This window comes from Bombina bombina, chromosome 2 (genome assembly GCF_027579735.1).
Source record: "Bombina bombina isolate aBomBom1 chromosome 2, aBomBom1.pri, whole genome shotgun sequence".
Lineage (NCBI taxonomy): Eukaryota > Metazoa > Chordata > Amphibia > Anura > Bombinatoridae > Bombina > Bombina bombina.
The window spans coordinates 845,122,949-845,375,993 of NC_069500.1; the positions used below are offsets into that span (position 1 = coordinate 845,122,949).

General features: G+C 38.9%; 1 protein-coding gene across 1 annotated transcript; it reads left to right on the top strand.

Annotated features, from left to right (window-relative positions):
* The first annotated feature begins 43,650 nt into the window (after nt 1-43,650).
* Nucleotides 43,651-239,391, top strand: LOC128647330 (steroid hormone receptor ERR1-like). Its single transcript, XM_053700116.1, has 7 exons — nt 43,651-43,762; nt 44,030-44,266; nt 51,889-52,005; nt 101,569-101,691; nt 148,074-148,241; nt 163,760-164,029; nt 239,207-239,391. The coding sequence occupies exons 1-7, from the start codon at nt 43,651-43,653 to the stop codon at nt 239,389-239,391; spliced, it is 1,212 nt and encodes a 403-aa protein (XP_053556091.1).
* The last annotated feature ends 13,654 nt before the right edge of the window (nt 239,392-253,045 follow it).

Sequence of the window (253,045 nt, forward strand, 5' to 3'; positions counted from 1 at the left end):
AGGTTAACCCCTGTATAGTCTTGTTATCATTTGTTTGTAAATGCTTTGGTCTGCTGGCACATCGTGCTTATACCACCACAAGAAAGTTTGATATGTTGCTGAAATTCAATTGAATTTTAAGGGTTAATAATATCTAATATAATTATTGAAATGGCAACATACTAAAGTAACATTTTAATTATATTAAGTTGTTGTTATATTTATCTACATAGATAGAGTTACTAGCATGGGGTTTGTGATTGGCTATACAGAGACATCGCTTGGCATGCTCTGATCTTTCACTGTTGCACTTCAGATAGATCTAATATTATCTCTTTCACGTGATCCGTGTACTTTTTGTTATGACCGTGTACTTTGGTAATGTTTCAATTGTAACGCATTATATTGGTGTTAGTTAGTATAGATAATGTTTAAAATACATTGTTCATTATTGGCTATGTAGGAAAAACATGCTTGTCACGCTTTAGTCTTTTACTGCTGAGATTTAAATAATGTTGGTAACATGTTATTCGTGATTAGCTACATAGAGATACTGCCTGTCAAGCACTTAAATTTCCTGGCTCTGCTTTGGCGTTAAAGGGACATTAAACACTAAATAAGTGCTAGATAAAATGATGCATTCAAAGAAAAGATTAGTCCATGACTAACATGTAGATGTATTTTTTAAAGTTTCATTAGTTGTTTAAAAAGTAACAAAATAAGTGTAAAGTTTTAGTGTCTATAAAACACTGGGAGCTGCCATGTTGTAACTTGTGTTACCTTCTTTGCTGTGGCCAATTAGGGTCAGTTATAAATAGGTCACTAGAGTGTGCAGCCAATGTTTGTGCTGGATTTAACAGTGTTCTGCACTTCCATTACTAACAGGAACTGAAAAGCTCACAATTTCAGAATGGAATTACAGGCAAAGAGGACAAAATAAATAATGAAAGTATATTGCAGAGTTGTTTTATTATATACAATTTATCATTTTATATTACCACCTCAAAGTGTTTAATGTCCCTTTAAGTATAACAACTGTCTGAACAGCTTTTTAAGACCAATCGTCTACTTCTATATGAGTTCAAATAAGAGAATTGTAGTAATATTATCACCATTAGTCACTAAAGCTATTAATGTTGAAATCTTGCTGTGTTAGGTTCACTTATAGGAGTTATAACAGTCGTATGAGTTTGTTAAAGTGCTACTAAAAAATAGCTACAATTCATCAATTTACTTAGCTCTACTTGTATTAGATATTAACTGGTTACTTCGTATTACCAGACTATACATTGAAGTTTTTAGCAGCATTGTGCTGATAGTTATCTCAGTATTTGCGGTATTGTATATATATTTAAGATTCCTTATAAGTAACCGCTTACTAAGCCCATGCTACATGTGCCGGTTAGGTTTACGGTAATGCTACTGAGTCATCCCCATTCTAAAGTCAGTTAGCTTAATCTTGTGCACAACCACAAGTGTATTTAAATAATAAAGACCACCATTCCTGCTTATTAAAAAATGCTAAATGGCATTCACAACAAACAATTCCCTAACATGTTTCACCACTAACGTGGCTTTTTCAAAGGGTACGGCGCGGCCACACAAGTGTCTTTTTATTGGCTCGCACTGCTCCTCCTATTGGACATTGTTCAACAAATCCGATGATTCATTACAAGGGACCAATCGTTGAATAAGAGACAGCCTGTCTGAGTCAGGAAGAGGATGTGATTGGGTACGGCTGCCTTTTCATTCATATGTTGTATGTAGTTTCGGATCTCAATGAGATATTGTGATAGAAGAAATATGTACATTTTTATTCAAGAAAAGGGGAGGAGGAGAACGTTATGAAGAACTGGACCATTAACTATCTGTTAACTGGTTCTTAAAAATAAACGTTTCACATAAAATATTGCTTATGATTATTTCTTTGTGTTAGGATTTGCCACAGTACAGATTGTATTGCTGGCGAATGATATACAGGTATAAATTAATCAATTTTGATCTCTTTGTACGAATAAGGATATGAAGGGCTAAGCAGAAAAGATTTTCCAACAACAGCAGACCAAGATATGTGTTCAAACGTATAACACAAGTAATTGAATTGTAAACAAACTAGACATTGTCACACCAAGCCATATACCAAATGTAAAACATTATGCAATAATAATATAATCTAACACTAACAGAAATTTTTAATAAATTTCAGAGAGACAATTGGATATTTGCTTAAAATACATCCAACATTCCAACTTGAATTCAACTGTGAGTAACAGACAATATACAGTAAAATAGAGTTAATATCACAGCCAAGCAGCTCTACTAATACAATGTAAGTTCAAAGAATATTAGAATATCACATAATCACTGAGATTATCCTGATTTGAGACTTACTATTAGCTAAGCCATTTCCAATACATACTTCAACCACTCAATGTACTTCGTGTATAACGGATAAAACTCTAATAGACCCATCCTGTGTTTTTAATAAAGTATGTATGTAGATTGTGTTTGTTGTTTTTCATTTTAATATTACCAATAAAGGTTATATTTTAATTACATCCCTACGCACTCCCTCCTCCCAAGATACCCACATCTTGTCCAATCTTTGTCACCATCTATTAGGGAATGAGTGCTATATAGGTGTACAATCCATCAATCCTAGGATTGATAATTCTCTGAAATCTATATTCAGGCCTTTTGGTCTTAAGGTTTGCATTTCCAAGATCCATTTTGCTTCTTTTTTGAGTAGGTTACTATTATTGCAAGTTCTAAAATGTTTGGGAACTGGCAAGTCCTTGTTTCTTTCTAATCCCGATATTTCTATTGATAATATGTGTTCTCTTATTCTTTCTTTTATGATCCTTTCCGTTTTACCTATATATTGTTTGTCACATTTTGTGCATGTTATAAGGTAAATTATGTTTGTGTCTGTACATCTTATGGTCTCTTTTATTTTAAATTATTTGTTTGTGTTACTGGATCTAAATTATTTGGCTTTGTTTGCATTTCAACTTGAAAGACTTAAAGTACCAGACACCAATAGAAAAGACATACTTAAATACAAACCAAAAGACAAAATAGACACTATAGAAGAATCACAAGAATGGTTCATCCCTTTCATCACAGAATATAGTGAGGATAGAGGAGAAATAGAAAAAATCATAATATCCCACTGGAAAATACTACAACAAGATCCACACTTGGGAGAGAAATTACCAAAAAAATCCCAAATTTATTTACAAACAAGCAAAAAATTTAAAAAGCTCTCTAGCCCCGACTTTAAAACATAATAAACTCAAAATTCAAAAAGGAGTTCAGGGAGAAACACTGCAGGGATTCTACCCCTGTGGATTTTGCAAAGCTTGTAGAATGCAAAAAAAGCCAAATCATTTAGATCCAGTAACACAAACAAAGAATTTAAAATAAAAGAGACCATAAGATGTACAGACACAAACATAATTTACCTTATAACATGCATAAAATGTGACAAACAATATATAGGTGAAACAGAAAGGATGATAAAAGAACGAATAAGAGAAAACATATTATCAATAGAAAAATCGGGATTAGAAAGAAACAAGGACTTGCCAGTTCCCAAACACTTTAGAACTTGCAATAATAGTAACCTCAAATATTTCAACTAGACAGGATACAAAAAATTAAACAAAATAAAAGAGGTGGTAACCAGGCAAATAATCTGCTCAAAAAAGAAGCAAAATGGATCTTTGAAATGCAAACCTTAAGACCAAATTGCCTGAATATAGATTTCAGTCTAAACTGCTTCTTGAATGCATAAGTTACAAATTGGCCAAAACCCAACACCAAAAAAACAAATATCATAAAAACCAAATTAAAATAATATACTCTCCTGAAATAAATCAGAATACATAGTATCACCAAAGAAAAAATGTTACCAGAAAAAATGATCTAAAAAATGTGTTCAAGATAAATATGAAAAATGGCTTTTATAAACACTTGCAAAAAACGCCAAAAGAGAACAAGCACTAAAGACCAGAAGACAAATCTAATGGAATTACAGATATATGAACACCGCTAAAATAGGACAAATCAAATATGTTTTAACATAACGAGAATTAAAATTAAGAATAATAAAATAAAATATATTTTTCACCAAAAGATTTTCTAATTCACTTGTACATCAGATCAAATTTAACAATCCCCTGATTTATCCTCCCTACAATTAATAAACACACAATAAAAAATAAAAAATAAAAAAATAAAAAATTATTTCACCAAAGGACCACAAAAGAACAAACACAACATTCGAAATCGGATATCCTATCATCAGGTAAAATACCTTATAAGGACAGATTCTCTGATGTAAAAAAAAAAAAAATTTTTTTAAAAACAAATATACCAATTGATGTAATTTATGTAAAAATGACAAAATGAATCATTGTATGCATATGTATCATCATGAAAATACAATTTATAATTGGATGTATCACCAGGATAAGATCGTCAAATGTTTTGTGTGTAAATTGTATCAACCTTCCTTTTGCGATCTATTATTAACATTATGTTCAAAATAAGCCAAAAGTTTTTTGCTATCATCATCATGCAAATAAGAACTTTGCCCTGAAAACGGACCAATCAAATGTGCAAACACAACAACCAATAGGATGCACCATATGTAAGGACACAACTACCTATAGGATCCAAGAAAAAAGGATCCAATGGAATCAAACCACAGGGTATAAAAACCCTTCGATCATAACTGCAAGGATATGCTTGAAAAAGGCTGCATTATCCAGCCGAAATGCGTTGCCTACTCCTTGCTACAAAGAAAACTTTCTTAGTCCATTCCCAAAGTGGACAGCCAAGCCAACTCACCAAACACGCTTAAAAATTGTCTAAAGCGTTTGAAAGAAATTCACAAACCAATTAGTCCATTTTTGAATGGACCGTCAAGAACAGCATAAATGTTCTCTTCACTAAAAGAATATCTTACTCAAGATTGAGCTTAAAGAACCTGCTGACACCCCCAAACCAATTACTCTGAAATAAAAAGAGTACGGACACGTTATTTTAATTCCTTGTATTAGCTACAAATGATGCCATTGTGAAATGAACAAAAAACTAAAAATATTTGTACAACCTATCAATGTAAATACTCTTTGTGGATACTACAGCTGAAATATAGACAAACTAAACTCCATTTTGACTCAGCTGTAAAAGTCTCACATATCAAGTCTCACATATCGTATCCACAAAAATATTTATAATTGTACCACTACAAGATTTATATATGTTTTTATAAGTGTATCTCTATATAAGAACAAGCATGTTAAAGGAACAGATATTATTTTTGGTTGGCCAACCAGTGAGATTTGTTTTAAATATTCAGTTGTTTTAAATATTCAGTTATTTAGACTGTATCCTGCTAAAAACATTTTTTTATCTATTATTGTATGAACATATTTAATTTCTTTAATAAATATATTTTATTGATTTCAACTACATAGTGAGATTATCTTTCCTTATTGGGTAATTAAGCACCAGCGCTTAAGAGTCTTATCCACCCCCAAAACCAATCCACACTTAGAAGTTTTTGAGATTACTTCTGCAGACTCCCTAGTTTTTACCCCCACAGCGCATAGTTTATTAACCTAACAAAACATTGTATTCATTTGTATTGGGGATAGAGTCATCATGTAAAACAAAAGATGTAGTATTGTGTGTCTCTGTTCTTTCTTCCCCTGCACTGTCAACATCTGAGGAGTTATAGTCATAGTCAGTTTTTTGGTCACTAAAAGTAACTTTTTTTGTTGTTTTATTATGTTGTATTCTCCTAAATTTCCTTCTATTTCCCATATGTGTCCATTTGTAAACACTATTAGTCTCATAGTCTTGTTTATCCCTGGAAATCTTTACCTTTTTAAATTTCCACATATTTTCATTAAAGTCATGAATTATACATCTTATTTTCTCATCGTATTTCTAAAAGTCCCCATTGGCTATAAATGGTCTAATATATTCTTGGATCTTTTTAATTTCATTACTAAGATCCATTTTCTGTTGATTTTTATATTCAATTAGAAGATCCATCAAAGCCAATGAGCAATTAGTAAGGATATCATTCCATTTTGCAATAAAGGTACTATCAGTTACTTCAAATGATGGAAATTTACGTATTCGCAAGCCTCTTGGAATGCGTAGAAACTTTTTATAAATCAGTAAAGTCTTAATATCAAGTTCCAATCTGGTATCCACTTTAAGTATGCTTTCCATTTTAAAGAATAAAGCATCCATATTTTCATTAGCCTCTTTCTCCTCTGTGTCCTCATTAGGGATTCGAATGTAGAACGAATGTTATTACCGAAATTCGAATTCTAAATCCGAATGTCGATAAGAACGAATATTCTTAAAAATTCGAAAATCGAATGTTATTTACAGTTTTCGAATGTCACTTTCGAATTCGAATGTTTATAATTATATCGAATGTCCACATTCGAAATTTCGAATTTAACATTCTATTTAACAAATACTATTCAGAAGTTCAATAGTTCATGTGGTAGGGTGGGAATCTAGTAAATTGATACATAATAGATACAAATATATCATTTTGAATGTTTCCATATAGAATATTGCATAATTTGAATATTACATTTAAAGAAAGCATTAGAAATACTATTACAAACATATAAATTCGAATTTTTCGAATTCAAATATAAATTCGAATTTTTCGAATTTGAATATTGCATAATTCGAATATTACATTTAAAGAAAAAGCATTAGAAATACTATTACAATCTAATTTCGAATTTTTTGAATTTGAATACACGTATTGCATAATTCGAATATTACATTTAAAGAAAAAGCATTAGAAATAATATTACAATCTAAATTCAAATTTTTCGAATTCGAATATTGCATAATTCGAATATTACATTTAAAGAAAAAGCATTAGAAATACTATTACAATCTAAATTCGAATTTTTCGAAAATAATATTTTCGAATGTAATCGTAAAATTCGAAACCGAACATTCGAAAATCGAATGTTAGAATGTTATGTAAACATTCAAAATTCGATTCGAACAAACGAATGTGTTAAAATTTGTGCCGATTTTCGAATGTTGCGAAACATTCGCCCATCCCTAGTCCTCATCAAAATCATCACAGGTAATATTAATGTCCTCAAATTGTTGAAACACAAAGCTCCCTGTAGCCATTCTGACACTTCTTAAACCTCTGATTTATAGATAAACAATTAAAAATTCTGCTGATATGCTGAATACAAAAAATGAAATGGTTGCTCCAATATGTGTTTCAAATCCTTATTCCTTCAGAGGAAGTATATTAAGTATGAAACATTCATATGCCATTCATTTATGGTGGAATATATATAGACAACTCATAAGTATAAGTGTAAGTACCTTACTTTAACAGCTTTCATTATAAGTTTCAAACTTTTCTTTATATGCAGCAGTTCTATTTAAGTGTGCTTACATACTTGTCAGTCACTGTATGATCCTTTTTACTCCGGTACACAAATGTATGCAAATAAAACGTCTTACACGTCTTTGCTACGTCAGGGTCTTGCACAGGTAAATGGGAAGGAACAATGAGCCGCTTACCATAGGATGAGAAACCGGACGAATCCCCCAATACAGACAGTGGCAAGCGCTCCAATGTGATCTTCTCCCCTCTCCTCTGTGCTTCATCTGACGGTCTTCACGTCGCGCTATGTCACTTCCGGTATCCAGTACCCAGTCCTGCAGCAAAAGCAACCCTCTGGGAACTTGTAGTCAGTACATCCAGTCCGGTGCTATGAGGAAAATAGGAAAGCCTTACCCTTGCTTCCAAAGTAAGTCAAATCGATCAACAGTGTTCCTCCAGCACTCCAAGAAAGGACACAGCAGACTCCGGTTAGTAAAAAGATATAGTCGTTATTCCTTTAAAAACAGCAGCATCAATTTGAAATCAGAGGGAAGTGGAAGTATATTAGGTCAAACATGTTTTGTCTTCACAACGTAACTTCCTCAATGACCCACAAAGTTAGGTACTCCTATGCACACCTATATAGGGCAGAAGTACACGCCCCTTTAATTGGTAATATAATTAACTCTTTATTTACAAAATGCATTTCATATAGTGTGCAAATGTAAGTATCTACATTTAAGAAGGCTACTATCTAAATACTTTAGTATTTAAATATGTCAGGTTGGGGATTGCCTTTTGTGCAAAGAAATTTCGGCCGGGTACCTTCCACTGCGGTGTCCCAATAGATACAAATTTTTGGAACGCCTCAGACTCCACCAGCTTGTATGGTAAAAGCTGGCGGGCTAAGAGTTCAGACAAACCAGCTGTCAGACGCTGGGCAAGGGGGTGACTTTGGGACATTGGCTTCTTACACTCAAACATGTCCTTGACAGACACCTGACTGTGGGCAGATGAGCAGGAACTGCTACGGAAGAGAGAGACGGAGTGGCGGATGGTTGAGAGGGGGCAAGGAGGACAGCAGTGATTGACGTGGCTGAAGATGCTGGACCAGGAGGAGGATGGCGGCTTTGAGTTTGCGTGCTGCTTCTACTCATGTGTTCATCCCATCAGCGTTTGTGATGTGAGATCATGTGCCTTCGCAAAGCAGTTGTACCTAGGTGGGTGTTGCACTTCCCACGACTCAGTTTCTTTTGGCACAGGTTGCAAATGGCAACGCTGTTGTCAGAGGCAGACACACAAAAAAATGCCACACTGCTGAGCTCTGTGATGACTGCATTCTGGTGGTGGCAACAGCATGCATTGATTGGTGTGCTGTCTGGCTGACCCCGGGTGCCGATGCATGCTGTCTGACTGTGCCACTAGCTCCTTGCGATGACCTCCCCCTGCTTCCAACTCGTCTCCTCCTCTCTGTCTCCCCATCTGAACTTTCCCCCTCTTCTTCTCCTCTTCTAGCGGGCACCCACGTGACATACATGGATGCATCATCATCAACCGCTTCACTTGTATCTGACAAATCAACAAAGGAAGCAGCAGCGGGTACAACATCATCATCATCATCACACCGTATGTCCATGTCTGTAATGCTGCCTGACTGAGACATATCACTGTTATCTACATCCTCTGTCAATGATGGTTGCGTATCACTCATTTCTTCCAACTGATGTGTCAATAACTCCTCTGACAGATCATGTGAAGCAGCTGTGGTGCTAGTGTTGGTGGTGGCAGCAGGCGGGCAAGTGGCACTGGTCACTTAAGAGGTGCCTGAAGCTAAGCTGGAGGTGGAAGGTGTGTCAAGGTTCCGAGCGGAAGCTGTAGAAGATTGGGTGTCCTGTGTTAGCCAGTCAAGTAGGTCCTCCTCAGAACTTTTCGCGTTCATGGTACGTGGCCTCTAAACACTGGGCATTATTGTAGGGTCAAAGGGAATCACAGCACCACGACCACAACGGCACCTGTGGGGTGGCCTGCCTCTGCCTGTCACTTTTTTTTAAATGTACACTTACACTACTATTAAAAAAAATATGAGTTTCCAGCCCGGAACACCTTAATAGATGAAGTGCAGAGCGGAGGTCATATAATGACCTAGGCCTTCATCTCGCCCTCCCTATATTTCTGTTGATACAGAACGAACAGCTGTATATGCTGTAAGCTTTCCAACTACCAGGACCAATTCACCGCAAGGCATAGTGAACACTGTGAACTTTTGGTAACTGAGTCATTTGCACCGAAGCAAGAAATATTTTGTGAACACTAAAATATCTGATATTACTGGTCGAAGCTACGCACAGATAGACCCTTTACATAAAGATAGAGGCAGATTGGGATCTTATGCTAATCCAACCCTGTTCCTGTTCACTGTTAATATGGCGACAAAAGTTGAGCTGATCATAGAAGAATTATGCCTAACGATGGAAGAACATTTTAATAGTCTCATCAGAGACGTGGAAATATTGCTAACTCCGTTACTTGACGTCACTTTGGACGAAGAGACATCTCTGGCTATGCCAGATGTTTCGTATGAAGAGGCTTTTGTGCCATATAGTGAATCGCTGCTGCACACCTTTGAGCTATCTCCTGAGTCCTACCGTTCAATACGGGAGTCTGAGATTAAGATGACAAGATGGCGGGTGGAGAGTGCAGTACAGGTGGAGTGTCTAGAATTTTGGCAGTGCTCGGATGGAATTGTGGAGGAGTTACAGAGAGGAACGCTATGCCTTACCTCTTCAGGATCAACGGATCGGAGGATTGTATGCCTGACCTCGGAGTGCGTTTTCCCTTCCTATTTGCCACTCTCGCCTGTACCAGAGAGAAAATTATATTCTTACCACTAGGAGTTTAAAAATGTATTACTCATATATACATTAGATCCAGACTTGATTTATTATGGTACACGGGTGAATGGAGGAATGGTTCAAGTTCAATTACATTTAGTTTTTTTATATGTGCATTTATTGTTAAAGTGAGTATGCCAAGAACTGCTGATGCATTTTTTGTTTAAACATCCCATCTCTGAGCCTTAACTACTGTCTAGATAAGCTGGTGATCTGTAACTTAACAACTAGCCGTTTTGAAGTAAAAATTCTACTATTCATATATTTTATGTTCTCTGACATTCTACCTTTCATCTGTGAAGAAAGCCTATAACCTGATCCCATAAAAGGTGTATACAGTTATTTCTTATGGTAGTCCCGTGCCAGTTTGGTAGTACAGCTTTAACCCTAACCATTCAGGATGTCACTATACCTTATATTTTACCTAGTAATAGCTGAATTTTCCACTTTGCCATGTAAATACATTTAACATCATTTTGACACAGCCCAACATGGTTTTATCTATATTGACTACATCCTGTTTGACCACTACTAGTTCACCCCCCTCCCTTGTTTCCATCGCTTACTGGTTAAGCCTAGGGACGTAGACCCCATACGACCTCCCCAATTTTGTTTGATAATGTGCATTTTTAGTGTGATACCAATATACCCCCCTTCCCCTTCAAATTGAGTATTATTCTAGCGAGTAAAAAAAAAAAAAAAACAAGGGGAAAAAAAAAAACAAGGTTCAGCATTGGAGATCCATGAGTGGTCTCGTTATGTTTTAATTTTCCAACTATAATGTCTTAGTTTGTATATAGGTGAGAGGTCCAAGAGTGGCCTCATAAAGCATCTAGTTGGTATACAGTTTATATGGCAAATTTTATTTCAACATAGGCTGCAAATGTTTAATATACTTTTTATTTATATATTTTTCCTGATTTGTACCTAATGAAGGACATGTAACCATTTATTTTTGTATTGTCAAAAATGTTTTTTACATTTATTTCTTGTATGCCTCAAATTGAACCTTAATAAAAATAAAAGTTTGAAAAAAAAAAAAATATGAGTGGTGCTACTGGGCAAGTGGGCACAGTATACGCTGTGAGCCTGACACAAAAAAGCAGACTGATGTTTCACAATCCAAAAAGTTTTTTTTTTTTTAAATGTACACTTACACTACTATTAAACAAGATATGAGTGGTGCCACTGGGCAAGTGGGCACAGTATACGCTGTGAGCCTGACACAAAAAAGCAGACTGATGTTTCACAGTCAAAAAAGTTTATTTTTTAAATATTTACACTACTGTTACAACAATTATGAGTGGTGGCACTAGTTGGCAAGTAGGCCTGGCACACACGCTGGCAGGCAGGCAACTGCAATTAGATTACACTAGCAGACTGATGTTTCACAGTCAAAAAAGTTTTTTTTTTAAATACAGGTAGCCCTCAGTTTACGCTGGGGTTAGGTTCCAGAAGGAATGGTTGTAAATCGAAACTGTTGTAAATTGAAACCCAGTTTATAATGTAAGTCAATGGGAAGTGAAGGAGATAGGTTCCAGGCCTCTCACAAAATTGTCATAAGTAACACCTAATACATTACTTTAAAGCTTTGAAATGAAGACTTTAAATGCTAAACAGCATTATAAACCTAATAAAACAATCACACAACACAGACTTCACTTGCATTTTTCTGCAAACAGTTCTTTCTATGCATTCCAATCAGGACTGATTTATAGACAGGAAGATCTTGTTCCTTTGATATCTGCTTGATAGCTCAGGTCTGGTTAAACTGATTAATTTCAGCTTGCTTGGCTTTGCTGCAACACAAGCGGACAGCTCCAACTACTGGCTATTTTAATAAATGCACTGCTTCTCAATGCTTTTCAATAGCAGTCATATGACTGAAGAAAAAGGTTGTTATTCTGAAACGGTGTAAATTGAACCGTTGTAAAACAAGAGCCACCAGTATTTACACTACTGTTACAACAAATATGAGTGGTGGCACTAACTTGGCAAGTGGGCCTGGCACACACGCTGGCAGGCTGGCAACTGCAATTAGATTACACTAGCAGACTGATGTTTCACAGTCAAAAAAGTTTTTTTTTTAAATATTTACACTTCTGTTACAAAAATAAGATTGGTGGCACTAGTTGGCCAGTGGGCCTGGCACACAAGCTGGCAGGCAGGCAACTGCAATTATATTACACTAGCAGACTGATGTTTCACAGTCAAAAAAGTTATTTTTTTAACTATTTACACTACTGTTACAACAAATATGAGTGGTGGCACTAACTTGGCAAGTGGGCCTGGCACACACACTGGCAAGGCAGGCAAGTGCAATTAGATTACACTAGCAGACTGATGTTTCACAGTCAAAAAAGTTTTTTAAAAAAATATTTACACTACTGTTATAACAAATATGAGTGGTGGCACTAACTTGGCAAGTGGGCCTGGCACACATGCTAGCAGGCAGGCAACTACAATTAGATTACACTAGCAGACTGATGTTTCACAGTCAAAAAAGTTTTTTTAAAAAATATTTACACTACTGTTACAACAAATATGAGTGGTGGCACTAACTTGGCAAGTGGGCCTGGCACACACGCTAGCAGGCAGGCAACTGCAATTAGATTACAATAGCAGACTGATGTTTGACAGTCAAAAAAGTTTTTTTTAAATATTTACACTACTGTTACAACAAATATGAGTGGTGGCACTAACTTGGCAAGTGGGCCTGACACACACGCTGGCAGGCAGGCAACTGCAATTAGATTACACTAGCAGAATGATGTTTGACAGTCAAAAAAGTTTTTTTTTTTAATATTTACACTACTGTTACAACAAATATGAGTGGTGGCACTAACTTGGCAAGTGGGCCTAGCACACACGCTGGCAGGCAGGCAACTGCAATTAGATTACACTAGCAGACTGATGTTTCACAGTCAAAAAAGTTTTTTTTTTTAAATATTTACACTACTGTTATAACAAATATGATTGGTGGCACTAGTTGGCAAGTGGGCCTGGCACACACGCTGGCAGGCAGGCAACTGCAATTAGATTAGACTAGCAGACTGATGTTTCACAGTCAAAAAAGTTTTTTTAAAAAAATATTTACACTACTGTTACAACAAATATGAGTGGTGGCACTAACTTGGCAAGTGGGCCTGGCACACACGCTGACAGGCAGGCAACTGCAATTAGATTACACTAGCTGACTGATGTTTCACAGTCAAAAAAGTTTTTTTTAAAATATTTACACTACTGTTACAACAAATATGAGTGGTGGCACTAACTTGGCAAGTGGGCCTGGCACACACTCTGGCAGGCAGGCAACTGCAATTAGATTACACTAGCAGACTGATGTTTCACAGTCAAAAATGTTTTTTTTAAATATTTTCACTACTTTTACAACAAATATGAGTGGTGGCACTAACTTGGCAAGTGGGCCTGGCACACACGCTGGCAGGCAGGCAACTGCAATTAGATTACACTAGCAGACTGATATTTCACAGTCAAAAAAGTTTTTTTTTAATATTTACACTACTGTTACAACAAATATGAGTGGTGGCACTAACTTGGCAAGTGGGCCTGGCACACACGCTGGCAGGCAGGCAACTGCAATTTGATTACACTAGCAGACTGAAGTTTCACAGTCCAAAAAGTTTATTTAAAAATATTTACACTACTGTTACAACAAATATGAGTGGTTGCACTAACTTGGCAAGTGGGCCTGGCACACATGCTGGCAGGCAGGCAACTGCAATTAGATTACACTAGCAGACTGATGTTTCACAGTCAAAAAAGTTTTTTAAAAAAATATTTACACTACTTTTATAACAAATATGAGTGGTGGCACTAGTTGGCCAGTGGGCCTGGCACACAAGCTGGCAGGCAGGCAGGCAACTGCAATTAGATAACACTAGCAGACTGATGCTTCACAGTAAAAAAAGCTATTTTTTTAACTATTTACACTACTGTTACAACAAATATGAGTGGTGGCACTAACTTGGCAAGTGGGCCTGGCACACATGCTGGCAGGCAGGCAACTGCAATTAGATTAGACTAGCAGACTGATTTTTCACAGTCAAAAAAGTTTTTTAAAAAAATATTTACACTACTTTTATAACAAATATGAGTGGTGGCACTAACTTGGCAAGTGGGCCTGGCACACACGCAGGCAGGCAGGCAACTGCAATTAGATTACACTAGCAGACTGATGTTTCACAGTCAAATAAGTTTTTTTTTAAAATATTTACACTACTGTTACAACAAATATGATTGGTGGCACTAACTTGGCAAGTGGGCCTGGCACACACGCTGGCAGGCAGGCAGGCAACTGCAGTTAGATTACAATAGCAGACTGATGTTTCACAGTCAAAAAAGTTTTTTTAAAAAATATTTACACTACTGTTACAACAAATATGAGTGGTGGCACTAACTTGGCAAGTGGGCCTGACACACACGCTGGCAGGCAGGCAACTGCAATTAGATTACACTAGCAGACTGATGTTTCACAGTCAAAAAAGTTTTGTTTTTAATATTTACACTATTGTTACAACAAATATGAGTGGTGGCACTAACTTGGCAAGTGGGCCTAGCACACACTCTGGCAGGCAGGCAACTGCAATTAGATTACACTAGCAGACTGATGTTTCACAGTCAAAAAAGTTTTTTTTTAAATATTTTCACTACTTTTACAACAAATATGAGTGGTGGCACTAACTTGGCAAGTGGGCCTGGCACACACGCTGGCAGGCAGGCAACTGCAATTAGATTACACTAGCAGACTGATATTTCACAGTCAAAAAAGTTTTTTTTTTAATATTTACACTACTGTTACAACAAATATGAGTGGTGGCACTAACTTGGCAAGTGGGCCTGGCACACACGCTGGCAGGCAGGCAACTGCAATTAGATTACACTAGCAGACTGAAGTTTCACAGTCAAAAAAGTTTTTTTAAAAATATTTACACTACTGTTACAACAAATATGAGTGGTTGCACTAACTTGGCAAGTGGGCCTGGCACACATGCTGGCAGGCAGGCAACTGCAATTAGATTACACTAGCAGACTGATGTTTCACAGTCAAAAAAGTTTTTTAAAAAAATATTTACACTACTTTTATAACAAATATGAGTGGTGGCACTAGTTGGCCAGTGGGCCTGGCACACAAGCTGGCAGGCAGGCAGACAACTGCAATTAGATTACACTAGCAGACTGATGCTTCACAGTAAAAAAAGCTATTTTTTTTAACTATTTACACTACTGTTACAACAAATATGAGTGGTGGCACTAACTTGGCAAGTGGGCCTGGCACACACACTGGCAGGCAGGCAACTGCAATTAGATTAGACTAGCAGACTGATTTTTCACAGTGAAAAAAGTTTTTTAAAAAAATATTTACACTACTTTTATAACAAATATGAGTGGTGGCACTAACTTGGCAAGTGGGCCTGGCACACACGCTGGCAGGCAGGCAACTGCAATTAGATTACACTAGCAGACTGATGTTTCACAGTCAAAAAAGTTTTTTTTTTAAATATTTACACTACTGTTACAACAAATATGAGTGGTGGCACTAACTTGGCAAGTGGGCCTGGCACACACGCTGGCAGGCAGGCAGGCAACTGCAGTTAGATTACAATAGCAGACTGATGTTTCACAGTCAAAAAAGTTTTTTTAAAAAATATTTACACTACTGTTACAACAAATATGAGTGGTGGCACTAACTTGGCAAGTGGGCCTGACACACACGCTGGCAGGCAGGCAACTGCAATTAGATTACACTAGCAGACTGATGTTTCACAGTCAAAAAAGTTTTGTTTTTAATATTTACACTATTGTTACAACAAATATGAGTGGTGGCACTAACTTGGCAAGTGGGCCTGGCACACACGCTGGCAGGCAGGCAACTGCAATTAGATTACACTAGCAGACTGATGTTTCACAGTCAAAAATTTTTTTTTTTAATATTTACACTACTGTTACAACAAATATGAGTGGTGGCACTAACTTGGCAAGTAGGCCTGGAACACACACTGGCAGGCAGGCAACTGCAATTAGATTAAACTAGCAGACTGATGTTTCACAGTCAAAAAAGTTTTTTTTTTTTAATATTTACACTACTGTTATAAAAAATATGATTGGTGGCACTAGTTGGCAAGTGGGCCTGGCACACACGCTTGCAGACAGGCAACTGCAATTAGATTAGACTAGCAGACTGATGTTTCACAGTCAAAAAAGTTTTTTTTTAAAAATATTTACACTACTGTTACAACAAATATGAGTGGTGGCACTGACTTGGCAAGTGGGCCTGGCACACACACTGGCAGGCAGCCAACTGCAATTAGATTACACTAGCAGACTGATGTTTCACAGTCAAAAAAGTTTTTTTAAAAAAATGTACACTACTGTTACAACAAATATGAGTGGTTGCACTAACTTGGCAAGTGGGCCTGGCACACATGCTGGCAGGCAGGCAACTGCAATTAGATTACACTAGCAGACTGATGTTTCACAGTCAAAAAAGTTTTTTAAAAAAATATTTACACTACTTTTATAACAAATATGAGTGGTGGCACTAGTTGGCCAGTGGGCCTGGCACACAAGCTGGCAGGCAGGCAGGCAACTGCAATTAGATTACACTAGCAGACTGATGCTTCACAGTAAAAAAAGCTATTTTTTTAACTATTTACACTACTGTTACAACAAATATGAGTGGTGGCACTAACTTGGCAAGTGGGCCTGGCACACACACTGGCAGGCAGGCAACTGCAATTAGATTAGACTAGCAGACTGATTTTTCACAGTGAAAAAAGTTTTTTAAAAAAATATTTACACTACTTTTATAACAAATATGAGTGGTGGCACTAACTTGGCAAGTGGGCCTGGCACACACGCTGGCAGGCAGGCAACTGCAATTAGATTACACTAGCAGACTGATGTTTCACAGTCAAAAAAGTTTTTTTTTTAAATATTTACACTACTGTTACAACAAATATGAGTGGTGGCACTAACTTGGCAAGTGGGCCTGGCACACACGCTGGCATGCAGGCAGGCAACTGCAGTTAGATTACAATAGCAGACTGATGTTTCACAGTCAAAAAAGTTTTTTTAAAAAATATTTACACTACTGTTACAACAAATATGAGTGGTGGCACTAACTTGGCAAGTGGGCCTGACACACACGCTGGCAGGCAGGCAACTGCAATTAGATTACACTAGCAGACTGATGTTTCACAGTCAAAAAAGTTTTGTTTTTAATATTTACACTATTGTTACAACAAATATGAGTGGTGGCACTGACTTGGCAAGTGGGCCTGGCACACACGCTGGCAGGCAGGCAACTGCAATTAGATTACACTAGCAGACTGATGTTTCACAGTCAAAAAAGTTTTTTTTTAATATTTACACTACTGTTACAACAATTATGAGTGGTGGCACTAACTTGGCAAGTGGGCCTGGCACACACACTGGCAGGCAGGCAACTGCAATTAGATTAAACTAGCAGACTGATGTTTCACAGTCAAAAAAGTTTTTTTTTTTAATATTTACACTACTGTTATAAAAAATATGATTGGTGGCACTAGTTGGCAAGTGGGCCTGGCACACACGCTTGCAGACAGGCAACTGCAATTAGATTAGACTAGCAGACTGATGTTTCACAGTCAAAAAAGTTTTTTTAAAAAATATTTACACTACTGTTACAACAAATATGAGTGGTGGCACTGACTTGGCAAGTGGGCCTGGCACACACGCTGGCAGGCAGCCAACTGCAATTAGATTACACTAGCAGACTGATGTTTCACAGTCAAAAAAGTTTTTTTTTTAAATATTTACACTACTGTTACAACAAATATGAGTGGTGGCACTAACTTGGCAAGTGAGCCTGGCACACACGCTGGCAGGCAGGCAACTGCAATTTGATTACACTAGCAGACTGATGTTTCACAGTCAAAAAAGTTTTTTTTTTAAAATTTACACTACTGTTACAACAAATATGAGTGGTTGCACTAACTTGGCAAGTGGGCCTGGCACACATGCTGGCAGGCAGGCAACTGCAATTAGATTACACTAGCAGACTGATGTTTCACAGTCAAAAAAGTTTTTTAAAAAAATATTTACACTACTTTTATAACAAATATGAGTGGTGGCACTAGTTGGCCAGTGGGCCTGGCACACAAGCTGGCAGGCAGGCAGGCAACTGCAATTAGATTACACTAGCAGACTGATGCTTCACAGTAAAAAAAGCTATTTTTTTTAACTATTTACACTACTGTTACAACAAATATGAGTGGTGGCACTAACTTGGCAAGTGGGCCTGGCACACACACTGGCAGGCAGGCAACTGCAATTAGATTAGACTAGCAGACTGATTTTTCACAGTGAAAAAAGTTTTTAAAAAAAATATTTACACTACTTTTATAACAAATATGAGTGGTGGCACTAACTTGGCAAGTGGGCCTGGCACACACGCTGGCAGGCAGGCAACTGCAATTAGATTACACTAGCAGACTGATGTTTCACAGTCAAAAAAGTTTTTTTTTAAAATATTTACACTACTGTTACAACAAATATGAGTGGTGGCACTAACTTGGCAAGTGGGCCTGGCACACACGCTGGCAGGCAGGCAGGCAACTGCAGTTAGATTACAATAGCAGACTGATGTTTCACAGTCAAAAAAGTTTTTTTAAAAAATATTTACACTACTGTTACAACAAATATGAGTGGTGGCACTAACTTGGCAAGTGGGCCTGACACACACGCTGGCAGGCAGGCAACTGCAATTAGATTACACTAGCAGACTGATGTTTCACAGTCAAAAAAGTTTTGTTTTTAATATTTACACTATTGTTACAACAAATATGAGTGGTGGCACTAACTTGGCAAGTGGGCCTGGCACACACGCTGGCAGGCAGGCAACTGCAATTAGATTATACTAGCAGACTGATGTTTCACAGTCAAAAAAGTTTTTTTTTAATATTTACACTACTGTTACAACAAATATGAGTGGTGGCACTAACTTGGCAAGTGGGCCTGGCACACACACTGGCAGGCAGGCAACTGCAATTAGATTAAACTAGCAGACTGATGTTTCACAGTCAAAAAAGTTTTTTTTTTTTAATATTTACACTACTGTTATAAAAAATATGATTGGTGGCACTAGTTGGCAAGTGGGCCTGGCACACACGCTTGCAGACAGGCAACTGCAATTAGATTAGACTAGCAGACTGATGTTTCACAGTCAAAAAAGTTTTTTTAAAAAATATTTACACTACTGTTACAACAAATATGAGTGGTGGCACTGACTTGGCAAGTGGGCCTGGCACACACACTGGCAGGCAGCCAACTGCAATTAGATTACACTAGCAGACTGATGTTTCACAGTCAAAAAAGTTTTTTTAAAAAAATATTTACACTACTGTTACAACAAATATGAGTGGTGGCACTAACTTGGCAAGTGGGCCTGGCACACACTCTGGCAGGCAGGCAACTGCAATTAGATTACACTAGCAGACTGATGTTTCACAGTCAAAAAAGTTTTTAAAATATTTTCACTACTTTTACAACAAATATGAGTGGTGGCACTAATTTGGCAAGTGGGCCTGGCACACACGCTGGCACTCAGGCAACTGCAATTAGATTACACTAGCAGACTGATATTTCACAGTCAAAAAAGTTTTTTTTTAAATATTTACACTACTCTTACAACAAATATGAGTGGTTGCACTAACTTGGCAAGTGGGCCTGGCACACATGCTGGCAGGTAGGCAACTGCAATTAGATTACACTAGCAGACTGATGTTTCACAGTCAAAAAAGTTTTTTTTCTCTTGTTAAGTGTATCCAGTCCACGGATCATCCATTACTTATGGAATATATTCTCCTTCCCAACAGGAAGCTGCAAGAGTCCACCCACAGGAAAGCTGCTATATAGCTCCTCCCCTAACTGCCATATTCAGTCATTCTCTTGCAAGCCTCAACATAGATAGGAGGTTGTGAGAGTCTGTGGTGCTTTCTACTTAGTTTATTCTTCAATCAAAAGTTTGTTATTTTTAAATGGCACCGGAGTGTGCTGTTTATCTCAGGCAGTATTTGGAAGAAGAATCTGCCTGCGTTTTTCTATGATCTTAGCAGACGTAACTAAGATCCATTTGCTGTTCTCACACATTCTGAGGAGTGAGGTACTTCAGAGGGGGAATGGCGTGCAGGTTTTCCTGCAGATAAGGTATGTGCAGTAAAATATTTTTCTAGGAATGGAATTGACTAAGAAAATACTGCTGATACCGAAGTAATGTAAGTAAAGCCTTAAATGCAGCGATAGCGACTGGTATCAGGCTTATTAATAGAGATACATACTCTTGTAAAAATGTGTTTTAAAACGTTTGCTGGCATGTTTAATCGTTTTTTAACATATGTTTGGTGATAAAACTTATTGGGGCCTAAGTTTTTTCCACATGGCTGGCTTAAATTTTGCATAGAAACAGTTTCCTGAGGCTTTCCACTGTTATAGTATAAAAGTTACAGTTGGTGCAGTTAAAATTACAAACAGTGACATTCAGCTTCCCTCAGCAGTCCCCTGCATGCTATAGGACATCTCTGAAGGGCTCAAAAGGGCTTCAAAAGTAGGAGCTGTTATGACTGTTTAAAACATATTTTTCGTTTTGTTAATCTGTTTTTTGTATTAAGGGGTTAATCATCCATTTGCAAGTGGGTGCAATGCTCTGCTAACTTGTTACATACACTGTAAAAATTTTGTTAGTTTAACTGCCTTTTTTCACTGTTATTTCAAATTTTGGCAAAATTTGTTTCTCTTAAAGGCACAGTAACGTTTTATATATTTGCTTGTTAACTTGATTTAAAGTGTTTTCCAAGCTTACTAGTCTCATTATTAGTCTGTTCTAACATGTCTGACATAGAGGAAGCTCTGTGTTCATTATGTTTTAAAGCCATGGTGGAACCCCATCTTAGAATGTGTACCAGATGTACTGATTTCATGTTAAACAATAAAGATCATTTTTTGTCTTTAAAAACATTATCACCAGAGGATTCTGTCGTGGGGGTAGTTATGCCGACTAACTCTCCCCACGTGTCAGACCTTTTGACTCCCGCTTTAGGTACTCACGCTCAAATGGCGCCAAGTACATCAAGGGCACCCATAGCGTTTCTTTACCAGGGGATTCTGTCGAGGGGAAAGTTATGCCGACTAACTCTCCCCACGTGTCAGACCCTTCGACTCCCGCTTCAGGGACTCACGCTCAAATGGCGCCAAGTACATCAAGGGCGCCCATAGCGTTTATTTTACAAGACATGGCAAAGGTGGTGAATAATATTCTGGCAGCAGTATTAGTCAGACTACCTGAAATTAAAGGAAAGCAGTTAGCTCTGGGGGTAGATACAGAGCATACAGACGCTTTAAGAACCATGTATGATACTACCTCACAATATGCTTAGTCTGTGGGTGATTTTTTTTTTTTTTGACTCAGGGAAGATGATTTAACCTGATTCTGATATTTCTACATTTAAAATTTATGCTTGAGAACCTCCACTTGTTGCTCAGGGAGGCTTTGGCTGCTCTGAATGAATGTGTACAATCGCAGGGCCAGAGAAATTGTGTAGACTGGATAAATAATATGCAGTGCCGGTGTGTACTGATGTTTTTCCAATACCTAAAGAGGTTTACTAAATTTTTTTTTAATAAGGAATGGGATAGACCAGGTGTGCCGTTCTCTTCCCCTCCTATTTTTTAGAAGAATGTTTTCTAATAGTTACCACCACACGGGACTTCTGGCAGACAGTTCCTAAGGTGGAGAGAAGAGTTTCTACTCTAGCTAAGCGTACCACTACCTCTGACGAGGACAGTTGTGCTTTTTAGATCCAATGGATAAAAAAATGTTTATTCAACAGGGTTTTATCCTGCAGCCCCTTGCATACATTGCTTCTGTCACTGCTGCTGCGGCGTTCTGGGTTGAGTCTCTTGATGAGGCTTTACAGTTAAGCGACTCCATTGGATGAATATATTTGACAAGCTTATGCTAGCCAATTCCTTTGTTTTTCTGATGCCTTGTTCATTTGACTAGACTAACGGCTAAGAATTCTGTTTTTTACTATACTTGCGCGCAGAGCTCTATGGCTTATATCATGGTCAGCTGTCGTGACTTTAATAAATAAGCTACTTAACTTCCCTTCAAGGGGCAGACCCTATTCGGGCCTGGTTTGAAGGAGATTATTGCTTATATCACTGGAGGAAAAGGTCATGCCCTTCCTCAGGATAGGTCTAAATCAAGGGCAAAAAAAAAAAAAAAAGTCTAATTTTCGTACCTTTTAAAAACTTCAGGGCAGGTGTGGCATCCTCTTCCTCTAAGGCAAAACAAGAGGGAATTTTTGCTCAGTCCAAGGTGGTCTGGAGAATGCAGTACTGGCATTTCTGAGATCACATGGGTGGAAAGTGAACAAGGAAAGAGTTCTCTATCCCCAATCTCAAGGGTTTCCCTCCTAGGAACTCTGATAGATTCTGTAGAAATGAAAATTTACCTGACGGAGTCCAGGTTGTCAAAGTTTCTAAATTTCTGCCGTGTTTTTTTCATCCCATCCGCGCCCTTCGGTGGCTCAGTACATGAATGAAATCGGCTTAATGGTAGCGGCAAGGGACATAGTACCGTTTGCACGTCTACATTTCAGACCGCTGCAACTATGCATGCTCAGTCAGAGGAACGGGGATTACACCGATTTGTCCCCCTGTTAAACCTGGACCAAGAGACCAGAGATTCTCTTCTCTGGTGACTATGTTGGGTCCATCTGTCCAAGGGTATGACCTTCCGCAGGTCAGATGGGACAATTGTTACAATAGATGCCAGCCTTTTAGGTTGGGATGCAGTCTGGAACTCCCTGAAGGCTCAGGGATAGTGGACTTAGGAGGAGACCCTCCTTCTAATAAATATTCTGGAACTGGGAGTGATATTCCATGCTCTTCAGACTTGGCCTCAGTTAGCAACTCTGAGGTACATCATACTCAGTTGGACAATATACACGACTGTGGCTTACATCAGCCATCAAGGGGGAACAGAAGTTCCCTAGCAATGTTAGAAGTCTTACAATAATTCACTGGACAGAGACTCACTCTTGTCTATCAGCTATCCATATCCCAGGTGTTGAGAACTGGGAGGTGGATTTTCTAAGTCGTCAGACTTTTCTTCCGGGGGAGTGGGATTTCCTCCGGAGGTCAAGACCAAGCAGGAGAGGGCTTTGGTGTTTTTGACAGCGCCTGCGTAGCCACGCAGGACCTGGTATGCAGATCTGGTGGACATGTCAATGGGGTCGTTGTGGCATAGTGCTTAAGTCTAATGCCTCTTAACCCAAAGGTTGTGAGTTCAAACCCAGCCTCAACTGCTGAAAAAACTTTTCACTTTCCATCACGGTCTCTGCTTCAGAGACAGGTCCCTCTACCTCAGGGTCCTTTCAACCATCTAAATAGAATCAATCTGAGATGGACTGCCTGGAGACTGAACGCTTGATGTTATCAAAGCATGGCTTCTCCGAGTCAGTCATTGATACCTTAATACAGACATGAAAGCCTGTCTCTAGGAAAATTGAACATAGATATGGTGTAAATATCTGATTGTTATGAATCCAAGGGTTACTCATGGAGTAAAGTCTGGATTCCCAGGATATTATCTTTTCTCCAAGATGTTTTTGAGAAAAGGGTTGTCAGCTAATTCCTTAAAAGGGGACAGATTTTTACTCTGTCTATTTTTTTGCACAAGCGTCTGGCAGGTATTCTAGACGTTCAGGCATTTGGTCAGGCTTTGGTTAGATCCAAGCCTGTGTTTAAAACTGTTGCTCCGCCATGGAGCTTAAACCTGATTCTTAAGGTTCTTCAAGAAGTTCCGTTTGAACCTTTTTTGTTCCATAGATATCAATCTTTATCTTGGAAAGTTCCTTTTGGGTAGCTAATTCCTCGACTCGTAGAGTCTCCAAGTTATCTGTGTTACAATGTGATTCTCCTTATCTGGTCCTTCGTATGGATAAGGTAGTCCTGCGTACCAACCTGGGTTTTTTCCTAAGGTGGTATCTAACAAGTACATCACTCAAGAGATAGTTGTTCCATGCTTGTATCCTAATCCTTCCTCAAAGAAGGAACGTCTATTACACAATATTGGACGTGGTTTGTGCTTTAAAGTTTTACTTACAAGCTACTACAGTTTTCATCAAACGTTCACCTTGTTTGTTGTCTATTCTGAACAGAGGAGAGGTCAAAAGACTTCAGCAGCCTCTCTGTCTTTTTGGTTAAAAAGCATAATTCATTTAGCTTATGAGACTGCTGGACAGCAGCCTCCTGAAGGGATTACAGCTCATTCTACTAGAGCTGTGGTTTTCACTTGGGCCTTTTTTAAATGTGGCTTCTGTTGAACAGATTTACAAGACGGAGTCTTGGTCTGCGCTTCATACTTTTCAAATTTAACAAATTTGATACCTTGCTTCTTCGGAGGCTATTTTTGGGAGAAAGGGTTTTTTACAGGCAGTGGTAACTTCCGTTTAAGTACCTGCCTTGTCCCTCCCATCATCCGTGTACTTTAGCTTTGGTATTGGTATTCCATAAGTAATGGATGATCCGTGGACTGGATACACTTAACAAGAGAAAACATAATTTATGCTTACCTGATAAATTTATTTCTCTTGTAGTGTATCCAGTCCATGGCCCGCCCTGTCACTTTAAGGCAGGTAATTTTTTCATTTGAACTACAGTCACCACTGCACCCTATGGTTTTTCCTTTCTCTGCATGTTTTCGGTCGAATGACTGAATATGGCAGTTAGGGGAGGAGCTATATAGCAGCTTTGCTGTGGGTGGACTCTTGCAGCTTCCTGTTGGGAAGGAGAATATATTCCATAAGTAATGGATGATCCGTGGACTGGATACACTACAAGAGAAATAAATTTATCAGGTAAGCATAAATTATGTTTATTAAAATATTTACACTACTGTTACAACAAATATGAGTGGTGGCACTAACTTGGCAAGTAGGCCTGGCACACACGCTGGCAGGCAGGCAACTGCAATTAGATTACACTAGCAGACTGATGTTTCACAGTCAAAAAAGTTTTTTTTTTTTAAATATTTACACTACTGTTACAACAAATATGAGTGGTGGCACTAACTTGGCAAGTGGGCCTGGCACACACTCTGGTAGGCAGGCAACTGCAATTAGATTACACTAGCAGACTGATGTTTCACAGTCAAAAAAGTTTTTTTTTTAAATATTTACACTACTGTTACAACAAATATGAGTGGTGGCACTAACTTGGAAAGTTTCACAGTCAAAAAAGTTTTTTTTTTAAATATTTACACTACTGTTACAACAAATATGAGTGGTGGCACTAACTTGGCAAGTAGGCCTGGCACACACGCTGGCAGGCAGGCAACTGCAATTAGATTACACTAGCAGACTGATGTTTCACAGTCAAAAAAGTTTTTTTTTTAATATTTACACTACTGTTACAACAAATATGAGTGGTGGCACTAACTTGGCAAGTGGGCCTGGCATACACGCTGGCAGGCAGGCAACTGCAATTAGATTACACAAGCAGACTGATGTTTCACAGTCAAAAAAGTTTTTTTTTTTAAATATTTACACTACTGTTATAACAAATATGATTGGTGGCACTAGTTGGCAAGTGGGCCTGGCAGGCAGGCAACTGCAATTAGATTAGACTAGCAGACTGATGTTTCACAGTCAAAAAAGTTTTTTTTTAAATATTTACACTACTGTTACAACAAATATGAGTGGTGGCACTAACTTGGCAAGTGGGCCTGGCACACACGCTGGCAGGCAGGCAGGCAGGCAACTGCAATTAGATTACACTAGCAGACTGATGTTTCACAGTCAAAAAAGTTTTTTTTTAAAATATTTACACTACTGTTACAACAAATATGAGTGGTGGCACTGACTTGGCAAGTGGGCCTGGCACACACACTGGCAGGCAGCCAACTGCAATTAGATTACACTAGCAGACTGATGTTTCACAGTCAAAAAAGTTTTTTTTTTAAATATTTACACTACTGTTACAACAAATATGAGTGGTGGCACTAACTTGGCAAGTGAGCCTGGCACACACGCTGGCAGGCAGGCAACTGCAATTTGATTACACTAGCAGACTGATGTTTCACAGTCAAAAAAGTTTTTTTAAAAATATTTACACTACTGTTACAACAAATATGAGTGGTTGCACTAACTTGGCAAGTGGGCCTGGCACACATGCTGGCAGGCAGGCAACTGCAATTAGATTACACTAGCAGACTGATGTTTCACAGTCAAAAAAGTTTTTTAAAAAAATATTTACACTACTTTTATAACAAATATGAGTGGTGGCACTAGTTGGCCAGTGGGCCTGGCACACAAGCTGGCAGGCAGGCAGGCAACTGCAATTAGATTACACTAGCAGACTGATGCTTCACAGTAAAAAAAGCTATTTTTTTTTAACTATTTACACTACTGTTACAACAAATATGAGTGGTGGCACTAACTTGGCAAGTGGGCCTGGCACACACACTGGCAGGTAGGCAACTGCAATTAGATTAGACTAGCAGACTGATTTTTCACAGTGAAAAAAGTTTTTAAAAAAAATATTTACACTACTTTTATAACAAATATGAGTGGTGGCACTAACTTGGCAAGTGGGCCTGGCACACACGCTGGCAGGCAGGCAACTGCAATTAGATTACACTAGCAGACTGATGTTTCACAGTCAAAAAAGTTTTTTTTTTAAATATTTACACTACTGTTACAACAAATATGAGTGGTGGCACTAACTTGGCAAGTGGGCCTGGCACACACGCTGGCAGGCAGGCAGGCAACTGCAGTTAGATTACAATAGCAGACTGATTTTTCACAGTCAAAAAAGTTTTTTTAAAAAATATTTACACTACTGTTACAACAAATATGAGTGGTGGCACTAACTTGGCAAGTGGGCCTGACACACACGCTGGCAGGCAGGCAACTGCAATTAGATTACACTAGCAGACTGATGTTTCACAGTCAAAAAAGTTTTGTTTTTAATATTTACACTATTGTTACAACAAATATGAGTGGTGGCACTAACTTGGCAAGTGGGCCTGGCACACACGCTGGCAGGCAGGCAACTGCAATTAGATTACACTAGCAGACTGATGTTTCACAGTCAAAAAAGTTTTTTTTTAATATTTACACTACTGTTACAACAAATATGAGTGGTGGCACTAACTTGGCAAGTAGGCCTGGCACACACGCTGGCAGGCAGGCAACTGCAATTAGATTACACTAGCAGACTGATGTTTCACAGTCAAAAAAGTTTTTTTTTTTTAAATATTTACACTACTGTTACAACAAATATGAGTGGTGGCACTAACTTGGCAAGTGGGCCTGGCACACACTCTGGTAGGCAGGCAACTGCAATTAGATTACACTAGCAGACTGATGTTTCACAGTCAAAAAAGTTTTTTTTTTAAATATTTACACTACTGTTACAATAAATATGAGTGGTGGCACTAACTTGGAAAGTTTCACAGTCAAAAAAGTTTTTTTTTTTAAATATTTACACTACTGTTACAACAAATATGAGTGGTGGCACTAACTTGGCAAGTAGGCCTGGCACACACGCTGGCAGGCAGGCAACTGCAATTAGATTACACTAGCAGACTGATGTTTCACAGTCAAAAAAGTTTTTTTTTTAATATTTACACTACTGTTACAACAAATATGAGTGGTGGCACTAACTTGGCAAGTGGGCCTGGCACACACGCTGGCAGGCAGGCAACTGCAATTAGATTACACAAGCAGACTGATGTTTCACAGTCAAAAAAGTTTTTTTTTTTAAATATTTACACTACTGTTATAACAAATATGATTGGTGGCACTAGTTGGCAAGTGGGCCTGGCAGGCAGGCAACTGCAATTAGATTAGACTAGCAGACTGATGTTTCACAGTCAAAAAAGTTTTTTTTTTAAATATTTACACTACTGTTACAACAAATATGAGTGGTGGCACTAACTTGGCAAGTGGGCCTGGCACACACGCTGGCAGGCAGGCAGGCAGGCAACTGCAATTAGATTACACTAGCAGACTGATGTTTCACAGTCAAAAAAGTTTTTTTAAAAAATATTTACACTACTGTTACAACAAATATGAGTGGTGGCACTGACTTGGCAAGTGGGCCTGGCACACACACTGGCAGGCAGCCAACTGCAATTAGATTACACTAGCAGACTGATGTTTCACAGTCAAAAAAGTTTTTTTTTTAAATATTTACACTACTGTTACAACAAATATGAGTGGTGGCACTAACTTGGCAAGTGAGCCTGGCACACACGCTGGCAGGCAGGCAACTGCAATTTGATTACACTAGCAGACTGATGTTTCACAGTCAAAAAAGTTTTTTTAAAAATATTTACACTACTGTTACAACAAATATGAGTGGTTGCACTAACTTGGCAAGTGGGCCTGGCACACATGCTGGCAGGCAGGCAACTGCAATTAGATTACACTAGCAGACTGATGTTTCACAGTCAAAAAAGTTTTTTAAAAAAATATTTACACTACTTTTATAACAAATATGAGTGGTGGCACTAGTTGGCCAGTGGGCCTGGCACACAAGCTGGCAGGCAGGCAGGCAACTGCAATTAGATAACACTAGCAGACTGATGCTTCACAGTAAAAAAAGCTATTTTTTTTTAACTATTTACACTACTGTTACAACAAATATGAGTGGTGGCACTAACTTGGCAAGTGGGCCTGGCACACACACTGGCAGGCAGGCAACTGCAATTAGATTAGACTAGCAGACTGATTTTTCACAGTGAAAAAAGTTTTTAAAAAAAATATTTACACTACTTTTATAACAAATATGAGTGGTGGCACTAACTTGGCAAGTGGGCCTGGCACACACGCTGGCAGGCAGGCAACTGCAATTAGATTACACTAGCAGACTGATGTTTCACAGTCAAAAAAGTTTTTTTTTTAAATATTTACACTACTGTTACAACAAATATGAGTGGTGGCACTAACTTGGCAAGTGGGCCTGGCACACACGCTGGCAGGCAGGCAGGCAACTGCAGTTAGATTACAATAGCAGACTGATGTTTCACAGTCAAAAAAGTTTTTTTAAAAAATATTTACACTACTGTTACAACAAATATGAGTGGTGGCACTAACTTGGCAAGTGGGCCTGACACACACGCTGGCAGGCAGGCAACTGCAATTAGATTACACTAGCAGACTGATGTTTCACAGTCAAAAAAGTTTTGTTTTTAATATTTACACTATTGTTACAACAAATATGAGTGGTGGCACTAACTTGGCAAGTGGGCCTGGCACACACGCTGGCAGGCAGGCAACTGCAATTAGATTACACTAGCAGACTGATGTTTCACAGTCAAAAAAGTTTTTTTTTAATATTTACACTACTGTTACAACAAATATGAGTGGTGGCACTAACTTGGCAAGTGGGCCTGGCACACACACTGGCAGGCAGGCAACTGCAATTAGATTAAACTAGCAGACTGATGTTTCACAGTCAAAAAAGTTTTTTTTTTTTTAATATTTACACTACTGTTATAAAAAATATGATTGGTGGCACTAGTTGGCAAGTGGGCCTGGCACACACGCTTGCAGACAGGCAACTGCAATTAGATTAGACTAGCAGACTGATGTTTCACAGTCAAAAAAGTTTTTTTAAAAAATATTTACACTACTGTTACAACAAATATGAGTGGTGGCACTGACTTGGCAAGTGGGCCTGGCACACACACTGGCAGGCAGCCAACTGCAATTAGATTACACTAGCAGACTGATGTTTCACAGTCAAAAAAGTTTTTTTAAAAAATATTTACACTACTGTTACAACAAATATGAGTGGTGGCACTAACTTGGCAAGTGGGCCTGGCACACACTCTGGCAGGCAGGCAACTGCAATTAGATTACACTAGCAGACTGATGTTTCACAGTCAAAAAAGTTTTTTAAATATTTACACTACTGTTACAACAAATATGAGTGGTGGCACTAACTTGGCAAGTGGGCCTGGCACACACGCTGGCAGGCAGGCAGGCAGGCAACTGCAATTAGATTACACTAGCAGACTGATGTTTCACAGTCAAAAAAGTTTTTTTTAAAAATATTTACACTACTGTTACAACAAATATGAGTGGTGGCACTGACTTGGCAAGTGGGCCTGGCACACACACTGGCAGGCAGCCAACTGCAATTAGATTACACTAGCAGACTGATGTTTCACAGTCAAAAAAGTTTTTTTTTTAAATATTTACACTACTGTTACAACAAATATGAGTGGTGGCACTAACTTGGCAAGTGAGCCTGGCACACACGCTGGCAGGCAGGCAACTGCAATTTGATTACACTAGCAGACTGATGTTTCACAGTCAAAAAAGTTTTTTTAAAAATATTTACACTACTGTTACAACAAATATGAGTGGTTGCACTAACTTGGCAAGTGGGCCTGGCACACATGCTGGCAGGCAGGCAACTGCAATTAGATTACACTAGCAGACTGATGTTTCACAGTCAAAAAAGTTTTTTAAAAAAATATTTACACTACTTTTATAACAAATATGAGTGGTGGCACTAGTTGGCCAGTGGGCCTGGCACACAAGCTGGCAGGCAGGCAGGCAACTGCAATTAGATTACACTAGCAGACTGATGCTTCACAGTAAAAAAAGCTATTTTTTTTTAACTATTTACACTACTGTTACAACAAATATGAGTGGTGGCACTAACTTGGCAAGTGGGCCTGGCACACACACTGGCAGGCAGGCAACTGCAATTAGATTAGACTAGCAGACTGATTTTTCACAGTGAAAAAAGTTTTTAAAAAAAATATTTACACTACTTTTATAACAAATATGAGTGGTGGCACTAACTTGGCAAGTGGGCCTGGCACACACGCTGGCAGGCAGGCAACTGCAATTAGATTACACTAGCAGACTGATGTTTCACAGTCAAAAAAGTTTTTTTTTTAAATATTTACACTACTGTTACAACAAATATGAGTGGTGGCACTAACTTGGCAAGTGGGCCTGGCACACACGCTGGCAGGCAGGCAGGCAACTGCAGTTAGATTACAATAGCAGACTGATGTTTCACAGTCAAAAAAGTTTTTTTAAAAAATATTTACACTACTGTTACAACAAATATGAGTGGTGGCACTAACTTGGCAAGTGGGCCTGACACACACGCTGGCAGGCAGGCAACTGCAATTAGATTACACTAGCAGACTGATGTTTCACAGTCAAAAAAGTTTTGTTTTTAATATTTACACTATTGTTACAACAAATATGAGTGGTGGCACTAACTTGGCAAGTGGGCCTGGCACACACGCTGGCAGGCAGGCAACTGCAATTAGATTACACTAGCAGACTGATGTTTCACAGTCAAAAAAGTTTTTTTTTAATATTTACACTACTGTTACAACAAATATGAGTGGTGGCACTAACTTGGCAAGTGGGCCTGGCACACACACTGGCAGGCAGGCAACTGCAATTAGATTAAACTAGCAGACTGATGTTTCACAGTCAAAAAAGTTTTTTTTTTTTAATATTTACACTACTGTTATAAAAAATATGATTGGTGGCACTAGTTGGCAACTGGGCCTGGCACACACGCTTGCAGACAGGCAACTGCAATTAGATTAGACTAGCAGACTGATGTTTCACAGTCAAAAAAGTTTTTTTAAAAAATATTTACACTACTGTTACAACAAATATTAGTGGTGGCACTGACTTGGCAAGTGGGCCTGGCACACACACTGGCAGGCAGCCAACTGCAATTAGATTACACTAGCAGACTGATGTTTCACAGTCAAAAAAGTTTTTTTAAAAAATATTTACACTACTGTTACAACAAATATGAGTGGTGGCACTAACTTGGCAAGTGGGCCTGGCACACACTCTGGCAGGCAGGCAACTGCAATTAGATTACACTAGCAGACTGATGTTTCACAGTCAAAAAAGTTTTTTAAAATATTTTCACTACTTTTACAACAAATATGAGTGGTGGCACTAATTTGGCAAGTGGGTCTGGCACACACGCTGGCACTCAGGCAACTGCAATTAGATTACACTAGCAGACTGATATTTCACAGTCAAAAAAGTTTTTTTTTAAATATTTACACTACTGTTACAACAAATATGAGTGGTTGCACTAACTTGGCAAGTGGGCCTGGCACACATGCTGGCAGGTAGGCAACTGCAATTAGATTACACTAGCAGACTGATGTTTCAAAGTCAAAAAAGTTTTTTTTAAAAAATATTTACACTACTGTTACAACAAATATGAGTGGTGGCACTAACTTGGCAAGTAGGCCTGGCACACACGCTGGCAGGCAGGCAACTGCAATTAGATTACACTAGCAGACTGATGTTTCACAGTCAAAAAAGTTTTTTTTTTTTTAAATATTTACATTACTGTTACAACAAATATGAGTGGTGGCACTAACTTGGCAATTGGGCCTGGCACACACTCTGGTAGGCAGGCAACTGCAATTAGATTACACTAGCAGACTGATGTTTCACAGTCAAAAAAGTTTTTTTTTTAAATATTTACACTACTGTTACAACAAATATGAGTGGTGGCACTAACTTGGCAAGTGGGCCTGGCACACACGCTGGCAGGCAGGCAACTGCAATTAGATTACACTAGCAGACTGAAGTTTCACAGTCAAAAAAGTTTTTTTAAAAATATTTGCACTACTGTTACAACAAATATGAGTGGTTGCACTAACTTGGCAAGTGGGCCTGGCACACATGCTGGCAGGCAGGCAACTGCAAGTAGATTACACTAGCAGACTGATGTTTCACAGTCAAAATAGTTTTTTTTTTAAATATTTACACTACTGTTATAACAAATATGAGTGGTGGCACTAACTTGGCAAGTGGGCCTGGCACACATGCTAGCAGGCAGGCAACTGCAATTAGATTACACTAGCAGACTGATGTTTCACAGTTAAAAAAGTTTTTTTTTTAATATTTACACTACTGTTACAACAAATATGAGTGGTTGCACTAACTTGGCAAGTGGGCCTGGCACACATGCTGGCAGGTAGGCAACTGCAATTAGATTACACTAGCAGACTGATGTTTCACAGTCAAAAAAGTTTTTTTTTTAAAATATTTACACTACTGTTACAACAAATATGAGTGGTGGCACTAACTTGGCAAGTAGGCCTCGCACACACGCTGGCAGGCAGGCAACTGCAATTAGATTACACTAGCAGACTGATGTTTCACAGTCAAAAAAGTTTTTTTTTTTTAAATATTTACATTACTGTTACAACAAATATGAGTGGTGGCACTAACTTGGCAAGTGGGCCTGGCACACACTCTGGTAGGCAGGCAACTGCAATTAGATTACACTAGCAGACTGATGTTTCACAGTCAAAAAAGTTTTTTTTTTAAATATTTACACTACTGTTACAACAAATATGAGTGGTGGCACTAACTTGGCAAGTGGGCCTGGCACACACGCTGGCAGGCAGGCAACTGCAATTAGATTACACTAGCAGACTGAAGTTTCACAGTCAAAAAAGTTTTTTTAAAAATATTTGCACTACTGTTACAACAAATATGAGTGGTTGCACTAACTTGGCAAGTGGGCCTGGCACACATGCTGGCAGGCAGGCAACTGCAAGTAGATTACACTAGCAGACTGATGTTTCACAGTCAAAAAAGTTTTTTTTTTTAAATATTTACACTACTGTTACAACAAATATGAGTGGTGGCACTAACTTGGCAAGTGGGCCTGGCACACATGCTAGCAGGCAGGCAACTGCAATTAGATTACACTAGCAGACTGATGTTTCACAGTCAAAAAAGTTTTTTTTTTAATATTTACACTACTGTTACAACAAATATAAGTGGTGGCACTAACTTGGCAAGTGGGCCTGGCACACACGCTGGCAGGCAGGCAACTGCAATTAGATTACACAAGCAGACTGATGTTTCACAGTCAAAAAAGTTTTTTTTTTTAAATATTTACACTACTGTTATAACAAATATGATTGGTGGCACTAGTTGGCAAGTGGGCCTGGCAGGCAGGCAACTGCAATTAGATTAGACTAGCAGACTGATGTTTCACAGTCAAAAAAGTTTTTTTTTAAATATTTACACTACTGTTACAACAAATATGAGTGGTGGCACTAACTTGGCAAGTGGGCCTGGCACACACGCTGGCAGGCAGGCAGGCAACTGCAATTAGATTACACTAGCAGACTGATGTTTCACAGTCAAAAAAGTTTTTTTTAAAAATATTTACACTACTGTTACAACAAATATGAGTGGTGGCACTAACTTGGCAAGTGGGCCTGGCACACACTCTGGCAGACAGGCAACTGCAATTAGATTACACTAGCAGACTGATGTTTTACAGTCAAAAAAGTTTTTTTTTAAATATTTTCACTACTTTTACAACAAATCTGAGTGGTGGCACTAGTTGGCAAGTGGGCCTGGCACACACGCTGGCAGGCAGGCAACTGCAATTAGATTAGACTAGCAGACTTATGTTTCACAGTCAAAAAAGTTTTTTTTAAAAATATTTACACTACTGTTACAAAAAATATGAGTGGTGGCACTAACTTGGCAAGTGGGCCTGGCACACACGCTGGCAGGCAGGCAACTGCAATTAGATTACACTAGCAGACTGATGTTTCAGTCAAAAAAGTTTTTTTTAAAAAAATATTTACACTACTGTTACAACAAATATGAGTGGTGGCACTAACTTGGCAAGTGGGCCTGGCACACATGCTGGAAGGCAGGCAACTGCAATTAGATTACACTAGCAGACTGATGTTTCACAGTCAAAATTACACAGGCAAAAAATAAATAAAAAAGATGTTCTAGCCCTAAAAAGGATGAGTCCTTCAGGACTGTAGTGGACACTGAATACACTAGCCTAGCTATGAATTTCCCTATAAAATCAGCAGCAGCTACACTATCCCTCCTCTCACTAAGAATGCAGGATCAGAATGAATCTAAAATGGCTGCTGTCCAGGAGCTGGGAGGGTCTGGGAGGGAGTGTCTGCTGCTGATTGGCTGAAATGTGTCTGCAGACTGTGAAATACAGGGTCAAAGTTTACTCAATGATGGTGAATAGGAGGTGGATCGAACATCGCATATGTTTGCCCGCCACGGTGAACGCGAACAAGCTATGTTCACCGGGAACTATTTGCCGGTGAACTATTCGCGACATCACTACTCTCCATATCTTTAATACTTAGAGCTTTTTTAGCGCCTTCTTTATACCTTTATATTTTGTTGTATTTAGCATTTTTGTCTAGGAGGAGGACATCATAAAGGGGGCATAAGTGTTTTAAGTTCAACGCTACACACTTATCTTTTTACAGAAGCCAGTGAAGGGATTGGCAGAGAGGTGCGGCAGATGAAGAGCAATGTGTAAGGAAGATGAGTCTGGCAGAGGCATTCATTATGGATTGTAAAGGAGCTAGGCAGCAGGTGGGGGACCAGAGAGGACAGAGTTGCAGTAATCGAGGAGGGAAAGAATGAGAGAGTTGATTCAAATCTTAGTTGTGTCTTGTGTAAGGAAGTGTCTAATTTTAGAGATGTTTTTAAGGTGGAAGCGGCAGGCTTTAGCCAAGGACTGAATGTGAGGAGTGAAAGAAAGATCTGAGTCAAATGTGAACCCGAGATATTGGGCATACAGGGTAGGGGTAATGATGGAGTTGTCGACAGTTAAAGAGAGATTGGGGTGGAGAATTTGGAAGAAGGGGGGGAAATGAGGAGCTCAATTTTGGATGTATCTAGCAAAAAGTATAATGTGTTCTTTGATTTCAGCCAAAGGTACTTAAAGTTTATGGACTGTCGTAAAAGATAGGTGTTTCTCAGCCAGCCCCTGCAAAGGGGGTGAGATCAGGTAACCTGATCTATTGAAAAAATGTATAAGGGTCTTATGTTTTAACATTGATTTTGTCATTCTTACAAGGGAAACTGTTACTAACGAAGTAAGGACCCATTGCTTCATGCCATCTCCCTGGCACAGATAATAAGACTATCAACGCATAAAATCTGCTAGTTCTCCTTTTTTTATTTTAAAACTGTTTGCTTGTGTGTAATTTTACTTGTAACAACTTTTTATTAATAATTTATTGAGCATAATATTTTTGGCATAATAAATAATCCCTTTATTAAGCTTTGGCCTATGTCTAATATTTGAACCACGTTACTAAAAAATACTGGAGTATTAGTACTGTGATTTTAGGTTATGTTTTTGCTAAATTGTAATCTGGGATTCAATTTGTAATGTTCTGGGTTTTCCTTAAGATTTACCATATCATATAATCTTAAGTGGTGGCAGCTAGATATAGTTTAGTTTAGTGTGGGTGGCATTAAAGGGGAGATCTGGGCATTTCTTTTACATCTAGTACAGACTAGAGAGTGTTTTTAACCCCTGCACCCACTGAACTAAGTCACAAGCTTGCCTGGCATGGCTAGATTGTAACCGATTAGTGACAGTAGAAGGGGTCTGATAACCCTTTCTTTGCCAAACAAGTGACTGAAGCAGGGTTGGTTATCCTTGGTCATCACAACTACTCCAAAATCTTCTAAAACTCCTCTGCCAACCTCATGTGACAAATGGCAAAAAATGACTGGGGATATGAAGAAGTGGGGGAGGTATTTAAGTTGCAAAAAAGAAAGTGGTGTGTATGAGAGCTGCTCAAGTGTCTGATTGTGAGCTGAACTCAAATACCACACTAATCTCTCAAAATGTGGGGTAAAAAATATAGCTAGTAGGGAGGAGTTGGTTAGTGCTCTGCTAGAGAGCAGGAACTGACTGATAGAAAAAATATATATATATGTGGTTAATACAATTCGTATCGGACTAATTAGCCCTATTAGATTTGGGAGGGGTACTTCTACCTCAGGATTTATAGAGCACCTATGTTAAAAACAAATGATAGTATATAGGTAAAAAGTAATATACAAATTTATTTAAGGAAAGGAATATCCACAGTAACAATGTATAAGTGCCGGCACTATAAAATTATTATGCAAGTAATAATGTTTAACACATAAAACATTTGAATCGTATGTGGATGTATATATAACCCAAATAGCAAAGAAATATCAGCTTAAAATATATACATAAAATAAAAATAACAATCTGTGCTTAAAAGTCTCAATAAGGCTGTTTGGTTATACCAGTGTCTTAGAAATCGTTAGTAACGATGTGAGCTGAAAAAAATCAATATTATTTGTACAGCTGATAGATCGCTAAAAGATTGCTATTTTTTTTTTTTACAGCTATGAAAGTACCTTCTGATACATTGTGTCAAACTGTATCCATCGTTATTCTTCCTCTGTTATTCCTCTGTTATCCTCTATGTAAAGCTAGTAGCCTCTATGCTGATGATGCCAGGAGCTGGGCCGCAATGCGGTTGCAATCAGACTCGTCTGTCGGCTTTGTGAGAGAATCCACGTTTTCCAAGCTTGAGACTTGGAGTGGATGAGGAAAAGAGAAGAAACAGGAACAGAGATTCTCTCTGAAAGTACTAATTAACGGTATTGTTGTGTTAAGTTCCTTGTAATACAAAGGGACATTAACACCCATTAAACACTATGAGAGTCAATGTACAGCAATCAAAAGTAAATCCAAGGTGCATTAAACGATGGAGTACCAGCTAGAAAAGTGCATCTATGCATTTAGGCTGTAGGTCAGCCTTTATCAAGATGCACACCTTAGTTACCTGGTCGCCTTAAATACCTGAAATAGTTTCAATTATCTATAATTGACAAGTGATTGGGCCAATCAAAAAAAATGGTTCACACAGTTTCTGGTTAGAATACAAAACTCTAAGTTAATGGATTTGTGTCCAACTTGCTTATGTCTGATTCTTAAAGGTGTATTTACCTAAATAAAAATGTTGCCATGTTGTCTTCTACACACATACCTTTTAGGTGCTAATAAATCCCATACACTATATTCTAATAATGGGGCTAGTAGTTATTATTATTAAAACATAAAAAAGTTTCACAAGGTGATGATTTTATTGGATAAAAATATAGAATTATAGGTGAAAAAAAACAGGTGTTTTAGGGTATTTATAAAAAAATCTCATTGTGATATGTGTATAATTATGAATTAATATATTTTAAAAAACTTTTTTTAAAAAGTGCATGAACTAGAGAGTTCTTTTTATGAATTGGTGAATAATTATTATATTAGTGAATTTAAATCAAACTCCATGTTAAGACCATGTGGGTGAAGGGTTTTAAAATGAAATATTAGTTCTGCTTCCCTTCTTAGCAGTTTCCTTTCTATATCCCCCCTCTTATATCTTTAGTTACTTTTTGTATACCCCGGTATTTAAAACAGTTAGGGTCACCTCTATGTATTTCTTTAAAATGTCTGTATAGAGCAGTAATAGTTTTTTCTTTTACAATATGCCAGAGATGTTCTCTTATTCTGTCTTTGAGGCTTCTGCTAGTTTGACCAATATAGATCAAATTACTTGAACATTTGATCATATAAATAACATTTGTATCTGTACAATGTAATATTTATCTTATTTTATAGCTTTTTTTGCCATCTGTGGAAAAAAACTTCATTGGTCTTTGTACTAAGTGAACTTGCTGGAAAGTGCCTATTTTTGCAATTTGAGGAACATTTGGGGCCCAATATTTTTAAAATTCCACAGTAAAAATTCTCCATACTTTGTGATATATTAGAGGGGTCATTGTGTGAGATAGCTGTGGTGAAAATTTAGTGGCACAATGGAAGATTTTGTTTTTATCCATAAGTGAACTTCCTGGAAAGTGCCTATTTATGCAATTTGAGGAACATTTGGGGCTCAATATTTGTAAAATTTCACAGTAAAAAATCCCCATACTTTGTGATATCATAGAGGGGTCATTGTGTGAGATAGCTGTGGTGTAAATTTAGTGGCACAATGGGAGATTTTGTTTTTAACGCTTAGAGAAATGCTTGATGTATTCATAAAAACATTTCTTATTAGCATATATGTATGGTACAGCCCTTAATAGCCTTAAGAAAGTGCTAACAAATAAGTGTCTGATAGCTTGACTACTGTTTAATAACTGTCTCATGGCTCCAAAACAGTGTCTGATAGCTTGACCTGGATTTTTCAACTGTCTGATAGCTTGACTCCAGTTAAATATGTGCCTTCTCAACATACCAACAGTCAACGCTTTTTTAAGACACAATATCTTGATCACATGGATCTCCAACCCTCTTCAGGGACCCCTTTCAGTAATCATTAGAGCCGTGCTTTTTCTACCGACAGATCCAGTAGTGTGATGCAGCGTCAGCAATATATCTTCATTTTCATGGTATTGCTTTGACGATAAACCTTTACTTCTATAAAAGACTAAACTCACAGTGATAGTTAACTATATGTTTCTTGTTTAATGAATTAACCGGTTTGCAGTTGTGTATACTATTTTCGCCATTTATTATCAGACTTCTCTTGTCACAAGTATACCTACAGTGTAATAGAAATTAGCTATACCATAACTATAAAGCTCTGGGGCTAAAAGTCACTTTTTAGCTAGCTATGACTATGAATGTGTCTCACATGTTATACGTAGTACTATAATCCTTGTATTTGCATAGCAATGTAAGATTCCACACTTTTTCCTTTCAATATACTGCATGGAATGCAAACTCTTTCGCTTTTAAAAAGTCCTAACCCATAAATGAGTGTTTCCTGTGGGGGTTTGTGGGGACCCCTGGGAGGATATTTCTCACAATAATAATTAAAATTAATCCATATTTCTACCGCAAGCAGGGCAGATAAAATGCTGGGGTCTCCCTTGGGGCCAGCGGCCGGGGCCACAGGGGAGATAATAGTAAGAAACATCTTATGTGCTACAGTATAAAGGGAGCTACACCACAAGGAAGACCTGGTAAAATGCATTAACAAAATACAGGTATTGCACAGCTGGAAACCAGTTATACACAGCATCCTTATGTGGAATGAAACATTACGCTAAGACTGAATAAGCATAGTTACTTATATTAAGATTGGAAGACAATTTAAAGGGACAGTCAAGTCCAAAAAAAACTTTCATGATTCAGATAGGGCATGTAATTTTAAACAATTTTCCAATTTACTTTTTGCACCAATATTGCTTTGTTCTCTTGGTATTCTTAGTTGAAAGCTAAATCTAGTAGGTTCATATGCTAATTTCTTAGACCTTGAAGGCCGCCTCTAATCTAAATGCATTTTGACAGTTTTTTACCACTGGAGGGTGTTAGTTCATGTGTTTCATATAGATAACATTGAGCTCATGCACGTGAATTTACCAAGGAGTGAGCACTGATTGGCTAAAATGCAAGTCTGTCAAAAGAACTGAAATAAGGGGGCAATCTGCAGAGGTTTAGATATAAGTTAATTACAGAGGTAAAATGTGTATTATTATAACTGTGTTGGTTATGCAAAACTTGGGAATGGGTAATTAAGGGATCATTTATCTTTTAAAACAACAAAAATTCTGGTGTTGACTGTCTCTTTAAAGTTATCTCTTTATGCCTTTAAGATATCACATAATCCTTTTATATAATCCCCAATCACATAGAACAAACACCTCGTATAACTAAAACCAGAAGATCTATTTGGAGCCACTACCCCTAAACAATCCCTATATCATCCCTTTATCATTCTTTGATAGCAATAAGGAACCAAGTGGGATCTTACAATCCTGATTTAAGGGACTAAAATATACAGTTATGCCCTCTGTATAATACCTGTACTTTTGTTGACTGTATAACCATGTGAATGATATATTTCTAAGTATGTCCAGTTCTGGCATGTGCGTCTTTTGAACCCAAATGATTGTTATTTCTACTTTTTTTTTTTTTTAAGTATTTATTTTGTAAGAAATCTGCAAAATACGATACATGACACCAGACCCGGCCTAGGGCTTACACAGCACGGCCGGGAGTGGTTGAGAGCAGAGTCATTTTTCAACAGATTACAAAAACTATATAAACATGATATTCAGTAATAGTAACAGAGTAAATTTCCTAACAGAACGAGTTGGGGGAAGAGGGTGGGGGAGCAGAAACAAATGACCCAAATGGGCCAACCCTGGACTTACATAAAGCTATCATAGGTGGGGGAAGATATGGTCGTTATATAACCTGAAAAGGTTATCCCTGAGAGCCGTACGTCTGAAGGGGTAAGAGTCAGGGGAGCCCATGCTTTAATGCAGATGTATTCTAGGTTTGGTGGGGTGGGGGTAGTCATAGGAGGATATCAATGAAAGGGTAATCCAAAAGGGTAGGGGGAGCTAGTAGAGAAGAAGTTACGGTTCCTTGACTGATCGAAAGAATCATTATCCATCCAGATCATTTCAGTTCAGGGAGAGAATTAGTCATTTAGGGTGTTACAGGCTTTAGGGGTCATAAGAGTCTCCCAGGATTCCCAGAACTTGGCATGAGTTCCCATTTGTCTATTGGCCAGATACACTCCGCTCTCCATAGACTTGAGATATTTACTTGAGATACTTGAGATTTCCATCTCGGAGGTTGTTTTTTTTCCCAATTTCTAGCTATCAGGAGCTTGGCAGATAGGAGAATGCAGATCAGGAGACACTTACTATGAGGGGGAATTGGAGGAATGTGTAGATGGAGTAAACCCATGGAAGGGAGTGTGACACTAGGAAGGCCTAGATTGGTACACAGTTATCTTGTCTTGTTAATTTCTACTTTAATCCCATTTTCTTTCTGTTCTACCTTAGCCCTGGATTCAGACTTTAACAATCCAACTGGTCCAAAAGCGACCTACATTATTGAAATAAGGGAAGGAAGGGAAAAAAAAGAAAAAAAAGAGGACCTTATCCTTTTCTGTACATCCCACATCAGATATGATGTGAATATTTGATACACCGCTTTCTCATTGTGTTGTATTTGTCATTACATCCTCAATAAAAATATAATTAAAAAAAAACACTCTAACAGTCATTCCATTAACGCCTCTCAACCTCGTGGCTGGTCATAGTACAGTCAGCTGAGGAACATAGGTAGGTCCATTTCGTGCCAGATGTCTCCAGTCTCCTCTTGAATACTACAAGGTTGTGTAGCATGTTTCCCAAAAGGAAAATTAGATTAAATGTAAGTATTGGGGGTGGGGGCAACAAAACACAGGACATGTGACCCCTTCTTAAAAAGAGTGATCTTACCACTTTTTACAAAGGGGGCAGTTGGCTTGTGGTAATGCATATATTGGGGTGCAAAAGACCATTTTATAGCTATTTCTATAGCAATCACCTTCTTTTTAAAGTTGCATGAGACAACTCATTTGATTATGGACAATCTCCTTTTTCATGTGAGGGGTATTTGGTGTATGTGTGTTGTATGCTGTCTTATGGAGATGGGGCACCTTTGCATACAGTAAATACATTAGGTAGGTCATTGGAATAAAGATGGCAATCACTTACTAATGACAGGTGTGCGAGACCCCATACTGGAAAGAGGGGTTTCCTCTCTTTTAAAATGGTTTCTTATATCCTTTGTGTTTTATGGGGAGGAATGTGGGCTCTAAATGTCCCCCCTCCTCAAGTATATGTCTGTATGCTTGTTGAAGGTGATCACCATTACTGTGGCGATCGCCTGAAAATTAAAGTAGTGTGACCCTTAATTTGAAAGAGGCCAATTCCCTATTTCACTCCAGGATTCTCATACCAATATAGTTAAAATGGACTGGGATAGAGGGGGGCTCTTTATTAGTAATCCCTCCCAAAACACTAGAAATCACTAGTTTTTTTGTGGGACAGAGGGATCACCATTTTTAATGGCGATTACCTGCATTCTAGGGGGGCAAGTGAACACTTCATTCCAAAGATGGGGTATGAACTTTCAAAGGAGAAGTCACTTGTCCTCCTAGAACACAAAGGATAGGATGTAGGGGGCTGAGAAAGAGCCCCCATCCTTCTCTGGGGAAACAACATTTTAAATGCTGCTGCAATTTACAGGAGGTGTATTTGCAATTTTCAGGAGGTGCCCCTCTTTCAAATGAGGATTCACTTGTCCCTCTAGTGCCCCACTCTTCTCAGTTTTAAGAGGACAGCCTCTCTTCTTTCAAATAAGGGGTCACTTGACCCTCTAGTCCAAATAGGGGCACAATTTGGTCTCCATTTGTGCTTCCCTTCCCTTTTAATTAAATAGCCATTTTCAAGCTTACCTGCAATTTTCCACATTTGAAAGGAAATACTCCTTTTTGAAATGAGGGGTCACTTGTCCTTGTAAGTGACTTGAGGGCTGAGATACAAGCTTCAAAATCACATCACTCTTTCTCAGCCCCCTGGTAAGCTGTCTCTCACTTACAGCTTTGGTAGTTAGCCCTGCCCTTTTGATGGCCTACATTTGAGATACAGTACATTGATGGGGAAAGAAGCTGCAATCTCATTTCCCCATCTGCAATGTGGAGGTCACCTGAACCAGATCAGTAGGGGACTCCTGGATGGTGAACCTGTCTTTGTCATATGCACTGCAGGTGAGATGTGCATGATGATTAAGCCTAATTATGTGCATCTAAGTGGTTAAAGCACACATGACCTGCCATCTAACTGACACTGTTAAATATTTGCAGTGAAACCACTTATAAATGAAAGAAACATGACCTAAACATTGAATGAAAGTAAATTGGATATTTTTTTTTCTTAAGATTGTGCACTTATACAGGCTAAATTGTAAAACTGTAATTTTGTCTTCCATATCCCAAGCCACAATTAATTTAGCATTCTGCACTGTTCTCTTGCAGGACAGCAATATGCTGTAGATCTCTGCATAAAGGGACTGCATAAACCATGGACTACAAAAAGTATTGGGCATCAGATCCCCAGCAGTGGACATGGACCTGACATGCAGGGAACTCTGTGCTGTAACACCAGTTATAAGGAACAACTATGCCTTGTGTGTGGAGATGAGGCATTGGGTTATCACTATGGAGTCTCCTCATGTGAAGCGTGCAAGGCCTTCTTCATGCGCACCATCCGAGGTAAGACTTATTGATGAGTTAACCCTGTTATCTGGTGTTAATGTTAACTATTAAATTATTTATTTAATTGTTTTAATTATTTCATTTCATTCTTAAGATAGGGGGAGTCCACCGCTTCATTCCTTACTGTAGGGAAATACAATACCTGGCCACCGGGAGAAGCCAAAGGCTTAAATTCCCCTCCCACTTCCTCATCACTCCAGTCATTCTTAGTCTTTCGTCACATTAGGAGGTGGCAGAGAAGTGTCATAAGATTTGGAGAGTCCTGAAAAAAGGGTATCTGCCCTTCAAGATAGGACTGGAGTTTTAAGTAGTCATGTCAACCCCTCAGTGAGAGTATTGATGAAAGTTAGCTTCTGGATATGCAGGGAAAGTTTTTCTGTGAAAACCATCCAGACTACTGCTAACAGCTCCTAAGCAATCAGTGTTGACGAGTTTCACTGCCTGCTTTCTCTCACTCAAGTCCATGTAAGGAGCGCTGCTATAAGACTGTCACACATTAAAGGCTGTGTTCTGTTCCAAAGCATAGATCCTGGAGGTAAGATTATTTCAATTTTACACATAGAATGCTAAAAACTACAAGGTCACAGTGTGACTCCTTTATATCTTGATAGGATAAAGGTTTAATATCCTCTGAAGGGGGTTTATTGAACAGTTGGGGTTAATTAATCAGTGTATTAATTATTTACATGCTGCTTTATATGATATTTTCCTGGGCTGATAGACTGTGTGTTTTTGGCTGAAACAAACAGGTTTTACTTTTAAGTTTCACTTTCGTTTTTGAAAGTGTTGCACAGCTTCTATTACTTGCTGTACTTGTACTAACAGGCTGTTTGGGCTATGTTAATTTCCTCCATTCAGATTGAGATTTGAACCTTAGGAGAGTGTTTCCTCTGTTATCTGTCTGGGTCTAGAAGGTGGTGAGTGCCCCAGCCATTGGGAGTATAAAGGTGCAGTTTGCTATAATAAAAACAAAAATTGTTTCCTTCTGTGGGTATAACCTGAGCTATGGAGGACTCTGACATGTTAGAAGGTACTCCTTCTGTACTTAATCATACCTGTTTATATTGTGAGGAGGCCTTGGTTTTACTGCCCACTCAATTATGTTCCACATGCCTTAACACTGTTATAAAGTCTAGGAAGGGAGACAAGCCTGCTAAGGCTCTTAGTCCCTCTGAGCCATCTACCTCTCAGGACTCGGAGTCCCGTGAGATTACTACCCTTGTACATTATCCACTCCACATGCAGTTCCCTGTATCACATCTAATCCTCCATCCGGAGGGGGCCTACTTCCTGCAGACATTGCCGCGCAGTTAAAATTGGCAGTGTCTGTGGCCCTGAGTGCCTTACCTCGCTCTAACAAATGCAAGAGAAAGGTTAAACTTAGCTCCTCTGACCTGGAGTCATCTAAATATTTGCAGGATTTAGCTATAATGTCTTCAACGATGAGTTAACCTCTGTGGCTTCAGAAGGTGAACTTTCTGGGTCAGAGACTTCAGAGTCTAAGCCTCCTGCAGTGGATGAACCCTCCTTTAGATTTAAAATTGAGCATCTGCATTTTTTATTAAAGGAGGTTTTGTCTATACTTGAGGTTCCAGAGGCCACGCCATCTGAGGAACCTTAGATACCTAAATTAGACAGAGTTTATGAAGACAGGAAATTTCTTTTGACTTTTCCAGTGCCGGTTAAGATGGCGAACATTATTAGTAATGAATGGGATAGAATTGGATCTTCCTTTTCCCCCTTGTCTACTTTTAAAAAGTTGTTCCCGGTACCGGATTCTCAATTAGAGATGTGGCGCTATATCCACGCCTAAGGTGGATGGCGCTATATCCATGCTTGCTAAATGTACGACTGCCCTGCTAGAGGATAGTTCTTTGTTCAGAGAGCTGATGGATAATAGAAACTTTTCTAAGAAAGATGTTTCAGCATACGGGCTTTCTTTTTCAACCGGCAGCTGCAGTTGCTGCTTTTGCTGGAGAAGCTACCTATTGGTCAGATCTTGTTGAGGTGGATACTCCTTTCAAGGATATTCAAGACAGAATTAGAGCTCTGAGAATTGCTAATTCTTTTATTTGTGAGGTGATCGTGCAAATTATTCGCCTAAATACAAAGGCCTCTGGCTTTGCGGTCCTAACCTGCCGAGCGTTCTGGTTGAAGTCGTGCTCTGCAGATATGAGTCCAGACTCCTTTCACTTCCCTTAGAGGGGAAGATTTTATTTGGTCCAGGGCTGGACTCCATTATCTCTACAGTTACTGGAGGCAAGGGTTCCTTCCTACCACAGGATAAGAAGAACAAGTCTAAGGGACAACAATCTTCTAACTTTAGTTCCTTTCATTCTGACAAATCCCAATGACAGCAATCCTCTTCCAAGCCTGAGCAACCCAAGAGTACTTGGAAGCTGGATCAATCCTGGAATAGGTTTAAGCAGACTAAGAAGCCCGGTAAAAACAAATTGGCATGAAGGGTTGGCCCCCGATCAAGGATCAGATCGTGTAGGGGGCAGACTGTCTCTTTTTCAGATTCTTGGCTCCAGGACGTTCAGGATCCTTGGGTCCTGGAGGTCGAATATCAGGGATACAAGATAGGTTTCAAATCTCGTCCGCCCAGGGGCAGATTCCTACTCTCGAACCTGTCTACCAGACCAGAAAAGAGGGAAACTATTCTAGGGTGCATTCAGGATCTTTCCTCTTTAGGAGTTATTGTCTCGTGCCTACCGAAGAAAGAGGTTTTGGGGTTCTATTCAAACCTTTTTGTGGTTCCCAAGAAGAGGGAACTTTCTATCCGATTCTGGACCTAAAGTGCCTAAACAAGCTTCTCTGTGTCCCCTCTTTCAATATTGAGACAGTACGGTCAATTCTTCCTCTAGTGCAGGAAGGACAGTTTATGACCACTATAGATTTAAAGGATACATACCTTCATGTTCCATTACACAGGGAACACTTTCAGTTCCTAAGATTTTCATTCCTGGATCAGCACTTTCAGTTCATTGCACTTCCGTTTGGCAAGCAAAAAAGTTCCTTTCTTATATGTGTGCGCCTGTGTTTAAAACACTAGCTAAAAATCTACCAGACAACAATGGAAATATATGGGTGCTAAAATATCCTTATGGAAAATAAATATATCTATATACACTTAAAATATCTAAAAAATATATAAAAAATATATACTAACAATACTGGTTAAAAATATATATTTATTTTATTCACATTAAAGAAATACAACAATATGAAAATTATCTAGTTATTTCTATCCATATATGTTGGTACTAACCACTAAAAAATAAACTGAAAAATGCTGCAAAAGCTAAAAATGTTTAGTTAATATGACTAGTTAAGTATAGTGTTTAGTTTAAAATCTAATTAGCAAAAAACATAAAGCAAAAATCATATATCAACTTTCCGGTACTTTCCACTGTCCTTAATAATAACAGATTGTATTGTTGCAATAGAGGATTTTGTCAGTGTATATAGATATAAATATGGTATAACTATCATACACTTCCGTTTGGCCTAGCAACTGCTACAAGAATCTTTAAAAAGGTTCTGGGGGCCCTTCTAGTCATTGCCAGAACCCAAGGTATTGCAGTAGTCCCATACTTGGATGATATTCTAGTGCAGGCACCATATTTTCATTGTGTGAAGGAGCATTCAGAGTCTCTTCTCAGTTTTCTTTGATCACATGGATGGAGGATAAACTTGGAAAAGAGTTTACTTGTCCCAAGTACCAGAGTAGAATTCTGGGTACTATAATAGACTCCATATCCATGAGGATATTCCTACAGAACAGAGATGTAACAAGCTAACTTTGGCTTGTCTTGCCCTCCAGAGCTCCTTGAGTCCCTCTGTGGCTCAGTGTAGGGAGGTGATTGGTCTTATGGTGTATTGCATGAACATTGTTCTTTTTACCAGATTCCATCTCAGACCCTTAAAGTTATCTATGCTGAGATAGTGGAACGGTGCTCATTCAGATTATGTCTCAACAGATTGTATTAGACAGCCGGTCGAAAGAATTGCTCTCTTGGTGGGTCTGTCCAGATCATCTGTCCCGAGTGACGTGCTTCTTAAGACCATACTAGGAGATTAAGACTATGGACCAAAGCCTATCCGGATGGGGAGCAGTTTGGAGTGCCAAAAAATCACAGGGGCTGTGGACTCAGGAGGAGTCCTCCCTTCTGATCAATATATTGGAATTATGAGCAATCTTCAATGCCTTGTAGGCTTGACCCCTTTTGGGTTCATCCCAGTTTGTCAGATTCCAATCAGACAATATAACCTCGGTTGCCTACATCAACCATCAGAGGGGGACAAGAAGTTCCTTGGAGATGAAGGAAGTATCTCAGATACTGGAGTGGGCAGAGGCCCACAGATGTTTGCTGTCAGCGATCCACATTCCGGGTGTGGAAATCTGGGCAGCGAATTTTCTCAGCAGGCTTCTTTCACCCAGGGGAATGGTCTCTCCATACCAAATTGTTTGCAGAGATATGCAGCAAGTGGGGGATGCTGGAGATAGATCTCATGGGGTCCCGTCTCAATGCCAAGTTACCCAGGTATGGGTCGAGGTCGATAGATCCTCAAGCGGAGCTAGTGGATGCACTAGCAGTGCCTTGGAGGTTGAACCTCATTTATTTTTTTCCTCCGTTGCTGCTTCTTCCTCGTGTGGTGGCCCGCATCAAGCAGGAGATGGCATTAGTGATCCTGATTGTTCCATCGTGGTCGTGTAGGATGTGGTTTTCTGATCTGGTTTGGGATGTCTTCATCTCCTCCATGGAGGTTACCTTGTCGCAGAGATCTGCTGGTACAAGGTCCGTTTGTTCATCGAAAATCTAGATTCTCTGCGGCTGACTGCGTGGAGATTGAATGCTTAGTCTTAGCCAAAAGAGGGTTTTCTGAGAGTGTTATCGACACTCTGATTCAAGCTTCAAGCTGATTCGTCGTATTTACCATAAAGTATGGAGGACTTACTTATACTGATGTGAAGAGAGTGGGTTTTTTTGGCACAAAGTTAAGGTTGCCAGAATTTTATCTTTTCTCCAGGATGGCATAGAGAAGGGCCTTTCTGCTAGTTCTCTGAGAGGACAGATTTCAGCCCTGTCGGTCTTACTACATAAAAGATTGTCTGGATGTCCGAATGTGCAGTCCTTTGTCAAGGCTCTGGCATGGATCAGACCTGTGTTTAGATCTGGGGCTCCACCTTGGAGCCTAAATATTGTTCTTTGTATTCTGCAACAGGCTCTGTTTGAGCCTATGCATTCTCTTGTTGACATTAAAATATTGTCTTGGAAATTTCTCCGAAATTTCTGCTTTGCAATGTGAACCCCTCTTATCTTGTTTTTCTTGCAGATAAGGCAGTTTTACGTACCAAATTAGGTTTTCTTCCTAAGGTAGTTTCAGATTGCAACATCAATCAAGAGATTGTTGTTCCTTCCTTGTGTCCTAATCCTTCTTCATTGAAGGAACATTTGCTTCACAATTTGGATGTGGTTCGGAACTTGAAGTTTTATCTTTAGACTACCAAGGAGTTTAGACAATATTCCTCTTTATTTGTTAAACGAGAGAAGAGACAGATGCGCCACATGGCCCAATATTGTTTGATCCACAAAGATTATACGATCAGGTTGTGTTATATTAGACTCACAATCTTAGGAGCACTCCAGTTAGTGCAATGGGAGCAGTCTTGGATCTATAACAGTCACCCAGCAGACCGACCTCTTGGAGTAAAGATGGATAATCTGTGATGAAAATACAAGAAGACACAAAGGTGCCTATATGGCCTAGTACAGTCTTATACCAAGGAGCAGTAGTATGTGTGGTAAGATATATACTCACAATAGGTGATGCATCTCCATTGATGCTATTCAGACAGGAAGGGATCAATACAGTCACCCAACAGACTATGACAAGACTTCCACAGGAGGCAATCAGCAAAAGTCCAGTGGACCAATATAGATCCAAATAATACACAGTAGCAAGTGTTTTAGGTAAAAAAGTATTAAACTTTACTAACAAAGATTAAAATCAAGCGACGCATTTCTCAGCAGCTAGCTGTTTCATCAGGCTTATAAAATATGACTTAAACACTTGCTATATATGAACCACATTTCTATCAGTATGATTAGCAACACCTGTGAGAGGAGTGGCTAGAGGCAACTCCCTCATGGTTGAGCCTATCAGCATTCAATATATAAAAATGACAGATATAATCCAAAACAAACTAAAATGTTAATACATCACAATTAAATCTATCAGCATTCAATCTATTGAAATGACAAACATAATTCAAAATAAACTTGAGTATTAGTATATATTCACAATATAAGTTTAGATTTCTCACAGTTGTTATCCTATGGATATTCACTATACAAAGGCCATTGTTTGATATCTCCAAATAGTGTGACAGTTGTTTTTTATCAGTTGTGCAATGTATTTGAAAAAGTTTAAACCAAAAATTCCTATTGGTGGAATGAAACTGGGGACTAGATGTTTTTCATAACCCTTCAGCTTTTTTTATACTTACTTAATTAAAATCTATATATCGATGTTTAAATTGTCTGAGTAGTGGCGTGTTTTCATACATGCTAGCATTCCCTACTTGTCATTGCGCATGTGTGTGATGTCATCCGTCAAACACTGTGTTCTATTGTATCTCCAAATGTGTTAAGACACTGTAATGTACTGATGCCGTGTGTAAATGTAACCCAACTGTGTTGTGGACTCTCTAATGCGTCTGATCTTACTCATAATTACTTTTTAGAAGAGGTACTATATTGTACCGATATAGAGTACCGTACCTTTAGGATACCAGGATTTGACCAGTGTATTTGAATGGTCAGGATAGGCTGTGTGCAGACATATCAAATCAGCCAATCACAAGTAGAAGCGTCACAGGGGGTATGTCCATGGCTAGCGAATGAGTTCTAGATGTATACACGACAACAGGACTGTGATATATTTGTAAACATATGGCTTATGTCAAAAATAAATATTGACCCAACTTATCAACGTGATATTAATGACTGGAGCTTACATTGAAAAAAGTGTCAGTAATGATTCCGTAGCGAAGTGACTGCAAAGTATATTGTATTATACTGGCTGTGTGTAGACGTATCAAATCAGCCAATCACAGGTCGAGACGTCACGGAGGGTATGTCCATTGGCTGGTATTTTCTATATGTAATTACGTCAAAGGGACTATAATATGATTATAAACATAAGACTTATGTAAAATATATAATGTTGACCCAACCTATCAGTGTGATATTCATGCCTAGAAATTAACTAAAAGGAGTGTCAGTGTTAATTCCATAGCAATCTAACTACAGGGTGTATATATCTCTAATGTGAAGTGTGATCAGTTAGACTAAACTCAGGCTCCAACGTAATAACAACCAGTGTATCTAAGTGAAAGAATATATAGTGGATTAGTGTAATACAAAAAGGTAAACAGCAGGCATCTCTTTGAAAATAAATATGTTCAGTTTTAAAAACTCATTAAAAAAATTAAGATTAGAATGTGGGTTTTATTATTATTTATTTGTCTTCTATATTTAATAGTATGTAAGTACAACATTTTCATTAATTTGACAGTGTCTTATACATGACCCCTTTCCATCCATTTTCAGGTTATATTGAGTACAGATGCCGAGCCAGCAATGATTGTAAAATCATTAAGAGACACAGAAATGTTTGCCGAGCATGTCGTTTCGCTAAGTGTCTTCTTGTCGGCATGAAGAAAGAATGTGAGTATTTCTAATACCTGCAATAAATTCTGCTCCCTGTAGCAATGTATATTCCTCTTGCTTTGCAGTTGAGCTGCAGTTGTATCAAACGTGTTATGTATATTTTATTTGAGTTGTAGTGTACAGTATTCTGGTTTTTATTGTCCTTTAGTTCCCAGTTCTAGATTTGTAACCTATTCTGATATTTTACATCCTCTTTCTAGAGCAATGGACATTTGTCAATATGGACAGTCTGGGCTCTGTCCCACCAGTTAAAGTGGTCCACAAAAATAAAAAATAAATTCTGCTTCCCTCCTTTTTTATGCCATAGTCTTATTTGTGACCAAACAAGGAGGCTTGTACATGACTTATTAGAAATGAGAAGTCCATTAAAAACTTCAATATTTATTAAGACCAAAATATAAGTGTTACATCCAAGATGCAAAAAGATGCATTACGCGTTTCAGCAACCCAATTGCTTTACTCATAGACTTCACTAAGCCATTTTTTCAGTTATGAAATTCTGATAACCAATTCTCCTACTTTATTTTCCTTCCTCTGCATTGTTTAGTATTATGACCAGCTTCTTTGTAGTGATCCAGTGGTTGAAGGCCTAGAGACTGATTACCCCAAATGTCATATCATTGTAATGATTTATATATATATATAAAAGTGCAAAATTATTACTCACCGAGTCGACTCTACCGTTAAGCAAGTAGAATAACAGAACATTCAGGCTAAATGTGGAGTGATAAGTTATGTGGAGCAGTAAAACACTGCCTGGAAAGGGAAGGTAAGTAAAACAGACATAGCCATACGGGAATTAATGCCGCCTTGCTCACCACCTCTTCAGCGCCGCCACTGCCGCACTGGATATCGCCACTGCATGTCGTATTTTAAAGTAAACATAAAGTGAAGTGGTTTGAATGCACGCCTTCTTGTTTGTATGCATTTGAGGTTATATATAAATAAATATTTTTAAATAAGTATACATTTATTTCTGTTTCACACCATAATTCACATACAGTGTTGAATAAACATCGTTCCATAACCCTCCCCCCCATTTGTGATAGAAAAGCTCATGCATACGCTATATAAAGGTTTCAGAATTTCACAATTCTAAATAGTTTCACAGTGACGTATGCAGCCAGGTATGTGATGACGCTGGCACGCATGCGTATTAGGGGCAAAAATTAGTGCAAAAGCTGATGAAACGTCACATGGTTCACTCTTTTGAAAAGTACGGTCCCTTACCAGAACAAATGACTGGAACAACGATCCTGGATAAAATGGTGCCTTGCCAAGGGGAAAGTTCAGTGAAGTAGAAAAGGAGAAAGCCGGCACAGCTTCTTCAAATTTTCCAATACTTTATTCAAAAAAACAATTAAAAGAACAGCGACATAAGATAAAGAAGTCTGACATGTTTCAACCTTGGGCCTTATCCTAGACTGAATCTCATTAGAAATTACCGCCATATTTAAAAGCAAAATCTCATTGGCTGTTTACCTAAACAGGTGTATTACAGTGTTAATTGTCTAAGCTGTCAGACAGCAGCATCAATTGATAACCAGATAACCATTTACTTATATATGTATGAAGTAGCATAAATAATAATACAAAAGTATAAAGTTATGTATCAAATATTATTGTGCTTTCATAAACATGTATAGGTACAACACCTGTTTGTAAAGTTAGCATGAGAGAATGAATGCAATACTAAGTTTAAAATTGAATTAAACACATAGGCAAATTAAGAATATACATACCTTAAATTCTACCTTCTTTCAAAGCAGTTGTAAGTGACAATAAGGCTATGATACCTAATATAAATATTTATATATATCAGTTGCAATATAATAGTAATAATGATGGTAAAGAATTATAGAAACTGGCAATGGCCTGGGTACTATGACTTGATAACAAAGACCTGGATAACATAAATCCAGTAAATATTCCAAGTACGAACTAAAATCCCTTAATTAATAAAGGGGATGGCATAACGTGTATATGTATATCAATAATGCCTAGTACATGCCAAGTGACATAAATTCTTAGGAATTACGAATATAAGAATATATAGATCAGGTAGTGGTACCAATTTCAGAATCTCATTAAAGAAAATAATAATTCGGAGTCACACTATTCTTTTTTTTTTTTTTTTTTTAAAGTAATATTTTATTGAGGTTGAAAGTCATGAGAATAACAAGGTAATAATCAAACATCCAATATGAAATTAGCATTACAAATATTCACTGTACATAGTAGAATGATGCAAACAATATGTGGAAGAGCATACAAATTGGAAACAGTAAAACAACAGACGGCTTCAACGTTTTCAATAAGGGTATCGTATATCTGTGGATAAGACAAGCAAATAACAATACGAATAGCATGTTTTATGTAAAGCAATGACTAATGATCTTGGTGACCCAAACAAAGGGTGGCAAGGGGTGAGGAGGGGAAGGAAGGAGGTGGAGGGAAGGGGGTAAGGTAGGAGAGGAGGAGAGCAAGGAAAAGGGAGAGAGAAGAAGAAAGAAAAAAAAAAAAGGAGGGGGGGGAGGGAGGGGGGGGAAGGGAAGTCATAGATTCCCTAAGACTTTCAGAGTAGAAACCCGGGATTAACTGATAATTAGTTGTGCTCGGGACAGATATTAATTTTTCTGGACTTATGGGAGGTTAGGTACTACCTTAGGGTTCTCTCGGAGGGTGTATTAGTCGTCTCTAGCAACCGCTAACTTGGCAGCCGATAGTAGATAAATGCTCAGGAAAATGGTGGAGGTGGTGTGTGACTTAATGCCTATATGGAATAACAAAGTTTGTGGGGTGTTGCCAACCAGGGGGTCAAGAGCTAAGCACTTGTTTAAGATTGTGGACCAGAAAGGTTGTAATGTCGGGCAGTCCCACCAAATTGGGCTGGCGATCCCACCATCCCACACTCCCTCCAGCATAGCGGGGAATTGGAGTGGGAAATTTTGTATAACCTAAGCGGAGTGAGGTGCCATTGGGTGCAAATTTTAATGTATAGCTCTAAGAGTGTAACGCAGTGAAGTGCCTGTTTGGTTTGCGTGGCAGCTTTAGGCTTTAGCCCAGTCTGCTTGGTCAGCATGAAATTTTAAGTCTCTTCCCCAGGTTATAATGTAAGCAGACTTGAAAAATGTAGGGGAATTCAGCAGGTCCCTATATGAAATCGAGAGCGCCTGTGGGATTTTGATTTTGTTCGACCATCTTTTTTCCCATTCAGTAGCTTCCCGGAGGGGGTAGTCAAGAAATCCCCAGGATTTTAAGAGGCTGCGAAGCCTCCAGAATTCAAATTTTAAAAGTGGAGATGGGTTATAAGTTGAGGCTATGAACCTGCCTCTGGGAAATAAGTCAGCTATGCGGGTAATACCGCACTCATGCCAAAATTGTGGATGTGAGTCCCTAAGGGCTAAGAGAAGTCCCGATAGGGAATGTATAGGAGAGGGATGTGGGGCAATTTGCTTCAACGAGCGTAGCCTATCCCAAAAACGCAAGGAGTGTATGATAATAGTATTATGTATGTTATATATAGACCTGACATGTTTGGGAAGCCAGATAAGATCTGGAAGTAGTAAAGACTTAGGCAAGGTAGCTTGTTCCAGTGTTCGCCACCTACTAAGGGTAGAGGTGACATTCCAAGCGAGGATATGTGCTAGGCATGAGGTCTCATGGTAAGTAGCAATGTTGGGGGCGCCAGCGCCTCCATTACAAATCGGTTGCTGCATGATACGAGTAGCTACTCTGGGGTGTTTGTTTCTCCAGATAAACTTATTGCAGACTTGTTGAAATTTACCAATGAGGGATTTAGGTATCGGAATAGGGAGTGAACGAAAAAGGTAGGTCAGCTTGGGGAGTAGCACCATTTTGAACGCTGCTATCCGACCTAGCCACGAGATACAGGGTACACTCCATGTATTCGTGCTCTTCTGGAACTGCTGTAGCAATGGGTAAAAATTGGATTCAATGATGGTAGATTTGTTAGAGGAGAGATAGACTCCTAGATGTTTGATTTTCTGTGTGAACCAATTGAACGAGTATGTCGCTTTTAGAGACTCAAGTTCGCCGTCCTCTAAATTGATGGTATAAGTGTCAGTTTTGTTAAGGTTCAGCTTATAGTGGCTGAGTTGGCTGAAATAGTCCAGTAATCTAAACAGGACAGGGAGAGACCGAACAGGGTCGTTCAGGAAAATAGTTAGGTCATCTGCAAACAGTGCAGTCTTTTGCATAGTTCCCTCGATCTCAACTCCTCCTATCTCCGGGTTGCTCCTAATGGCCTCCGCAAGCGGTTCCATAATCAAAGCGAATATCAGTGGAGACAGAGGGCACCCTTGCCGGGTCCCGTTGGTGATTCGGAAACTCAGAGAACGAAAACCTAGGCCTTTAACTGAGGCTGAGGGGGCAGAGTAAAGTGACCTAATACATAAGATAAAGCTGGGGGGAAGCCGAAGTGATCGAGGACTTCACCCTGTCAAAGGCTTTTTCGGCGTCGAGCGCCAGCGCCGTACAGGGGATAAGTCTTCGTTTGGCCTCGAAGAAGACATTGAGAAGTCTGCGAGTGTTGTCCGGCCCCTCCCTGCCCGGGGTGAAGCCAACCTGGTCTTCATTGACAAGAGACGCAAGAACCCTATTGAGTCTAATAGCCAGAACCTTAGCCAGGATTTTGACATCCGTGTTAATTAATGAGATAGGGCGGAAATGTTCACACCTGTCTGGGGTCTTTCCTGGCTTTGGAATCGCCACTATAACTGCTTCAAGCATTTTTGGAGGGAGGGAGCCAGTTTGTCTGGCAAGCGAACAGATTCTGGTAAGTAGGGGGGAGAGCTGTGCAGAAAAGGTTTTATAGAAGAGGGCGCTATACCCGTCTGGACCTTGGGATTTATTAGGCTTCAAAGATTTAATTATCGAAGCCACCTCGTCAATGGCAATAGGAGAATCTAGCATCATTTTTTGAGATTCGGAAAGAACCGGTAGGGACAAGGATTTCAAGAAATCCTGAATGCGTTGAGAAGATGGGGCAGGAGTTTCTGAGGAATTTTGTAAGTTATATAAAGAGGAGTAGTAGTGCGCGAAAGCATTCCCAATATCTATTGGGAGGCGGACAATGCCCTGCGGTGTTACTAAGTGAGGAATGCGAGCTTCCGCAGTGCACTGTCTAAGTTTATTGGCTAAGAGTCGGTCTGCTTTGTTTCCTTTGGCGTAAAAAGTTTGCTGAATCTGGCGAACCTGTGACTGATAGCGCTTAAGTTCTATGGCCTCTATTTTCAATTTGGTGTCCTCTATTTGTAAGAGGATCTGTGGATCTATGTGAGAGGTGGTTAATGAGTGGAGGTTTGAGTGAGTCACACTATTCTTAAAGCAGCCGATGTAGAAAGAGTCAATGCTCTAATGTGTAACAATTATAGTAGTATGGATTCTATTCCCAAAAATTAATTACATCATAGAGTGAGTTGTATCCCTTTGATGACCTTATCCTAGTGTGGATGGGTGAAGTCTCTACTATGGAACTTTTTGTACAGTACTTAAATGACAACAAATGGGGTTTGAAGTTTGCATACGAGACCCACAAAACTTCTATCAATTTTATTGACTTACTGCTAATTGCTAATATCCCACAATATAAAGTAGAGTCTACAATATATAGACAACCCATTTCGGGTAATACCTTACTCCACGGTAAGAGCAATCATCCCCGACAAGTCCCCTACTCGATTGCAAAGGGACAATACATTTAGACTAAGAGAAATTGTTCTAATAAAGCTGACTATGAAATGCAAAGCAAAGATCTGACCAAAAGACTCTACCAGAGGGTTTACCATAAGAATGTTATACAGAAAGAAAAGATGGAAGTAGATAAACTTGACAGACAAACTCTGCTTTAAGACAAACCCAAACCACACTGAACAAACACGCTGGTCAACTTGAAATAGAACCTGTGATGTTTGTAACACAGTATTCATCAGATTATGATGACATATGTAAAATCATTTGCAAGAATTTGACCATGCTTTTGGCTGATGATGGCTTAGTGAAAACAATTGAACAAGGTTGTAGATTTTCTTACAGGAGAGGGGTTACCATTGGTAATCAAATTTCACCCAGTGTTCTCCCTGCAAGTAGCATTGCAAGTTCTTGGTTGGAATCTAAAGGTTTGTATAGGTGTGGGTATAGTGCCTGTATACCCTGTACCTATATAGACAGAGGTGACTCATTTGAGTCCTATTTTACAGGGAAAGGTTATACTGTGAAATCATGGGTTAACTGCAGGACTAAGAATGCAGTCTATCTTATATGGTGTACCTGTACCGGTAGACAGTATGTAGGATGTACCTCTAGAGAGGTCAGGGAAAGGATAAGGCAACATCTATCAGACATTAAAATGTCTGATCCCTGTTCTGATATGGCTAAGCACTTTATTAGTGAACATGGAAGCTCCAACACCACCCTTAGATGGATGGTTATTAATTATTATTATTATCATTTATTTGTATAGCACCGCCAAATTCCGTAGTGCTGGGTACAATGATAGGGGTATACAATGACAAAGATTTGTGATACAATACAAAACATAACAAGACTAAACAAATATAGCACAGGAGGAAGAGGGCCCTGCTCCGGAGAGCTCACAGTCTATAGGTTTAGGGTGCAGAGACATAAGGTTGGGGTAGCTTGTTACATCGGTTGTATTTGCAGCAGTGAGTCAGGCAGTTCATGTACATGTATTAGCTTGGTTCGGATGCAGGATGGAGGAGAGATGGTAAGCCTCTCTGAATAGGTGGGTTTTCAAGGATCGTCTGAAGCTATACAAGGTTGGAGACAGTCTGATGGAGCGGGGTAGAGAGTTCCAGAGGACAGGAGCAGCAGGTGCGAAGTCTTGGAGGCGGGAGTGGGATGTAGAGATAAAAGGAGTGTAGAGACATAGGTCAGAGGTTGATCGAAGAGGACGGGTTGGGGAGTATTTCACGATGAGAGAGGAAATATAGTTGGGAGTTAGACTGTTGAGTCCTTTGTAGGTTAGGGCTAATACTTTAAATTGTATTCTGGAGTGTATGGGGAGCCAGTGTAGAGATTGGCAGAGTGGAGCAGCTGATGTAGATCATCGACCTAGGTGGATGAGTCTAGCAGAAGCATTCATAATATATTGGAGGGAGGAGAGGTGGTGTTTTGGAAGGCCAATTAAGAGTAGATTGCAATAATCAATGCGTGACAGGATGAGGGAATGAACAAGTATTTTTGTAGTTTTTTGAGTAAGGAAGGGACGAATTCTGGAAATGTTGCGTAGGTGTGAATGACAGGATTTGGTAAGCATTTGTATATGTGGGTTGAATGTGAGTTCTGAGTCTAGTGTGACCCCAAGGCAATGGACCTGGGGTGAGGTGTTGAGAATAGAGTCTCCAACCATCAGAGAAATGTCAGGTGTCGGATGTCTCGAAAAGGGGGGATAAGAAGCAGCTCAGTTTTGGACAGATTGAGTTGGAGGTAGTGTGAAGTCATCCAAGAGAAAATTGCAGAGAGGCAGTCAGAAATCTGGTTGAGTAAAGAGGGAGAGATATCAGGAGAGGAAAGATAGATTTGGGTATCATCAGCATATAGGTGGTACTGGAATCCAAAGAAGGCTATAAGTTTTCCAAGGCAGGATGTATAAAGAGAGAAAAGCAAGGGACCAAACTGAGAGAGGCATAGGATCACAAGATATGTTGTTAAAGGAAACTGAAAACGAGCGGTTTGAAAGATATGATGTAAACCAGGAGAGGGCTGTGTCTCAGATGCCAAATGAATGTAGTATTTTTAGGAGGAGAGGATGGTCAACTGTATCAAAAGCTGCAGACAGGTCAAGAAGAATTAGTAAGGAGTAATGGCCTTTTGCTTTAGCTGATAACAGGTCATTTGTTACTTTAAAAAGAGCGGTTTCTGTTGAGTGTTTAGGGCGGAAACCAGATTGTAGTGGATCAAGTAAGGAGTTAGTTGTGAGAAATTCAGTTAGCTGATTATAGACTAGTCGTTCCAATAATTTTGAAGCAAAGGGAAGTAAGGAGACCAGTCGATAGTTAGAAGACATGGAGGGGTCAAGCGAGGCCTTTTTTAGGATTGGTATGATTGACGCATGCTTGAAAGTGTCAGGAAATGTGCCAGCAGTGAGAGATTGGTTAAAGAGATGAATTAGGATAGGGGTTAGTGAAGCAGAGAGAGAGGGAATAAGTCATGAAGGAATAGGGTCAAGTGGGCAGGTTGTGAGATGAGCTGAGGATAGGCGTGCAGAGACTTTTTCCTCGGTTACAGGAGGGAAATAGCATAGATTTTTTTTAATAGAAGGGGTGGGTAGGATCGCTGGGTTTGCGTGGTGCGAGGTGCAGATCTCTTTTCTAATGGTGTCAATTTTATTTTTGAAGTGATCAGCAATAATTTGAGCAGCGAGGTTGGTAGTGGGCGGGGGGGGCAGGCGGACATAGAAGGGAGTTAAAGGTTGAGAACAGTTTTCTGGGGTTGGATGCGTGAGATGACACAAGGGAGGAGAAATAGACTTGTTTTGCCAGGCTGAGCGCAGAGTTGTAGGACTTAAGGGTGAATTTATAATGTTGGAAATCAGCAAAGGTGCGTGATTTCCTCCACTGCCGTTCAGCGGCCCGTGAGCATCGCTGAATATATCTGGTCTGCTTAGTGTGCCATGGTTGCCGTCGAGTGATTGATGTACGTCGAAGAGTGGAGGGTGCAGTTTTGTCAAGTGTTGATTTTAGTGCCGAATTATACTGTAGAGTCACGAGGTTTGGACAGGAGAGGGATGAAATGTCAGAGAGCAGAGGACTCAGTTGAGTGGAAAAGTCTGTGAGATCCAAGTCATTTAAATTCCTGTGAGGTAGCAGTTTTTTGGGGGCTTGCAAAGATGTAGCAGGTAGAGTGAGAGAGAAAGTTAATAGATGGTGGTCAGAGAGAGGAAAGGGGAAGTTAAGGGAGTTGGAAACAGCACAGAGATTTGTGAAGACCAGGTCTATGGAGTTGCCTTCACGGTGTGTTGGAGATGTTGTCCACTGGGACAGGCCTAAAGAGGTGGTAAGGGATAGAAGTTTAGAGGCAGCAGGCATTTTAGGCTTATCAAGGGGTATGTTGAAGTCCCCTAAGATGAGAGAAGGGACATTAGAAGATAGAAAATGTGGAAGCCAGGCTTCGAAGTGGTCCAGAAATTGTGATGCTGGGCCAGGGGGCCGATAGATAACTGCAACATGAAGAGCTATAGGGGAGAAGAGGCGGATAGCGTGAACTTCAAAAGATGAGAAGGAAAGATAGGGGGTGAAGGAATGCAGTGAAAGGTACTGTGCGGAGACAGGAGAATTCCTACTCCTCCTCCTTGTTTGTCTCCAGGCCTGGGAGTGTGACTGAAGTGCAGGCCGCCATAGGACAGAGAGGCTACAGCAGTTGTGTTAGAGGAGGAAAGCCAAGTTTCAGTGAGGGCTAACAGGTTAAGTGAACGTGAAATAAATAGGTTGTGAATAGATGTAAGCTTATTGCATACCGAGCGTGCATTCCAAAGGGCACACGAGAATTGGGGTGTACTAATAGAGGTGCAGTTAATGAGGTTTAGAGGGTTACGTGTGCAAGGTATGAGGTGTCATTTGGGGTAGTGATCTGAGGGAAGCAGAGGGTGGACCTGGGTTAGGCGAGACATCCCCAGCTGCAAGAAGAAGAAAGATGGTGAGTGAAAGGAGATGAGAATGTGTCTTATGTGAGTGTTTAAGTTTAGGATCAGTAAAGCATGGCTGGCTGAGGGATGTGAGATAGGAATAAAGTTCATGTGTGTTGTAGAGGGGGGAAGGTAGAAGAGATGGAGAAATATGAATGTTCTGAGTGCTGTTTGTGAATGGATGAGCTGTGACTTTAAAGAGAAGGGAGGAAAAGGTTAAAGCAGACATTAGAAGTTGTAGCATGTTTGCATTTAATTGTTTGAATTTGAAAGAACTTATTTCTGTTGTCCACTCCTTTGTCTAACTCCGTTGTTATAACTCTCTCTACACTTATGAATTAGCACACTTAGGGAACTACACACATGCAATGCTGATCTAACAAGCTAAGCTTGTTGTAACAAGCTGGGGATATTCAATTTAAAGGTAATAACAGTCACATGATCCTAATTAGCATAGGTCATAAATTAGAGCAGGATCAAACAGGGCCTAACCAAACATTGCAGATGGCACATTTCTTATTGAAAATGTTACAGTACCCAAAAGAGGGGGTGACACCAAGACCCTTTAAAGAGGGAAGAATACTGGATATTCACTCTTAAGTCACGAATACCAAAGGGATACAACTCAGTCTATGATGTAATTAAATTTTGGGAATAGTGTGACTCCGAATTATTATTTTCTTTAATGAGATTCTGAAATTAGTACCACTACCTGATCTATATATTCTTATTTTCGTAATTCCTAAGAATTGATGTCACTTGGCATGTACTAGGCATTATTGATATACATATAAACGTTATGCCATCCCTTTTATTGATTAAGGGATTTTAGTTCGTACTTGGAATATTTACTGGATTTATGTTATCCAGTTCTTTGTTATCAAGTCATAGTACCCAGGCCATTGCCAGTTTCTATAATTCTTTATCATTATTATTACTATTATATTGCAACTGATGTACTGTATATAAATATATATATATATATATATATATATTAGGTATCATAGCCTCATTGTCACTTACAATTGCTTTGAAACAAGGTAGAATTGAATGTGTGTGTATATATATATATATATATATATATATATATATATATATATATATATATATATATATATACAGTATAAATATATATGCTTTTTCTCTTGTTAGGTGTATCCAGTCCACGGATCATCCATTACTTGTGGGATATTCTCCTTCCCAACAGGAAGTTGCAAGAGGATCACCCACAGCAGAGCTGCTATATAGCTCCTCCCCTAACTGCCATACCCAGTCATTCTCTTGCAAGCTCTCAACATAGCTGGAGGTAGTTAGAGGAAAGTGGTAAAATATAGTTAGTTTTTTCTTCAATCAAAAGTTTATTGTTTTTAAATGGTACCGGAGTGTACTATTTTATCTCAGGCAGCATTTAGAAGAAGAATCTGCCTGCGTTTTTCTATGATCTTAGCAGAAGTAACTAAGATCCACTGCCGTTCTCATATATGTCTGAGGAGTGAGGTAACTTCAGAGGGAGAATGGCGTGCAGGGTATCCTGCAATAAAGTATGTGCAGTTAAGTTTTTCTAGGGATGGAATTTGCTAGAAAATGCTGCTGATAGCGGATTAATGTAAGTTAAAGCCTAAATACAGTGATTTAATAGCGACTAGTATCAGGCTTGCTATCAGAGGTATATACTCTGATTAATGTGCAATATAAAACGTTTGCTGGCATATTTAATCGTTTTTATATATGCTTTGTTGATAAAACTTATTGGGGCCTAGTGAGGCGGAGCGTGCGTTCTCCTAAGATGGCCGCTACAAGCTAAAGCTATTCCGACGGACCGGGAGCTATACAAAATAAAACTATTCTATTCAGTATTGTTGAGATCCTAAGGCTGCAGTTTACTGGGGGAGACAATCCGGATCACAAAGATACCACTTGTTATGGCTTTTTTATCCCCCCGGAGCATTGCCATAAGGACTGACTGTCGGCACTAACGGAGGCCTATAAGCCACAAGGCGCTGCATGGGAGCTCGACGGCCACAAGGCAGGGTGAAACACTAGCTACGCAGAGATCGGAGAGATGCTATGGGCGATATCTGCCTAAAGCCCTCAATGATTTGATGAACGAGCACCAGTCAGATCAAACTCCAACTCAAGACGGCTTGCAAATGCTCTGGAGAACCAGTACATCGTTCAGAAGGGTGAGAGAAATTGACTAACGATAAGAATGTTACGACATTGTCTGATACCAGCATCCATTTTATTCCGGTAAGGGGACAGAGGTAGCTCCAACTTTATTTGTACGGGCTATGCAGAGACTTATGTGAAATATTGGCCGCAGAAACTAAGTAACGGGTGTACCTCACTGCTGGGCCACCGGGAACCATAAATGCACTGTAAGACCAAGAAACTTTTAATCTTTGGAAAGAGGGGCCTCCTAGTACCTGTTTTGCTTTAACTTTTCTCATGCAAGGTACTTATAAATTATACCACAAGCCTATAACAACCTCTGCACAGAGAATCTGACTATTGTTTAGTACTAGACATTAGTTCTGATATCCATGTAAGATCTGTGACGCAGCTACACGGAAATGAAAGCAAAATAAATCCTGAACGATCAGTGCATCACTGTTACAGAGCCTGAAATGAAAGAAAAGACAGGCGCACAAGGCACGATTCAAGTGTAGGATTTTATTATACTAGTAAAACACACGGTTAAAAACACTTACTGGATAAAAGTTAAAAGTCAGCATTGAGAGCATATGCTCATTAGGATTATCGCAGCTCCTGCAGCACCAGGGAGATAGTTGGTCCTTCTCCTCTCCGTTTACGAAAAGACTAAGTGGGCAGCGGTGTTCCGGATCCTGTCACCCCAGTCTTAGTAACGCTAATGCTGAACAGTATTCTTTAACTGCTTTCCTGCTAAGTCTTTTGTTCGGATGCCTGACGCGTTTCCCCCGACTCCGGTCGGGCTTTATCAAAGGCTAAATGAATTGAACTTGGCGCCTATTTGTTTTAAAGGTATGTCCGCCAATCAGATGGGAGGTGTGCGCTTTCTAGCCTATCATTACTAGAGGGTGTGAGCGCATATGTAAACCCAGATTTAAGTTGAAAGCTTGTATATTCCTAAAATAGCATGCAGTAACAATATTTTTTACACATAATTTCATGCAGCGAGCACGTAAGGGAAGACAAAATATGAGTACAAAGATACTTCTAAAAACAAATAAAAGCAGTGCAATACATGACGTTCTCTCTTATTACAAACAAAATATATGTAATTAATAGACAACAGATATACATTGTATGTTTCTAGTAAGACCCATATTAAAGCGTTTTGCCCTTATTTATATGTGAATAGTTATAAAGTAATAATTGTAAGGATTTTGAGCGTTTTATATTATTGATAGACCTAAAATATAGCCCTAATATAATTTTCTACGTTAAAACAGAACACTTATGAAAAACTTGTAAAATATTCTTTTTAGCGATCAATGTTGCTATATAATAGCCATACAGGGTTCTGTCCATATTCACTTTAAGTTTATAAATTTAATTTATTTGATTAGCTTTTATCAGAAGATGCGAATTCACTAATTTGAATAGGTGAAATAAATAATTGTTAACAAAAAATGGTAAAAAATGTTATTATTAAAAAAATCCTAATTAGTTTTTGTTTAGAAACATAGTATAGATGTGTTAAAATTAATGCTGTAATATCAAACTGTGCTATATATTTATATTCTAAAAAATAACGATTTTGTTGGGGAGAGTATCCTTGTGATCTTGATAATTATCAAAGGATGCCCTGAAAACAAGGTTCTTTGGGGGACATCATTTTGCCTTAAAAGTACAATATTTTAAAATTCAATATTTAAAAAAACTAATTTTAGTTAAGTTGATTGGTATATCTAAAACATTGAGATATATTTTCGAAGGGATGTCATGTATTAGGAAGGGGATATTGTACACAGTAAAATTTATAGCTATTTAAAATTGAAATGTTAAGACTATAGTTGAAGATGAGGATTGGAAATGACCTAGCTAAAATTTATGCAAGTACTATGGAAGTTCTGACCACACAAAGGGAAATTGGTGTATGATTTTATAAAAAGGCCGCCACATCTATATCAATGTTTAATCCTAAGGGCTGCAATGTTTTTAGCTTGTAGATCCACTTTGTTTCTAGTTTTCTTAGTTCAAGTAATCTATTTGGTTTTGTGTGTGGTACTTGATCAATTACTTGGATCTTTAAAGAACTTGGATTGCTCCCATGGCAATCTAAAAAATGTTTTGGGACACTATGGTTCTCCATTTTTTCTTTAATGTTGTACAGATGCTCATTTGTCCTACGCCTTATCTTTCTTTTCGTGCGACCCACATATAATAGGCCGCATCCACATTCTAATAGATATACAACGTATATTGAGTCACAGTTGCTTCTAAAGTCTATGCTGTAGGTTTCTGTGGATAGGCTGTTATGGAATGTGGGCGATTTGTTTATGTGTTTACACATGTTACATCTGGTTTTACCACATTTCATAGTACCTTTCCAATTCGTTAGCCAATTGTCTGTATTTGGGTTAGTCTTATTTTTGTGAATGGGTTTGATTCTACTAGGGGCTAATATGTTTTTTAAACTCCTTCCTTTTTTGTATGTAAAAATGGGTTTTTCTTCAAGCTGTGGACCCAAAAGGGGATCTGATTTTAAAATTGGCCAATGTCTAGTGATTATGTCTTCTAGTTTTTTAGAACCTTGATTATATGTAGTTATAAATCTTATAGGGTTTTGATTTTTGGATTGAGATCTAATAAAGTTGTTATGCAAATTGGTCCCTATTGCCATTGAAACATCAGTAAGATTCTTCTCTCGAAAAAAAGACCCTCTATCTATGGCAGCTGTATTTGCCTTTGCTTTATTTAATACCTCTGGATTGTATCCTTTATCCAAAAATTTCTTCTCTAAAATATCCGCTTCCATATTATAATCTGAATTATGCGTGCAATTTCTCCTAATTCTTGAGAATTGACTTTTGGGAACATTATTTATCCAACTCTTTTTGTGTGCACTTTTAGCTTGTATGAAGCTATTGCAATTGGTAGTCTTCCTATAGTTTTTTACAGCAATTTTCCCTTGTGAATCTTTAAAAAGAATCAAATCCAGAAATTCTATTTTTTCTTTTGATATATTTTTAGTAAATTTTAAATTAAAATCATTGCTATTCAGATGGTCCATAAAATCATTTACTCGTTCTTCTTTGCCCTTCCATAGAATAATAATGTCATCTATATTTCTTGCATAAATTAAAATATTACTTAAAAAAGGGTTATTTTCCCATACATAGTTATTTTCAAAAGCATTTACATACAAATTCGCGTATGAGGGGGCAAAGGTGGTACCCATTGCCGTTCCTCTTTTCTGTACATAAAATTTGTTTTCAAAAATAAAATAATTTTTATTTAGGATAAATTTTATACTTTCTATTAAAAATTCAATTTGGTTAGAAGGAAAGGACCAATTTAATAATTCTAACTCCACTTTTTGGATGCCATTAGAGTGTGGTATACATGTGTATAGCGATGAAACATTGCATGTTAACCAGATCATATCTTCCTCCCAGTTGATCCCTTCAAATTTAGTAATCACTTCGGTAGTGTCTTTTAAATAAGCTCTGGTGGATTTTACCAGAGGTTGCAAGAAAAAATCTACGTATTTTGAGAGCTTGTCTGTGATGGACCCAATCCCGGAGATGATTGGTCTACCGGGCGGGTTTTTTTGGTCCTTATGTACTTTCGGAAGATGGTATATGATTGGTGTGTTTGGTTGTGGAGTATATATATATTTATATTCATCATCATTTAATATCCCTTCCAATTTTGCTTTGTTTAATAATTTATTTAGCTCTTTATTAAAATTTTCAGTTGGATCTGTTGATAAAATTTGATAAGTATCTTCGTCCTCTAATAATTTCATAGCCTCTTTTAGGTAATCTTCTCTCTTTTGGATTACTATCCCCCCGCCCTTATCTGCCGGGCGGATAATAATTTCTCTGTTGTCACCTAATTTTTTCAGGGATTTCCTTTCCAAAATACTTAGGTTATCATTGTGTTTATTAATAAATTTATTTTCATCTTTAAATTGTTCCTCTATTTCTTTGAATATTAATTTATTAAAAGCCGATATATATTCTCCTTGTGCTCCTACCGGGTTAAAAGTGGATTTTGCTTTAAAATTTGAATGCTGAATCATCGGTTCATTCTCATGGGTGGATAAATTTAATATGTTTAAAAAATCATCATTAAAATCTTCATTAGGTAAAATTTGATCAATGTTTTCTAGATTTTTTAAAATGTTTAGAGTCCCTAGATCCCCTGCCTCCAAATACTCCTTATTGGGTCTATCTCTATATTCTGGATTTTTTTAAAAATATCTTTTTAAAGTTAATTTTCTGACGTACTTATGAATATCAACAAACATTTCAAATTTATTTGGTTTTGATTTTGGGGCAAAATTTAGTCCTTTTTGTAGTAGAGATATATCATTATGATCTAAATCAATTTGGGCTAAATTAAAAATATCTTTTTTGGCTTCCCCTATTCTTTCCTTATTTTTCCTGCTAGCCTGTATGAGTTTTCCTGCTCTATTTCCCCGTCTTCTTTTTCTAAAGACCTTTTTCTTTGTTTTGTTCTGTCTTGTTGTAGTGGATTGTGATTTTTTGCCTGATCTGGGCCTAAAAAATATTTTTCCTCATATATATTTTTAGGTTTGGCCCCATTTCTTTCCCAATTAAACATAGTTGTACTTTTCTCATTATGAAAGGGTGAATCAGTTTTGCTGTGATTCATCCCTTGTCTTGCATCATTCCTTTCCCAGTTTGATGTTGTTCTATAGCCATCTCTATGTGCAAAGGGGGCAAATCTATTAAAATTTGAACCTTGTCTATTGTAGTTATTTGCTGTATTGGCATTGTCTCTATGACTATTTCTACGTCTCCATTGTAAGGGCTGATTATTGTAGTTATTGTTATGATTATGATGGTAGCTATAGGATTCATTTGGGCTATCATAATTCTTATTATGTGACATTAGACAATTTTTCTGGTCTCATTTCTATTGATGTAGTGGCTAATGGTTCAGACATTTTAGCAGCAAAAAAAAGGGGAAATACTTGATTTGAACAAAACACTGGTTGTGATTTTATGCGCTCATGTACTGAAACAAATATTTTTATGCTAAACCATTAGCATAAAATATGGCTGAATATATGGCTGAACCATTAGCCACTACATCAATAGAAATGAGACCAGAAAAATTGTCTAATGTCACACTGAAAGACTTTGGAAATAATCCTCATAGGGCAAATAGAAATAGAGCTATTGATCTTTTAGAGACTGAGGAGGATGTTATACACATAGAAAAAGACCCAGAGGAATTATTTCAAACATTAGAAAAATTATTATGTCAAGATGCAAAAGACTGGCAAGACCTAATACTTTTAGAAAATTATATAAAACATAAAGTAGTACCGAGGGGTCTAAGAGTTTTTAAACAGCCAGCATTTGACTTGGATGAAGTTGAATTCACCACTGAGTGGGAGACAGCAAGTTTTGAATGTTCTAACAAGTATATTAACATTTTAATTAAATATAGAGAATCAAGATTAAATAAACTAAAAGTAGAAATTGAGGAGGTAGTCAATCAAATTCAACCATTTAAAAATATAGAAAAGTGGATAACTCGCAATAAAAGCATCCAGTATAGAGTGAGCCAATTAGATAGGGAGTTACAAAATAACAAACAGAAAAAGCTTAGAAGAGATTTAGAAGATTTCAAAAACAATCAAATATACACATACAAGAAAGAAAACAAGGTTCAAAACATAGCATCCACCCTTATTGAAAATACTGTAAACAATTCTAAACCAAGGTCCTCTACATCATTGGCCCCACCAAGAGATGAATATAAAAATACAACATTTCATCCTAGGGAACATATAAATAGAAACCAATATAACAATAATAATTACAATAGGGAATACACACAAAGGAAAGTACCATTTGAGTCACGCCATTATAGACAATTGAATACTGAGGAAAGTTTCCATTACCAGAATAAGAATTATGATAGCCCAAATGAATCCTATAGCTACCATCATAATCATAACAATAACTACAATAATCAGCCCTTACAATGGAGACGTAGAAATAGTCATAGAGACAATGCCAATACAGCAAATAACTACAATAGACAAGGTTCAAATTTTAATAGATTTGCCCCCTTTGCACATAGAGATGGCTATAGAACAACATCAAACTGGGAAAGGAATGATGCAAGACAAGGGATGAATCACAGCAAAACTGATTCACCCTTTTATAATGAGAAAAGTACAACTATGTTTAATTGGGAAAGAAATGGGGCCAAACCTAAAAATATATATGAGGAAAAATATTTTTTAGGCCCAGATCAGGCAAAAAATCACAATCCACTACAACAAGACAGAACAAAACAAAGAAAAAGGTCTTTAGAAAAAGAAGACGGGGAAATAGAGCAGGAAAACTCATACAGGCTAGCAGGAAAAATAAGGAAAGAATAGGGGAAGCCAAAAAAGATATTTTTAATTTAGCCCAAATTGATTTAGATCATAATGATATATCTCTACTACAAAAAGGACTAAATTTTGCCCCAAAATCAAAACCAAATAAATTTGAAATGTTTGTTGATATTCATAAGTACGTCAGAAAATTAACTTTAAAAAGATATTTTTTAAAAAATCCAGAATATAGAGATAGACCCAATAAGGAATATTTGGAGGCAGGGGATCTAGGGACTCTAAACATTTTAAAAAATCTAGAAAACATTGATCAAATTTTACCTAATGAAGATTTTAATGATGATTTTTTAAACATATTAAATTTATCCACCCATGAGAATGAACCGACGATTCAGCATTCAAATTTTAAAGCAAAATCCACTTTTAACCCGGTAGGAGCACAAGGAGAATATATATCGGCTTTTAATAAATTAATATTCAAAGAAATAGAGGAACAATTTAAAGATGAAAATAAATTTATTAATAAACACAATGATAACCTAAGTATTTTGGAAAGGAAATCCCTGAAAAAATTAGGTGACAACAGAGAAATTATTATCCGCCCAGCCGATAAGGGCGGGGGGATAGTAATCCAAAAGAGAGAAGATTACCTAAAAGAGGCTATGAAATTATTAGAGGACGAAGATACTTATCAAATTTTATCAACAGATCCAACTGAAAATTTTAATAAAGAGCTAAATAAATTATTAAACAAAGCAAAATTGGAAGGGATATTAAATGATGATGAATATAAATATATATATACTCCACAACCAAACACACCAATCATATACCATCTTCCGAAAGTACATAAGGACCAAAAAAACCCGCCCGGTAGACCAATCATCTCCGGGATTGGGTCCATCACAGACAAGCTCTCAAAATACGTAGATTTTTTCTTGCAACCTCTGGTAAAATCCACCAGAGCTTATTTAAAAGACACTACCGAAGTGATTACTAAATTTGAAGGGATCAACTGGGAGGAAGATATGATCTGGTTAACATGCGATGTTTCATCGCTATACACATGTATACCACACTCTAATGGCATCCAAAAAGTGGAGTTAGAATTATTAAATTGGTCCTTTCCTTCTAACCAAATTGAATTTTTAATAGAAAGTATAAAATTTATCCTAAATAAAAATTATTTTATTTTTGAAAACAAATTTTATGTACAGAAAAGAGGAACGGCAATGGGTACCACCTTTGCCCCCTCATACGCGAATTTGTATGTAAATGCTTTTGAAAATAACTATGTATGGGAAAATAACCCTTTTTTAAGTAATATTTTAATTTATGCAAGATATATAGATGACATTATTATTCTATGGAAGGGCAATGAAGAACGAGTAAATGATTTTATGGACCATCTGAATAGCAATGATTTTAATTTAAAATTTACTAAAAATATATCAAAAGAAAAAATAGAATTTCTGGATTTGATTCTTTTTAAAGATTCACAAGGGAAAATTGCTGTAAAAAACTATAGGAAGACTACCGATTGCAATAGCTTCATACAAGCTAAAAGTGCACACAAAAAGAGTTGGATAAATAATGTTCCCAAAAGTCAATTCTCAAGAATTAGGAGAAATTGCACACATAATTCAGATTATAATATGGAAGCGGATATTTTAGAGAAGAAATTTTTGGATAAAGGATACAATCCAGAGGTATTAAATAAAGCAAAGGCAAATACAGCTGCCATAGATAGAGGGTCTTTTTTTCGAGAGAAGAATCTTACTGATGTTTCAATGGCAATAGGGACCAATTTGCATAACAACTTAATTAAATCTCAATCCAAAAATCAAAACCCTATAAGATTTATAACTACATATAATCAAGGTTCTAAAAAACTAGAAGACATAATCACTAGACATTGGCCAATTTTAAAATCAGATCCCCTTTTGGGTCCACAGCTTGAAGAAAAACCCATTTTTACATACAAAAAAGGAAGGAGTTTAAAAAACATATTAGCCCCTAGTAGAATCAAACCCATTCACAAAAATAAGACTAACCCAAATACAGACAATTGGCTAACGAATTGGAAAGGTACTATGAAATGTGGTAAAACCAGATGTAACATGTGTAAACACATAAACAAATCGCCCACATTCCATAACAGCCTATCCACAGAAACCTACAGCATAGACTTTAGAAGCAACTGTGACTCAATATACGTTGTATATCTATTAGAATGTGGATGCGGCCTATTATATGTGGGTCGCACGAAAAGAAAGATAAGGCGTAGGACAAATGAGCATCTGTACAACATTAAAGAAAAAATGGAGAACCATAGTGTCCCAAAACATTTTTTAGATTGCCATGGGAGCAATCCAAGTTCTTTAAAGATCCAAGTAATTGATCAAGTACCACACACAAAACCAAATAGATTACTTGAACTAAGAAAACTAGAAACAAAGTGGATCTACAAGCTAAAAACATTGCAGCCCTTAGGATTAAACATTGATATAGATGTGGCGGCCTTTTTATAAAATCATACACCAATTTCCCTTTGTGTGGTCAGAACTTCCATAGTACTTGCATAAATTTTAGCTAGGTCATTTCCAATCCTCATCTTCAACTATAGTCTTAACATTTCAATTTTAAATAGCTATAAATTTTACTGTGTACAATATCCCCTTCCTAATACATGACATCCCTTCGAAAATATATCTCAATGTTTTAGATATACCAATCAACTTAACTAAAATTAGTTTTTTTAAAATATTGAATTTTAAAATATTGTACTTTTAAGGCAAAATGATGTCCCCCAAAGAACCTTGTTTTCAGGGCATCCTTTGATAATTATCAAGATCACAAGGATACTCTCCCCAACAAAATCGTTATTTTTTAGAATATAAATATATAGCACAGTTTGATATTACAGCATTAATTTTAACACATCTATACTATGTTTCTAAACAAAAACTAATTAGGATTTTTTTAATAATAACATTTTTTACCATTTTTTGTTAACAATTATTTATTTCACCTATTCAAATTAGTGAATTCGCATCTTCTGATAAAAGCTAATCAAATAAATTAAATTTATAAACTTAAAGTGAATATGGACAGAATCCTGTATGGCTATTATATAGCAACATTGATCGCTAAAAAGAATATTTTACAAGTTTTTCATAAGTGTTCTGTTTTAACGTAGAAAATTATATTAGGGCTATATTTTAGGTCTATCAATAATATAAAACGCTCAAAATCCTTACAATTATTACTTTATAACTATTCACATATAAATAAGGGCAAAACGCTTTAATATGGGTCTTACTAGAAACATACAATGTATATCTGTTGTCTATTAATTACATATATTTTGTTTGTAATAAGAGAGAACGTCATGTATTGCACTGCTTTTATTTGTTTTTAGAAGTATCTTTGTACTCATATTTTGTCTTCCCTTACGTGCTCGCTGCATGAAATTATGTGTAAAAAATATTGTTACTGCATGCTATTTTAGGAATATACAAGCTTTCAACTTAAATCTGGGTTTACATATGCGCTCACACCCTCTAGTAATGATAGGCTAGAAAGCGCACACCTCCCATCTGATTGGCGGACATACCTTTAAAACAAATAGGCGCCAAGTTCAATTCATTTAGCCTTTGATAAAGCCCGACCGGAGTCGGGGGAAACGCGTCAGGCATCCGAACAAAAGACTTAGCAGGAAAGCAGTTAAAGAATACTGTTCAGCACTAGCGTTACTAAGACTGGGGTGACAGGATCCGGAACACCGCCGCCCACTTAGTCTTTTCGTAAACGGAGAGGAGAAGGACCAACTATCTCCCTGGTGCTGCAGGAGCTGCGATAATCCTAATGAGCATATGCTCTCAATGCTGACTTTTAACTTTTATCCAGTAAGTGTTTTTAACCGTGTGTTTTACTAGTATAATAAAATCCTACACTTGAATCGTGCCTTGTGCGCCTGTCTTTTCTTTCATTTCATGTAACCATTTCTGAGCCGGGACCAGTGGGATTGCTGGCTGCGACCAGGCGGCACTACAGTGGCACTACAATCAAAATAATTTTTGCTTTTCTACGGTTCAATTGAACATTATCTCCTACAAACTCAGGACTATTCACGGAACTTACAAATATCTTCTGTGATTAACACCTAAGGTACTGTTACATAGAACTGTAAAAGACCAATTTTCTCAAATCCCAGTACAATCCTAAAGTATCAAATTCCAGATCTATTGGCTGCTATTATTATTATTTTTTATATATATGGACTTTTTTTAAATCATAGATGTTTTAACCCATATCTATTTTAGGAACAAGGGGATTTGATTATTTATTTCAGAATTAAGGAATATTTGTATTTTTAACATATTATCTGTTATTCATGTTTCATTCAGTTTTATTCATTGTATTTTAATTTGTATTTAGACAGTTTTCAAATATTTTCAAAGTTTTTCAAACTTTTGGATAAGCAACTCATATACCATCACAGTGGCGACAATATATAACAAATAATATTAAGTTGGCAACAACCATTTAAATTTTTTTATATAAAAATATTTGTTTCAGTACATGAGCGCATAAAATCACAACCAGTGTACTGTTACAGAGCCTGAAACTTTGATTACTCCAATATTATAAAGTGGTCAGATTACTTTGGATTCCTTGCTGTAACGGTGAACTCTATATACCTTCCCCAACTAGCTTCTCTTTATCTCATAGTTTATGATAACAGACCAAGGGACCAAATAACGCCTAGACTGTCTTTCTGCATTCCAACACCTATACTTCTATAATAGATATTTCATTGCACCCCACAATAGAAGAAAATTGGGGTCACGTCTTGACTTTTGGGTCTGTGACACGAAGAACTCCCTAACAATATAATAAATACAGCCTATTCCCCCCCCCTTTTCCCGCTGTCCCGTGTGTCAGTGGGTCATATCCACCTTCCCTTGCCCGTGATCGCTCTGTGAGAGCAAAGCCCCGGGGGTCTAGGGCTCATTCAATACGCTACAAAGTAACCCCTGCCATACCATCATACAAACATATCACAATGTCACAGAGAAGGGCAGGAAAAGCAGACAAACATCTAAAAACACCCCAAAAATCTCAGGAGACAGTGAATGCCTTCTTTAAACAGGCCGAAAAGAATAAACATAAAAACGAATCCACTCTTCTACACCCTCCAGTCTCAGAAGAAAAAATGGATGACTCTGAGGATTCCAGGTGCACGACGCCAGAAGCCACTGATTCAATAGATGAACCACCTATCACTTACAGAGCCATGGAGGCGCTAATAGATCAAGTTAAAACATGCATTAAAAGTGAATGCGCTGAACTAAAAAAAGATATAACAGATCTTAGTCGCAGAGTTGATTCACTAGAGGAACATGAGTTTGTTTTTTCTCAGAAAATGGCAGATCTCTCTTCCAAGGTATTACAACAACATCATAACTATGCAGATTTGGAAGAAAAGTTGGATGAACTCGAAAATCGTACCAGACGAAACAATCTACGATTTCGAGGGATCCCTGAAACAGTGCAAAACAACGAAATAAAAGAATTCCTAAGGGGTCTATTCTCAGAAATGGCTAACGGTGAGGAGGGCATAATGTTAACAGATGTGGCCCTAGACAGAGCACACAGGGCCCTTCGACCAAAACCTGATGCGGATTCACCGCCGAGGGATATTATTGTCAGATTTCAAAGTTACCCACAAAGAGAAGACATCTACAATCTGGCCAGAAAGAAACAAGCAGTGATGTATCAAGGAAGCAGAATACAGATCTTCCAGGACCTTTCCTCGAGGACACTGCAAAAACGAAGAGACTTTTCAATCTTAACCCTTCATCTAAGACGACTAAACATTCCATATAGATGGGGTTTTCCCACCTCTGTGATCATCTCTAGAAACGGCAATAGACTTGAATGCAGATCCATATCTGATATTGGCAAATTCTGTACTATGGCAGGAATACCTACACCCATACCGGACGCAGAGCTGTCATCTCAAAATACCTTGCCGGACCAATTGGCCCCAAAACAGCAGAGGAAAGCATGTTCCATCAATACCAGTACTCAACTCAAAAGGAAACAAGTCAGTACAGTGAATACGGACTCAATACAACCAGGTTGAACTAGATATATTGCTTTGTTTGTCAAAGACCCCTGTTTATTATACACGCCCCAGTGTCTGTTCACGCTTATTTCTTAGGCTGATGAGTTATCATTAGAAATCTTTACACTTGTATGAAGAAATATTGAGTGAGGACAATGACTGAAGAAGTTGGGCAAGTATATCATTTATCAAGTTCTATTGTTCCAGTTATAGGTTTATTTAAATTGAACAAATGTTAAATGTAAACAGTGATAGTACATTGGATGTCTACTATATACTACATGTAATAGGCACGCTTTAACAGTTTAGGCTATATTATAATGTTCATGTTTCAATGCAGTAACTACTATATGGGACTTGAAAAGTACACAAGGGCTCCCAAAGAAAAATGAGATGTATTCCCCATAGTACCAACTCCAAAATAACTATCCCCAATATAGATAAATCTAAAATACAACACAGTAATCGGTGTGAAAAGAGGTTGTGGGGCTTAAAAAGTCACTGATCTAGAGTAAGTAAACAGATAGATCAGTCAAATATTTTTATTTGATATATTAAAAGCTCATTGACACTGAGTGAGCGGGAAGAGGAGTTTACATAAGTAACAAGGAAGTTCACTTTAAAGATTGATTTTCAAGGTTGACAATGTTCATAGGGCCAGTTACACAGGGGTGTCTCGGATTAAAATTAGGAGAAAAATGGTGAGATGATATCTTATATATTATGTTGATTAGCATGGAATTCTATGGCTAAGGAAATTAACAGCTGAAACATTGGCAGTAAAGTATGTAGCTACCCGGTCTGTTATTCTGCCTCATTTGTTGAAAGTTTTTCAAGATTTAAAATATTTGCATTGTATTTGTTAATTAAAATACTGTTTGCTGTATCTCTTCACAATACGACGAGATTTGCTCTATCTAAAAGGTAATAGTTCACTTACCCCCTGCTATATCTTTCCTTCCCTCCTCTCCCCACCTTTGTTTATCTCTTTTTCTTCAGGCCACTGGCACACCAGACTAATAAGGTAAATTACTAACCTAGCGTTCTTTCTAGCTAAAGCTAGGGCTGAAAATGAATACAATTAGAGTAGCAAGCCAGAATGTAAAGGGTTTCTTATCAGCAGGCAAACGATCAATTGCCTATTTTGATTTTTTTAAAAAGGGATTTGATGTAATCATGTTGCAAGAGACTCACTTTAAGAAAAGAAATGAACCTCAGCTAGCTACACGACACTTTGACAAGCACTTCCTCAGCTCAAGCACAAGTAGGCATAATGGTGTTTGTATTTCGTTCAAACAGGGCACCCCCTTTGAATTGACACAGAAATATACCGACAAAGAGGGAAGACTATTGATCCTTGTAGGGCTATACTACGGTAATTTGGTCACCTTTGTCAATATATACGCCCCGAATCGGCCCACTCCCCATTTTTTTAAATCGGTTACCAATGCTATTCTGGACGTCTCCAAAGGCCCAATTATAATGGGAGGGGACTTCAACTTTACCATGCACCCTTCTCTAGACAACTCCACAGGGAAATCATATCTTAGTAATAAAGCCCTGAAAGCCAACTGTGAAGTCATACACTCCATTTCACTTTTCGACACCTGGAGAGTCGCACACCCCACACAGAAAGATTACACCTTTTTTTCTCACCCCCAACATTCCTACTCCAGACTGGACTATATCATGTGTAGCCAAACACTCTTAACTAGCCTGACCCAGTCTATCATATCACACACACCTTGGTCAGACCACAGTATGGTCGTTTCCACCTTTCTCTGGACAACTAGACCAAAAAACACACTGACCTGGAGGTTAGATGAGACTATTCTGACAAATCAAGAAACAATAAAAGAGGTAACTAAAGCGACTGAGGAGTTTTTTTTACATAACAAACCCGAAGACACATCTGTAGGCAATAATTGGGAGGCGTATAAATGCTTCATAAGAGGACACTTGATCAAATATACCGCTAGATTACGGAAATTGGGGAAAGCTCAATTCACCTCACTGACTGACACCTTGAACGCAGCTGATAAAGCACACAAGGCAGACCCGACTTCAGACCAAAAGCTCACTGACCTTAAGCTAGCACGGGAAGGTCTTAACAATTATCTAACCCAAAAAGCCCATTTGAGGGCGCTAACAACCAAAGCCAAGTTTTTCGCAGAAAGTAATAAAGCGGGGCGCTTGTTAGCAAGATCCCTTAAAAGAAGACAGATTAATTCGTTTATTAGGACTATCATACATCCCGCTAGAGGACCGGTCAGCAAACACGAAGAAATAGCAGACACGTTTGTTTCCTATTATACAAAGCTCTATAATATTAATCCCAACTTCACCCAGGAGACTACTAAAAATATTACTCACTATCTTGCTTCTCTGGAGACCCCTTGTATCTCAGAGGAAGATTGCCAGGCACTAGACGCCCCAATAACAACCCAAGATATAGTAAACACCATTAAGGCACTCCCAAATGGTAAATCTCCTGGACCCGACGGGTTACCTGCCAAATTTTACCAATTATTCCAGGCTCATCTCTGCTCCCCACTACACGCATTATTCACATCTGTAGATAACGGAGAGACATTCTCTACCTCCTTACTAGAAGCCATAATTACAGTGATACCGAAGGCAGACAGAGTGGGGACCCTGGCGGGTAACTATAGACCCATCTCACTTCTAAATACCAATATAAAGATCTATGCAAAAATTCTCTCTAACCGCCTTAATGCAATTCTACCTAAGATCATACATCCGGATCAAGTTGGCTTTGTTAGGGGCAGGGAGGCAAAGGACAACACAATTAGAGTGTTGCAATCTCTGCAGTGCACAAAAGATAACAAGACTCCTCTGGCGCTTCTGTCATCTGATGCTGAGAAGGCCTTCGACAGGGTCAACTGGCAGTTTATGTGGGGCGCTCTGTCGAAGTTCGGCTTCTCGGAAGCTTTTATAACCAGAATTCAGGCATTGTATTTAAACCCCCAAGCCAGAGTCCGAGTGAATGGAACCCTTTCACAGTCTTTTCATATAACGAATGGAACCCGCCAGGGTTGTCCCCTGTCGCCTTTACTGTTTGCAATAACTATCGAAATCCTAGCAATAAAAATGAGAGAAAACAAAGATATACTAGGTTTGCAATATAATCAAGTAAACCAAAAGTGCCTATTGTTTGCGGATGATGTGATTTTCACTCTCCAGTCACCTTCTACTACCCTCCCTGCCCTGGTAAAAACCCTGGAGGAGTATGGGCAGGTCTCTAACTTTTCTATAAATATGGAAAAATCAGGCATAATATTATTGAATCTCCCTCAGCAAGATATTGACTTTATACGGAAACACACGCCATTTCGTGTTACAGACAAGCTCAAATACTTAGGCTTAAATCTACCTCAGAATAACACAGACCTATCTCGGTGTAATTATATCAGCCTACAAAAAACAATCAAAAACCTTTTGGAGGGTTGGCATAGGCAGGGACATCTTTCCTGGTTCAGGCGGGTGAACACTATTAAAATGATGATAATACCTAAATATCTATTTCTCTTCCGGACATTGCCGATGGCCCTGCCTATCTCATATCTAAGGTCGCAACAGAAAATGATCAATTCATTCATATGGTCCTATAAAAAACCTAGAGTTTCCCAGCACACGCTATACATGCATAAAGAGGATGGCGGTCTCAATGCGCCAAACCTTTTAAACTACTACAAGGTGGTACACCTGTCCAAAGTGATCTCCTGGACACATTCTCGACAATCAGACCTATGGGTGCAGGTTGAAAGCTCCCTTATTGGAACGAACCAAATGAGAGATATAGCATGGTTGCCTAAAATTCACAGACCACCACAGGCATACCAGAATGCTTATGTCAAGGCCACTCTAGAAATCTGGGATTCGGTTTTGGACCATAATACAGAAATCTCCACCCCAATTTCGCCTCTCACTCCCTTACTCCCAATATATCTTTTACTGGAATCAGGAAAGTTTAGGGACAGGACTGAGTTAAACGACAAGCTGGGAGCACCCTTTCATGGTTGGTTCTCATACCTACAGATAAGACATGTGCTTCATAACAACACACACAAAGCTCACATATTTAGACCACTGACTGTATTCGAAAAGATATGTATTAATCCCGACTAGAAAAGATCACTTCTTTCTTCGACATACAGACTACTGAGAGGGTCTTTCCCTGACCGAAGTCCTACTTTTCTAAAGAAGTTGGAGACTGAGGGACTGGAGGGGATCACGAATGAGGACTGGAAAACCAGTTTTAAAGCTACACATTCTGCTTCTACCTCGGTGCTCTTAACCGAGTTGAACTATAAAATACTCTCTCGCTGGTATCTGACACCACAGCGTCTTAGATACATTTTTCCTACTACTTCCTCAGCATGCTGGAGGCGCTGTGGTGGGATAGGCAGCTTGACTCACATATGGTGGGATTGCCCACTCCTGGCGGAATTCTGGTCACATATAGAAAGATGTATTAATAAAATACTAGGAACAAATATCTCTCTCAGTAGTAAACATATTATGCTCAACATCCTTCCACCAACACATTGTATCTACCGCACAAAACTTCTCCAGTTGATGCTAACAAGCGCAAAAAGATTAATTCCACGACTATGGAAGAGCCAAGACATCCCCACTCAAACACAATGGCTAGCTGAGATGGATCATATTATAACACTAGAAAAATATCACTATGACTATATCGGTAAACACGACTTTATCAACGATATACTCCTTATCTGGGAACATGGTCTATCTGCCCTAGTTTAACATATAATCAGAATAGATGAACACTGGTGAGAACTGGCTACACTGCTGGAATGTTATTTAGATTCCTTTTCCATTGACTTCCCTTCTACTCTAGTTCTCCATTTCTACTTCCTCTTCTCCCTACCTTTTTTTCCTTTCTCTCTCTTATTCTCTCTTCTTCCCACCCTCCCCAACCTTCCCCTTATTCTATTACCTTTTTTATAACCCCCAAAGATAGAACATTATAGATAGAAGATAAACATGTGGTGGCATAAAGACCTTGTGATATAAAGGATCTAGAGAATCTAGAGATACTACTTCTATGATTGCCACTTACTTCAGATGTTTTCTGTTATTTTTGTGAAATGTATTTTTCTATTTGTTGTATTGTTTTGAAAAAAAAATGAAAACTAATAAAAATTATTGAAATTTAAAAAACTTATTGGGGCCTAGTTTTTTCCACATGGCTGACTTTATTTTTGCCTAGAAACAGTTTCATGAGGCTTTCCACTGTTATAGTATAAAAGTTACAGTTGGTGCAGTTAAAATTACAAACTGTGACATTCAGCTTCCCTCAGCAGTCCCCTGCATGCTATAGGACATCTCTGAAGGGCTCAAAAGGCTTCAAAAGTAGGAGCTGTGGCAGTTGATATGACTGTTTAAAAAACATATTTTTCGTTTTGTTAATCTGTTTTTTGTAATAAGGGGTTAATCATCCATTTGCAAGTGGGTGCAATGCTCTGCTAACTTGTTACATACACTGTAAAAATTTCGTTAGTTTAACTGCCTTTTTTCACTGTTATTTCAAATTTTGGCAAAATTTGTTTCTCTTAAAGGCACAGTAACATTTTTTTATATTGCTTGTTAACTTGATTTAAAGTGTTTTCCAAGCTTGCTAGTCTCATTGCTAGTCTGTATAAACATGTCTGACATAGAGGAAACTCCTTGTTCATTATGTTTAAAAGCCATGGTGGAACCCCATAGGAGAATGTGTACTAAATGTATTGATTTCACTTTAAACAATAAAGATCAGCTGTTATCTTTAAAAGAATTATCACCTCTCCCCACGTGTTGGACCCTTTGACTCCCGCTCAAGGGACTCACGCTAAAATGGCGCCAAGTACATCATAGACGCCCATAGCGATTACTTTGCAGGACATGGCGGCAATCATGGATAATACCCTGTCAGCGGTAGTAGCCAGACTGCCTGAATTCAGAGGAAAGCGCGATAGCTCTGGGGTTAGACGTAATACAGAGCGCGCAGATGTTTTAACGCCCATGTCTGATACTGCGTCACAATATGCAGAAGCTGAGGAAGAGCTTCAGTCTGTGGTTGACGTCTCTGACTCGGGGAAACCTGATTCAGATATGTCTACTTTTAAATTTAAGCTTGAGAACCTCCGGGTGTTGCTTGGAGAGGTTTTAGCTGCTCTGAATGACTGTGACACAATTGCAGTGCCAGAGAAATTGTGTAGACTGGATAAATACTATGCGGTGCCGGTGTGTACTGACGTTTTTCCAATACCTAAAAGGTTTACAGAAATTATTACTAAGGAGTGGGACAGACCCGGTGTGCCGTTTTCCCCCCCTCCTATTTTTAGAAAAATGTTTCCAATAGACGCCTCCACACGGGACTTATGGCAGACGGTCCCTAAGGTGGAGGGAGCAGTTTCTACTTTAGCAAAGCATACCACTATCCCTGTCGAGGACAGTTGTGCTTTTTCAGATCCAATGGATAAAAAATTAGAAGGTTACCTTAAGAAAATGTTTATTCAACAAGGTTTAATCCTGCAGCCCCTTGCATGCATTGCTCCTGTCACTGCTGCTGCGGCATTCTGGTTTGAGTCTCTGGAAGAGGCCTTTCAGACAGCTACTCCATTGACTGAAATACTTGACAAGCTTAGAACACTTAAGCTAGCTAATTCTTTTGTTTCTGATGCCATTGTTCATTTGACTAAACTAATGGCTTAGAATTCTGGATTCGCCATCCAGCTGACGTGACTTCAAAGTCTAAATTACTTAACATTCCCTTCAAGGGACAGACCCTATTCGGGCCTGGTTTGAAGGAAATTATTGCTGACATTACTGGAGGTAAGGGTCATACCCTTCCTCAGGACAGGGCCAAATCAAGGGCCAAACAGTCTAATTTTCATGCCTTTCGAAACTTCAAGGCAGGTGCAGCATCAACTTCCTCTGCTACAAAACAAGAGGGAACTTTTGCGCAATCCAAGCCAGCCTGGAAATCTAACCAGGCCTGGAGCAAAGGCAAGCAGGCTAGAAAGCCTGCTGCTGCCTCTAAGACAGCATGAAGGAATGGCCCCCTATCCGGCAATGGATCTAGTAGGGGGCAGACTTTCTCTCTTCGCCCAGGCGTGGGCAAGAGATGTTCAGGATCCCTGGGCGTTGGAGATCATATCTCAGGGATATCTTCTGGACTTCAAAGCTTCCCCCCCACAAGGGAGATTTCATCTTTCGAGATTATCTGTAAACCAGATAAAGAAAGAGGCATTCTTACGCTGTGTGCAAGACCTCCTAATAATGGGAGTGATCCATCCAGTTCCACAGATGGAACAAGGACAGGGATTTTATTCAAATCTGTTTGTGGTTCCCAAAAAAGAGGGAACCTTCCGACCAATTTTGGATCTAAAGATCTTAAACAAATTCCTCAGAGTTCCATCATTCAAAATGGAAAGTATTCGGACAATCCTACCTATGATCCAGGAGGGTCAGTACATGACCACAGTGGATTTGAAGGATGCTTACCTTCACATACCGATTCACAAAGATCATCATCGGTTCCTAAGGTTTGCCTTTCTAGACAGGCATTACCAGTTTGTGGCTCTTCCCTTCGGGTTAGCTACAGCCCCAAGAATTTTTACAAAGGTTCTGGGGTCTCTTCTGGTGATCCTAAGACCACGGAGCATAGCAGTGGCCCCTTATCTAGATGACATCCTGATACAGGCATCAAACTTCCAAATTGCCAAATCTCATACGGACATAGTGTTGGCATTTCTGAGGTCGCATGGGTGGAAAGTGAACGAGGGAAAGAGTTCTCTATCACCCCTCACAAGGGTTTCCTTCCTAGGAACTCTGATAGATTCTGTAGAAATGAAAATTTACCTGACGGAGTCCAGGTTATCAAAGCTTCTAAATTCCTGCCATGTTCTTCACTACATTCCGCGCCCTTCGGTGGCTCAGTGCATGGAAGTGATCGGCTTAATGGTAGCGGCGATGGACATAGTGCCATTTGCGCGCCTACATTTCAGACCGCTGCAATTATGCATGCTCAGTCAGTGGAATGGGGATTACACAGATTTGTCTCCTCTGCTAAATCTGGATCAAGAGACCAGAGATTCTCTTCTCTGGTGGCTATCTTGGGTCCATCTGTCCAAAGGTATGACATTTCGCAGGCCAGATTGGACAATTGTAACAACAGATGCCAGCCTTCTAGGTTGGGGTGCAGTCTGGAATTCCCTGAAGGCTCAGGGATCGTGGACTCAGGAGGAGAAACAAATCCCAATAAATATTCTGGAGTTAAGAGCAATAGTCATTGCTCTTCTAGCTTGGCCTCAGTTAGCAACCCTGAGGTTCATCAGATTTCAGTCGGACAGCATCACGACTGTGGCTTACATCAACCATCAAGGGGGGACCAGGAGCTCCCTAGCGATGTTAGAAGTCTCCAAGATAATTCGCTGGGCAGAGACTCACTCTTGCGATCTATCAGCGATCCATATCCCAGGTGTAGAGAACTGGGAGGCGGATTTTCTAAGTCGTCAGACTTTTCATCCGGGGGAGTGGGAACTCCATCCGGAGGTGTTTGCTCAATTGGTTCATCGTTGGGGCACACCAGAATTGGATCTCATGGCGTCTCGCCAGAATGCCAAGCTTCCTTGTTACGGATCCAGGTCCAGGGACCCAGAAGCGACGCTGATAGATGCTCTAGCAACACCGTGGTTCTTCAACCTGGCTTATGTGTTTCCACCATTTCCTCTGCTCCCTCGACTGATTGCCAAAATCAAACAGGAGAGAGCATTGGTGATCTTGATCGCGCCTGCGTGGCCATGCAGGACCTGGTATGCAGACCTGGTGGACATGTCATCCTTTCCACCTTGGCCTCTGCCTCTGAGACAAGACCTTCTACTACAAGGTCCTTTCAATCATCCAAATCTAATTTCTCTGAGACTGACTGCCTGGAGATTGAACGCTTGATTTTATCAAGGCATGGCTTCTCCGAGTCAGTCATTGATACCTTAATACAGGCACGAAAGCCTGTAACCAGGAAAATCTACCATAAGATATGGCGCAAATATCTTCATTAGTGTGAATACAAGAATTACTCATGGAGTAAGGTTAGGATTCCTAGGATATTGTCCTTTCTCCAAGAGGGTTTGGATAAAGGATTATCAGCTAGTTCTTTAAAGGGACAGATTTCTGCTCTGTCTATCCTTTTGCACAAGCGTCTGGCAGAGGTTCCAGACGTCCAGGCATTTTGTCAGGCTTTGGTTAGAATTAAGCCTGTGTTTAAACCGGTTGCTCCTCCATGGAGCTTAAACTTGGTTCTTAAGGTTCTTCAAGGAGTTCCGTTTGAACCCCTTCATTCCACTGATATCAAACTTTTATCTTGGAAAGTTCTGTTTTTGATGGCTATTTCCTCAGCTCGTAGAGTCTCTGAGTTATCAGCTTTACAATGTGATTCTCCTTATCTGATTTTCCATACAGATAAAGTAGTTCTGCGTACAAAACCTGGGTTTTTACCTAAGGTAGTTTCCAACAAGAATATCAATCAAGAGATTGTTGTTCCATCATTGTGTCCTAATCCTTCTTCAATGAAGGAACGTCTTTTACATAATTTGGACGTAGTCCGTGCTTTAAAGTTTTACTTACAAGCGACTAAAGATTTTCGTCAAACATCTTCCCTGTTTATTGTTTACTCTGGACAGAGGAGAGGTCAAAAGGCTTTGGCAACCTCTTTCTTTTTGGCTTCGGAGCGTAATACCCTTAGCCTATGAGACTGCTGGACAGCAGCCCCCTGAAAGGAATACAGCTCATTCTACTAGAGCTGTGGCTTCCACCTGGGCCTTTAAAAATGAGGCTTCTGTTGAACAGATTTGCAAAGCGGCGACTTGGTCTTCGCTTCATACCTTTTCAAAATTTTACAAATTTGATACTTTTGCTTCTTCGGAGGCTATTTTTGGGAGAAAGGTTCTACAGGCAGTGGTCCCTTCCGTTTAAGTACCTGCCTTGTCCCTCCCTTCATCCGTGTACTTTAGCTTTGGTATTGGTATCCCACAAGTAATGGATGATCCGTGGACTGGATACACCTAACAAGAGAAAACATAATTTATGCTTACCTGATAAATTTATTTCTCTTGTGGTGTATCCAGTCCACGCCCCGCCCTGTCCTTTTAAGGCAGGTCTAAATTTTAAACTACAGTCACCACTGCACCCTATGGTTTCTCCTTTCTCGGCTAGTTTCGGTCGAATGACTGGATATGGCAGTTAGGGGAGGAGCTATATAGCAGCTCTGCTGTGGGTGATCCTCTTGCAACTTCCTGTTGGGAAGGAGAATATCCCACAAGTAATGGATGATCCGTGGACTGGATACACCTAACAAGAGAAAACATAATTTATGCTTACCTGATAAATTTATTTCTCTTGTGGTGTATCCAGTCCACGGCCCGCCCTGTCCTTTTAAGGCAGGTCTAAATTTTAAACTACAGTCACCACTGCACCCTATGGTTTCTCCTTTCTCGGCTAGTTTCGGTCGAATGACTGGATATGGCAGTTAGGGGAGGAGCTATATAGCAGCTCTGCTGTGGGTGATCCTCTTGCAACTTCCTGTTGGGAAGGAGAATATCCCACAAGTAATGGATGATCCGTGGACTGGATACACCACAAGAGAAATAAATTTATTAGGTAAGCATAAATTATGTTATTTGCATATGTGTTTAATTTAATTTTAATCTTAGTATTGCATTCATTCTCTCATGCTAACTTTACAAACAGGTGTTGTACCTATATATATGTTTATGAAAACATTGATGCATAACTTTATACTTTTGTATTATTATTTATGCTACTTCATACATATATAAGTAAATGTTTCTATCATAATCTTAAGTTAAATGCACTGTCTTTATAATATAAAGCCCTGTGATAGTTATCTAGCAGCTTAGACAATTAACAATGTAATACACCTGTTTAGGTAAACAGCCAATGAGATGTCAGAATGTGATTTTTAATATGGCGGTAATTTCTAAAGAGATTCAGTCTAGGATAAGGCCCAAGGCTGAAACATGTCAGACTTCTATATCTTATGTCGCTGTTCTTTTAATTGTTTTTCTAATAAAGTATTGGAAAATTTGAAGAAGCTGTGCTGGCTTTCTCCTTTTCTACTATATATATATATATATATATATATATATATATATATATATATATATATATATATATATATATATATAAGAAGTAAGTGAGTTGAATCCAGCACCATAGGTTTTAGTAAAATTTCTTTCCCACCTGTGTGCACGTTACCAAGGAGTATCAGCCAAACTCCAGTGTATACAGTCCATGTAAAAAACAAGGTAACAGCACCACAGCACACAATCTTCTTTTAAAGGTGAAAAATCTTTATTTGAGGTTTAGCAACCAGTAAAAAGCGACGTTTCGGACCTACATAGTCCTTAATCATGCATAAGTTAAAATCAAACAAACAGACTTTAAAAAGGGTATCTGGACCAATCATGCTTCAATTCTCAGTGTTAATTGGTTTAACCCATACCTATCCAGGTTTGTAAATGTCAACAACACAGTGGCCTCTAGTGGTACCAGAATATATTCCATCATTTAAAACCATTATAAAAACAAATACAAATCATAATCTCTATTCAGACCATATGGATGTAATGTGTTCAGACGTTTAATCCACCATACTTCTTTCTGTTTTAATTTTAGTTCCCTATTACCCCCTCTTCTATGATGGGGGATATGGTCAATCACTTGAAAGCAAAGCTGGCTTACTGTATGACCCATATTTGTAAAATGTGCTGATACTGGAAGTGACATATCTTTTGATTTAATGGATGCTTTATGTTGACTAAACCTATCCCTGGCGGCTTGAGTGGTCTCGCCAATGTAACAAAGACCACATGGGCATTTAAGTAGGTAGATTGCATAGTTGGTTTGGCATGTATATAACCCATTGATTGTATATTGCTTTCTTTTGTCATTTTGTGCTAAGAATTTCCCTTTAATAACTGAATTACATTGAGCACAGTGTAAGCAGGGGTAACAGCCTTTATTAGGGGTAGTTAGATAATTTACATCAGACATTTTAGTTGTACCTATATCAGCTTTTACTATGTGATCCCTAAGATTTTTTACCCTTCTATATGATGGCATAGGGGGGAGTTTAAATGATTCTATCTCTGGATTATATTTTGACAAAAGATGCCAGTGTTTTCTTACTATTCTAAAGATGTCATTGCTCTTGTCACTGTATTCCATTGAAAGCACTAATCTATCTGTTCCTTTCTCTGTTGGTTTTTTATCATGTACTCTATCCAAATCCTGAATGTTTTTAGCGATATTTTCTTTTGGATATCCTCTTTGGATAAATTTATTGCCCATAGACACTAGTCTTTCTGGCAATACTTTTTGATCTCTAACTATTCTTTTAGTACGCAAAAGTTGACTCCTGGGTATGGATTTAAAAACAGTATCAGGATGGAAACTTTCATATCGCAACAGAGTATTTCTATCTGTGGGTTTTACATATAGATCTGTACTTAATGTATTTCCATGTCGATATACAGTTGTGTCCAAAAAGTTAATCTTTTGGATAGAGTAAGTAAGGGTAAATCTTAGGCCTGTCATGGAGGCATTAATATCCTCAGCAAACTGTATCAGGGACTCCAATGAGCCCCCCCATATGCCAAAAATATCATCTATATACCTTAGCCACAGCTTACAATGGCTGATGAATGGCTGATTAGTGTAGACAAATTTGTTCTCAAAGCCACTCATGAACAAATTGGCATATGAGGGGGCTACATTGGAGCCCATGGCTGTTCCCCCGCTTTTGCATGTAGTAAGTGTCTTGAAAGAGAAAATAATTGCAATATAGGACAAGTCTCAACATGTCATCAAAAAAATCAATCTGAGATAGATTATATAAGCCACTGTCACTCAAAAAACTTTTCACAGTCAATAGACCTGCCTCATGGGAAATAGAGGTATATAGATTTACCACATCCAGTGAAAAAATGAACCAAGTATCCTCTATTTCAATCCCCATAAGTTTGACAAATGGAAAGAGGACTTTGTCCAGAAAGATAGAGATATTAGAAAAAATAGAATCGGTACAGGCCACAATAGGCCCTATTGTGGCCTGTACCGATTCTATTTTTTCTAATATCTCTATCTTTCTGGACAAAGTCCTCTTTCCATTTGTCAAACAGCAAAAATCCTTTATTAAGGATACAAATGATTTTCTTTAAAAACTTATGGGGATTGAAATAGAGGATACTTGGTTAATTTTTTCACTGGATGTGGTAAATCTATATACCTCTATTCCCCATGAGGCAGGTCTATTGACTGTGAAAAGTTTTTTGAGTGACAGTGGCTTATATAATCTATCTCAGATTGATTTTTTTGATGACATGTTGAGACTTGTCCTATATTGCAATTATTTTCTCTTTCAAGACACTTACTACATGCAAAAGCGGGGAACAGCCATGGGCTCCAATGTAGCCCCCTCATATGCAAATTTGTTCATGAGTGGCTTTGAGAACAAATTTGTCTACACTAATCAGCCATTCATCAGCCATTGTAAGCTGTGGCTAAGGTATATAGATGATATTTTTGGCATATGGGGGGGCTCATTGGAGTCCCTGATACAGTTTGTTGAGGATATTAATGCCTCCATGACAGGCCTAAGATTTACCCTTACTTACTCTATCCAAAAGATTAACTTTTTGGACACAACTGTATATCGACATGGAAATACATTAAGTACAGATTTATATGTAAAACCCACAGATAGAAATACTCTGTTGCAATATGAAAGTTTCCATCCTGATACTGTTTTTAAATCCATACCCAGGAGTCAACTTTTGCGTACTAAAAGAATAGTTAGAGATCAAAAAGTATTGCCAGAAAGACTAGTGTCTATGGGCAATAAATTTATCCAAAGAGGATATCCAAAAGAAAAACATAATTTATGCTTACCTGATAAATTCCTTTCTTCTGTAGTGTGATCAGTCCACGGGTCATCATTACTTCTGGGATATTACTCCTCCCCAACAGGAAGTGCAAGAGGATTCACCCAGCAGAGCTGCATATAGCTCCTCCCCTCTACGTCACTCCCAGTCATTCGACCAAGGACCATGAGAAAGGAAAAGCCAAGGGTGAAGTGGTGACTGGAGTATAAATTAAAAAATATTTACCTGCCTTAAAAACAGGGCGGGCCGTGGACTGATCACACTACAGAAGAAAGGAATTTATCAGGTAAGCATAAATTATGTTTTCTTCTGTTAAGTGTGATCAGTCCACGGGTCATCATTACTTCTGGGATACCAATACCAAAGCAAAAGTACACGGATGACGGGAGGGATAGGCAGGCTCTTTATACAGATGGAACCACTGCCTGAAGAACCTTTCTCCCAAAAATAGCCTCCGATGAAGCAAAAGTGTCAAATTTGTAAAATTTGGAAAAAGTATGAAGCGAAGACCAAGTTGCAGCCTTGCAAATCTGTTTAACAGAGGCCTCATTCTTGAAGGCCCAAGTGGAAGCCACAGCTCTAGTAGAATGAGCTGTAATTCTTTCAGGAGGCTGCTGTCCAGCAGTCTCATAAGCTAAACGAATTATGCTAAGAAGCCAAAAAGAAAGAGAGGTAGCGGAAGCTTTTTGACCTCTCCTCTGCCCAGAGTAAATGACAAACAGAGAAGACGTTTGTCGAAATTCCTTAGTTGCCTGTAAGTAAAATTTTAGAGCACGGACTACATCCAGGTTGTGCAGTAGACGTTCCTTCTTTGAAGAAGGATTTGGGCATAAAGAAGGAACAACAATCTCTTGATTGATATTCCTGTTAGTAACTACCTTAGGTAAGAACCCAGGTTTAGTACGCAGGACTACCTTATCCGAATGAAAAATCAAATAAGGAGAATCACAATGTAAGGCTGATAATTCAGAGACTCTTCGAGCCGAGGAAATAGCCATTAAAAATAGAACTTTCCAAGATAACAACTTTATATCAATGGAATGAAGGGGTTCAAACGGAACGCCCTGTAAAACATTAAGAACAAGGTTTAAACTCCATGGTGGAGCAACAGTTTTAAACACAGGCTTAATTCTGGCCAAAGCCTGACAAAAAGCCTGGACGTCAGGAACTTCTGACAGACGTTTATGTAACAGAATGGACAGAGCTGAGATCTGTCCCTTTAATGAACTAGCAGATAAACCCTTTTCTAAACCTTCTTGTAGAAAAGACAATATCCTAGGAATCCTAACCTTACTCCAAGAGTAACCTTTGGATTCACACCAATATAGGTATTTACGCCATATCTTATGGTAAATCTTTCTGGTAACAGGTTTCCTAGCCTGTATTAAGGTATCAATAACTGACTCAGAAAATCCACGTCTTGATAAAATCAAGCGTTCAATTTCCAAGCAGTCAGCTTCAGAGAAGTTAGATTTTGATGTTTGAAGGGACCCTGTATCAGAAGGTCCTGTTTCAGAGGTAGAGACCAAGGTGGACAGGATGACATGTCCACCAGGTCTGCATACCAAGTCCTGCGTGGCCACGCAGGTGCTATTAGAATCACTGATGCTCTCTCTTGTTTGATTCTGGCAATCAATCGAGGAAACAACGGGAAGGGTGGAAACACGTAAGCCATCCTGAAGTCCCAAGGTGCTGTCAGAGCATCTATCAGGACTGCTCCTGGATCCCTGGATCTGGACCCGTAACGAGGAAGCTTGGCGTTCTGTCGAGACGCCATGAGATCTATCTCTGGTTTGCCCCAACGTCGAAGTATTTGGGCAAAGACCTCCGGATGAAGTTCCCACTCCCCCGGATGAAAAGTCTGACGACTTAAGAAATCCGCCTCCCAGTTCTCCACTCCCGGGATGTGGATTGCTGACAGGTGGCAAGAGTGAGACTCTGCCCAGCAAATTATCTTTGATACTTCCATCATAGCTAGGGAGCTTCTTGTCCCTCCCTGATGGTTGATGTAAGCTACAGTCGTGATGTTGTCCGACTGAAACCTGATGAACCCCCGAGTTGTCAACTGGGGCCAAGCCAGGAGGGCATTGAGAACTGCTCTCAATTCCAGAATGTTTATTGGCAGGAGACTCTCCTCCTGACTCCATTGTCCCTGAGCCTTCAGAGAATTCCAGACGGCACCCCAACCTAGAAGGCTGGCGTCTGTTGTTACAATTGTCCAGTCTGGTCTGCTGAATGGCATCCCCCTGGACAGATGTGGCCGAGAAAGCCACCATAGAAGAGAATTTCTGGTCTCTTGATCCAGATTCAGAGAAGGGGATAAGTCTGAGTAATCCCCATTCCACTGACTTAGCATGCACAGTTGCAGTGGTCTGAGGTGTAAGCGTGCAAAGGGTATTATGTCCATTGCCGCTACCATTAAGCCGATTACCTCCATGCATTGAGCCACTGACGGGTGTTGAATGGAATGAAGGGTGCGGCAAGCACTTTGAAGTCTTGTTAGCCTGTCCTCTGTCAGGTAAATCTTCATTTCTACAGAATCTATAAGAGTCCCCAGGAAGGGAACTCTTGTGAGTGGAACGAGTGAACTTTTCTTTTCGTTCACCTTCCATCCATGGGACCTTAGAAATGCCAGCACTAACTCTGTATGAGACTTGGCAGTTTGAAAGCTTGAAGCTTGTATCAGAATGTCGTCTAGGTATGGAGCTACCGAGATTCCCCGCGGTCTTAGTACCGCCAGAAGAGCACCCAGAACCTTTGTGAAGATTCTTGGAGCTGTAGCCAATCCGAATGGAAGAGCCACAAACTGGTAATGCCTGTCTAGGAAGGCAAACCTTAGGTACCGATAATGATCTTTGTGAATCGGTATGTGAAGGTAAGCATCTTTTAAATCTACAGTGGTCATGTATTGACCCTCTTGGATCATAGGTAAAATTGTCCGAATAGTCTCCATCTTGAACGATGGAACTCTTAGGAATTTGTTTAGGATCTTTAAGTCCAGGATTGGTCTGAAAGTTCCCTCTTTTTTGGGAACCACAAACAGATTTGAGTAAAACCCCTGTCCCTGTTCCGATCGTGGAACTGGATGGATTACTCCCATTAACAAGAGCTCTTGTACGCAGCGTAGAAACGCCTCTTTCTTTGTCTGGATTGTTGACAATCTTGACAGATGAAATCTCTCTCTTGGAGGAGAGTATTTGAAGTCCAGAAGGTATCCCTGAGATATTATCTCTAGCGCCCAGGGATCCTGAACATCTCTTGCCCAAGCCTGGGCGAAGAGAGAAAGTCTGCCCCCCACTAGATCCGATCCCGGATCGGGGGCCCTCAATTCATGCTGTTTTAGGGGCAGCAGCAGGTTTCCTAGTCTGCTTGCCCTTGTTCCAGGACTGGTTAGGTTTCCAGCCTTGTCTGTAGCGAGCAACAGCTCCTTCCTGTTTTGGTGCAGAGGAAGTTGATGCTGCTCCTGCTTTGAAATTACGAAAGGAACGAAAATTAGACTGTCTAGTCTTGGCTTTGGCTTTGTCCTGAGGCAGGGCATGGCCTTTACCTCCTGTAATGTCAGCGATAATCTCTTTCAACCCGGGCCCGAATAAGGTCTGCCCTTTGAAAGGTATATTAAGCAATTTAGACTTAGAAGTAACATCAGCTGACCAGGATTTTAGCCACAGCGCCCTGCGTGCCTGAATGGCGAATCCTGAATTCTTCGCCGTAAGTTTAGTAAGATGTACTACGGCCTCCGAAATGAATGAATTAGCTAGTTTAAGGACTCTAAGCCTGTCCGTAATGTCGTCCAGAGTAGCTGAACCAATGTTCCCTTCCAGAGACTCAATCCAGAATGCCGCTGCAGCCGTGATCGGCGCAATGCATGCAAGGGGTTGCAATATAAAACCTTGTTGAACAAACATTTTCTTAAGGTAACCCTCTAACTTTTTATCCATTGGATCTGAAAAAGCACAGCTATCCTCCACCGGGATAGTGGTACGCTTAGCTAAGGTAGAAACTGCTCCCTCCACCTTAGGGACCGTTTGCCATAAGTCCCTTGTGGTGGCGTCTATTGGAAACATTTTTCTAAATATCGGAGGGGGTGAGAACGGCACACCGGGTCTATCCCACTCCTTAGTAACAATTTCAGTAAGTCTCTTAGGTATAGGAAAAACCTCAGTACTCGTCGGTACCGCAAAATATTTATCCAACCTACACATTTTCTCTGGTATTGCAACTGTGTTACAATCATTCAGAGCCGCTAACACCTCCCCTAGTAATACACGGAGGTTTTCCAGTTTAAATTTAAAATTTGAAATATCTGAATCCAGTGTGTTTGGATCAGAAACGTCACCCACAGAATGAAGTTCTCCGTCCTCATGTTCTGCCACCTGTGACGCAGTGTCTGACATGGCCCTAATATTATCAGCGCACTCTGTTCTCACCCCAGAATGATCACGCTTACCTCTTAGTTCTGGTAATTTAGCCAAAACCTCAGTCATAACAGTAGCCATATCCTGTAATGTGATTTGTAATGGCCGCCCAGATGTACTCGGCGCTACAATATCACGCACCTCCCTCTGAGCGGGAGATGTAGGTACTGACACGTGAGGCGAGTTAGTCGGCATAACTCTCCCCTCGTTGTTTGGTGAAATTTGTTCAATTTGTACAGATTGACTTTTATTTAAAGTAGCATCAATACAGTTAGTACATAAATTTCTATTGGGCTCCACTTTGGCATTGCAACAAATGACACAGGTATCATCCTCTGAATCAGACATGTTTAACACACTAGCAAATAAACTTGCAACTTGGAAATACAATTCAATTAGAATAATATTAAAATGTACTGTGCCTTTAAGAAGCACAGAAGATCTATGACAGTTGAAAATTAATAAATTGAAACAGTTATAGCCTCAATCCTTGTAAACAACACAACTTTAGCAAAGGTTTAATCCCATTAGCAAAGATAACAAATTCTGAAAGCAGGAAACAAATTACAGAATAAACGTTTTTTATCTCAGTCAAACTATAATTCTCACAGCTCTGCTGAGAGAAATTACCTCCCTCAAAATAAGTTTTGAAGACCCCTGAGCTCTGTAGAGATGAACCGGATCATGCAGGGAATACAATGAGTTGCTGACTGAAATATTTGATGCATAGAAAAAGCGCCAAAAAACGGCCCCCCCCCCTCACACACAGCAGTGAGGGAGAACAGAAACTGTCAGAAAAACAGATTAAGCAACTGCCAAGTGGAAAAATAGTGCCCAAACATTTATTCGCACAGTACCTCAGCAAATGAAAACGATTTTACATTCCAGCAAAAACGTTAAACATAATCTCTAGTTATTAAACAGCTTTATGTATTTCTTACAGTGTAATTCTAGTGAAGTACCATTCCCCAGAATACTGAAGTGTAAAGTATACATACATGACATTATATCGGTATGGCAGGATTTTCTCATCAATTCTTTGTCAGAAAATAAAAACTGCTACATACCTCTATGCAGATTCATCTGCCCGCTGTCCCCTGATCTGAAGTTTACCTCACTCCTCAGATGGCCGAGAACAGCAATATGATCTTAACTACTCCGGCTAAAATCATAGCAAAACTCTGGTAGATTCTTCTTCAAACTCTGCCAGAGAGGTAATAACACACTCCGGTGCTATTTTAAAATAACAAACTTTTGATTGAAGATATAAAACTAAGTATAATCACCATAGTCCTCTCACACATCCTATCTAGTCGTTGGGTGCAAGAGAATGACTGGGAGTGACGTAGAGGGGAGGAGCTATATGCAGCTCTGCTGGGTGAATCCTCTTGCACTTCCTGTTGGGGAGGAGTAATATCCCAGAAGTAATGATGACCCGTGGACTGATCACACTTAACAGAAGAAATATCGCTAAAAACATTCAGGATTTGGATAGAGTACATGATAAAAAACCAACAGAGAAAGGAACAGATAGATTAGTGCTTTCAATGGAATACAGTGACAAGAGCAATGACATCTTTAGAATAGTAAGAAAACACTGGCATCTTTTGTCAAAATATAATTCAGAGATATAATCATTTAAACTCCCCCATATGCCATCATATAGAAGGGTAAAAAATCTTAGGGATCACATAGTAAAAGCTGATATAGGTACAACTAAAATGTCTGATGTAAATTATCTAACTACCCCTAATAAAGGCTGTTACCCCTGCTTACACTGTGCTCAATGTAATTCAGTTATTAAAGGGAAATTCTTAGCACAAAATGACAAAAGAAAGCAATATACAATCAATGGGTTATATACATGCCAAACCAACTATGCAATCTACCTACTTAAATGCCCATGTGGTCTTTGTTACATTGGCGAGACCACCCAAGCCGCCAGGGATAGGTTTAGTCAACATAAAGCATCCATTAAATCAAAAGATATGTCACTTCCAGTATCAGCACATTTTACAAATATGGGTCATACAGTAAGCCAGCTTCACTTTCAAGTGATTGACCATATCCCCCATCATAGAAGAGGGGGTAATAGGGAACTAAAATTAAAACAGAAAGAAGTATGGTGGATTAAACGTCTGAACACATTACATCCATATGGTCTGAATAGAGATTATGATTTGTATTTGTTTTTATAATGGTTTTAAATGATGGAATATATTCTGGTACCACTAGAGGCCACTGTGTTGTTGAAATTTACAAACCTGGATAGGTATGGGTTAAACCAATTAACACTGAGAATTGAAGCATGATTGGTCCAGATACCCTTTTTAAAGTCTGTTTGTTTGATTTTAACTTATGCATGATTAAGGACTATGTAGGTCCGAAACGTCGCTTTTTACTGGTTGCTAAACCTCAAATAAAGATTTTTCACCTTTAAAAGAAGATTCTGTGCTGTGGTGCTGTTACCTTGTTTTTTACATGGACTATATATATATATATATATATATATATATATATATATATAATACTGTAAAAGTGCTTAAAATATGAATACAATTAGCACTTATCCTGACTCCAGTAGATTTGTCAGTATATGAACAACTACAATAAAAAATGCTGTGTGGAGGGGGCGGAGCTGGCTAGCAACAGAGATGGTTGCATGATCAGGGAGCTCTGCGCAATTAGTACCCAAGAAAACCCTATTCACATTAAGAAACCGAAAAAATAACTACATGGAAGGGTGATTCTGCAGGAAGGAACCCCGGGCATGCTGCAACCGTTTAGGTACCTGAAGGATTTATTCTGAGCTGAGCAGTTGCACCGGAGCTGATTGCCACACACTGAGGCGCCATCTTGGATTGTTAAAACATCCAGCAAGAATGACCACTGAAACTATAGACGCCTATTAAACCCTGAGCTTCTGTTGTAATATATTGCCTGCTGTGTGTTACAGCACTTACTAATATGTGTGCACAAATAACCTTTCATGCGGTAAAAGAACTGTTGGAAGATCATGCGAAGAGGCTATATGAGAGGCTGGATGCCTTACTCTGCACGATCCGATCGTCACGTATATGTGGTAATGAGATTGTTGGGGAGCATAAGGGAGTACAGGAACCGCAGAATGCTAAAGCATCCACAGCATTCCAAGGGAACTCTTCTTTATTGCCAGCATCGGACACAAGCCCCAGGACAGAGATTCTCTCGTATGGGATATATTTGCCCCGCCAGCTGAGTATACAGGCGCAACTGAGACTCACAGGGTGAATCATATGAGGAGGCAAGTACCGCACTGTTATCTGATATTGGCACACTCTCAGGAATGCTTCCCCATGTCACCGCAAACTACCGCACCATTACAGAGGGTCCGTGTGAGTACACAACAGAACTCAGTACTAGAGTGGGGCACTGTTCACTTGTCTTGGCAGGGTTGGGAGAAAAGCTGGCGTATTCTGCTCATATATCAGGTCACAAAAATGAGCTGCCACTCCTCTTGGGGCCCCCGGTCTGGCATTGGGTGAACGTGGTGACCTATTCACAGTGACGGACCTGCATTAGCAGAAGTCCACATAGCCAAGATACTTTACTGGACTTTCAACTGACTTTATTATAGCTATAACCAAGGAACCAGCATCCATGAAGGCCAAGGTCTAAAAATGTGTGGATTTGTACCTGAACCCTCCTGCTGTACTACTAGGTGTAGAACTAATGGGGACATATTGGCAATAGATGTAATTGCTATCCACACATACGGGGGGCCGTTATATATGCTCTGCACTATACTCCACCATACTGCTAATTGTTCCTTCCCTTGTTAAGTTACTTGCTATAGGAAGCTATTTATTTCTCATTCATATGTTGCTTCTCACAAGAATCTGTTGAAGCTTGAGCATTATTTACTGACAGAAGTGATTTGGTGTTGAGAACAGATGCCTGAGTGTCCCTTTCACTTTAGCTAGCCCCTGGCGATACATAAATGTACAAATGATCTTATAGGGTACATATTGGTGTGTGTGTTGGTCTCGTGCGGTTGACTGAACCTCTACTTTATAAATATAACTCAGAGATGTAGCATTGTTAACTGCTATCCTTGTTACGTGAATGCAGAGTGGGTTTTCTGTACTCAGCTTCCTTACCAAATAGCCTATAGAGAGTGTGGCCAGCTCTCTTTATGTATGAGTGTCTTAGACTGAGTCATTCTTTTTCAAAATAGTAAATACAACTGCCGTTGACTAAAACTAGAAGGGCAGGAAATTGAGTGTGGGAGCTGGTATTGCTTAATCTGTTCTCTATGTAGGTTGACCACTTCTCCTGCTTCATGATGGCAATACCACCTGAAACTCTCTCTGGGAGACCTAACATACCATCTCTTACTTATCTCCTGTCAAGATGTGTGATGTATTTCTCTTGTTTTTTCTCTGGGTCTTGTGCTACTATTATGAGCTGTATATTTTAGGTAGAGCCATTCTCACATGATGAAAGTAGCCTATAGACATATTCTAAGTTAAGACTCCTTCAACATTCTCATGTCAATTTTAGAGCCTATTTCATCGCTGCCTAATGGTAATGCAACTGCAAGAATTTAATTATGCTCACTATGCAGTTTTAATGGGCTGCGGTCATACTGTAACGCCTATTGATTTTTCCCACTAGAGCAAGTAAATGTATCTCTCCATGAGTTTAACTAGTTAATACTCCTATGTGAATAGTTATATTGCTATAATAGCCCTAGGGCCTGAAATATAGATTTGTAACTTGTTAGTAAGCCTGCTACAACGTACTATATATTTCCTTAGATATGCAGTGTGTGTTCATACTAACCTCTTAGCCATTTTCTATACATTAAGCTGGCTGCTTGAGACAACCAGGTCAGCCATGAGTAGTTATATTCTCTAGGATAGGCCTGCTATACATTGTGAGGTTTGCTTAGATAGGTATCTATCCTATGTTTAAGTTGTTTGCAGGCTACTGTCTGACCCCTAGGATATCAAGGAGAGGTACACACTCAAATAATCTAAAGCAAATGACATGCTATTGACAGATCCCTCTTGATATATATGTTTAGAGGCTGTGTATACCCACATTTTTAATCCCAGTACGGGAATGACTCCGTAATTTCCCTCTTACATTTCCCCCCCATCCCCGTTTGGCAGAGTTACGTAGTCTCTGTCCTGTCCAAGAAGTCACTGCGGCTTCTTGGGCCCTAATAAAATGAATAACATTGTTATATCTACATATATACTCCTTCCTACATATAACCTGTTAGATGTTGCGATTTTGTCTTATTTAATCTTTAATCTAAGGTAGCACCAACGTAAGATTGTTTGCTGGTCTCCCTTATGTGACCTAGACTGGCACTGTTGTTTCTTGAGCCTAAATATGATCAACTTGTTTTTTTATATTGTCTAATTTCTGTACATGACATTGTCCTACATTATGCAAATGTTTAGTATTTTCCCAAAAAATTTTTTACGCGGGTTTAGTTTGAATTTGCAGTTTTCTTAACTCTCAATATGGTATTATAGTAGTAATGAGAAACCTACAATATTTATATGTTGTTCAAGTAGGATTAGATTAGTCTTGTAATCTTCTTAATGTATACTCAATGAGGAGGACTCTCTGGAATCCCGTGACATGTCTTCAGATAAGCCCCAGTTATCTGATCCCAAGAATGGATCTCTATTATACAGAAGACACTAGCGACCTTAATCATTTAAATAGAGGCTTTGATGAGGGATAATATTGTGCCCTGGTTATCACATTGTTGAATGTTATCTTATTGTATGTGACTATAGCCCTGTATTATTGCTCTTGGGATGTTATCCTTCATTCTGTGACTGTTGTACTTGTTTTTTTTGCCTCAAAAAAACATTTAAATAAAAAAAAAAACATGCTGTGTGACAGTGTATTGTATCCAGATATTCCCCCAACAGGAGGAATGTGTTACTGTTTCACTAGGTATATCACAGGTTAATATGCTACTTGCTGTATTGTCTGACATGTTTAGTTTATTAATTAGTATAAGAGCAGTGTCTTTGTAAATTGTTCTAAATATTTTTGCTTCTTGTATACTCTGCATGAGCAGCTGAGTTGTGTGTGTGTTTTTTACGTGATGCTTCAATATGCTGCATTAGTATTTTTTATTAAGTAGGGAAACTAATATTATAGTAGTACCTGTTGCAACAGTTTTGTGTTTCTCTAATTTCCTACATTTAATGTATCAAAAAATATTATCCTTTGTTCAATAGTTGAGTTGAACAGTGAGTGGTAACAAAATGGGCCTGAGGGGGTAGAGATTGAAAGACAGAAAGGGGAACATTGAGAAAGGTTAAAAGAACGGGATGAATATAAAGATGGAGAAGGGAGAAGAAAAAGGTAAATAAGGGAGTAACCAAAAAATGGGGGGTTAAAGGGACACTGAACCTAATTTTTCTTTCATGAATCAGATAGAACAGCAATTTTGAGCAACTTTCTAATTTATTCTTATTATCAATTTTTCGTTATTCTCTTGGTATCTTCATTTTAAAAAGCAGGAATTACGCATAGGAGAAGGGACATTTTTGTTTTAGCACCCTGGATAGCTTGCTGGTGGCTACATTAAGCTTAACATTCCTGCTTTTTCAAATAAAGATACCAAGAGAATGAAGAAAAATTGATAATAGGAGTAAATTAGAAAGTTGCTTAAAATTGTTGCTCTATCTGAATCATAAAAGGAAAAAAATGAGTTCAGTATCCCTTTAAGGATCAAAGCAGTAAAGTTAATGGATTTCTATGCATTTGATTGTTTTACTTTCTAATTTCACTCTGATTCTCATTAGGTGTCAAATTGGATAGAGTCAAGTGTGGACAGAAAAATTACAAGAGGAAACCATCAGATGTTGTGCTTGATAATCCACAGAGTCATATCCAACAAGGATCTGCAACAGTAGTTACAAAACAAGGTGAGATTGTCGACATTAAAGCAATCTTACTGTCAGTATATTTATAAGAATCTTAACAGTACTCTCCAAACAATATGTGAGTATATGGCAGGGTTATAATTTGATATATTTAACAATCTTTCTTTAAACTAAACCCACAATCAAATATGCATATACTAATACAATAAAATTAATATAAATATCTGAGTTCTTTTTATTAGTAAATATCTATGAGCACATTGAAATATATATATTTGTAAGAATCAGAATATGAGTCAATATTATATGCGTTTAAAACTATTCAAATATGCTATGCCAAATTCATAAAAGGTTACCTTATTCGCAATAGAAATTTCACTCAGTTAACACAATGAAACTAAAGTATAAACCACTAAAACATTCAGACTGGTATAATTCTAACAGTGCTTATATGAACAAGAGAACAGTATATATATATATATATATATATATATATATATATACTCAGCTATTTATCTGCAATTGATTCTAATACAATTCTAATTTAAAACATCAGAAATTGCACAGATAAATTACTTAGCATGCAAGAGACAAACTTATACTTTATATATAGGACTATGAATATAAGCAAAAATACAGAGTGCTCTCTTTAAATCTATAAAATACAAATTTAAACTGTAGTGGCTATGCATATATTTGTGTTAAAATATTAATTGCAAACCTTTTTCTTTTTATATATATACGTTACCAAAATGACCAAAATTGATAGTTCAGATATAAAAAACTCCTTGTTTCATCTCATAAGACAGATAAGTACATTTTTTCAATCAATGAGAAAAGGCAGGCAGCTTGTTCAGAATGAATGTATTTCGAACACCCAGCAGTAATTATCATTCAAGTCAGCAAAACTGTGTCTCCTTTTCTCTCTCCTGCTTTCACTTATATAAGTTTTCATTCATTGATTAAACCATGGGGTGGCCCTACGGGATCTGACCATCCCATTGGTTAAATGGGATGTCTATTTGGATTGGCCCTCGGTCACCATAGAAATGCATCTTTTAACAGTTAAATCCCCTAACTGTCATACTGGGTTCAGGCCATCGGGTGGCAGCAAACGCACACAAACAGATTCACCTGAACATTTCTAAAAGTGAAAGAGAATATTTCTTTAAAAATATGTAATAACTGCCATAATTTCTTGCATTTATCCCTCACGATATCAATCACAGATGGGGCAGTATTACATCACCTCTCTGATCATTTTGATATGAAACATCATGTGTCTAACATTATATTATATCAAAATAAGTACATTGTTAATTTAATTTTCCCTATTAAACATATTATAAATTATTGCATTAGTAAATTTCTCTTGTTAGCATTTATATTTCATTTAGCCTAACAGAAAATGTATACTTTGATATCAGATGTCAATATTTTATAGTCATATCACATCAAAGTGACTTCCATATATCCATCTCACTATATTTCAAGAGATGTATTTAAAATTTTATAAACATTTAGTGCACAATCATATGATATGACTTATTTCATCCCATGTATCTATCCTGTATGTGTCATCTTTTGGCTCCATCTGGAAAAACCGGAAAGCATGTTATATATATATTTTAACCATGGGATTATTAAAATTGTTATTTAATCTATAATAATTCTGAATTTATCTCCTATATATATTCAATGCAGCAATTATTTATTTAATATAATATGTCCCATTTCAACATATATATACATATATGGGTTATTTGAATTATTTCAAACATACATGGAAAACTGGCATTGTTCCCTTTGCAAAAAAATTTATTTATTTTTATTTGTGTCATACAGGGATAGTAAATATTGATTTGTCTATCCTCTGCACATGGAAAAACTCCATAGGATATAATTTACACATGGCTGTGAACAGTCTCGATAGTTCCTGTTTGTCAACTTGGCCCCCTACCATGCTGTTGGCTTCAAAGACTATGTTATCTTTTAATTAGGATAAACATGTTTTCACCCAGCTAAAACTATTTGGTAAGGGGGGGTTTGTTTTATATTAGAATAGAACTGATGTCTCCAAAATTTATGAGATGCAATATAGATGGCTTCAGAGCAGAACTAGGAGTCAGCGATCATCTGATAGGGATTTTAAATTCATGCCTCAGTGGGACATCCTTTGGAAACAGATGTGGAATATATAGAATATACAGATGATTATCTGTGAGGTAATCTGTTTTTTCTCTGGAATGGTTGTTTCAAATAAGTACACCAAATGTTTTATGGTCCTCACTTGTGTGTTTAGAATAGCTTTGCATACTAAGTGGAGGGAGAGCTGAAGATTTAAGTTATGTAGAAAGTCTGTTATTTTTGAGCCTTCATGTTCATCAGCTAGGCTTCTTTAAACTACAGTATGTCTTTAGTGCATTTAGGGATATGACACTTCATTCTCCCTCTATGACTTGTAGTTGGAACCTAGGATGACATGCTCTCAGCTGATTGATATGGACCCATTTATCTATGAAACTTTCATTTTTGGGGATCCGTATTTTATAGGCCACTGGAGATATTTTGTCAGTAATGACAAAAAGACCTTTCCATTATGACAGAAATTTCTTCTCCCTAACCTGATCTCTTCCAAAGTAATAAAGATAAACTTTATCATTTATTTAATTTTCCTTTTTAGACGTTTTGAGATCATAATAGGTTTTAGTGGCAGTTGCAGCTTTCTCTAAATTCCTTTGAGCAAATGCAAAGGCATATTGCAGGTGTTTTCTTAGGTTCTCCACATACTGATGGGTACTGGCAGCGTTTATCAAATTGTGGTCTGATGTACGGTATAGCAGATGCTGAGGTAAAACCATTCTTCTACCAGTCAGTTCAAAAGGTGACATCTTGGTAGCACTACTTGGAGTTGCTCTTAATGCCATTAGGACTAGAGGTAGTTTTACATCCCAGTCTTTACCCGTTTCACTCACAAAATTTTTGAGGATTTTAACAATGGACTGGTTGTAATGCTCTACACCACCACTTGAGGCAGCTCTATATGCAATATGGAGCTTTCTTTTAACCCCTAGTATTTTCCACATTTTTGTCATCACTTCGCTAGTGAAGTGGGTTCCCCAATCTGACTCGATTCTTTGGGGCAAACCAAATCTAGAAAATATGTGGTTGATGAGCAATGCTACACATGTTTCAGCACTATTGTTAGGTGCACTGATGCATTCTACCCATTTAGTGAACAGGCATGTCACGGTTAACATGTATTTGTTACCTCTTGATGACCTTGTTACTAGACCAATAAAATCAATTTGTATATCTGACCATGGCATTACCATCCCCCTTTTCTGCAATGGCACTCTATGTGTTGGTGCAGTGGGTTGGAACTGTGGACAGATTAAACAACCTTGACAGTAGGTTTGAACATCTTTCAAAATGTGTGGCCAAAAAGCGTAGTCACACAATATTTCATAGGTGAGTTTGGCACCACGATGACCAGATGTGGGAGCATCATGGGCATGTTGAAGCATTAGACCTCTGAAATTGGTGGGTACTACCCATTGCTGGATGCCAGTTTTGGAGGTTCTAATTAACAAACCATCCTGCAACTTGAATTGTGATCTAGATTTTATTAACATTCTAAGATCTTCTTTGCCAATACAATCATCTTTTGAGATGGGGTTGCTTTCAGGATCTTCTATGTGTTTATAAAAGATGCCTACAATGGGGTCTTCTTTTTGACTAGTGATCAGGTCCTCACTAGGAGAATCCTGACTCCATTGTACCAAGTTAGGCTCACTCTGTTGTTTTGTCTGGTTTCTGGTAATGGCTTCTACCTGAATTGCACCCATTAAGTGGTCAATATTTAGGAGTTTTCCAGTTATGGCTCCCTGTTTGGCTAATGAATCCGCTAGATCATTGCCTTTCTTATCTGGGCCTAGAACCCTGGAATGACCTTTGGTCTTTTTCCAGTGTATGGTTAAATCATTAGATACCACCAGATTATCAATCTTGCAGAACAACTTGCCATGCTTGACTGGTTTGTTATTGCTTTTCTGCATGCCATTTCTTTTCCAAGTTTCCAGGTATTCAACAAAACTTTCACGCACATAATTTGAGTCAGTTATGATCACAAATTCATGAATACCATTGTCAATAGCCATTTCAATGGTTTTGAGAACAGCAGTGAGTTCGGCAACTTGACTGGATCTTGGTCCAATGTTAAAACCTATAGATATATTTTAGAATCCATTTGCCCAAGTTATACCAATGCCAGCGACTAGTCTGCGCTCATTATCAATAGTGGCATGGTAAGAACAACCATCAACATATACCCAAGGTAATGTTTGACAATTGTCCTCATTGTACATTTTATATGGGGAAAGTAATTGTTCCTCCAGGAAATCATCTTCTGACAATTCTTCCCCAGGATCTTTAGCAGTACAGTTGTGGAGCTCAGCAAGCCCCTGTGTGACTGGATTCTTTTTATTCTGCTTGTAGCGAATTTCTAATGGCCAGCCTTGTAAGGAAAGAGTCCACGCTGTTATGCAGCTATTTGACAAATTCCCATCTCTTATTCTTTCACTTTGCAAATATAGCAAAGGCTGGTGGGTCCTTTCTACAATAATTTTCTCACCCTGTATATAGCTGCGGAAATTTTGTAGAGCCCATACAGTAGATAAGAGAGCTTTTTCGCACTCGCTAAATTTTATTTCTACTGGGGATAGAGTTTTGCTTGCATAAGCAATGGCTTTGCTTAAATTATCATGCTTTTGGTATAAAACAGCACTCATGCTTACATCTGTGCAGTGGAGGCTCCTCTATAGGAGCACTTGAGCACATGAACCCCCTGGAAAAACCCCTGGAAACTCCTGACCCCTGATGAAAAAAAAAAAAAAAAGTGAGAAATAAAAAAAAACAATATAAATTTTTTTAACTTTTTTTGCTGATAAAAATAAAAAAAATCTCCCAGGCTCCACTGCATATTTTACTAAAAACATTAAAATTTCAGTTTTTAATTATTAAGGCTGAAAGTGGAAAGGGCTGTTTGGCTATACTTCTATCTATAGCACATGCTGTGCAGTGCGATAGATAGAAGTATAGTCAAAATCTCTTTCCACTTTAAAACTGCATTGACTGCAGTGCCACCTACAGGCTAGCCCATAGCCTTCTTAATCGTACAACTCTTAGTGTGCGGGAGCCAGCTGTCACGTGACACTCGCACACTAAGAGTTGTGTGTCACAGACAGGTGCTGTGCTGTCTCTATATATTTTGAGAGCCACGCTTTACTACAGTCCCCATGATGCTTTGCATTGCACACAGGCCCGGACTGACCATCCCGTTGGGCCGCCTGCTCCCTTAGATCTGCCCACCTATATTTATTGCCCCACACTCTTTCAAAGCTTGGTGGTGTAATGTATTACTCACGCGCAGACACAGTAACTAAGTGCTGCACGCGATGTTTTGAAAGTGGACAGAAGAAGTGGGTGGAGCGGCCTGGAATGAGATGAAAAGCTTAATTTGCTTTTTTAATCATGCAATTTCACGTTGGATATCGGATGTTGTAGTATTTTATGCTGATCCCATCTAATGACTCATAAATAATTTGAACTACAAGTCCCAGAATTCCTTGCTTTGCTAGTGTCAAAGTGGACCATAATCCTGAAAAGGGAAATGCAGAAGCTGCGGCAGCGGGTGGCATACGCATTGTACCGGCCATTCTATAGGTAAATAAAAAAACGACTGTGTAGCATTGTAGCTTGTAGTAATGGGTGACTTAGGTCTGGAAGTTGTAGATGACGATGTACAACTGTGCTAAATGCTTTCTGGTGACAGTGACACTTTTGGTGTGTGTCCTCATACAACTTGTAGTAGTGCACAAGGGGGGACGGGGCTTTGCATTGACATACACCACATAAGGCTTTTAGACCATTATGAGTAGTAATTAAAAAACGTCATTGCTGAAAAATCAATTTTAAATCAATCCATATTAGATGCACGACACTATATATATTCTGCAGTAAAAAAAATGTTTGTTTTTTTTTCCTGAACATTAGCTATAGAGAGCTTAAAGAGAATAGCTCTTTAGTGAAAGGGTGATCAAATGCTGCTGGTGATGTGTTGATTAAAGTGTCAAAAATGTGATTACTGTAACATTTTATAGTGACAGATGTTCATATGTGCAATTGTTTTCTTTTCTTTTTTTTTGCAATGGGCATTATATTTGCATAAATTGTTTGATAAATATTTTCTAAAGCCACATGGGATTTAAATATTACTATTTTATTAGCTGTGTACATGTGTTGTGTGGGGAGGTTAAGACTTAAAAAAAAAGTTTTGCCTGCTAATATGACCTGCTGCTCATGTTACTAGAACGGTGCTCTTGGTGGAATGTAAATCACTCCCTCTGGAATGTTGACTTCTCCGTTCCTGCTACTTTCCAAAAAAAAAAAATAGGTCTTTCTCAAACATCCTCTCCCGTACTCTCCTGCATGGTGCTGCTGCCCTGTCTGGCTGTCATATATCAGCAAACTGTCGTGATTAAGGTTCAGCCTGCAGATCAGGTTACCTTACAGTTAGGACTGGGTGAGTCTGTATATGGCAAATAATATAATGTGGCTCTGATTTTGTGACACAAGTTAGTGAGATCCTGTTAAAGTAAAAAATAAGATTGTCTCATACTTATAAATAAGTATAACCTATTCATTACCCTGACCCTTCATTTAAAATGTTCCTTATTAATTTAGAGACTTGAGTAAATGAAATAGGATGGCTTATTTATCTGTTTAAGCTTTAAAATATTGAATCCTTATAAACATTACTAATTTTAAATGCTACATTTATCGGGTTTTCAGCTTTTAGATAATATAAGCAGCCATTATGAACCACTCTGTAGTGACTGTGAAAGACAATAAATTAGCTGTTCAATACAATATATACCCAAATTCAGTTATTGCATTGATTAGGACATGCTTGCTATTTTTTGCTACCCCCCTGGAAATATTCCTGTGGATACCCATGTGGGGCGGTGTGGTTTGTGTGTGCGCAGTGTTTGTGGTGTGTGAGGTGTGTGTGCACAGTGTTTGTGGTGTGTGTGTGCAGTGTTTGTGGTGTGGAAGGTGTGTGTGTGTGCAGTGTTTGTGGTGTGTGAAAGCAGTGTTTGTGGTGTTAGGTGTTTGTGTGTGTGAGGTGTTTGGTGTGTGTGTGCAGTGTTTGTGGTGTGTGAGGCATGTGTGTGTGCAGTGTTTGTGGTGTGAGGTGTTTGTGTGTGTGAGGTGTGTGCAGTGTGTGAGGTGTTTGGTGTGTGTGTGTGAGGTGTGTGTGTGCAGTGTTTGGTGTGTGTGTGTGCGTGCAGTGTTTGTGGTGTGTAAGATGTGTGTGCAGTGTTTGTGTGAGCAGGTTTTTTTAGTGTGTGTGAGCAGTTTTTAGTTTTTAGTGCCTGCACATATATGCCTCATGTCATTGGCTCACCCAATATGTTCAACTAGCTCTCAGTGAGATATTGATGCTCTTTCAATAAAGGATACAAAGAGAATGAAGCACATTTGATAATATGTTATATATAGATATATATACATACACACACACATTAAAATGGGTGGAGCCATCTGTGGGGCGGGGCTAGTGCTCCTCCATCCTCAAAAGTCGTCAGCCGCCACTGCATCTGTGTAACCTGTCTCTAAGAAGAAAGGTTTACCACCTTCAGGGTATGCTAAACAAGGTGCTTGTGTGAGTTTTCTCTTCAGCTCTTGGAGGGCTGTCTCTTGAGACTCACTCCAGTGCCATTTCACAACCTTCTTTAGAAGAAGAAGCAGTGGTTTAGCTAACACTGCATAATTATCAATGAATTTGCTAGAATAATTCGTCATACCCAGGAACGATCTCAATTCCTTTAAGTTAGTTGGGTTTTTAGAATTTACTATAGCTTCCACCTTTTTCTTCTGAGGATTTAGCCCTTCAGAAGTAACTTCATGTCCCAAGAAGTTTACACACGTGTGGCACCGCTGGGCTTCTTGTAGGAATAATTTGACACCTGCCCTTTTAAGTTGGCTGAGGACGTGTTTAATCTCTGCGATGTGTTTTTCAAAGTCTGTGCTTTTGATTAAAACATCATCGACATAAGATAAGGTCCCCCTTTCCAGTGCATCAGGCATCGCCTTATGCATGAATACAGCAAATTCATGTCCAGAATTTATGTAACCAAAAGGAAGTCTCTGAAATGCATACTGGATCTTTTGGAAGGAGAATGCCAGCTTATACTGGTTCTCCTCATGTACCTTTATGGTCCAATACCCCTGTGCACAATCAATGGCAGTGAATATTTTGGATCCATGCATCTGTGCTAGGCACTGGTCAATGTATGGTACAGGCCAGCCAGACATGTACACTCGTTTGTTTAGCTGCCTTAAGTCAGCACACAAACGCCATTGTCCATTGGGCTTAAGAACACCTATAATAGGATTGTTGTAAGAGCTGTGCACCTGTCTGATAATACCTCTTTCTTCCAAGTTCCTTATGATTTCTGCAAGAGAATCATATGAGGCTAAAGGAAGTCTGTATTGTTTAACAAAGACAGGTGGTGCATTGGGATCTGTTTGTATTCTTGCAATGTGCAAGTCTGTAGTACCACAGTCATAAGAATCCCTAGAAAAAATATCCTTGTACTCCATCAGGAGTTCTCGCAGCAGTTGGCATTCATCATCGCTGGAACAGCCATTAGCTAAGGATATTTGCTCTTTGACTATTTTCTGAAATCCTGGAAAGATTTCAGTCTGTCCTATTTCATAGGCTTCTTCCGACCTAGAGGTGAGATCCCCTTGATTATAATTTACATTGCCCCCATGACTCTGGGTATTGGGGTAATCTTGCTGTTTAATCTGCTGATCAAACACTAGAGAGGCTTCAATTTTACAGATGCCTTCCTCTGAGCTGAAGGGATAAATAGACTGAATATTAAATAGGCCCTCTGGCATAGATGTAAAGGATTGTTCTATTAATTGTTCTTCAGTTAAGTATCCTTTAGGTATTAGCCCAATTACACTATTCTGGAATCCAAAAGTGTAATAACTTGATTCCAGCGCGTATCCTATGGTAGTCCCCTTGGATAAGTTTATATCCTGTGGGGTCATGTTATGTACAATAACATGTATTGGAATAGTTCCAATATTTACCAAAGGAGTGTATGTCACTGTGACACCCAGATTTTGTATTCTATGGGAGAGGCAAATTAGTGTTTCAGAAGTTTTTAATTTCTGACCTCTCTTTACCTGTAAGGGTAAAAGAAATTTATCAGCCCCAGCAGGAATTATAACATTGTTAGACACCTGCATATTCACAGCATATGGTAATTGCTGGTTCGATTTCAGGGCTACACTTTCATCCTGAAATACTTCAGGGTCCCCCTTTAACCTGCTCCAGAGGCAAGAGTTAAACAAATCTATTTGTATGGCATATCTATGTAAGATGTCATTGCCAATGTATATTTGATTATGGGGAGTATTTAAAACTAAAAACAGGTGCTTCACTGACTTATTACCTATAGAGACAGATAATAAGCACTTAGCTGTGATGTTATAGCTTTCAAACCTGTCATCCAGGTTGTGGACACAGTGGTTTTGGGGAGAAAGATATTTAATCACTTTAGGTTCAGCTATCTGTGCTAACAAGCCTTCGCTTATATAGCTAGCTTCCTGTTTTAAGTTCAATTTGGCATATTTTGTTGTGCCAAGGTCATGCACTTGTATAGGGATAAATAGATCCTCTTAAACTCTCTCAATCTCTGCGAGGTATTGAGCGTGCCCCCCCACCCTTTAGGGATTTTATGATCCCTTTTGTGGAGAGATATGATTAATACATCGCCGTCTAAGGAAATATTCTCTATCTATCCAGGTGAAATTTTAAAAGTATTACCATCGGAGCCACTTAAAGGAGTCTGATCATCTATTTGTAAAATAGTGATTTCAGGTACGGATTTATTCCTGAAATGAATCTCCACAGCATCTGGTTTCTCTTCCACCACGTAACAGTTATGTCGGGGGCGAGATATACCAGATTTCTCATAATTGATACGCCTTTTAACTTGTGAGAAAATTACATTATTTATGCAATCAATGCTTAGTCACTTCAGGAGATCACTACCAATAATTAAACGATTAGTTGGCAGATCCACTATAATGACAGGGTGTCTTATGACCCTGTTCCCCAATTTAAATTTTAACCATGCAGTACCGTAAACTTTTAGGGAGTCACCACCAACACCTATTAGAGAACCATCAAATCTTATGTTTGTGGGGTGCTAGCTCGTTTAGCTGTGTGTAGTACCTGTTGGATAAAATAGTTGCCTGAGACGCAGTATCAATTAATCCCATAATAGGGTTGGAGACTGAATCTTGCAGCTTAGCTAATACATAATATATTCCTGCAGTTTCTACCATTTCACACATAAAATTTGCATTATTGTACATCTGTGGGCATCGCCACATGTTACCTGAATCCGCTATGTTTTTCCGTGCAGAGGAAACTTCATACCTACCGGCCTCCTCCATGACAAGGTCGGCTGGATTCTTGTGTTATGCATCTGTGGAAATAAGGTTAAGGGAACACTGCAAAGGGAAAGATTGGTTAATGCTTTCAGGCCGAGGTTGCTCGTCATCACAGCTAAATCGTCCGTTTCCGGTCTGTGGGGAGATAACATGATTAGTATCATTTTTTATATTTATTATTACATTTTGTATATCTCTCCCCTTCGTTTCAGGTGATACTGCAGTGTCTATGACTGTGCCTGTGGCCCACTGCTGGCCACTGGCTGCACCCCTAAAAAAGTATTGTTCGGTTGCTGAGCCATAAGTTTTTGACTCATATTAGCGACTTGTTCGCTCAACCGAATTAGCTGGGTATTAAGCTGATCTACTTGATTGTACAAGTTACCTCTACTCCTGGGTCTATCTCTTGATGCACCATAATAATGATTCTGGGACCAGTGGTTCTCCTCAGAATCAGAGCCGCTACTTCTATCTTGGTGTGGTTGCCCCTGGGGTTCATCTTGTTCTGCATTATTATTTTGGGGAGCATTATTTACTTGGGGTGTCTGGTTATCCTGAGAATATCTTTGCCATCTATTGTATCTACCTTTGCGTGGGTACCAATTATTCTGTGGGTATTCTCTTTGGGCGTAATTATTCGCCTGAGTATGTCCCCCACTTTGGTTATAGTCTCTCTGCGCCTCAGCCCGTGTTGGGGGAGGGATTTTCTCTGGCCACTTCCACGTAGGTTTTCTTTTTAGACTCCAAATTTAGGGGGCTAGGTGACAACCTAGTTTCGGCCACTATTTTAGGATTGGGCTTTTTCTTCTTTGTATCCCCCTGTTCACTGGACTGCTGAATAGAGTATAATTTTGTACTCTCTTTGATCAGCCATTCCAATGAGCAGTTCTCATTAAAATCTCTAGCTAAGTTAATTTTGATGGGTGCGGGCAGTGCTTCAAAAAATAGATTCACAAACTCTGAGCCTTCAAATATGGAATCATCTTCAGCCATACTGTACGCATTTTTCAATATAGAAAGGAACTCTATGGGACTTTGATTCGCACTACATTTTAAACCATATACAGCTATTTTTGTGGCAGTTTTAGTGCAATGTTGCCCGAATTCTTTTCTGCATTGTCGTTTTATTTCACTCCAGGAATGAATATTCATATCCTTTAGTGAAGTAAAGAATTTGTGATGTTTACCTTCAAATACCCAGGGTAGAAATTAAATTTTTAATTTCTCATTTGTAACACTCATTACAAAGGCCTCTAAATGGTCAATTATGGAAGTGGCCCCCCCTTTGGAAAATGGGCATACTGTATTCTTTAGGAATTTAATTATTGTGGGGGTGTCATACACTTTATTTGGTACATTACTGGATCTCATTGGGGACCTATTGTTTGAGGTAGGGTGTCTTTCATTTGTCCTATCTTTATTTTGCTGAAATCTTACCCGTGTATTTTTACCTGGGCTGTCTTAGAATCTAGCCCCACTTTCTGACCCGTTATAGTAACTGCCCTCTTCATCTGCGGCGTAATAATCTTCTGGTCCCCCAGAGTTAGGTAATTGCCTAGGGGAAAAAGTTACCTCTGGGCCTGAATTAGGGCCATAGTTTGGGTAACTTTGTCTATCCTCCCGTCTGGTATCTTGAAACAAATTTCTGTCCCAGTCCTTATTACTGCTAATTTGTCTCTTTAATTTATCTATTTCCTGTTCATACCCTTTTTCAGCTTAATAATATCTAGCTCTTAAATTTTTATTTTCATCTTGGCATTTTTCATATTCTTCTTCGAAAGCTTTAAAATCAGCCACTAATTTCTGATTATATTTATTTAAGTCAGAAGCCTTTTGGCTAGCTTGGAAAACCTCTACCTTTGCCTGAATAAAGGCTTTTTCAAACTCTTTTAATGAATCATTTTTAACCCTTAGCCGTCCTAATTGTCTGTCCAGTCCTGCCATTTGGTTAGACATTTCACAGCTCAAATACATTAGGATCAGCCAGTTTCGAAAATTAATTCATCACGCCCTGTAAGTTCAGTGCATTTATTAAGTTGCAGTAACATTTGGTATAATTCCCCATCTTCAGACCACATATCTCTAACTAAATCTTTGGCCTTATCTTTACACCCCTTAATATACATGGAGATATCATCCCCAATATCAAGTCTAGTCATGATGTGGTTCATGGCTTCTAATTTGAGAGTTTTTTCCTGAACCACTTCATTGACAGAGGACTTTGGGGAGGGCACAATTTCATCTTGTACAGAAACGCTAGCATTATTTTTTGCCGAAGACATTGTTATTTTAGTGTTGTACTTAATAAGAGAAAAAAAAATGCTAATACAATTTTGACCACTAATAGAGAGGAAAAAAATAATAATTATATTTTCAAAATATCAATATCGATTTTGAAATATGACAAAATTAATATTTTTATTAATTTTGAAGTATGAAAAATCAATATTTTTATGAATTTTGAAATATGAAAAATTTATATTTTTATGAATTTTGAAATATTAAAAATTTATATTTTTATGGATTTTGAAATATGAAAAATTAATATTTTTGATTATTTTGGAAATAAGAAAAATTAATATTTTTATTAATTTTTCAAAAATTAATTTTTAATAATATTTCAAAATATTAATATTAATCTTGAACAGGAAAATCAATATTTCAATTTTCAAAAAACAAACAAAATTTCTATATTTTCAAAATATCAATTAGAAATATGAAAAATTTTCTCTCTTCTATAATAATTTCTATTTACCTCAAATATACTATATCAATATGATAATTATTTATAATGCCTCCATATAATATGTCAGTATATTTTTAAGAATCTTAACAGTACTCTCCAAACAATATGTGAGTATATGGCAGGGTTATAATTTGATATATTTAACAATCTTTCTTTAAACTAAACCCACAATCAAATATGCATATACTAATACAATAAAATTAATATAAATATCTGAGTTCTTTTTATTAGTAAATATCTATGAGCACATTGAAATATATATATATGTGTAAGAATCAGAATATGAGTCAATATTATATGCGTTTAAAACTATTTAAATATGCTATGCCAAATTCATAAAAGGTTACCTTATTCACAATAGAAATTTCACTCAGTTACCACAATGAGACTAAAGTATAAACCACTAGGACATATTTCTGGAGTGAAGGGGAGTGTTTTCCAGTGGGAGGAGCTGTTCTGAGCAGAGCACATGCTGATGTTGGCATGTAGCGTGTAGCATAGACAGCCTTTTCAGCTATTTCCACCTGCGGTTTCTCTCGTTGCTGGTGCGGCTTGCACCCTAGGGAGACGGGCTATGTCATTTAAGCCCTCGCAGAATAACTCTCCAGTGTTATAATAACGGCTCATGTGACAGAGCCGCAATTTCACTGTATTAAAAGACTGATATTTTAGTGCCCCAGCAAGGGTAAATCTTACAAGTATAAAGGATACCTCCTGTGTCTGCCCTTCAGTTGTGAGTTTGAGCTCACATATTGGAGTTTAACAGCTGTTTGGTTGGTTGCCCAGCCCGGAACATCATAAGCCCTGCAGGTTAAAAAACGTCCTCCCGGCCTGCCGTGGATCGAGAGTGTTTTGTGCCTGTTGTGGGGTTTTAGTACCTCATAGGGCATTGTCATCTGCTTGTTTTTTTCCACCGGCTTGTATTGTAGCAGGGCTCCAGATCCCCAGAGGTGGCTGAGGAAGACAGACCCAGTTAAAGGCTGTTGCCCAATCGGGGAGTACGGCTGAGACGAGCCCTCCGAATTAGCCAATGGGACACGGAGGTGTGGTGAAGTACGATGATTCACATCAGAAGTTACACATGGAAGCACTGCAGACACGCAAGAGCCAAATATATGTGCAGCCTAAGGAGGAGAGTGAACGGCTTGGCTAAACCATAGAGGACAGCAGCTTCAAAGGTTCCCCTAGGTACAAGTCCCACGCAGCTAAGGAGATATATGTGAGTGTAAATTCATATATCTTTATGTATTGACTCTGAACTCCTGGTAAATTTCAAGTTTGTCTCAAGAGGAGAGGTGTTAAAACCTTGCCGTATATATAATCTCACCATAAGAACGGATATAGCAGTTGGGCAAACAAGTGTGGTGTGATAAATAACTTGAACCCTTTGGCATCCTCTCCTTTCCTTCTATGTCCTGTATTGCTAATACAGAGAGGAACCTGTAGAAACTGCACATACATGTTAAAGAGGGTAAAGCTTGAGCCTGTTTTTTTTCCTTGGACAAACTACAGCTGTTAACAAAGCCAATTTCAGGAGTCCTTTTTTTCTCTTGTTTTGACTGTTTCTGATTGCAGACTATTTGTGCATAGGCTTGTCTATATTGGTGGAAAAGATCAATGAAAGCATAATTTTGATCTAACTTTGTAAAAACTAGCAGTTATGATTTGTGGATCTAGCATTAAGTAATATACAGATTAGTGTGCTCGCATACTGTGTTTATCTCTTTTTAAGATATTTGCACAGGGAAAGTTAATTGGAGCTATAAGTGCAATTCAATGTTATAAGAATCTGTGTTTATGCTTAAGGAAGATGGTAAATGTCATATCACCTGTATATATAAATTGAAACTGTGTGTGGGGATTGTTTAGATAAGGGCCAATTAACTAATCCTGGTATAATTGGATTATACTGCAAGTTATTATTCTTGTGTTAGAGAGTAATATAAGGAGGCGGATCTGATGAACAGAGACCCTAGAATTCCTATCTGACTGGTAATATGTGCATGGTATATCGCAGGCTCTTTCTTTTTCACTTATTTTTCACATATATTGGAATCTAATTCTAGGTATCAAGGGAAAAAAAAGAGGGGTTTGTTTCACATATGTGTTTACAGATGTATACAGGTTGTATATATTCACGGTTTGTCTAGCCAGGCCTTTCCTGGCTTTGTCCAGTCTTTTCTGGAATTTATGCACTATTTTTAATGGAAAAATATATCACTCAGGTGAAATCTAACTCACTCATAATGCCTGCGAAAGTGAAAGATAAAAAAAATAATAAAACAATTGATACCAGTCTAGACAGCTCAATGGAGCCTAGTAAGACCTCTTTTGACATGCAAGAACTCATATCCAAACTATCAGCAATATTCTCCCCACAATTTGAAGTTATTAAAAAAAGAACTAGGGTCCATTTCTACTGAGCTAGTTATGCTGTCGTCTGAAGTGAGACAATTTTCAGCTAGACTAGCAGAGGCAGAGACCAGAATCTCTGATTTAGAAGATCAGACCCATACATTTTCTGAGATAACACAGAAGCAAGAATCCAAAATTAAAAATATGCAGTTGTGCCTGGAGGATCTTGAAGATCCTTCCAGGTGTAACAATATTAGATTAGTTGGCCTCCCGGAATTACCAGAATAAGAAGACCTACTAAAATTCACCTCCACTACATTACCCCTTGCACTGGGGATGTCCTCTCAACTGTTACCACTCATGATTGAACGGGCACATAGATTGGGCCCTAAGAAAGTCTCTCCAGATGGAGCTCTAAAGAATAGAGTTTGCCTGTTTAAACTTTTAAAATACCAAGATAAAGTGGAACTTTTGAGGTTGTTCAAAACATCAGAGCCCCCGCTATTTGGAAACTGTAGGGTATTAATGTTTCAGGACTTTTCTTCTGAGACTTCTTCCAAAAGAAGGTCAATGGCCCCCTATTGCACGCAACTAATAAATAAAGGCTTAAAAGCTTGGATGATATATTCAGCACGAATCATAGTAGAAGATCAAGGTGCCAGATGTTCATTTGAAGATGTCTCAGAAGTTAAAAAATATATAGAAACGCTATAAAGCCGATGGCAGTCTATGACAGATGTCAATATAGGAAGTAGGTTGAACCTATGTTGAGACCTCAAGTGTAGGGAAAGTATGATGCTTACATTAGATAGTGTTAGCGAAATTGATATATGTATATATGGTGTCTGGTCTCGTGTGGTCCTTTTTTTTTTTTTTTTCTCTTTTTTTCTCTCTCTCTCCCTCCGTTCATTCCCCGCCTCTCCCTTGTGCTGCATTTCTTGTCTACTTTCCCGGCTGCCCCCTCGGACTGTGCTATGTTGAGTTCTTGATGCTAGATGGGTGAGGGAATTAAAATACTATCATGGAACATAGGGGGGATAACCTCCCCCATTAAGCGTAAACTCATTATCAAAACGTTAGCGAGCCATAAACCAGATGTGGTTCTCCTTCAGGAGACCCATCTTAATGAGCAAGAAGCAGCAAAATTGAGGACAAAGTGGGTAGGTGAGGTTATCTCCACCTCCGGGTGAGTCAGAAAATGCGGGTTAGCTATCCTGCTACATAAAGAGTTAGACTATAAGATAGTTAAAGTAGATATAGATCCTGCAGCTAGATATATCCTTTTGCAAATCCAATTAAAACATACAAAACTAGTGATATGTAATGTCTATGCTCCAAATAAATTTTATAGAGATTTCTGGGAAAAAATAAAACTGAAATTGTTTCCTTTTACTTCTGAGAATTTTATACTAGGGGGAGATTTTAATGCAACCCTCTGTCCAGTATTGGACAGATTTTCTAACAAAAACAAACCGGTTCATGATAGAAATGCAAAATTTCTAAAACAATTTTGCACCAGGCTAAAATTAGTGGATATTTGGCGATTAAAAAATCCTGATAAACTGCCATTCTCGTGTGAGTCTAAAGCACATGGAACCTTTTCAAGAATAGACTTTTTTTAATTACTGAAATATTATCTATACAGGAATTAGAGATCGAGATGTGGGATATTATAGTTTCAGATCATGCTATTATTTGATTATTTTTTTCCTCAGGCAACAAGGAAAGGATTAAAACACCCAGATTTGTCTTTCCTCGTTATTTATATACTAATCCCAAATTCGTTAGCTACTTAAAAGCATCATGGCAGCAATATTATATTGAGAATTTAAACTATTTCAATAAACCAGAAATTTTTTGGGAAGCTTATAAAGCAGTACTGCGGGGAGAGATTCAATCATATGTGAGTATAGGAAAGAAAAAGAGGAGAGCACGAGAAATTCAAATCATAAATTAAGTCAGGAACTCGTATAGAAAATATTGTTTAAACCGCACAGTGGGTAACTGGGGAAAATACAGAGATAATAGAAAGGAAAGAGATCTTTTTCTAAAACAAAAACTAGTAGAGGAAGAAGCAAAAATAAATCTCCACTTTAGAGGCGTGCATGGCTGCTCTGCTAAATATCTGGCCAGACTCACTAAAGCTAGAAAAAAGAAAAAACTCATTCTTGCTATTCAAACAGATAAAGGTAGGTTTACGGAAACTAAAGATATTGTAGAAATTTTTTATACTTATTATCAACAGCTCTATTCTGTAATTGAAATAGATAACGTGAACCAAGATATTTTTTGGAATATGATAAAGGTACCCAAATTATCTAGTGAGGATTTAACAGCAATTAATGAACCGATTTCAACGGAAGAAATCAGAAAAGCCATAGATAACTTAAAGTTGAATAAAGCTGCGGGATCAGATGGATTTCCTGCTGAGTTTTATAGATGTATTGGCGAAGATATACTTTTGATATTAGAAAAACTTTTTAATTCTTATTATCGTACATAGAATTCTATCTCAAGCTACTTCTCGGTGGCAAATATTTCACTCATCTTAAAGAAAGGTAGAAACTTGGAAGATCCGGCCTCCTATAGACCAATCTCAGTTCTGAATATAGATTATAAAATACTAATGGCCATCATCGCTTCAAGACTATCTATCTGTTTGCACAAAATTATCCATCCAGATCAAACCGGATTTATGGTTACTAGAAACCCAACAAAAAATATTCGTAAATTAATTATTTTTTTTGGATTATGCTTGGAATGTTGATCAGGGTAAAAAGAAGCCTTTATGGCAAGATGTTGCTATTCTTTCCCTGGATGCTGTCAAATCATTTGATTCTATCATCTGGGAGTATCTATTTAGGGCATTAGAGCAGTTCGGGTTTAATGGAGAATTTGTACAATTTATCCATAGATTATATCATAACCCAATATCTTCTATACTCATCAATGGAACTTTATCTCCTAAAATTATATTACAGAGAGGCACCAGACAGGGGTGTCCCCTGTGCTTTTTAATATTGCTCTGGAACCTCTAGCAATATGATTTAGAGAGGTTTTATCAGGAGTCCAGTTTGGCACACAGTACCTTAAAACTCTGTTATATGCAGATGAAGTCCTAGTATTTCTGGTCAATGTGCAACAGGCTATACCGTCTGTTCTACAAATCTTTAAAATTTTCAGCTCCTTTTATGGGTACAAGATAAATCTTGAAAAGAGTGAATTAATGTGTTTAAATAATACACTGACAGTAGTTTCTAATGTCCCATTTAAACGAGTCGACGCTATCAAATATTTAGGTTTAGTCCTGCATAAAAATCCTAGTTTTTGGTATAAAGATAATTTTGGCCGCTATTCCAAAAGATTGGAGCAGACCTACAACTTTGGGCTGCATTTCCATTATCCTTGATAGCACGTGTCAACCTAATTAAATCTATTATTTTACCCCGTCTGTTATATCCTCTGCAGAATCTTCCCTTATTTATATCAAATAAGGATTTGAAACTAATCAATGCTTTATTTTCCAAATTTATTTGGAACAATAAAAAGCCTCGAATTGCACTTGAAAGATTAATGCAAAACATTGGAGTAGCGGGACTTGCCCTTCCTAATCTCAAACTGTATAATTTGGCTGCTATGGTTAAAACAGCGATTGGTTGGCTCACGGGATCTAGTATAGTATCATCTGAAGAAATAGAATCTTTTTTAATTGCCACGTTTTCTTTAAAAGCTATTCTACATTCTCAAGCACAGAAACTGCCTCAGAATGTTAGCTGTCATTTCTATTAAGAACATAGTACAGGCATGGCAAAATTTTTGTAGCATTCTAGATTTAGACTATTCTTTTTCAGAATTTCTACCGATTTTAAGTAATCCAAGTTTTCTTCCGGGTTTATATCAAAGAGTATTTAAAGACTGGGCTGAAAAAGGGTTATATTATGTATAACAATTACTTGATGAAAACTATCAAATGTTATCAGTGGAGGTAATCTTTAGTAAATATGGAATACCCAGATCTAGCTTATTTGCTTATTTTCAAATCCGTCACTTCATTTCAGAGCAGAACTGGTATGCTCCATCCTTTGTGGCCTGGTCGGATATTAAGCTCTGTATACAAAAGTTTACAACAGGGGACTCTTCGATTTCTTTGATGTATGATATTATGCTGAATAAGCAGAGCCTGCTCATCAGGGATAATATATGTAAATCTTGGTCACCAATAATCCCTTCAGTAGATCATGGAATAATTAATCAGAGCTTTGATTCAATACGTGATTGTAAAGTCCCTTTGGCCTGGAATGAATCACACATGAAACTGATTAATAACTTTTATCTCTCACCTTGGAAAATAACTAAGTTTTATCCTTCCTCGGTCAATCTATGTCCGTGTTGTGCATATGTCAGAGCAGATACACTTCATATGTTCTGGACATGCCCTAAAGTTAGACAACTGTGGCTGAAAATTATCTACTGGTTCAATAAATTATATAAAGTTACAATAGGCCTATCTGCGGAGGATATCATCTTTTTATTCTCGCCAAAAGACGCCTTTAACAGTAATTCCATAAATAGTTTAAATACAATAATACTTGCAGTTAGATACTGTATACTTAAAAATTGGAAAGCTAGGCATGTACCAGGATTAGCCACGGTCTTTAAAATGCTTCAAGATCAATTCCTTTTTGAATCATACCATCTCCACAATGCTTCTGAGAATAGAATTAAGAAGTTTCTATGGAGATGGTCCCCTGTTATTTTATCCTATCCAAATACGCTCCAAAAATTGATTCTCTCCCCTTTCCTATAATCGGTGAGCTTTGCGGAATTGACTCTATTAAATGTTTTTCCATATACCTGGATTGAGCAGCCTGGAGGGGAGCGTCGGGAGGGATATCCAAGGTAGGGGAAGAGGGGCAGGGGAGAGGATAAGGTGAATATACCCTTTTTTTTTGTTGTTGTTGTCTTGTTTTGTTATTGTCCTGTCTTGTTTTATGGTTGTCCTAAGTTTGATTTATATATCCTCTTAAGGAAGGAATAGGTAAGGAGTTGGAGCTCGAGGTCCGTACAAGTTTGCTGCCTACTTAAAAGCAGGAGTGGTATAATTATGTATCCTTATTTTAAACTTATGCTTTAAATTTACTATGGGAGCTCGGACCCTTTCTTTATTATGTTGGAAGTTGTTTCTGTATGAATATCTACTGTATGACTTGTATTTCTAAGTTGTCATTGTTTTTTTTTTTTCGTGACTGTTAAAGAGAAAACAATAAATAATATAAAAAGCTTTTAAAAAAAAAAAAAAAAAAAACACAGTAGAAGTACCACCCGGGGCCTGCAGAGCATTGATGGTCCTGAGCAGAAACTGCTGATGATCCAATCAGCAGAGCTAGTTACAAAGCTGAGTTGTGCAGCTTGTGCTGCTGATTGTATCAGCTGCTGTTTCTGCTTGGGACCTACAGTGCTCTGCGGGTCCTGAACAGTACTTCTACTGTGTGCTTAACCCTTTTGTGGGGGTTAAACACATAGTAGTGCAGGGTCACTAGTTTTCAAATTACATGCTCTAACGAATTACAGCATGTCATGGCCTTCTAATCTCTTTTAATTGTTCTTCCACATGCATAATAGAATATTTTGAGCTTTATGACCATATTAATTATCTGTTACTCCTAATATCACTGGTCACCAATAATTATGTCTAGACTGAACTCAGTAATCCAACTCCTAACAGCTCAAAACTACTTTATTTGAATTAAATCTGAAGAATCATTAGAAACACAAACAATAAAATGTTGAACAGCTCAAAAAATGACTAGATTATTTATCCTTAAAGGGACATGAAACACTTTTTTTTTCCTTTCATGATTGCATTTTATTTTAGACGTCTGTCCAGTGTGCTTCTTTTGTCTGGTTTGGTTTGTTCTTTTTGTATCCTTTGCTGAAAAGGATACCTAGATAGGTTCAGGAGCTGCTGATAGGTGGCTGCATATATATGCCTCGTGTTATTGGCTCCCCAATGCGTTTAGCTAGCTCCCAGTAGTGCATTGCTGCTTCTTCAGTAAATGATACGGAGAGAATGAGGCAAGTTGGATAGTGGAGGTAAACTGGAGAGTTGTTTGAAGTTGTATTCACTATCTGAATCATGATAGAAAAGAGGTGGATTTCATGTCCCTTTAAAGCGATTGGTTTATCGTGGACTAATCAGCGTATTGCTAATAGGTGTCTAAGTACTTTCATTATTATAAAACATGGATTTTACCACTGTATAATTATATATACACTAAGGAAGTTTATGCAAATTTGTAGAAGGAAAATATTTGTGTTTAATAATTAAGACCGCATGTGTTTTTAAAAAGATCACATTATATCACTTGTTTGCTTTTTTATCTTCTATAAGTCATTCCTGAATTTTACAAGAGTAATAAAGTATTAATTTTGTTAAAAAAAAAAAAAATATAGACCACTAAAACATTCAGATTGGTATAATTCTAACAGTGCTTATATGAACAAGAGAACAGTATATATATATATATATATATATATATATATATATATATATATATATATATCCTCCATGTGTATCTGCACTCTCAATGTCATATAGTCGCCAACCAGGGTGCCAGATCAATTATTAATCATAGTAATCTGCAACATAGGACTGCACTCGCTGGGTTTATATAAAAAAACTTTTTAATTAGGTAACGTTTCGGAGCACGCAGGCCCCTTCCTCAGACCAGTACAAAACATGCAACTAAACACTGTGTCTTATAAACACATTAAGCCCCACCCACCACCAAATCAACTGTGAATTGCGCCAAAACTGGGGTTGTCATGGTGATAACCCCTAACCCCCTCAGTGTGACCATACTACTAATCAAACAATTCATAAAACAATTCATAAAAGTTTCAAAGTTATATAAGTGGTGCAATAAATGCATAAGCCATAAGATATGTACATTAGTAAATGTACAAATAAAGCTAGACATCCATGTGTTCAAGTACATACATAAGTGGATTCATTAGAAAAGAGACATATAAATGCCAAAACATTTCATATTGATGTAAGTTAAACCATCATGTGTGATATATAGACATATATGGCAGTACAGCAGTGCATCACATACAGTCACATAGGTTATACATGCGTTTGTCAATAAATCAGAATAGCACTGTGAAACTCTCTTATTGCATTGAACTGTGAGTTCATTCTACAGTCTATGATAAGCCGTTCCCAATAGATGATAGTGTTTCTGCAGCTAATCTCTATATGATCATACTAAAAAACTTGTACGTTATATCCTCTAAGCAACATCACCCCATCCTGTGTTGGATCTGTTTGTGGTAGGACTGACACAGATCTCTTTTGACCTAAAAATATTAACAATCTAATAACATTATATTGCTAAACCTTTACTGAGCTATTCAGGAGAACATGATGTCACTTTGATTGCCATTTATAACAGTGAACCAATGATACATTTTGAGGTTTTACTGAATGGACTGGTGGGGGTCCAGGCACAAGGTCCTAGGCTGTATTATTATATAGTTGTATGCACATATGTGTTAATGTAAAACTCTCAGTTCTGTCTGAATTGACTCCACACGTAGTTTAACCCAAGGGCTAATTTATTGGGTAGTAGGTTACTGATATTTACACACCCTTCTGCATTTCTAGTGATTCCTATTGGATTGTTTTGGTTATTAACATTGCAGGGGATGATGCCTCTTGTTATACACTTTATTTTAGGCATATTATTTATGTACACATTTTATGCATAATGTGGTTATTCCTATGAGACTCTTAGATGTATGACATAGATACCGTGGTGACGTATGTATACATTCACTACTATGCTCTTAGCCCACTTATTGTTAAATGTTTTTTATTTTTATTTGTATGCCCTTGCTAAAGGAGTATGCCTTTAGGTGTTTTCCATGTGAAGCTTTGATCGTAGCTAGCACAATATAGCACAGGTGGTCACGATCGCATATTGCCTAACGCTCTGCTATCTCACAACTGAGTCACTATGACTACGCGCATACACACGCGCATACGTCATCGACTTATGCTAATTAGCCATGCGCTTTGCTAATGAGCACTACGGGCGCTGGAGCTGCTTCTCTAGGCGCCTGATACAGTGTATGGGCTCGTTTTTTTCAGCTACGATCTTTTCAGCTACGATTCTACTAACAAAATATTTGGAGCCTAATCTGATCTTGAAACTGAATACATATAAAGATAAGCTATAAATTTATGTTTAAGATAAGAGGGGTGATGTTGCTTAGAGGGTATAATGTACAAGTTTTTTAGTATGATCATATAGAGATTAGCTGCAGACACACTATCATCTAGTGGGAACGGCTTATCATAGACTGTAGAATGAACTCACAGTTCAATGCAATAAGAGAGTTTCACAGTGCTATTCTGATTTATTGACAAACGCATGTATAACCTATGTGACTGTATGTGATGCACTGCTGTACTGTCATATATGTCTATATATCACACATGATGGTTTAACTTACATCAATGTGAAATGTTTTGGCATTTATATGTCTCTTTTCTAATGAATCCACTTATGTATGTACTTGAACACATGGATGTCTAGCTTTATTTGTACATTTACTAATGTACATATCTTATGGCTTATGCATTTATTGTACCACTTATATAACTTTGAAACTTTTATGAATTGTTTTATGAATTGTTTGATTAGTAGTATGGTCACACTGAGGGGGTTAGGGGTTATCACCATGACAACCCCAGTTTTGGCGCAATTCACAGTTGATTTGGTGGTGGGTTGGGCTTAATGTGTTTATAGGACACAGTGTTTAGTTGCATGTTTTGTACTGGTCTGAGGAAGGGGCCTGCATGCTCCGAAAGGTTACCTAATTAAAAAGTTTTTTTATATAAACCAGTCCTATGTTGCAGATTACTATATATATATATATATATATATATATATATATATATATATATATACTCAGCTATTTAGCTGCAATTGATTCTAATACAATTCTAATTTAAAACATCAGCAATTGCACAGATAAATTACTTAGCATGCAAGAGACAAACTTATACTTTATATATAGGACTATGAATATAAGCAAAAATACAGCTGCTCTCTTTAAATCTATTAAATACAAATTTAAACTGTAGTGACTATGCATATATTTGTGTTAAAATATTAATTGCAAACCTTTTTCTTTTTATATATATACGTTACCAAAATGACCAAAATTGATAGTTCAGTTATCAAAAACTCCCTGTTTCATCTCAGAAGACAGATAAGTAAATTTTGCAATCAATGAGAATAGGCAGTCAGCTTGTTCAGAATGAATGTATTTCGAACGCCCAGCAGTAATTATCATTCAAGTCAGCAAAACTGTGTCTCCTTTTCTCTCTCCTGCTTTCACTTATATAAGTTTTCATTCATTGATAAAACCATGGGGTGGCCCTACAGGATCTGACCATCCCATTGGTTAGATGGGATGTCTATTTGGATTGGCCCTCAGTCACCATGGAAACGCATCTTTTAACAGTTAAATCCCCTAACTGTCATACTGGGTTCTGGCTCTCGGGTGGCAGCAAACACACACAAACAGATTCACCTGAACATTTCTAACGGTGAAAGAGAATATTTCTTTAAAAATATGTAATAACTGTCATAATTTCTTGCATTTATCCCTCACAATATCAATCACAGATTACGCAGTATTATATCACCTCTCTGATCATTTTGATATGAAACATCATGTGTCTAACATTATATTATATCAAAATAAGTACATTGTTAATTTAATTTTCCCTATTAAACATATTATAAATTATTGCATTAGTAGATTTCTCTTGTTAGCATTTATATTTCATTTAGCCTAACAGAAAATGTATAATTTGATATCAGATATTTTATAGTCATATCACATCAAAGTGACTTCCATATATCCATATATCCATCTCACTATATTTCAGGAGATGTATTTAAAATTTTATAAACATTTAGTGCACAATCATATGATATGACTTATTTCATTCCATGTATCCATCCTGTATATGTCATCTTTTGGCTCCATCTGGAAAAAACAGGAAATCATGTTATATATATATATTTTAACCATGGGATTTTTAAAATTGTTATTTAATCTATAATAATTCTGAATATATCTCCTATATATATATTCAATGCAGCAATTATTTATTTAATGTAATATGTCCCATTTCAACATATATATATATATATATATATATATATATATATATATATATATATATATATATATATATATATATGGGTTATTTGAATTATTTCAAACATACATGGAAAACTGGCATTGTTCCCTTTGCAAATTTTTTTATTTATTTTTATTTGTGTCATACAGGGATAGTAAATGTTGATTTGTCTATCCTCTGCACATGGAAAAACTCCATAGGATATAATTTACACATGGCTGTGAACAGTCTCAACGGTCCCTGTTTGTCAACTTGGCCCCCTACCGTGCTGTTGGCTTCAAAGACTATGTTATCTTTTAATTAGGATAAACATGTTTTCACTAAGCTAAAACTTTTTGATAAGGGGGGTTTGTTTTATATTAGAATAGAACTGATGTCTCCAAAATTTATGAGATGCAATATAGATGGCTTCAGAGCAGAACTAGGGGTCAGCGATCATCTGATAGGGATTTTAAATTCAGTGGGACATCCTTTGGAAACAGATGTGGAATAAATAGAATATACAGATGATTATCTTTGAGGTAATCTGTTTTTTCTCTGGAATGGTTGTTTCAATTAAGTACACCAAATGTTCTATGGTCCTCACTTGTGTGTTTAGAATAGTTTTGCATACTAAGTGGGGGGGGGAGATGTAAGCAAATTCAATTTTTCTGAATGAATTAATCATTTGATACTGAGTAGCCAAATATAGGATTAATATATATATATATATATAATCTTTACTTATATCTTGACACTACACAGAGGGCGTTAAACACTATGCTAAGCCTCAATTCCCTTATAATAATGCTAATAATGCTTTGTTTATTAACCCAAATGGGGTATTCCCTAAATGAGTCTAAAAGAAGGATGTAATACTGCAAAATCCACAATTTGTTATTAAAGGGACAGCAAACACCAACAATGTTATTAGTTAAAAAGATAGATAATCCCTTTTATTACCCATTTCCCAGTTTTGCATAACCAATACTGTGATGTTAATATATGTTTTACCTCTGTGATTACCTTGTATCTAAGCCTCTGCAGACTGATCCTTATCTCAGTTATATTAATACACTTTTTACCTCTGTGATTAACAACCTACTTCAAAGAAACAGGATATTAAACAGACCCACAGCGCTGTAAAAGAACAGCTTAATTTAGCCAATTTGTTGCAATATATGACCAATGGGAGGAGGATTAACTTAAACCAATGTGTCCCAAAGAGAACAAGTTTTGAGCACAAACTGTATAAAAACTAATTTATTACAAATCAATAGCACAAAAAAGGAATAATTCACAAATTCTAAAAAATACGCTGATCAGGCGTATTTAAACAGCAAATGCTAATACATAAAGTGCAGTATCTACATTAAAACTAAAAGAAGGAAATATAAAGAAAAAACTAAAAACACATAAAACAAAACAAAAGTATAAATTGTTGAATGAATAAAGGCGGTCCAGAAAGAATAGACAGGATATCCAAACGATTTCTTCCGATGTCAGAAGGGAGCTGGAACGAGAATCTAAACCTCTGCAGACTGCTCCTTATCTCAGTAATATTAATATACTTTTTACCTCTGTGATTACCTTGTATCTAAGCCTCTGCAGACTGCCCCTTATCTCAGTTATATTAATATACTTTTTACCTCTGTGATTACCTTGTATCTAAGCCTCTGCAGACTGCTCCTTATCTCAGTTATATTAATATACTTTTTACCTCTGTGATTACCTTGTATCTAAGCCTCTGCAGACTGCTCCTTATCTCAGTAATATTAATATACTTTTTACCTCTGTGATTACCTTGTATCTAAGCCTCTGCAGACTGCCCCTTATCTCAGTTATATTAATATACTTTTTACCTCTGTGATTACCTTGTATCTAAGCCTCTGCAGACTGCCCCTTATCTCAGTTATATTAATATACTTTTTACCTCAGTGATTACCTTGTATCTAAGCCTCTGCAGACTGTCCCCTTATGTCAGTTATATTAATATACTTTTTACCTCTGTATCTAAGCCTCTGCACACTGCCCCTTATCTCAGTTCTTTTGTCAAACTTTTAGCCAATAAGTGTCCTTTAATAAGTAACTCTGCAGGCGTAGGCACAATGTTATCTATATGGTACACATGAACTAGCGCCCTATAACTGTAAAAAAAACTGCTAAATTAATTTAGATATGAGGTGGCCTACAAGGGCTTATAAATTAGTATATGATTCTACCTAAGTTTAGCTTTCAACAAGAAATAAAAAAAGAATACCAATAGAACAAAGCAAATCATGAATATTTAATTTGGACTTTCCTGACCCTTTGATGCAAAAACATCAAAATAGAGTTAGGCAGTTTTTGGGGTCTAAAATTGGTGGGAGTGGGGTGTTATAAAAGTGCCTCTAAAAAATGTTTTACACTTTGTTCCCAGTAAATATATATGCTTATATACATATATATTTATGTATATAATCCTATACATATATATTTAAAAATATGCTGTCATCGCTGCGCGACTTATCCCTTCGCTGCACAATGTTCTGATGCCATCACCGATGGCATCTGAACAAGGCTCTCATTGGAGCCTATGCTTCCCAGCAATGCAAACATAAGCTTTACTTGTGATACCAGTGCACATTAGCATTTTCTTGTATAACTCAGTGAAGCGCTAATATTACTTGCATGCTAGCAACATTTACCGCTCCACTTGTAATCTAGCCCTATATCTTTATATATATATATATATATATATATATATATATATATATATATATATATATATATATATATAAAACCAAATATAGTGGTAAGTCCAGCACTTTCTTGGGTACCCCTTCACTGGGTATAGCTTCTAGTAGGTTTACCTTTGCAGTGCACGTTTGCCTTGGAGGCCTGCCATGCTCCCATATACAATTTCCAAAGTAGACAATGGCAACAGCACTTTTCTTTAAAACACTTCTTCTTTATTAAAGTAACATTTTAGGATAAAATACAGCAACGTTTCGAGCCTCTTGGGCCCTTCCTCATGCTATAGATTAAGAACAAACATCTCCCTTATGTACACCTGTGTATAGGGTGTGGCTTAGTTAATTACAGAATCTTACCTGCACTTAGCTCATGTTGGTATCCCCAACTGGTAAGGTTCTGACTAAACTTTTCAACTTTGTTGTTTTTTAATAAACATTTATTTCTCAACACTTAAATGTATGCTTATGTGGTATGTCATATATGTTTCTTTATAATATATTACAAATAGACACATATCCACACTTTTTATACACAGGAATTTAAAAACAATTATAAAAACAAATGTAGATCATAATCCTTGTTTAATCCATTTGGATATAGTGTTTTCAGATTTTTTATCCACCATACTTCTTTCTTTTTAAGTAGCAACTCTCTATTGTCTCCTCTCCTTGGTTTAGGAATATGGTCTATGACCTGAAACCTTAACTGACTAACAGTGTGCCCTGCTGTAATAAAATGTGATGAGACAGGTAATGTCATATCCTTGCATCTTATAGAGGACTTGTGTGCACTTATTCTATCCCTGATGGGGTTAATTGTCTCCCCTACATAGCCCCGCCCACATGGGCATTTCCAGGTATATACAACATAATTAGTATCACAGGTGAAGAGGCCATTGATTTCTCTCTTTTTAGTGTCATTAATTTGTGCAACATTTTTACCCTTTATCATTGAGTTACATTGAGCACAATGTAGACAGGGGTATGATCCCTTATTTGCAGTTGTCAGATAGTTAACTGGATCTTTTTTATTACTGCCAATATCTGCTTTCACTACAAAATCTCTTATATTTTTAACCCTTTTATATGAACTGATGGGGGGTTGTTGAAATTCCCTAATGGTAGGGTTAGTCCTCTCCAATAGATACCAATGCTTTCTTATTATCTTAGAGATATCTTCACTGTACTGATTATATTCTGTAGTGAAAATCAGCTGATTTTTTATTTTATCTTTTTTAATCCCTGTTCTCTCTTCTTTAACTGTCTGTTCACATTTCTCAATGATAGATATAGGATAGCCTCTATTGCAAAATTTCTTGGCCATTTGTTTCATTCTTTTTTCCTGCAATCTTGGTTCTTTTACATTTCTAGCTGTCCTTAAAAACTGGCTTTTGGGAATTGATTTAAACACTCGCAAATGGCCAAGAAATTTTGCAATAGAGGCAATCCTATATCTATCATTGAGAAATGTGAACAGACAGTTAAAGAAGAGAGAACAGGGATTAAAAAAGATAAAATAAAAAATCAGCCGATTTTCACTTCAGAATATAATCAGTACAGTGAAGATATCTCTAAGATAATAAGAAAGCATTGGTATCTATTGGAGAGGACTAACCCTACCATTAGGGAATTTCAACAACCCCCCATCAGTTCATATAAAAGGGTTAAAAATATAAGAGATTTTGTAGTGAAAGCAGATATTGGCAGTAATAAAAAAGATCCAGTTAACTATCTGACAACTGCAAATAAGGGATCATACCCCTGTCTACATTGTGCTCAATGTAACTCAATGATAAAGGGTAAAAATGTTGCACAAATTAATGACACTAAAAAGAGAGAAATCAATGGCCTCTTCACCTGTGATACTAATTATGTTGTATATATCTTGAAATGCCCATGTGGGCGGGGCTATGTAGGGGAGACAATTAACCCCATCAGGGATAGAATAAGTGCACACAAGTCCTCTATAAGATGCAAGGATATGACATTACCTGTCTCATCACATTTTATAACAGCAGGGCACACTGTTAGTCAGTTAAGGTTTCAGGTCATAGACCATATTCCTAAACCAAGGAGAGGAGGCAATAGAGAGTTGCTACTTAAAAAGAAAGAAGTATGGTGGATAAAAAATCTGAAAACACTATATCCAAATGGATTAAACAAGGATTATGATCTACATTTGTTTTTATAATTGTTTTTAAATTCCTGTGTATAAAAAGTGTGGATATGTGTCTATTTGTAATATATTATAAAGAAACATATATGACATACCACATAAGCATACATTTAAGTGTTGAGAAATAAATGTTTATTAAAAAACAACAAAGTTGAAAAGTTTAGTCAGAACCTTACCAGTTGGGGATACCAACATGAGCTAAGTGCAGGTAAGATTCTGTAATTAACTAAGCCACACCCTATACACAGGTGTACATAAGGGAGATGTTTGTTCTTAATCTATAGCATGAGGAAGGGCCCAAGAGGCTCGAAACGTTACTGTATTTTATCCTAAAATGTTACTTTAATAAAGAAGAAGTGTTTTAAAGAAAAGTGCTGTTGCCATTGTCTACTTTGGAAATTATATATATATATATATATATATATATATATATATATACTATAAAAGCATTTATAACACGTCCGTCGCCGTCGTCAGTTGCGCACGCAACGAAAGGAATGTTGGCTGTATGCGCAGCCAAAATAATCTACCTGGATGCAGCGTAAGCTGCATCCGGGTGGATTCCAAAAATGGCAGGGTGGTTGTGTAACCACAAAAAACATTATTAACAAAAACAAAACTAACCACCCGCACAAAGTATTAACAATAAAAACAACTAACCGCCCGCACGAAATATAAAAAAAAAAACACCTAAGCGCCCGCAAGAAATATTAAAAAACACCTAAACCGCCAACCCTCACATCGAAAATAATAAAGTAATTAACCCCTAATCTGCAAATTAAACAACGCAACCCTCAAACCCTCACAACACAATCTACCTAAGTACACTATTGACCCCTAAACCACAAAAACCTCCACAACGCCAACTACCTAATTGCAATATTAACTCCTAAACCGCCAACCCCCCACAACGCCAACTAACTTATTACACTATGAACCCTTAAACCGCCAACCCCCACAATGCCAACTACCTAATTACACTATTAAACCCTAAACCGCCAACCCCCTACAACGCCAACTACCTAATTACACTATTAACCCCTAAACCGACAACCCCCCACAACACAAAGAATAAATCTAATCACTAAGCCCCCTAACCTAACACCCCCTAAATTAACCCTAATTATATCAAATAAAAAAAATACATTTTTATTTAAATTAAATTAAAAAAACTAATATTAAAAAATCAAAAAAGTCTAACATTATTAAACAAACACTAAAATTACAAAAAAAATCTAAAATTACAGAAAAAAATAAATGTAATTATCCAAAATAAAAAATAAATAAAAACACCACTTAATCTAGCACTAAATTACCAATAGCCCTTAAAAGGGCATTTTGTAGGGCATTGCCCTAAATTAAACAGCTCTTTTACATAAAAAAAATATTAAGTCCACCCTAACAGTAAAAACCCCCCACCCACCAAACCCACCAGAATAAAAAAAAAACTAACAAGCTACCCATTGCCCCTAAAATGGCATTTGTATGGGCATTGCCCTTAAAAGGGCAATCCACTCTTTTGCTGCCCATTAAAATTATTATTATTTATTATTATTGTTCTTTATTATTTATTATTATTATTATTAGTTATTTGCAGAGCGCCAACAGACTCTGCAGCAGTATAAACAAATGTGGAGTACAACAAAACAATTATAGGGATCAAATGGGTAGAGGGCCCTGCCAAGAGTTGCACTGTTGTAGTCAGCTCTTAAGAAGGTGATCTACAAACAGCTGGACTCTTAGGCTTACATGCTAAGGGGGTTCAGGGGATAACAATGGAGGAGTAGAACTGGTATAAAGTAAGGTTAGCATAGGTTGTACGCATCCTTGAACAGTAAAGTCTTTAGGGAGCGCTTGAAGCTTTCAAAATTAGGGGAGAGTCTTGTGGGGTGAGGCAGAGAGTTCCACAAGATGGGAGCCAGTCTGGAGAAGTCCTGTAAATGGGAGTGTGATGAGGTAACCAGAGAGGAGGAGAGGAGGAGGTCATGAGCAGAGCGAAGGGGACGGGAGGGAGAGTATCTGGAGACAAGGTCTGAGATATAGGGGGGGAGCAGTGCAGTTGAGGGCTTTGTATGTCAGAGTGAGAATTGTGTGTTTGATCCTAGAGGCAAGAGGAAGTCAGTGAAGGGATTGGCAGAGAAGAGCAGCAGATGAAGAGCGATGTGTAAGGAAGATGAGTCTGGCAGAGGCATTCATTATGGATTGTAAAGGAGCTAGGCGGCAGGTGGGGAGACCAGAGAGGACAGAGTTGCAGTAATCGAGGTGGGAAAGAATGAGAGAGTGGATTCAAATATTAGTAGTGGCTTGTGTAAGGAAGTGTCTAATTTTAGAGATGTTTTTAAGATGCAAGCGGCAGGCTTTACCCAAGGACTGAATCTGAGGAGTGAAAGAAAGATCTGAGTCAAATGTGACCCAGAGACATCGGGCATGCGGGGTAGGGGTAATGATGGAGTTGTCAACAGTTATAGAGAGTTTGGGGTGGAGATTTCTGAAGAAGGGGAGAAAATGAGAAGCTCAGTTTTGGAGAGATTTAGCTTGAGGTAGTGAGAGGACATCCAGGAAGAGATGTGAGAAAGACAGTTAGTGACACGGGTTAGCAAGGAAGGAGATAGGTCTGGTGCAGAGAAGTAGATTTGGGTGTCGTCGGCATACAAATGATATTGGAAACCGTGGGACTTTATTAGGGAGCCTAGTGATGACGTGTATATTGAGAAGAGAAGGGGACCAAGGACAGAGCCTTACGGTAGTCTGACAGAAAGTGGTGATGGGGCAGAGGAGGCCCCAGAGAAGGCTACAAGGTACAGTTTGACAGGTAGGAAGAGAGCCACAAAAGGGCTGTGTCACAGATGCCAAAAGATTGGAGGTTTTGGAGCAAAAGAGGGTGGTCAACAGTGTCAAAGGCTGCAGACAAATCAAGGAGGATAAGCAGAGAGAAGTGGCCTTTTGATTTTGCGGTAAGTAGGTCGTTGGTAACCTTAACAATAGCTGTCTATGTGGAGTGATGGGGACGAAATCCAGATTGAAGTGGGTCAAGAAGGGAGTTTAACATAAGGAAATGGGATAGGCATGCATGTACTAGTTTTTCGAGAAGCTTTGAGGCAAGAGGGAGGAGGGAAATAGGGTGGTAGTTGGATGGGGAGGTAGGATCAAGGGAAGGTTTTTTTGAGGATAGGTATGACCAGTGCATGTTTCAGCAATGAGGGAAATATACCGGTGCTGAGGGAGAGGTTGAAAATGTGTGTTTGTATAGGGGTAAGGGTAGCAGAGAGGGAGGGAAGTAGCTGTAAAGAGGATAGGATTAAGGGGACAGGTAGTGAGGTAAGAGCACAGTATAAGTGCCAAATCTTCTTCCTCAGTAACGGGAGAATGAGCTAAGTTTAAGGTTATGTGGGTTGTGGTCGAGAGAGAGCATTTGAGGGGGGAAAGAATGGAATTATGTTGAGAGCTGATTTAATTTCTGATGGAGTCAATTTTGTTACTGAAGTGGCTGGCAAAGTCTTGAGCTGACAAAGAAGTTGTATTAGGTGGTGTGGGAGGGCGGAGGAGAGTATTGAAAGTGGAGAACAGACGTTTTGGGTTTGAAGAAAGATTAGAGATAAGAGTAGAGAAGTAGTGTTGCTTATGGAGATTAAGGGAAGAATAGTAGAAGTTCAAGATGAATTTGTAATGAAGAAAATCAGATGAACTCCGAGATTTTCTTCAGTGTCGTTCAGCAGTATGGGAACATCTGCATAGGTACCGTGTCAGAAGAGTATGCCAGGGCTGAGGATGAGTGTGTGATTTCCGAGCTATGGTAAGAGGGGCGAGATTGCCAAGGACGGATATAAGGGTGGAATTATAGTGGCAGATAGATTGTTCAGGGCAGGAAAAGGAGGAGAAGGATGAGAGGAGCGGTTTGAGGGAATTAGCAAGCTGTTGCTGATCTAAAGACATAATGCTTCTGTGAAGTTTGGTGTGAGGAGTAGAAGGAGGGAGAGTTGTAGAAAGGGATGATATGTTGCAAGTAAGGAGATGGTGGTCAGAGAGAGGAAAGGTGGAATTTGTGAAGTTTGAGAGAGTGCATCGATAGCTAAAGATCAGGTCAAGAGAGTGACCATCTTTGTGAGTGGGAGAATCAGTCCATTGTGACAGACGGAAAGAGGAAGTGAATTGCAGAAGTTGTTTTGCAGATGAGGCAGTGGGATTGTCAAGGGGGATGTTGAAGTCGCCAAGAATGAGGGCAGGGGTGTCTGAGGAAAGGAAATAAGGTAGCCAGGCAGCCAAGTGATCTAGAAATTGAGTTGAGGAGCCAGGGGGTTGGTATATGACTGCAACACGTACAGAGAGAGGGAAGAATAAGCAAATCATGTGGGTTTCGAATGAGGGATATGTGAGGGAAGAGATGGGATGTATTTGTTGAAAGGTGCAACGAGAGGAAAGTAAAATACCTACACCACCTCCTTGTCTATTACCAGACCTAGGAGTGTGGCTGAAGTGGAGACCCCCATGTGACAGAGCAGCATTGGATGCTGTGTCTAGGGGAGTGAGCCAGGTTTCTGTTAGGGCCAGAAGGTTGAGGGAGCAGGAGATGAAGAGGTCATGTATAGAAGTGAGCTTGTTGCAAACAGAGCGAGAGTTCCAGAGTGCACAAGTGAAAGGGGTAGTGGCTTTTGATGCAAGAGGAATGTGAGTAAGGTTTGCAGAGTTTTGTTTTCTGAGTCTATGGGACGATACACATGGATGTGCACGGCTTGGCAGTGATTGGGGACCAGGATTAGGGGAGATGTCACCAGCAGTAAGTAAAAAAAAGAGGGCGAGTGACATGAGATGAGATACAGATTTGTAGTAGTGAGACTGCTTTTGAGACGAGCTGAGACGAGCTGCAGGGGGGAGAGAGAGTGTTTAGGAATAGGTAAAGTTCATGAGTACAAAAATAAGGTGAGTTTAAGAGAGATGGGCTAATGAACAGTGCAGGTGGAGAGGGAGAAGGAGTAATTGAATAATATAGTTTGTTATAGATACAAGAGGTAGCAAAAAGGAATATAAATATATTGAGCATTTTTACAAAATTGGGAACCAGTTAAACACATAAGACACATAATTACAGTAGCAATTGCATAAGAAAACAAAAAGGTATATGAAACATAATATTACAGAAGTACTTGCCTTGTGTCTTGCCCCTTGCCCAATCCTTGTTCAATTCTTGTATAATTCTAATGTTAATACCTCACTTATAAAATGTTCACTTAATTATTGTATAATTCTATTGCTAGTGCCTCACTTATAAAATGTTCACTTAATTCTTGTATAATTCTATTGCTAATGCCTCACTTATAAAATGTTCACTCAATTCTTGTATAATTCTAATGTTAATGCCTCACTTATAAAATGTTCACTTAATTTTTGTATAATTCTAATGTTAATGCGTCACTTATAAAATGTTCACTTTGAAAATGTGAACATATGTTGTTATAGCAATGCACAGCCCAAACTAGTGTGAAATATATGCAGGCAGGGCAGTCAGCTGAGTCCACTAAATTTAGTTGATTGCAAATCAAAGACAATTGGAAAGGCCAATTGGAAAGTTAGATTCTGGTCTGGTCAGGGTGAGATGATAAATAAACATTCAAAATTTGGAGGGGGTTAAAACTGTGGCATAAGACAGCTATAAACTCCCATGGAAAATTTTAATCCATAAAGGGCATAAATCACCTAACATTCCTAAATTGTTTGGAATAATGTGCTTTAAAACATTAGGTATGATGTTTTATCGTTCAGGTAGTGTAAGGGTTTTTTTTTTTTTAAATGTACACTACTGTTTTAGCAGATATGACTTGCACTGGTGTGACACTGTGTCCTGGCAGGACCTGGAAAGCACACGTGTGAGGGAAACTGACTGCTATTATTTCACAGTAAAAAAAGGTTTTTTGTTTTTTTTTAAATGTATGTACACTACTGTTTTAGTAGATATGACTTGCACTGGTGTGACAGTGTGCCCTGGCAGGACCTGAAGCGCACACGTGTGAGGGAAACTGACTGCTATTATTTCACAATAAAAAAGGGTGTTTTTTTTAAATGTTTGTACACTACTGTTTTAGCAGATATGACTTGCACTGGTGTGACACTGTGCCCTGGCAGGACCTGGAACGCACACGTGTGAAGGAAACTGACTGCTATTATTTCACAGTAAAAAAAGGTTGTCTATTTTTTTTTTAAATGTACACTACTGTTTTAGCAGATATGACTTGTGATGATAGCAGGATGTGATGTCACTAGCATGTGGGCGGGGCTTAGGTCCGGTGTCTGTGTCGCAGTTAGTTTAGTACAATCAACCTGTCTGGATGTGTATTGCTATGCTCTGTAATAAAATAGAGTTGTACCATCATTGCTGTGTCCTGCATATGTCCTGCATCTCATGACATGGTGTCAGAAGTTCTGGACTACGCTTCTGTTTCTGATGATGACGATGTCAAAGTTTACCCCACCTGAGTCTTTTGACTTTTCTCAGCCTGCAGCTTGGCCCACATGGCGTCAGCGGTTTCAGCGCTTCAGGATTGCATCCAAACTGAACAAGGAGAGTGGTGAAGTACAAGTTAATTCTCTTTTATATTCTATGGGGAAAGATGTAGAGCCAGTGTTCAATGCTTTTACTTTCCAAGAAGGGGACGAAGTTAACTTTGATATAGTTATGGATAAACTCAGTGCCCACTTTGTGCCCAAAAGAAATGTGATTCATGAGAGAGCTTGTTTTCACAAACGTAATCAGCGTGTGGGAGAATCTGTGGAGTCATTTGTGCGCAGCCTGTATGAATTAGCTGAATTCTGTGAGTTTGGTGTTGCTAAAGAAGAGCAAATCAGAGACAGAATAGTTATTGGAATTGCAGATGCTGAAGTCTCCCTGAAGCTGCAGTTAGAGCCTGATTTAACGTTAGACGGGGCTATTAGGATGGCCCGCCAGAGTGAACTGGTGAAAAAGCAAAGTGCTGATCTGAGGTCTGAGAGTATTGTGGATGAAGTGCAACAGTCTAGGAAAATTACTAGTGAAAGGCACAGTGTGAGCGGTAGATCTAAAGTACTGGAAAGGCCTAGAAGTGGATGGGCGCAACATGGCCGATGCACACGGTGCTACCGGGCTCATGATCAGAGTGCTATATGCCCGGCCAGAGATAAAAGATGCAGAAAATGTAACAGAATAGGCCATTTTGAAGTGGTGTGTAAAACTGAATACATTAAGGAGATGCAGGTGGACAGTGACCAGGAGGGTCAGGAAGTGTCTTTTGTGGGGTCTGTTGTGGAACGGACAAGCTCAGAGGAAGATTGGAAAGTTACTTTTACTGTAATGGGAGCCAATGTTGATTTTAAGATTGACACAGGAGCTGATATCACTGTAATGTCTTTTGCTGAATTTATGAAACTGCCTCGACAGCCCCAGCTGGCGAAGGTTACTACAAATGTTCATAGTCCTGGTGGCCGCATTGATTGTGTGGGGAAATTTCTTGCAAGCTGTGAGTACAAACAAAAAAAGTTCACCATGTGGGTGCATGTGATCCGAGGTCAGTGTGTTAACAGTTTATTGAGCAGAAAAGCAGCCTGTGACTTGGGCCTCGTGGCCAGAGTGAATGAGATCTCTGAAGATATGTTTGGCGAGTTGGGCCTACTGAGCTGCAAACCTGTCCGTATAGCACTTAAAAGTGACGCAGTCCCGTACAGTATTTCTACTCCTCGTAGAATTCCGTTCCTGCTCATGCCTCAAGTGGAGAAAGAGCTCATGCGCATGAAGTCTATGGGGGTTATTGAAGAGGTTGTTGAGGCAACTGATTGGTGTGCCCCCATTGTTCCAGTTGCAAAGAAAAACGGAAAGGTGCGCATCTGTGTGGACCTGAAAAGGTTGAATGAGGCAGTGAAGAGGGAGAGATTTGTGCTGCCGACACTGGAAGATATAGCCCCGAAGTTGGCTGGGGCGAAGTTCTTTTCCACATTAGACGCTTCTAGCGGCTTTTGGCAGATCCCCCTGGATCCAAAGTGCCGCAAACTGACTACCTTTATCACTCCGGTAGGTCGGTTCTGTTTCTGCAGACTTCCCTTTGGGATATCCTCCGCTCCTGAGATCTTTCAGAGGGAAATGAGTTCTCTCCTGAGTGGCCACGTGGGCACAGCAGTCGTCATGGACGACATTCTAGTGTATGGGTCTACAGTGGAGGAGCATGATCAGCGTTTGAGTTGTGTGCTGCAGGCTATCAAAGAGTCTGGGCTGAAGCTGAATAAAGAAAAATGTCATTTTAGGAAAACTGAATTATGCTACTTTGGGCATATCATCAACTGGGATGGCATCAAGCCGGACCCCGAGAAAATTCGGGCTATCGAACAGATGAAAAGCCCTTCTGATGTACATGAGCTGAGACAGATATTGGGCCTTGTAAATTACGTGGGCAAGTTTCTTCCAGATTTATCTACAGTTTTGCACCCTATCACAGAGTTGCTTAAGAAAGATGTTGCCTGGGGCTGGGGACCCTCACAAGAAAAAGCGTTCCTGCATGCTAAGTCCCTGCTGGGGTCTGCCCCAGTGCTGGGGTTCTACGACCCTTCAAAAAAGACTGTGGTTAGTGCTGATGCAAGCAGTTATGGGTTGGGGGCTGCACTCCTGCAGCTGAATGACAACAAACTACAGCCCATCGCCTACTGTTCCCGCACACTGACGGCTGCGGAGTCAAAATACGCTCAAATTGAGAAAGAGTGCCTGGCTGCAGTTTGGGCCTGTGAGCGCTTTCAGCGTTATCTAGTGGGTTTGGAGAAATTTAGTCTGGAAACTGACCACAAACCGCTAGTCCCTCTTATCAATTCTTATGACATCGACAAAACACCCTTGAGATGCCAGAGACTTTTAATGAGACTACTCAGGTTCAATGTTCAGGCAGTGCATGTGCCGGGGAAGCAGCTGGTTGTGGCAGATACACTGTCCAGGCTCCCGCTGGCTGCTGCTGAAGAATCCTCCACAGAGTCGGATGTAAAAGTGTATGTTGATTCAGTTCTGGCCTCTAAGTCCATTTCTTCAAGGAAACTGGAAGAGATAAAGAAAGAGACATATTTGGACACAGATCTGCAAGAAGTTATAAGGTACATAAGAGATGGCTGGCCCGAGAGCCGGGCAGCCTGGATGTCTTTAAATGCTTACCAGCCAGAGAGGTCGCAGCTCACGGAGCTGGAGGGGTTGGTGCTGTTCCAAGACCGTATTGTAATTCCCGTCAGCATGAGGAAGGAGATGTTAAACAGGATTCACGATGGCCACTTAGGCATTACAAAGTGCAGAGAAAGAGCAGCTACAGCTGTGTGGTGGCCTGGGATCAGCTCCGACATTGCAAATCACGTGTCTAAATGTGCCTTTTGCCGGGAACGCCGGCCTACTCAGAGAAGGAAGCCCTTAATGTCTACTCCGCTGCCTGCGGGGCCGTGGCAGAAAATAGCTGCTGATTTGTGCGAACTGCACGGGAAAAAGTTTCTTGTTGTTATCGACTACTATTCCAGGTATTTGGAAATAGCACCCCTGAATGATATCACAAGTCAGGCCGTTATCATTCGCCTGAAGAGCTTGTTCGCCCGCTGGGGCATTCCAATGGAGCTGGTGAGTGATAATGGCATGCAGTTCGCTTCTACAGAGTTCAGTGCTTTCAGCAGGGAATATGATTTTGTACATTCCACGTCAAGTCCACATTATCCGCAGGCCAACAGAATGGCTGAAAGGGCAGTTCAAACAACAAAATTCATTCTAAAGCAATCTGAACCGTACCTAGCCCTCTTGTCATACAGGGCGACGCCCATTCAAGCCACCGGGTTTAGCCCGGCACAGCTGATGCTAGGACGCCAGATTCGCACCACTTTACCCTCAGTGGGTGTCTTCAAGCCGCCTGGCCCTGTTCCTCGGGACGAAGTCCTTAGGAGGGATGAAGAGGCCAAAAAGGGTTATCGTTTCTTCTACGACAGGAGACATTCTGTCAGGCCTTTACAGGAACTGAAAGCGGGCCAAAGTGTCAGAATTAAACTGGATGATGAGAAGAAATGGAAGACGCCTGCTACGGTAGTGGGCCGCTCTCCAGAACCAAGGTCTTACACAGTCCTTACAGAGGGAGGGACGGTTACACGCCGTAACCGAAGACATCTTCAGCCTGTACCTGAGAGTCTGGAACCGGATACCTCAGTACCACCGCCGGTGGGATCTCCTGTTCTAAGAGAGGTGCCTTCCCCTCAGCAAGATCATAGCGGGGATATATCTTTGCCTCCAGCAGACTCTTGTTCACCATCTTCTGTATCAGAGGACAGTTCATGCAAAGTTACATCAAGCGGAAGAGTGGTGAGGCTTCCGGCCCGATACAGGGACTGACTTTAGCTAGAACAGTGACCGGAAGTATGGGCAGAATAATCCCATGGTCACTGTGGACTAGGGTAGTCTACCCCGATGTCCAAGTCAGGATGTAATTTATTTGTTCATGTTTTCTAATCTATCTGTTTTTATAATGTTCTAAAACAAAATGTTGTTGTATACCCTGTTGGTGTACCTTGTTATTTAATATATGCGAATGTATGCTTTGCCTTTGAAAAAGGGGAAGATGTGATGATAGCAGGATGTGATGTCACTAGCATGTGGGCGGGGCTTAGGTCCGGTGTCTGTGTCGCAGTTAGTTTAGTACAATCAACCTGTCTGGATGTGTATTGCTATGCTCTGTAATAAAATAGAGTTGTACCATCATTGCTGTGTCCTGCATATGTCCTGCATCTCATGACATGACTTGCACTGGTGTCACACTGTGCCCTGGCAGGACCTGAAACGCACACGTGTGAAGGAAACTGACTGCTATTATTTCAAATTAAAAAAAGGTTTTTATTTTTTTTTAAATGAACACTACTGTTTTAGCAGATATGACTTGCACTGGTGTCCCACTGTGCCCTGGCAGGACCTGAAACGCACACGTGTGAAGGAAACTGACTGCTATTATTTCAAATTAAAAAAAGTTTTTTTGTTTTTTTTTAAATGTACACTACTGTTTTAGCAGATATGACTTGCACTGGTGTCACACTGTGCCCTGGCAGGACCTCAAACGCACACGTGTGAAGGAAACTGACTGCTATTATTTCACAGTAAAAAAGGTTGTTGTTTTTTTTAAATGTACACTACTGTTTTAGTAGATATGACTTGCACAGGTGTGACACTGTGCCCTGGCAGGACCTGGAACGCACACGTGTGAAGGAAACTGACTGCTATTATTTCACAGTAAAAAAAAGGTTGTTTTTTCTTTTTTAAATGTACACTACTGTTTTAGCAGATATGACTTGCACTGGTGTCACACTGTGCCCTGGCAGGACCTCAAACGCACACGTGTGAAGGAAAATGACTGCTATTATTTCAAATTAAAAAAAGTTTTTTTTTTAATTTTAAATGTACGCTACTTTTTTTTTAGCAGATATGACTTGCACTGGTGTGACACTGTGCCCTGGCAGGACCTGGAATGCACACGTGTGAGGGAAACTGACTGCTATTATTTCACAGTAAAAAAAGGTTGTTGTTTTTTTTAAATGTACACTACTGTTTTAGTAGATATGACTTGCACTGGTGTCACACTGTGCCCTGGCAGGACCTGGAACGCACACGTGTGAAGGAAACTGACTGCTATTATTTCACAGTAAAAAAAGGTTGTTTTTTCTTTTTTAAATGTACACTACTGTTTTAGCAGATATGACTTGCACTGGTGTCACACTGTGCCCTGGCAGGACCTGAAACGCACACGTGTGAAGGAAACTGACTGCTATTATTTCAAATTAAAAAAAGGTTGTTTTTTTTTTTAAATGTACACTACTGTTTGAGCAGATATGACTTGCACTGGTGTAACACTGTGCCCTGGCAGGACCTGAAACGCACACGTGTGAAGGAAACTGACTGCTATTATTTCAAATTAAAAAAAGGTTGTTTGTTTTTTTTAAATGTACACTACTGTTTTAGCAGATATGACTTGCACTGGTGTCACACTGTGCCCTGGCAGGACCTCAAACGCACACGTGTGAAGGAAAATGACTGCTATTATTTCAAATTAAAAAAAGTTATTTTTTTTATTCTAAATGTACACTACTTTTTTTTAGCAGATATGACTTGCACTGGTGTCACACTGTGCCCTGTCAGGACCTCAAATGCACACGTGTGAAGGAAAATGACTGCTATTATTTCAAATTAAAAAAAGTTTTTTTTGTTTTTTTTTTTAAATGTACTCTACTGTTACACCAGATATGAGTGGTGGCACTGGGCAAGTGGGCACAGTATACGCTGTGAGCCTGAGCTGGCAGGCAGGCTCCAATTAGATTACACAGGAGAAAAAAAAAAAAAGCAGACTGATGTTCTAGCCCTAAAAAGTGCTTTTTGGGGTGCTGTCCTTACAGCAGAGATCAGATGAGTCCTTCAGGACTGTAGTGGAAACTGAATACACTAGCCTAGCTATCGATTTCCCTATTAAATCAGCAGCAGCTACACTGTCCCTCCTCTCACTAAGAATGCAGGATCCGAATGAATCTAAAATGGATGCTGTCCAGGAGGTGGGAGGGTCTGGGAGGGAGTGTCTGCTGCTGATTGACTGGAATGTGTATTGTGACTGTGAGCTTCAGGGTCAAAGTTTACTCAATGATGATGAATAGGGGGCGAATCGAACATCGCATATGTTTGCCGTCCGCTGCGAACGCGAACATGCTATGTTCGCTGCGAACTATTTGCGGCAGAACTGTTCGCGACATCACTAACAAGGAATATATTCATTCACATACCAAAAATAGAGTTACAGGAGAGGAGAAAACCAGAGTGCAGTGAATACTTTGCAGATTGACAAGGAATATATTCATTCACATACCAAGAATAGAGTTACAGGAGAGGGAAAACCAGAGTGCAGTGAATACTTTGCAGATTGACAAGGAATATATTCATTCACATACCAAAAATAGAGTTACAGTAGAGGAGAAAACCAGAGTGCAGTGAATACTTTGCAGATTGACAAGGAATATATTCATTCACATACCAAGAATAGAGTTACAGGAGAGGGAAAACCAGAGTGCAGTGAATACTTTGCAGATTGACAAGGAATATATCCATTCACATACCAAAAATAGAGTTACAGGAGAGGGAAAAACCAGAGTGCAGTGAATACTTTGCAGATTGACAAGGAATATATTCATTCACATACCACATAAAGCACCAACAGATTCCGCAACGCTGTCCATGGGTAACAAAGATAAAAAGACAGTACAATATGAGACACCAGACAAAATTTAACAAACAAATACAGCGGGAATAGGGAGCCTTGTTCCTGTGGGAACTTACAATCTAGATGGGTAGGAGGGTGAGAAACAGGAGGTGGGGACTGCAAAAGTGGGAATGATGTTAGTGTGGAGGTAGATGAGGACAACTATTAGGGAAGTGGAATTCATTAGTTACTAATTTGGTGATAGGCTTCCCTGAACAAGAAGGTCTTTAGGGAGCATTTAAATGAGGAGAGGTTGGGGGAAGCCTGACAGCTCGAGGAAGTGCGTTCCAGAGGGTTATTGCCGCATGAGAGAAGTCCTGTAGTCTTGCATGGGAGGAGGTGATGGTAGAAGATGCAAGGAGTAGATTGTTCTTGGATCTTAGGGGACGGGTTGGAGTATATTTGTTGATGAGTGAGGACAGGTAGGGGGGGCTGCATTGGTAAGGGCTTTGTAGGTCAGATAGAGAATTTTTTATTTAATTCTGCTGTGAATCAGGAGCCAGTGAAGGAACTCACAGAGGGGTGCAGCAGATACAGAGTGTTGGGAGAGGTGGATTAGCCTAGCAGAGGCATTTAGGATGGATTGAAGGTGGAGAGGCGGGAGAGAGGAAGGACAGTTAGTAGGTTATTACAGTAGTCAAGCCTGGAAATTACTAGGGAATGGATTAGCTGTTTAGTAGTTTCAGCACTAAGTAAAAGATGAATTTGGAGATATTGCGTAGGTGGTTGTGACAGGATGAAGAGAGCAATTGGATGTGGGATATGAAAGACAGATTGGAGTCAAGTGTAACTCCCAGGCAGCGGACATGGGGTGATGGGGAGATAGTGGTGTTGCCAACAGTGATAGTAAAGTTAGAAACTGGTTTAGAATTAGATGGGGGGATTAGAAGAAGCTCAGTCTTGGACATGTTGATTTTTAGGTGGTGAGAGGCAATCCAGGAAGAAATGTCAGATAAGCAGTCGCTGATGTAAAATAAAAAAAGCCCTAATCTAAAAGAAAAAACCACTAACACTAAACTACCAATAGCCCTTAAAAGGACCTTTTGTAGGGCATTGCCCTAAAGCAATTAGCTCTGTTACCTAAATAAAGTACCAATTACCCCTTAAAAGTAAACCCACCCCACCCACAAAACCCCCCAAAATAAAAAAATAAAAATCTAAAAAAACTAACCTTCCCATTTCCCCTAAAGGGGAATTTGTATGGGCATTGCACTTAAAAGGGCAATAAGCTCTTTTGCTGCCCATTAAAATAAAAAAGCACTAATCTAAAAAAAACACCCAAAAAATAAAAAAAAAACCTGTCTAACACCAAAATAGGTACTCATAGTTCCTGAAGTCTGATGGTGAAGGTATTCTTCCAGGTGGCTCGATCTTCATCCAGCACAGGGACATCTTTTATCGTCTTCCACAATGCGCAGAAACCAGAGCAGCAGTCTTCAGCGGCGATGGTCATCAGCGGCATGGAGGCTACTCTTCATGTGATCATCACATGAAGATTGAATGAAAGGTACTCCATTTACATTACGATCTCCGCCGTACACTGAAAATTTAATGCAAGGTACCGCATTTAAATTGGGGTAACTTGCATTCCTATTAGCTGAAATGTTGAAATCAGCCAATAGGATGTGAGCTACTGAAATCTTATTGGCTGATTTGAACAACCAATAGGATTTCAGTAGCTCTTGGCTGATTTCTGCTTCGCAGCTGCCTATGCTCCACGCCGTCTTTGCTCCGGATGAAGATAGAAGATGTCCCCTTGATGGATGAAGATGGAGCCACCTGGAAGAAGACCTTCACCGCCGGCCTTCAGTAACTGTGAGTACCTATTTTGGGGTTTAACTTAGGGTTTTGTTTTATTTTTTGGGGTGTTTTTTTGTTTTTTTGGGTGTTTTTGTTTTTAGATTAAAGCTTTTTTATTTTTTAATGGTCACTAAATAGCTGATTGCCCTTTTAAGGGCAATGCCCACACAAATGCACCTTTAGGGGCAATGGGTAGTTTGGGATTTAGTAATGCTGAGGATGAAAATATTTGTAATAAAAAGAGCAAAATGAGAAAAAAAAGGTGCTATGATCTTAAGCTGGAGGCTTAATTTATAATCTGTAGAATACATGATTTTACATAAAGGGTTCTTGCTTCTTGCATTAGACTTCCAGTTAAGGAGGAAAGGGCAGAGACTATTTGGGAATTCAAAAATCCCAGAGAAATTCATAACGTTATTCTAAGATAAAAGTTTTTACACCAGAAGGAAATATTGGTAGACTGCATGAGTTTTTCAAAAGTATTTGAACTAATCACAAACCTAATATCCCCAATCTTGTGATATTTGGTCTCCTATCTATTATCTTATCTTATAATAATAATAATAATACAAATAATAATAATAATTATTATTATTAATATTATTATATTTTTACTCAGATCCAATGAATGCAGTGGTATCATATTGGCTGGTGGTAAAATTGGATCAGTTGCTTCCCATGTCAAATCCAGTTCTGACAGATGCATACCTGAACACCATGAACACTCTGCGTGACCTTGCTGACCAAGAGATTGTTAACATAATCAGCTGGGCCAACAACATTCCGGGTAAGTTATTGGTGTTTTATATGATATAATAAACATTCATAATTTATCATTTTTGCAGATCCTCCATACTATTCTTGCCTGTATGTACATGCACAAAATATATTATGGATTTATTCCTGTTTGTCTTTCTTAAGTCAGGCAAACACCAGGCGTGGATCTTTTGAAGGGTAGAGGTTTGGATTGTACAATCATATCTCACTCATTTCATTTTCATGGTATGCAGTATTTATGAGCATCATAAGTTCAGTGATATGTCCCTCCCTTCTCTTAAAAGCCTGTGAGTGGCACTTCTGATTTAAACAATTATATGCAAGGGTCAAAAATCAGTCCATCTCTTGTTTGGAGCCGACAAGGTATAAAGTTACTGCTGCCAATTGTGTTTATGTCCCCCATAATATATTGTTTATTTTGTAAAAGTAAATGTTTAACATTGCTGAGTGCCTCCTCAGTAATTTAACCTATGAATACCCATTCTCCAAAGGAACCAAAGGCTTAAGTAATTGATGTAATCTAACCCCCATGGATAAAATCTTCCCAAAGATTTCTGACTCCAAGATTTTAGACATTTAACCAACTGCATATTATCCACTATACTATTTTTTCTGTATATTTGTATTAGCCTCCCACTTGCTCCTTAAATAAAGCCTTATAGATTTTACTAGGAACAGGACCAGTGCTAGGATTCTTGGCTAGACAGGCAGACACATTTTGCGCCCCTTCCCTGTTATAAACCCTGACATTACAGCTTTACGGTAACATTTACATTAGTTTTTAAATACAATTATTTTAATTGTTATTTTGCTGCACACATTATCAACTACAGGATTATACTTAATTTAGCTGGGTGACCCGGGCTAATCCAGACCCCTCTTTACAGAGTCCAGGGCCCCGCTAATAGGAGATTTAGTGTGGCATATCCCTGAGCCTGTACTAAAGGGCCTCTATACATTGTGCTCCATACATTGTGCTCTGTACATAGTGCTCCGTATATTGTGCTCCTTGCATTGTGCTCCATACATTGTGCTCCATACATTGTGCTCCGTACATTGTGCATTGTGCTCTGTGCATTGTTCTCCATACATTGTGCTCCTTACATTGTGCTACGTATATTGTGCTCTGTGCATTGTGCTCCATACATAGTGCTTCATACATTGTGCTCTGTCACAGATACCAGGCTGCCAAGGCTTCCCCTCACCCCCTACTACCTGGCACATAGATTATTATATTGTTTTGAGCTCTTTCATGGCTTATGGGATGTCCAAAACTCTCTCTGTGTTATGTTTTCACTATTTGCACCTCATCATGGAAGAGCTGATCGCTGACAACCTGACCCATTCCCGGCAGGCTGGGCTCCTGGAACTACTAGCCGGCCTACCCTGGAAACCCAATGATCTTTACCCCAGTTTGCTCCAACAGTCCTTTGTCCCAGAGCTCCACTCTTTTGGGGTTTGGTACCCCCCTAGGGAGGGCAAGAGGTGGGGTGATTGCCGGAAGGGAGCTCCCTTGGAAACTTGGGATTTCAGACCCCCTACAACCCATACTCCACCTGGCTTACCTGGTGTACATTTGATCCACTGTCGCTCTAGCCCCCAGCGATGAATCATGTCACTTTTTGGACTGGAACACCTTAGGGCCCAGAGCTCTCCATCGGTACCCAGGAATAGCCTCTGCTCCCTCGAGATCACCCCAAAACCACCATCTCTGTATTACGGGGACTGTATGGAACTATGACGACTAGGGGGTACCAGTCTGTCTGGAGGGACGGGAATAGCGGGAGATCTGGGGGTCAGATAAGACACTTATCATGATGAGCTTTGTGTATGTGTGTGTTTTACAATAAAGTCTGTTTGTGTTTCGCCTGAATACTGGTCTTTTCTGGTTATTTGAGTGGGCTCTGGCTATAATCACTTCTCTCCCCTCTATAGCTACACATTCCAGCTATACAGCTACAGGCTCCGGGGAGGAAGTAGGACCTTTTGGCAGAGATACCCAGTCAGGTATCCAAGAGGCACTGGCCAGCTGGATGATCCTGGTTCTGCACAGGACGAGCTGGTATTGAAAGACATTATCCACCAGCAACTATGGAGGGGGGCTCTTCAACAAGAGCAGGACTATTATGGAAAGGTCCTTCGCACTGCTGAGGAAAAGTACTGGCTCCAGCTAGACTTACGAGTGCCTTTCCTGGGAGAGCATTCCAGGGAGGAATGGCTGTCTGCATTAGCTGGACTGGTCCAGACAGAGATGGTGCTGGATTATGGCTACAGGGCCCTCCGATGGTATGCTATGCAAGTACAGCCATGGCTGGAGGATGCCACTCCCTCAGAGGGATTTGGCTTCGGCAGCCCTGGAATGCTATTCCAAAAGCTGACAGAGGACCCAAACTTTGGGAGCGAGGCAGAACGGAGACTGGAGGAAATTAGCGAGTACCGGGAGAGACTGCTGAATCTCTTGGGGGTACCCTGGCTGCAAACCGATCTGGATTTTATAAGTGTCCAGGAATGGGAGCTGGATGTGGCCTACAAAAAGCTGCTAGATTCTGCTCAGCAGCCCGGAGAGGCTCCCTTTGCCTGGGACTATCAGGTGGTAACAGCTGAAAGCTCTGAAGGCCTGGCTGAAAGGTTGGCAATGAGGACGATTAACAGTGGACTCTACCCCCTCTATGCACAGCTACGGAAGAAGTGTTCCTATGGCACATGCAGCAAATGCTGGCCCATCTCAACGAACCGGTTTCTGCGCAAGACGAGATGGGATGGAGGGATGGAGAGACAGCCGGTCTCTCTCCCAAGTGGCAGAGCCATTCCCAGGGAGTAGAGTTAGCCCACCTTTCTCTTCAGCGGCAGAATGATTTCCAATGAGAGGAGGTAGCCAACCTCTCTCCCCAGTATTGGAACCTATTCCCAGGAGAGGAGACAGATGGTCTATCTCCCCTGTGGCAGACAAATTCCCAGGGAGCAGAGGTAGTCCACCTCTCTCCCCATTGTGTTTCATACATTGTGCTCCATACATTGTGCTACCTACATTGTGCTACATACTTTGTGCTCTATACATTGTGCTCCGTACATTGTGTTAAATACATTGTGCTCTATACATTTTGTTATCCGTACATTGTGCTCTGTACATTGTGTTACATACATTGTGCTCCATCCATTGTACTCCATCCATTGTGCTTCATACATTTTGCTCCATACATTGTGCTCCATAAAATGAGTACCATACTTTGTGCTCTGTACATTGTGTTTCATACTTTGTGCTCAGTACATTGTGCTCCATACATTGTGTTCCATACATTGTGCTACATATATTGTGCTCTATACATTGTGTTTCGTACATTGTGCTCCGTACATTGTGTTCCATACATTGTGCTCCATCCATTGTGATCCATACATTGTGCTCCCTACATTGTGCTCTATACATTGTGCTCCATACATTGTGCTCTATACATTGTGTTCAGTACATTGTGTTTCATATATTGTGTTCCATACATTGTGCTCTGTGACGGATTCCCCGGCTACCCCAACTGGGTAGCTCCGCCAAACGGGTCCTGCTTCCTCCCTGCCGACTGCAGCTATGTAGCTGGCAAGTGACCAAAGCCTGTAGCCACCCCTGATGCCCGACAGCACCAGCACTCAGGGTCCCACCCTGTGGCAGACTCCAGCTACTCTGACTGAGTAGCTCTGCCAGAGGGTCCTTCCTTTGCCTGCAACAGGCTGCTATGTAGCCCAAGAAAGTGATTTTAGCTGGAGCCAACCCAAATAACTAGACAGACTAGCATTCAGGTTAAACAAGAACTGATTTTATTGTAAAACATACACTCCTTTTATACACACAGCCCATCTTGATAACACAAAGGACAATCCCTCAATTTTCCCGCCATTCCCACCCCTCCAGACAGCCTGGCACCTCCATAGGAGCCACAGTCTCACATAATCCCAATACCTAGGGTTGGCGTTTTCGGGTGATCCCAGTAGAGCGGCAGCCCTTTCAGGGTGGCATTTTAAAGCTCTCAGTCCCCAGATGCCACAGCCCATGATTCGTTACTGATGACTGGAGTTACAGTCCGTTGAAGTTATGGGGTTAGGGGTGTCGAAAACCCCCAGTTCCCAAAGGAGCTCCCCTCCGATAATTACCTCAGCTCTTGTCCTCCCTAGGGACTACCAATCCCCAAAAGAGCGGAGCTCTGTGGCAAAGGGCTGCTGGAGCGACCAGGGGTAAATTTAGCGGATGTTCTGCTGTCCTGTGGCCGACCGGGAGTTCCAGGAGCCTGGTCAGCCTGAGAGGGGTTAGACGGGTGTCCGTTGTGAGGCGGCTGACCGGGAGTTCCAGGAGCCAGAGTCTTAAGTCTGCCTTAATCTCTGCCCAAGTACTGGCCGCTCCTAACCCTGGGACTCTGTAGGCAGTCTGTTGCAGGGGGGTCTGTCCCGGGGTCTCCACCTGGTGGATGGCTGTGGTGGTAAACCCAGGGACAGTAGAGAACATGTCACTTCTTTGTTCCAAGAGTCGCCGGACCTGCCTTTTCTGTCCGGGCTCTAACCTATTGTCAAGGGATATGTCATCCACCCCCTGGGGGTGTCACTAGGTCCGGGAAGCTCCGGCATTGGAAGACTTTCAGAGTCCTCCACTGCCGCCACACAGATAGTGGCCACATCTCTGGGTCTCTCTATGTATGCCTTTAACATGTTCACATGAAAGGTCCAACGGATCCTTTCATCTGAACACTTCGCTACCAGATATGTGGTGTTGTTCAGTTGTTCCACAACCCGGTAAGGTCCTTGCCAAGAGGCCTGTAGCTTGTCAGTTTTGACAGGCTTCAGAGCGAGGACCTTCTGTCCCATGATCAGGGTTCGGGTACGGGCAATGCAATCGTACCATCACTTCTGCCTGTGCTGAGAGGCTTGAAGGTTCTCGCGTACCTGGGCAGCCAGGTCCTTCAGCCGGTCTCTGAGCTGGAGTACGTACTCCACAACAGAGTGCTCTTCCCCCCCCCCGGTGGCTCCCTCCCAGTAGGCTCGTACCAAATCTAGCGGGCCCCTAACCTCTTTCGACCATATAGAAGTTCAAAGGGGGAAAACCCGGTGGATTCTGAGGCACCTCTCGATATGCAAAGAGGAGGTGTGGCAGGAATATCTCCCAGTCCTTGTGAGTGGCTGAGAACATCCAAAGCAGTTGCTTTAGGGTCCCGTTAAACCTCTCACACAGCCCATTCATCTGGGGATGGTAAGGGGCGCTGTGCAGGGGTTTAATCCCGCACAACTCCCATAGCTGTTGATTGATTTCCGCAGTGAACTGCGTTCCCTGATCGGAAACCACTTCCCGAGGGAAGCCTACCCTGGTGAATATACGGAGCATCGCATCTGCTATGGTTTCTGCCTTGATATTGGCCAAGGGGATTGACTCGGGGTATCGGGTGGCATAGTCCACCACTGTAAGGATGTATTTCTTCCCTGAGGGGCTGGGCCGAGCTAATGGCCCCACAATGTCTACTGACACTCAGCTAAAGGGTTCCTCAATAATGGGCAGGGGATGAAGGGGAGCTTTCGTATGGTCACCCGTCTTTCCTACCTTCTGGCAAACCTCACAGGATTTACAGTATTCCTTAATATCGGCTGTAATGCCTGGCCAGAAGAAGGTTTGAGTCAAGCAGTGGTGGGTCCTTTGCTATCCTAAGTGGCCAGCTAAGGGGATGTCATGCCTTATGTTCAGTAGGTTGGGCCGAAACTTCTTCAGTACAACCAGCTGGCGTTTGGGCACCTGTTCTTTTCTCCTCTTGGAGATCCAGTACAGGAGCTCTCCCTCCCACTGGAACAGTTCATCTCTGGGGCCCTGGGCATCAGCACCTACCCGGTCTCGGTAATGGTCTAGGGTGGGGTCACTCAAGGTTTCTTTAGCAAAGTCAGAGGGGGTTGCCCAGGAGGGCGTGTCAGTAAGTTCGGGGTTAGTGGGGATGGGCAGTCGGGGAAAGGTAGGAGTCGGGGGGGTAGGTCATACCTGGGTCCCCATAGTTGATGAGGTGACTTGGCATCTGGCCTGCTGGTGGGTAGTCATTGGGCAGGTATCTGGAGAGGCATCCCCCATATAGGCGGACACAAGGTGGCCAAGGTTGTTTCCCAACAGGACCTCGGCAGGGATGTGGTGCATAACCCCCACTTCTACATTGTGGAAGTCAGTTTTCCAGTCCAAATGGACCCAGGCTGTAGGAATCCTGAGGATCTCACCTCCCGCTACCCACACAGCGAGGGTGCGCCCAGTGCAGCCTGAGGGGGGAACGAGGTGAGGTTGGATCAAAGAAACGGTGGCCCCGTATCTCTCATTCCTTTAGCCGCCTGCCCGTTGACCCAGACAACTTGCCGGTGTTGTTGACGGTTGTCTTGGTCCATTGAGCTGACATGGTGTAAAACACCCACTTCTTCTCCTGTCCACTCAGCATAGGGGCTGGAGCTCGTGTTATGGGCACAATGGGTAGTGGCCTGATAGGTGCGGGCTGGAGGAGACCCCCACGAGGTTGAGGCAGAGTTCCTTGGCGGCTGGGGGTTTTTGTTGTCGGGCTGGGCAGTTCCTTATAACAGGTCCAGGGTGTCCACACCCATAACAAGAATTGCTGCTCCCGGCTGGGTAAACAGGGGGCGGCCGGGTCCGGGGCTGCTGAAAGACCGTTGAGGGTCGAGCTGGGGCTGGAGCAGGTTGCTGGCTGGGGGTCTGTTGCCGCCTGGCGCCGGGCATCCACATACTGATTGGCCAGGGGGGTGGCTTGGTCAGATGTTCTGGGTCCCTTGTCTTTTACCCAGTCCTTTATCTCTGCTGGGGTGCGGTTGTAGAACTGCTCCAGGAGGATGAGTTGAACAGCTTCATCTAGGTTTGTGATGTGGTACCCAGTAACCCAGGAGTTCAAGGATCTAGCTAAGTGGTGGGCAAACTCGGTATATGGTTGCTCCTCTTGTCTGTGTAGTCCCCTAAATTTTAGCCGGTGAACCTCCGGGGTGAGTCCATACCGAGCAAGGATACGCTCCTTCACCCGGTCATAGTTGCCTTGATCTTCGGAGGGGACAGTGTGGAAAGCCTCCAGGGCCCTACTGGATAGTTTCCCAATTAAGTTAGTAACCCTAACGGCATTAGTGACCCCATGCATCCGACACTGGGTATTGAACAGCTGTAGGTAGCGATTGATATCCTTGCTACCATCATCGTGGAAGGTTCAGAAAGCTCCATGAGGTAGATTCTTGGGCCGGGAAGGGAGGTCCAGCATGACCTCCCCTATAGACTTCTGAAGCTCCAACATGTGTATCTTCTTGGAGTCAGTCACTGTCTGAGTAATGATCTCCTCGGGGGGTTAGGTCCAAAGAGATCTAGTTGCCACTGAACCTGCAGCTGTTTGTCAGATGTTGTAGTCCCTGGAGTTTTGGCTGTACTGGGCTGTCCTCCACTTTGGTCACTGTCCGACCCACCAGCCTGTTCACTAGCCCGATCGTCCTCCATCAGTTCAGCTATGAGCACTGCCTTTGTCTTGTTGCCAGCGACTTTTCCTCTAGTCTGCAGCAACGTTCTCAATTCTTCCTTCTGGAGCCCATGGTACTGCTCCATCCGGCAAGATCTTCAGTTGGTGGTTTGGACGTTCCAGGTAGAAGTAAGCATCCCACCGCTGCCAACCAATGTGACAGATTCCCCAGCTACCCCAACTGGGTAGCTCCACCAAACGGGTCCTGCTTCCTCCCTGCCGACTGCAGCTATGTAGCTGGCAAGTGACCATAGCCTGTAGCCACCCCTGATGCCCGACAACACCAGTACTTAGGGTCCCACCCTGTGGCAGACTCCAGCTACTCCGACTGAGTAGCTCTGTCAGAGGGTCCTTCCTTTACCTGCAACAGGCTGCTATGTAGCCCAGGAAAGTGATTTTAGCTGGAGCCAACCCAAATAACTAGACAGACTAGCATTCAGGTTAAACAAGAACTGATTTTATTGTAAAACATACACTCCTTTTATACAAACAGCCCATCTTGATAACACAAAGGACAATCCCACAATTTTCCCTCCATTCCCGCCCCTCCAGACAGCCCGGCACCTCCATAGGAGCCACAGTCTCACATAATCCCAATACCTAGGGGTGGCTGTTTAGGGTAATTCCAGTGGAGCGGCGGTGTCATTTTAAAGCTCTCGGTCCACAGTCCAAAAATCAGCATGATTCGTTACTGGGGACCGGAGTTACAGTCCGTTGAAGTTATGGGGTTAGGGGTGTCCAAAACCCCCAGTTCCCAAAGGAGCTCCCCTTCGATAATTGTTACGGTACCAACAGGATACCAAGGGTTAATACCAGGGAACAACGTCCTGCATAGGGAATCAGCAATTCACAAACCAGCCAGTTTTCAGGTTTAAACAGAATGTCATTTATTAAAGGCTATGCCTAGTATTTATGCAGGTCTGACCCCCCCCCAGATGGGGGTTGAAAGACTGTTGTACATTACATGGAGGGAACAAGCCCTTTGACATGATACAATAGAATTATATTACTTAAACACTTCAACCACAAGACACTCTTGGCTCTTCTTATCACTTAGGCGTTTTCTCTCTGAGGGTGATCAAACAATGGAATTCTTATCACTAACTAAATTATGGTTGGAGCCAGCAACTTGTGTTTAGAAAATAGTTTCTTAAAGCTAAACACAGTTAACTCCTTCAGTCCTGACAGAAGGGTCTGTCACATAGCTCCCCCTTGTGGAACACTCCGGCAGACCCGGCTTGACCCTTTTGCGGGTCAACCTGGGGATGACCGGACTAGGAGGTGGTAGGCATGTCAGTTTGCTGGGACAATCCATCTGTATTCCCGTTATGAGAGAGAATTCCTGTCCATACAAACAAGGGTTCAAATTCCTCAGTGCCCAGACCAGGGCCAAACAGTCCTTCAAAATCCCATCAGCTTCTTTACGAGTTTTCTGTACCTGCTCTTTATAGGTATCCACAATCCCTTCATACTGACATAGGGTGCCCTTGAGTTGCTGCACCTCACTATGAGCCAGCGTCAGCTTCTCCTCAAGTGTCGCTAAGTTTGTCTTTAAGGTTTCATGTCCCACTCTCAAGCTGGTGTTTTCTGCAGTCTGTCGGTGCAGCTTGTCTAGCAGAGATTCACATTCTAAACATGCTTTTTCCTCTGCGCTCCTCTTCTCCTTCATCAGCGCATTGTAACGGGACCTCCACATATCAATAGCGGATAGAGATTTACTGAGCTCAGCGTCCTGGGGCTTAGCAGCAGGTGGGTCAGTCTCTGCTGCACGGATCTGGGCACAGGTAGTCACAGGGTTAACATCAGCGGGACCCATAGGAGCGTAGGCAGAAACAAGGGGGGCCAAGTCATTTCCAAGAAGAACTTCAGCAGGTAAGTCCTTCTTGACCCCCACATTCACAGGTCTAGCGCCCACTCCCCAATCCAAATGTACCCTGGCAACAGGTAGGCTGAACACATCGCCCCCTGCTACCCTCACAGCCACAGTGTCTCCAGTGTACTGTTTCTCAGACACCAAGTTCTTTTGAAGCAAGGTCATGGTAGCACCAGTATCCCGTAGACCACTGACCTTCTTCCCATTCACTTTAACCAGTTGCCGGTTATTCCGGTGGGCAGCTTGCACAAGGTCTGCCTCATGTAGGATGCTCCAGCATTCTTGCGCCTCTACGTAGCGGGCCGCAGGCTGAGGATTACGTGGGATTCCGCCGGCGGGTCTTCTCCAGGACTGCGCTTGGTTCGCTGCGTTTAGGGGACACTCTGGTCTTTTGTGCCCTAGTTGCTTACATCTAAAGCACCGAATAGGTTGTGAGTAGCCCCGCGAATTGAACAGGGCTCTCTGAGGGTAGTTCGTGGCCGGAGGCCGTGTGGTATAGCGGTGCACCGGGGTTTGGTAACTGGCAGCTGCTGGGGTGACTGGGGGTCTGTACTCCACTCTAGCAGGGGGCTTAGTGGTAGCAGTGTCCAGTTTGCGGGCATCCGTATACTCATCTGCCAAGCGAGCCGCTTCCTGCAGGGTGGAGGGTTTACGGTCCCGAACCCACTCTCGAACTCCTGCGGGTAACTTGTCGAAGCAATGTTCCAACAGGAATAGCTGCAGCACCTCTTCCCCTAGATATGGCTTGGCACCCCGCTATCCAGTGAGCTGCTGTGCGGTGCACCTTACATGCCCACTCAAGGTAGGAATCTCCAGCTAATTTAACAGTGTCTCTGAACCGCCTCCGGTATGCCTCCGGTGTAACTGCATTCCTGGAGAGCAGAGCCTCTTTTATAGTATTATAATCCCCGACTTCCTCATCTGGAATGGACCGAAAAGCCTCACTGGCCCGGCCGGATAATTTTCCAGATAATATAGTGACCCAGTCCTCTGCGGGTACCTTGTGTAGTGCACATTGCCTCTCAAAATCCGCAAGGTACCCATCAATCTCTCCTTCTGTTTCCAGGAAGTTTTTAAAAGCTGCAAAATTTACTTTTCTCTTTTCCATCTTAGTCAGTATTGTAATAATCCCCCTCTTCCTGAGGTTACTGGCTTGTGTAGTTGCTCTTCTGGGCGATAAGGTTCATTCCGTCGCTTGCCACCAATTGTTACGGTACCAACAGGATACCAAGGGTTAATACCAGGGAACAACGTCCTGCATAGGGAATCAGCAATTCACAAACCAGCCAGTTTTCAGGTTTAAACAGAATGTCATTTATTAAAGGCTATGCCTAGTATTTATGCAGGTCTGACCCCCCCCCCCAGATGGGGGTTGAAAGACTGTTGTACATTACATGGAGGGAACAAGCCCTTTGACATGATACAATAGAATTATATTACTTAAACACTTCAACCACAAGACACTCTTGGCTCTTCTTATCACTTAGGCATTTTCTCTCTGAGGGTGATCAAACAATGGAATTCTTATTACTAACTAAATTATGGTTGGAGCCAGCAACTTGTGTTTAGAAAATAGTTTCTTAAAGCTAAACACAGTTAACTCCTTCAGTCCTGACAGAAGGGTCTGTCACAATAATTACCTCAGCTCTTGTCCTCCCTAGGGACTACCAATCCCCAAAAGAGTGGAGATCTGGGGCAAAGGGCTGCTGGAGCGACCAGGGGTAAATTTAGCGGATGTTCTGCTGTCCTGTGGCCGACCGGGAGTTCCAGGAGCCTGGCCAGCCTGAGAGGGGTTAGGCGGGTGTCCATTGTGAGGTGGCCGACCGGGAGTTCCAGGAGCCCGGCCAGCCTAGGAGGGTTTTCCTGGTCATAAACCAACTCTTCTCTGAACACAAAAACAAGCCAAAACAAAGCAAACAGTCTCCAGAGATGGTGGTTGCTCTGAGGAGCCCAAAACCACTGAGAAACAACAGGGGTGAGGTTGTAGGGGGGTGGGGGGCCTTAGCTGTCTGGTATCCGTGACAGGGGGCAAGGGTTCAGCCCCTGCAGCCCAGTATCTATGACATGCTCCATCCATTGTGCTTTATAGATTGTGCTCCATACATTGTGCTCCATACGTTTTGCTCCATACATTGTGCTCCATACATTTTGCTCCATACATTGTACTCCATACATTGTGCTCCATACGTTGTGCTCCATACATTGTGTTCTGTACATTGTGCTCCATACATTGTGTTCCATACATTGTGCTCCATCCATTGTGCTTCATAGATTGTGCTCCATACCTTGTGCTCCATACCTTGTGCTCCATACATTGTGCCCCATATGTTGTGCTCCATACATTGTGATCCGTACATTGTGCTCCATACATTGTGCTCCATAGATTCTGCTCCATACTTTGTGCTCTATACATTGTGCTCCATACATTGTGCTCTATACATTTTGCTCCGTACATTGTGCTCCGTACATTGTGCTCCATACATTGTGCTCCGTACATTGTACTCCATACATTGTGCTCTATACGTTGTGCTCCATACATTGTGCTCCATACATTGTGCTCCATACATTCTGCTCCATGCATTGTGCTCTATACATTGTGCTCCATACGTTGTGTTCCATACATTGTGCTCTATACATTGTGCTCCATACATTGTGCTCCGTATATTGTGCTCCATACATTGTGCTCCATACATTGTGCTCCATACGTTGTGCTCCATATGTTGTGCTCCATACGTTGTGCTCCATACATTGTGCTCCATACGTTGTGCACCATACATTGTGCTCCATACATTGTGCTCCATACATTGTGCTCCATACATTGTGCTCCGTACATTGTGCTCTGTGCATTGTGCTCCATACATTGTCCTCCATATGTTGTGCTCCTTTTGTTGTGCTCGGTACATTGTGTTCCATACTTTGTATTCTGTACATTGTGACCTCATAGGTTGTGCCACTAGTGATGTCATTGATTATGTCATCGAAAGCTCCCAAGTGGAGTGAGTCAGTTTAGTTTTGCCAATTATTTGCCTTGTTTTTTCTTAAGAAATGAACTGCATTGTCAAGTGCCTGTGACCAGTCCATGCAGATGAGACTTATACATCATGCTTGACTAGGTCACCTGTCAGGCTAAGCACAAAGTGTATATTATACTACTTGAGGCACATAGCACATACAATACACATATACAACTGTAATGCTATAGACATGACAGTAAAGCAACATATACCAAAAACAATATGAACCAGCAGCACGTTACTGACCTACTGCCCTAGAATGGAAATAACTGCTTATTATTTGGGTTCCAGTGAGCTCAGCCAAACAAAACCACTACATGAAATTCTTTAAATGTCTGTCTCCCCTCTGATCTACATACACATACAAACTAAATTAAATACACACAGATACTACATACACACAGAGACAACAAACATACAGCATATACATATATGCATACTGAATAGGTATAGAGACAATCACAGAGTACAGAAATAGTTATTCCTGGTGTTTGATTGTCTGCTGTTGAATCTGAATCATGGCCTGCATCTTGTTTCTTTTGACCATTCCTCAGATCCTGAATTTGTACCTTTTCTGACCAATTGCTGCAGACCTTTGCTTGTGTTTTTACCTGATTCTGATGTCTCATTTCCTGCAAGTTACTAACCACTGTCGGATTAACGACCAGCCACTACACCATAACTCAATTGTTGGCATGTTGTTGACATCTGCTAGCCTGACCATGTTTAGCTCAGACCTTGTTGTCACTTCTTGGGACATATCCAACATTTCTCTTCTCAGCCACTGGATCCTTTCGTAAGCATGCACTATCCTCACGTTTGGAACATTACAACTATGTACAGAATACAATTTATACAATACGAATGTCTTTTTGGTAAAGTTCCTTGATTGTTCCTTAAAAGGAGAATACCTAAAAAACAAAAAAACAAAAACAAAGCTACACCAATGTGTGCTTAATGTGATACCTTCTATCAGCCTGAGAAATTAGGGGAGTGTTACATTAACTCCTAAACACAAAAAATCCCTAAAAAGAGCTATCTCCATTAGTTATAAGACAGATGTCAACATTATGGCAATTACAGAGCAACAACTGAATTGGCCTTGTCTGTGAGCTTCCCGCTCTCTCTGTAAACAAAGAAAACAAAACAAAGAAAACATACATATAAGTAAGCAATGACAACAAAAAGAAATATATTTTGTGCACAGGAAAAATGTGTTTCAAAACAAGTTTCAGCTGAATTTTGTTAATGAAAGCATTTGCCGAAATATTATATTGGATATGTTACCAATATCTCCAATGGGAAAAACTAATTTTAACTAAAATCTAACATTATGTAACTCAAACAATCAAAAGAGCATATTTTTCAATGCAACAAAATATATAGGGGTGAATTATTATTATTATTATCATTTATTTGTATAGGGCCGCCAACTTCCGTAGCGCTGGGTACAATGATAGGGGTATACAATGACAAGGATTTGTAATAAAATACAAAACAACAAAACTAAACAAATCTAGCACAGGAGGAAGAGGGCCCTGCTCCGGAGAGTTCACAGTCTACAGGTTTAGGGTGCAGAGACATAAGTTTGGGGTAGCTTGTCACATCAGTTGTAGTTGCAGCAGTGAGTCAGGCAGTTCATGTATTAGTTTGGCTAGGATGAAAGATGGTAAGCCTCTCTGAATAGGTGGGGTTTCAAGGAGTGTCTGAAGCTTTACAAGGTTGGAGACAGTCTTATGGAGCGGGGTAGAGAGTTCCAGAAGACAGGAGCAGCACCTGAGAAGTCTTGGAGATGGGAGTGGGATGTAGAGATAACAGGAGTGGATAGACCTTTATAAAAGTTTATAATATGGCAGGATTTGATAGGGAACATGGAAACAAGAATGGTCAGACCTCCTGTACATCATTAGAAACTAAAATGCTCATTATCTAAACTTATATACTTCTTTTCCTGCTTCCCTGTCCTTTTTTGGTGGCAAATGGTAGTAACAAATGAAAAAAAATCATTTGATTGATCAATTGTGTGTTCTTTATGCATTTCATCCTATAATTAATCTGTCTGGTTGTATAGAAGAAGCATCGCTGAACTGGCATAATTTCATATGAAATGTAGGTTTAGTATAGATATATTGTCTGACTGTTGGATGATGTAACGGATTAAGTTAGTAGTGATGCCATTAAATATGTCTTATGTGATGTCACTAGTGATGTCATTGATGATGACATCAACTATGCATGATATCATCAATGACATCACTGATAACATTACAAATGATAGAGTGAGAGTTACCATGGGGGGAGGGAGTTTAAACATTTCCATACTTTTTATTATTAGATTTGGAACTTTTTCTGGCATTAACAAAACATGTTTTTGCCATTTAATAAATAAATTTGGTTTCCTGTACAATGTAATTTTAAAGTTTTTTTCTCATGAATCTCAAACTAACTATATACATGATAATAGTATTTAAAGAACCTAAAAAACATCCAAGCAAAAAGGAGGCACCACATGTGTGGACCAATCAGAGGATATAAGCAAGGATCAAACAAAGCAAACAGGGTACTCACATTTAGTTAAAGCTCCTTGGTGAGTTAGTAGAGGCGTGCTGGATGATTATAGCAACCCATCTTGCTAATCTCTGGTGTACAGAGACACAGGAGTTACAGCCACTGCAAATAACTTGCAAAGATGCTGAAGCTCTCGAGAAAAGGCTGATCCGGGATATAAAAACAATGTCAATTTATTAAAACCAACATAAAATTCTTAAAATCAAAGAACAGTGCACATGTATTATTTATTTTGTCTGCTTTTCCTTTCATTTAAATGGGAAAATGAAGATTGTTTTTCCTTGTTCCTAGAGGGCATGCAATGATTTTCCCACAAGATACAGGAACTTTAGCTCTGCACCCTGCTAAACATTAATTGCTTGATCAGTGCAGGAGCATTTACCACAGCTATGTGATAAGAGAATCAAGCTAAAAAGGCTTTTTACAGGGGTAATAGTGGAATGTAAAATAATGTGAAATTTGCTACCAAAATAACTGTTCTAAGTGTATCTAAATAAATCATGTATTCAGATATTTTGAAATGTGCTGTTTATTTACTAATGCATTGATAAAAAAAAATTATATATTTTTTTAGGCTTCTCCTCCCTCTCTCAGTCAGACCAGAAGAGCCTTTTGCGAAGTGCCTGGATGGAGGTCTTCCTGCTTTGCGTGATATTTCGCTCCTTACCCTACGAAGACAAGGTTGTATTTGCAGAGGATATTGTGCTGCACAAGGATTCTTCATGCTCTGCTCGTCTCTCTGACCTTTGCTCCGACATCTTGCATCTTATTCGCAAGTACCAGACCCTGTATTTGGAAAGGGAGGAGTACAACATTCTGAAAGGCCTCGCCCTGACTAATTCAGGTGGGTAAAAGAGGAGATGCCGCTGAACATTACATCAAAAATACTTATAACATTGTTTTATTAATATTGCAGCTTCTATCTTCCCTGGTAAAATGGAAGAATACACATTTCATAATTCCCTTTTCAATGATTTTCAGTTCAGTTCAGAGATGTGGTCTCTGTGACAATATCTCATTAATCTTCAGCAATGCAAATGTTTTGGGGGTTTCACTTTAAGAACTGTGGTCCTCATTGCCAATACCTTTGATACATTTTAAAAACATAAATTATGCTTACCTGATAAATTAATTTCCTTCTGTATGGGAAGAGTCCACAGCTGCATTCCTTACTTGTGGGGAATACTGAACCTGGCCACCAGGAGGAGGCAAAGACACCCCAGCCAAAGGCTTAAATACCTCCCCCACTTCCTCATAACCCCAGTCATTCTGCCGAGGGAACAAGAAACAGTAGGAGAAATATCAGGGTGAAAGAGGTGCCAGAAGAAAAAAAAATATTCAAATTTAGGGTTGCCCATCGGAGAACACGGGCGGGAGCCTTGGACTCTTCCCATACAGATGGAAATGAAAATATCAGGTAAGCATAATTTATGTTTTCCATCTTAATATGGAAATAGTCCACAGCTGCATTTCTTACTTGTGGGAAACATATACCCAAGCTCTAGAATACACAGAATGCTAAAGGGAGGGAAAAAAGAGAGGCGGACCCTAATCTGAGGGCACCACAGCCTGCAAAACCTTTCTCCCAAAGGCTGCTTCAGCAAAAGCAAAAACATCAAACTTGTAAAATTTTGAAAAAAGTATGTAAGGAGAACCAGGTAGCCACCTTACAAATCTTATCCATAAAGGCCACATCTTTGAAGGCCCAAGAGGAAACCACTGCTCTCGTAGAAGGAGCCGTAATCCTCAGAGGAGGCTTATGTCCTGCCGTTTCTATGCTAAATGGATGACACTCCTCAGACAAAAAGATAAGGAAGTCGAAGAGGTCCTCTGACCCCTACACTTCCCAGAAAAGAGAACAAACAGAGAAAGAGGTATGTCTAAATTCCTTTGTGGCCCGAAGATAGAACTTCAAGGGACAAACCACATCCAAAAATACGCTATAAACGTTCCTTCGACGAAGAAGGATTAGGACATAAGAAAGGAACCACAATCTCTTGATTGATGTTGTGAATTGACCCAACCTTACCAAGAAAACCTAACTTGTTTCGTAGAACAGCCTTATTGCAATGCAGCAATCACAGATACTCTGTGTGCATAAGCAATAGCCAATAGAAAGGAACCTTCCAAGACAACAATTTAATGTCTACTTCATGCATAGGCTCCAACAGAGCTCATTGCAAAACCTTAAGGACAAGATTTAAACTCCAAGGAGGAGCCTTAGATCTAAACACAGGTCTGATCCCAGCAGAGCCTTAACAAATGGCTGCACATCCGGAAACTCTGCAAACCTCTTGTGCAGTAACACAGACAGGGCCGAAAACTGTCCCTTCAGGGGACTTGGAGAAAAGCCCTTCTCCAGTTCATCCTGGAGAACAGAATAAGTAGGTCCTCCACACCTTATGATAGATGCGACGCGCAACCAGCTTACGAGCTTGAATGAGAGTAAAAATAACTTTCTCATAAAACCCTATCTTGGCTAGGACTAAGCGTTCAATCTCCATACAGTCAGCCTCAGACAATCTAGACATTGATGAACAAAGAGACCTTGGAAAGCAGATCCCTGCAACAAGGTAACTTCCACAGAGGAGTTGATGACATCCCCACTAGATCCGCAAACCATATCCTTCACGGCCAAGACGGAGCAGTCTGTATCACTGACGCCTGCTTAACTCAAGCCACTAAACTAGGTAGTGGTAATGGTCGGAAAGGATAAATTAGGTTGAACCTCCAAGGCACCGCTAATGCATCTGTTAGCTCCGCCTGAGGATCCCTGTACCTCGACCCCTATCTGGGTAGCTTGCTATTGAGACGTTATAAGATCTTCCTCTTGCAAATCTCTGCAAACACTCGGGATGGAGAGACCATTCTCCCGGATGAAAGGATTATCTGCTGAGGAAATCCGCTTCCCAGTTGTCCACACCAGGAATGTGGATCACTGACAGCGAACAAATGCGGGTCTCCCCCACATCAGAATCTGAGATACTTCCCTCAAAACTAGGGAGCTTCTCGTTCCCCCCTGATGGTTGATGTAAGCCACCGAGGATATATTGTTTGATTGGAATCTGATTAACTGGGACGAACCCTGCAGAGGCCAAGCCTTCAGAGCATTGTACATTGCCCAAAGATCCAAAATAATACCAGGAGGCAGCTTTACCTCCTGAGACCAGAGGCCCACTGCCTTCCTGGCAACCCAAACAGCCCCCCATCCTGACAGACTCGCAACAGTAGTCACAATCAACCAGGGTGGTCTGGAGACGGACGTCCCTCAGCACAAGTGATCCAGACAAAACCACCAAGAGAGCGATTCTCCCGACTGGTTGTCCAGAGAAATCATTTGAGACAGATCCGAATGATCGCTGTTCCACTAGTTCAGCATGCACAGTTGCAACAATCTGAGGTGAAACCTGGCAAATGTAATGATGTCCATGCTGGACACCTTGAGACCAATAACCTCCATACACCGAGACACAGATGGCCTTAAGGAGATCTGGAGGGCAAGACATGTTGAAGCTAGCTTGCAATGTCTCTGTTAGAAATATTCTCATGTCTATGGAGACTATTATAGTACCTGATAATTTTACCCTGGTACTTGACACAAGAGAACTCTCCATAGATTATCTACCATCCATTGGATCATAGAAGTCAAAGGGGATATTCTGAATGGTCCACTCTTTGAAAAATTTCTTTAGCTAGACCAAACAGAAAGGCAATAAACTGGAAGTACTGGTCCAGGAATGCAAACCTTAGGATTGGAAGTGGTCCTCGAGGATTGGTACGAGAAGTGAGTATACTTCAGATCTATTGTGGTCATGAACTACCTCTCTCAAATGAGGGGAAGAATGGACCTTATTGTCTCCATCTTAAACAAAGGGACATTTAAAAACATGCTTAAGCATTTTAGTTCCAGAATCGGACGGAAAGTTCCCTCCTTCTTAGGGACCACAAAGAGGTTTGAATAGTATCCCAAACCTCTCACTGCGATAGGCACCAGGACAGTAACTCCTAGAGGACAGATCCTGTACACACCCCAGAAAGGCTTCCCTCCTTTCTGGTCAGGAAGACAGGAGGAATCTGCTCTTGGGTGGCTGAGACTTAAAACCTATCTTGTAACCCTGAGCTATGACCTCCAGGACCCATGGATCCTGCACGACCGTGAACTAAGCGACTGAAAGGAGCGAAATACTGCCCCTACATGATCCATAAGAGGACCGGGGACCGCCCATTCATGCCAACGTAGACTCGGTAGGCTTCTTGCTCTGTTTGATTTTTTGCAGGACTAAGCCGGTTCCAAGAGCACATGGTTTGCTCTGACTTAGTGGAGGACTGCTGATAAGGGCTTTATCAGAACAAAAAGAACGAAAATCGTCGCTTAGATTAGTTCATATACTCTTGCGGTAGGAGGGCACCGTTGCCCCCTGTGACCATGGAGATAATTTGAGTCCAGGCGTGGACCAGACAAAATCATTCCCTTAAAGGGAGGGAAGAAGTCTAGACCTATAATTCATATCCGCAGACCAAAAGCTGAAGCTATAGTATTCAAGCGAATAAACTGCCTAATAGCAGCACAGAAAAAAGAATTAACAACCCTCAAGGTTGTAAATCTTTTCTGAGAAACGTCGAGGGGAGCCTCCACCCCGATCAAATCCTTTAAGTAGTCACACCAGAAGGTAGTTTCTCCAGTAACCGCGGCAACATACGCCGCCGGTTGAAACAAATATCCCGTATGTTGAAACATCTTTCTTAACAGAGTTTCCATCTTTTATATTTTATGGGCTCTTCAAACAAAGAATTCTCCTCAAGCGGGATAGTAGTACATTTAGCAAGGGTGAAGATAACACCATCCCATTTAGGGACGGGACCTCACAACTCCATTGAGAGTCCAGGACCGGGGACAATTTGTTAAAGGGAGAAGAGGGGGAAAAGGAATCCAATCCTGTCCTATTCAATCTTAATAATGTTCGCCATCTAACAGGAGCAGGGAAGGATAAGGTACCACCCTGTCCTCAAACTCTATCCAGTTTCAGAATTAAAGGTTCATCATGCAATTTGGCCTCTGGAACCTCTGAATTTGCCAAAAACTTCCTTTAGAAGAAAGAGCAGATTCCTAAACTAAAGTCTGTTTCCTCCGCAGCTGGAGGTTTAGAGGCAGCAGACTCTGACCCAGAATGTTCATAATCTGAAGTCTCAGAAAGAACTTCATCCTTCGATAACCTCAGTTAAATCCCAAAAATTATCTGATGTACTCTGGCAAGGAGTGCAATATGTAACCTTTCGCTTGCGCTTAGCAGGGCGAGGTAAAGCATTAAAGACAACAGACACCGCCATATGAACTGCGCAGTAACGTTTGGTGAAAAAAGGCCCCCTCCAGATGGAGGATCAGCAATGCTACGGGAAAACTGTGTAGAGATAAGAATGTAGGGTACGCACTTCACTGGACGACAACTCCTCAGAGGTGGACGGCTTTGTGGTATCAAACATATTATCACATTATCAAGGCATATGGAACATAATTGAGAGGACGGAACTAAGGCCTCCTCACCATATAAACAGGAATTACTCATTAGGAATATAGGTAGTGCCCTCTAAAGTAACAGAATCCTCCATCGCTAATGCAATAACCGGAGAACTAGAGAAAGAAAACATATTATTTTATTCAAAAAAATGGCACCCTTATACCCCAATGGCTGGGGAACTCACCACCTGCTATAACCCAGACAGTACAGAGATTTATGACTCCTCTCTGATAGACACCCGGTCAGGAAAAAGGGAATGAATCACATGGTGCACAATGTAGGACCGTACATGCTATGAGAGAAAGCGCAGGCTGCATGGCTCTCAAAGTAAAAGTGAAACCTGTATATTCCATAACAGCCTATGAGCCCATAACATCTCACACATACAAGTTGCATAAAATCAAATAAACATATAAGATTAATCCCCCCTGTTCAATAATCCCCCTAAGGAGATATTAACCCTTGATTCTATACAGATAAAAGGAGACACACTGTGACCCTGTCTTCTTGCATTATCATACATGTATAAAATATGAAACGTTCCTACCAGAATCTACACTGTGAAAAAGGAACACGGCCCTTCAAGTGTGACAGATAGTAGCATCACTTCTTACATGGACTTGAGTGAAGAAAGCAGGCAGCAAAACTCGTCAACGCTGATTGCCTATGGAGCTGTTTAATATGAGTTGATAGGGTTTTCCAGAAAGACTCTCCCTGCATCTCCAGACTCTAACTTTCATCCATGCTCTCACTGAGAGGCTGACAGGACTACTTAAAACTCCAGTCCCATCTCGAAGAGTACTACCCTCCATAAGAGGCTACTCCAAAATCTTCTAATACTTCTCTGCCAACCTCCTGTGATGAAAGGCAAAGAATGACTGGGTTTATGAGGAAGTGGGGGAGGTATTTAAGCCAGGTTCAGTATTTCCCACAAATAAGGAATGCAGCTGTGGACTCTTCCCATATTAAGATGGAAATGGCTTATTAATATTTCTTGCTAGAAACAGAATTCAGGGATATGATTGCTTGTCTTAAATTGGTCAGTCCTTTAATTGTTTTAATTTTGAGCTCCATTGGAGCTTCTTTATTGTAAATCAGGTAGGATATCTATAGGTTGAACGTTTGGAACTTAACTCTAATTCCCTGTGTATGTAAAGCCAACAGCCCTTTCACTTGTGTACTCTGGTACTCTCTGTTTGTAACAAGATCACTTCTATCCATTATCTCTTCTTCACCCATTATCTCAACCTTCTGGCTTTCACAGAAACCTGGTTTTCTCCCTGAAACATAGCCTAGTCCTGCTGTGTTGTCACATGGGAACCATTCAACAAATACAGCAAATCCCTTCCCTCACTTTCTCACATAATTCTCTTATTTTAACCCCTCTATCTATCTCGCAGTGATATATAAGGTGCTCCCAGCTACCCAATTTAATTTTGTGATAATTTTCTGCTGTCTTCCAACTTCTCCTGTCTTGACCAGTCTATCTGTCACTACAACTCAACTTTTAATAATTTGTGACAATTTGACCCTTTTGTCAAAGCTCGTAAATCACACAATAATCCTCTGCCTTGAAATACTCCTCCGGAACATTATTTGTGCTGAACACCCTGATGACCTTGAACTGCTGAGAAGCATTGGGACAAACTCAATGTTCAGCTGACTTTCTTCACTACAAGATCATCTTGAACTCCTACTGGTTTGAACTTATAATTTCTAATCAGGATGATGTTTCTACTTTTTATTTCTACTCTTTCTTCAAACCCCAACAAACAGTGTTTGCTCACTCTAGACTGTCCATCCAGAATTACAAAATGAAGGTGGCATATTTCAGCAATACGCTACCCATATTTAGCATTGCATAACAATGCCCCCCCCCCCCCCCCCCCAGGGCCGGATTTACATCTCAGGTGCATTTAGGCACAAAAACCTGAAGCGCCCCCCCCCCCCCCCCAAAAAAAAAAAGTTGAAAAAAAATTAGGACTTTTTTTTAATTATTATTTGGACAACTAAACATAAATATTAGATGTAAAATTGCATTTTCCCTTTTATGGAGATACACAAATACACACACCAATTGCAATATTTGTTGTAATGGAAGCTACACCAAAATCAATATTCACTTGACTCAAATGGCCATACAATTTCTATTATGTATAACATAAACAAATCATGTTAAACTTTTAATGCAAAATATTCTAAAGAAAATACTATTTAAAGGGACATACAATGTGACAGTTTGCTAGGGCATTTTATTATTGTACTAGTGCATGCACAGAAGTGTGTTAGCCTCTTGCAAAAGAGTTAGACACATAGTCAATGTCCGTTCTGAGACAGCAATACACATCTGTGCAGACCCAGATGGGTTCATAGGACATGTTTACTGACAAGCCATTAGTGTATTGCTTTTCTGGAGATGACTTTGACTATGTGCTTAACATTTTGTTGGAGTTAAACACAGTTTTGTGTAAACAATAGCAATAATAAAACTAGCAGCATGCAAGCTCATCAACAACCTGTGCAGCCAGTGGAAGAAAATATAAAATGTAGGTATTTTTTCTACTACATGAAAAAAATCTTGTGAACTCTGATATTTTTGGTACAAATACACACAGATGTTACATTTATTTTGTTCTGAAATATAAATATAATATGATGTTGCTCTCAAAGGAAAACATGGAATGTTGTAGATTATATGTAATCCAGGGGTCAACAAATGTGTTTAAAATTAGAAATTCAATTTACCACAAAACACAAACATACCGCACTTACTTGATAAAAGAACAGATTAACAATTTGTAATGTGATGTGTGTGTGTATGTATATATATGTGTATATATATATATATATATATATATATATACACATACATATACATACATACAAACAAATATGCCATGTGAGTGGTTTACACACATACACATTTTACAGCCTTACAGTCTACAAACTTTGTTGTCAAAGTGCCCTAAAGGCTGTAAATCACAATTGGTAGCTTGTAATAAAGAGCAGAGCAGCTAGTCCCACATAACCTCCTAACCTCCAATACCTTTATAGAATACACTGCAACCCTCTCTGGTAACCAAGGGGTTAAAGTGCTCTACTTGTTATGTTGTCATTCTAGGAAGCATTAGAAGCCTTGTACAGTCCTAACCTGTTGTTCTGAAGCTTTTCATTCCTTCAAAAAAAAAAGTGTCTGCTACACATCAGCATGGAGCTTGGCTGTGTGAGGCAACAGAAGCCCCTCTCTCCTTCATGGCTCCCTCAACTGCTGTAACATATTTCCAATGAAACACTCGACTCTGTAAGCACCTGACAGTACAATTCTTACTAAAATTAATGCCCTCACAAAAAAAAAATGTAATTACTGACAGGCAGGGGCCCCTCACTGCAAGGCGCCTGTAGGCACATGCCTGCTGTGCCTAATGGGAAATCCGGCTCTGCATTGAATATGTGTTTAACTCTTTTGCAAGAGGCTAACACACTTCTGTGCAAGCACTAGTGCAATAATAAAATGCCCTAGCAAACTGTCACATTTTATGTCCCTTTAAATAGGATTTTCTTTAGAATATTTTGCATTAAAAGTTTAACATAATTTGTTTATGTTATACATAATAGAAATTGTATGGCCATTTGAGTCAAGTGAATATTGATTTTGGTGTAGCTTCCATTACAACAAATATTGCAATTGGTGTGTGTATTTGTGTATCTCCATAAAAGGGAAAATACAATTTTACATCTAATATTTATGTTTAGTTGTCCAAATAATAATTAAAAAAAAGTCCTAATTTTTTTCCACTTTTTTTTTTTTTTGTAGGGGGGGGGGCGCTTCAGGTTTTTGTGCCTACAGGCACTTGAGATGTAAATCCAGCCCTGATTCAATGTCCATTCTGAGACAGCAATACACATCTGTGCAGACCCAGATGGGCTCATAGGACATGTTTACTGACAAGCCATTAGTGTATTGCTTTTCTGGAGATGACTTTGACTATGTGCTTAACATTTTGTTGGAGTTAAACACAGTTTTGTGTAAACAATAGCAATATTAAAACTAGCAGCATGCAAGCTCATCAACAACCTGTGCAGCCAGTGGAAGAAAATATAAAATGTAGGTATTTTTTCTACTACATGAAAAAAATCTTGTGAACTCTGATATTTTTGGTACAAATACACACAGATGTTACATTTATTTTGTTCTGAAAAATAAATATAATATGATGTTGCTCTCAAAGGAAAACATGGAATGTTGTAGATTATATGTAATCCAGGGGTCAACAAATGTGTTTAAAATTAGAAATTCAATTTACCACAAAACACAAACATACCACACTTACTTGATAAAAGAACAGATTAACAATTTGTAATGTGATGTGTGTGTGCATGTATGTATATATATATATATATATATATATATATATATATATATATATATATATATATATATATATATATATACACACATACATATACATACATACAAACAAATATGCCATGTGAGTGGTTTACACACATACTCATTTTACAGCCTTACAGTCTACAAACTTTGTTGTCAAAGTGCCCTAAAGGCTGTAAATCACAATTGGTAACTTGTAATAAAGAGCAGAGCAGCTAGTCCCACATATCCTCCACATCTCCAATGCCTTTATAGAACAAAAACATACATCCTGAAGCAGAATTTAACCCCCTGGCTATCAAAATGCACTACAGCACATAACATGTGAATACACCGCAACCCTCTCTGGTAGCCAAGGGGTTAAAGTGCTCTACTTGTTATGCTGACATTCTAGGAATAATTAGAAGCCTTGTACAGTCCTAACCTGTTGTTCTGAAGCTTTCATTCCTTCAAAAAAAAGTGTCTGCTACACATCAGCATGGAGCTTGGCTGTGTGAGGCAACATAAGTACAGAAAATAAAAGTGAAACTAAACATGCCTGGCAAAAATGGGAGGGGTTTAGTTTTAATCTTTGCCCCTCTCTCCTTCATGGCTCCCTCAACTGCTGTAACATATTTCCAATGAAACACTTGACTCTGTAAGCACCTGGCAGCACAATTCTTACTAAATTCTCTTATTTTAACCCCTCTATCTATCTCGCAGTGATATATAAGGTGCTCCCAGCTACCCAATTTAATTTTGTGATAATTTTCTGCTGTCTTCCAACTTCTCCTGTCTTGACCAGTCTATCTGTCACTACAACTCAACTTTTACATAATTTGTGACAATTTGACCCTTTTGTCAAAGCTCGTAAATCACACAATAATCCTCTGCCTTGAAATACTCCTCCGGAACATTATTTGTGCTGAACACCCTGATGACCCTGAACTGCTGAGAAGCATTGGGACAACCTCACTGTTCAGCTGACTTTCTTCACTACAAGATCATCTTGAACTCCTACTGGTTTGAACTTATAATTTCTAATCAGGATGATGTTTCTACTTTTTATTTCTACTCTTTCTTCAAACCCCGACAAACAGTGTTTGCTCACTCTAGACTGTCCATCCAGAATTACAAAATGAGGGCGGCATATTTCAGCAATACGCTGCCCATATTTAGCATTGCATAACAATGCCCCCCCCCCCCAGGGCCGGATTTACATCTCAGGTGCCTTTAGGCACAAAAACCTGAAGCGCCCCCCCCCCCCCCCCAAAAAAAAAAAAAAAAAAGTTGAAAAAAAATTAGGACTTTTTTTAATTATTATTTGGACAACTAAACATAAATATTAGATGTAAAATTGCATTTTCCCTTTTATGGAGATACACAAATACACACACCAATTGAAATATTTGTTGTAATGGAAGCTACACCAAAATCAATATTCACTTGACTCAAATGGCCATACAATTTCTATTATGTATAATATAAACAAATCATGTTAAACTTTTAATGCAAAATATTCTAAAGAAAATACTATTTAAAGGGACATACAATGTGACAGTTTGCTAGGGCATTTTATTATTGCACTAGTGCTTGCACAGAAGTGTGTTAGCCTCTTGCAAAAGAGTTAGACACATAGTCAATGTCCGTTCTGAGACAGCAAAACACATCTGTGCAGACCCAGATGGGTTCATAGGACATGTTTACTGACAAGCCATTAGTGTATTGCTTTTCTAGAGATGACTTTGACTATGTGCTTAACATTTTGTTGGAGTTAAACACAGTTTTGTGTAAACAATAGCAATAATAAAACTAGCAGCATGCAAGCTCATCAACAACCTGTGCAGCCAGTGGAAGAAAATATAAAATGTAGGTATTTTTTCTACTACATGAAAAAAATCTTGTGAACTCTGATATTTTTGGTACAAATACACACAGATGTTACATTTATTTTGTTCTGAAATATAAATATAATATGATGTTGCTCTCAAAGGAAAACATGGAATGTTGTAGATTATATGTAATCCAGGGGTCAACAAATGTGTTTAAAATTAGAAATTCAATTTACCACAAAACACAAACATACCACACTTACTTGATAAAAGAACAGATTAACAATTTGTAATGTGATGTGTGTGTGTATGTATATATATATATATATATATATATATATATATATATATATATATATATATATATATATATATATATATATACATATACATACATACAAACAAATATGCCATGTGAGTGGTTTACACACATACATATTTTACAGCCTTACAGTCTACAAACTTTGTCAAAGTGCCCTAAAGGCTGTAAATCACAATTGGTAGCTTGTAATAAAGAGCAGAGCAGCTAGTCCCACATAACCTCCTAACCTCCAATACCTTTATAGAATACACTGCAACCCTCTCTGGTAGCCAAGGGGTTAAAGTGCTCTACTTGTTATGTTGTCATTCTAGGAAGCATTAGAAGCCTTGTACAGTCCTAACCAGTTGTTCTGAAGCTTTTCATTCCTTCAAAAAAAAGTGTCTGCTACACATCAGCATGGAGCTTGGTTGTGTGAGGCAACAGAAGCCCCTCTCTCCTTCATGGCTCCCTCAACTGCTGTAACATATTTCCAATGAAACACTCGACTCTGTAAGCACCTGGCAGTACAATTCTTACTAAAATTAATGCCCTCACAAAAAAAAAAATTAATTACTGACAGGCAGGGGCTCCTCACTGCAAGGTGCCTGTAGGCACATGCCTGCTGTGCCAAATGGGAAATCCGGCTCTGCATTGAATATGTGTTTAACTCTTTTGCAAGAGGCTAACACACTTCTGTGCAAGCACTAGTGCAATAATAAAATGCCCTAGCAAACTGTCACATTTTATGTCCCTTTAAATAGGATATTCTTTAGAATATTTTGCATTAAAAGTTTAACATGATTTGTTTATGTTATACATAATAGAAATTGTATGGCCATTTGAGTCAAGTGAATATTGATTTTGGTGTAGCTTCCATTACAACAAATATTGCAATTGGTGTGTGTATTTGTGTATCTCCATAAAAGGGAAAATACAATTTTACATCTAATATTTATGTTTAGTTGTCCAAATAATAATTAAAAAAAAGTCCTAATTTTTTTCCACTTTTTTTTTTTTTTTTGGGGGGGGGCGCTTCAGGTTTTTGTGCCTACAGGCACTTGAGATGTAAATCCAGCCCTGATTCAATGTCCATTCTGAGACAGCAATACACATCTGTGCAGACCCAGATGGGCTCATAGGACATGTTTACTGACAAGCCATTGGTGTATTGCTTTTCTGGAGATGACTTTGACTATGTGCTTAACATTTTGTTGGAGTTAAACACAGTTTTGTGTAAACAATAGCAATATTAAAACTAGCAGCATGCAAGCTCATCAACAACCTGTGCAGCCAGTGGAAGAAAATATAAAATGTAGGTATTTTTTCTACTACATGAAAAAAATCTTGTGAACTCTGATATTTTTGGTACAAATACACACAGATGTTACATTTATTTTGTTCTGAAATATAAATATAATATGATGTTGCTCTCAAAGGAAAACATGGAATGTTGTAGATTATATGTAATCCAGGGGTCAACAAATGTGTTTAAAATTAGAAATTCAATTTACCACAAAACAAACATACCACACTTACTTGATAAAAGAACAGATTAACAATTTGTAATGTGATGTGTGTGTGCATGTATATATATATATATATATATATATATATATATATATATATATATATATACACATACATATACATACATACAAACAAATATGCCATGTGAGTGGTTTACACACATACACATTTTACAGCCTTACAGTCTACAAACTTTGTTGTCAAAGTGCCCTAAAGGCTGTAAATCACAATTGGTAGCTTGTAATAAAGAGCAGAGCAGCTAGTCCCACATATCCTCCACACCTCCAATGCCTTTATAGAACAAAAACATACATCCTGAAGCAGAATTTAACCCCCTGGCTATCAAAATGCACTACAGCACATAACATGTGAATACACCGCAACCCTCTCTGGTAGCCAAGGGGTTAAAGTGCTCTACTTGTTATGCTGACATTCTAGGAATAATTAGAAGCCTTGTACAGTCCTAACCTGTTGTTCTGAAGCTTTCATTCCTTCAAAAAAAAGTGTCTGCTACACATCAGCATGGAGCTTGGCTGTGTGAGGCAACAGAAGTACAGAAAATAAAAGTGAAACTAAGCATGCCTGGCAAAAATGGGAGGGGTTTAGTTTTAATCTTTGCCCCTCTCTCCTTCATGGCTCCCTCAACTGCTGTAACATATTTCCAATGAAACACTTGACTCTGTAAGCACCTGGCAGCACAATTCTTACTAAAATTAATACCCTCACAAAAATGTTTTATTTATTTTTTTTTAATTACTGACAGGCAGGCGCCCCTCACTGCAAGGCGTCTGTAGGCACATGCCTACTGTGCCTAATGGGAAATCCGGCTCTGCCCCCCCTGCACACATAAGCCTGATGGCATTAGATTAGGAGTCTGTTAACCACCCCGGTGTGAACATACCTGGGGTGATTTAATCCGCCATAGTTGGCATACAGGTTATGAAGCTTCAGTCTGATGATTGCTTCTTCCTAACTTTCAGCTGCAGCAATTAAGAATTATTATGGTTGTAATAGTTTTAAACTATTATTTGCTGTATGTACTTTAAAGTGAAAGTAAAGTTAATTAACCTCATATCTCGTTATCACTTCAAAGTAATCATAAAATAAACTGGTTTAGGGGAGGCGGGGCGAGCAGCCGACCAAGATGGCCGCAGCACACTGAAGCTCTGTGAAGGAGCTGGATATGAGTGAGACTAAGGACTGCTAAAACTGAGATAAAAGGTCGCAGGGGAGATATTTTCTATCCAGAGCACAAGCGGAACATTCTCATATGCCTGTTTCCAGACTGCCTTAACTCTAAGCACAATTTTGAGGCTACGCAGACGAATTCCAAACTCTCGGTAACTGCGCCACGCAAACCACGTGGCTAGTACGGGACAAATCTTGAATACAACAAACTACATGCTCAGCGTTAATAGCAGGATACAGAAGGTATATTTTACAGCAGCACAAGCCGTAAGAACACAGCGGCTTGCCCCCACGCGGTATCACTTGCCGTATTGAGGATCGACTACTCCTAGGACTGCACAAACTATGGCGGCTACCGGCACACTGTAACAGAACCGCAGGGACTTATGTGAGTACTCCGTAAATAAATATAAGCGGTTTTCTTGGGCATATCCTACATCTCTTAGCCCCATACGTGCCGAGCTATGGCCAATACAAATTCTAAGGCAAGCAGAACACGATAATTGGCTGCGTCACCCACAACACTTCAGATGCTGACAATCAGGCCTCTCCCCACCCATTTTGGCTTTAAACTTACAACTAGACTGCTGCAACACTCCTAGAACAGAGGGGAATAGAACTTTGACACATACTCTCTACAGCTAACTGCTTTTACAGCAAATACCAACTGCAGCCTCAAGGCAAAATACACACTCCCCCCCCCCCTTTCCCACTGCCCTTGGTGGTAGTGGGTCATATCCAACCTCCTTTTACCGATATCGCTCTGTGAGAGCAAAAGACCCCGGGGAGTGTCGTATACATCATACCTACGGCTACTTCTCACACATTGGTAAAGCTTCCTAACCTCTAAATATGTCGCAAAGGAAGTTAACAAGAAATGAGAAGTCACTGAAAATTTCCCCAATGAATCAGGGGTCTGTAAATTCTTTTTTTAAACATGCTGGGAAACACAAACCTACCACAGAATCTGAGTTCTCCCAAGTCTCACAAGATGATAGCTCATGTGATGCAGCAGACACCGTATTACCCATACAAACAGCATCATTAGAAACAGGCAAAGAAGACCCTATCACATATGGCGCAATAGAGGCTCTTATTGAACAAGTTAAATCATGTATTAAAGATGAGTGTGCAGACATCAAAAAAGACATCTCAGAGCTATGTCACAGGGTAGATTCCCTGGAGGAACACGAGTATGTGATATCACAAAAATTAGCTAGTCTATCCGCTAAAACCTCCCAGCATCAGCAAAGCCTAACAGCCCTAGAAGATAAGTTAGACGACTTGGAGAATCGCTCAAGAAGGAGCAATTTAAGGTTTAGGGGGATCCCCGAGTCGGTCCTTAATAATGAGATACAGGACTACCTGCAGGCTTTATTCACAGAGCTGACAAAGAATAACTCTTTAGACCCCCAGGATATAATCCTGGATAGAGCACACAGATCCCTACGACCCAAACCTGCTGAAGGCTCACCACCCAGGGATATTATAGTTCCCTTCCAGTGCTTCAAGCATAGAGAGGAAATATATAATTACTCCAGGAAACAACAAGCATTTACTTTCCAGGGCCAAAGAATACAAGTGTTCCAAGACCTATCAGCACGGACCCTCCAGAAGCGTAGGGAACTTTCTATGCTAACCTCTCATCTCCGTGAGCTGAGGATTCCATATCGATGGGGTTTTCCAACATCTGTTATAGCAATTAGAAATGGCAAGAAAATTGAATGCACATCTCCCTTGGACATTGTACACTTTTGTCAGTCTATGGATATTCCAACACCTGATACACAGGTCATTTCATCTCAATCTTCACCCTCAGCAAGGCAAGACATCCCCAAGCCCCAAAGGAGGCCATGGCTGGAATCAACGATGAATCAAAGCAAGAGAAGACAAATCACTCAGACCAACGAAGACATCAACCCACCTTGACCAGGGACACGTAAATATATTAGTTTTGTTTGTCATTTTATCATGCACGGCTACTGTGATAATTATAGCTGTGGACATTACAATATGTTCCTCAACCTGGGTTGAAGGCCCATAGTTCGTCAATTTTCACTGAACTGTTGAAGAGACTCTTGACCTTTAAGTGATGCACACTTTTGATAAAACGTTTCTTAGTTATGCACTCTAGACTTGTTTTTTTTTCTTCTTTTTGTGTTTTTTCTCCTTTTTTTGAATTGCTTTGATGTCTCAGTTTAACTCTTTATACATTAAGTGAATATAAGTCAATTGTTTTGAATCTAGACCATAGCCTTTAATTAAACTGTATAGGGCACAATTCAGTTGATAAGCAGGTCAGCTTCAGGTTATTTTACAGCGCAGGTTTTCTATGCTTACTCTTAGCTGCTTAGATAGTATGTGATTATTGATGTCAAAACTACTGCCTTAATGTTACATGCTCTTTGATAACTACACTGTATGTTTATGGGCACGGTCTATTCCGCTCGACTATTGCCCCACACACATCTGCCGAGTTGTTGGCATTATGTTGATACCTGGTTTATACCAACCTACTTTAATTAATGGACTGGTCGAGCGGGCTGGACTTCTCCCAAAACCGTTGAAAATCCATGTTATGCCTTGTTAGATAAATTGCCCTGTTTGCCAGTTCTCACTCTCTTACTAAATGTTCTTTCTTCTCCATCCTTCCACACACTTTCCTCAATGCAACAGATAATACCACACTACCTTTTATCGCTCTATCACAACTTTTCATTGCCACAGCAAATCATCCACTTAGAAGTTCCTGCATCCTTTTCCTTCTCTCCCCAAGTACCCCATAATACATAGTCAATTTGTTGTCAATCTCGTATTCGGCTCCTATAACAGCCTCACATATTACATTACTTTCACATCTCTATTTTTAGGTAAAAAACATATTCTGACTCCTTCTTTTTTCTGTTATTTATCTCTCTCTTTCCTTTTTTTTTTTTTTTTTTTTTTTTTTTCTTTCTCTCTGGTTAAATCTACTCAGGAGCCCTTTCCCGTCTCTTACCCCTCCAATTTCCCTCTGCCCTAACCCTTACCATTAACCTCTCCGTATTTTACCTCTTAATCTCACATCGACCACACACCCACCTGTTGCTGTGGATATGGCACCTCCACCGCAAGTAGGCACTATACAGATTGCAACACAAAATGTAAAGGGGTTCCTGTCAGCAGAAAAACGGTCTATCGCTCTACATGACTTTTACAAACAAAAATTGGACATTGTAATGCTCCAAGAGACCCATTTTAGGAAAACCCACGAACCAAAACTTCCCTCTAGATATTATGATCAGCATTATTTGAACTTAGGCCCTACTAGGCATAATGGAGTTTGCACGTTATTCAGACGCAACACACCATTTGACCTGTTACAACAATTTAGTGACTCCAAAGGTAGGATCCTCATACTAGTAGGGCTCTATTATGGCAGACCTCTTACCCTGGCAAATATCTATGCACCGATCAAACCTACCCATAATTTCTTTCGCAAAGTTATTAATAAACTTCTTGATATTGCCAAAGGCCCAATTGTAGTTGGAGGAGATTTCAACTTCCCATCAAACCCAGCCCTTGACACTTCGACGGGCAAGTCATATCTAAGACATACCCAGATTAAGAGTAATGTTGAGTTGTTACAATCACTTACACTGATGGATACATGGAGAATTGCCCACCCCACCCTTAGAGATTATACCTTTTTCTCTTACCCACAACACACCTATTCTAGGTTGGATTACATACTATGCGACCAGGCATTCCTCACCAGCCTAGTGGATTCCAAAATCTCACATACACCATGGTCAGACCATAGCCTAGTCAAAACCACCTTCAGTTGGTCTGCCAAACCTAGTCACAGACTAAACTGGAGAATCAACGAGCGGATACTTACAGATACTGACACTCTAGATCAAATAGCCAAATATACTGACGAATATTTTTCCTTTAACAACTCAAAAGACACCACAGCCATGAATAATTGGGAATCATATAAGTGCTATATAAGAGGAATCATTATCCAACTCTCAGCGAAGTTGAATAAACAAAGATCAACATTATATAATTCTTTAACTACCACTCTCTCCAATACAGAACGCTCTCATAAACAAAATCCACAATCCAGCCATTTACTCAACGAATTAAAAGAAGCCAGAGAAAACCTTAATAAATTCTTAATAGAAAATGCTAACTTACGAGCTATGACCTCTAGAACCAAATTTTTTGCTGATTCTAATAAAGCTGGTCGCATGTTAGCCAGATCTTTAAAAAAACAGAGGCTTAGCTCTTATACTCACTCTATTAAGCTTCCATCGGGGGTAATTCACACCAAAAATGAGGATATAGCTAATGATTTCGCTTTATACTACTCCTCATTGTATAATCTTAATACTGTTAATGATCAAGAGAAACACGCTAAAATGACAGCCTATCTAGACCCCATAGAAGTCCCCAAAATCCAAGAGGAAGATCTGAAAATATTAGATTCCCCGATAACGCCACAGGAGATAATAAACACCATCAAGTCTCTCCCCTCTGGCAAGTCACCCGGCCCAGATGGTCTCACAACAAAATTTTACCAACTACTTATAGGAAACATCTGCCCACATTTATTAGAACTATTTCAGAACATAGACCAGGGACAATCTTATTCCCAACCTCTACTAGATGCCACGATCACAGTTTTGCCCAAACCTGACAAGCCCACAGATATAGTCAGTAATTACAGACCCATATCATTGCTAAATGTAGATATTAAAATTTATGCCAAAATATTAGCTAATCGTTTAAATCCCATACTTCCAAAAATTATTCACCCGGATCAAGTCGGGTTTGTAAAGGGGCGTGAAGCCAAAGATAATACTACCAGAGTGCTTCACACACTATATACCTCACACAATAATAAAAAACCCTTAATTTTCCTTTCCACAGACGCTGAGAAGGCGTTCGACAGGGTCGACTGGCACTTCATGTGGTCGACTCTGTCGAAATTTGGACTTTCGGACAAGTTTATTAATAGAGTACAGGCCCTCTACAATAACCCACTAGCTAAAGTTAAAGTGAATAATACACTTTCACAACCCTTTCAGATTTCAAACGGCACCCGCCAGGGATGTCCCCTTTCCCCTCTGTTATTCGCCATTACTGTGGAGATTTTAGCAATTAAGATAAGGATGAACGAGAGGATTATGGGTATTCAGTTTGGGAACATCACACAAAAATGCCTCTTATTCGCGGATGATATTATCTTCTCACTACAATCACCTTCAACCTCCATACCGACACTCTTACAGGAATTAGAAGCATATAAACAATTTTCCAATTACTCCATAAAAATGAATAAGTCGAGTATAGTGCATACACACCTTGATAAAGAGGATGCGGAATACCTTATTTGTAATACTCCTTTCCAAATTTCAAATTCCCTCAGGTATCTGGGACTGACCATCCCTAAGAACCCCCGAGATCTATTTCACGAAAACTATGTAAAACTCCAAACTAATATATTTACCTTATTACATAACTGGCATAAACAAGGTCATCTATCTTGGATGGGCAGAATTAATACGATAAAAATGATGGTGATCCCTAAATATCTATATCTGCTCCAAGCACTGCCTATCTCAGTCCCGAAAGCTTATTTGTATACCCAACAACGTATGCTAGAATCATTCATTTGGGCTTATAAGAAACCGAGAGTATCACGTAAATCTCTGTACTTAGATAAAGATGAAGGAGGGTTGAATATGCCAAACCTACTTCTATACCATCAGGCGGTGCACCTTACCCGAATAATAGCTTGGAACCATGGCTCACCATTTAAGCTATGGATCCAAATGGAAGCCACTCTGATTCAACAACAAACTATGAGAGATGTTTGTTGGATACCTAGGCCACACAGAACCCCTTTAACCATCGAAAATGAATGCATCAAAACAACATTGATGTCTTGGGATAAACTTATTCAACGACCTAATAAACTTTCTACCCCAGTATCACCCATGACCCCTCTAATAGACAACACATTGTTCTTTAAACAACACCAATTTCAATATAACTCAGATAATATACAGCACAAAAATTTACCCATATACTTGCTGACCGAATCTTCTCAAATCAAAGACAGGATAACCCTAAGGGATGCCCTAGGCCCTCCATTCCACAGCTGGTTCTCTTACCTACAAATAAGACATGCTATAGTAGAATGCGCATATAAAGATGATTGCCTGCGTAAGCTTTTTCCCTTTGAACAATTATGTACAAATATAGATATAGGAAGAGCGCACCTTTCCATCTCATATAGAATATTAAAAAAATCTACCCTACACGAGCTACCCACATTTACCCAGCTATGGGAACGTGAACTTCAAACCCAATTCCCAAGAGAGGCATGGATGAGAGCCTTTCGCTTAACCCACACAGCCTCTATCTCCTTAACTATGGCAGAATCGAATTATAAAATTCTCTCACGGTGGTACTTGACTCCACATAGACTAAACGAAATATTCCCAGGGGCAAACTCTAGTTGCTGGAGACGCTGTGGTGAAATTGGCACCCCATCCCATATATGGTGGTCCTGTCCAGTGCTTTCACACTTTTGGTCCACACTTGAAAGAAGCATTAATTGCACACTAAACACACAAATAACCCTCTCGGCCCCTATGATTATACTTAACCATATTCCCAACGTGGGATGTGCATTTCGTAAAAAATTACTACAAATTCAGCTTACGTGTGCCAAACGCATTATCCCCAGATTATGGAAACAACAGCAATCACCCACTCTCCAGCAATGGGAAACCGAAGTGGACTATGTCTTGTCTTTGGAAAAAAGATATGCATGTTATGTAGGCAAAAAAGACTTCATACTTAATGTTCTGTTTCTGTGGGAACAAAGGACAAAACAATAAATGTCCACTTGATGACGCTATACCTAATAACAAACGACCAGATTTCACACAGAGAGGTTTTCCCCCCACCCTTCCCTACCCCTCCCCCAGGACTCCTCTATACTTCTATCTTTATCTCTACTTCTACACATCTTAACTCTATACAACATATTTTTGGTAAATTGATGGCTAATTAAGAGTAAACAGCTGACTTTATCTCTAACCATTTCCTTTTTAACCAACTTTCCAAGTGATGACAAATAAAGGGAAATTGTAATGCAAATCGATACATGACAGGTCACGCTTATCCACATGCCTTTGTTATTCAAAAATTTATATGTTTGTTTAATTTGTTACTGAATATGTAAAATTTCAATAAAAATTTATTTAAACAAAAAAAAATAAACTGGTTTAATTCATCATTTCTTTAAAATCTTTGTCTGACATTTGTTATTTATATTTTTATGGTTCCGTATACTAACCTTCTTCCTCCACATGCATAAAAAAAAAATTCGGTTATTTGTGACGATTTGATCCATATCTAAAAGATTGGTTCCCCCATTGGCGTCTAAGACGAAATGATCTACTCCCACTTGTTCTATCGCACATGCGTTAAATCTGAAAATCTCTGTCAGTCAATTCGCGCGTGCACACAATCCGCATGCGCACTTGCAAACAACGATCATCATCGTTCTAAAAAAGAATTTGTTTGGGATATCGCTGTACTGCTGTACTAAAGTAAGTTATAATAAAGGAAACGTTATTGTGATACATATTGCACATATATAACTGCATTATTGAATTTATTATTCATTATTTCTAACATTTAATGTCTATAAATGTTTTGGCAAAGTATCGTTTCATTTAATATACTTATACATTTTCAATAAGATTTATAATCAATAATGGAATAAACATAATAAGCGGTTGCAGGATAATAATAAAATTGTTAAATGTAATGAATTAATTATTTGATTTTATTTCAATCTCTATCTATAAATTGGAATTATTGATAAAATTAGATAAATATAAATATTATTGACAACGAAATGAAATTAAATATTTTAAAAATTGTAACATTGATTTCATTTAAATAGTTATTAATAATATTGATTAATTGTCCTAATCTTTAAAGGATGTAACAATATACATAAATGTCTCCTAAAACAAAGTATTCCATTTGCAATGTTTAATATATTAGTTTTTCATTATTTATCTAAATTATAAGCATTGCTTTTAAAGTATATAATAAGCAATAAAGGTAGATAAAGAATATTTCTTTACATAATGTATAAGGATAATTTTGGATGCAAATGGTGATAACAAAAATATTTATAAAATAAAGTACATCGTCTTTTAAAACAAAGTATCCCATTTGCACTGTTTAATAGATTTGATTGCCATTATTTTTCTTTATTGTAAGCATTGTTTTTAAATTTTCTTATAAGCAATAAATAGATATAAAGCGTACTTCTTTCCATAACTACTAAAGATAAGTTTGCAATGCAAATGATGATAACAAAAGCATTTATAAAATAAAGTACATTCTCTCCTAAAACGAAGTATCCCATTTGCACTGTTTAATATATTATATTGCCATTGTTTTTCTTTATTGTAATCATTGCTTTTAAAGCTTCTTATAAGCAAAAAGTAGATATAAAGCATACTTCTTTCCATAACTCATAAAGATAATTTTGCGATGCAAATGATGGTAACAAAAGCATTTAGAAAATAAAGTACATTCTCTCCTAAAACGAAGTATACCATTTGCAATGTTTAATAAATTAGATTGACATCATTTTTCTGTATTATAAGCATTGTTTTTAAAGTTTCTTAGAAGCAATAAATGTAGATAAAGCATATTTCATTAACTAATTTTTAAAGCTAAGCTTGCAATGGAAATGTTGATAATAACAACATTTATATAATAAAGTAGATTATCTCCTAAAACGAAGTATCCCATTTGCACTGTTTAATAGATTATATTGACATTACTTTTCTTTATTATAAACATTGCTTTTAAAGTTTCCTAGAAGCAATAAATAGATATAAAGCATAGTTCTTTCCATAACTACTAAAGATAAGTTTGTGATGCAAATGCTGATAAACAAATTATTTTTAAAATAAAGTACATTGTATCCTCAAACTAAGTATTCCATTAGCAATGTTTAATATATTAGATTGCCAGTATTTTTCTTTATTATAAGCATTGCTTTTATACTTTATTAGAAGTAATAAACTGAGATAAAGCATATTTCTTTACATAACTAATAAAGATATGTTTGCGATGCAAATGCTGATAACCAACTAATTTAAAAAAAAAAGTTCATTGTCTTCTAAAACGAAGCATCCCATTTTCAATGTTTAATATATTCGATTTTCATTATTTATCTTTATTATAAACATTGTATTTACATTTTCTTAGAAGCAATAAATGGATCTAAAGCATAGTTCTTTCCATAACTAATTAAGATAAGTTTGCAATGCAAATGCTGATAATAAAAGTATTTTTAAAATAAAGTACATTGTCTCCTAAAACAAAGTATCACTTTTACAATGTTTAATAGATTATATTGCCATTATTTTTCTTTATTATAGTAATTGAATTTAAAGTTACTGATAAGCAATAAATATAGCTAAACCATATTTCTTTACATAACTAATAAATATAAGTTTGCGATGCAAATTCTGATAACAAAAGCATTTTTAAAATGAAATACATTCTCTGCTAAAACTAAGTATCCCATTGGCAATGTTTAATTTAATTGTTTTCATTTACTTATTTATATGACAATTAAGTATTGTAAAGATTCTGTGAATAAATGTATATATATATATATAAATACAAGATGATTGAATATATTAATTTTTTCAAAGAATCATTCAAATCCTTGCTTGTAATAAAGAATAAGATTGTAAAATAAATAAATTAAACATTGCAAGCAACTGCTTTACTTCGTTTTAGGAGATACTTGTCTATATTTCTACAATCTTTTCTTTATCAGCATTTCCATGGAAACACTATTCTTATTATGTATTCAAAGAATTTTGCTTTATCTACATTCATTGTTGATTTGAAGCTTTTAAATACTATCATGTCATAAAGAAATATAAATTATTGTAGAAGACAATTGAAAATATTTTTTAAAAGCTTTTCCTATCAGCATTCCAATGTCAACACTATCTTTATTATTTATGGAAAAAACTTTCCTGTATCTACATTCATTGCTTCAAAGAAGCTTTTATATCCTTGCTTGTAATAAATCAAACAAATAGTAACAAAATAAATTAAAGTTTCAAAGCAAATGCTATACTTATTTTTTTGAGACAATCCAATTTATTTTTACATAAATTTGTTAGCTACATTTCAATGTCAACACTATCTATATTATTTATTGAAATGAATAGTCTTTATCTACATTCCTTGCTTATAACAAGCTTTTTAATCCTTGCCTGTTAAAAGCAAAACAAATCTGAAAATAATAAATTCAAGTTTGCAAGTTAGATACTTTGTTTTTGTAGACACTTCCATATATTTTTAGATCCTTTACTTATAAGCATTTTCCATGGCAACACTATCTTTATTTATTATGTATAGCAATTTTCTTTGTCTCCATTCATTGCTTCCTAAAAGCTTTGCTTGTAATAAATCAAAATAAAGTAAAATAAATTGAATAAACTTTAGCAATGCCATACTTTGTTTTAGTATAAAAATTACTATATTTAGACATTCTTTTTTTAGCATCATTTACCCTGCAACATTATATTTATTATCTATACATTAATTTTAACTAACAATTTATATTAATATATATTATATAATAATGCTATGTTGAGGAAAAGAGTTTAATTTAAATCAGTGACCATTGTAAACAGTCATGGAGAAAGGGAATAGTGCAGGTGATGGTATTAGAATTTTAAAGAGATTATCAATTACACAGACAACTCAAACAGCAGTCTTTATGTAAATACTATAAGCAGTTAGAGTTTATGCGTTTTTTAAAAAGCATATATTTTTTTTTAAATTAGGTTATACAAAAGTATTTCCCAATTCTTTTAAATAATATTATTATTATAAATCTATCAAAATTATATATAATTATTGATTCATAATCAATTTCTAGTTAAAGGACCAGTCAATACAGTAGATTTGCATAATCAACAAAAGCATGATAAGAAGACAATGCGCATAGCACTTAGTCAGAACTTCAAATGAGAAGTCGATTTTTGTTAAATAAATTGCAAACTGATGTCTATTTCCACTCCCCCTGTATCATGTGACAGCCATCAGCCAATCATAAATGCATATACGTATATGCTGTGAATTCTTGCACATGCTCAGTATGAGTTGGTGACTCAAAAAGTGTAAATAAAAAAAGACTGTGCACTTTTTGTTATTGGAATTAATTTTGAAATTTGTTTAAAATGGCATGCTGTATCTGAATCATGAAGTTTAATTTTGACTTGAGTGTCCCTTTAATGTGTATTCAAAGAAGCTTACTATTTAAATGTACAGTCTACTGTAGAATTGTTATTTATTTAAAAAAATAGATAATCCATTTATTACCCATTCCACAGTTTTGAATAACCAACACAGTTATATTAAAGGGATAGGAAATGTAAAATTAAACTTGGATGATTCAGATAGAGCCTGTAATTTTAAGACACTTTTAAATTCACTTCTATTTTCAAATGTGCTTTGTTCTCTTAGTATCCCTTGTTAAAAATGAATACGCACATATCATACACCAGTGGGAGCTGCTGCTAATTGGTGCCTGCACACATTTGTCTCTTGTGATTGACTAAATAGATAATTTCAGCTTCCTGTCAGTAGTGTAATGCTGTCCCTTCAGCAATGGATAACAAGAGAATAAAGCAAATTTGATAATAGAAGTAAATTGGAAAGTTGTTTAAAATGGTATGCTCTCTCTGAATTATAAAATACAATTTTGGGGTTTACTATCCCTTTAAAGGGACAGTCTAGTATAAATTAAACTTTCATTATTCAGATATGACTTTTAATTTTAATCAACTTACAAATTTATTTTTATCATAAAATTCTCTTTTTTCTCTTGGTATTCTTATTTTAAACTAAACATAGGTAGGCTCATATGCGAATTTTTAACCCTTTGAGGGCTGCCTATTATCACATTCTTTTTAAATCTCTTTTCAACACAAAGAGACAGAAAGTACACGTGGGCCATATAGATAACACTGTGTTCAGGCACAGAAAGGTATTTTAGATTTAGCACAATACAATGCTAAATTTAAGACAATTTATAGTAAACAGTCACAGTCATGTGATCAGGGGGCTGGAAGAAGGTTCATAGATACAAGGTAATCACAGGGGTAAAGAGTATATTAATATAATATTGTTGATAATGCAAAACTGGTGAATGGGTAATAAAGTGATTATCTTTATTTAAAAAAAAATAACAATTGTATGGTAGACTGTCCCTTTTATACTATTATTTACCTCTTTGATTACATTGGATCTAGGAACTTTATTCCAGACCCCTGATCACGTGACTGTGACTTTTTATTATCTATTTTCTAACATTTAGCATTGTTTTGTGCTAAATTGGAAATAAACCCCTTTGCCAGAAAATAGTGTTATCTATATGGCCCACATGTAATTTATGTCTCTTTGTGATGAAAATAGATTTAAAAAGCATGTGATAAAAGGCAGCACTTAAAGGCTTATAAATTAGCATATGAGCCAACCAATGTTTATTATAAACTAAGATGACCAAGAGAAAATAGCTAATTTGATCAGAAAATTAAATGTGAAAGTTGATTAAAATTATAATTACTATCTGAATAAAGAAAATTTTATTAATAATATAATGTACATTTAAGATATTACATTTTTATATTCCCTCAATAATTTATTTCAAAATTTATATTCACATTTAAGAAAAAAAATGGCTTCTGGAGGAGAACAAAGAATTAGAACATTGTTTGACCTTGATCAACATGAGGTTGCACAAATGGTAATTTTTAAGATATTATAAAATTAAATATCATATTAAATAATATCATTTGCATAATGAAACTATTTTATAATTTATATAATAATTCATATATTATTAATAAATTATTAATTATTTATTTTTTAAACATTTTAAGCAGGTACGCTCCTTATAGCATGTTTCTTTTTTATATTTTTTGATTAGTTTATTTATTTTTCATTTAAAAATTTATATAGACATTGCTGACATTTATTAATAAATAAAAAAAAAACTTTTAATTCTGAATTTTTATTTGTATTCATATTTTTTTATTTTTATTTATATACTATTATTTTTAATTTTAAAACATAAATTTACAATAAATATAAATTTTTTAATTTATTTATATATTTTTTTTTTTATGTTTATTAGATGCAAAATTTAATTGATGAACAAAATGCAGAGCCTTTACTATTTGATGTGACTGAAACTCATCGTTGGGATCCACGTAGAAGTGTTGAAGAAATGGCAAGAGATTTAAATACACAGTCTACTGATCAAGATGGAAGTGAGATAGAAGAGGACTTGCAGAAATTGCAAAATATAGATTGGTGTTTATGTGGGAAATGTCAATTGATGCCAACAGTAATCGAATCCTTTTGCTGTCAGGAAATGGAAGAGGTGGTCTTTAAAATTCAAGAAGGACATACTTGCATTTCAGAACATGATTACCATCAAAATACTAAAAATAGGGAATTCCTTCAACGAGTGGACTATACTTGTTGGATTCATGGTTTTCTCGGTCCAACAAATAGAAAACCAATTCCCTCATGTGTGGTAAATAGTATTCGATCGTCTTTTCCAGAAGCGGACAACATATATGTAGGTTTCCACTACCCAAAGTATGATGTACCTGCTTTTGAATTGATCTTAGACTGATCTGATTATTATATTCTAAAAAAAAATTTTTTAAATATAGTTTGAGATTGTCTATATAATACATATTTTGACAGATATATAATAGTAGTGCCTCTATTTTTCTTTTCACATATATTATTTTTTTCAAAGTTATAGCCTGTATTTCATAATTAATGTTATATTAGTATTATACATGTTTTAATTTGTATATAATTCTTATAGATAATATATAAGATTTAGACAATAATGTTCTATTTATATTGTAGTAATATAATTCAATTTATTAAGTTTGTGTTATATAATCTTGATTGTTTTCAACACTAATAAAAAAATTAAACAATCTTTTTCTTATTATATTATATTTTTTTATTTTTATTATATATATATAATAAATATATAGATATACTATAATATAAAGGTAATTTAATTTTTTTTAAAGAAATGCCATGCTCAGTATAGATATCAAAATGATAAAAACACAGATGGCATTAAAGTTAAAATCAAGCTCTTTGCTGTTAAAGTGTGTGTGAAAGGGCGGTTGCATGTACGTGCGCATTCTGCACTATACAGAGGGTTGAGAAAAATATAAATGGAGAGGTATATTCAAAAATAGATATGAAAAAGCTAAAGAGAGTAGGAAGATCATAAGAGAGGTGAAATAGCAGAAGAGATTGTGTCTAGAGAGCAAAAGAGAGGGGAGAGAGACAGAGCAAAAGAAAGGTTTGAGATATAGCGAAAAAGAGTGTTGTATATAGAGTGATAAATATAGGTTGCTAGAGAGAGCACAAAAAAAAGGAGTAAAGATATATCGCAAGAGGGTGGGTAGATAAATACAAATAGATAATGGGGATAGAGGGAGAAAAACAGAGTGTGGAGATTTAGAAAACACAATTGTAGAGATTATAAAAAAGAGAGGTGGAGAGATGGACCAAAAGAGAGGTTGAGAGAACACAAAATAGATGTGTAGAGAGAGCAAAATAGAGTTTTTAAATAGATAACAAAAGAGAGTGTTGAGAGAGAAATATAGAGGTGTAGCATGAGTGATCAAAAAATAGAGTGGTATAGAGAGAGCAAGTCGCATAACCGATGTACATCTAAAAATGGGAATTTTAAATGTGCTTTTGGACTAGTATCAAATAATATATGTATGTATAAAAATATTAATATATATTGAAAATTAAAAAAAATAGATATAAAAATATAAATATAGATAGATAGAAGATTAGATATATAGATAATAACAATAGACTTTGCAATGAATATATACAAGATTTTATATAAACACTATTAGATATATAAAATTATAGGGGAAGAGAGGGGCTCATAGGCGAGAGGAGTCCAGGCGTATTAGGGCAGGAGTGCCGGAACCCACTATATATATCTAAGGTGGGGTCTTGTTTGTTTAAATTGGCAGTAGTATAACTATAGTGACGAAATTTAGATAGATTAGCTCGGTCGAGAATGTTAGTGACCGCTTGTAATTGGGTATAATATCTTTTCTGCATATGTTGGTCGTTTCTGGGGATTTTGTATATATAGTATATGACCAGACACTGTAATGTTGAGATCACTAGTAATCGCTGGGTGGAGATATCCAGTGACTTAGATGTAATTTGATACAACATATCTGTGGTGTACTCTCTTGTTTTCATGTATTAGTATATCTTGTAAAAATGTTTTCTTTTTGTAAAACATATGCTTTTGTTATGATCTCTTGATACAAATAAAATAATTTAAAGATATATAAAATTATAGATAGATATATACAAATAATAATACATAAATATTAATATATATATAATAATCGATTTATAATATATATTTATAAATACAATAATATATATATATATATATATATATATATATATATACATATATATATATATATATATATATATATATATATATATATATATATATATATATATATATATATATATATATATATATATATATATTATATAATCCCATAGATGAGCACTCTCACTTCAAGGTCAGCCTGCCAGGGTGATATTGACTAATGAATACAAGTAAGAAGAACTTGCACTCACTGCTCTTTCCTTCAGAAACACACATTTATTATTGTAATGTTTCTGAAACAGAGTATTCCCTTCCTCAGACCTCAGTATGAGGAAGGGGATACTCAGTCTCTGAAATGTTACAACAATAAATGTGTGTTGGTGAAGGAAAGAGCAGTGAGTGCAAGTTCAAGTTACAGTTATATATATTTATATATATATATATATATATATATATATATATATATATATATACACACATATATATATATATATATATATATATATAGACAATAACAGCTAGCATTGGATTGTATAATTACTTTAATCTGGTGCCCACCTGCACTTAATACTGAGATGAGAACACAGGTGCATGGAGGTTTAAACAATTATATATAATACAACAATAAAAAGAGTAAACACTGTCCAGCACATTCTCAAAAAGTCATATTTTAATTGGTGTGTGGAGTGTGAGCATCTCAAAATAAAGACACATAAAATGATGTCAAAGAGAATTCAACCAAGTATTTTAATAATAAAACATTATAACAAAAATTATAAAAGTAAATTAACTGATTGATATAATTCAACATATAAAAAAAATATAAATCATGAAAATAATTCATTACACAACATACACACATTAGAGGTCAAATGTACATTTACTCAGTGCATACAATGTCAAAATGTATTAGATCTATACTATTGTATAAAAAAAGATATTACATTATTACATATACGGTCAACTAGTGCACTAATCATGATATATAGTCAAATAAATATATCATGAGGAGCGCACCAGTTGTATGTATATGTATTATATTTTATTAGACAACAGTAGATATCTAATTAATTTGGACAGTTGATGCACTGAGTTACTTGAAATTTTAGATCTCCTGTGTGTATGTTGTGTATCGAATTATTTAAATGTTTTATAATTTTTTGAATAATGAATTATAACAAACAGTTATTTTATTTTTTAAACTTTATTTATAATGTTTGAGTTTAAAACTACTTTGTTGCATTTTATTTTAGATCCGTGTATATGTGTGCTTATTTTGAGATTTTTACACCACTTTAAATAGGTATTTATATGAATGTGATGGACAGGGTATACTTTTTTTTGTTGTTGTTATATCTATATATATATATATATATATATATATATATATATATATATATATATATATATATATATAAAGGTATATTTAAAAAAATCCATCAAAGAATAGATATATCAAATATATATAGATAAACAATTAATCAAAATTTGTGTAGAGTATATTAATCAGTATATAGATTTTTTTAAATTTATATTTGTAAATATATATTATAATTAATTTTTTTTCCTTAAAATAATTCTTTTTCACAATGGTGAATGCGTGGTATAATAAATACAGTTTATATAAAAAATAAAAATTTAAATAATATATTTCAAATATATTTTTTTATTGAAAACAAAAACATGAAATTTAACCATGTAAAGTAATAAATAACTTTCAAAATATTTAAAACTAACAGAGTATAAATACAAACATTTTAAAGATAAATCACTACTATTTATCTTTTAGTATGAAATAAAAATAGTACAACGAATATTAAATACTTTCAATATAAAATTAAAAAAAAAAAAAAAAGTTACTTTCCATATCTAGAGGTATGCTTTTCAATCAACAATTTTTTGTCCGGTCTCGGTGTCGAAGCTATGTTTTCAGGTAGCATTATGTTTTTTGATACCCATGTATGGGTAGTCTGTCCTTGTATAAGATTTAGAACATCAGTATTTAGTTGGTTAATATGGGACATGTCCATCTCTTCATAAATTGGTCTGACTAACCATTGCTTCTTGCTTTTTTGAAAGTAACAGGTGAAACGTTTATCTCCATAAGTACCAGTGAACTTGTTTGCACGTTGAATTCTTGCATGCACTCTTTCCAAATTTTTATTGTGTCCAATTGCAGCCAGCTTGGTTCTTGCCTCCATTGCGTCCATTTGGAAATGAATATGTTTGGGTCTGTATTTTAAAACCAAGCTGTGGAAAACTTTGAGTTTTCCAGTATGGCAAAACAGTGTAAGATGTTTGAGGTCATTAGTCATCTGTTCATAGCATATGATTTTCTCCAATTCATGGAATGCTACAGATTTTTTAGTTAACCATTTTCTCTCTCTTTCCTGATCATTTTCTAAATGATCGTGCCTACATGACATTTGTTGTCCATCTTAAATCCATGAATGAATGTTCAATACGTGGTAGAGACAAGATTTCCAGAATTTTTCTAGCATGTTTAAGTCACCTTTACATGTCATACAACATGACCAAAAATAATTAGTAATGGAAGGAATCCATTTGACAAGTTTGCGACAGCTACTTTTTCTGCTCACAGTTAAAAAAAATGTCTTCAAACTTTTGGCATAATGCCAAATGTCATATTGGTGATTTGTATTGGGATACTCTTCTCTCAGGATTTTTTGTATGCTCACATGACGATCAGTAGCTATTATCATTGTAAAAACACAGTCATTGACCAATGAATTCAATGACTTACAGAATGCTTTAGCCTCCATAGCTACTGACGATGTTGTCTCTGAAACCTGAACGATTTGAACATCCAAAATTGTTTTTGGATTTAGCCTCCATGATGGTGTAAGTGCAAAATTTGGCAGAAAATCCAGGGCTATCACATTGCCCATCTCCGGTAACTTTTATAGCCCTATCTTTAATTGCTGTTAAATTTGAAGATCTTTCGTTCTTCCATGCATTGTCAATGGTAGGGAAAAGATATTCTTTCTGGTAGTTGTAAAATGTTGGTTTTGTGAGGAAGCATATACCAAAATATTTAAAGTATTCTTCTATTTTATCAAAATTGTTTCCGGTGAATAAAAGTGATGAGCAAGCAAGAATATTTCCAACAGGTTTATGACTGATTGTTGGCTGGCTAACCCAAAGTGTAGTATTGTGTCCTGCTTCACATTCTCCAAAAACTGTAAGCATAGTTCCTACTTCTCGTTTATGTATGGACATCATAGGCGATTCACAGTTTGTTATAGAATGACATGGTATCAATTTGAGTAATTCGTCTAGACAAGTGTCAAACACAATGTATTTTTTTTCTAAAACTAGATCCTCATTGCTTCTTTCTTTTATCAAAGATAATTCATCCTCTGTTTCCAAACTAGTTTCTGGGATGTATTATGGGTCTTTTATTCTCGATTCAGGATCATCAATTTGTGAAAGGTCCATTATTTCGATATTTGTATCTTGTTGAGTATTATCGACCATTAATGGTTCTTCTAGAATCATTTCTTCATTTAATGGATCGCTTACAGCTTCTGTTGGTCTGTCCACTTCCATTTCTGAAACTGGGTTTTCAGAAATAATTAAGATAGCCTGATTTTGATAATTGGATTTAGAAGATGATATTGATTGCTCAGGAAAAGAAGTTTGAGAGGATACATCACCCATAGTCCAGGTGTGCTTGTCATACATTTGTATCAAATCCTTAGAGGATGTTCCACGATTATGATTTCCAATTTTTTTGAGAGTTTGAATAGCAATTGTTTTAGTAACATAATTGTGATCAAATGTAGTATTAGCATCTACATATTGTTTTAATTCTGTATTTGAGGATGCATCTTGTTTTGTAACATGTAGTTGGTGTCCACACACATGGCAAATTGGTATACGTGCTCTATTTTCAATAAAAACATAATTTATGCTTACCTGATAAATTTATTTCTCTTGTAGTGTAGTCAGTCCACGGGTCATCCATTACTTATGGAATATATCTCTTCCTAACAGGAAGCTGCAAGAGGATCACCCAGCAGAGCTGCTATATAGCTCCTCCCCTCACATGTCATATTCAGTCATTCGACAAAAGCAGACGAGAAAGGAGAAACCATAGGGTGCAGTGGTGACTGGAGTTTAATTAAAATTTAGGTCTGCCTTAAAGACAGGGCGGGCCGTGGACTGACTACACTACAAGAGAAATAAATTTATCAGGTAAGCATAAATTATGTTTTAGAGGGGAGAAAAGAAGGAGGCGCCACAATAGTGTGAAATCATAGATGAATAGGACCCCCACACAACGATACAAGATCACTTACTAGATTCAGAGCACTTGAGAAGTGCCACAGGTGCAGGCTGAACTATTCACAAGCTGTCCAGCGAGCTTATCCTCACGATCTACTCCGATCCAGTAGCCAAAGTGAAGATTACATGAAACCCCACAAGTACTTGGGGTCGCAAAGATGCCCAATGATGGTACGAGTGTCCTCCTCAGGGCAAAAGTACAGCTAATATTGATGTGTCAAAAGCTGATAGCAGAAGGATTGATCGTTTTACCGCCAATAATTATTTTCCGCTATTTGCATAAATTATAAATAATTAAATTGACCCTACAAACTAAAGTCTGCAGCAAGAGTCTCCTTTACTGCAGTGTCGCGCTGTATCCGAGCGCAGACGTGTCTCTCTTGCGTGCCGTAAATTATGTTTTCTCTTGTTAAGTGTAGTCAGTCCACGGGTCATCCATTACTTATGGAATACCAATACCAAAGCCAAGTACACGGATGAAGGGAGGGACAAGGCAGGAACATTAAACAGAAGGAACCACTGCCTGAAGTACCTTTCTCCCAAAAATAGCCTCCGAAGAAGCAAAAGTGTCAAATTTGTAACATTTTGAAAAGGTGTGAAGCGAAGACCAAGTCGCAGCCTTGCAAATCTGTTCAACAGGGGCCTCATTTTTAAAGGCCCAGGTGGAAGCCACAGCTCTAGTAGAATGAGCTGTAATCCTTTCAGGAGGCTGCTGTCCAGCAGTCTCATAGGCTAAACGTATTATGCTACGAAGCCAAAAAGAGAGAGAGGTAGCCGAAGCCTTTTGACCTCTTCTCTGTCCAGAGTAAACGACAAACAGGGAAGAAGTTTGACGAAAATCTTTAGTTGCCTGCAAATAGAACTTCAGGGCACGGACTACGTCCAAATTATGCAAAAGTCGTTCCTTCTTTGAAGAAGGGTTAGGACACAGTGATGGAACAACAATCTCTTGATTGATATTCCTGTTAGTAACTACCTTAGGTAAGAACCCAGGTTTAGTACGCAGAACTACCTTGTCTGAATGAAAAATCAGATAAGGAGAATCACAATGTAAGGCAGATAACTCAGAGACTCTTCGAGCCGAGGAAATAGCCATCAAAAACAAAACCTTCCAGGATAACAGCTTGATATCAATGGAATGAAGGGGTTCAAATGGAACGCCTTGAAGAACATTAAGAACTAAGTTTAGGCTCCACGGCGGAGCAACAGTCTTAAACACAGGCTTAATCCTAGTTAAAGCCTGACAAAAAGCCTGAACGTCTGGAACTTCAGCCAGACGTTTGTGTAGAAGAATAGACAGAGCAGAAATCTGTCCCTTTAACGAACTAGCAGATAAGCCCTTTTCTAAACCCCCTTGTAGAAAGGACAATATCTTAGGAATCCTAACCTTACTCCATGAGTAACTCTTGGATTCGCACCAATATAAATATTTACGCCATATCTTATGGTAAATTTTTCTGGTAACAGGCTTCCTAGCCTGTATTAAGGTATCAATAACCGACTCCGAGAAGCCACGCTTTGATAGAATCAAGCGTTCAATCTCCATGCAGTCAGCCTCAGAGAAATTAGATTTGGATGTTTGAAAGGACCCTGAATTAGAAGGTCCTGTCTCAGAGGCAGAGACCACGGTGGACAGGACGACATGTCCACTAGGTCTGCATACCAGGTCCTGCGTGGCCACGCAGGCGCTATCAGAATCACCGAAGCTCTCTCCTGTTTGATCTTGGCAATCAAACGAGGAAGCATCGGGAATGGTGGAAACACATAAGCCATGTTGAAGACCCAAGGGGCTGTCAGAGCATCTATCAGCACCGCTCCCGGGTCCCTGGACCTGGATCCGTAACAAGGAAGCTTGGCGTTCTGGCAAGACGCCATGAGATCCAGATCTGGTTTGCCCCAACGATGAATCAGTTGAGCAAAGACCTCCGGATGAAGTTCCCACTCCCCCGGATGAAAAGTCTGGCGACTTAGAAAATCCGCCTCCCAGTTCTCTACGCCTGGGATGTAAATCGCTGACAGGTGGCAAGAGTGAGACTCTGCCCAGCGAATTATCTTTGAGACTTCCAACATCGCTAGGGAACTTCTGGTTCCCCCTTGATGGTTGATGTAAGCCACAGTCGTGATGTTGTCCGACTGAAATCTGATGAACCTCAGAGTTGCTAACTGAGGCCAAGCTAGGAGAGCATTGAATATTGCTCTTAATTCCAGAATATTTATTGGGAGGAGTTTCTCCTCCTGAGTCCATAATCCCTGAGCTTTCAGGGAGTTCCAGACTGCGCCCCAGCCTAGAAGGCTGGCGTCTGTTGTTACAATCGTCCAATCTGGCCTGCGAAAGGTCATCCCCTTGGACAGATGTGGCCGAGAGAGCCACCATAGAAGAGAATCTCTGGTCTCTTGATCCAGACTTAGTAGGGGGGACAAATCTGAGTAATCCCCGTTCCACTGACTTAGCATGCACAATTGCAGCTACCATTAAGCCGATTACTTCCATGCACTGAGCTACTGACGGGTGTGGAATGGAATGAAGGACACGGCAAGCATTTAGAAGTTTTGATAACCTGGCCTCTGTCAGGTAAATTTTCATCTCTACAGAATCTATAAGAGTCCCTAGAAAGGGAACTCTTGTAAGTGGTAATAGAGAACTCTTTTCCACATTCACCTTCCACCCATGCGACCTCAGAAATGCCAGAACTATCTCTGTATGAGACTTGGCAGTTTGAAAACTTGACGCTTGTATCAGAATGTCGTCTAGGTACGGAGTCACCGCTATGCCTCGTAGTCTTAGTACCGCCAGAAGTGAGCCCAGATCTTTTGTAAAGATTCTTGGAGCCGTAGCTAATCCGAAGGGAAGAGCTACAAACTGGTAATGCCTGTCTAGGAAAGCAAATCTTAGGTACCGATAATGATCCTTGTGAATCGGTATGTGAAGGTAGGCATCCTTTAAATCCACTGTGGTCATGTACTGACCCTCTTGGATCATGGGAAGGATGGTTCGAATAGTTTCCATTTTGAATGATGGAACTCTTAGAAATTTGTTTAGGATTTTTAAGTCCAAGATTGGTCTGAAGGTTCCCTCTTTCTTGGGAACCACAAATAGATTTGAATAGAATCCCTGCCCGTGTTCCATCCGCGGAACTGGGTGGATCACCCCCATTAGTAAAAGGTCTTGTACACAGCGTAGAAACACCTCTTTCTTTATTTGGTTTGCTGATAACCTTGAAAGATGAAATCTCCCTCGTGGAGGAGAAGTTTTGAAGTCCAGGAGATATCCCTGAGATATGATCTCCAACGCCCAGGGATCCTGGAAATCTCTTGCCCAAGCCTGGGCGAATAGAGAAAGTCTGCCCCCCACTAGATCCGTTTCCGGATAGGGGGCCCTCTCTTCATGCTGTCTTGGGGGCAGCAGCAGGTTTCTTGGCCTGCTTGCCCTTGTTCCAGGACTGGTTAACTTTCCAGCCCTGCCTGTAACGAGCGACGGCTCCTTCCTGTTTTGGAGCGGAGGAATTTGATGCTGCTCCAGCCTTGAAGTTACGAAAGGCATGAAAATTAGACTGTTTGGCCTTTGATTTGGCCCTGTCCTGAGGTAGAGCATGGCCCTTACCTCCCGTAATGTCAGCTATAATTTCTTTCAAGCCGGGCCCGAATAAGGTCTGCCCTTTGAAAGGAATATTAAGCAATTTAGATTTAGAAGTCACGTCAGCTGACCAGGATTTAAGCCATAGCGCTCTGCGCCCTTGGATGGCGAATCCGGAGTTCTTAGCCGTAAGTTTGGTTAAATGTACGACGGCATCAGAAACAAATGCGTTAGCTAGCTTAAGTGCTTTAAGCTTGTTCATAATTTCATCCAATGGAGCTGTGCGAATGGCCTCTTCCAGAGACTCAAACCAGAATGCCGCTGTAGCAGTGACAGGTGCAATGCATGCAAGGGGCTGTAAGATAAAACCTTGTTGAACAAACATTTTCTTAAGGTAACCCTCTAATTTCTTATCCATTGGATCTGAAAAGGCACAACTATCCTCCACCGGGACAGTGGTACGCTTAGCTAAAGTAGAAACTGCTCCCTCCACCTTAGGGACCGTCTGCCATAAGTCTTGTGTGGTGGCGTCTATAGGAAACATTTTCCTAAATATGGGAGGAGGGGAAAAGGGCACACCAGGTCTATCCCACTCCTTGCTAATAATCTCTGTAAGCCTTTTAGGTATAGGAAACACGTCAGTACACACCGGTACCGCATAGTATCTATCCACCGAAGCTCTCTCCTGTTTGATCTTGGCAATCAAACGAGGAAGCATCGGGAATGGTGGAAACACATAAGCCATGTTGAAGACCCAAGGGGCTGTCAGAGCATCTATCAGCACCGCTCCCGGGTCCCTGGACCTGGATCCGTAACAAGGAAGCTTGGCGTTCTGGCAAGACGCCATGAGATCCAGATCTGGTTTGCCCCAACGATGAATCAGTTGAGCAAAGACCTCCGGATGAAGTTCCCACTCCCCCGGATGAAAAGTTTGGCGACTTAGAAAATCCGCCTCCCAGTTCTCTACGCCTGGGATGTAAATCGCTGACAGGTGGCAAGAGTGAGACTCTGCCCAGCGAATTATCTTTGAGACTTCCAACATCGCTAGGGAACTTCTGGTTCCCCCTTGATGGTTGATGTAAGCCACAGTCGTGATGTTGTCCGACTGAAATCTGATGAACCTCAGAGTTGCTAACTGAGGCCAAGCTAGGAGAGCATTGAATATTGCTCTTAATTCCAGAATATTTATTGGGAGGAGTTTCTCCTCCTGAGTCCATAATCCCTGAGCTTTCAGGGAGTTCCAGACTGCGCCCCAGCCTAGAAGGCTGGCGTCTGTTGTTACAATCGTCCAATCTGGCCTGCGAAAGGTCATCCCCTTGGACAGATGTGGCCGAGAGAGCCACCATAGAAGAGAATCTCTGGTCTCTTGATCCAGACTTAGTAGGGGGGACAAATCTGAGTAATCCCCGTTCCACTGACTTAGCATGCACAATTGCAGCTACCATTAAGCCGATTACTTCCATGCACTGAGCTACTGACGGGTGTGGAATGGAATGAAGGACACGGCAAGCATTTAGAAGTTTTGATAACCTGGCCTCTGTCAGGTAAATTTTCATCTCTACAGAATCTATAAGAGTCCCTAGAAAGGGAACTCTTGTAAGTGGTAATAGAGAACTCTTTTCCACATTCACCTTCCACCCATGCGACCTCAGAAATGCCAGAACTATCTCTGTATGAGACTTGGCAGTTTGAAAACTTGACGCTTGTATCAGAATGTCGTCTAGGTACGGAGTCACCGCTATGCCTCGTAGTCTTAGTACCGCCAGAAGTGAGCCCAGATCTTTTGTAAAGATTCTTGGAGCCGTAGCTAATCCGAAGGGAAGAGCTACAAACTGGTAATGCCTGTCTAGGAAAGCAAATCTTAGGTACCGATAATGATCCTTGTGAATCGGTATGTGAAGGTAGGCATCCTTTAAATCCACTGTGGTCATGTACTGACCCTCTTGGATCATGGGAAGGATGGTTCGAATAGTTTCCATTTTGAATGATGGAACTCTTAGAAATTTGTTTAGGATTTTTAAGTCCAAGATTGGTCTGAAGGTTCCCTCTTTCTTGGGAACCACAAATAGATTTGAATAGAATCCCTGCCCGTGTTCCATCCGCGGAACTGGGTGGATCACCCCCATTAGTAAAAGGTCTTGTACACAGCGTAGAAACACCTCTTTCTTTATTTGGTTTGCTGATAACCTTGAAAGATGAAATCTCCCTCGTGGAGGAGAAGTTTTGAAGTCCAGGAGATATCCCTGAGATATGATCTCCAATGCCCAGGGATCCTGGAAATCTCTTGCCCAAGCCTGGGCGAATAGAGAAAGTCTGCCCCCCACTAGATCCGTTTCCGGATAGGGGGCCCTCTCTTCATGCTGTCTTGGGGGCAGCAGCAGGTTTCTTGGCCTGCTTGCCCTTGTTCCAGGACTGGTTAACTTTCCAGCCCTGCCTGTAACGAGCAACGGCTCCTTCCTGTTTTGGAGCGGAGGAATTTGATGCTGCTCCAGCCTTGAAGTTACGAAAGGCATGAAAATTAGACTGTTTGGCCTTTGATTTGGCCCTGTCCTGAGGTAGAGCATGGCCCTTACCTCCCGTAATGTCAGCTATAATTTCTTTCAAGCCGGGCCCGAATAAGGTCTGCCCTTTGAAAGGAATATTAAGCAATTTAGATTTAGAAGTCACGTCAGCTGACCAGGATTTAAGCCATAGCGCTCTGCGCCCTTGGATGGCGAATCCGGAGTTCTTAGCCGTAAGTTTGGTTAAATGTACGACGGCATCAGAAACAAATGCGTTAGCTAGCTTAAGTGCTTTAAGCTTGTTCATAATTTCATCCAATGGAGCTGTGCGAATGGCCTCTTCCAGAGACTCAAACCAGAATGCCGCTGTAGCAGTGACAGGTGCAATGCATGCAAGGGGCTGTAAGATAAAACCTTGTTGAACAAACATTTTCTTAAGGTAACCCTCTAATTTCTTATCCATTGGATCTGAAAAGGCACAACTATCCTCCACCGGGACAGTGGTACGCTTAGCTAAAGTAGAAACTGCTCCCTCCACCTTAGGGACCGTCTGCCATAAGTCTTGTGTGGTGGCGTCTATAGGAAACATTTTCCTAAATATGGGAGGAGGGGAAAAGGGCACACCAGGTCTATCCCACTCCTTGCTAATAATCTCTGTAAGCCTTTTAGGTATAGGAAACACGTCAGTACACACCGGTACCGCATAGTATCTATCCACCGAAGCTCTCTCCTGTTTGATCTTGGCAATCAAACGAGGAAGCATCGGGAATGGTGGAAACACATAAGCCATGTTGAAGACCCAAGGGGCTGTCAGAGCATCTATCAGCACCGCTCCCGGGTCCCTGGACCTGGATCCGTAACAAGGAAGCTTGGCGTTCTGGCAAGACGCCATGAGATCCAGATCTGGTTTGCCCCAACGATGAATCAGTTGAGCAAAGACCTCCGGATGAAGTTCCCACTCCCCCGGATGAAAAGTCTGGCGACTTAGAAAATCCACCTCCCAGTTCTCTACGCCTGGGATGTAAATCGCTGACAGGTGGCAAGAGTGAGACTCTGCCCAGCGAATTATCTTTGAGACTTCCAACATCGCTAGGGAACTTCTGGTTCCCCCTTGATGGTTGATGTAAGCCACAGTCGTGATGTTGTCCGACTGAAATCTGATGAACCTCAGAGTTGCTAACTGAGGCCAAGCTAGGAGAGCATTGAATATTGCTCTTAATTCCAGAATATTTATTGGGAGGAGTTTCTCCTCCTGAGTCCATAATCCCTGAGCTTTCAGGGAGTTCCAGACTGCGCCCCAGCCTAGAAGGCTGGCGTCTGTTGTTACAATCGTCCAATCTGGCCTGCGAAAGGTCATCCCCTTGGACAGATGTGGCCGAGAGAGCCACCATAGAAGAGAATCTCTGGTCTCTTGATCCAGACTTAGTAGGGGGGACAAATCTGAGTAATCCCCGTTCCACTGACTTAGCATGCACAATTGCAGCTACCATTAAGCCGATTACTTCCATGCACTGAGCTACTGACGGGTGTGGAATGGAATGAAGGACACGGCAAGCATTTAGAAGTTTTGATAACCTGGCCTCTGTCAGGTAAATTTTCATCTCTACAGAATCTATAAGAGTCCCTAGAAAGGGAACTCTTGTAAGTGGTAATAGAGAACTCTTTTCCACATTCACCTTCCACCCATGCGACCTCAGAAATGCCAGAACTATCTCTGTATGAGACTTGGCAGTTTGAAAACTTGACGCTTGTATCAGAATGTCGTCTAGGTACGGAGTCACCGCTATGCCTCGTAGTCTTAGTACCGCCAGAAGTGAGCCCAGATCTTTTGTAAAGATTCTTGGAGCCGTAGCTAATCCGAAGGGAAGAGCTACAAACTGGTAATGCCTGTCTAGGAAAGCAAATCTTAGGTACCGATAATGATCCTTGTGAATCGGTATGTGAAGGTAGGCATCCTTTAAATCCACTGTGGTCATGTACTGACCCTCTTGGATCATGGGAAGGATGGTTCGAATAGTTTCCATTTTGAATGATGGAACTCTTAGAAATTTGTTTAGGATTTTTAAGTCCAAGATTGGTCTGAAGGTTCCCTCTTTCTTGGGAACCACAAATAGATTTGAATAGAATCCCTGCCCGTGTTCCATCCGCGGAACTGGGTGGATCACCCCCATTAGTAAAAGGTCTTGTACACAGCGTAGAAACACCTCTTTCTTTATTTGGTTTGCTGATAACCTTGAAAGATGAAATCTCCCTCGTGGAGGAGAAGTTTTGAAGTCCAGGAGATATCCCTGAGATATGATCTCCAACGCCCAGGGATCCTGGAAATCTCTTGCCCAAGCCTGGGCGAATAGAGAAAGTCTGCCCCCCACTAGATCCGTTTCCGGATAGGGGGCCCTCTCTTCATGCTGTCTTGGGGGCAGCAGCAGGTTTCTTGGCCTGCTTGCCCTTGTTCCAGGACTGGTTAACTTTCCAGCCCTGCCTGTAACGAGCAACGGCTCCTTCCTGTTTTGGAGCGGAGGAATTTGATGCTGCTCCAGCCTTGAAGTTACGAAAGGCATGAAAATTAGACTGTTTGGCCTTTGATTTGGCCCTGTCCTGAGGTAGAGCATGGCCCTTACCTCCCGTAATGTCAGCTATAATTTCTTTCAAGCCGGGCCCGAATAAGGTCTGCCCTTTGAAAGGAATATTAAGCAATTTAGATTTAGAAGTCACGTCAGCTGACCAGGATTTAAGCCATAGCGCTCTGCGCCCTTGGATGGCGAATCCGGAGTTCTTAGCCGTAAGTTTGGTTAAATGTACGACGGCATCAGAAACAAATGCGTTAGCTAGCTTAAGTGCTTTAAGCTTGTTCATAATTTCATCCAATGGAGCTGTGCGAATGGCCTCTTCCAGAGACTCAAACCAGAATGCTGCTGTAGCAGTGACAGGTGCAATGCATGCAAGGGGCTGTAAGATAAAACCTTGTTGAACAAACATTTTCTTAAGGTAACCCTCTAATTTCTTATCCATTGGATCTGAAAAGGCACAACTATCCTCCACCGGGACAGTGGTACGCTTAGCTAAAGTAGAAACTGCTCCCTCCACCTTAGGGACCGTCTGCCATAAGTCTTGTGTGGTGGCGTCTATAGGAAACATTTTCCTAAATATGGGAGGAGGGGAAAAGGGCACACCAGGTCTATCCCACTCCTTGCTAATAATCTCTGTAAGCCTTTTAGGTATAGGAAACACGTCAGTACACACCGGTACCGCATAGTATCTATCCACCGAAGCTCTCTCCTGTTTGATCTTGGCAATCAAACGAGGAAGCATCGGGAATGGTGGAAACACATAAGCCATGTTGAAGACCCAAGGGGCTGTCAGAGCATCTATCAGCACCGCTCCCGGGTCCCTGGACCTGGATCCGTAACAAGGAAGCTTGGCGTTCTGGCAAGACGCCATGAGATCCAGATCTGGTTTGCCCCAACGATGAATCAGTTGAGCAAAGACCTCCGGATGAAGTTCCCACTCCCCCGGATGAAAAGTCTGGCGACTTAGAAAATCCACCTCCCAGTTCTCTACGCCTGGGATGTAAATCGCTGACAGGTGGCAAGAGTGAGACTCTGCCCAGCGAATTATCTTTGAGACTTCCAACATCGCTAGGGAACTTCTGGTTCCCCCTTGATGGTTGATGTAAGCCACAGTCGTGATGTTGTCCGACTGAAATCTGATGAACCTCAGAGTTGCTAACTGAGGCCAAGCTAGGAGAGCATTGAATATTGCTCTTAATTCCAGAATATTTATTGGGAGGAGTTTCTCCTCCTGAGTCCATAATCCCTGAGCTTTCAGGGAGTTCCAGACTGCGCCCCAGCCTAGAAGGCTGGCGTCTGTTGTTACAATCGTCCAATCTGGCCTGCGAAAGGTCATCCCCTTGGACAGATGTGGCCGAGAGAGCCACCATAGAAGAGAATCTCTGGTCTCTTGATCCAGACTTAGTAGGGGGGACAAATCTGAGTAATCCCCGTTCCACTGACTTAGCATGCACAATTGCAGCTACCATTAAGCCGATTACTTCCATGCACTGAGCTACTGACGGGTGTGGAATGGAATGAAGGACACGGCAAGCATTTAGAAGTTTTGATAACCTGGCCTCTGTCAGGTAAATTTTCATCTCTACAGAATCTATAAGAGTCCCTAGAAAGGGAACTCTTGTAAGTGGTAATAGAGAACTCTTTTCCACATTCACCTTCCACCCATGCGACCTCAGAAATGCCAGAACTATCTCTGTATGAGACTTGGCAGTTTGAAAACTTGACGCTTGTATCAGAATGTCGTCTAGGTACGGAGTCACCGCTATGCCTCGTAGTCTTAGTACCGCCAGAAGTGAGCCCAGATCTTTTGTAAAGATTCTTGGAGCCGTAGCTAATCCGAAGGGAAGAGCTACAAACTGGTAATGCCTGTCTAGGAAAGCAAATCTTAGGTACCGATAATGATCCTTGTGAATCGGTATGTGAAGGTAGGCATCCTTTAAATCCACTGTGGTCATGTACTGACCCTCTTGGATCATGGGAAGGATGGTTCGAATAGTTTCCATTTTGAATGATGGAACTCTTAGAAATTTGTTTAGGATTTTTAAGTCCAAGATTGGTCTGAAGGTTCCCTCTTTCTTGGGAACCACAAATAGATTTGAATAGAATCCCTGCCCGTGTTCCATCCGCGGAACTGGGTGGATCACCCCCATTAGTAAAAGGTCTTGTACACAGCGTAGAAACACCTCTTTCTTTATTTGGTTTGCTGATAACCTTGAAAGATGAAATCTCCCTCGTGGAGGAGAAGTTTTGAAGTCCAGGAGATATCCCTGAGATATGATCTCCAACGCCCAGGGATCCTGGAAATCTCTTGCCCAAGCCTGGGCGAATAGAGAAAGTCTGCCCCCCACTAGATCCGTTTCCGGATAGGGGGCCCTCTCTTCATGCTGTCTTGGGGGCAGCAGCAGGTTTCTTGGCCTGCTTGCCCTTGTTCCAGGACTGGTTAACTTTCCAGCCCTGCCTGTAACGAGCAACGGCTCCTTCCTGTTTTGGAGCGGAGGAATTTGATGCTGCTCCAGCCTTGAAGTTATGAAAGGCATGAAAATTAGACTGTTTGGCCTTTGATTTGGCCCTGTCCTGAGGTAGAGCATGGCCCTTACCTCCCGTAATGTCAGCTATAATTTCTTTCAAGCCGGGCCCGAATAAGGTCTGCCCTTTGAAAGGAATATTAAGCAATTTAGATTTAGAAGTCACGTCAGCTGACCAGGATTTAAGCCATAGCGCTCTGCGCCCTTGGATGGCGAATCCGGAGTTCTTAGCCGTAAGTTTGGTTAAATGTACGACGGCATCAGAAACAAATGCGTTAGCTAGCTTAAGTGCTTTAAGCTTGTTCATAATTTCATCCAATGGAGCTGTGCGAATGGCCTCTTCCAGAGACTCAAACCAGAATGCTGCTGTAGCAGTGACAGGTGCAATGCATGCAAGGGGCTGTAAGATAAAACCTTGTTGAACAAACATTTTCTTAAGGTAACCCTCTAATTTCTTATCCATTGGATCTGAAAAGGCACAACTATCCTCCACCGGGACAGTGGTACGCTTAGCTAAAGTAGAAACTGCTCCCTCCACCTTAGGGACCGTCTGCCATAAGTCTTGTGTGGTGGCGTCTATAGGAAACATTTTCCTAAATATGGGAGGAGGGGAAAAGGGCACACCAGGTCTATCCCACTCCTTGCTAATAATCTCTGTAAGCCTTTTAGGTATAGGAAACACGTCAGTACACACCGGTACCGCATAGTATCTATCCAACCTACATCATTTTTCTGGAATTGCAACCATGTTACAATCATTCAGAGCCGCTAATACCTCCCCTAGCAATATGCGGAGGTTCTCAAGCTTAAATTTAAAATTAGAAATCTCTGAATCCAGTCTCCCTGGATCAGATCCATCACCCACAGAATGAAGCTCTCCGTCTTCACGTTCTGTAAACTGTGACGCAGTATCTGACATGGCTCTCACCTCATCCGCGCGCTCTGTCCTTAACCCAGAGCTATCGCGCTTGCCTCTTAATTCTGGCAATTTAGATAATACTTCTGTCATAACAGTAGCCATGTCTTACAAAGTGATTTGTAAGGGCCTCCCTGATGTACTTGGCGCCACAAAATCACGCACCTCCTGAGCGGGAGGCGAAGGTACTGACACGTGAGGAGAGTTAGTCGGCATAACTTCCCCCTCGTTGTCTGGTGATAATTTCTTTACATGTAAAGATTGACTTTTATTTAAAGTAGCATCAATGCAATTAGTACATAAATTTCTATTGGGCTCCACATTGGCCTTTAAACATAGTGAACAAAGAGATTCATCTGTGTCAGACATGTTTAAACAGACTAGCAATGAGACTAGCAAGCTTGGAAATACTTTTTTAAATAAATTTACAAGCAATATAAAAAACGCTACTGTGCCTTTAAGAAGCACAAAAAGCTGTCACAGTTGAAATAACAATGAACCAAAATAGTTATAGCAACCAATTTTTCACAGTAAATGTATTAAGTTAGCAAAGGATTGCACCCACCAGCAAATGGATGATTAACCCCTTAATACCCAAAAACGGATTAACAATTTAATAATTAACGTTTTTCTCACAGTCAAAACACACTGTCACAGGTCTGCTGTGACTGATTACCTCCCTTAAAATGAATTTTGAAGACCCCTGAGCTCTCTAGAGATGATCTGGATCATGGAGGATGAAGTAGACAGATTGTGACTGAATTTTTACTGCGCAAAAAAGCGCTAAAATAGGCCCCTCCCACTCATATTACAACAATGGGGAAGCTCAGAAAACTGTTTCTATGCAGAAAACAAAGATGGCCATGTGGTAAAAATCATGCCCCAATAAGTTTTATCACCAAGTACCTCACAAAAAACGATTAACATGCCATTAAACGTTTTGAACATACATTTTAAGTTATGAAGTGTTATTAATAAGCCTGCTACCAGTCGCTTTTACTGCAGTTAAGGCTCATACATTATTTCAGTATTAACAGTATTTTCAAAGTCAATTCCATTCCTTAGAAAAATACATTCAGTGTACACACACTCATCAGCCTAATACCAGTCGCTATCACTGCATTTAAGGCTGAACTTACTTTACATTGGTATCAGCAGTATTTCCTCAGTCAATTCCATTCCTCATAAAAATAATTTACTGCACATACCTCTTTTGCAGGGGGGCCCTGCATGCTATTCCCCTTCTCTGAAGTTACCTCACTCCTCAGATGAGAACAGCCAGTGGATCTTAGTTACGTCTGCTAAGATCATAGAAAACGCAGGCAGATTCTTCTTCTAATGCTGCCTGAGAATAAACAGCACACTCCGGTGCCATTTAAAATAACAAACTTTTGATTGTAGAAATAAACTAAGTTAAAAAACACCACAGACCTCTCACAGCGACCTATCTAGTTAGGCTGCAAGAGAATGACTGAATATGACATGTGAGGGGAGGAGCTATATAGCAGCTCTGCTGGGTGATCCTCTTGCAGCTTCCTGTTAGGAAGAGATATATTCCATAAGTAATGGATGACCCGTGGACTGACTACACTTAACAAGAGAAAAATGCACTGGAACTTGTAGACGTTGAAGCTTCAGAAAGTAACTCTGATACATTGGATGATTGTGATGAAGCAGTAGATGTTGTAGCATAAGTTGTTATCCTTGAAGGGAAAATAGTTGGAACAGAATCTGGCGTTAATTTTTTATGTACACCCTGAGATATGTAGCAATCTGGGTTAAAATGAATTGAACAAATACGGTAACGTATTGTTTTATTGGTGTCAAAAATACGTTGCACCATAGGTTCCAATTCATTATGCTTATATTGATTTGTCTGTTTAAACTAAATTCTAATTTTGTCCATAGTTTAAGGGAAAACATGAAATGAAACATTAGGATTCTTTCTTCCTCTTCTTGTCGAACTCTGGCAACCGATAACTATGCAATCCGGCATAATTAACTTTTATCTGAAAAAATAAATATATATAATTTAGTTTAAAATAATAGTTACGTTAAAAAAATAAAAATATGCATTTTTATACAAAAATCAGTTTATCAAAACAGTGTTAAATTTTGACAATGCCGTTATGTGTTTTATATGAGATTGTGATTTTTGTTTGTGTTGTGTATTTGAGTGTGTGGTTTGTGTATTGTAGAATATAATCTATTTGTTGTTTGTTTTTTTCTTGGTGTTTTGTGAGAGTGGGTTTCGTGGTTTGTCTGTGTATTTGTGTGTATGTTGGGTGTATGAGTAGTTTGCTAGTGAATAGTTTGTGTTTGATTACTATGACATTGTGTATTATTAATATTTTGTCATTATATGTGTGTTGTGTATTGTGATTTAAATTTTATTTTTTTATGATAGTGTATTTTTCATTGTGTTGTATAATAGTGTGTCTATTGTATATTATTAAAAAAAAAAAGGGATGTAGTTTTTATTTTTTTTATTTATTGTTGTTGTTTTGTATATGATTTAATGTGTTGTGTGTGTGTGTTGGTTGATGTCATTTTTTTGTGTGTGTGTGTTTTATGTTGTGTGATTCTATTTGTATAGTTTGGGTGTTGTGTGTCTTTATATTGTCATATAGTGTTTGTGGGTATCTGTGTTGTGAGAAATGGTGTTTATATTTTTTTATTAAAAATGTATTATGTATGATTATGATTGTAGTTTTTTTCTCTTGTAAGGTGTATCCAGTCCACGGATCATCCATTACTTGTGGGATATTCTCATTCCCAACAGGAAGTTGCAAGAGGACACCCACAGCAGAGCTGTCATATAGCTCCTCCCCTAACTGCCATATCCAGTCATTCTCTTACAACTCTCAACACGCATGGAGGTAGTAAGAGAGAGTGGTAAAAAATAGTTAGTTTATTTTCTTCAATCAAAAGTTTGTTATTTTAAATGGTACCGGAGTTGTACTGTTTTATCTCAGGCAGATGTAGAAGAAGAATCTGCCTGAGTTTTCTATGATCTTAGCAGGTTGTAACTAAGATCCATTGCTGTTCTCACATATGTCTGAGGAGTGAGGTAACTTCAGCGGGAGAATGGCGTGCAGTTTATTCTGCTAATGAGGTATGTGCAGTTATAATTTTTTCTAGGATTGGAAATGCTAGAAAATGCTGCTGATACCGAATTAATGTAAGTTAAGCCTGAATACAGTGATTTAATAATGACTGGTATCATGCTTACTCTCAGGGGTATTACCCTTATATAAATACAATATAAAACGTTTGCTGGCATGTTTAATCGTTTTTATATGTGTGTCTGGTGATAAAAATTATTGGGGCCTAATTTTTTCCACATGGCTGGCTTTATTTTTGCCTAGTAACAGTTTCCTGAGGCTTTCCACTATTGTAGTATGAGTAGGAGGGGCCTATTTTAGCGCTTTTTTGCGCAGTTAAAATTACAGACTGAGACATCCAGTTTTCCTCAGAAGTCCCCTGAATGCTGCAGGACATCTCAAAAGGGCCTAAAGTCGTTTATTGGGGAAGGTAGGAGCCACAGCAGAGCTTTGGCAGTTGATTGTGACTGTTTAAAAACGTTTATGTCGTTTTTTTTTATCTGTTTTTTTTAACTAAGGGGTTAATCATCCATTTGCAAGTGGGTGCAATGCTCTGTTAGCTTATTAAACACACTGCAAAAATTTCGTTTGTGTAACTGCCTTTTTTCACTGTTTTTCAAATTCTGACAGGATTTGTTTCTCTTAAAGGCACAGTACTGTTTTTTATATTTGCTTGTTAACTTGATTTAAAGTGTTTTCCAAGCTTGCTAGTTTCATTGCTAGTCTGTACAAACATGTCTGACATAGAGGAAACTCCTTGTTCATTATGTTTAAAAGCCATGGTGGAACCCCCTCTTAGAATGTGTACCAAATGTACTGATTTCACTTTAAGCAATAAAGATCATATTCTGTCTTTAAAAAATTTATCACCAGAGGATTCTGACGAGGGGGAAGTTATGCCGACTAACTTTTCCCACGTGTCAGATCCTTTGGGTCCCGCTCAAGGGACTCACACTCAAATGGCGCCAAGTACATCTAGGGCACCCATAGCGTTTACTTTACAAGACATGGCGGCAGTCATGGATAATACACTGTCAGCGGTATTAGCCAGACTACCTGAATTTAGAGGTAAGCGAGATAGCTCTGGGGTGAGACGAAATACAGAGCATACTGACGCTTTAAGAACCATGTCTGATACTGCCTCACAATATGCAGAAGCTGACGAAGGAGAGCTTCAGTCTGTGGGCGATATTTCTGACTCAGGAAAGATACCTGATTCTGATATTTCTACATTTAAATTTAAGCTTGAACACCTCTGCGTATTGCTAAGGGAGGTTTTAGCTGCTCTGAATGACTGTGACACAATTGCAGTGCCAGAGAAATTGTGTAGACTGGATAAATACTTTGCAGTGCCGGTGTGTACTGATGTTTTTCCAATACCTAAAAGGTTTACAGAAATTATTACTAAGGAATGGGATAGGCCAGGTGTGCCGTTCTCTCTACTATCCCTGTCGAGGACAGTTGTGCTTTTTCAGATCCAATGGATAAAAAATTAGAAGGTTACCTTAAGAAAATGTTTATTCAACAAGGTTTTATCCTACAGCCCCTTGCATGCATTGCCCCTGTCACTGCTGCTGCGGCATTCTGCTTTGAGTCTCTGGAAGAGGCTTTACAGGTAGCGACTCCATTGGATGACATACTTGGCAAACTTAGAGCACTTAAGCTAGCCAATTCTTTTGTTTCTGATGCCATTGTTCATTTGACTAAACTAACGGCTAAGAATTCTGGTTTTGCTATACAACCGTGTAGGGCGCTGTGGCTTAAATTATGGTCAGCTGACGTGACTTCAAAATCTAAGCTGCTTAACATTCCCTTCAAGGGGCAGACCCTATTTGGGCCTGGTTTGAAGGAGATTATTGCTGATATCACTGGAGGAAAAGGTCATGCCCTTCCTCAGTACAGGTCCAAATCAAGGGCCAAACAGTCTAATTTTCGTACCTTTCAAAACTTCAATGCAAGTACGGCATCAACTTCCTCTAATGCAAAACAAGAGGGAACTTTTGCTCAGTCCAAGACAGTCTGGAGGCCAAACCAGACCTGGAACAAAGGTAAGCAGGCTAAAAAGCCTGCTGCTGCCTCTAAGACAGCATGAAGGAACGGCCCCCTATCCGGTAACGGATCTAGTAGGGGGCAGACTCTCACTCTTCGCTCAGGCGTGGGCAAGAGATGTTCAGGATCCCTGGGCGTTGGAAATTATATCCCAGGGATATCTTCTGGACTTCAAAGCTTCCCCCCCAAAAGGGAGATTTCACTTTTCACAATTATCTGCAAACCAGATAAAGAGAGAGGCATTCTTACACTGTGTACAAGACCTCCTAGTTATGGGAGTGATCAATCCAGTTCCAAAGGAGGAACAGGGACTGGGGTTTTACTCAAATCTGTTTGTGGTTCCCAAAAAAGAGGGAACCTTCAGACCAATTTTGGATCTAAAGATCTTAAACAAATTCCTCAGAGTTCCATCATTCAAGATGGAAACTATTCGTACCATCCTACCTATGATCCAGGAGGGTCAAAATATGACTACAGTGGAGCTAAAGGATGCTTATCTTCACATTCCGATACACAAAGATCATCATCGGTTTCTCAGGTTTGCCTTTCTGGACAGGCATTACCAGTTTGTAGCTCTTCCTTTTGGATTAGCTACAGCCCCAAGAATCTTCACGAAGGTTCTAGGGTCTCTTCTGGCGGTCCTAAGGCCGCGGGGTATATCAGTGGTCCCTTATTTAGACGACATCCTGATACAGGCGTCAAACTTCCAAATTGCCAAGCCTCATACGGACATAGTACTGGCATTTCTGAGGTTGCATGGGTGGAAAGTGAACGAGGAAAATAGTTCTCTATCCCCACTCACGAGAGTTTCCTTCCTAGGGACTCTGATAGATTCTGTAGAAATGAAAATTTACCTGACGGAGTCCAGGTTATCAAAGCTTCTAAATTCCTGCCGTGTTCTTCATTCCATTCCGCGCCCTTCGGTGGCTCAGTGCATGGAAGTAATCGGCTTAATGGTAGCGGCAATGGACATAGTGCCATTTGCACGCTTACATCTCAGACCGCTGCAACTATGCATGCTCAGTCAGTGGAACGGGGATTACACAGATTTGTCCCCTTAACTAAATCTGGATCAAGAGACCAGGGATTCTCCTCTCTGGTGGCTATCTTGGGTCCATCTGTCCAAAGGTGTGACCTTTCGCAGGCCAGATTGGATAATTGTAACAACAGATGCCAGCCTTCTAGGTTGGGGTGCAGTCTGGAACTCCCTGAAGGCTCAGGGATCGTGGACTCAGGAAGAGACACTTCTTCCAATAAATATTCTGGAACTGAGAGCGATATTCAATGCTATTCAGGCTTGGCCTCAGTTAGCAATTCTGAGGTACATCAGATTTCAGTCGGACAACATCACGACTGTGGCTTACATCAATCATCAAGGGGGAACAAGAAGTTCCTTAGCGATGTTAGAAGTCTCAAGAATAATTCATTGGGCAGAGATTCACTCTTGCCACCTATCAGCTATCCATATCCCAGGTGTAGAGAACTGGGAGGCGGATTTTCTAAGTTGACAGACTTTTAATCCGGGGGAGTGGGAACTCCATCCGGAGGTGTTTGCACAATTGATTCATCGTTGGGGCAAACCAGAACTGGATTTCATGGCGTCTCGACAGGATGCCAAGCTTCCTTGTTACGGATCCAGATCCAGGGATCCCAAGGCGACGCTGATAGATGCTCTAGCAATGCCCTGGTCTTTCAACCTGGCTTATGTGTTTCCACCGTTTCCTCTGCTCCCTTGACTGATTGCCAAGATCAAGCAGGAGAGAGCATTGGTGATTTTAATAGCGCCTGCGTGGCCATGCAGGACCTGGTATGCAGATCTAGTGGACATGTCATCCTTTCCACCATGGACTCTGCCTCTAAGACAGGACCTTCTTCTTCAGGGTCCTTTCCACCATGCAAATCTAATTTCTCTGAGACTGACTGCATGGAGATTGAACGCTTGATTTTATCAAAGCGTGGCTTCTCTGAGTCAGTCATTGATACCTTAATACAGGCATGAAAGCCTGTCACCAGGAAAATTTATCATAAGATATGGCGTAAATATCTTTATTGGTGTGAATCCAAGGGTTACTCATGGAGTAAAGTCAGGATTCCCAGGATATTATCTTTTCTCCAAGAAGGTTTGGAGAAAGGATTGTCAGCTAGCCTTAAAGGGACAGATTTCTGCTCTGTCTATTCTTTTGCACAAGCGTCTGGTAGATGTTCCAGACGTTCAGGCTTTTTGTCAGGCTTTAGTTAGAATAAAGCCTGTGTTTAAACCGGTTGCTCCGCCATGGAGCTTAAACTTGGTTCTTAAGGTTCTTCAAGGAGTTCCTTTTGAACCTCTTCATTCCATTGATATCAAACTTTTATCTTTGGTAGCTATTTCCTCGGCTCGTAGAGTCTCCGAGTTATCTGCCTTACAATGTGATTCTCCTTATCTGATTTTCCACTCGGATAAGGTAGTCCTGCGTACCAAACCTGGGTTTTTACCTAAGGTGGTATCTAACAAGAATATCAATCAAGAGATTGTTGTTACATCCTTGTGTCCTAATCCTTCTTCAAAGAAGGAACGTCTATTACACAATCTGGACGTGGTTCGTGCTTTGAAGTTTTACTTACAAGCTACTAAAGACTTTCGGCAAACATCTGCTTTGTTTGTTGTCTACTCTGGACAGAGGAGAGGTCAAAAGGCTTTGGCAACCTCTCTTTCTTTTTGGCTAAGAAGTATAATCCGCTAAGCCTATGAGACTGCTGGACAGCAGCCTCCTGAAAGGATTACAGCTCATTCTACTAGAGCTGTGGCTTCCACTTGGGCCTTTAAAAATGAGGCTTCTGTTGAACAGATTTGCAAGGCGGCGACTTGGTCTTCGCTTCATACTTTTTCAAAATTCTACAAATTTGATACTTTTGCTTCTTCGGAGGCTATTTTTGGCAGAAAGGTTTTACAGGCAGTGGTACCTTCCATTTAAGTACCTGCCTTGTCCCTCCCTTCATCCGTGTACTTTAGCTTTGGTATTGGTATCCCACAAGTAATGGATGATCCGTGGACTGGATACACCTTACAAGAGAAAACACAATTTATGCTTACCTGATAAATTTATTTCTCTTGTGGTGTATCCAGTCCATGGCCCGCCCTGTCATTTTAAGGCAGGTAATTTTTTCATTTAAACTACAGTCACCACTGCACCCTATGGTTTCTCCTTTCTCTGCGTGTTTTTGGTCGAATGACTGGATATGGCAGTTAGGGGAGGAGCTATATGACAGCTCTGCTGTGGGTGTCCCCTTGCAACTTCCTGTTGGGAATGAGAATATCTCACAAGTAATGGATGATCCGTGGACTGGATACACCACAAGAGAAATAAATTTATCAGATAAGCATAAATTGTGTTTTTTTGGGGGGGATATTTAATATGTTAACCTTATGATAGAGTATGTGTGTATTAATTTAATCAGAAGCATCCAAATATATTTTCAGCAAACCCCTGTATTATTCAATTAATTGTTAGTTATAGAACAAAAATGGAGCTTATAAAAAAAACAACGAAATCAATTGTTCCAATACAAAGTGAAATATATAATGAATGATAATCCCTGTATTAGTCAATCAATAGTTAGTGAGAAAACCAAAAAGGAGCTTATATTAAAAAAATGCAACTCACTTGTGCCTATACAAATTGCTAAATATATTGTATGGTAAGCTCTGTATTAGTCAATCAATTGTTAGTGACAAAACCAAAAAAGGAGCTTATCTCAAAAAATTGCAACTCACTGGTGCCTATACATATTGCAAAATATATTGAATGGTAAGCCCTGTATTAGTCAATCAATTGTTATTGACAAAACCAAAAAGGAGCTTATCTCAAAAAATTGCAACTCACTGGTGCCTACACAAATTGCTACATATATTGAATGGTAAAGCCCTGTATTTGTCAATCAATTGTTATTGACAAAACCAAAAAGGATCTTATCTCAAAAAATTGCAAATCACTGGTGCCTATACAAATTGTTACATATATTGAATGGTAAGCCCTGTATTAGTCAATCAATTGTTAATGACAAAACCAAAAAGGAGCTTATCTCAAAAAATTGCAACTCACTGGTGCCTATACAAATTGCTACATATAGTGAATGGTAAGCCTGTATTAGTCAATCAATTTTTAGTGACAAAAACAAAAAAGGAGCTTATCTCAAAAAATTGCAAATCCCTATTGCCTATAAAAATTGCTAAATATATTGATTGGTAAGCCCTGTATTTGTCAATCAATTGTTAGTGACAAAACCAAAAAGGAGCTTATGTCAAAAAATTGCAACTCACTGGTGCCTATACAAGTTGCTAAATATATTGTATGGTAAGCCCTGTATTAGTCAATCAATTGTTAGTGACAAAAACAAAAAGGGAGCTTATTTCAAACAATTGCAAGTCACTGATGCCTATACATATTGCTAAATATATTGAATGGTAAGCCCTGTATTAGTCAATCAATTGTTATTGACAAAACCAAAAAGGAGCTTATCTCAAAAAATTGCAACTCACTGGTTCCTACACAAATTGCTAAATATATTGAATGGTAAGCCCTGTATTTGTCAATCAATTGTTCTTGACAAAACCAAAAAGGAGCTTATCTCAAAAAATTGCAAATCACTGGTGCCTATACAAATTGTTACATATATTGAATGGTAAGCCCTGTATTAGTCAATCAATTGTTAATGACAAAACCAAAAAGGAGCTTATCTCAAAAAATTGCAACTCACTGGTGCCTATACAAATTGCTACATATATTGAATGGTAAGCCCTGTATTAGTCAATCAATTTTTAGTGACAAAAACAAAAAAGGAGCTTATCTCAAAAAATTGCAAATCCCTGGTGCCTATACAAATTGCTAAAAATATTGTATGCTAAGCCCTGTATTAGTCAATCAATTGTTAGTGACAAAAACAAAAAAGGAGCTTATCTCAAAAATTGCAACTCCCTGATGCCTATACATATTGCTAAATATATTGAATGAAAAGCCCTGTATTAGTCAATCAATTGTTATTGACAAAAACAAAAAAGGAGCTTATCTCAAAAAATTGCAAATCCCTATTGCCTATACAAATTGCTAAATATATTGATTGGTAAGCCCTGTATTTGTCAATCAATTGTTAGTGACAAAACCAAAAAGGAGCTTATGTCAAAAAATTGCAACTCACTGGTGCCTATACAAATTGCTACATATGTTGAATGATAAGCCCTGTATTAGTCAATCAATTGTTATTGACAAAACCAAAAAGGAGCTTATCTCAAAAAATTGCAACTCACTTGTGCCTATACAAATTGCTAAATATATTGCATGGTAAGCTCTGTATTAGTCAATCAATTGTTAGTGACAAAACCAAAAAAGGAGCTTATCTCAAAAAATTGCAACTCACTGGTGCCTATACATATTGCAAAATATATTGAATGGTAAGCCCTGTATTAGTCAATCAATTGTTATTGACGAAGCCAAAAAGGAGCTTATCTCAAAAAATTGCAACTCACTGGTGCCTACACAAATTGCTACATATATTGAATGGTAAGCCTTCTATTTGTCAATCAATTGTTATTGACAATACCAAAAAGGAGCTTATCTCAAAAAAATTGCAAATCACTGGTGCCTATACAAATTGTTACATATATTGAATGGTAAGCCCTGTATTAGTCAATCAATTGTTATTGACAAAACCAAAAAGGATCTTATCTCAAAAAATTGCAACTCACTGGTGCCTATACAAATTGCTACATATATTGAATGGTAAGCCCTGTATTAGTCAATCAATTTTTAGTGACAAAAACAAAAAAGGAGCTTATCTCAAAAAATTGCAAATCCCTATTGCCTATACAAATTGCTAAATATATTGATTGGTAAGCCCTGTATTTGTCAATCAATTGTTAGTGACAAAACCAAAAAGGAGCTTATGTCAAAAAATTGCAACTCACTGGTGCCTATACAAATTGCTACATATGTTGAATGATAAGCCCTGTATTAGTCAATCAATTGTTATTGACAAAACCAAAAAGGAGCTTATCTCAAAAAATTGCAACTCACTGGTGCCTATACAAATTGCTAAATATATTGTATGGTAAGCACTGTATTAGTCAATCAATTGTTAGTGAGAAAAACAAAAAAGGAGCTTATCTCAAAAAAATGCAACTCACTGGTGCCTATACATATTGCAAAATATATTGAATAGTAAGCCCTGTATTAGTCAATCAATTGATATTGACAAAACCAAAAAGGAGCTTATCTCAAAAAATTGCAACTCACTGGTGCCTACACAAATTGCAACATATATTGAATGGTAAGCCCTGTATTTGTCAATCAATTGTTTTTGACAAAAACAAAAAGGAGCTTATGTCAAAAAATTGCAACTCAATGGTGTCTATACAAATTGCTACATATTTTGAATGGTAAGCCCTGTATTAGTCAATCAATTGTTATTGACAAAACCAAAAAGGAGCTTATCTCAAAAAATTGCAACTCACTGATGCCTATACAAATTGCTAAATATATTGATTGGTAAGCCCTGTATTAGTCAATCAATTGTTAGTGACAAAACCAAAAAGGAGTTTATCTCCAAAAATTGCAACTCACTGGTGCCTATACAAATTGCTAAATATATTGAATGGTAAGCCCTGTATTAGTCAATCAATTGTTATTGACAAAACCAAAAAGGATCTAATCTCAAAAAATTGCAACTCACTGGTGCCTATACAAATTGCTAAAAATATTGTATGGTAAGCCCTGTATTAGTCAATCAATTGTTAGTGACAAAAACAAAAAAGGAGCTTATCTCAAAAATTGCAACTCCCTGATGACTATACATATTGCTAAATATATTGAATGATAAGCCCTGTATTAGTCAATCAATTGTTATTGACAAAACCAAAAAGGAGCTTATCTCAAAAAATTGCAACTCACTGGTGCCTATACAAATTGCTAGATATATTGTATGGTAAGACCTGTATTAGTCAATCAATTGTTAGTGACAAAAACAAAAAAGGGAGCTTATCTCAAAAAATTGCAACTCACTGATGCCTATACATATTGCTAAATATATTGAATGATAAGCCCTGTATTAGTCAATCAATTGTTATTGACAAAACCAAAAAGGAGCTTATCTCAAAAAATTGCAACTCACTGGTGCCTATACAAATTGCTAGATATATTGTATGGTAAGCCCTGTATTAGTCAATCAATTGTTAGTGACAAAAACAAAAAAGGAGCTTATCTCAAAAATTGCAACTCCCTGATGACTATACATATTGCTAAATATATTGAATGATAAGCCCTGTATTAGTCAATCAATTGTTATTGACAAAACCAAAAAGGAGCTTATCTCAAAAAATTGCAACTCACTGGTGCCTATACAAATTGCTAGATATATTGTATGGTAAGACCTGTATTAGTCAATCAATTGTTATTGACAAAACCAAAAAGGAGCTTATCTCAAAAAATTGCAACTCACTGGTGCCTATACAAGTTACTAAATATATTGTATGGTAAGCCCTGTATTAGTCAATCAATTGTTAGTGACAAAAACAAAAAGGGAGCTTATTTCAAACAATTGCAAGTCACTGATGCCTATACATATTGCTAAATATATTGTATGGTAAGCCCTGTATTTGTCAATCAATTGTTAGTGACAAAACCAAAAAGGAGCTTATCTCAAAAAATTGCAACTCACTGGTGCCTATACAAGTTACTAAATATATTGTATGGTAAGCCCTGTATTAGTCAATCAATTGTTAGTGACAAAAACAAAAAGGGAGCTTATTTCAAAAAATTGCAACTCACTGATGCCTATACATATTGCTAAATATATTGTACTAGTCCTAAAGCCCGTGTACACGGGCCAATTTTTTAGGTACCGCGGTTCCAACCCTTGCTCCCTCTCTCTCCCCCCCTCTCTTTTACGCTCTCTCTCCCCCCCTCTCTTTTGAGTTCTCTCTCTCCCCCTTATTTTGCACTCTCTCCCCTCTTTGCTCTCTCTCTCTCCCCTTTTTTTCTCTCTCTCTCCTCTCTTGTGCTCTCTCTCCTCCCTCTTTTGCTCTCTCTCTCCCACCTCTTTTGCTCTCTTTCCCCTCTTTTGCTCGCTCTCTCTCTTCCCCCCTCATCTGCTCTCTCCCCCCTCTTGCTCTCTCTCGCCCTCTTTTGCTCTCTCTCTCCCCTATTTTGCTCTCTCCCCCCTCTTTTGCTCTCTCTCTCCCCCTCTTTTGCTCTCTCTCTCCCCCCTCTTTTGCGCTCTCTCTCTCCCCCCCTCTCTTTTGCTCTCTCTCCCCTTCTCTTTTGCTCTCTCTCCCCCCTCTCTTTTGCTCTCTCTTCCCCTCTCTTTTGCTCTCTCTCTCCCCCTCTCTTTTGCTCTCTCTCTCCCCCTCTCTTTTGCTCTCTCTTCCCCTCTTTTGCACTCTCTCTTCCCCTCTTTTGCGCTCTATCCCCCTTCTCTTTTGCGCTCTCTCCCCCTCTCTTTTGCACTCTCTCCCCCTCTTTTGTGCACTCTCTCTCCCCCCTCTCTTTTAAACTCTCTACCCCCCTCTCTTTTGAGCTCTCTCTCCCCCCTCTCTTTTTAGCTCTCTCTCCCCCCTCTCTTTTGTGCTCTCTCTCTCCCCCCACTCTTTTGCGCTCTCTCCCCCCTCTTTTTTTGCGCTCTCTCCCCCTCTTTTTTGCGCTCTCTCCCCCTCTCTTTTGTGCTGTCTCTCCCTTGCGCTCTGTCCCCCTCTTTTTTGCGCTCTCTCCCCCTCTTTTTTGCGCTCTCTCTCCCCCTCTCTTTTGCGCTCTCTCTCTCCCTCTTTTGCTCTCTCTCCCTCTTTTGCACTCTGTCTCCCCCTTCTCTTTTGCGCTCTCTCCCCCCCTCTTTTGCGCTCTCTTTTACACATAAGTCCAGACCAATTTTTTTTTTTTTAAGTAAAATATGTATTTAAGTACAGAGCAACTGTTATTTTTTTAAACTAAAATATTTGTTTTGTATGTGCTGTGTAGCACATAGATAATTCCGGAGATTTCAATTCACTGCGTTGCGCATTTTTATTAAGTTTTGTGAAGCCTCGCGACGCTTTCAACTGCTAGTCACGCGACTACTCGCGCCGGTGTGGATTCAGCTCGCGCTGAGGCTATGTTTGCGTGCGCGTGCTCGTGCGGCCAAGTTTGAGGTAAGTGTGTGGGTGCGCGTGCGTGCTAAGTGTGTGGGTGCGAGGGTGCGCTTGCGCGTGCGGCCAAGTTTGAGGTAAGTGTGTGGGTGCGCGTGCGGGCAAGTAAGTGTTAATGGCTAAGTGTGTGGGTGCGAGGGTGGGTATAATAGGCTAAGTGTTAATGGCTAAGTGTGTGGGTGCGAGGGTGGGTATAATAGGCTAAGTGTTAATGGCTAAGTGTGTGGGTGCGAGGGTGCGCGTGCGGCCAAGTTTGTGGGTGTGTGGGTGCGAGGGTGCGCGTGCGAGGTATAATGTGTCAGCTGTCAGCTGTGCGCTGCGAGGTGTTTTCTCAGCTCAGAGGTGCGCGTGCGAGGATCTAAGGCCAAGTGTGTTTGTCTCTACTGCGCATGACGGCTTCAGACAAACACACTTGGCCTTGGCCTTTTATAATATAGGATGTAAGCCCTGTATTAGTCAATCAATTGTTAGTGACAAAAACAAAAAAGGAGCTTATCTCAAAAAATTGCAAATCACTATTGCCTATACAAATTGGTAAGCCCTGTATTAGTCAATCAATTGCTAGTGACAAAACCAAAAAGGAGCTTATCTCAAAAAATAGCAACTCAATGGTGCCTATACAAATTGCTAAATATATTGAATGGCAAGCCCTGTATTAGTCAATCAATTGTTAGTGACAGGAGAAAAAAAAGGAGCATATATAAAAAAAATGGAAATCAATTGTGCATATAAAAAAGTGCCAAAAAAGTGAATGGTAAGCCCTGTATTAGTAAAACAATTGTTACTAACAGTAAAAAAAAAAAAAAGCTTTTAAAAAAAAAATATGAAATCACTTGTGTGTATACAAACTGAAAAATATATACACAGATAACCACTATATTAGTAAATCAATGGTTAAAAGGAGAACAACAACTGCGCTTATATAAAAAACAATATGAACTCACTTGTGCATATACATATATCTAAATATATTGACATCAAATCTTTGTATTATTAATTGAATTGTTAATAAATTTAAAATAAATTTGTAGCAGATGTTAAAATATATGTAGTAGCTTGTGGAAATAAAATAAGAAAAAAAGCATATTCAATGCCAATACTTTTATTAGTAAAGAAAAGATTCATAACATGACAATAATTACGGCTAATATCACAAAGATTATAAAATTAATTAATTCTAATTATGTAAAATTATTGCGATTGTATATATATATATATATATATATATATGCAATAAATATTATTTATATATTATCATATTAATTTTATTTTCTTACCAACAATAATTAATTTTGCTCGTTGTAGTCTATGGGGATTCTATGACTGACGAGATCCTTTTCAGTACGATGTACAATAAGAGACTAAACAAAGAATACACAAATTCTTTGATATAATGTATCAAAGATGCAAAATTGCGCATGCGCATAGTTTTAAAAATCTAGAACGCGCACGTTTACTTACGCAAACGGAGGTTGGGAGCGCAACAGATAGAAACCAGGAAGAAAGCGAGGGGGAGGAGGAAGCTGCAAAAAGACGGTCGCAGTAAATCTTATATTTTTTTCATTTCGGATTGATTTTTTTTTTTTTTTTTTCATATATATTTTTATTGAGGCAATAAGTAATGTTTACATAACAAGGATATATGTCCAGGCACAAATTGAAAATGGTAAGGGTAAACATACATTTCACATACATAAAATGAAGTAAAATTTTGTCCAAACCTTAAAGTACAAGCAGTACCATTACTACTGTTGCACCCAAAGCCCTTGCATACCACATACTAAATATACTAAAAAGAGCTTCAGATATATCACATTGCAGGTGTATCGATAAGGGAGTAGTATCCGATATGTGTTATAATATAAGATCTAAAGTTCTTGTTGTATTACTTGAGATAAAGTTAGTTAGTAACTAATGTATGATTAGTATTAGCGTCTGGACATACCATCATGATGCCTCCATTTTGTTTTATTAGTGGTGAGAGTGGTTCCTGAGTCCCTATACCAGTCATAATATGGTTTATCTATTAGAATTGAATTAAGGCATAGGGGGGAGCTAGCTTTATGGTTTTATTGGAAAGAAGAGAAGAAAGAATTACAGCGGGCAAGAGCCGCTCAAGTTGAGAAAGGAAGAGAAAGGTAATGGGCGGGGGCAAGGGGAGGGGAAGAGTAGGGGATGAGGGATGGGGGGGCGGAGCTAGTTAAATTGATTATCAGACGAGTCTTTTAGATCTGCAGACCTTTTGGGGATAAAGCAGTTGAATCAGGAGGTTTAAATACTATTTGATGTGTCTATATATGTCTTAATAGAGTGAACATAACTGAGTTCCTTTATGCATTGTAAATTCTAATTAAGAAAAAACCTTCTATAACTGCTCTAATAGATAGGGTAATGGCCTCTCAATGCAAGTCTATGTAGGACATAAAGTAAATGTTGAAATTAATAAAATTACCTCTGAAATAGGAGATAACTAGTGAGTGAGCTTGTACAATAGATATAAGGGACACTCCAAGAGAAGTGCTAGTCTGCAAAATGATAAGAAGTGTCTCCATATCGATTGGTTAAGATATTAAAACCTCATCAGCAGGAGCGGAATCATAGTCGTAATTGATATGAGAGGGCTTCAACAGGTCCCATTTATAAGGCTAATGCATAACTATTCTATATGAATTAGGAGCAGGCAGGTAGTACAGTAAGAGTGTTGCCTTACTTGTAAAGATTTCAACAGTTAAATAGCATAAACCACAAACTATAGCCAGGATGGACGCGAAATATTTAGACAATACAACCTCCTGTGCTTCATAGTAGGCTAATATGAGGCCGGGTATAAACTATTCTGAAACAGTTATAAAGTATTAGTGGTATCTGAGGAGTAGCTAGCCTACACCAGCGCTATCTGCAGTTGGAGAATGTTGTGGGGTAATGTAGTCCTATCCGTATAGGAAAACAAGAGCTAAACTCTAGAGTAGAAATTAAGTTTGTCTATTTAAAGCTGATCAGTGTCATACGCTAAGTTGTTGTCCTTTAATCTTAGACTATATCAAAATTAACTAATCACAACCTGTTTCTCTGCAGGAGCACATTCATACTAGGGTGGACTGTCTCAAGCCAGGATAATAGATTACGTTAGAAATCTGAATAGGTGATAAGGGTCTGAATAATACTGGAGAATAATATAGGTATCTAGGCTAGTGGTCATTTACAGAAGGAGCACAATAGGGAAATTTCCCAGCATATATAGCATAGGTAGGGACAAATGGCACAAGCATATGAATTTGACATGAAATATACAATCATAAATAGGGTAAATTGCAAAATATTTTATCCCCACATATCTATAAATCCCACACATCTAGCTTGAGTAGACTATATTAATGACCTTATGGACTACAGTGTAAATTCTACCTAACTTATGGTTTGGAGCATATAACTTGAAGCATTTCATGGCTTATAACATAAAAAGAGGAAATAAGAGAAAATATCTTCCCTCTAGTAATTGCAGAACAGGAAAGACATTGTACTATACTGCAACTAGACCTCTTGGAATGTCCCCTTTGAAACAGTCTAAGAGCGATAGTGGCGCATGTCTTAGTAGAGAGAGACTCAGCACAGAGTTATATGAGTGCCCACCATATTAACAAAAACACACACAGCGAACTGGTACATATACAAAAGAGTTAACTCCAATGGAGAAGGAAAATAGGGTATATGATCAAACATTAATTAATACAAACTCAGGAATATAGCTCTCTGCTAATTATTTGACTAACAATTCTAAAGCTATCTAGCCATTTATTGCGGGGGATGGACGTCACATAAAGTTCACAAAGTGGGGTTAAACATCACTTAGAGACTGACAGTACAGCAATCTGACATCAAATGAAAAAGATTCTCGCAGGTATGAAACATTAGTCCCACAAGAGACTATATTATTGCTGTAAGTCCCACAACAAACCAGCAAGAGTTGGGCACCTGCAGTAGTGAAGCAGTCATTACAGATTTACCCTACTCCAGAGTCCCTCTAGCACATTCATCATCAAATTCCACAAAGTCAGTACAGAGTTACAGTTCAAAGCTCGGATCTTAAGGCTCACATGGGAATCGTCCTGTAGCTCAGCTAGGTAAGATAGATTTTGCCAATCTGCGCAGTCCTGTGCTCCATGTCGCTCATCGTGCAGAGGGAGCTCCGAGGAGGCCATGATGGGAATGCTGCTACGCTGCAGCTCAGCTAAGGATTTGGTTCTCCCCTTCCCATCGCCGGGTGTGACTCTCAAAGCGCCATCAATCTCCTCTATGTTTGTCCCGGCCCCTGCTCCGGCCGGCCGCACCAGAGCAGGAGTCAGATGCGTCATGGCACACTGACAGCAGGGCTCTTCATCAGCACTTAGTGCGTCTTCTTCATCGGCCCTATCAGAGGATGCAGGTAGGTGTAGGTAGTTAATTGGAGTTGCAGTGAAGTTTGCTTCCATCGGCTCCAGAAGATCATGCTGCGCCATGGTAACTTTCACAGTTTGCGATAGGCGGGCGAATGCATTATCCATTCTATGTTCAAGCTCCTTTAAACAGGCCAGAAGAGCTTGAGAAAATTCGTCCTGGGCCATGGCCATTGTAAGACTGTATACACAGGGTCTAGTAGAAGAAGTATAGCTTATAGTAATCGAAGCCTTTGTTAAAGTGTTCTACTGATGAACCGGATAATCATTGCGGCCTTTACTTCTGTGCTGTATTAATGTTTCCAGACACTCATCTCTGCAGCCAAACAGATACCTCTGCTTCTTAAATGTTCTTGTATAGGATTTGGGGAGATTTAGGTGCTAGTTAGGTCTCAAATTGTAGTTTTAATCCCCAGATTAAGGCTTTTCGCAGAGAGCTCCTCCATAACACGTCTGATCTCTTCCAGTGTTGGCTCCGCCCCCCTCGGATTGATTTTTAAAAATAAATAAATTAGAGACTAGAATGTTTGGCACAATATAATAGGAAAATCGGATTGATTAGTCAAAAACTTTACTTTCACTTTAAGTCTAATTGAAACATGGAGTTTAATGATATTAAAAACGATCTTATGTCTGGCTTGTACTCTGTATTATGCTTTGTTTAAAGGGTGTTCTGGAAAATTATATGAAGAAAACATCATGAAAAAACAAAACCCAATCTCAGATCTCATTATTCTATTATTAATATTTGATGATTGATTTGCAATTGTTGTAGTTATTGGACACAATTTAAAAAAAATTAAAATTTATCAAGCTGTCAACCGCAAATATGCTGGAATTCCGCAGCGTATTTGTGGCGAGCCTGATTTGCCTTAGTTATCAAACCCTACAGACCGGCAAAAGTAGAATTTAGTGACGTAACATACGATCCGCCAGACTCAGTCTGACACAGATTGATGCTTACGTCACTACAGATGTTCCGAACGCAAGTTCGTCACAATCTGACTACTTTTGGAAGTTATCAAATTCCTACCAGGTACGCTCGGCACTGTTCCGGCCCAGCATACCTGGTTTTCAATCCGCCGCCCTGGAGGCGGCGGATACCATAGGAATCAATGGGAGTCTGAAATCAGCGAAAGCTCATGTTCGCTGCTGCCCGATATCTCATTGATTCCTATGGTAAATGTCTACACCTAACACCCTAACATGTACCCAGAGTCTAAACACCCCTAATCTGAACCCCCTACACCGCTGCCACCTACATTATACTCATTAACCCCTAAACCGCTGCTCCCAGACCCCGCCATAACTAAATAAAGTATTTAACCCCTAAACCGCCGCTCTCAGACCCCGCTGCAACTAAATAAAGTATTTAACCCCTAAACAGCCGCTCTCAGAGCCCACCGCCACCTACATTATACCAATAAACCCCTAATCTGCCCCCCCTACACCGCCGCCACTATATTAAATGTATTAACCCCTAAACCTAAGTCTAAGCCTAACCCTAACACCCTAAGCCTAACCCTAACTAAATCTAAATAAATAATACCTATTAAAAACTAAATACTTACCTGTAAAATAAACCCTAAGCTAGCTACAATATAAATAATAGTTACATTGTAGCTATTTTAGGATTTATTTTTATTTTACAGGCAAGTTTGTATTTATTTTAACTAGGTAGAATAGTTATTAAATAGTTATTTACTATTTAATAACTGCCTAGCTAAAATAAATACAAAAGTACCTGTAAAATAAAACCTTATCTAAGTTACAATGATACCTAACACTACACTATCATTAAATGAATTACCTACATTAACTACAATTAACTACAATTAAATAAAATTAAATAAAATTATCTAAAGTACAAAAAAAACAAACACTAAATTACAGAAAATAATAAAATAATTACATTTTTTTTTCAGGTAAAAGAGCTAATTACTATGGGGCAATGCCCTGCAAAAGGCCCTTTTAAGGGCTATTCATAATTTAGTATAGGGTAGGGCTTTTTATTATTTTGGGGGGCTTTTTTATTTTATTAGGGTGATTAGATTAGGTGTAATTAGTTTAAAAAAATTGTAATTATTTTATTATTTTCTGTAATTTAGTGTTTGTTTTTGTACTTTAGATAATTTTTATTAATTTGATTTAATTGTATTTAATTGTAGTTAATGTAGGTAATTCATTTAATCATAGTGATGAGCATTCTCACATATATGTGCAGTTAATTTGCTTATGTGACACATAATATTTTATGTAGTGCAATAAAACAAGCAGCTGTGTTACTGGCCAGACAATTATCTGTGAAAAGCAAACGTACATCAAGAGGTGCTATGCTTAAAGCATAGCTACATATACCCAGCAGGGCCCATAATCCCTCTTACTAAAGGATTGCTATTAATACTCCACATTACATCAGTGTAACAGATCATTATGTGACATACAAGAGTAAAGAAAAAGAGAGAAGGACTTAAATATAAACCCAAACAAAACAATTGCTGTAACAGGCTGTATGAGAAACCACATATGTAAACAGCAGCAAGCAGTGCATAAGCAGTGCACAATACTTAGATGCATTACAATAGTCATCATAAAAAGTCAGTTGTAATCATCAATAGTCAGTGATACATACACAGACCGGATCAAAGCCAGGTATCAGGCTAGCCTCCCTGTTTCTGGCTGTATATCTCTGTGTCCCTGGTGTGCAGATCACCTGAAACAGTGTTTGCTACAAGTTCAAACAACTTCCTGGTTGGGTCTGTGGTGACATCATCAACTGAGACCCATTCAGTTAAGCTTAACATCGTTCACACCGGTGTTCTAAAATAAGTTGTCTACCCATAGGAATGCGCGACCTACGTCACTTCTGGTAACGTAAGAATCAGCTGCTGGAGGTTTGTGGTGCTCACTGCGCATGCGCTAGAGGCCCAACATCCTTCAAACTTGCACAGTTTACATTTTTTATAAGTCATCTCCAGACTACTCTAAATTCCTAAACCTGCTACATATGATTTTGGTACATTTTATAAACCGTTTCATCTCCATGTTCCCAATTTATCCAGACTTACAACTGTTTAAAGCAGGGTGAGAGGTACCACATGGGCCCTGTTATTATTAGCTAAGTATGTTATAGGGGCCCTCTTACTGTTATATTAGGCTGGCTGGTTCTTTTTTTTTAAAGGACACGTTAAATGCTGTAAACAGATTGCTGAATTTAGAGTAGTCTGGAGATGACTTATAAAAAATGTAAACTGTGCAAGTTTGAAGGATGTTGGGCCTCTAGCGCATGCGCAGTGAGCACCACAAACCTCCAGCAGCTGATTCTTACGTCACCAGAAGTGACGTAAGTCGCGCATTCCTATGGGTAGACAACTTATTTTCGAACACCAGTGTGAACGATGTGCATCTTAACTGAATGGGTCTCAGTTGATGATGTCAGCACACACCCAACCAGGAAGTTGTTTGAACTTGTAGAAACACTGTTTCAGGTGATCTGCACACCAGGGACACAGAGATATACAGCCAGAAACAGGGAGGCTAGCCTGATACCCGGCTTTGATCCGGTCTGTGTATGTATCACTGACTATTGATGATTACAACTGACTTTTTATGATGACTATTGTAATGCATCTAAGTATTGTGCACTGCTTATGCACTGCTTGCTGCTGTTTACATATGTGGTTTCTCATACAGCCTGTTACAGCAATTGTTTTGTTTGGGTTTATATTTAAGTCCTTCTCTCTTTTTCTTTACTCTTTTATGTCACATAATGATCCGTTACACTGTTGTAATGTGGAGTATTAATAGCAATCCTTTAGTAAGAGGGATTATGGGCCCTGCTGGGTATATGTAGCTATGCTTTAAGCATAGCACCTCTTGATGTACGTTTGCTTTTCACAGATAATTGTCTGGCCAGTAACACAGCTGCTTGTTTTATTGCACTACATAAAATATTATGTGTCACATAAGCAAATTAACTGCACATATATGTGAGAATACTCACCACTAGCATATTGAAATAGGGGATTAGAACCCATATTTATATACACAAGTTTACTGAACTATGCTATATACACATTTATTAATTGACACTATTGATATTGTTTTGAATGACTGCCATGACTACGGTTTTTCACCTCACTGGGAGGGGCCTATATTGTTTAATTAGACTCCTGGGTTTTGTGTTTGCTTGTCTGAGGAAGGGGAGTGTGTTCCCGAAACGTCACGCTTTTTAAATAAAGTACACTTGAAAAGACCAGTGAGTGCCTTCTCTTACTTGATATATATAAATATATATATATATAGAGAGAGAGAGAGATAGATAGATAGATAGATAGATAGATAGATAGATAGATAGATGATAGATAGATAGATAGAAAAGAAGAGAACATTGGCAATGAAAAAGCGCTATTTCTACAATTTTGATGAATGTGTATAGAATATGCTGTACATAAGCAATGCTACATAAAAGGTTTTAACCATAAATGCTAGGAGATTTCTAAAAAAAAAGAATTGTTTTTTGAATAAATATAAATATAAACCAGCTAAATATCTGGTAGGTGTACATATGCACACAACAAAGATTGAATATATACAAAAGGTCTAATGTCTCCATATACATTTCATATGCAGTTGGTAAAAATTTCAAGATGTAAAATAGTATAGGGGAATCCCAGAGGAGTATTTCTGGAATGCCTACTTACAGGATTTGACCTCAATCCTGAGGTAAGTGGATAACACTGGGGGATAGCACATTTTTAGTGTGCACCTTTGGTAGCTCTTTCGATGGTGTACAGTCCCTCTAGTGCTTCTTGTAGTATGGTAAACTTCCCAAATAGTTAATGGCTCCTGGACCTCGTTTTTTCCTATGGATTTATCTGCAAAGATGACAGGATCCTTCCTGTGCCTCCAGATTTTGCTCTCACCAGTGGGTATATGGATAGAGAGGAGAAAAAAAGCTGCAATAGTGTGATATAGTAAAAACAAATTTATTTCACATTAAAAAGATAAAAAAATGCCTGCTTACATTGATCAAACTCAATAATGTATGAGGTATTTTTCCAGTCAGTTTTTTCTTTCAGCTAGTAGAATAGATACTTCTAATTATACAGCTTACATATATAGTCCAGACCAAATGCAGGCAGACAAACTAACTGACTAGTGTGCCTAGTCACAGTTCTAAAAGATTGTGGTTTAGTAGTGGTCTAACATATTTCAAAGGATATCAAATAGCTCCTTCTTCATCATAGATTTCTATTGATTTGCGGCTCATTTTCTGATTTAAATCTACAAAAGCTTCAATGTTTTTGGCTGAACCGCCATTGGTTGGTATTGGTCACATGATTGTTACGTAGAAGAACAAATATTACTGGTTGAAATCAAATCACGTGTTCTGGTATTTGTAAATATTGTAGAACGATCGTGATGTGTGCCGTAACTGAATGATTTGCAGTACAGATGAGACTTAATTGGGTTAATTGCCAGAGGTGAATTTTAACAATATACATTAGTGTTATTCATAAGTACAAATCCTCTACATCTAAAGGGTTAAATTTACTTTGCCAATTCAGAAAAAGAATTATGAAGCAGGAGTGCAGGGTAAAAAATGTCCCTGATACTCCTACCCCATAAAGTCCACCCTTACTGGCACAGAACCATTAATACTGTAATATTTAAATCAGAGACTAATCACATCTTATTGCAAGAAAATAATGATTTAATAACAAAATAATCACAAAATACAACCAAATCTAAATTTCCCTAGAAAAGAGAAAAACCACTATAGCGATAAAAATTAAATATTGATCAAAAGGAGTTAATAATAATAATAACAATGTTGCTCCAAGGGTACCCTTGAGGAAAGAGAAATTATAAATTCTTCAGAGCTCTCAAAAGGCCTTAATTTGAGGATATAAGTAATCCCAATTGCGGTAAAGTCCAAAAATTGCAGCATAAGGATGTTTAAAGGTAGGTGTTCCCTTTTATCCAGTACAAATTAATTGGACCAACATAGAGGACAGTTGTCAGAATAGCACAGTTTAAAACAGGACAGTCATCAGAAAGCAAAAAGCAAACAGTGCAGTCTCCCCCAGTATGTTATGGCAGTCCTTGCAAAGCGGATGCTAGTATAGGCAGGGTTAGTGAAAGTAAGTAAAAAGTTCTCACCCTTGAATATCCAGGATACGATATCCCTCAAGTGTTACTGCTCAATTCCGGAGCTGGTGGATTACTTACCCTACCCTCCTGACAATATCTCAACTAGCACCTGGTGCTGGGAGGCCGGTTGCCTGTTGCTAAGTCATGGTGCTCCGTTTTCAGTGCATGCAAATTTGTAACTGGCTGTTGCAACTTTTTACCGCAATTCTTGGCAAGCTCCCTGGAGATCCCAATCAATGTTAACTCCTTTGGACAATTGTAGCTGCCTCTCCTGCTACGATCGTTTCACCCCTCACAGCATGGGGCTTCTTCCGGCAATGGCTATTGACGTCACTATTAGGTGACGCTATTTATTAGCATAATCTCTCCGCCTCCGAGTGAAATTTGAAGAGTAGTATAGGTAAACATATTTGTATGTTTTTATTTTATGTGGCAACAATCATAAACACATCACTAAGTGGTATACATAGTGGTTATTTTCTAAACCTTATAACCGCATGCAAAGTGAATGCAAAAATTCAAACTTCAGGTTGTATTTTTACTTTTCTTTTTTTCTTTTTTTCCTTTTGTGCATATTCAATCTATTGCTGGCACTTCTGAATAACTTTATTTATATATTCTAGTATAGATATTTACTCCAAATACATTCATCAGAGTTACTGAATATAGTTTCAACATCAATGAATTAGATTTTAAATTTTAAATTTTAGATTTATCCTTCAATAAAGGATAAGTGACGACTAAGGTTAAATTCCATCTTTACCTCCCATTCATTACATTATTTACACATAGGGATAAGGATAAATGTATTAAGTGTTAATTCATTCACTATATTTATGAAAGGGTAGATTTCCTCCAAATATAAGGAGATATTGGGAGATTAAACGCCTAAAAAGGGGGCAAAATTGATCTCCTCATTCATGCCTTTAGGTTTCAAAGAACCTAAATTGTATATCCATTTGCACTCCTTTTGTAACAATAAGTTGTCCCAATTGCCACCTCTTACATTCAAACTCACTCTTTCCAAACCCCTAAATTTTAGGGTAGATTCATCACTATTGTGATTAAAATAAAAGTGTCTGGCTACACTACTAGTTTTGATGAGCTTATGTTTAATGTCTCTCTTATGCTCTTTAATCCTTTCTCTGAGCTCACGATAGGTTTTTCCTATATAGTACATTGGGCACTCACACTGGACCATATATACAACTCCCTCTGTTTTGCATGTTATATGTCCTTTGATCTTGTGTATTTTGCCATTAATGTCACAAAATATGTCACCCCTTAGTAGGTTCTCACATACCGAGCATTTAGTACATTTAAAGTTCCCCGCTCTATTTTTATGTTTCTTTAACCAATTCTGTTGTTCATTATCCGTAAACAGACTACTGACTAGGGTATCTCTCAAATTTGGTGCTCTTTTGGCTGACATGCTTGGTTTAACCCCTACCATTTTTTCTATTGATTTGTCTAGGGTTAGAACATGTCAGTGTTTGGATAGGATAGATTTTATTGTTCCCCATTTATCGTTGTATGTGCTGATGAACCTAATCATATTTTCATCCTTATTTTCTTTTGGGTTATAGAGTAATTTGTCTCTATCACTGTCTCTGTATATACAGGCTGTGTCACCTGCGGAGGTTGCCAGTTGTATTGTTTGGAAGTATGCATTGTGTGGGTGCTGGTTTAGGGTCCCAGGAAGGGGAGACGTTGACATGGTGCTGGGCTTGATCCTTTTGGCGCCAAATGTAACTGACTTCCCCCAGTTTTGCTTTTAAACATTACTGTGAATCTGCTGGTGAGTGCCAGGTTTTCTGTGTGTTGTGTTGATAATGTTTGTAATGCTTCCCTGTGGGCCTGTCACCTAGGCTGCTCAGGGGTAAACTGCCTGGATTGCAGGGAGCTGTGGAGTTTACAGTGGCCTAGGATGTGTACCCAGTCCAGTCTGTGAGTGCGGCCCATTCCTGTGTTTTGTAAAAGCCTGTGTTACCCGGAGGGTTCCCAGTTGGTTGGTTTGAAAGTATGAATTGTGTGGGTGCTGGTTTAATGTCCCAGGAAGGGGGAGGCCTTGACGTGGTCCTGGGCTTGATTCTTTGGCATCAAATGTAACTGACTTCCCCCAGTTTTGCTTTTAAAAATTACTGTGAATCTGCTGGCGAGTGCCAGGTTTTCTCTGTGTGTTGTATATGTAACACCCTTTCCTGACCTTCCCTGAGGTGGGTGATAGTGTAATGCTGTCTACCTGTTTCGTGTATGAGAACTAAGCCTCCGCAGAGTGGGAGTAGGAGGGGGGTTGAAATCAGGTATATAAGGGATGCCTGTATGACGCAGTGCCTCCACCTATAGGGGACACCCTAGAATGATAGGGTGTGGGGTCCTATAAGATTTTAGTACAAAAAGAAAACAAGTAATAACCACACAAGAAATCTTCAAATAAAATGTTGCTTTGATTATTATAAAGTGTTTAACCAATAACATACAGTGCAACAAATACAAATACTAATATTAATCACAATATCTTCTTATGACATCAGTATACCTTTTTTTAACTCAGAAGTCCTTCATGAGCGCATGAAATAATAACATAACTGTTGTTGTAAAATACTTTGAGGTGGTGCTGTACAATGCAATTTCATATACTAAATAGAATTTAGTTGAGGTAATTATCCCTTGCTGCTTGTGAACGAAGCTAGAGAGCGCTGCTTGGGATCGATGCAGTGCTCAAGATAACTTCTCCTCAGAAATACTGAATAACATAAGTCTCTACCTTATTACTGAATTTCAGCAATCCACTTGCCTTATACTGCAAAGTCAGTCACTCTTTTACTACAAACAGCTGCAGGAATCTCACAGTTATGCCTTTATGTAATGTAGCTTTATAAATCTAGTCAGTGTATTTGTGCAAACTATTCAGGCAGAATAACTTATAGGATATTCTCTGGGTTATGTCTTTAATATACAACAACTCTGCAGCACATCACACTCAGTTACTTCCTTATGTAATGCAGCTGTGCAATCCATTTAGTGTATTTGTGCAAACTGTTCAGGCAGAATAAACTGCTAGAATATTCTCTGGGTTATCTCTTTAATATACAACAACTCTGCAGCACATCAGATATGACTAGTATATCTTTTCTCTTGCATTTAGTTAACATGAAGTTATGGAGATATTAAAACAGCAGATAATGGCTGACACTCACAGTACAAATAAAAGGTTCCAACTTCTGTCTTCAACAGCCACATGTAGCAATGTCTGAACTGTCTCTGGAATCCATGCATTAGTCTGAATAACTTCTTTCAGCTTGGAAACAGCAACTTTCTTCCCCCATCTCAAAGTCTGTGCAAGCTCCACACTTCTCTTAACAACTAAGAAAATCTCCTCAGCACTAACAACTCCTCCCCCTTCCCAGATGGCATTTCTCTTCCTCAATACAACTATTACAGCTGCCATCTTGGGTAAGGGCAAGGTCCTTACATATATATATATATTTATATATATATATATACATACATACATATATATATATATATATATATATATATATATATATATATACTTATTGCTGGTCTCTCTTGTTAATTGTTTTAATGGAATGCTATTTTAACTGTTGCATTTGAGCACTAAAAGAGTCATTTAAAAATCTGAATTATTTTAACCGTACAAAGTAGTAAAATTGCTGAATATGCCCATTAGGGTTGCCACCTCAGCCATGTTTTCCTGGACACTTATGAGTTACACATGCTGCAGGGTGTGCAGGGAGGAACATGTATTGTGTTTCTGGACAGCACTATTCATATTCCTCCTTGCACACCCTGCAGCATGTGTAACTTATAAGTGTTCTGTATTTTAAGGGACAGGTGGCAACCCTAATGCCCATACATTGGTGAGTTTTTTAGTCTGTTTTAAATGACTAGTAAAAAAACATACTATTTGCCCCAGTGAGAAAAGGCGAGACCACTTTTAGTCCCTGCTGAAGAGGGAATCAAATGATGAAACCAGTTCACACAGCTTTTGCACTGGCAAAAAGAAAGAAAAAATAATTACCCTTTACATCGACTTAAAAAGATACTGAATCCAAATGTTTTCTTTCATGATTCATATAGAGCACCAATTTTAAGCAACTTTTAAATTTACTCCTATTATCAAGCAGGAATCTAAGCTAAGGAGTCAGCCCATTTTAGGTTCAACACCCTGGATAGCACTTGCTGATTGGTGGCTGCATTTAGCCACCAATCAGCAAGTCACTACCTAGGTGTTCAACCAAAGGTGTGAAAGCTCATAAGCTTACATTCAAATAAAGATACCAAGAGAACAAATGAAAAATTGATAATAGGAGTGAATTAAAAAGTTGCTTAAAATTGCTGCTCTATCTGAATTATGAGAGAAAAAAATTGGGTTTCATATCCCTTTAAGAATAAGATTTAATAGAATATATATTAAATATTAATATTATTTTTTCCATCAGATTCTGTGGACATAGAGGATCCAGAAGCCGTTCTTCAGCTCCGTGACAATCTATGGGAAACCCTCAATGATTATGAGTCAAACCAGCATCCAGAAGAACCACGCCGGCATGAAAGGCTGCTGCTAACACTCCCACTCCTGCGCCAGATGGCTGGACATGTTATGCAGCATTTTATTAGTCAATAAAATATTCCAAAAAGCACAGTCCTGTTTGTATAACATGTATTTAATTCTATCTAGCATTTATTTAGTGTTTATTTAACGAATACCATGAAAACCCACTTGCCCAGGCTGCAATAGAAAAACAAAGTACTAGAGATAAGAAAAAATAGCATTTGCTATTCTTAAAGGCATCAAAGCCGAATATGGCCGCAGAACACAGCATTCAGCTTTTTTTAGTGCCAGATTATTAGTGCTAAAGTGCTTACACTAGACAATAAAAAATCGTATTCGCCATTTGTGTTTGCATGTGCTGAAAATAGCCAAATGCTGCTGACTGGCAAAATTTGACATTTGTTCTATGAATTCTGAAAATTAATTTTTGCTTGTGCAAACAAAGTAAATTTTGTACTTTATAATATGATATTAAACTATGCACATTAAATACATTTTTACTGTGTACATGAAATTATTTTTCCAGAGGGCAGTCTATTGTGGTGACACATTATATATATATATATATATATATATATATATATATATATATATATATATATATATATATATATATATATATATATATAAATATATATATATATATATATATATATATATATATATATATATATATAAAGAAGGAAAAAGCCAAATGTGGTCTTAAAAACAAAAGTCCAATTTATTGGTCAATTTAAAAGTATTGACAGTACTCAAAGCGAAAAGTCTGACATGTTTCGGCCCATAGGCCTTACTCATAGACATGTCTATGAGTAAGGCCTATGGGCCAAAACATGTCAGACTTTTCGCTTTGAGTACTGTCAATACTTTTAAATTGACCAATAAATTGGACTTTTGTTTTTAAGACCACATTTGGCTTTTTCCTTCTTTATTTACCTATCATCCCTTTACTAAGCCTGGTCTACAAACGAACTTTTGATTCCTGGTTAAATTACCTGGGATTCCCATTTGTCCCCCGGACTTGGATTTCGAAGTTGCCTCAGAAGGATTGGCCGAGCGGTGGAGCTTCGTCACAGACGAGCACGGATTGGCTGGTATCAACACGGTGGTTTGACAGGAAGTGCAGCTACGCCAGAGAGCGGACACAAGGAGTGGATGTTTAAGGATTCACCGGTCTTCCAGAGGTGCAGCGGTGGCAGTGCCGTTTGGTCTAAGTTACCGGAGAATTACCTGCTTACCCCTCCTTTTAAATGCTGCAAAGAATCTAGTGAGTACCCATCTTCGTTGATCCACATTGCTTTCCACTTATTCACCGAGCTCAGGCATACTTCACAGAGGTCTTCATTGTGACTGTTTGTCACGGCAGGGAACCGCAACACAGCCTTGATGTTTTCTTTTGCATTTATATATATATATATATATATATATATATATATGTGTTTGTGTGTGTGTGTGTGAGTGTATGTATATTCGCCGTGCGGATAATGGCGAAGCGATTGTATTATTAGATAGGGATTATTATAAAATTGAACTATTAGGACAATTAAATGATGCTACAACTTATAAAAAATTGGAAAAAAATCCTACTAGGGAATACAAAACCCAACTTCTTTCACCACCCTTCGATTTTTGAAATCCACCTGGATGCAACTTACACTTCACCCAGGTGGAATCTTTCACCACCTTGCCATCCAGGTGGATTCTGAAAAAGGCAGGGTGGATTCTTTCACCACCCCTTTTGCTCTCTCTCCCCCCCTCGCATTTGCTCTCTCTCCCCCTCTCTTTTCCTCTCTCTCTCCCCCTCTCTTTTGCTCTCTCTCCCCCCTCTCTTATGCTCTCCCTCTCCCCCCCTCTCTTATGCTCTCCCTCTCCCCTCTCTTATGCTCTCCCTCTCCCCCCTCTCTTTTGCTCTCTCTCCTCCCTCTCTTTTGCTCTTTCTCCCCCCTCTCTTTTGCTCTCTCCCGCCTCTCTTTTGCTCTCTCCCCCTCTTTTTTGCTCTCTCTCTCCCATCTCTTTTCCTCTCTCTCCCCCCTATCTTTTGCTCTCTCTCCCCCCTCTCTTATACTCTTCCTCTCCCCCCTCTCTTATGCTCTCTGTCAAGGTATTTGAAATATTATTAAATAATATATACAAGTATGTTTGTCTTTATTTAATAAATCTGTGGATGTGCACATCAAATAATTCATTTACCTTCTAAAAGCTGAAAATGGACACTAAACTATTTGCTCCTTAATTAAAAATACAAGCTTCAGAGCATCCCTTACCCCCATACAGTTAATAAAAATATAAATGTCTAAGACTGTTGATTTAAGAGATAATGAGATGTAACCTCCAACCGAGATGCAGCCGATCCGTCTGTGTATATTTGAAGCTAAAATCATCTTTCAAAAGAACTGACAATTAGCACGAATTTGTTAAGTGACTCATACTATGTAACTGCTGACCATTATCTTTGCTCTACTAAAGCCATCTGTATTTTGTGTCTCACAGGCTTTGGACGGCAGCAACTCTGTTTGCTATGAAACCCCCCTTGCCAAATAGCTTCAGATATGTTTGAAAGATAACAGTCTCTGAAGCTAACAGCACTGCAGGAGGGCAAAAACCAAATTGACAAACAGAGACACTTCACAGCCCTTGGATGACACAAATAAAAATAAATACTTTTTTTTACAAAGGGAGTGAGACCAATAGTTTCAGATATATTTGAGATGATTCAAATAGCCCATATATGTATATATATGTTGAAATGATACATATTATACTAAAAAAATAGTTGCTGCAATGAATAGATATATGAAAAATAGATTCAAACTGTAATAATCCCATGGTTTAATTATGTGTAACATAATTTTTCTATTTTTCAGATGGAGTGCCTGCATGGGATACCTGAATCATGTCATATGATTATATACAAGATGGTTATGAAAGTTTAAACACGGCTCTGAAAACATATTAGACATATAAATGCCATTAATTCCAAAAAAATAACAGGATAAAGGATTTTAATATGATATAATGTTAAGGGCATACTGTGTTTCATGTCAAATTGATCAGAATAAATAATGTGATATAATACAATACATATAACCTACTAATGCAAGAAATTATGGCAGTTATTACACATTTAAATGAGTGAAAAACTTATTTAAGTGAATGCAGGAAAGAGAAGAGACACAGATTTTGCTGACTTGAATGATCCACTGCTGGGCGTCCAAAATACATTCATTCTGAGCAAGCTGATCTACCTTTTTCTCAGTGATTGCAAAAATTTACTTATATATTTTCTGAGATGAAACCAGGAATCCTTGGTAACTGAACTATCAATTTCGGTCATTGCGGTAATGTATATATATAAAAAGAAAGAGGGTTGCAATTAATATTTTAACACAGATATATGCATAATAGCTGTAGTTTAAAGTATAGTGGAAAAACTTAATGGGAGCAGTTTCATATTGTAGTTTATATTCAGTTTTTATATTGTTAAATACATATCCTTGATGCTAAATTGTTTTATCTATACAACTATAGAGTGATAACTCAGAATTGGGTTTTTACATAAATAATATATACAATTTCTGATGTTTTAATAGAAGTATAGATTGTCCTATTGTTTGAATTAGCACTGTTAGAATTGTGTTGCTGGGGTATTGAGCTGTTAAAGATTTTGGAACCTCATTGTATTAACAGGGTAAAATTAAACTGTAAGTCTTATTGCTGAATGTTTGTAGCTGCTATTTTAGGTCTCATTGTAATATTTTAAATGCAGCTCTGATTGAAAGGCTGGTTTTTAAAGTAAATTTGCATGAGCTTTGCATAGCATATTTTAAATAGTTTTTGTTTTAACACATATAATATTGACACATATTCTAATTATTACAAATATTTATGTATCAACATGGTCATAGTTATTTAGTAATAATAAAGAATTCAGATACTTATATTAATTTTGTTGTCTTAGTAGAAGTATATTGATTGTGGGTTCAGTCTAAAGAAAGATTGTTAAATATATTCCCTGCCATATACTCACACATTGGAGAATACTGCTAAGATTTTTATAAATATACTGACATATTATTTGGAGGCACTGCGCGAGATATTATAAATAATTATCATATTGATATACTATATTTGTGGTAAATAGAAATTATTATAGAAGAGAGAAAAAAAATTCATATTTCGAATTGATATTTTGAAAATATAGAAGTTGAAATATTGATTTTTGTGTTCAAGATTAATATTAATATTTTGAAATATTATTAAAAATTAATTTTTTTGAAAAATTTATAAAAATATTAATTTTTCATATAAAAAAATTAAATCAAAAATATAAATTTTTCATATTTCAAAATTCATAAAAATATTGATTTTTCATATTTCAAGATTAATAAAAATATTAATTTTGTCATATTTCAAAACTGATATTAATATTTTGAAGATATAATTTTTTTTCCCTCTCTCTTATAGGTCAAAATTGTATTAGCGTTTTATCTTATTAAGTACAACACTAAAATAACGATGTCTTCAGCAAAAAGTAATGCTAGCATTTCTGTGCAAGATGAAATTGTGTCCTCCCCAAGGTCCTCCGTCAATGAAGTGATTCAGAAAAAAACGCTCAAATTAGACGCCATGAATCACATCATGACTAGACTTGAAATTGGGGACGATGTCTCCAGGTATATTAATGAGTGTTAAGATAAGGCCAAAGATTTAGTTAAAGATATGTGGTTTGAAGATGGGGAATTATACCAAATGTTACTGCAACTTAATAGATGCACGGAACTTAGGGGGCGTGATGAATTAATTTTCTAAACTTGGCCGATCCTAATGTATTTGAGCTGTGAGATGATGTCTAACCAAATGGCAGGATAGAACAGACAATTAGGGTGACTAAGGGATGAAAATAATTCATTACGAGAATTTCAAGATGCCTTTATTCAGGCAAAGACAGAGGTTTTCCATGCTAGCCAAAAGGCTTCTGACTTAGATAAATATAATCAGGAACTAATGGCTGATTTTAAAGCTTTCAAAGAAGAATATAAAAAGTGCCAAGATGAAAATAAAACTTTAAAAGCTAGATATCATGAAGCTGAAAAAGCATACGAACAGGCAATAAATAAATTACAGAGACAAATTAGCAACTATAAGGACTGGGACAGAAATGAGAGTCAAGATCCCAGGCAGGAGGATAGACAAAAATACCCAAACTATAGCCCTAATTCAGGCCCAGAGGTAACTTTTTCCCCTAGGCAACTACATAACTCTGGGGGACCAGAAAATTATTACGCTTCAGATGAAAGGCACTCTATCTCAAACAATAAGTCCCCAGTAAGATCCAGTGATGTACCAAATAAAGTGTATGACACCCCCACAATAATTATATTCCTAAAGAATACAGTACGCCCATTTTCTAAAGGGGGGGCCACTTCCATAATTGACCACTTAGAGGCCTTTGAAAATGCATTATCTATAATGAGTGTTACAAGTGAGCAATTAAAAATTGAATTTCTACCCTGGGTATTTGAAAGTAAACATCACAAATTCTTTGCTTCACTAAAGGATATGAATATTCGTTCCTGGAGTGAAACAAAACGACAATACAGAAAAGAATTCGGACAACATCGCACTAAAACGGCAGCAAGAATAGCTGTATATGGTTTAAAATGTACTGCGAATCAAAGTCCAATCGAATTCCTTTCTATATTGAAGAATGCGTACAGCATGGCTGAAGATGATCCCGCATTTGAAGGTTCAGAGTTTGTGAATATATTTTTTGAAGCGCTACCCACACCCATCAAAATCAACTTAGCTAGAGATTTTGAGGAGAACTGTTCATTGGAATGGCTGATCAAAGAGAGTACGAAATTATACTCTATTCAGCAGTCCAGTGAACAGGGGGATAAAAGGGAGAAAAAGCCCAATCCTAAAATAGTGGCTGAAACTAGGGTGTCACCTGAACCCCTAAATTTGGAGTCTAAAAAGAAAACCTATGCAGAAGTGGCCAGAGAAAATGGGCCATCTCCACAGAGGTTTAACTCTACCCCTCCCCCAACATGGGATGAGGCGCAGAGAGACTATAGCCAAAGCGGGGGACATACTCAGGCGAATAATTACGCCCAAAGAGAATACCCACAGAATAATGGGTACCCCTGCAAAGGTAGATACAATAGATGGTGAAGGTATTCTCAGGATAACCAGATACCCCAAGTAAATAATGCTCCCCAAAATAATAATGCAGAACAAATTGAACCCCAGGGGCAACCATGCCAGGATAGAAATAGCAGCTCTAATTCTGAGGGGAACCAATGGTCTAAGAATCATTATTATGGGGCATCAAGAGATAGGCCCAGGAGTAGGGGTAACTTGTACAATCAAGTAGATCAGCTAAGTACCCAGCTAATTCGGTTGAGCGAACAAGTCGCTAATATGACTCAAAAACTTATGACTCAGCAACCGAACAATACTTTTTTAGGGGTACAGCCAGTGGTCAGCAGTGGACCACAGGCACAGTCATAAACACTGTGGTATCACCTGAAGGGGAGGGGAGAGATATACAAAATGTAATAATAAATATCAATGATACTAATCTTGTTCTCTCCCCACAGACCGGAAACGGACGATTTAGCCGTGATGACAAGCAACCTCATCCGGGAAAAATTAACAAATCTCTTCCTTTGCAGCAATCTCTTAACCTTATTTCCACAGATGCAGTACAAAAGAATCCAGCCGACCCTGTCATAGAGGAAACAGGTAGAAACATGAAGTTTCCTCTGCACGGGAAAATGTGGCGAATTCAGGTAACACGTGGCGAAGCCCACAGATGTATGATAACGCCAACTTTATGTGTGAAATGATAGGAAATGCAGGAAGGTATTATGTATTAGTTGAGCTGCAAGATTCGGTATCCAACCCTATCATGGGATTAATTGACACCGGGTCTCAGGCAACTATTTTATCCCACAGGTACTACACACAGCTAAATGAGCTAACACCCCACAAACCTAAAATAAAATAATTTGATGGTTCTCTAATAGGAGTTGGGGGTGATTCTCTAAAAGTATACGGTACGGCCTGGTTAAAATTTAAATTGGGGAACAGGGTCATAAGACACCCTGTCATTATAGTGGATCTGCCAACTGATCGTTTAATTATTGGTAGTGATTTCCTGAAGCGATTAAGCACCATAATTGATTGCATAAATACTGTAATTTGGTCACAAGTTAAAAGGCCTATCAATTATGAAAAATCTGGTATATCTCGCACCCGACATAGCTGTCATGTGGTGAAAGAGAAACCAGATGCTGTGGAGATTAATTTCAGGAATAACTCTGTACCTGAAATCACTATTCTACAAATAGATGATCAGACTCCTTTAAGTGGCTCTGATGGTAATACTTTTAAAATTTCGCCTGGAAAGATAGCAAATATTTCCCTAGATGGTGATGTATTAACCATATCACTCCACAAGGGGGATCATAAAATCCCTAAGGGGGAGGCCACGCTCAATACCTCACAGGGATTGAGAGAGTTAAAGAGGATCTATTTATCACTATACAAGTGCATGACCTTGGTAAACCAAGTATGCTAAATTAAACAGGAAGCTAGCTATATAAGCGAAGGTTTATTAGCGCAAATAGCTGAACCTAAAGTGATTAAATATCTTTCTCCCCAAGACCACTGTGTCCACAACCTGGATAACAGGTCTGAAAGCTATAACATCACAGCTAAGTGCTTATTATCTATCTCTATAGGAAATAAGTCAGTGAAGCACCTGTTTTTAGTTTTAAATACTCCCCATAATCAAATATACATTGGCAATGATATCTTACATATATATGCCATACAAATAGATTTGATTAACTCTTGCCTCTGGAGCAGGTTAAAGGGGGACCCTGAAGTATTTCAGAATGAAAATGCAGCCCTGAAATCAAACCAGCAATTGCCATATGCTGTGAATATGCAGGTGTCTAGCGATGTTATAATTCCTGCCGGGGCTGATAAATTTCTTTTACCCTTACAGGTAAAGAGAGGTCAGAAATTAAAAACTTCTGAAACACTAATTTGCCTCTCCCATAGAATACAAAATCTGGGTGTCACAGTAACCTACACTCCTATGGTGAATATTGGAACTGTTCCAATACATATTATTGTGCATAACATGACCCCACAGGATATAACATTATCCAAGGGAACTACCATAGGATATGCGCTGGAATCAAGTTATTACACTTTTGGATTCCAGAATAATGTAATTGGGCTAATACCTGAAGGATACCTAACTGAAGAACAATTAATAGAACAATCTGTTGCATCTATGCCAGAGGGTCTATTTAATATTCAGTCTATTTATCCCTTCAGCTCAGAGGAAGGCATCTGTAAAATTGAAGAAGCCTCTCTAGTGTTTGATCAGCCAATCAAACAGCAAGATTACCCCAATACCCAGAGTCATGGGAGCAATGTAAATTATAATCAAGGGGATCTCACCTCTAGGTTGGAAGAAGCCTATGAAATAGGACAGCCTGAAATCTTTCCAGGATTTCAGCAAATAGTCGAAGAGCAAATATCCTTAGCTAATGGCTGTTCCAGCGATGATGAACACCAACAGCTGCGAGAACTCCTGATGGAGTACAAGGATATTTTTTGCTAAGTATTCTTATGACGGTGGTACTACAGACTTGCACATTGCAAGAATACAAACAGATCCCGATGCGCCACCTGTATTTGTCAAACAATACAGACTTCCCTTAGCCTCATATGATTCTCTTGCAGAGATCATAAGGAATTTGGAAGAAAGAGGTATTATACGACAGGTGCACAGCTCTTATAATAATCCTATTCTAGGTGTCCTTAAGCCCAATGGACAATGGCGTTTGTGTGCTGATTTAAGACAGCTAGACAAACGAGTGTACATGTCTGGTTGGCCTGTACCATACATTGACCAGTGCCTAGTGCAGATGCAGGGATCCAAAATATTCACTGCCATTGATTGTGTACAGGGATATTGGACCATAAAGGTACATGAAGAGGACCAATATAAGCTGGCATTCTCTTTCCAAAAGGTCCAATATGCATTCCAGAGACTTCCATTTGGATACATAAATTCTGGACATGAATTTGCTGTATTCATGCATAAGGCTATGCCTGATGCACTGGAAAGGGGGACCCCACTTGCCAAAAAGCTTCAGATATGTTTGAAAGATAACAATCTCTGAAGCTAACAGCACTGCAGGAGGGCAAAAACCAAATTGACAAACAGAGACACTTCACAGCCCTTGGATGACACAAATAAAAATAAATACATTTTTTTTACAAAGGGAGTGAGACCAATAGTTTCAGATATATTTGAGATGATTCAAATAGCCCATATATGTATATATATGTTGAAATGATACATATTATACTAAATAAATAGTTGCTGCAATGAATAGATATATGAAAAATAGATTCAAACTGTAATAATCCCATGGTTTAATTATGTGTAACATAATTTTTCTATTTTTCAGATGGAGTGCCTGCATGGGATACTTGAATCATGTCATATGAATATATACAAGATGGTTATGAAAGTTTAAACACGGCTCTGAAAACATATTAGACATATAAATGCCATTAATTCCAGAATAATTAACAGAATAAATGATTTTAATATTATATAATGTTAAGGGCATACTGTGTTTCATGTCAAATTGATCAGAATAAATAATGTGATATAATACAATACATATAACCTACTAATGCAAGAAATTATGGCAGTTATTACACATTTAAAAAAAAAATTAATGTTCAGAGATGTGTTTAAATGCATTGCTATGTTGTATGCCTGCTGCCACCTAAGGGCCAATACCGGTATAGCAGTTAAAGGATTTAGCTGTTCCAAAAAAAAAAAAAGGGATATGTTTCTGTGGTGACCGAGGGCCAATCCAAATAGACATCCTACCTAACCAATGGGATGGTCAGATCTCGTAGGGCCACTCCCATGGTTTCATAAATGAGTGAAAAACTTATTTAAGTGAATGCAGGAAAGAGAAGAGACACAGATTTTGCTGACTTGAATGATCCACTGCTGGGCGTCCAAAATACATTCATTCTGAGCAAGCTGATCTACCTTTTTCTCAGTGATTGCAAAAATTTACTTATATATTTTCTGAGATGAAACCAGGAATCCTTGGTAACTGAACTATCAATTTCGGTCATGGCGGTAATGTATATATATAAAAAGAAAGAGGGTTGCAATTAATATTTTAACACAGATATATGCATAATAGCTGTAGTTTAAAGTATAGTGGAAAAACTTAAAGGGAGCAGGTTCATATTGTAGTTTATATTCAGTTTGTATATTGTTAAATACATATCCTTGATGCTAAATTGTTTTATCTATACAACTATAGAGTGATAACTCAGAATTGGGTTTTTACATAAATAATATATACAATTTCTGATATTTTAATAGAAGTATAGATTGTCCTATTGTTTGAATTAGCACTGTTAGAATTGTGTTGCTGGGGTATTGAGCTGTTAAAGATTTTGGAACCTCATTGTATTAACAGGGTAAAATTAAACTGTAAGTCATATTGCTGAATGTTTGTAGCTGCTATTTTAGGTCTCATTGTAATATTTTAAATGCAGCTCTGAATGAAAGGCTGGTTTTTAAAGTAAATTTGCATGAGCTTTGCATAGCATATTTTAAATAGTTTTTGTTTTAACGCATATAATATTGACACATATTCTAATTATTACAAATATTTATGTATCAACATGTTCATAGTTATTTACTAATAATAAAGAATTCAGATACTTATATTAATTTTGTTGTCTTAGTAGAAGTATATTGATTGTGGGTTCAGTCTAAAGAAAGATTGTTAAATATATTCGCTGCCATATACTCACACATTGTTTGGAGAATACTGCTAAGATTTTTATAAAAATACTGACATCTCCCTCTCCTCCCTCTCATTTGCGCTCTCTCTCCCCTCTCTTTTGCTCTCTCCCCCCTCTTTTGCTCTCTCTCCCCCCCTCTTTTTTGCACTCTCCCCCCTCTTTTGCTCTCTTCCCCCCTCTTATTTGCTCTCTCCCCCTCTCTTTTGCTCTCTCTTCCCCTCTTTTGTTCTCTTTCCCCCTCTCTTTTGCTCTATCTCTCCCCCTCTCTTTTGCTCTCTCTCCCCCTCTCTTTTGCTCTCCATCTCCCCCTTTCTTTTGCTCTCCCTCTCCCCCCTGTCTTTTGCTCTCTCTCCCCCTCTCTTTTGCTCTCTCTCTCCCCCTCTCTTTTACTCTCCATCTACCCCTTTCTTTTGCTCTCCCTCTCCCCCCTCTCTTTTGCTCTCTCTCCCCCTCTCTCTTGCTCTCTCTCCCCCCTCTCTTTTGCTCTCCCTCTCCCCTCTCTTTTGCTCCCCACTCTCATTTGCTCTCTCTCCCCCCTCTCATTTGCTCTCTCTCCCCCCTCTCATTTGCTCTCTCTCTCTCCCCCTTCTCTTTTGCTCTCTCCCTCCACTCTTTAGCTCTCTCTCTCTCCCCCCTCTTTTTTGCTCTCTCCCCCCCTCTCTTTTGCTCTCTCTCCCCCTCTCTTTTGCTCTCTCTCCCCCTTCTCTTTTGCTCTCTCTCCCCCCCTTCTCTTTTGCTCTCTCTTCCCCTCTCTCTTTTGCTCTCTCTCCCCTCTCTTTTGCTCTCTCTCTTTTGCTCTCTCTCTCTCCCCTCTCTTTTGCTCTCTCTCCCCTCTCTTTCTCCACTCTCCTCCATCCAGGTGGATTCTTTCACCACCCCTTTTGCTCTCTCCCCCTATCTTTTGTGCTCTCTCCCCCTCTCTTTTGCACTCTCTCCCCCTCTCTTTTGCTCTCTCTGCCCCTCTCTTTTGCTCTCTCCCCCTCTCTTTTGCACTCTCTCCCCCTCTCTTTTGCTCTCTCTGCCCCTCTCTTTTGCTCTCTCTCACCCTCTCTTTTGCTCTCTCTCCCCCTCTCCTATGCTCTCTCTCACCCTCTCTTTTGCTCTCTCTCCCCCTCTCCTTTGCTCTCTCTCACCCTCTCTTTTGCTCTCTCTTCTCCTCTCTTTTGCACTCTCTCGCCCTCTCTTTTGCTCTCTCTTCTCCTCTCTTTTGCAATCTCTCTCCCCCTCTCTTTTGCTCTCTCTGCCCCTCTCTTTTGCTCTCTCTCACCCTCTCTTTTGCTCTCTCTCCCCCTCTCCTTTGCTCTCTCTCTCACCCTCTCCTTTACTCTCTCCCCCCCTCTCTTTTGCTCTCTCTCACCCTCTCTTTTGCTCTCTCTTCTCCTCTCTTTTGCACTCTCTCTCCCCTTCTCTTTTGCTCTCTCTCTAACCCTCTCTTTTGCTCTCCCCCTCTCCTTTGCTCTCTCTCACCCTCACTTTTGCTCTCTCTTCTCCTCTCTTTTGCACTCTCTCCCCCTCTCTTTTGCTCTCTCTGCCCCTCTCTTTTGCTCTCTCTCACCCTCTCTTTTGCTCTCTCTCCACCTCTCCTTTGCTCTCTCTCACCCTCTCTTTTGCTCTCTGTCCCCCTCTCCTTTGCTCTCTCTCACCCTCTCTTTTGCTCTCTCTTCTCCTCTCTTTTGCACTCTCTCTCCCCCTCTCTTTTGCTCTCTCTCACCCTCTCTTTTGCACTCTCCCCCTCTTTTTTGCTCTCTCTCTCTCCTCTCTTTTGCTCTCTCTCTTTTGCTCTCTCTCTCTCCCCTCTCTTTTGCACTCTCTCTCCCATCTCTTTCTCCACTCTCTTTTGCTCTCTCTCTCCCCCTGCCCTTTATTTATTTTTATTTTTTAATTAGGGCACTCCCACTGCCTCCCCTTCCCTGCTGAGCTGCACACCCACCCACACCTCCCGCCGGCACCAGCGTCTGTAACGATCAGGCATCTGGCCTCATATGGAGGAGGAGCACCGTTTGCGCTCCGAATACATATGTGGCAGATGCCTGAAGCTTCCGAAGCACCAGGTCTCAGCTGTTATGTTACAGCTGAGAGTTGGAGCTCCTGAAGCTGTCTTATCACCGTGAGGTGGCTGCGCACGCATCCAACATTCCTTAGATGTTACTGTGCAATACTGTGTAGCACTGACAGATCTTTAAAGAGAATCTCGTCTGAGCAGGGAGCTTTAGAGAATAGAGCCCTTAGATTGAAATAGATACTGAAAGGGGGTATGTGTAAGGAGAGATAATTATAAAGACACAGAGTGAGAGATGATTAGTAAAACTTTGCCCCATAAGAAGTGAAAAAACCACATCAGAACCAGCAGCGGCTGGCTAGGGTTCCCAGGTGTCCATTATTGAGCCGGATAGTCCAGTATTTTAGCAAATTGTCTAGTAAAATCTACACAAACATACAGGACACTTAAAGGGACATTCAGTGAAAAGATTAGTTGGAGAATAAGATGTAGATGCATTTTAGTTTCATTAGCTGTTTAAATAGTGACAAAATAAGTGTAAGTTTTAGTGTCTATAAATCAATGGGAGCTGCCATGTTGTAAATTAGGTTACCTTCTCTGCTGTGACCAATTAGGGACAGTTATAAATAGGTCACTAGAGTGTGCAGCCAATGGCTGTGTGGAATATAACAGTGTTCTGCACTTCTAACAGGGACTGAAAAGCTCACAGTTTCAGAATGGAATTACAGGAAAAGAGAACAAAATAAATAATGAAAGTATATTGCAAAGTTATTTATATATATATATATATATATATATATATATATATATACATATATATACCTGTTTGTGGTGGATGCAATGTGAGCTGCA

What these genes read in the sequence shown, in the direction of transcription:
- LOC128647330 (XM_053700116.1), top strand. Translation starts at nt 43,651, where the DNA reads ATGGGGAAAGAAGCTGCAATCTCATTTCCCCATCTGCAATGTGGAGGT. An exon ending in CTTCATGCGCACCATCCGAG is followed by an intron (nt 44,267 to 51,888) that starts GTAAGACTTATT and finishes ATCCATTTTCAG; the next exon opens with GTTATATTGAGTACAGATGC. An exon ending in AACAGTAGTTACAAAACAAG is followed by an intron (nt 101,692 to 148,073) that starts GTGAGATTGTCG and finishes ATTTTTACTCAG; the next exon opens with ATCCAATGAATGCAGTGGTA.